A 231,538-nucleotide genomic window follows, 5' to 3' on the forward strand; every position below is an offset into this window, starting at 1 on the left:
CTGCCTCCCAGAAGCATCTTTCAGCGTTCTCCGTCTGCCCTCGCCCCATGTCCTATCCTGAATTCCTCTTCTGGAGTCTTGGGCTATGGGACCTGGGTGGAAGAGGGCTCCATGGTGTTCTCCTCCAACTGGGTGTGGGTGTGGGTGCCCTGTGCTCCCTAGACCTGAGCGCTAGCTGGGAGAGCGGCCACAGATTGGGGAGATGCAGCAGGACAGAGATAGGTAGATTGATTCATTCGTTCATTTATTCATTCATTAACTTCTTTGAGCAGGGAGGGGCCGTGGGAGAGAGAGAATCTTAAGCAGGTTCTGGCCAGTCGCGAGTCCTATACTGGGCTCGATCTCACCACCCTGAGATCATGACCCGAGTGAAATCAACAGTTGAGCACTGGACTGACTGAGCCACCCAGGCGTCACAAGACAGAGCTTTAGAGGCTAGAGGCAGACAGGGACACCTGGGAGAGGGTATGGGAACCAGAGGGCCCAGGAGGGGGACTAGGGCACTGACTCACAGGGATGGAAAATGCCAGACACAAAGTGCCTGAGAGGAGGAAAGGCAGAGCCACAGTGGCTACAAGGTAGCACCCAGCCCGCAGCTTTGGGCAAAGGACCTCCCCTCCCTGAGCCTCAGTGTCCTTGGTGGCAGAATGGGGGTGACCATCGCCCCCAGAGGCTGGACTCGAGCTGGGAGCCCAAACAGGTCCTCTGTCTGCGCAGGTGTGCCCAGAAGCCTCCAAAATGGCACAGGGCCTTTTTCATTCCTTCTCTCCCCTGCATTCGCAGAGCCCTTCCTGTGTGCCAGGCACCGCTCTAGGCCCCAGGGTCGTGGCGCCTCAGAGCCCCTCTCCCAGGGCTGTGGCTGAGGCCAGGGTCAGGGGCCCAAATGGGCATGTCCCTGTCAGGGCCGCAGCCTCAGCCCTGGGTGGCAGGTCCCAGCCAGGGAGGAGGGCCCGGAAACCCAGCCCCCCGGCGGGGCCTCTCGGGGCCAAGTCTCCCAAGATAAAATGGGCAAAACCCTCTTTTCTTGCTGCCAAGCAGCAGGAAGACAGGAATGGATGGGTGGTGGCTCACCCAGTCCCCTCTGTTCCCTGTATTTCCTTAGGAGGTGTCTTCATCATTATTAGCTGAAAGGAGAGGGAGCAGCGCACCTGGGAACCCTCGGGAATGGAGGGAAGGCAGGAGCTCCAGAAAGAAGGTTCTGAGCCAGGTGGCCCCAGGGCTAGGGTCTGTGCCAGGTGTGGGTGGTGGGTGTGGAAAAGGGGGGGGTGAGTCAGCTTGGTCTGCCACGCCCCACTTTTATTTAAGGACCCAGCAGCCATCCCCACCAGCGCCATTGTCTGCCCCACTGTCCCAGCCATGGCAGGGAGTTCTGTGAGTGCCTCGGGGCCCTGGGGCTGGGGGTCTTGGACTCAAGGCTGTTCGGGAATAGGGGAGGGTCTGGGCCCACCTGAGGTCTCGTGTTTGAAAGGAGAAAGGGGGTGTTGTGGTGTGCCAGGAGGTGTCTGGGCTGTGGCTCTCGGGTTGACCCAACCCAACACTTCCATCCACTCTTGGATTCTTCTGTTTGTTCTGCGGATTCTGTTTCTGTCCCTAGCTCTGTCTGGCTCTGGTTCTCTCTCTCCTTTCTCTCTGTTGCCTTTTTTCTCAGTGATTCTGCTGGTGTGGGTCCTGACCATTTTTTCCCTGGGGCTGACCCATCTATCTCTGTCATGTGTGTCCCTGATTCCTTTGGTCCCCGCCGCTGGTCCTGCAGAACGTGCCCCACAAGACCTCGCTGCCCGAGGGCATCCGAGTGGGAACTGTGATGAGGATCCGTGGTGCCATCCCAGAAAAGGCTGGCAGGTGAGACCCCAGGCCCACGTGGTAAGGGTGGGACAAGCTAACCTCTTTCCAGTCCAGACTCAAGGGAGCCAGAGCCACCTCTGTCCACCAGGGTCTTGGAATCCCCAGGGCATCACTGACTTTCCGGAATCTCATGTCTTCACTGATTTGTCCATGGCTGTGTACAAGCTGGGGTGCCTATGTATCCTGGGAATCTGGGGGATCCAGGGCAGTCTTAGGATTCCTACCTGCAGTTCTGTGACTCCAGTCTGAATCCCCAGGAAATTTGGAAACATGTCCAGTGATCTGGAGGTGCCCCGAGCATCTGGGAAACCCAAGCGATCAGTCCTCAGACGTCCTGGTTTGGGAACTGTGGGATTTCTGGGAATCTGTGGTGCCGGGAATAAGGGGATCTGTGGTATTGTTCCTAGACCTCTAGGAATGGGGAGCACCCTGGCCATTGGCACCATGATTCATGGCAACTCTTAGAAGCTTTGGAAATGAGGGGGACCCAAGCAATAGTATAGTGACCCTCCTGTAGGTGGTTGTGTCCAGGGTCCCTATAAGGTTTTGGATGCCCTGTAATCCTGATCCTGGCCACCAGTGCACAGCCCTCCTTCTGTGACATGTGACATTCCAGGTCTTTTAAATTTGTATGTGCTCTTGCAACGGTGAGTCAGGCCCCTTTTCCCCTCATCTACCAGGTTCTATGTGAACCTGCTGTGCAGCGAGGCCCCTGGGAGTGAGGCCGCCCTGCACTTCAATCCGCGCCTTGATGAGTCTGCTGTGGTCTTCAACACCCTGGAGCAGGGCACTTGGGGCCGAGAGGAGCGCGGCTCAGGCATTCCCTTCCAGCACGGGCAACCTTTCGATGTGCTTCTCATTGCCACGGAAGAAGGCTTCAAGGTGGGTCCCCGCTACCTACAGGCGTGGAAGCCAGGGAGGCTGCTGGTGGAGGGGGCAGAAGCCTGGCCATGCTGGGGGGCGGGGGTGGTTTCCGCGTCCCTCTTCTTCCCCTGGTGCATCCCCACTAGTGTCAGCAGTCCGGGGTGCGGCAGCGACAAGGACCAGCGCGCAAGAGCCAAGTGCTCAGAGGGTGGGTGTCCCCTAGCCGGGCAGCGCGGCCCCGGTTTTCTCCCCGACAGTGCGAGACCGAGGCTCTGGGGCAGGGGCAAGGCTGAGTCGGGAGACAGGCCGAGAAACACGCGCCCGCGGGCCGGTCCCCGCTGCCAGTGGGCGCGGCAGGCACACGGCGCGGGTCGGAGTCGGGAGGGACCCCCGCCCCCGCAGTAGGCCTCGGGCACTCAGCGCGCACCCCGCGTCCCCGCAGGCGGTGGTCGGCGACTCGGAGTATCACCACTTCCGCTACCGGATCCCGCCGGCGCGCGTGCGCCTCTTGGAGGTGGGCGGGGACCTGCAGCTGGATTCCGTGAAGATCTTCTGAGACCGCCTCCCCAGGGGCTGGAGGCGCTGGGGTCCGGGAATGGCAAATAAAGTTTCGGCCCACGTCGGTGCGCCTGCTCCGTGTCTGTGTCTCCTGCGTCCAGACGCGGAAAGCAGGTTCAGAGAGGGGAAGACTCTAAGGGTTCCACAGCGATTCCGCGGCCGAGTCGGGGTGCGGGACCCTCTGTGGGGGGCCGGTGTGGGGCTGGGCGGGCTCTGGAGGGTCGCGATTGGGTGGGGGCTGTGTCTGGGATCGTCTTCCAACCGCGCTGGGCAGAGCAGCCCAGGGCAGTGCGGGTGGGGGGACCTGATGGGTTTTGGAGCCCGCGCAAGCTCCGCCTGGCGCCGGGTCTGCGGAGCAACGGAGCTCGGTGTGCGTGCATCTGCACACAGGGGTTGCGAGTCCCCGCACGCCTGGTCCCTTGGAGAGCCCGAGATGGCGGCGACGCGGCCTGGGACCGGTGTGGGTGCGGGGAGCCGGCTGGCGGGGGGTGGGGCCGGACAGCGCACGGGGCGTCGCCGGCTTCCCAGCTGTCCCAGAGTCGGGACTGGCCCCCGCCCGTGCGCCCCGGGGCAGACGCGCACTGGAGCGGCATCTACCTGCGGAGCGGACGGGGGTCAGGACGATCTGGCCTCTGGGTCCCCGCTGCGGGCACGCGCCCCATTCCCACACTTCTTCACCTGGGCTCCTGCCCGAGTAGCAACTGGGTGGGGTAGGGGTAGTTTGCGTCCTCACACAGTCGCCCAGTTGCCCCCGCCGCTAGGTGGTGGTTTTCTAGTCGTTGGGCTGTCTGGGTCTCCACTCTGCTGCGGCTTGTCCCTCAACCGCGCGATGGAGCTCCGGTCCGGCATACTGCGTTCCAGCGCGTGGTGTTGTGCTAGGGTTCTGAGCTCGGGACAGTCCGGAGCCATGCCCCAGACAGATGTACCTCACCCGGAGCCCGCGCCAAGGGTGACAGGCCTCCCACTTCCTGGCCTGCTCGGGCCGTGCTGTCTTCACAAGTGCTGTCTTCACAAGCATATGCGCAGTTATGTTCAGACTGCTCCCGACCTCACATGAAGCAGAGGGTAGGGTAGGAGCCTTTTAAGGACCCATTTTCTGCCCCTCAAGATCCTTTAGGGGAAATCACCCCACTATGGAGCCCTTGAGACCTTATCTCTGGGTGGGCTGTGTAAGGAAGGGTCCCCTCTCGCAGTTGCAGAGCGACGAAGTCTGAATTCCCTAGTTCCCTGGGGCTCATTGTTGAATGACTTAGTATTTATTTTTATTGACGTGTCAAGTACTTGTAATTAACAAAAATTTGTGACTCTTCTGGGAAGGCCCACTTAGGTATGTGAATAAAAATCGGTTTCAAAAAAAAAAAAAACCTGCAAAAAAATCTGTGTAGAGATAACAAATACGTGTGGGACCAATTTCAAACGTGTACAGTGGAAAGAGAGAGCAGTCATTGGCACTTTAAAGGTGGTGGGGGTCCTTGGATTAGATGGTGTGATCCATTCCTCTTCAGTTTCAAAAAATTTTTATTTTATGAAACTTCAACAGATTTTTTTTTTTTTTTTTTAAAGTAGGCTCCACTCCTGTCAAGGAGCCCGATGCTGGTTTGGACTCAGAGCCCTGAGATCAAGACCCGAGCTCAAATCAAAAGTCAGATGCTTAACCCACTGAGCCACCCAGGCACCCTACCGCTGGTTTCTTTTTTGACACATGGACCATCTAGAAGGCTATTGTTTAATTTCCACATATTTGTAAATTTCCTAATTTTTTTTTAATGGTTGGTTTCCAACTCAATTCCATTAAGGTTGGAGAATATACTTGGTTTGATTTCAATTTGTGTAAATTTATTATGACTTATTTTATGGCCTTATTTTATGATCTGGTATGGAGAATTTTCCAAGTGTACTTGACAATAGTGTGTGTTCTCTTTTGTTAGGTGGAAAGTTACCTGGTAGTTCAGATTGGTTGATCACGTCTATGTCTTTTCCGTCTTTTCCGGATGTCTTTTCCGTCCTTACTAATTTCTTTCTGGTTGTTCTATCAATTAGAGAGAGGGGGTGTTGCAACTTGTAATTGTTCAGTGGTCCATCTGTCCTGTATTTTGGGGTCTGTCATTAGTATACATTTTTATTTGATACATATATTTGCTATATATGTATGTGTGTATATATTTGATGTGTTGTCCCTTTTATCGCTATGAAATGTCCTCTTTGTCTCTAGTACAACTTCTTCAAGCAGGCTCGGTGCCCTTGGGGCTTGAACTTATGACCCTGAGATCAAGAGTTACATGCGTTACTCACTGAGCCAGCCAGGCACTCCTGTAGCGCAATTTATTATTTTTATTTTTAAAATAATATTTATTTATTTATTTGATAGAGAGAGTGCCAGTCCATATGCGAGCTAGAGGAGAGGCAGTGGGGGAGGGAGAGGGAGAGAGCATCTGAAGCCAAGTCCAAGCTGAGGACCAGTTGGACTCTGGCTGGAACCCTCCACTGTGACATCATAACCTAAGCTGAAACCAAGAGTTAGAAGCTCTATTATCATTTCTTTTACCATCTATTGTGTCTGATAGTAATTCTGTCCTTCTTACTCTTTTACAGTTATTGTTGATAGAGTGTATCTTTTTTTTTAAGATTTTTATTTATTTATTTGACAGAGAGTGAGATCACAAGTAGGCAGAGAGAGGGGGGAAACAGGTTCCCTGCCAAGCAGAGAGCCCCATGTGAGACTCTATCCCAGGACCCTGAGATCACGACCTGAGCCAAAGGCAGAGGCTTAACCCACTGAGCCACCCAGGCGCCCCGATATGGTATATCTTTTAAAAGTTTATTTATTTAAGTAATGTCTACACCTGACGTGGGGCTCGAACTCATGACCCTGAGATGAAGGGTCACACGCTCCTCAGACGGGTCCAGCCAGGTGCCCCCATGGTATATCTTTTCTCATTCTTTACTTTCAACTTATTGGTGTCAAAGATCTAAAGTGTGTCTTTTGGAGCACCTGGGTGGCTCAATCATTAAGCATCTGCCTTCAGTTCAGGTCATGATCCCAGGGTCCTGGGATCGAGCCTTGCATCGGGCTCCCTGCTTGCTGGGAAGTGTGCTTCTTCCTTTCCTACTCCTCCTGCTGTGTTCCCTCTCTCACTGTGCCTTTCTCTGTCAAATAAATAAATAAAATCTTTTTTAAAAATTTAAAAAAATAAAGTGTGTCTTTTATAGACAGCATTTACTGGATCTTGCTCTCTAATTCAGTCTGACAGTATGTTACTAATGGATTGCTTCATAATCAATTACCCCATAACTTAGCACTGTAACATTTTAATGATCTTACACAGTTTCTGAAGTTAGGATCCAGGAGTGGCTTACACAGGTGGTTGTGGCTCTGATTTTCCAGAGTTATGTTCAAACTGTCTGTGGAGTTACAGTCATTAGAAGGAAGCTTTTGAGGATGCCTGGGTGGCTCAGCTGCTTAAGCATTTGCCTTTGGCTTAGGTCACAATCCTAGGGTCCTGGGGTTGAGTCCTGTGTCGGGCTCTCTCCTTAGTGAGGAGTCTGCTTCCCCTTCTGCCTGTCACTCCCCCTCTCTTTCTCTGTCAAATAAATAAATAAATAAATAAATAAATAAATAAAATCTGAAAGAAGGAAAGAAAGAAAGAAAGAAAGAAAGAAAGAAAGAAAGAAAGAAGGAAAGAAAATTTCATAAACTCTGGCTGTGGCCAAACCCATTGCCCGGTTGAGTAGGGCTCCCAGGCTAAGAATAGGTTGTCCATTTTTAAATAGCTGAAAACAATAAAAAGGAGAATATTTCCTCACACTAAAAATTATATGGAATTCAAATTTCAACATCCATAACTCAGGTTTTTTTGTGTTTTTTTTTTAAAGATTTTATTTATTTATTTGACAGAGATCACAAGTAGGCAGAGAGGCAGGCAGAGAAAGGAGGAAGCAGGCTCCCCGCGTGCAGGGCTTGATCCCAGGACCCTGGGATCATGACCTGAGCCGAAGGCAGAGGCTTTAACCCACTGAGCCACCCAGGCGCCCACGAATGTTCATTTTTTAACAATTTTTTTATATTGTAGATTAAAAAAATATAAAGTAATCTCTACACCCAACGTGGGGCTCAAATTCACAACCATGAGATCAAGGGTTGCATGCTCCACCAACCAAGCGGGCCAGGTGCCCCTGGTTGGATGTTTAGATGGATGGATGTTTGGAAAGACTGATGGATGTTGAGATGGATGAACGGACGGTGTATGATTGGATCAAGGAAGCAAGGAACAGTGAGGGAGGTGAATGGAGTCATGGACACTCATGAGACACCCACAGGCATTTTATTAGGGGCTTAGAAGGGAGTCCTGTGGGATCTTTTCCTCTGTGTTCCCAAGGGTTATGGCCCCGGAGAATAGATCAGACTTGGACATAGGACAAGGTGATGTCACCCTTGATCTCCAGCACGTCCACATTCTGGAAGGCCGAAAGGCGATGGGAAAAGTCAAAGAGGTGCTGGCCATTGGCATAAACCTTGAAACGATCCAGGCCACAGCGGATGGACAGCTGCAGGGAGAAGGTAGGCTTGAGGCTGGGACCAGGGCAGAAGCTTTGGAGGGAAGGGGGGTGGTATGAAGGGGACCCCAGACTCACATCAAAGAATTGCCCAGGACCAAAGGGGTTGTAGGAGATCTTCTTGTCCTCGGATCCCCAGGAACCGTTCAGACAGCTGTTCCGAACCACGAGACCCTCAGTCAGGCGAGGGTTAATGTGCAGAGCCAGGTCCCCTGAGGATCCCACCATGAAGTTGATGACAAAGCTGAAGGCAGAGAGGGAAGGAGGCAGGAGTCAGATGGGGGCCAGTGCCTGGTTCTCCAAGGGAGAAGGGGACCGCAGTCCCAACTCCTGGGTCTGAGGGAGGAAGGGGACTGAGGATTCCCACCGCAGTCTAGTTGTATACCTCTTGCCCATGGGGGGTATGGAACCCTTGATTATGATGGTTCTTCGGGCTGTAAGCCCTCCTTGCAAGTTCTTCCTAAATGGCACAGGCTGTGGGAGGAGACCATGAGGTCCTATCATCTCTCAGGTAACCAGAAGCCAGGCAGGGACAGCTTTACAGAGAGGGGTGCCCACTCCCAGGAAGTGTCCCCAGCCCCCAGCCCCTCCCCACTCTGGCCACCAACTCCACCCTCTCCCTACCTCCCAACCCAACACCCTCTGCCCACTCGATTTCCCACGCTCTCAGGTGCACCAGGGGTCAGGGCCCCCTACCCACCACCTGCTTCCCCACAAACTGCCCACCACAGAGGCCGAAACTCCTACAGGACACTTTACCGGGTTGAAGATTGGCGGTCCTTCCATGGTCTGTGAAGTGAGGAAGGGGAGAGATTATTCTATGACGTTCCACAAATATTTACGGCACACTGACTACATGCAGGCATGTCTCTGGGTATGAATGACACCCCTCTACTTCTCTCCACCCACCCCGCCGCAAATGGCCCCACAACCTTCCCACTTACAGGCAACTGACTTGACTGTTGGTGCATATATCCAGGACCCTACACAGACAGATGGAAGGCAAGGATGAAGGGGACTGGGGGTCCTTCAGCTGCCCCAAGACCTCCTCACATCACCAAACCCCACCAAGAGGAGAAACCCACTGCCCATCAGCAGGCACTTACTGGGTATGCTGGAGTTCCCATGGGTATCTGTGGACACAGAGGCAATGTGTGAAGGGAGGCTGGCTATGAGGGAGACCCCTGACTGGGGCCAGGAGGGTGTCAAGGATGTCTGCCCAGGGCAGCCCCACCACCCCCGTCCGAGGGAACTCTGGGGTCAAAGAGGAGCACCAGGTGGCTTATGAATGGAGAGGAACCTGCTGTGCTTAGGGGACTCCAGTGAGCAGGGACAGTCACTTTGGCCCTTTAGGGCAAGCCTGGTAAATTCTATTTGCCTCCCTTATCCCGCTTCGTCCTGCCCAGGAGCCCTCATCCACCCCAGCCTGGAAGCTTCCACAAAGCGTAGGCTCCTCAGAACATCTTCCCAGCCCATACCACTGATACCCCCCCCTCACCTCACCCCTGGTCAGGATTTGCCCTTTACTCTCGGTGCCCAGCGCTGGGGCGGTGAGGAATCCTGCCTCTCTCCCAGGTCGGCCTCAGGCTCTCTCAGTCTGCGTGTGTCTGTTTTTGTTTCTCTGCCTCTCCCTGTCTCTGTCTCTGTCTCTCTCTTGGTCTCACGATGGTAAGACCATCGTGACAGGTGTGGGCCAGAAACACCCCCCCCCCCATAACTTATATTCACTTGTTCTCTCTGTTCCCTCCTCAATGAACTCCTTTCTGCCTTGGCTTCCATTTTAAGTCAGCGATTCCAAAGGGACTTCCCAAATAGCCTTATTGTCGTTTTTCTTGTTCAAATGTGTGGATGAGGGATGACAGTAAAATGAACACCCACAGGCCCATGGCCACCTCACGGGTGAAGACATTTTCATCGTTCCCTCATCCGGGGGCAGAAGGACCCCCCCACACACACCGCATAGAACCTCCCCTTCCTCCCCTGCCTGCATTTAATCCGTGGCTCTGTCACTTCCCAGCTCCGTGACTGTGGCCAGTTATTGAAGCTATCTGTGCTTCAGTTCCCACATCTGTCCAGTGGGCCTGAGGATCATCGGAGCGTGGAGGTTGGGGGGCCTTACAGGTCAGGGAGTGCAGCGCCCCCAGCAGAAGGCCATGGTGGGAGTCTGGAGTTTGGGCTTCTCTGAGGGCTCTGTGGCTGTTTTGGTGGCCTTTTGTTCACCGTGGCCCTGGGAGTGGGGTTTCTAGGTGGCCGGATGTGTTTCCACTCTCGGTCATTTCCAGGGGAGTGTGGGCTGGTCCCCAGCAGTTGCTGTTGTGTGCCTTTCTCTGGAAGGCTCTTCCTGCGGGTGTGGACCAGCAGCTCATTGCAACCGGAAGTGAGATTCTCTGTGACTAGCCAAGTTAGGCGGCTGCTCAGGAACTTGCTGGCAGGCAGTTCCTGTGGCTTTTGTCCCTTCTTATCTTCACTTTCTGACTCAGCTTCCATGCTTCCTCCTCCTCCAGGAAACCCTTCCCTTGCACTCTTTCAAACCTCCAGTCTGTCCCCAGACCAATCCCCCTCTCCATCTGCCCACCGCCCCAGCCCTAACCACATGCAGCCAACGCCATCTGGTGAATATAGTCTGTCTTTCCAGGGGACAGAGTAGGGCGCCTGGGCGGTCTGTAACCCAGCCAGCAAAGGGGCCAGCACAGAGCAGGAGTTCTGGACACAGAGGAACGTGGGACTGGATTAAGGAAGGAAGCGTGTGCGTAAGAGAGGGAGCCATCACGCACCTGGCCTGGAGGCGGGTTGCCGCCAATGAAGTTGATGGATTGAAGCTCCAGGTCCCCGTCCACTTGGAGGTGTGTGACCATCTGTAGAGGGAGCCGGTGCCCAAACTGGTAGAAGGGATTTCCATTTACCACCACCTTGATGCAGGGGTAAGGTCAGAGTCAGCAGCCATGACTTTGGCAGGGCAGACACAGGAGGTAGGGAACAGCGATCATTTTCACTTGCACTTTGGTCTTGGAGGGGACCTAGGGAGCCACAGAGTCAGGAATACTGGAGTCCACAGGTGAGAGGCCAAGCCAGGGTCAAAAGTCAGCTCACAGATGGGCAGGCAGACAGAAGAGAACAGAGAATTTAGTCAGGGTAGCGGTTGGGAGAGGATCAAGTCGGAGTCCTAGTTTTGGCACCAAATGAGTTTGAGCTGAGTCTAGCTCTGACATGTGGGTTGTCTGACCTCAGGGAAGTCACTTCACCTCCCTGGGCCTCTGTTTCCCCACCTGTAACATGGAGGCCGGCTCCGGGATTGTTGGGAACATTAAAACCCAGCCCGGCATGTCAAAGGTGTTCTGGAATTCCTCTTTATTTTGTTTTATTTTTTTTAAAGATTTATTTATTTATTTGACAGAGAGAGATCTCAAGTAGGCAGAGAGGCAGCCGGGGGCGGGGGGGGGGGGGAGCAGGCTCCCCGCTGAGCAGAGAGCCCTACGCAGGGCTCGATCCCAGGACCCTGAGACCATGACCTGAGCCAAAGGCAGAGACTCAACCCACTGAGCCACCCAGGCGCCCCTGGAAATCCTCTTTAGAGCCTTGCCTAATCATATCTTTTTTTTTTTTTTTAAGATTTTATTTATTTATGTGCGCAAAAGAGAGAGAGAGGGAGTGAGAGAAAGCATGGGCAGGGGCAGAGGAGAGGGAGAAGCAGACTCCCCGCTGAGCAGGGAGCACCCTGTGGGGCTTGGTCCCAAGACGCTGGGATTACAATCTGAGCTAAAGGCGGACGCTTAACCAACTGAGCCACCCAGACACATCTCAGCTCACGTCTCAATCCCAGAGTTGTTCAAGCCCTATCTGGACTCCACACTGGGTGTGGCGCCTACTTAAGAAAGTAAAATAAAATTAATAATAATAATAATAATAATAAAATAAAGACACAGAAACAGATTCAAGCAGGGAGAAGTCAGGATAAAGGCCAACCCTGGGGACAAGGGGACAGGAAGGGACAGGAAAGGGCTTCTGGGGCTGGAAGGCTCTTGTTTCTAGACTTAGATGCTGGTTCCAGGGGTGTGTTCTCTGTGCAAAGAACCAGCGAAGTACACATGGCCCACGCTCTTCTGTACTCTGGTCACACTTCAATCACACATTAAAAATATGCTTGCAGGGGCGCCTGGGTGGCTCAGTGGTTTAAGCCTCTGGCTTCGGCTCAGGTCGTGGTCTCAGGGTCCTGGGATCGAGCTCAGCGGGAAGCCTGCTTCCTCCTCTCTCTCTCTCTGTCTCCCTCTCTGCCCACTTGTGATCTCTCTGTCAAATAAATTAAATCTTTTTAAAAAAAAGTGCTTGCAGAACAGTAATTGATCACAACGTTGGGCCTTATCTGCAGCCGGATTCCCAGTGTAGAAAGCAACAAATATTAAAGTATTTATGAGATGACCGGACTGCTGACTGGATATGGGGATGCTGAGGAAGAAGGCTCAGTGTTTTAAAGATTTTTATTTATTTACTTATTTGACAGAGAGAGAGAGAGAGAGATCACAAGTAGGCAGAGAGGCAGAGGGGGAAACAGGCTCCCCGCTGAGCAGAGAGCCCAATGCTGGGCTTGTTCCCAGGACCCTGAGATCATGACCTGAGCCAAAGGCAGAGACGTAACCCACTGAGCCACCCAGGCGCCCCAAGAGTGCTCAGTGTTTTCTGTGTGCTAATGGCATCACGACAGTGCTCCTGAAAAGCGAGAGATTTATCAATAACCTGATATGATATCTGGGATTTGCTCTTAAATCCTCTGAGAGGGGAAATGTGAGGCAGGATAACGGCAGAGGGACAGGGAGCTCATGACCACCGGAGCTGGCCAAGGAGATCAGGGGGTGACTGTCCCCTCGCTTCCTTCTGTTTGTGTTCAGAGTTCGCCAGAAGAAATAGCAAAAATGGGGACGCCTGGGTGGCTCAGTCCATTAAGCATCAGCCTTGGGCTCAGATCATGAACCCCGGGGGGGGGGGGGGGTGTAGGATGGAGTCCCGCATGGGGCTCCTTGCTCAGCAGGGAGTCTGTTTCTCCCTCTGTTCCTCCTCCCATTCTCTCTCTCTCTGTCAAATAAATAAATAAAATTAAAAGAAAAGAAAAGAAAAAAATAGCAAAAACAGGGGTGCCTGGGTGACTGACTAAGGTCAGGATCCCAGGGTCATGGGTTTCAGTCCCCCATCTGGCTCCTTGCTCAGCGGGGATCCTGCTTCTCCCTCTGCCCCTCCCTGCAGCGCATGCGCACTCTCTCTCTCAAATAAACTCTTTTTAAAAAATAGCAAAAATACGCATTTTGCAAAAACACGGAGGAACAAGGTGAGACACATGAAACGTTAGAAGGCTGTCTGCCGTCGACGAAGAAGAATGAGAAACAAGAGGAAAAATAATTTTTTTAAGGAGAAAAATGTTTTAATAGGCAGGAAAGAAGAAAAAGAAAAAAGTGAGTTAGGAAAGGTGGTGAGGAAAGGGAAGAAGGGAGGGGAGAGGGGCAGGGAAGAAGGGAACCTGAGAGAGGCCGGGAGGGGCGGCAGGAGGAGGAGGAGGGACAGATGGAAGAAAAGGAGGAAGGAGGGAGGAGGGAAGACCCTGACCCCGAGTTCGGACCTTGTAGTGCTCCGCCAGGACCATGAACACCAGCTCGAAGGCCGCGCCCTTGCGGAAGGGCATGCTCCTTTTCTTCTCCTCGCTGCCCCACTTGCCGCCCTGCTGCGAGTTGAAGACCACCTTGTCCCAGCCATCAAAGCGGGGATTGAAGTGCAAGGCAATGTCCGCTCCCGCGTATGGCCCTGCCACGAAGTTCACGTAGAACCTGGCGGGACAGGAAGGGCTATGCCCCTGGCCCCATCTGCCTGCGCATGGGGCCCTCCTCCGGAAGCCCTCTCTGATCTATGGTGTTCCAAGGTCCCTGAACAGGTCTCTGAACTGGGTGGGAGCGGGGGGTGGGAGGACCAGGAAAATAGGGGCAACACACTTAGGCCTTGTTGATGCAAGAGAGGAGGGGGTGGGCCGTGCTCCTGAAGTCCGGGAGGCATATTTCTTCTGCAACACTTTCCCTTTCTCCCTTTCCTTATCAGGCCACTGCACCCCAGCCTCTCCCAACTTGGCAACTGGGACTCCTGCATTTCCCTATTCACCATGGGCCAGACACCGTCCTAGGAACCCTACAGGTATCTGGTCAGGTCACTCTGCTGCCACCCTGCCCCGCAGGCCACTCCCCACTTGTAGCCAGAGGGACCTAAGGAACAGCCAAATCTGAGCACCACCCATGCCTCCCCTCAAGCCAGCAACCCTGAAGTTATTCTAACTGGGTAAATACACACCTGCCTCAGGACCTTTGCACTGGCTGTTCTTGCTACCAGCCTCTACTCCCAGACTCCTTCCCCTCCCCTCCCCTGGGTCTTTGCTGAAGTGTTTGCTTCCCAGAGAGGCCTTCCCAGTCTACCTTATTTATTTATTTATTTTAAAAAGATTTTATTTATTATTCATTTGACAGAGATCACGAGTAGGCAGAGAGGCAGACAGAGAGAGGAGGAAGCAGGCTCCCCACTGAGCAGAGAGCTGGATGCGGGGCTCCATCCCAGGACCCCGAGATCACGATCAGAGCCAAAGGCAGAGGCTCAACCCACTGAGCCACCCAGGTACCCCCGGTCTACCCTATTTAAAGGGACAGTGCTACACCCCTACCTCGCCTGCATCCATTCCCCATCTCCTTGCCCTATTTATTTGTCTCCATAGCACTTAGCACCACTGGACCCTGTCTATTTGATTTTTATCTTTCATCTCTCCTCTCTACTAAGTTGTCAACTCCATGTGGGCAGAGAGCTTTGCCCTGGTGACTGCTCTGTCCCCAGGGGCTGGGCACATAGTGGGCCTAAGTAAGCAAAAAAAAAAAACAATGAATAAAGAAATGGCAGTGCCAGAGGAAGCCTGGGTGGCTCAGTCCGTTAAGTGTACGCCTGTGGCTCAGATCGTGATCCTGGGGTTCTGGGATTGAGCCCTGAATCAGGCTCCCTATTCCACAGGGAGTCTGCTTCTCCCTCTCCCACTGCCCCTTCCTGCTGCTTGTGCTCTCTCTCACTATCTTTCTCTCTCAAATAAATAAATAAAATCTTAAAAAAAAAAAAAAGCAAGAACAAAGAAAACAAAACAAAAACCTCAACAGTGCCTTGAGGTCAGTTCAATTGTCATCACCACCTTAAGGCCATAAAAAAATGCTAAGACTTAATTTTAATGCTTACTTTCCAGTTCTACATGTTTTACACATTGAATCCCTGAAACAGTGCCATCTTACATATGGGAAAAGAAAGCACAGAGAGGTTTTCCCACTCACGCAATTGCACAGTCAAACAACTGGCCGGCTCTGAGCTCTGATCTGAATTTGTGCTATCACACCCATCATTTCCAATCTGACATCCCAACTCTTGGGCTGCTTCTGGTGGTGATCTCCCTGACTGCCCTTCCCCCCACACCCCCAGCCCCCAGGCTCCCCTGCTCCTGGTCACCAAGCCCTGGATGTCCCAGGCTCAGGCTGGTCTTTGGCCACTAGGTACAGTGGCCCAGAGCTGCCATCCCCAGTAGAGTGGAGGAAGGGAAGAAGGCCTCCTGCATTAGGGATGGGAGCCCCTCTTTGTGGCCCCTGCCCCTGCCTTCTCTGGAGTGGGGGGAGCGCCTTACCTCTTCATGTGCTCAGCGGCCACTCCTTGGATGTACACAGACATTCCCACACTGAGACCACCCGGGATGGGCTTGTTGTAGGGCAGAGTCTGTGAAAAGGGACTGGTGAGCCTTTCCCCCTCATTAAGGAGCCCCCAACTCTTATTATCGAGGGAGAAGACACCAGGGGTGAAGGGTCAGCGTGAAGATGAAGATGGCCAAGAGTCAGGGATGCACATAAATAGCGCAAGGGTCAGGATGGGAGCAAGTCAGGCTTTGGGGTGAGTATTGGCTAAGTGAGACCCCAGGGTGGGGGTGGGACTTCTCAGGATCAGGGTGAGAGTAAATTGGTGTGTGAGGTTCAGGGTGGAGCTAAGCTGGGATCCATGGTTGGGTCCTGGGTCACCATCTTACCGGATTGTAAGTGGGCTGGTAGCCAGGTGCAGGGACATAGGCCATCTTGAGAGGCTGGGCTGGCGGCTCGTCCCGGAAGAGATGCGGCGGCGGGCAATGTCAGCAGATGGGAGGCGGTGGCGGCTCTTATACCTGAGGGACAGGGAGTGGCTGGCAGGGAAGCGTCCATGGGTTCCTCTTCTGGGCATCCGAGGCTCACATCTTTTTCTAGGGCAGCCGCTTGTGTCCCTTCTGTTGCTAGCCTCCCTGGCCACCAGCTAGAACCCAGATCCTCTCGGCTAGGCTGGGAGGTGAGGGCGGCTGGGGGGAGGGGGCTACACTTTAGGTCCTTCTGCAAAGAGGAAGTGCTAGTGAACTTTGGCCCTGCCAGGGCCTTATCAGAGCCCATAAAATCCTGCCCAGGCCTTTGTTAACAGAGGGAGGGTACGACCAGGAGGGCTGGGCAGGGCAAGGCTGCAGGAGTGGCCCACGAAAGATGGGCAAAGGAAGGAAGTGAAAGCAGGGAGGGACAGGTGCTCTGGACAGCCCTAGGAACTGGGAAAGGGCTTACCTTATTGCATGCCCACTACATGCCCAATCCATGTACATTAGATTGTAGGTATAGTGGTTTAGGTCATCATTTCTGGAGCCAGAGGTTCTGGGTTCAAATATTGCCTCGACCACTTCCTGGCTGTTTCGTCTTAGCTCAGTACCTTAGCCTCAATTTCCCCATTTGCCCTTCTGAAAAATGGGGATTCTAGTAGTATCAACCTCATAGAGGCCTGGAAAGGAACCACTAAGATAATAAATGCTCAGAACAGGACTTGGCGTACAGAAGGCACTAAATTAATCCTTGGCCTCTTGCACTCATTCCAAACATAAGCCCAGGAGGTTCGGATTATATATGGACATGAAAACCTAAAGTTTAAAGACATGAGGCAGGGGTGCCTGGCTGGCTCAGCTGGTAGAGCACGTGACCCCTTAATCTCAGGATGGTGAGTTCAAGCCCCACCTTGAGCCTGGAGCCTATTTAAAAAAGAAAAGAAAAAGAAATGAGGCAGTTGGCCCAAGACTGGGTAGCAGCGGAACTCTAGCCAGACTCGGGCGTCAGCTCCCACCAGGCTGTGCAGTGAGTGGGTGCCAGGCAGGGTGAACACCGCCCTTACGCCTGGGGAAGGCAGGGAGACCATCTGGAGCCTTCCGGCCTGGAGGCAGCTGCCAGACTTTTTATGGGCGTCGCCTGCACGGCTCCCGTGCTCATTGGTCAAATCTCCATCCCCAACCTTCTGTGCAGCTGCAGTCCTGGGACCTCCCCCCCCCTCCCGGCCCCCGCCCCAAGGACGTCGCAGCTCTTTTCTGCCTCTGCTCTTTTCAATGAAGACACCGGGTTCATTAAGTTGCTTTATTGTTCGGGTGAAGATAAGGCCCTGGGCATGAGGAAATCAGAGTTAGGTTAGAAACTGGGAGATCAAGGGAGAAGGCACCAGGCGACCATCTTTACTAACTCTCCTTCTCTAGGGATGAGGAAATGGGCGTGAGGTGGGAGGCAGCCAGACCCTGGGCCTCGGTGGCTCTCAGAGCTTGGAGAAGGTGACGTTCTTCAGTTCCTGCTTCTCCACTGCAGCCTGGACAGACTTAACGATGTCCTGGGTTTGCAGCATGCTCATATTCCAGGTGGCCTGGATGAAGAGAATGGAGAGCAATGGCAGGGGCGGGGAAAGGTTGGCACTGGGCCAATGAAAAACAGGGAAGAGAAAGCAGCGCACCAATCAGAGGACAAGGCTTGCAGAGGGTTTCTGGGCCCTGATTGGCCACTCTGGCACCAGAGAAGGGCTGTGATTGGCTGGGCGCAAAGCCTTACCGCGTAATTGAGGCCCTCGGCCACCGAATGGTTGCGGGAGTAGACCAGGTTGATCTTGGTGCTCTGTACCGCCACGGGGCTCTTGGTGGAAATTTCGGCCGCCAAGGCGAAGGCCGCATCAAGCATCCGCACCTCGTCTGGGAACACCCGGCTGCGGATGAAGGGAATCCGTCGTGGGGGAGAGCGGGGAGGTGGCCGTCTGCCAAGGAGTCTCACCACCCGCCATGAGTAAGTGGCCAATCACAGCAGAAAACAGTGATTTCGCCCAGTGAAATGAGCCAATCAGAGCAGGGCACTGGACTGCAGCTTGAAGAGTTGACCACCCAGATAAAGTCACCCCCCATGTAATCCCGTGAGGGTACACCCGGACCCAAAAAGCCCAGCCCAGGTTACCCCTGAACTCTGAACAGCACAGGCCGCGTCTCCTACCTGACCAGCCCACTGCCCAGGGCCTCATCAGCCATCATCTTGCGGCAAGTGAAGGCCAGCTCGTTGACCAGGCTGCAAGAGGGAAGGGCGGGTCAGGGGACCGCAGTCATCCTGGATCCAGGAGATGCGCTGCAGTCCCCTCCGTGGCTCCTCCACCCACCTCTGGTTTCCGATGACTTTGGGCAGTCTCTGCAGCGTTCCTAAGTCAGCCGCCAAACCTATGTCCACCTCCTGGGAGGAGCCATGATGTCAGGATTCAGTTTGTGCCTAATACTGCCTCCCACCATGCAACCTCAGTGCCAATGAAATCTAGCATCTCCTGCGGCGACCCCACTGCCACCTCAGAGACTGCCCCCCAAACACCCCATTTCGTTGTCATCCTTCAGCCCAGAACACAGCCCACCTCCCAATTCCTCTGCCTTCCCAACTCCTTGAGGTCAGTCACATCTCCTGAGGGAAGGCCTCCAGCCCTCCCTGTCTGACCCCCACTGCCTCTACAGGCTCCATCCTGCCTTGGGTCCTCCCCATCACTGATCCCAGCAGCAACCCCAACTTCCTCTTCACCCCCATACCTTTACTCACTCCAAACCCACGTGGACTGCACGGCCTCCCCTTCCCTTCCTTCATGGCCAAAGTGCCTTTTTTTTTTTTTTTTTAAGATGTATTTATTTATTTGAGAGAGAGAGAGAGCAGGGGGAATGGCACGGGGAGAGGGAGAATCCCAAGCAGACTCCCCCCACTGAATGTGGAGCCCGATGCATGGAGCTCGATCTCATGACCCTGAGCCAAAATCAAGTTGGATGCTTAACCAACTGAGCCCCCCACAGGCACCCCCAAAGTGTCACTTTTTAAGGCTCAATTCTGACTAACTCTTCCATGAGGCCCTTGCTTCTCACATTCACTCTCACCCCCACCCCCTTAACCTGTTCTTTTGCAGCTCTACTCCCCCCCCACCTGCCACGCATTGCCCACCTCTAAGCAGGATCTGAGGAAGGAGCGCAGGAGGAGGGCTCACCTTCACCTGGAAGAAAGCATTCTGGGCACAGTACCGGATGTCACAAGCAGTGATGAGGTCCACGCCTGCAAGGGGGAGGTCAGGGGCATTGACCAACCACAAGGACCAGCTCCTCCTCCCAGAAGATGGGGTTGTGCCTCTGGGCAGGGTTTAACTAGCAGCTGATCTGAGGCTGGAGGTCCCTGGCTGAGGCGGACAGGCAGCAGCCAGCCAACAGGCGCCCAGCTACACCAGTGCCTGGATGGGTGGTGGGTTGCTCAGACTCACCTGCACCAATGCAGGCCCCATGGATGGCGGCGATCACGGGCTTTGGACACTGCAAGAGGGGGCAGGAAGGGTGGGGTCAGAGCTGGTCCAGGAAGGATGGACAGGGTTCGGGGGGGTGTGTGCCCCAATAGTCCCCCAGAGAACCTTCTCGATGACACTGAAGGTCTCTTGGTATTTGCTGATGAGGCTACGGAGGAACCAGCTGGTGCGGGCTACGTCATCTCCTTGGGGCTGTAGGATTTCCGAAGCCAGGTCCATAAGGTCGATACCTGGTGGGAAGGCATGAGGAGGTTCACATAGCCTCCCAGGCACCCCCTTCCCCTGCCGCCCTCATTGCCCCAACTAGAGGTCAGAACTCAGACTTAGCAGATTTGAGCCCCCAAACCACCACAGTGGAGAAAGGTGCTCACGCAGGATCTAGCAAAGGATAGCATATGGGGTGTGAAATAAACAAAAGCTAACATTTACAGGGTCATTACTCACTTTATCCTCCCAACAGGCCTATGAGGTGGGTCCTATTACTATCTCCATTTTACTGGGGGTAAACTGAGGCATGTGACACTTAAGTTACTTGCTCAACAAGGTCACACTGGCTTGGGAGCACTGGCACTGGGACTTTAAGCCCAGAACCATGCACTGGCTCCAGAGGTCATGCTTTTCACCATCACACCAGGCGGCAGAGGAGACAAGTGTCTGGGCATGAGTCCATGGTGGTAACATTCCGTCAGGAAGACTGGAGATGGAGCAATTTCTGTGGGCTCCAACTGCAAGACGATCTCAAATCTAAACTTTCCTCCACGAATCATTCTCCAGGAATCTGTACTCTGGCTGAAATAGTTTCCTGTGGTCTCCCTGCTCCCAGCCCTGCCCTGACTGGTCCCCATACACAGCCAAACAAACTGGTGAGCACATCAGGGCCTCCTTCTCTTTCCTCCCATCTCACTCACTTGGAAGAAGATACAAGATGTGTGCCAAAACCTTACCAGCCCTCATGAACACCATTCCCAGCCTATTGCTTTGGGCACACAGGCTTCCAACCGCTGTGCCAACATGATCACACAGTCCCTTCCCAGGGCTTTGTTTTTCTACCTACAGCTCTCTGCCTAGAACAGTCCCTCCCCCAGTAGTGGTCAGAAGACTGACTCCAGGGGCACCTGGGGGGCTGCCTTCAGCTTAAGCGTCTGCCTTCAGCTCAGGTCATGATCTCAGGGTCCTGGGTTCAAGCCCCGCATCAGGCTCCCTGCTCAGTGGGGAGTCTGCTTTTCCCTCTCCCCCCACCCCTCCCCATCTGCTTGTGCTCTCTCTCTCTCTGTCAAATAAATAAATAAATAAAATCTTAAAAAAAAAAAAAAAAGAAGACTGATCCATCAGGCCACAGCTCAAAGGTCACCTCCTTGGGGAGGCCCACTCAGGCTACCACGGCTGAGGAGCAGCCCCATCACCCTCTACCTCCCTCTGTGTCTTATCTTGGTCACTGCCCTCTCCTTATCATATAATGTGCTTAACTCATTTAGTGCCTGTCTCCCCCTCTAGAATGTGAGCTCTCTCTAAAAATACCTCTATGTGCTCTAAATATCTCTAAACATGTGCTCTCTCTCCATACCTCTAAATGCTCCAGGTCTCATTCCTAATCATCAGAGTGGAGTTCTGGCTCTCTGTCCACTACTACATCCCCAGTGCCTAAACAGAGCCTAGTGTTTGTCTGGTGGTGACAAGTGCTGGAAGAAAATTACAGCAGGGAGTGGAGTGTGTTGGGGTGTGTAGGTGTAGCGATGGCTGTTGTGGTATTAAATGGGGTGGTCAGGAGGGCATTTGGGGGGCTCAGGCAGTTGAGGGACTGACTCATGGTTTCCGCTCAGGTCAAGATCTAAGGGTCTCTTATGATTCCACCCTGGGCTGGGCTGGGCGCTGAGCAAGGAATCTGCTTGGGACTGTCTCTCCCTCTGCCCCTCCTTCTTGCGCTCTCTCTAAAATAAATAAATCAATCTTAAAAAGAAATAAATAAATGGGGTGGTCAGGGGCCATCTCCCTGAAAAAGTGACTTTTTTTAAAGAGAGAGTGTGTGCATGAGCAGGGGTGGGTGGGATGGGAGAGGTGGAGGGGCAGAGGGAGAGAATCTTAAGCAGGCTCCATACTTAGCATGGTGCCTGATGAGGGGGCCCCCATCTCACAACCCTGAGATCATGACCTGAGCCAAATCTGAGAGTTGGATGCTTAACTGACTGAGCCACTCAGGCACACCTGAAAAAGTGAGTTTTGAGTAAAGATCTGAAGAAGGAGAGGGAGGGAACTATAGGGATATCTGGGATCAGAGAGTTCCAAATGTCAGGAAGAGCCAGTGCAAAGGCCCTGTGGTAGGAATGCCCCTGGTCCGTGTGAGGAACATGGAGGAGGCGGGGACCTAGATGACCAGGCAGACCGTGTGGGGCCTCATGTTCCAGGGGGTGGACTTTGGCTTTTACTCTGAGGGAGATCTTGCTATGAGAGGGTTCTGAGTAGAATCATCCATCATCTTCTTCCTCCTGGGGTTAATCATTGTTATCCTTTTGCCTCTGAACAATGCTATCTGGCAAACCTGAAAAACCATTCCCACATGTGGCCACACCCCAGTCCTCTGGGGCTCCCTGGCCTCCACAGCTTGTTTAAGTAAGAGAGACCTGAGGAATTCTGACTCAGGGTAGAGCTGAATTTCCATGAAGTAAATATCGGTAAGACAGAACTCCTCTGTGTGACCTTGGCCAGACCACTTCATCCTCTGGGCCTTGAGTTTCTTCTCCAGAAAATGAGGGCAAAACCATCCTGAGAGCCGATGGAGATGCAAGGACTGGAGGAGACAGAGCCCCAGAGGCCCTTCTCTCCGTGCCTGTCATATCCTGGCGTCACAGTTACTGTTGCTATGCGCCCCATTTCAACGGAGGCCAGAACCACCCGGATCTGCCCACCAGCATCTGCCAGCTTCCACAGCATGTTTGTGAAGCCTGTGTGACTCAGTGGAACCCATGGTGGTGGTGGGCTCCCAGAACCCAGCGAGGCACCTTGCGACACCTCCTTCACTGGCTTTTCCGGTTTACCCACCCTACCCATCCCTGCACACACCCAGCTTTTGCAACCCCTTGAGATAAGGGACCAGACTGTGGTCCTAGGTGTCCTCTCTCCCAGGGAAGAACTGCTCACTTCAGGTGGCTTCATCACTTAAGCATCTCTCTGCTTTCGTCCGGCTCAGGTCATGATCTCAGGGTCCTGGGATCGAGCCCCACATCAGGCTCCTTGCTCAGCAGGGAGTCTGCTTCGCCCTCTGCCTGCTGCTCCCCATGCTTATGCACTTTTTCTCCATCTCTCTCAAATAAATAAAGAAAAAAAAAGTCCCCCATCTGGCTCCCCTGGGAACCTCTAAATGCTCCAGATCTCTTTCATAATCCTAGTCCCGTTAGTCACTATTCTAAATAGTAACAGCTACGTCAACAAAAGCCCTACACGTTTCAGGGGCACTTGGGGGGCTCAGTAAGTTAAGCATCTGACTCTTGATTTCAGCTCAGGTCATGATCTCAGGGTAGTGAGATCGAGCCCCACACTGGGCTCTGTGATTGAGATTCTCTCTGCTTGAGATTCTCTCTCACTCCCTCTGTTCTGCTTCTGTTCTCACAAGCATTCTCTCTCTCTCACCAAAAAAAAAAAAAAAAAAAAAAAAAAAGCTCTGCCATTTCCCATCTGTGAGAACCGGGCAAGTTTCTTCACACATAAAATAGGGGATGATAATTGCACTTGTCTGGAAGGGATCCGGGGAGAATTAATTAATATGTGAACCATGTCCAGACACTCTGCAGATATTAAATAACTGTGGGCTACTTCCCTCTTTTTTTTTTTCCTTAATTAATGGCTCCGTTCTATCGTTGGAACTACTAATTACATTGAGTTTCTTCTTTCTGGCCTTGAGAGCCTTGCTGCTGGAAATGGAACCAGACAGCTATGGTCAGCTGGGAGCTAGAAAGGTGAGGGCCCCAGGTCTGGCACTGCCACCATGTAGCCCCATCTTTCGCTTCTCAGGCACAAGTGCCATGAGGATGAGGGCCGAGAACCAGGGCCCACTTGCCTGTTTTCTAGGTCACTGGAGCTCAGAAAGGGGCTAGCACTGGAGTGTTTCTGGCCCAAAGGAACAAAATCAACAAAAGGAGAATGGAGAGGGGGTAGAAAGTAAACATGGGGGGCTCAGTGGGTTAAAGCCTCTGCCTTCAGCTCAGGTTATGATCCCAGGGTCGTGGGATCGAGCCCCACATCGGGCTCTTTGCTCAGCGGGGAGCCTGCTTCCCCCCTCTCTCTGCCTGCCTCTCTGTTACTTGTGATCTCTGTGAAATAAATAAATAAAATCTTTAAAAAAAGAAAGTAAACGCGGGACACGTAAAGAAGTTAACAGGGGAAACAACCAGAAACAGATTGTTTACTGTGTGTCTTCCCCGCTGGGCTGACAACCTCCATGACGCCAGGGCCTGGGGCTGCCTCAGTCACCACTGAGTCCTCTCCCTCTGGCTCTCCCCCAGCTGGTGCTCTCTCTTGCTCACTCTCTCTTGCAAATAAATGAAGAAAATCTTAAGAAAAAAAGATTCATTTATTTATCTTGGGTGGGGGTGGAAAAAGGGCATGAGCTCAAGGGCAAAGAGAGAGGCAGAAAGAAATCTCAAGCAGACTCTGTATTGAGCTTGGAGCCCCAACATGGGACTCAATCTTATGACCCTGAGATCACTACCAGAGCTGAAACCGAGAGTCAGACCCTTAATGGACAGTGCCACCCAAGCGCCCTGTTAAGTTGGCTGTTTTTAAAATTTCTAGATTGAGAGGAGGCTGGAAGTTGTGTTTGAAGATCTCTCTCTCTGTCAAATAAGTAAATAAAATCTTAAAAAAAAAAAAACACAAAAAACTGACTCAAGTGGCGTATGGGTGGCTCAGTGGGTTGAGCCTCTGCCTTCGGGTCGGGTCATGATCCCAGGGTCCTGGGATCAAGCCCCACGTTGGGCTCTCTGCTCAGCAAGGAGCCTGCTTCCCTCCCCACTCCCCTCTGCCTGCCTCTCTGCCTGCTTGTGATCTCTGTCCAATAAATAAATAAAATCTTAAAAAAACAAAAACAACTGATTCCAACTAAGCTGCTAAAACAGGAAACTCAACATTCTTTAGAGGTACAGCATAGGACCCAGAGTTTCCACAGCATTTTTCCATATCCTAATAACCGGGATACAGTCCAAATTTATTCCAAATGCAAACAAACAGAAGAATGAGGCTCAGTCTTTCAAGAGAAAAGATAATGCACCGAGACTGACCCCACGGTGACCCAGATGTTGGAATGAGGAGGCAAAAGTTTTAAAGCAGTGGTTAGAACAAAGATGCAAAGAGAAATATGCTCGTGATACATAACAAGCCATGGAACTTCAGGAGAGAAATGGCAAATACAAAAAAAGAACCAAGTGGAAATTTGAGAAACAAAAGCTACAGTATCTGAAATTTTAAAAATCGCTAGATGGGCTTCCAAGCAGCATAGAGATGACAAAGGATTCAGTGAACGTGGTCAAGGGAAATGATCCAGTCTGAAGAACAGATCTGTGGGGCAATTAAAAGTTCAAACAGTCATGTAACTGGAAATCAGTTTGTGCGTGTTGAGTAATTATATGAAAGCACGTTATTTTAGTACTCTTTAGTGACATTTATTTTATTTATTTACTTTTTAAAATTTTATTTATTTGACAGATCACAAGTAGGCAGAGAGGCAGGTAGAGAGAAAGGGGAAAGCAGGCTCCCCGCTGAACGGAGAGCCCGATGTGGGGCTCCATCTCAGGACCCTCAGATCACGACCTAAGCCGAAGGTAGAGGCTTTAACCCACTGAGCCACCCAGGCGCCCCACTTTAGTGACATTTAAAAACAAAACAAAACAGGGGCGCCTGGGTGGCTCAGCCAGTTAAGCGTCTGTCTTTGGCTCGGGTCATGATCGAGCCCCACTTCAGGCTCTCTGCTCACCAGAGAGGCTGTTTCTCCCTCTTCCTCTGTGCCTTCTCTATCTCAAACAAATAAATAAAATCTTTTAAAAAAAACACCAAAAAAACCCCAAAAAAACAGACCGAGAGGTTAAGGGCCTTGGTCAAGGCCATGGACCAGACTTTAAAGTCCATCATCCTGTAATGTTCTGTTGGACGCACTTTGGTATTTGAATGTTTTAAATTGAAAAAAAAAAAAAAAAAAAAAAAAGATAAAAGTGGAAGTTAGAAGCTGGTTGAAACCCTAGTTAAGAAGCATTGCTCTATTTCCAGGAAATAGGGGAGACTAGTAGAGGCGGGGGTGGAAGAGTACCCAGTACCTGCAGTGAACAATTTTCCTGCACCAGAGATCACCACAGCCCGACAGTCGGGGTCTTGTGCTATCTTGTTGAAGCACTCCATCATCTCTCTGGGAGGGGCAAGAAGAGAAAGGCTGTGTCTTGGAAGGGTATCCCCTGCCCTCGTGTCACCTACCCCCCACACTCCACCCCTACCCATTCTCTCAGCCCCTGCCTCCTCCTGCAGGCAGGCCCTACCTCCAGAAGGCTTTGTTCATGGCATTCCTCTTCTCAGGCCGGTTTAGCTGCACATGCAGGATGTGTTTCTGAGCCTCTGTCACCCGAAGGGACTCATAGTTGTGGTCTGGCGCATCTCTGGGGGCTGCTGTGGAGGCCGCATCTTGAGCAATGGAGTTCATGGGGCGAAGGCTAAGGCTGAGACCTGGGGGGGTGGGAGCCATCACTCCTGGGGAGACAGAGGAAAGAAGAGCCTTTGATGACCCCAGGTAGGGGACACAGTGCTTTCAAGAGCTGAAGGCACACACATTTCCCCTCACTGATGTTAGACTGGGGAATGCAGGTCCCTAGGAAATCTCAGGTTAGGGGGGATATAAGCTTTCAGATTAGGAGTGCACTTATCAGTGGCCTCAGTGTGAAGACACCTTCAGACCCTTGATCATGGGGCTGACCCCACACTGGGAACACTGAGCTGTCAGCAACCCAACTGTAAGACACAGGCTTACAGAATTAGGGAGTTCTTTGGTTGGAAGCATATGCACCCTAGTGTTAAGGTGGTCAGACCGGGTCCTGGGACAGGCCTCCCCATCCTCAGGTGGCTATGACAGCACTACAGAGCAATGGACTTCCAGAGGTCGAGGTGACTCACGTCGTATCAGCAGGCTCCGCAGACTACGAGACACCGCCACGGCTGCCGCCATCGCAAACTAGTAGCTAAGGGGACTAACCCAAGAGACAGGAAGAAGCCAAGGGGGCGGGCACGACGCCACCATGTTTGGCGAGGGCACGGACGCCGCAGCTTGATAGCGGTGACGCCCGTCTTTCCGCCATCTTTACTAAGGGTAACCGGAAATGCCCTTCCTGGTCCGCAGACCGCGGCTTAGCATTGTGCCTTTTGCCCCAGTAGGAACATGGCCCATTATTGCTGCGGGACATTTCGTCACAGCGCTGTTTTATAATGGTGGAAAAATTGGAGACAGCTGAAATGCTCAAAGATATAATGGCAGAATTACTGCAACCTTGCAATTTTGTCACATGCACTTATACCTTGTTAACGGAAAAGAAAATAATTCTTCGGTACTGAGTTTACCCCTGTAAAGCAATGAAAATGTAGAGGAACCAACACTGAGCGCTCTCTGTGTAATCTGTTTGAATTCTCACACCACCAAGAGGTCGTACTATATTTTGCCCAGAGGAAACTGGAGCTTGGGGGAGGGAGTCATTAGCTCAAGGTTATCTGGGCTTCAGGAGCGCTGAAGAAGGGATTTCCGTGGCTCTGAAGTTTACGTTCTTAAAATAATTTCTTTAAAAAATAAAACTATGTTGGAGAAAGCCAGTTAACCCAAGAGCATTGAAAGTGCCATAAAATTGCTTAAGTGTGCTCTTCAGGGAGAAGTGCACCAAGGTGAACAGAGGCCTCCAGGTGAATGGGATTCTAAGAAATACCTTGCCTTCTTGTGTCATCGACGGTAAGCTCTTTTGGAAAAGACCCAGTGACTTACATCGACAGAGAGCTGTTTTTAGTTATCCATACAATGGGAAGCTCTGAAGCCACTGTGCAGACACCAACACACAAGAGGGAACAATTTTAAATTTCTCAAACTCACAACCCCAAGATCCAAAGTCACACTCTCTACCAGTTAAGACAGCCAGGTGCCCAAAGAGAAGTGAAGGATGCACATTTAGCATGATCTGTTGGTGTAAAAAAGATGGTTACATATGGCTGTGTGTGCATAGAATATAGTACATACATAGAGGATATCTGGAAGGAGATTCAAAACTGCTGACAAGGGATGAAGACTGGGTGCTGGGAGGCAAAAATTGGAATATTTTCTTACGCCCATGACTGGCCTGAAAACAAATCCTAGAGGATTTAGAGGTTTACGGCAACTCTTGTTTCTCCTTTCCAGAGGTTGTTTGAAACTTACCCAGGCGAAGCAGTTTCTTCATTCCATACATGCCATGTGACTTCAGATGTGAATAATCCGAGTTCAAAAACTTCACAATAAATTCAAGTGGGTTTTTCTAAGATTTTTTTTTTTAAGATTTTATTTGACAGAAATCATAAGTAGGCAGAGAGACAGGCAGGGTCGGGGAGCGGGGGAGCAGTCTCCCCACTGAGCAGAGCCCAATGCAGGGCTCAATCCCAGGAACCTGAGATCATGATCTGAGCTGAAGGCAGAGGCTTAACCCACTGAGCCACCCAGGTGCCCCCTTTTCTAAGATTTTTAAAAATTTATTTATTTGAGAGAAAGAGAGAGAGCACAAGAGCAGGGTGAGGGGCAGAGGGAGAAGCAGACTCCCCACTGAGCAGAGAGCCTGATGAGGAGCTTGATCCTGGCTGCGATCATTACCCAAGCAGAAGACAGACCCCAAGCAGAAGACAGACGCTTAACAAACTGAGCTTAAGAAATCTCTATGCCCGGGCCGCTTGGGTGGCTGAGTCGTTGAGTGTCTGCCTTTGGCTCAGGTCATGATCCCAGCCACCTGGGATGGAGCCCCACATCGGGCTCCCTGCTTGGTGGGAAGCCTGCTTCTCCCTCTCCCACTCCCCCTGCTTCTGTTCCCTCAATAAATAAAATCTTAAAAAAAAAAAAGATCTCTCTACACCCAATGTGGACATCAAACTCACGACCCAGAGCTCAAATCACCCGCTCCACGGACTGAGCCAGCCATGTGTCCCAGTGAGTTTTCAGGTGCACATGCATGAACAAGGCACAGTCAACGGTCCTCACTTGTTCTCTTGCAGCAGACTTTTTTCCAGCTTGAGTCAAGGTTAAAGCAGGCTCCTTCCACCTACAGGTCCCCATGCCCCACCGCATATACACAAGTTTCCATCTACCACAATTACAGAGTATTACATTGTAATACTTTTTTTTAATTTTTAATTTTTAATTTGACAGACACTGGGAGAAAGGAACACAAGGTGGGGGGCGTGTGAGAGGGAGAAGCAGGCTGGAGAGGGAACACAAGCAGGGGCAATGGGAAGGAGAAGTCGGCTTCCTGCCAAGCAGGGAGCCTGATACAGAGGGCTGATCCTAAGACCGTGAGATCATGACCAGAGCTGAAGGGAGACTGAGCCACCAGGGACCCCCCGGCATGGAACCCAACGCTGGGCTTTAACTCACAACCCTGAGACCAAGACTTGAGATCAAGGCTTCTTGGTGTCTTAACCAGATGCCCCAAATTATCAGACACCCTGAATTATTTTTTAAAGATTTTATTTGACAGGCAGAGATCACAAGCAGGCAGAGAGGAAGGCAGACAGAGAGGGAAACAGGCTCCCCGCTGAGCAGAGAACCCTATGCAGGACTCGATCCCAGGACCCCGAGATCATGACCTGAGCTGAAGGCAGCGGCTTAACCCACTGAGCCACCCAGGCGCCCGACCCTGAATTATCTTTTAACTCAGCAATTCCACTACTAGGAATTTACCTCCAGATCAGTTATCAGGGAAGTTGGCTTGAGGCATTTGCATGCATAGCAGTACTGTTTACAGTAGCCAAGAAACTAGATTTTACTTTTAAGACCGGGAAAAGGGAAATGACATTCCCCATGAGCTACTGCAGAAGGAAGCTATGTATGTGGTATGATACAGAACAGTGCACAGCATAAAGCATTTTGTTAAAAGAAAAAAATTTACATGGGTGGGGAAAGACGTCAAAAACTGTTAAAGGGACTGGGGAGCAGACCTTCACTTTTACCTGAGATTTTATTTTCCTTATTTTCCAATCTCATAAAAACCAAGTACTTACTTGGCAGGATGAAAGCGCTTTTTTTTTTTTTTTTAAGATTTATTTATTTGACAGAGAGAGATCACAAGTAGATGGAGAGGCAGGCAGAGAGAGAGAGAGAGAGGGAAGCAGGCTCCCTGCCTCGATCCCAGGACCCTGAGATCATGACCTGAGCCGAAGGCAGCGGCTTAACCCACTGAGCCACCCAGGCGCCCGCTCTTTTTTTTTTTTAACTCTTGAAATTTGTAGCACCATTTACTTCTTAAAAGATGACTCTCCAACTAGATTCAGCTTCCTTGGGCAGGGCCCATGAAGAATGCCACCAGCCCTCCCAGATTTTCCTCACCAGATTGCTTTTAATTCCTTGCAGCATTCCTGGGCTGGGCCGGCAGCTCCCAGCGGCCCATAGTTGTGTCCCAGCCTGCTGGCTCTTAGGCAGGAGACCAGGTGGGAGGGAAACAGACACACCCTGGAATCCTAGTAAGCGCAATGTTTATTTTCCAAACAATTTTATTGAAATGTGCCAAGAGTACACGGGCAGCACAAATGTATGAACAGGAAAAAAAAAAAAAAAAAAAATCACACGTACAATAATTTTTTTTAAAAAGTGAACGTTAATCTTGGGAGATATCAGGTCCCCTTCCCCTCCCCCTCCAGACTGCCAGCATTTCCGTTATGGTTAAGCCCACTAACCTAGCATTTAAAAAAAGGAATACAAGAACTTTTGGAAAAAAAAAGGAAAAAAAAAAACAAACCCAGAAACAAAACAAAACAAACAGCATAAAGGAAAGAGAAACGTTTTCCTGCTCAGATGGGACTCTTCTGGATCACCTATTAGGAGGCGTGCTGAGCGGTGGAGAAACACAACTTCAGAGTGTAAGGATATGGACCATCTGCAAAGGAGAAGACAGGTTTGGCTGCACCCCTCCTCCTCTGCAGGTGCCGACCACCCGGCCCCTCCTCCATTTCTGCTGTTCGGCTGCAGGGATCTAACTAGTCACTGCCCAACGTGAGACTTACAATCAAGCCCAATACTGAAGGCACTTCCCCGCCCCCGCCTTCGATTCCACGGGGAATCCCATTCCCAGCTCCCCAGCTGGCCCAGGTTGCAAGTGGGCAGATGTTCCCCGATGGCCAGATCAGCCCTTTTCCTGGGTACCCTCTGAGCCAGTCTGTGCGACAGACAGTGCTCAGTGTTTACTGGCAGCTTCTGACGCACGGAAAACCAGTCCCTGGAGGACGAGTCTTAGGAACCCCGAGGCTGGCAGAGCAGGTGGCGGCAAGCAGCCAGGCTGGATCTCCCTCCCACAGGGACCATCAGGCTAATCTCCTGGCGACCAGGTCCCGCCTGCCCATGTCGGCACCAGTGAAGCGATCTCTGGGGCCCTATGTTGATGGCAGGGAGGACGGCTCTGGCCTGAAGCCAGCCCAGCATCAGGCCACAAGGGTGAGGACTACAGGACACACAGATACTCACTTGGGTTTTTCATCTGGTAATGATTCAGGAAGCCCAAAGTCTCCAGGGCATCACTCTTGGATTCCCACTCCAGCAGCCCAGAGGAGCTGCGTTCACCTGATCAGAACACAAAGTTTGTTTCAGGCGGACCTGAGCAGGAATCGGGTCCACCCGCCTAAAGCCAAGGAACGGGGAAAGAAGGCGGTAGCAGTTCACTCACTTTTGCCTGAGAATACTTTCACCGAAGATGGCCGTTTCACTCCTAGCTCGTCACAGATCTGCAGGACACAGAAAGGATTCAGAAACAGCAGTACCACGTGGCAGGATTCAAGCAGCTCGTGACAGAGTACTGACATTTTTCTGGGATTTCTGATCTTTGATCACACAACATACTCTAAGGCACCCCCCCCATGACCCAACAAAGGCTTAGAAACACTGTTCTTACTGTTTCCACTACCTTTAACTATCATCATTACAGCAAAAACTGTTTGTTTTTTCTTAAAATTCCCACCTGGGTGTACTGGCACTAAGCAAATGTTTGCCAAAGTGACAAGCAACACCTCAGGCCCAAGCAAGGGCTGAAGTCCAACCCTGCCAGTCAGCCCTCCTCCCACTCAATGCCCCAGTCTCCTCTGACCAGACCTGAACAGGAGCCTCCCTTCTGTTATTATCGAGGGACGGAAGGTCCCGACTACGTGGATGCTTTGACACTGGACTCTAATAATCGCCACTCTCTCACCCAGACTAGGAGAAACCTTTTTTGGCAAACAGCAGCCACCCCAGTCTGTCAACAACGCAAGCAAACAGGACAGCCGACCTCCACCGCGGCTAGGCCTTTGGTGCTGTTCTCAGCCTGTCCGTTCTGGTTCCAGCTGCATCCCCGGACCCAGCCCAGGGCGTGGCGGAGCTGTGGCTCAACAAGTACTAGAAAAGCCTACAACACATGGCTCATTCAGATGGCGCGGTGAGGGGCCAGTTCCACAGCACCCACCTCGAAGAAGTTCTCCTCAGTCACCTCCAGAGGGGCGTTGAAGAAGTGCAGCACGTTGCTCGGGTGCTGGATGCGGTTCTTGGCTGCCTGCTCTGGGGTAGAGAACCGATTGTTCCTGGATTCGCTGAAGTCTTTGTAACTGCACGACCCGTCTTCTAGCCCGTAGGACTGCCCGGGCATGATGGCTGGTTGCTTGGAGACACTGTACCAGAGAAGGGGAGCTCTGTGTCAGACCCCAAGCCCTCCACGGCGGCCTAGCTCCTGTCTGAAGATGCTGTGTGCCTCAGGGGTCTCTGCCCCACAGCTCAGGCGAGACCGACAGTTTCCCCACCGTTTCAGCTGTGCGCAGATGCACGACCCACCACCCCCTACTCCTGCCCGAGTAAGAACCCAGTCTCGCCTGTGCTCCTCTGCTGGGTGCTTTCCAGAGCGGCCCCATTCTACTTCCCTTCTTCCCTCAGCTCCTCTCCAACACTCCCAAGCCTGAGGAGACTAAGGACCTACCAGACATTCAGCTTCTGCCCGAACATGAAGTTGTTGTTGAGGTGAGTAATGGCCCGGTCCACAGCATAGCCATCAGCCATCTCCACCATGGCGGCCCCCGGCTTGCTTTTCATGAATTTCACCTTCAGGAGAGGGACTGTGATCAGTGCCACGGCCCAGCTGCCAGGGACCCTTCCTCCACCCCTTCTGAGCTAGTGAAAAGCAAGGAACTCCTGGCTCTAGAGCAAGGCTTCCGTCCGCCCCCCGGGGAACAAGACATCAGGAGCAGAGCAGTGTGTGCGGCCCCCAGGCAGGGCTCTGCGCAAGGGCCAGTCTTTCTCACCTCAGGGCACGAGCCCTGAGTGCATCACTTAATGAAGCGCAACAAAAAGCGGGCAGCGGCACAGTAAGGAAAGAAAGCAGATACTGCCACTAACGTCTGTCAGTGAGCACACAGACGCACATGGTCCAGAGTGGGTCACGATGGGAAACACCGCTGTGGGCAATAGGACCGAAGGCAGCGAACGCCCGTGACAAAGGCGCCAAAGCCAATCTCTCTAGCATGAGGTCCTGCTTCCACATAAAGGTCTGGGAACCTGGGCAAGTAATTTACCCTCCGTGCCTTCACTGCCCCGACTGGTCTCATCAAGGACTCTAGTAACAAGCAAGTTGCCACACGTCCAGTCCTATCCACAGCGCCCGAGGTGCAGAAGGCAGGCTTAACCCACGCTATGGCTGCCGTTGCTAGGACTCCCCGGCTAAGCCAGGGGCTGCGAGCACAGAGGCTCCCAGGACTCAGCTGGGTTCCAGAGAAACAAGCCACCTGGTCAGGGGCGAACAGCCACCTGTCCCATAGGCAAGGCAGGAAGGCCCAAGGGTTGCCAGATCATCTTTCAGTTTTCTGAAAAAATCCTCACATGATGATCTTCGGCCACAAAAACTGAGTCTTATAAATCACAAATGTAAGTATGACGTTAAGCATTCATACTTTCATGAAGTCCTGGTTAACGCACCCGATTAAGAGACGACAAAACAGCCATGGTGAGGACCAAACATAATGTCCGCAGCTGGCTGCCTGCTTCAGTGAGTCACCCTCTTGGAACCAGCCTGCTGTCAGCCAGGCTCCTTCCCCCACTGTTGACGCATGAGGCTCGGCCCACTCGGGCTGCAAGGGTAGCAACGGACCTGAGAGAGACTCACCTTCTCCACATTGCCATACAAGCAGAAGACATTGAAGACCCGATCACAGTTCATCTTAGATTGATCCAAGCCATAGACCATGAGCACAGGGCTGTCGGCGTGGGGGCCATACTCGGGTGGTGGGGGAGGGGGTGGGGGGTGCCCATACTGGGGGCCGTAGCGACTTGGGCCCCGACGGTGACCCCCCACTGGTGGGCCCATCCTTCTCCCTTCGTAGTGAGGTGGGGGGGGCCCGTAGCCCTCATCATGGTAATGGCTGTGGTACCCACCGTGGGGCCCTCCTGGGGGGTGGGAAGGAAAGAGAGGGAGGACGGGTGAGAATTTGCGCGGCGGGCGGCGGGCAGGGGCACATGAGCCACGGGAGTCCACGGAGGGGAACCCCCTGCCCTCACCATATTCTGCGGGATGATCTCCCAGGAGAGGGGGCTGTCTCTGGCGTTTATTAGGGTTGCTGCCAGGATCACCTGAGGACAGAAAAGACAGTCAGAGGCCACCCAGGAACAAAGGGGCATCACCCTCCTGACTAGAAGCTAATCTCGAAGACCTTCGGTTCCTGCGTGCCTAGGCAAATCCCCCTTCCTCACCAGAGCTGCTAGGGCCTCCTTCCTATGGCCTGACCCGTGGTGGGCATGAAGCCCAAGCCTCAGGACTGGAGCCCACTCCCCTTCCCCTGCCGGTGCGAAGCAGCTGGTCTCCTTTCTCTGGGAAGGATGAGGCCAGCTTCTGGGCTCTCTCTCCCCCTTCTGCCCTGGGCGCAAATGGGAAGTCCAACTCTCAGGCCCTCTGGGGAACCTGCAGATGCTACAGATGTTATGTTACAGAGGCCAAGAACAGATTCCTCAAACTCCTACCGATAATGGGAGAGGAGTTAAGAGCAGGAAAACCACCAAGGAAAGGCAGGGCAGAAAGATGATAAAATCTGGTCCCCATACTTCCAAAGTTCTAGGAGCTCTAGGCCCTACTCTCTAGGTCCCTTCCTTCTCAACCCTGATCCTCCCTGCCACCCCCCATCGTCACACCCAACCAGAGGAGAGGGACTGTGGGAAAGGACAAGCAGGGCAACATCAGAACCAATTCAATTGAACAGTCATATACAAGGCATCGACATTCTCAGACCCCGACAATGGCGCAGATCCACCCAAGACCCCAACTATAATTCATAGTCGCTACATGAATTTAGCGCTTGAGTGGCAGACACTGTGCAAAGCGCTTTACAGACATCACCGCTTCGGAAATTCCTCACAACAACCCTATGAGGTAGGTACTATTTTTGCCCCGTTTTACAGATAAGGAACCTGAGCACTCAACTTTTAACTGACCAGTTAAAAGACACTTTGGCCCAAGGTCACAAAGCAAAAGTTAGCGGCCGAGCCAGGATCTGAACCCAGGTCTGGCTGACTCCAAAACCCAGGGTTCGAGACCACTGCCCTTTCCTGCCACCCGGCCTGGGTTTTGTTTCCAACAATCAGTCATTACAAAGATGGAAAAGGGCTACTTACAGCAGAAGTACAGAGTACAATGTCCATTTGTCACAAAAAACAAATCTGTATTTTCTCTTACCATTGGACGCTTCAACAGTGAGTTAGCACAGTTCTGAAAGATGGCGTCCCATCAAACATACACTGCGGCCCTGCATCACATGGTTTTACAGTCATAAATACAAGTCACGGTACACACCCGATACAATTTTTTTTTTTAAAAAGAATTGTCTTAAAAGTCAATGTTTTTGATTAAATCAAAAATGGCTCACAGATGTTCTGTCCTCAGAAGATACCAGAAAAGTGGCAAATAAAGGTGTATGAGGTGGGTAGTGTCCCTCCGTGTTGTCAGCTCCTCACACTGTGTGCTGCAGTGCGGTGCTTCTGGCTGTGTAGCGCTCCGTGTGCGTGTCTCCTGGGTATGAGGTGTGCCAGTGGCCCCACTATGCCCGCGCTTTTGGCCTTGGGAGCGCGCCTGGTTACCCGCCAGCAGGTAACTGTGTACCTCTGAGCTGTTTGGCTGTCTGGTTTTAGGTCTGTTTTGTTTTTTTTTTTTTTTTTTTTTTTTGATTTTTTTTTTTTGGTTGTTGTGGTTTAAGTTTTTTTTTTTTGGTTTCTGAGCTCCAGTTGGTGCAGATTATGTTGGCAGCCGATGACTGCGGAAAAAATAAAAATATCAAAACAGAAAAGAACAAAAAAAAGGCCCTCCCCAAACCAAAGGACTTAAAAGCAAAAAACAAAAAAAACAACCCATATGGCGAGGAATGGAGAGAGGATCCTATTGTCTTGGAGGCCCATGGAATCTACTTCGGTCTATGAAACATTCTCCGAAAAGAGCGCCGCTGGCTGGCTGGGAGAGCTCTGTTCTCTGTGTTTCCTACTTCTGTGTACATTTTCGGGTTCGAGTTTGCTTGGATTTTGACTTTTTTTTAATGTTTAATAAAAAAGCAGTGTCTGCTGCCATGTTGCGTCTCTTTCTCTCTTTGTCTCTGTCTGCCTCTGTCTCTGTGCTTGTAGCTGTTCCTTGGAGCGCGGTGTGGTGTTCTTGATGTAGTGAGCTCAAGTCTGCAGCTGTTTCTGGGGACGTGGTGCAGGCTGCGTGTTCTGTTCTCTCCAGGAAGAGCTAGTGGTTTCTACCCTGTGTGTTGGTGAGCAATGTGCAGAGGCAGAGCCGCTGAAGTATGGTTCCCGAGGGGTGGCGAAGCACCGCCCTCACTCCAGGCCACCTCCTCAGCTCTCGTTTTTGCCCCCCAGTCTTGGGGCGGCCAGAGCTGAGAGGCATCAAAACCAATGCACAGCCAGCCCCTGCCACTAGCCCCTGCCGGTCTGCACATCTTCTATTTATGTTCCTTGGAGAAGAAATGGTTGGTTGCCATGTTTCTGTTAGCGGTCATGTAATGCCATTGCCCGCTCTGGTACATTCACTCGGTCACCAATTTGCCTCTGACCTCTGGAGGGGCGGCCAGGCCCACAGCGCCCACCGTGAGGGTCCTGGGGAGAGTCTAGCCCACCCTGCCCACTGCTTCCCAGCTGCGAGGGCGAGCAAGACAGGCCCGCCTAGGAATGGGGGCCTTTGGCCTCCCAGGGCCCGTGAGGTCAGCAACCGGCCTCCTCCCTCAGCCCGTGGCCTAGTCCGACGTATCAGACCAAGACAGACAGAGATGGACGGTCTTGCTGAGGGGGTGCCGCTGCTTTTCCAAAGGCAATCCTCCACCTCTCCCTCCTATCCAAGGCAAACCATTCTTGACAGAGTCTAGGAAGGGGGTTGTCCGTTTGGGCCCCCTGCAGAGATGTTGAGTCCCCGCTACAAGGGAGGTGAGGCGTGTCCGCCCTGCTCCAATCCAGGGTGTCACCTCCACAAGGTCAACTTGCTCAAAGGCTCTGCTCCAAGGGTCTAGGCGCCCTCATCACCTTCCCAGTCTGCCCCGCCCCTCCCCCAGCAGACCCTCTTGATAGTGGCGAGCAAGAGAACCATTCCGGGCCCAGTTGAGAATGGAGAGTCAGTGACCCTAGGCAGGCTCCTAGAAGGGCAACAGCAGAATCCATCTGGGAGCTGCTACTGGTTTATAAGCCATTGCCATGTCCTGTGCTCAACAAGGCCCTCCCTGCTCCCCAACCCCGTCCAAGCCTCTGCCCTGGCTTTACACCCTTAGCCACGTTAAAGGGCCCCCAGCAGCAGCTACAACCTAGAGGCCCCCTCATTCACCCTCTCCCACTGGAGCATCTTTTCCAAGAGCTAACCGCGCAACACCCCCCAGACCCTCCCATGTCCACAGGGAGCCCAATGGCATTACATAACCCTGAGCCCGGGTCTATGAAGTGCACTAGTCGAGTGAAGGCAAGGCGGGTGTGTTTAGAACAAAGTTGCCATCAGGATTACCTTGTCCACTGAGATTGGGGTTTGTGTAGTCCCAAGTATCCTGATCATTCTTGAACACATTCAAGCGTGTGGGCTGCAGGGACAAGACAAAGCTTGAAATTAGCCAGGCCCCCCAGCTCACCTGGAAGCTGACAAGGGGCAGTCATTTCCTAGACCCACCTTCGCGTATTCAATCTTCAGAGTGCAACAGCCCGAGTATATGTCAGCCCCATTGAGCGAGGCTTTGGCCCGCTGGGCACTCTGCACAGAATCAAATGTGGTTAAAGTTAAGGAAAGCCCCGAGACAGGCGCTCTTTGGAAAGGGCTTTAAGTGGTCCCAGAAAGGGATGAGGATGAGGGAGCACCCCAAAGACCACACTGCATGTCAGTTCTGGGGTGAGCTCCTCACCCAGAGTCACTAGCTGCTTACACGGAAAGGGCTAGAGTGTGGCTCTGGGCGGGCAGTCACTGTCCAGAGTTCCTCTCTCACCTGCACTCCCAATCCCACCAGCCCAGAGGTGACAGCAACTCCCTCTGCTACCACCCCAGGCCAAGTCACTTTCCCTCTGCCCATTCCTCTCCCTCTCGTGCTGTGTGCTTTAACGTAGCCCGGACAATCTCTGAAACATCAACCAGGTGAGGTTCCTGTGGAGCCCTGTCAGTGGCTCCCCAATGCACCCTGACCCATGTTTCACAGCACTGCCTCGGATGCCCTGCTCACTGCTTCCAAAGCCTGCAGTGAACCCTCTCCCCCTCGTAAGTGGTCAAGCCATTTGCTTTCTCTAACACTCAGCTGCTGCCCACCTGAGAACCTTTACAGAGACCAGTTCTTCTGCCCGGATACGAGCTCCTACATCATGGCAACAGAGAACCACCCCGCCAGATGTGCTGGGCGCGCCTCCCCTTCGCAGCAATTTAGACTCTGAGCTTTCACACTACACGCCAGTGTGTTCATTAATGACCCCTCCCATCAGACTGGGGGCTCTAGAAAAGGATCTGGTACCTGGCAGCCATCAGGAGCCTGTGCTGGTTGAAAGGACAGACTCCTGCTGAGCCTTCTGAGAGCCCCCACCTCAAAGAATTCCCCTTTCCCAGCAAAGGATATTCCACCATGGCCTGGACTCCATTCTTCCGGAAAATAACAATTCTCTGGACAGGACCACAAGGGTTGCAGATAGTGTAAAGAACATCCTGTAAAAAGCACACAGGCAAGATGAAAGGGCACTGGTAGGTCAATCTGGCTCAGGGGAGAGGACAGGAGGAAGAGAGAGCTCACAAAAGCATCTAAAAGAAAGCCTGTTGGGCACGCACCGTGGTAATGGAATAGATCGGGTTCAGGATGGTAAAGAGAAGCACACTGTTGACGCTCCGGGAGTCATCCGAGTCCCCAGGGCGGGAGATCTTCTGGCTGGTAGAGTAATTGACAAAAGCTGGGTGGCCAGCAATGTAGATCTGGTTGTCGGCCGCGTAGTTCACAGCGTTGCAAGCCCCCAACACGTCTTCAAACTCCACCAACGCTTGTCTCTTTTTAGGCATTACTACCACATAGCTAGCAGAAAAAACACATGTTTCGGTCCTCTCAAGGGAACATAGACAAAAGGATGACATTCAACTTTCCCTGAATGGACTGAGCTCTCTGGACTCCTCTGTACCTCCACCCTGGTTTCCTGACTTGAACACCCTGTACCCTAAGTGGCACAATAGGCAAAAGAGATATAGCTATGGCATCACCTCCACTGGGAAGTCTTCCTTCCTGAATCCTCTTCCCCTGAGCCAGATGCCTCCTGAAGGCTCCTAGGCTTTCCTATCACAGTGCTGATTGCTCTGGATGGGCAACTGTTGGAGGAGCCCCAAAGCTTCATTTTTATTGTGTTTCTACTCTAGTCCCAGTACCTAACATGTGACAAAAATACTCACTAAACAAGAGAATCCAGATTAAAAGCTAGAAAAAGAAAAAAAACTGAAGGGGGGGGGGGAAGAGAGAGAGAGAAAAAGAGACAGGTAACTTGCTATAACCTGCCCCAAAGTATGAGGGCTAAACCCAAGAGTGGCGGAGTCCCAGGACCTAACCAAAGAACCCTGGGCCAAACTGGCTATGTCACTTCCCACCAGAAACTAAGGACACACAGGACACCAAGAAGCAGACTTCTACGTCCAACCCAAAGCCTCTGAGGAGTACCTGATGGGTCCAAATTCCTGCAAGGCCTCCACAAGGTCAGCTTCCACCACGCCGTCAATCAGGCCCCTGATGTGGACAACTGGGGAGGCAGGGGTTTTGTGTGGGTCATCGTAGTTCTCCTGAAAAAGGAAGAAAGAATGTAACTTCATTTCCTGCTGTACAAGATGGTGGCCCACTGCCCTCTGTGCTGTTGGGAGACCCAATCAGATAAGACACTTAGGCATCACACAGGGCAGACAACAAGGGATGGCCAACACAAAGCAATCACCCTCAAAGATTTTTGGGCCAGCAGAGCTCAGGCCCCAAGTGGAGGGCCACTTGCCTATACCTCTTGCTGTAGCTTCTGAGGAAGGCAGAATGGAAGACAAGGCATGCCCCACACCTTACATTCCTGCTAGAATTTTTCTCTTCCCACTGGTCAAGAAAACGGGGGAAAAGACTGGGATGGAAACAGGACAGCACTGGCAGGAAGGGCTCAAACAGTTTTCTGTTGCAGCCTGAATCACAACGTTCTCTTGGCATGTTTCTTTCCCCTTTCCCCTGTGCAACAAACCCAGCCAAGCATTACTGTCCCCACTACCCAACCCCCAGGATCAGTCACATTAAAACATCCCTGCCCCCAAAGCTGTGAAAGCCACTTCTAGTCTTTAACCACCCACCAAAATCAGTGGTAAAAAATACTGCCTAGGCTAGATTACGGAAAATAAGATGAGAAAGGTCCTTAAAAAAAAAGAGAGAGAGAGAGAAAGAAAGAAAGAAAGAAACTCACTCCAACCCACATCACTAAAAACCAACACGATTCCCTCACAAGAAGTATCTATCCACCCACACAGAAGCCTCTGGGAATCAGTAGGAAAGTAACTTTCTCCATGTTTCCTGGGCTCTGGGCCCAATCTCCTGTTTGAGAGCCACCAAGCAGAAGCCCATGCAACAGGGGCAGAATTGGATTCTATTTCAGGAATGAACCACACAAACCACAGGAGGCACACCCGCCTGATGGGTTACCAGCTCAGCGGTTTGGAGTTCCACAGCCCATAAATTCTAATCCCAGCCCCTCCCCCATCACTAGCTATGTGATCTACACAAATTTACCTCAGCTCTACATGTCCCCACTTGTAATACCATCCTGTATCTCATACAAACTGTTGGAAGATTTAGTTCAAGTAGTTTTAAAATGAGTCTAACAAGGCCTGCCGCAAGTTAAAACACTAGAAATCACTGCTACAGGTCACCACCAAACCCTGGAAAAATCCTACAAATGGCTGAAGGGGAGAGGACTTCACGAACTTGGGAGGGAGGAAGGAATCAGCTCCAAGTCAGGAAGGACAAACGGTGGTCCTTTCCGACTAGGAGACCAACGAACGACGGCGAATGCCTTCGAAAATGCCCACCCTCAGAGAACATTTTGGTTTACCAAACCAACTCCATCCAGTTAACCCCACGAAACGGAAGCAAACTTGTGATGGTTCCACAGCTTAGTTCAATTCCCAAATGGCAAAAAGGACCTTTCACAAGCCCCTTTCTTCCCGTTTTCAAAGCCCACAAAAAATGGGGACATATTCTGTTGCGGGGGAATATCCTCAAAGCAAATCAACTACTGTATCAACACAAACCATGAGGTTAGAGATTAAACAGCGATCAGCCAGAATTCCCTACTCAGGAGCGGAAAAGGCCACCGCCCACCGTTCCCGCTCACGCGGTGCTACCCACCCCCCACCCCCGCCCACGAGGCCCAAGAAGAAGTGCGCTTGCGCGAGGGCAGTGACTTAAACGATAAAGGGAGAAAAAAAAAAAAAACGGCCCGGCCGCGTGCCCGACCCCCCACACTCCAGCCCGCGGCGCCTGCGCACTGCGCCACCCGCAACGCAACCTCCTTCCTCCGCCTCCCACACCATCCCCCCCAACCCCGTTCTGAATATCGCGCACGCGCAAGCTGCTGTCCTCGCGCAAACCCCGCCGTTTGCCCAACGCCTGCCCCTCCCCCACCCCGTCACGGCGTGAGGGCCCGGGCGCGTGCGCAAAGGAGCCCCCCCAAATGAATACCCTCAAGGTGGAAATTTTTCCGTCCCTTCCCGGCCCCTAAGGCCCTGGCCTCACCCCGCCGCCGCCGCCCGCCGCCCCGGCTCCTCCACCGCCGCCGCCACCGCCTCCGTGCTGGTCGCCAGCGTTGTCCGTCTTGAGCCGCTTAGGGGCTCGGCCGCCCTCACTGCCGCCGCCGTAGTAGCGGCCACCGCCGCCTCCGCCGCCCGCCGCCGCCATCTTCACCATCGCTCCCGACCGCCTCCGCTGCTCGTCCGGCTGCTGCCTCTGCTCCAGCCGCCGACGCCGCTTCTCCGCCCGGGGCAGCAGCCTCCGCGACATGGCGGCACAGAACCCGCCTCCCCCCGCCTCTCATTGGGGGAGGGACACGCCCGTCACCCGCCGCCCCCACCCGATAGGGGGAGCCACTGGTCCCGCCAAGGGGGGAGGGGAAGCCTCCGCACGCCTTGCGTGCCTATTGGGTACAGCGCACGCCGTTCTTCAGATGGGCTCGCCCTCGTTTGTCTGAGACACTCCTTATAGGCGAGTGCTTTCTGCCAGTCATCTGGCTGACCCCGCCGCCTTAAAATAAACTCCAATTTGATAGGTCGGCTTTCTGGCACAGCCTAGCCTCCCTTGGAGCACCTGATAGGAACGACGCTCCCCCTCGCCGGAGAAGGCCCGCCTTCTTCCCACTTTTATTGGCTCCCTCACTAATCCATCAAACCGAAAATTGTTAGCGTTCCAGTCAAAACGACTCCCTTCCCGCGCCACACCGCAAGGAGAAAAGGAAACCTCCTCCCTTTTGCCTCTCTCCAGTGGTTGCTGCAGATGCCCATCTTCTTCGTCTCTACCCGATTAGTCAATGAAGAGTGGAAAGGGTCGTAGGACCACTGGTGGTCTCTGATTGGGTGAAAAAGGAAAGCCCTCCCCATGCCGGCAGGCGCTCTCTGGCTCAGTCTAGGAAGGGATCGGAGGCGAGAGCGCAAGCGCGCACAGGCTTTCAGGCGTCCCAGGAGGCGGGGCGACCCTCTAAACCAGCGAAGGCCTGGCGTACCTCAAGTAGTTATTGACATTCTGTGTGTGGTGCCTGAAGGTAGACCGAGACAGAGGGGTAGCTGCCAGTGGCTCTGTCCCCGCCGCTATCCCTTATTCCTCTCCACCTCGAGTCCCCACAACGCCGGGGGAATTTTAATAACCCAAACTTAACCCTTTACGTAGAAAACCATTTCGCCCTGCCCACGGTCTTCGGACCCAGTCAAGTTAGCCGGCGTCCTTTCCCCGCTCCGCTCCACCTCTAAATTCAGCCAAAAGAGCACTTTTCAGTTTGCACAAAGGGAAGGTACACGCATTTTTCGACCTTTGCCCGTGCAGGCCCTCCCATCTAGAACCTTTTGTCTACCGCCTCTCCTGCCGGAGGAATCACTCCTCTTGTCCGTGCAGCGTCTCCACTCAGAAAAGCGCGTCCCTTGTCCCAACCAGTCCCGACCCGAGCCTGCCTACTCAGGCCACTCAGGCCAGTGGTTTTCAGGCGATAGCCCTGACCTCCGTGGCTTGTCACAGTCTGGTGACTGTCCCTTTTCCAGTGGGGGAGTCCTGTGCGGGTAAGGGAGCGGTGGTCCCTGCCTAAGTCTTAGAGAGGCTGGTCCCTTACCAAGCACCAGGTACAGCACCCGGCACAGCGTTCGGGCTCTGCAAAGGGGAGTCCTGGTGTTCTAAGTGTCCAGCGGGGGTGCTTGGGTGGTTCAGTTGGTTAAGTGACTGCCTTCAGCTCAGGTCATGATCCTGGAATCCCAGGATCGAGTCCGCCATCCGGCTCTCTGCTCAGCAGGGAGTCTACTTCTCCCTCTGACCCTCCCCCACAATGCTCACTCGCTCTCGCTCTTTCGTATTCTCTCAAATCTTTAAAAAAAAAAAAAAAGGTCTAAGTGTCGGGGGCCCTGACTTCCTTGGGGTAGGGCGACCCTGAAGATAACGCCCTCCCTCAGTCTCTAAAGTCCAAGGAAGCCCAATAGCTGGAACCTAGGGGCGGGGCCGGGCCGAGGCAGGACCCCGCATTATGGGGCTGCCTCTTGGGGGTGAGAGGTAAGACACTGCGCTTAGAGAGGCCAGAGTCGTGGGAAACAGGGTCGACTCCCCCAAACATGCTTCGGAATCTTCCCACTGGTGACGGGGCGTTCCCGAAATAGGAGCCCTCGTGGAAACTAAGTTTGAAATGGGGTCAGTGGCGTTAAGACAGTAGGACAGGACTGCTGGGTTCGCAGATTTAGGGAGAAAAGAAAGTTGGGAACGGGCCGACGGGGATCTAAATCAGTTCCTGATCACACAGGGAAGACCCGAAAAAGAAGGTGGTACACAGATGGGAAGCGGCGCAGCGCCTTCAAAACGTGATCGGTGCGACGGAGAGAGGCGGGGCGCGTCCCATAGAAGGGCGGGGTCGCAAGGTCCCGACGTCAGAGGAATGCGGTGGGGGGAGGGGGGAGAGGGGCCCCTCCCCTCCCCGCCCCCGCGCCCGGCCCGTACGCCCCTCGCGCCGACGCGCGCTGCGGGGACGCGGCGGAACCGTTCTCTGCGCGGCGCGTTCTGGCTCGCTCGCCACCCGGCTCGTAGCCCCAGCAGGCGGCCGGGCCGTCGCGTAATCTGCACCACCGCGCTCCCGGCCTCCGCCCCTCCCCCACCCCGGCGCTCGGGCGGCTGGCGGCGCCTCCCACCCACCCCCCGCACCCCTCCCCGACCCCTCGCCCCCAGCCCCTACCAGCTCGGCGGCGAGCCTGGCCGGCTGTCCGGGATCGAAAAGAGAGCAGACACTGGGAAGTTTTGGGGGAGGGAGGGGCGGGCCTTAAAGGGACCACGACCTCTTTTCAGGCTGGAAAAAAAAAATAGGGGGTGGGGTGGGGGGAGAGATTGAAAGTTGCTCCGCGGTTGAATGGAGGAAACAATGCCAGAAAGGCAGGGAAAGACTGATGCACCGTTGCGTTAGGGCTCCGCGTCCCTTTTCCTCAAACACCCCAATCCCTCATTCCACCCACCACCCCCCTTCCATCTCAGAAAGTCACGCAGTTGTTTGGCAGTCACGCCTCATTCCTCCTGGTCAGCCAAGTGTTGTGTTAGTTGAGGTTAATGTTGGGGCGCACATTGTACGGAAGCGGAAATGGGCTCAGGGGCAAGCGGCTAATGCTGGATCCCCCAGCTTGTAAGTGGCCCGAGAGAGGGATTTGTCCGCAGCTGAAGACGTATAGGCACCGCACTGCAGTACTTGTGGTTGTGGGGTCTGCAGTGTGCGGTGTGGGTTCCAAGTGCACAGGCTCTGGGGCCAGACCACCGAGTTCAAGTAGGGAACTTGCACGCACTAGCTCTGTGGCTTTGGAAGGTGAGTTAGTCTTTTTGGGCCTCTTTTTCCCTCCTCCAATAGGAGAATGGTAATAGCACCTGCCTTCTAGGGTGGTCTTGAGAGATGCTAAGACTGGAAGCAGAGGGGACCTTAGGCCTACCCCCATTTCGCAGATGAGGTAAAGTTGAGGCCCAGAGAAGGGAAAACCCAGTTGAAATACACCACAAGAAGACTTAGTCGCTCCCCTCCCAATACATACTCTGACCCTTGTAGGCCCATCCATGCCTGCCCCTCTTCCACCTGTTTGTGACATGCATGGCACAATGACTTTCCTCCTTGCATCAAAAGTCCAGAGTCCAGGGACGCCTGGGTGGCTCAGTTGGTTGGGCAGCTGCCTTCGGCTCAGGTCACGATCCCCGCGTCCTGGGATGGAGTCCCACATTGGGCTCCTTGCTCATCAGGGAGCCTGCTTCTCCCTCTGCCTCTGCCTGCCATTCTGTCTGCCTGTGCTTGCTCTCTCTCCCTCTCTCTCTCTGACAAATAAATAAATAAAATCTTAAAAAAAAAAAAAAAAGTCCAGAGTCCATTCCTGACTTTGCACTGGCTCCTCCCTCTGCCTAGAATTTTCTCCCAGATCTTTGCTCCTCCTCAGATAGGCCATGACTCAAATGTCACTTCCTGACAATCCCAGCCTAGTTACCCCCATACAGTTATATAATCATGGCTCCCCATTTGTCTTCCTCTTTCCTCTTCCTGCCAGGTGAAAACATCTAGTTATTTACTTATTTATTTTTTTAAAGATTTTATTTACTTGACAGAGATTACAAGTAGGCAGAGTAGCAGGCAGAGAGAGAGGGGGAAGCTTGGGGCTCGATCCCAGGACCCTGGGATCATGACCTGAGCTGAAGGCAGAGGCTTTAACCCACTGAGCCATCCAGGCGCCCCAAAACATCTAGTTATTTATTTAATTTCTGCCTCTTCGCTAGAATCTGGGTTCTTTTGGGATTGGAAGTAGGTATGTTTTAATGACTTTAAGGATCTACCCTAGGGTCATTTATTCATTCCAACAGATGTTTATTGAGCCAACACTAGTGGGGGCACCTGGGACAAAATGGTGAACAAGATATGGAAAATTTCTAGCAAAATACTTATATTCTAGTGAAACACTTAAGTAAAACATATTGTATCAAATGGTGAAAGCTGCTATTTAGAAATTCAAACAGGGCACCTGGGTGGCTCGGTTAGTTAAGTGTCTGCCTTCCACTCAGGTCATGATCCTAGGGTCCTGGGATGGAGCCCTGAGCCCCAAGTCTGGCTCCCTGCTCAGCAGGGAGTCTGCTTCTTCTCTCCCGCCCCACCCCCCTGCTGTGCTCTCTCTCTCTCTCTCTCTCAAATAAAGAAAATCTTTAAAAAAAAATTAAAAACAAACAAAAAAACGCCCACCCAAACAGATGAGGGATGTATGAGGGCAGTTTGCTGGAAAAGATACTCAGAGGAAGCCTCACTGAGAAGGTAACCTTCTCACAAAGACCTGAAGGAGGGGAGAGAGGAAGTCAGATGGCTACCGGAGGACAACCATTCCAAGCAGAGGGAACAGCCAATGCAAAGGCCCTGAGGTGAAAATGAGCTTGGTGTGTTCCAGGAACTGGGTGGGTGGAGTTGAACAAGGGGGCTGGTAAACTGTAAGCAACGCTGCTGGAGATGGGAAAAGGGTCAGTCCAGTCCTAGTGGAAGCTGGGGGAGGAGTTTGACTTCTCCATCTGAGGTGGAGCCCTTGAAGGCTGGGGGGGGGGGGGGGGGCGGACCCTGATCTGGCTCAGGTATTCACAGCCCGGTGTGGGTGTGAGAAACAGGCTGTAGGAGGTTTGGCGGGAGCCAGGAGAGCAGTTTGGAGGCTGATTCAGGGGAACAGTCTGGAGAAAGAGTGGGGGCCATGGAGGGGTTGAAGTGGGCGAGTTGTGGATGTTTTGGAAGTAGAGCCCATAGGACAGGCTGAGGGGTGAAAGCTCCCCATGATTCAAAATCCCAGCTGCAGGGCCCATAGTGGTGGCTAAGGTCCCCAGCTCCTTTTGGTGCTCTATCCACTATGAGAGGCTGCTTTTAAAAAAAAAAAAAGATTTTATTTATTTATTTGAGAAAGAGAGAGCATACGAGGGGGGAGGGTCAGAGGGAGAAGCTAACTCCCCGCTGAGCAGGGAGCCCAAGTGGGACTCAATCCCAGGACCCTGGGATCATGACCTGAGCTGAAGGCAGACATTTAACTGGCTGAACCACCCAGGTGCTGATAATTTTTATTTTTTAAAAAGATTTTACTTATTTGAGATAGAGCGTGTATGCGAAAGAGAGCGAGAGCGAGTGCATATGAGGGGCAGAGGGAGAGGGAGAAACTGACTCCCTGCTAAGCAGGGAGCCTGATGTGGGGCTCGATCTTGGAACCCCGGGATCATGACCGGAGCCAAAGGTCAATGCTTAACCAACTGAACCACCTGGACGTCCCAGATTTTTTTTTTAAAGATTTTATTTATTTATTTATTTAACAGAGAGAGAGAGAGAGAGAGAGAGAGATCACAAGTAGGCAGAGAGGCAGGCAGAGAGAGAGGAGGAAGCAGGCTCCCCGCTGAGCAGAGAGCCTGATGCGGGGCTCGATCCCAGGACTCCGGGATCATGACCTGAGCCGAAGGCAGGGGCTCTAACCCACTGAGCCACCCAGGTGCCCCCCAGATTTTTTTTTAAGTAACATCTTTATTGAGATATATTCATCCTTTTAGAGTATACAACTTAGTGGGTTTTATTCACAAGGTTGTGGGACAGTTACCACTGTCTAATTCCAGAACTTTCTTACCACCCCTAAAAGAAACTCCATCTCCTTCAACCCCCAGCAACCCTTAAGCTACTTTCAGTCTCTATGGATTTTCCCCTTCTGGGCATTTCCTATCAATGGGATCCTAAACACGTGACCAGCAGCGTTCAGGGGTCATCCAAGGTATGGGATGTCCTTCACTCATTTTTGTTGTCAAATAATATTCCCTCTGCATGGACATAGCGCATTTGTCTTCATGGGTTGACGATCGCTACTGCTCACTCCAGGACTCTTAGCTCCTGGCTCACTGTCTCTCGTTGTGCCTCTCTCACCATCCTCAGCGACTTCCATACCCAGGTAGACGACCCTCGGGCCATCCTCTGGGCTCCTAGACCTCCTCTTCTCCGGCGAACTTGTCTTCCTCTCAGTCCCTCCTTCCAGTGGGTACACCTCCACCTCCATGGCCTCTTAGAACCTCAGTTTCAAGCATCTCACTCTCCATGCCTTGTATCCTGCCTTTCTAGTTCATTCCCTTGAAAACCTCAACTCCCAACAATTTCCTCCAATACCATTCCTCTACCCCTCAGCCCCCTCGTGTCTTCACACAGATCAAATTCCTCCACCAATCATTAGGATCGCCCGCTTACACACGTTCACTGCACACCTCCCCATCTCACCGTACTCATCTGGCAATAACACAGTCCTTATAAAATCCAAGCTTCCCCTACTATCACATGCCTGTACCTGTGCAGCCGAATGTGGGTGGAGAAAAATACACACCCAGGCCCCGCCTTAACTTCACGCCCACCGACTGGGCATGGACCACAGCACTGCTCAGCAACTTTGCTGGTGTCCCTGGTCCCTTGATCCTCCCAGATGACATATCAGACCTTCTCTTCAAACCTCCAAGAGCTCCTTCCTCCTCTTCACTCCCAGCAGTGACCTCCTTCTTGCTTCCTGAGAGAATCACAGTCACCTTCTCACCACATCCACCCCCCTCCTGCATCGTCACCTCCCCCCCAACCTTCTCCCTTGTGCCTGGGGTTGGGGTGGGGGGAGGTGAGTAGCCAGCCCTGTTCCCATCTGCTGCGCTTCCTTTATTTCCCCATGCATATTCTCATTTTTCTCTTCCCCCATTGAAGAAAGGGATCCCCTGTGGGCTCAGGGTCTCAGGAGAGAAAAGTGAAAGTTCTGAGCGCAGAAATAGGTCAGCTTTCTTTTCTTTTCAAAGCCTCTTTAGGACTCTAAGCGGAAATAGCTTCACCGTCTATTGAGTGTCAGAATGAAAGTTCAGATGCCTTCAGGGGCCCATGTGTTAAGCCAGTCCTGGAGGAGGAAAAGTCTCCATTGCATTCTATAGCTGGGACGCCCCCTCCCCCCAAGTCTATTGAGGTACAAATGACATAATAAAAGTATACAAGTTGAGGAGTTTTGGCTTCTGTAAACCTGGGAAGCCACCACTGCAACCAAGATCATGGCGGTGAGAATGAACGTAGGCATCATTCCTGAATTTCTTCATCAAACCCACCGTCCCTCGCCCCTCCATCCCTCATCCCCTCCGCACAGACACTGATCTGTGACACTGAAAGAATTGGTTTCTTTCACTATTTGTTAGTTGGCATCTTCCAGAATGAAATGATACAGTGTGGATTTTCGTGTCTGGCTTTTTTCACTCGACATCACCGTTTTGTGCTTCATGCGTGTCGAGCTAGGCCATTGCAGGGGACAGTTTATCAAGTCACCACGATTGGTTTATCAAGTCACCTCTTGGTGGACCTTTGCCTTCTTTCTAGTTTTTGGCAATTACAGATAGAAGTGCTGTGAACGCTAGTGTACAAGTCTTCGTGTGAACATACGCTTTCATTTCTCTAGGGTACACACCTAGGAGTGGAATTCCTGAATCATACTTGGTAGGTATATATTTAACTTTAAAAAAAAAAAAGATTTATTTGAGAGAGAGAGTGTGGGGAGGGGCAGAGGGTCAGGGAGACAAGCAGACTCCCCACTGAGTAGGGAACCTGACACTGGGCTTGATCCCAGGACCCTGATATCATGACCCAAGCTGAAATCAAGAGTCAGATGACTTTTTTTTAATTTTTAAAGATTTTATTTATTTATCTGACAGAGAGATTATAAGTAGGCAGAGAGGCAGGCAGAGAGAGAGGGGGAAGCAGGCTCCCCGCTGAGCAGAGAGCCCGATGTGGGGCTCGATCCCAGGACCCTGAGATCATGACCTGAGCCGAAAGCAGAGGCCTAACCCACTGAGCCACCCAGGTGCCCCAAGAGTCAGATGACTCTTGATCAACTGAGCCACCCAAAGCCCCCTTGTATTTGAATTTTTAAGAGGCTGCCAAGCTCGGGGCACCTGGTTGGCTCAGTTGGTAGAGCATGTGACTCTTGATCTAAGGGTCGTGAGTTCGAGCCCCATGTTAGGTGTAGAGATCATTTAAATTAAAAAAAAAAAATTAAAGGGGCACCTGGGTGGCCCAGTTGGTTGGCTGCCTGAATCTTGTTTTCAGCTTGGGCTGTGGTCTCATGGGTCATGAGATCAAACCCCACATAGAGCTCTGTGCTCAGTGCTCAGGGTGGGGTCTGCTTGGGTTCCCCCCCACCGCTTCTCCTCCACCCCCGCACTCACTCTCCCTGAAATAAATAAATCTTTAAAAAAATTTTAAAAAACTGCCAAGCTATTTTCCAAAAATAGTTGTACCATATGTCACTTATTTCATAATAATAATAATTATTATTATTTTTAAAAACTGGTTGAAAATTGAGTCTCTAATTTGTTCACTCTTTCATTTAACGAGTATTTATTGGGCACTAATCTGTGCCAGGCCCCGTTCTAGGCACTGGGAATTCAGCCGTGACCAAGGGTCGCAAAAATCCCATCAATGGGAGGCTGACTTTTTTTTTTTTTTAAGATTATTTATTTATTTATTTGTCAGAGAGAGAGAGGAGGCTGACTTTTGACTTCGATCCTCTCCCAGCATGGGTGATACGGTTCAGAGGCTGGGAGCATACAGGTGCTCAGGAGACGGATGGCCTGGGTCCAAATCCTGACTCCTCCCTTTCCGAGCTATGTGGCCTTGGGCAAGGTCTCTTCGGTCTGAGACTGGCCCTGTGGATCATGCAATCTTGACTGTGTAAGGCTGTGTCATGTTGGTTTGCAAACTGGCCTCCCTGTACACAGAGAACAAGGAGAGACCAAAAAAAGAGGCAGACCGCTGGTTTACTAAGCAAGGAATGAGCTCACAAGGCTTGTCTTGGGCACTGCAAGATGAGGTAGGTCTCCCCACCCACCCACCAGCATCTTAAAGATTATATAGAGCCAGATCGTCTCAACAACACCTTACTCGGGCAAGGCTCTGTCCTTGGGACAGCTCCCACTGTGGGCATGGTGGGCAGAAGGACATTCCACAGACAGGGGAGGGAGGGAGGCCTCTGATTGCCTGAGTCCAGCTCGTGGGTCAGCCAGCGGTCATGTCTTCTGGATGACCTCCCCCAGTACTCCACCCCTCATGGCCAGCTCTTACGATTGAACACACCCCACCCCCCCGCACAATGCGCCCTAAGTGGCCAGCACGGAGTTCCACTAGCACGGAGGTGGCTCGTTGGGAGGCTTTTTGGAGGAAGGTGGATATGGGCATGTGGAAGAGAAAACCCGGATGAAGACGATGATTCCTAAAATAACTAACAGTTTTTCCATCAAGAGTTCCATGATTCTAACCACTGGTTTGTTAAGTCCCCTAGGCTGGGGGGGAGGGGCGCATTGCTGAAAGTGTTCACTTGTGTCCCCATATGATTTAATAGAGACAATGCCTTAGCTGCCTCATCAGGCAGGAGCACACAACCTTGTGTTTGGATAGACACATGTGTCTCCTTCCAAAGTAGTGATAATATCCAAAGCCATTCTATTTGGGGGGACCGCTCTCCTCGTCTATTTTGTGGTGTAAAGACAGGCTTTGTTGCCTATCATTTAAGGCTTGCTGGGTGACCTGAGTAAGGGTTTTGGTATAGACCCTAATATCCCCCCAGGCCAACAGGGGAACAAAGCTATAGCCAAACGATGGGGCCCATGGCAAGACTGTGTCCACTTGGCCTTGAGGAGAGGGAGGCTGGCAGTTTCAGGAACTTGACCTGGCTGAATGGAGGTGGCACTGTCAGGTGGGAGGAGATGGACTGGGGGCTGGGGGCTGGACATGCCAGACCAGGACTCCCGCTTTCTCCCCTCTCTCAGTGAATGTTGTGTGTTCCATTCCAGGTTATGATGGATTTCGACAAGTCCAGCTTGCAGCAGGACAGCGCGACCCAGTGGAGATGGAGTAGTTGCCCCTTGTTCAGGGGTGCAAAGTAACGCCCCCCATCCCGGTGGGATGAGTCACCGCAGATGCCAATAGATAATGCCTGTCTCAGGTGCGTTGGGGCTTAGGGTTCTCAGTAGCAAAGCACGTTGATCTGCAGTGAGAGTTGGTACATGACTTCCATGCCCTTCTGGTGTTGGGCGTCTCCGAGGGGGTGTTCAGACTGGCATATGGCACAACAATTCCTCCCAGGGGATCATTCACATGTAGGGGCTGCCTGGGTGGCTCAGTTGGTTACACATCCAACTCTTGATTCCACGTTCTTAGGGTCCTGGGATCAAGCCCTCCATCGGGCTCCGTGCTGGGCATGGAGCCTGCTTGAGATTCTCTCTCTCCCTCTTCCTCTGCCCTTCCCCCCAGCTCATGCTCTCTCTCTCTCTCTCTCTTTCAAATAAAAATAAATAAATCTTTTTAAAAAAGGCAAATGTATTAAAGCCTGGGAGAGTATTTTAGTCCACCCAGCCAGGGTGGTTTTATCTGTTAGTAACCTAATAGGCTGTTGGACTGCCCCATATTGAATTTTCTATGGGTTCCTCTCCCTTGCAGATATTCTAGCAAACGCTATACACAGAGTCCTGCTGCAGAGACGAGACTTCCTGTGCTACCATTCTGTTATCACAGGCCTATTTTCCTGATGTGGGGGAGGATGGGGACAGATCTCTGGCTATCATCCCATGACATATTTTGGGGCTATGCAGGGAGCTTTGGGGAGGCGCTGGAAAGGTTCAGTGTTGCCCCTCCCATTATGAAGACAAACTGAGCATAGTTACCAGAAACCTGCACTGGCTGGGACGCCTGGGTGGCTCTGGCAGACAAACATCTCAGCTCAAGTCTTGATCTCAGGGTTGTGAGTTCATGTTCTGTGTTCTGTGTGGAACCTACCTAATAAAACAAACAACAACAACAAAATACCCTGTGCTTGGGCACCTGGGTGGCTCAGTCAGTTAAGTGTCTGCCTTCGGCTTGGGTCATGATCCCAGGGTCCTGGAAGGGGCCCCCGCATTGGGCTCCCTGCTCAGCAGGAAGCCTGTTTCTCCCTCTCCTACTCCCCCTACTTGTGTACCCACTCTAGCTGTCTCTCTGTCAAATAAATAAATAAAATCTTTAAAAAAAAAAACAACCAAACTGTACTTGGCAGAGTCTTTCCAAAGAATGTCCTCGAAAACAAGTGTTTTTGCATGAACACTTCTGCAAAAGCATCAGAGCAGAACAGAAACTGTAAATGAGAAAAGACTTTAAACTAGCCATTGTTAAAGATCTGATCACAGTTATAATGCAATTGACAAGGAAATTTGGTTATTTCTATGACATATACATTTTATTTTATTATTTTTTTAAAGATTTTATTTATTTGACAGATCACAAGTAGGCAGAGAGGCAGGCAGAGAGAGAGGGGGAAGCAGGCTCCCTGCCGAGCAGAGAGCCCAATGTGGGGTTCAATCCCAGGACCCTGAGATCATGACCCGCGCTGAAGGCAGAGGCTTAACCCACTGAGCCACCCAGGCACCCCTATACATTTTATTTTATTTTTTAAAAGATTTTATTTATTTGAGAGAGAGAGAGCGCATAAGCAGAGGGGAGAGAGAAAGAATTAGACTCCCCGTTGAGCAGGGAGCCCAATGTGGGCTCTATCCCAGGACCCTGAGATCATGACCTGAGTTGAAGGCAGATGCATAACCGACCAAGCCACCGAGGCGCCCCTGTGACATACATTTTAAAATCGACTGACAACACTATACCAGGACATACCAGATTTTTAGAAATTCCATACAAATATAAAGAAAGTTTAACATCACTTCCTATCTGCACTGTTTCCCATGTAATTTATTTTTATTTTTTAAAAGATTTAAAAAATCTTTTGAGAGAGAAAGCATGCCAGAGAGGGGAGGAAGGGGTCCCTGCTGAGCACGGAGCCTGATGCAGGGCTCGATCCCAGGACCGAGATCATGACCTGAGCCAAAATCAAGAGTCAGACACTTAACTGACCGTACCACCCAGGTGCCCCTAAAGATTTTATTTTTAAGTGACCTCTACACCAAGTTCACCCCCAAGATCAAGAGTCACATGCTCGATGGACAGAGCCAGCCAGGTCCCTCTCCCATGTAATTTAGAACATAAAATAAACTCAATTAGTTTAATATCTTTCTTCTATAAGGACAGAGAACACATCTTTCGATATTTTCTCTGGAAAGTCCCATAGTTTGAGGTCAACAAGCCTTGATTTAGATATGACTTGGGGGAAGTTTGTCAAAAATAACAAACTTGATTAACTAGGATCATAGGTCACTGTGAAAGAATCCTTAATCATTTAACCGAAAGGACAATGAAAGACTTCACAGGCAAAACAGTTGCAGAGTTGTCAAAATACTTAGCTCACTTAATAGAGAAGAATCAGTTTTCTTTTTTTTTTTAAGGTTTTATTTATTTATTTGACAGAGAAAGAGATCATAAGTAGGCAGAGAGGCAGGCCAAGAGAGGGGGGAAGCAGGCTCCTCGCTGAGCAGAGAGCCTGATGCCTCCAAGATCATGACCTGAGCCGGAAGCAGAGGCTTAACCCACTGAGCCACCCAGGTGCCCCAGTTTGATTACTTTCTTAAGTAATTAAGAAAGTGATTACTTTCTTAAGTAATCAAATACCTGATAAAGACAACAGGGAGCACAGGAGTTTATTTTGATAAAACAGAATCTATTTTCTAGGCAGATTACCTACATCAAGAAGAGCCTTTCATAATCTCATCAAGAGCAGACCAACAGTCCAGGAAAACTGTCCTTTTAGCAGATGAAAGAAAATGACACTTTACTTTTCAGTAAGTACAGTATTGATCCTAAAGCTTATTTTTCTTTAAGCCAATTAAATAGAACCCTTTTACAAATTAATTTTGGCAATACCCCCCGGAGGTGGGAAAATATCACATGTACATAACATCCATCTGCAGATGTGCATAAACATACAGACAGACACAGAAACCCCAAAGCTTTTATTCCAAAGCTTTAGCCCTTGACGAGTCATCTTCTGGAGGCTGTGGACTAGATTTTTGGCCAGGGAGCTTCTATAGCAGTCTCTGTTTTATTTTATTTTATTTTTTAAGATTTTTTTTAAAATTTTTAAGGCTTTATTTATTTATTTGAGAGAGAGAGCACAAGCAGGGGTAGCGGCAGAGGGAGAGGGAGGAGGAGGCTGCCACTGAGCAAGGAGCCCGATGCAGGGCTGATCCCAGGACACTGGGATCCTGACCTGAGCTAAAGGCAGATGCTTAACTGGCCGAGCCACCTAGGCGCCCCTAAGATTTTATTTTTGAGTAATCTCTATACCCAAGATGGGGCCTGAACCTATAACCACAAGATCAAGAGTCCCATGCCCTACTGGGCAAACCAGCCAGGTGCCCCAGCAGTCTGTATTTTGAAAAGCCTCCTCCCGCCTCCTTTTGGCCCTCAGTCTCTGGGCAGTGTTCATATTTCAAAGGCATGTTCAGATTTACATCTTCAAGGGACAGAGAGATGCGAGTTTTCCCCTCAGAGTTTTGGGACATATTTCTCCATTATCAGCAGTCCAGAATGATCTCTATATAAATTTTTCCTTTGCAGTAAGGCTCTGATAGCATGGGGCATGTGGTCCATCTCATTGTCAGGCACCAGGAGATCCTTGTCACTTTCCCAAGGACCGTACCTCTTAGTGTCCTAATCAGGCTTTGTACATGTGCTCAGCTCTTCATCTGGGACACTTTGCACCCTCCTAGCTTTGCAAAACGGCCTGCTAAGGTCTGCAACTTATTATTTTGCTCTCCCACAGTGCTGTGAGTCCTGAAGCTAGCAGAGTATGGAGAGCCACATGTCCTTTTCCTGAATTCAGCTCTTCTTCCCAGTCTCTAGCGCAAGCTTCAGGCTCTGGGGGCCAAACTGCGGGCAGTAGAGGCCAGCCCCCCTCGGTAGGCTCGCGCTTCCCTGCCTACCACAGTGTGCAATGGCCAGCATTTTGGGGGGTGTCCCCCGTTCTTGTGCAGTGGTCCACAAGCATCTAACACATGGGGCCACTCCTCCCCGCACAGACATCAATGGCCAACCGGAGAGTTTCCCTGCAGACATCCCTTTCCCAGGGCCCATTTCTTCAGGCTCCTGGCTTGATTTGGTAATTGTTGGTTTGCAAACTGGCCCCATAACAGAGGACAAGGAAAGACCAAAGAAAGAGGCAGATCGCTCCAGATGGGTGGGTGGTTGGTTTAACAAGCAAGGGAAGGTACTTCCGAGGGTTGTCTTAGGCGCTGCAAGATGAGTAGGTCTCCCATCCACCTACCAGAATCTTAAAGTTTATGTAAAGGCCAGATGGTCTCAACGACACCTTGCTCGGGCAAGACTATGTGCCTGGGATAGCTCCCACTGTGGGGGCGGTGGGCAGAAGGATATTCCATGGTCAGGGGAAGGAGTGAGGCGCCTCTGATTGCCTGAGTCCCGCTCCTGGGTCAGCTGGTGGTCACATCCTTTTGATGACCTCCTAAAAACAGGCTAGGAAGCCACGAAGCATTAGCTATTAGGATGTTGGGGCAGCTGGATAATATGTAGGCAAAACATACAGTGTTCCTCAATGGGTGTGATGTGGTGGCTCATTATTGATGTGGGAAACAAGGCAAAAGAAAAAAAAATTAAATTTCCGTACTACACACAGACCACTGAAAAGTCCTTGAAACAGGCAGAGTGACCTTCCTCTAGGATCCCAGCTGCCTTGATGCTAATACTTAGTTAAGGGCAAAAGGCAATCTTGGTTTAACGTTATCCCAACCCCCCAGGATGCTATAAGTCTCCACCCCCCCCCCCCCCCACCAATCCCGGTCTCTTTTAGTCTCCTTTAACATATACAAATTCCTTTGGAAACTTCCTTTATCTCTACCTCTCAAGATACATGTTCACAATCACACAATCATCCTCCAAGCCTCTGACCCATTGATATACATCTGAAGAGTCTCATGACTGAGTTTTTTTTTTTAAGATTTTATTTATTTGACAGAGAGAGAGAGAGTTCACAAGTAGGCAGAGAGGCAGGCAGAGAGAGAAAGGGGAGGAAGCAGGCTCCCTGCGGAGCAGAGAGTCCGATGCGGGGATTGATCCCAGGACCCTGAGATCATGACCTGAGCCAAAGGCAGAGGCTTTAACCCACTGAGCCACCCAGGCGCCCCCTCATGACTGAGTTTTTATTAAACAGTAATAAAGAATCTTTTCCTAGCAATAGCCTGCCCCCTCAGGGTCCTGGAAACCTTGTTTCCAAACTATCTTGGAGGTTTGTGCTAACCCCAACCCCCTCCCAACTTGAAAATATATAGCGGGCCACTCCTCAGGACCCCAAGTGCAGCTCTTTCTGCCCACACGTCCTGTCCCCTTGCTTTTATAAAACCATCTTTTTGTACCAAAGACTTCTCAAGAATTCTTGCCTCCTCAATGTTCCTGGTACCTGCAGGGCACATGCCCACTGCAGGGCCTTTGCATGGCTTTTCTCTGCCTGGAACATCCTCCCCAGATGCGTGCCTCTGACTCTCATGCCTGTGACTGTTGCTTCTGACAAGGTTTTGCTCAGGTGTCACCCTCACTGCGACTTCTCCAAAAGTATAACCTCTCTTCCTGTTTTATTTTTAATCTGATACTATATATATATACATATATATATATATATGTATATATATATATATCAGTAATTTTTAGCAGCAACTTGTTAAAAACACAAATTCTAAAAATAAACCCTTGCATATGAGGTCAAATGTTTTTTTTTAAGTTTATTTATTTATTTGAGATAGAGAGAGGGAGGGAGCATGAGCGGGGGGCAGAGGGAGAGGGAGAATGAATCCCAAGCAGACTCCACACTGAGTGGGGAGCTCCAAGTGGGGCTTGATCTCAAGACCCTGAGATCATGACCCAGGCCGACAACCAAGAGTTGGTCCCTTCATGGATGGCGCCACCCAGGTCAAATTTTTGACAAGGGTGCCCAACTCATTCAATGGGAAAAGACAGTCTTTTAAGCTGATGGTGCTGGGAAAACTGGGATGGATATCTGCATGCAAAAGAGTCAAGTAGGACCGTTACACAATACCATATACAGAAATGAACCTAAAATGAATCAAAGACCTAACTGTAAGAAGTCAAACTCTAAGACCCTTAGAAGAAAACAGAGGGGAGAAGCTGCATGACACAGGATTTGGCAGTGATTTCTTGGATATGATACCAAAAGGACAGGCAACAAAAGAAAAACTAAATTAGACTACATCAAAATGAAAAATGTGGGATGCCTGGCTGACTCAGTCAGAAGAGCGGGCGACTCTTGATCTCAGGGTTGTGAGTTCGAGCCCCATGTTGGCTGTAGAGATTACTTAAAATCTTAAAGATAACATAACACTGGGACACCTGGGTGGCTCAGCTGGTGACGTGGCCGCCTTCTGCTCAGGTCACGATCCCAGGGTCCTGGAATTGAGTCCCACATTGGGCTCTCTGCTCAGCGGGGAGCCTGCTTTTCCTTCTGCCTGCCACTCCCCCTGCTTGTGCTCCTTCTCTCTCTGATTTAAAAATAAATAAATAACATATTTTTAAAATAACATAACACGGGGCGCCTGGGTGGCTCTTTGGGTTAAGCCGCTGCCTTCGGCTCAGGTCATGATCTCAGGGTCCTGGGATCGAGCCCCGCATCGGGCTCTCTGCTCAGCGGGGAGCCTGCTTCCTCCTCTCTCTCTGCCTGCCTCTCTGCCTGCTTGTGATCTCTCTCTGTCAAATAAATAAATAAAATCTTTAAAAATAAAATAAAATAACATAACATAAATAAATCAAATCAAATTAAGTTAAATTTCCTTCTGGCCACCGTGTGGGCATGGACTGGAGGGCATCCCCTGGACTGGAAGCTGGGAGGCAGTGGAGGCCAGGCTGGACCAGGATAGGGCCATGGAATGGGAGGATGGTGGAGGGGCATGGGAGGGGCAAGGGAGGTGACCAGGATGGGACTCAGGGCTCTAGCCTAGGGACTGGGGAGGACCAAGATGGCCCCCTGTAATGGGTACTAGGAGGAGGAGCAGGTGTGGGGGAGATGCTGTGGCCAGTTTGGGACACCATGAGAGTGGGACCACAAGAGGAGGCATCCAGCACAAAGCTCCGAGCTCCCCCGAGCTCCAGAGGGAACAAAATACTGGGTGTGACCCCATAGTCCTCAACCAGCGATAGCCCAAATGCCCATCTTTGGCATTTCACTTTCCTATACCTTGCCATGTATCCATGCATCACCCATGTACTTAGCTACTGGATAGTTTTCTTGAAATCACCTCAGATTTTTTTTTTTTTAATTCAACACCTCTATTTAGACAGGAAATGTCAGGGGTGCCTGGGTGGCTCAGTAAGTGTCTGCCTTCGGCTCAGGTCATGGTCCCAGGGTCCTGGGATCAAGCCCCACATTGGGCTCCTTGCTCAATGGGGAGGCTGCTTCTCCCTCTGTCTTCTCTGCCCCCCTGCCACCCAGTTCATGTGCCTGCATGCTTGCTCTCTCTCTCTCTCTCTCAAATAAAAAAAAAAAATGAAAAAAAAAACAGGAAATGTCATTCCACTCTAGGAGGTGGAAAAGCAGTATCACCAGCTATAAATAGAATATAGCAGTAGGAATAAATCCAATGACTCAGCAAGAACCAAGGAGAGGTGCTACAAGCATTGCGTGAAAGGCTATTGGGGACAGGTCCTTCGCAGGGCCCCAGGGTCCCACCCACAGATGACATCATAACTCAGAGGGGCAGAGATCTGGCAGTCACTTCCCACCACCTGCAGAATTGTGACCCTCCCCTCCAAATTCATATGTTGAAGTCCTAACCCAAAGTTCCCCAGAATGCAACTGTGTTTGGAGCAAGAGCCTTTAAAGAGGTGATTAATTTAGAGGTGCCTGGGGGGCTCAGTCAGTTAAGTGTCTGTCTTTGGGTTCAGGTCATGATCCCAGGGTCTTGGGATCGAGCCTAGAGTCTGGCTCCCTGCTTGATGGGGGGGTCTGCTTCTCTCCCCCCAACCCCCGCCACTCCTCTATGTGGCTCTCTCTCATTCACATAAATAAATAAAATCTTTTTTTAAAAGGTGATTAAGTTATTAAGTTAAAATGAAGTCGTATGGGTAGCCCAGGGCGATATGAATGGTGTCCTTATAGGAAGAGATTGGGAACTAATGTAACCGGGCCAAAGGGAAGGCCAGGTGAAGACAAAAAGAGAAAATGGCCATCATCAAGCCAAGGAGAGAAGCATCAGAGGAGACCAAACCTGCCAAGGCCTTGATCTTGGACTTCCAGCCTCCAGCACTGTGAGAAACCGCATTTCTGTGCTTTAACCGCCCCATCTGTGCTTTTTTATTACGGCGGGCGCGTTGATCCGACCAATACAGTTCTTCACTCCACCAGTAGTTAGCCCTGCCCATCAGGGGGCCCCCTAGGGGATGTCCTGAGAAGGACGCAGCCTACTTCCAGGGTGTACTTCCTGAAACTGCAGGGCTGGAATCTAATAATGAGGAAATCCAGAAACTGGGACTGCCGGCAAGACCTACCCATGAAGAGAACAAAGCATGGTGAAGCTGCTTAACCGACTGAGCCACCCAGGCGCCCCGAGGACATACTGCTTTAGTGAAATAAGCCAGTTAACGGAGAGACTGTATGATTCCACTTAAATGAGACATCTAAGAATCATGAAAGCCATGCAAACAGAAGGGAGAATGGTGGTTGCCAGGGGCGGGGGAGGGGGAAATGGGAGTTGTGATTGATGGGCATAGTTTCAGATTTACAAGACGAAGACTTTCAGAAATCTGTTACACAACCATGTGTATATATTAACACTATCATAGCAGTGTGAATACAGTTAACACTAATATAACACTAACACCAAAAAATAGTGAATATGGTTAACACTATTATAACTCTAACACCTAAAAATAGTTAAGAGGGTAAATTTGGTATTATATGATTTTTATTACAATTATAAAAAATACATATCTACATAAATGCATAATAAATCGGGGCACCTGGGTGGCTCGGTCAGTTAAGCATCCACGTTTGGCTCAGGTCACAGTCCTGGCATTCTGGGATCAAACCCCTCATCCGGCTCCTTGATCAGTGGGGAGTCTGCTTCTCCCTCTGACTGCTTGGGCTCTCTCTGTCTAATAAGTAAATAAAATCTTTTTAAAAATGCATAATAAGTAAACACAATGAAATTCTTGGTGCCCTGCTTGCTCTGAAGGTTCTTGAAAAAGGAGATGATGGTCCCCTCTGTCTCCCGGGATCCAGCTCCCTCACTCAGTTCTGTATGAACCTAAGACCAGAGGCCACATCCTGTCGTTCCCCCATCCCTGCTTGCTGACTCACTGCCCGCTGCAGCCATTTTGAGCTTTTTGGTTTTTAAAAACAATCGCCAAAAAACCCTTTCCTGGCACATTTTTTGGATGATGTCTAAAATTACAGAATTTTGGTCGTTATGAAATGCAAAATGTCAATTGTAATGGCAATCTGTTTCTCTCTCTGTGGAGTGAGGGGATTTTTCTACTTTTCTAGTTAATTCCTGCATCAGTAGATGCATATCCCTTGTTGCGGGAGTGAGACTGGGCTGGGTATTAATTCTACTCCATTTTTCTCTTTTTCATATTAAGTGCTGAATAACTGTTGAATTTCCTGTGGTTGCTGTGACAAATGACTACGGAGTCAGTGGCTTAAGATGACAGAAATGTCTTCTACTGTTCTGGAGGCTAGAAGTCTGAAATCAGTATCACTGGGGTGAAATCAAGGTGTGGATGCCCCCCACCCCTGCCTTCTGGAGGTGCTAGGAGAGCATCCTGTCTGGGCTTCTCCCAGCATCTGGTAGCTGACCACTCTCTCTCTCTCTCTTTCTTTCTTTCTTTCTTTCAAGATTTATTTACTTTTCCTTGAGTGAGAGAGAGTGAGAGCGTGAGGACATGAGTGGGAGGGGCAGAGGGAAAGAGAGCTAGAATCTTAAGCAGGCTCCCCACTGACCTCAGAGCCTGATGCAGGTCTCGATCTCACGTCCCTGAGATCACGACCTGAGCCAAAACCTAAACCCTGATGCTTAACTGACCTCTGCCCAGGTGCCACCCTGATGGCTTTCCTTGCCTTGTGATCACCAACTCTCCAACCTTCCAGGCCGGCATCTTCAAATCTTTATCTGCTTGTCTTTCCATCACCTTCTCCTGTTAGTGTCAAATCTCCCTCTGCTTTCCTTCTCTAGGGACATGTGTATTGCATTTAGAGCCCTCCCCCAGATCATCCAGAACAGTCTCCCCATTTTAAGATCCTTCATTTAAAAACCGGGCCAAAGACCCTTTTCCAAATAAGGTAATGTTCATGGATTCCAGAGATTAGGACAGGAATAGCGTTTGGGCAGCTATCTTCAGCCTTCCACAGAAACTCTGTCACTGAATCATTCAGCCAGTATTTACTGAACACCTGCTGGGTGCCAGGGATTTGTCTAGGCACTGAAAATAGAGCTGTGCCCAAGACAGAAACCACTAGCCTCCTGGAGCTGACATTCCAAGGCCACCCTCCAAAATGGTAGCTCCAAGCCCTGTGTGGTGGCTACTGAGAACTTGCAATGGGACTGGTCCCAACTGAGATGTGCTGTAATATAAAACACACACTGGATTTTGAATATTGTGCACATACGCAAAAAAACATTGCACAGCACAATAATTTTTGGATTTTTTAAAGGATTTCTTCTTAATTTTTCCGTAATCTCTACACCCAATGTGGGGCTCAATTCACAACCCTGAGATTAAGAGTCACATGCTCCACCGACTGAGCCGGCCAGGTGCTCCTAATTTTCAGATGTTGATTACAGGTTGAAGTGATAACCTTTGGGACATATTGGGTTCAATCAGGTAGGCTGTTAAAATTAATTTCACTTGCTTCTTTTTAGTTTCTTGTAATGGAGTTATCGGAATACTTATAATTATGTATATAGCTTGCATTGTATTTCCTTTTTTTTTTTTTAAAGATTTTATTTATTTATTTGACAGACAGAGATCACAAGCAGGCAGGGGGTGGGAGGGGAAAGGAGGCTCCCTGCTGAGCAGAGAGCCAGATTCAGGGCTTGATCCTAGGACCCTGGGATCATGACCTGAGCCGAAGGCAGAGGCTTTAACCCACTGAGCCACACAGGCACCCCTTGCATTGTATTTCTGTTGGGCGACCTAAGAGGAGGGAGCCTATGGACAGTTGCCACAATAAATAAGTACATAGTATGGTATGTTAGGAAGTGATAATTTATTTTATTTTATTTTTAGAAAAAATTTTTAGATGTTTTTGTTTATTTATTAGACAGAGATCACAAGTAGGCAGAGAGAGAGAGGAAGCAGGCTCCCCGCTGAGCAGAGAGCCCGATGTGGCGCTCGATCCCAGGACCCTGAGATCACCACCTCAGCGGAAAGCAGAGGCTTAACCCACTGAGTCACCCAGGTGCCCTGGAAGTGATAATTTCTATGGAAAATAAAGTTCAGGGTAAGCGAGTGTATTTGCTTCCTGTTGCTTCTGTTAACAAATTACCACAAGCTTACGAGGTCAAAAAACCCACAAATTTATTATTTTGCAGTTCTAAAGGTCAGGAGTTCAAAATAGCTCTTCCCGCCTAAAATCAAAGGCTGAGTCTTCGGTAGGTTCCAGGGGAAAATCCACTTGTCTGTTTCAGCTTCTAGAGGGTGCCCGCTTTGGTTTCCAGCCATATCACTCCACCCTCTGCTTACAAAATCCCGTCTCTTTCTCCGACTCTGCCCCTCCAGCCTCCCTCTTGCAAGGACTCAGAGAGATTATACTGGGGCCCCAGAATGATCCAGAATAATCTCCCCATGTCAAGATCCTTGATTTAGTCACATGGGTAAAGTCGCTTTGACCATGTTTACAGATTCTGGGGATTAGGAAGGAGCCATCCTGGGCAGGGGGAAGGGGCAAACCAGAGGGGGTTCTGTTCCTGGGAACCCTTCCTCCTCCCTGCACCTAAGCCAACAGGGGTTAGAAGTTGGTGCCATCCTGGGGCCCCTGGAATCTTGCCTGAGGAGCAGGAGGGTCTGAGACCCCTCGTCATCATTGGTCTCTGGGCACAGGGTCTCTTGCCCAGGGTTCCTCAAAGGGCAGGCTGACCTGTGGGGAGGGGCAGGAGGCTGGGTGAGAAAGGCAATGGGTACAGCGCTCCTCTTCATCCCGCAGTCGGGAGGGACGATCACCTGGGCTCCGGCGTGGTCTTGCCTGTCCTGTCTGTGCAGTGTCCGCCGGCTGTGCCACTGGCGCAGGGAGGCACGAGCCTCAGAGCTGAGCCCCTGGGGTGCACGGCCCGCATCCGGCTGGTAGTGAGCGATGTGGTATAGCGCCCCAAACCACGTGGTCAGGTAGTACCCGGCTAGGGACAGGACGGGGCGGTCAGTGCAGCTCTCTGGCAACCCTGGTCCCCCCAGGTCTCCCTGCGGCTTGTCCGCCTTGTCCGACGCCGCAGGACGAGGCTGTTGGGCCCCTAGGGCGCCCCCTTTTAGTTCCCGGCGTTTTTGGGGTGGGGACTCACCTTCTCCCCGTAGCTCGTCCGGATCCAGCAGCTCCATTAGAAACTCCACGTCCAGCTGCGTCTCCCCAATGTGCGGACTCCAGATCAGTTCTTCCGTCAGTGCGGGCAGGAAGGCGTCGGCCCCCAGGGGCTCTGGCGGAGCGGGAGGACAGGCTTTGAAGCGGATCCCTGGGACATGGGCGCTGGCTACCCTTCCACCTTGTTGGGCATGCAAACGCCTCCTACCCGATCACCAGGCCTCTAACCAGATCACCAGACGTCTCCCGCTAGAGCGTGCCACCCTCTCCCCTCCACGTGCACACAGGCACCTCCCACCCGGCAAGCTACCGCACATCCAGGTGAACGCAGGTGAACCTCCTTTACCTTGGTTCTCGCCCTGAGCCAGGCCTGCGTAAACGTCAGTGCACACCGCCAGCAGCAGCGCCACCTTGCGGCGTGGAGCGCAGGCGGCGTGGAGGTGCTCCAGGCGCGCGTGGATGCGGCTGCGCAGGGCGGGGGCCGGGCCCTGCCCCTCAAGCCCCGCCACTTGGCATCCCGGAGGCCCCGCCCCCACCCGCAGGGCTATTTGTCGCTGCCTCAGTCGCCGCAGTTCCTGGGCTCGGAGTTTGCGGAGTCGCGCCCACAGGGCAGGCTTCAACGGCGCCAGCACCGCCCGGCACAAGGCCGCCTCCACCGCAGCGCCTGCGAGGGGTTGGGGTGGGTGAGCGAAGGGCTGAAGGGCTGACCCCCGCCCCAAGGCCTGAGTACCACCCCGCTCTGGCCTCTGACCCCCCACAAGTGTAGACACGGGTGAGAGAACACATGTGGAAGAGGGAGCCTGGGTGTGAACACGCTCATGGAAGAGGGAGTGCGGGTGTCACACATGCGAGAGACGGAGCAGTGGTAAATGGAACAGGAGTTACTCTATGTAGGAAAAGGCATGTGAGTGGCTAGGTAAACAGGTGCCCGGAGATGGAGAGAAAGAAGTTGGGTGTGGACACACAGGTAGCGCCAAGGGATGGCACACGAGAACCCGAGTGGGGTCAGGGAATGGCCATAAATTCCCTTCCAGCTCTCCTTATTACCAAGATCATCGTCCTTCTGGGGGACCCCAGGCCCCCTGCTCCCAAAAACAGCCCTGACATCGGGGTCCTTTGATAAGTGGTCCTGGAGGTCAGTAAGGAGGTGGCGCACATCCTGAAGCAGCTCTGTGGCAGGGTCCCCAGGCCTGTGGGGGCCCCTGGCATTTGAGGTGAGGCGTGCCCGAAGGCTCTGGAACTGCCTGCCCACGTAGTTGCCCCGGGCCCTGGCCAGAGCTTGAATGTGATGGGTGAGCACATCCTCGGGGCCATTCTCTTCATCTTTGTAGTCATCCGCATTTTCATCCTCGTCCTCGTCCTCCTTCTCTTTCTCCTCCACCAGGCTGGCCAGGGCTGGCCCAGGATGGTGTACTTCCGGGCTGAGTGGGCCTTCCACCCAGGAGACCCGGTGAGGAGCAGGGTTCCTGGGGGCTGGATGTGAGGAGAGAGTTGGGCCCCACAGAACAGTGGCAGCAGCTCCCTTGTCCCTCGGGGGCCCAGGGCCCTGTCCAGCCCAGCTCACCGGAACTGTGTCTTTCTGCAGTTTCTGGAGGTGTCTCTGGGGGGATCTGCTCCTTCCCCCACCCTCCGTGAGTCTCCAGGTAGAGCTTGTTCACCATGGAGAGCACCCTTTCCGGGACATTGAGGTGGACACTGCCAGTCTGTGGGGGACCTGGGGACCAGCATAATCGAGGTGTCCCAGATGTCCAAGAGCCCAGCCCTGCTTCCTTCAGGGCACTGGGAGACTTAATTTCCAGCCTCATTACTGGCTTGGTCCCTGGCCCCTTGTCAGTAAGGCCCAGGAGTCAAATCTCCCATAGCTCCCTCGCCTCCATTTTATTCTCCCACAAACCCAGTAGTCTGGTCCCGGAAGGGCCATCCTGCTGGACCAAGGAGCCTGGAAAGTGGCTTCCCCGTCCCTTAGGGAGCCATCCCTCACCTGTGTGTTGGTCTCCAGGCCTTAGAGTGGGAGGGGGCAAGAGCAGTGTTCTGGGCAAAACATCCCTGAGAAAAGGTAAGAGGGAGCTGCAATGTGGATGGGATGTCTTAGGGATGGAACCCCCTTAGCCCTTTTTATGGGGAACCTGTACCTGCTGGCTGATAGGAAGGCCAGGAGATGGGGCAGGTCTGGCATGCAGAGGTTAGAATATTCCAGAGACACACCTGGGGGGAGGGGGCAACAAGGGGCAAGGAAGAAAAAAGTTAAGGGTGGCAGCCTCATTTTCCCTGGGACTCTCTCTTCCTCAGTCCTGTAATCTCCCCCAAAATCTTCAAAACAGGGAAATTTCTACCCTTTGGAGTTTCCATCTTTTCCTGTGACTTTATGTTTGCATCCCACTTATGGCACCAGATAGCATTTGGGAGATATTTTGGAAGCAAAGCTGATTAAATTTACTGTGGGCTAGAATCTAGGGGTAGGCTCCTCACCGCCAGGAAGCTTCTGGATCTGGTAGGTGTGGATTTCTCCTGGTGAAGCTCCTGTCCTCAACACCAGGACCTGACTGGGGTCATGTCCTGTGACCAGGAAGCTCTGGGGTGGGGTGGGGGGAATGGAGGCAAAGGTCATCTTTTTGGTTTTTTTTTTTTTAAGTTTTATTTAAATAATCTCTACTCCCAGTGTGGGACTCGAACTCACAATCCTGAGATCAAGAGTTGCCCGTTCTTCCCACTTGAGCCAACCAGGCCCCCCCGAGGCAAAGGTCATCTTGAAAGGGATTTGTGCAAATATCTGTTACTTTTGCCTACCCAGTGTCCATTTCCCTTATTTTAGATTCCATACCCCAAATTTCTTTCAAAGAAACCCTCTCCCTCCCTTCGTCCCTGTGGGTTGGACTAACTCCCTCCAAGCCCTAGGGATGGTCCTGTGACCTGACCTAGCCAATAGGATGACAGTACTTTCTCATCACTGTGATTGCTTCAGAGATGGGAATGTGAATCAAGGCCAGTCAAGGGAAATCTTCCACAAGATTTTTGCTGAGCTCTGTGGAAGGAAACCTCTTTTTACACTGGGATGGCTAAACCTGTGGGATGTGGCCACGAGCTGGGGACAGTCATCTCTGGCACCACAAGGACAGAGCCCCGCTGTGAAGGAAGCTGTGTAGACCAGCTAGTTGCCTTATCCAAGTCCATCCCTATCCCTTGTAGAATTGTAGCCTTGTTCTGGCATAATCTGCCCAGCCGGAGAAGATGGATGATGATGTAGGCAGTGTTTCTCACTTCTGGGTTTATAACTCCCATGTGAGTTTAAAAAAAATATTTCCACATGGGCCCCATCCATGTATTTTGAATCTATTGTAAAGACTTTTGGTTTTCCTGGTGCAATTGGTATTTCCTTTGTTTTCTTCCTCCTGCCTGGAGCGCATACATGTATTTGGACCTGGGGCGGGTGGCCACCTGGCAACAGTGAGGAGCATCCAAGAGAATGGCAGAGAAGCTGGCCTTGATGTTTCTAGGGCTGCTGGACAGAGCCTGTGGCCGCCTTTCTGGATATGTCAGAAAGATAAAAGCCTATTTGCCTAAGCTACTGTAGAATAAGTGTTTGTTCTTTGGGCTTTCCCCACAGTTGAAGCAAAGCCCAGAAATGGGATGGGGAGAGATTTATAAGTTGTCTAATGCTCAGGTCCAGACATTCCTGAAATTCCCTTCACTTCTGGGTTTTTTGGTCCCTGGAATCAGTAAGTAGTCTTTTCAGTTTTTCTGGTTTGTGGTGTTTGTTGCTAGGAATCAGCAGAGTCCTGACTGGTTTGTGGTGACCCGGGGAGGGTCAGAGAAGGTCCCTGACTGTGAGTACTCACCCCCGGAGGCCACAGCTCAAGAAGGGCTTCTGCATCCTGGATATCCAGCTCTGGGATCTGCCACACCCCCCATGTCCTCCAGAGGCGAAGGAGTGGCTCTGGGGTCCCAGGGACCCCTATGGGGGTCTCACCTGCTCCATTCACCTGTGATGGAACCCATCTGGGACATGCAGAGTCCAGGAGACAAGGGATTAGAGGTGGGCAGTGGGATACTGAGGTGGGGGTCAAAGGTGCAGGAAGGGGCAGCCAAGGGATGAGATGGCATTCAGGGTCTTCTGGGGGGTGGTGGGCATTGGATGGAAGGGGTTTCTGAAGCTAGGGCAGGAGTTGGAGACCCCATCCCCAGCAGCCCTCACCTCTCCCCATTGATGGGGACTGCAGAGGCCTCGTCTTCCAGCTGGGCCATCCTCAGAACGCAGGAGGCCAGCAAGCCATGGCCTGGCCTCTGGCAGGGAGGAAGATAAGGCTCAAGGTGGCTCCAATCCAGGGGTAATCGTCAACAGATTTACAACCAATATGGCAGAAACCCTGACCAATCAGAATGGACCCAAGGCCCCTTGCTATGGAGGGTGTTAATTCTTTAGTCTCAGGAGGGTGGGGGAGATCTGGGGATCCCAGGAGGGAAGCCAGTGGGTCTTGGCAGGGAGGGGGGAAAGAAAAGGACCCAGATGGACAGCTATTTACCGAGAGATGCAGAAATATTTCAGCTTTTGACAACCAGTGCTGCCATAATACAGACGGGGACCAGTTGGATACCAGCCCTTGCCAGAACCCAGCGCCGGGACGGATGCTCAGCCCACAGAAGGAGCTGTCAATGTGACCTATCTTATGCAACATCCTCTCTTCCTCCCTTCCCAGACCACAGGGGGGGGACCTCAAATATTCCCTCCTCAACATTTCACACGGGACATTTTCAAACATCCAGAAAACCAGAATTTGACGGGTAACATTGTATATCCGCTACCAAGATGTTACTGCTAGCATTTTCTTTTTTGCTTTATAATGCATCTGTCCCTCTGTCCGTTGGACCTCAACTCTTCAACAAGTACACAGTCCTAGCTAGCATGAGTTCTCTCTCAAGGTGGGCCTTTTTGAAATTTTCCCTGCCAGCAATGCCAGGAGTAGGACCCCTGGGTCCATTCATCTGTGCACCAAATGACAGATTCTTAATAAGGAGAGGCCCTGACTGGGTGTCCTGTGGAAAGAACGGGCACCTGCCTTCGAGGGGTGATATAGGAGATGGGTAACCAACAGCTGAATAGATCAATCAGCCCGCTGCCTAGAAACCCAGGGTTTTAGGAAGGGTGGGGACGGTGAGCAGGTGCCCTGCCCAGAGCATGCAGGGGGGGTGGGGGCAGGGGGGTGGATGCTTGCCTGGGCGCCCAGTGGATGCTGGGTAGGGTGGGAGGGGGGCAGCAGCCTGGTACCAAAGGGAGGCAGTGGGGGTGACGATACCAGCCGCTAGGTCCCTGGGGACCCCTACCTGTTCTCTGAAGGGAGGCCGGGAGGAGCAGGAAGTGAAAGTGTTCCTCATAGAGAGAGGAAGCTGGGCGGGCGGGGGGAAGAGGCGGGGCTGGGGGGGTATCTGAAATCGACCTTCCTCTCTTTCGGGGGGCTCAGGATTTAGGTGACTGGGCTTTGGAGGAAGGAACTCTGGCAGTCTGGGAGTCTGGGGGTAAGAGCTGTGGAGCTCTCTTGCAGCCCCCAGAGTCCTCTGTCAACACCCTTGGCTTTCTCTCCTAAGAGCCTGGTGTTCTGGTTCCCTGGACCCCCTCCCTCCAGCTGCTTCCCTGTGTGCCCACAGAAAGGAACAGGGAGGCTGGATAGTTGATTGTTAGTTGTTTTTGTTTTTAATTTGTCTCCAATGAGCAACATTGTCAGCCCCTCCCGGCAGGGGAAGAGGGTCCCAGAGGGAACGGGTCCAGCACCCACTTTGGGAGTGGAAGGCCCAGACTTGGGAGGCCTTCAGGCTCAGCTCCCCACAGAGGGTGTTAGGTTTGGAGGGTCCACACTCCACCAGGGTACGTTAGACTTGGCCAACCTGGGCACAGGCCCCTAGGAGCGGCAGAGGACATGGAGAGCCCTGGGGAGGCCTGGGGCCCCTGTCAGGAACAGTTAGAAGTTTAGAGGCAGTCCTGGCCCTGGGAGCAGTTAGAGATTAGCGGAGGTTGATCCCCGTCCCCGCGGGTGGTTAGAGACTACGGGCTGTTACAGCCGGGCTGCCCAGGCCTCAGCTCCTGGGTGCTGTTAGAGGTTTGCCAAGGTCAGGGGGCGGGACCTCAGTTTTGAGAGGGGGTGGTTAAGAGACTGGGGCAATGTTCTGAGCTCCCCAGACAAGAGCTGCAAGTTAGAGGGGGCCAGGGCTGGCGGGGCTCTGCGAGAGTTCTGCCCAGGAGTTCTGCCCAGGAACCACAGCTGTCACTGGGGCCGCTCTCCCTCTGCGGTCCTGGCCTCCTCCTTGGCAGGAGGTGGAGACTTCCTGGGGGAAGCTGAAGTGTTGGGGTTGGGGCTGGGGCTTCCCGATCCTGCCTGGGCGTCAATGCTGGCATGCTCCTTCCGGACGAGGTCCTCCAGCTCCTTCTGCAGGGGGCAAAGTTCACAGAGGTCAGAGGTCACCATGCATCACGGAGTCAGAGGATCTGAGGGTCAGGGGTCTAGGGGCGGGGCTCCAGGTGGGATGGGGTGGCCCAGACTCCTTACCTTCCATCCGAGGAGGTCGGCAAGAGCCAGGCAGCCCTGGTCACAGTCACCCAGCCAGGCTACGTCTCTGTGGGTGGGAGAGTCAGAGCTTCTGGGCTTGTCCCTGGCCCCTGCCTGCCCTTCCCAGTCAGTGTGCCTTCCCGCCTTCCCTCCCACCTCGGCTGAGACCCTCGCAGGCCCAGGACTCACCTGTAGGCCTTCTTGGAGTCGAAGTCCATGCCTCCTCCGAGGCCCATCATCATCCCCAGGAAAGGGTCAGTCTGTGGCGGGGGTGGGGGGGGCGGGGACAGCTCAGAACACAGACCCTGGACCAGGTGGCCTGGCTCTGTTCCCTGCTCTGTGACTTTACTCAAGTGACCTGGCCTCCCTGAACCTCAGTTTCCTTATCTGTAGAGTGGAGGGCCATCACCAAACTGTTCCTAGCAGGGTACTATCAGTGGGTGAATACTTAGAAAGTGCTTTGGGGCGCCTGCCGTCTCAGTCAGTAGAGCACGTGACTCTTTAATCTCAGGGTTGCGAGTTCAAGCCCCATGCTGGGCGTGAAGCCTACTTAAAATAATAAAATAAATAAATAAAACAAAGTGCTTGGAATAGTGCCTGGCCCATGGCATGTTTGGCCTGTTCGAGGAACCATCCCTCCCCAGGGATGAGGGAGTGAGGCCACCTCAGGAAAAGAGCCGAAAGCAGGAGTGGGCGCCTCCCGATGCTGGACTGCGGGACCTGGGTCCAGCTTGCCCCGACTCTTCCCTTGCACGAGGCACAGCATTCCGATCCTGGCTTAAGTCGCTTCGAGTTGGGGTTCTGTCCCTTGCTCAGAAGGGTCCCAAGTGACCCAGATGCCTGTAGAACCAGAGTCCAGGTGACCTGGAATCTGGATTCTAGAACTCCTCGTTCTGAGCTGGGGGTCCCAGTGAAAGGGAATGTGGGACCCCTGTGAGGAGGAGGAGGAGGGAAAATCAGAGGGGGGCTCAAATAAAAGCCAACTCACCTGCCCAGTCTTCTCCTTGTTGATGAGCAGGCGTGGGGTGGAGAGGGGTGCCCTGAGGGATGGCGAGCTCCACGGTGAGGACCTGTGCTGGCTCTCCCGGTCCCCATCCCCCGCCCCCGCCCCGTCCCAACCTACTTGCTGATGAGGGACGCGAAGGGCTGCACTTGTAGGGACGTGCCCATGATGAGGAGGAGATCCACCTTCAGGAAGTCCTGTGAGGGGGGCGTGGCCAGTGAGGGCTCCAGGGGCTCGGTGGGGGCTGGGCTGCTTCCCCCCAACACCTCATCTGCAGCTAATTGGGGAGGCCATCTGCCCCCACGTGGGGGAGCCCGGGGCCACTTACTGACTGCATGCAGGAGAAGAACCTCGCTGGGAGGTTCTCGCCGAAGAACACGATGTCTGAGGCAGGGGGACAGACAGACACAGAGACAGAAAGAGAAGGTGAAATGGAGGTGGTAGAGGCAAGGTCAGAGAGAGAGACAGGGCAGGAGCAGAGGCAGGCCTGAGGGCTGGGAGCAGTGGAGCAGTGGGGACAGATTTGGGGCACTGGTCAGGGAGGGAGGGTAGCCTTCTTGGGAAGGGGCTCATGGAGGGGTGGGGGTCCCAGCCCAAATCTCTCTGGGTTGGGCCCCTGGCCCCGAGGCTCACCAGGCTTCACCACGTTGTGACATTTCTCACACTTGGGAGTCACCTCGGAAAAGATCTTCTCTGGGCATGGGGAAGGGGAAGGGAGAGAAGAAGATAAGTGACTCTGGGCTGGGGCCTGGGGCTGCAGCCAGCCTTCGTTGTCCACAAACACGCCTCAGTCACCGGGGAGCCTCCCGGGGTATTTGCCCTGCTTGTCCTTCTTGGAAAGCTGTCCTCCCTCTCCCCCCGACCTCCCCAGGATTCCAAGGGTGGCTTCGAGCACAAGGCTATGGCTATTGACTTAAAGAATAAACAAAAGAACAGGTGAATGAGTAAGCGTTTGCCCTTTGCAGGGGTAACTGGATCTCGGCAACCCCCGACCTGGGCAGGAAAGTTCTCCCAGTGGGTCTTGCGGGATGACTCTATTTTATTGTGGGGGAGAGGCCTGGTGAGTCCCAGGCCAGGTGTTAGAGAAAGGGAAGACTAGGCAGATGATCCTGGGATACATTCGCAGGTCTAGCTGCTTCCCATTCTTGGGTTCTGGGACAGACACCTACACACACACACACACACACACACACACACACACACACGCCCCTGGCCTTATGACAATCACACTCCTTATTGCTTATTGATTAAGGAATCTTGAAAAGCATTCTGTCTCTTGCAACCAACCCACAGAATATGAGCTCATTTGTTCAACTCTTCATTCATTCCTTCAGCAGACACGTACAGAGCCCCGTTGTGCCGTCTGTAATGTCCTTAAAAACCTGACGGCATTGACAGTGGTGGAGAGTGTGTGGTGGCTGCACGCGCCGTCACTGGGAGGGGCACACAATGGGGTGGTGTTCGTGGTCCATTCCCCCCAGCTGTGCGCCCTTGAGCTATTCTGGAAGCCTCTCCCAGCCGTGGTCGGCTGGCATCTGAGCAGAAAGGCCACCCCCCACCCCCGGGGGCCCCACCGCAAACGCCGCAGCTGTCCCTGTCTCACACGGACACCGGACACCGGACACCGGAGGCTTTGTGAGATCGGCACAAAGAATGTCAGGAATGGCCTGCCGGGGTGAAACACGGGGCTTCCGAGCAGCACAGTGGATGTCAGACAAGCCTCTCATTGGCCTCTGAGAAAAAACTGGCTGACTTTTCTTTTCCCCCCTTTTCTGGACTCTCTGCCCTTCCGTGAACCGGGACACTGACTCTAACAAGCCCTGTTGTCTGCACCCCTAGGGACGGCCCCCAGCCTTCGTCCCCGAACCAGGCCCGTGTCCAGTTTCACATTCCATGGACTCTGATTCATGGGCCTTTGGACCCCGTGGCTGTCACGCAGTCCCTGTCCAATCTGGTGGTCCCAGCCGTGTGTGGCTTTTAACATTGAAATTACTAAAAATGGTGTAAAATTACAAATTTGGGTCCTTGGTACTGTTGGGCACATCTGTCAGTGCCCGAGAGCCATACGCGGTCGTGGCTGCCATACTGGACAGCACACATCTGGATTCGAAGGTCGTTGGGTTTGCCCTTGCGGGCCCCCTTGTGTAAGATAAGGTCAGAGCCCCTCACAGGATTAAGAGCTGGGGCCTTATGACCTCACAGAACAGACTGTGGGATGCTCTGGTGGCCTCTATGCTAACACACGTCTCTGTGTGTGGCTGGACGGGGTGTGGGACCTCGTTCCATTATACCCTGGCTGGGAGGTGGTGTCAGAGCAGTGAAACCTGCCCGCTGCCTCAGGTCTCCAGGGGGCTGCCGTCAGCAGCTAAAAAGACCCGAAGAGTGGGACGGAACGGGTGCCCACCACCTGGAGGCCCCAGAGAGCAGACACGGGGCACCCGCAAGGCCTGCCCTCGTGGATGACCATGGATGACCTCGGGCGCCTCACCCTTCATCCAGCTGAGCGAATACTCCCGCCGGCAGAGGGGGCTGATGCAGTGCGAGGTGTAGAAGGTGCCGTGGGCCTCCACCAGGTCCTCGGGCTCCAGCCCCGCCACTCGCTCCAGGGTGTCTATGTTCTGGGGGGAAGACACAGAGGGAAAAGGCTCAGGAGTGAGGCAACCTCCCTCCCCCAGGACAGAAGGCAGAGCAGGGCCCTGCGAAGAGAAGTAAAGGGGAGAGAGGGAGAAGGGAGGGAGGGAGAAGCAAGGGGGCCGGGTGTGCCTATAAACCCCTCTGCTCACTCTCAGGGGGGCCGACGAAGTGGAAAAGTCACAGATGGTTAAAGGTGGGGCCCAAAGTCATACGTCTGTGAGCCCAGGCCCACTGCCACTGTCAGCCCAGATGGAGTGTTTCTGCATAGTTGGGCCACTTTGTTTCCATTTCTCAGAAAATTTGTTTTTGTTAGGACCACATGACGTTAGAGCCACCTGCCAGAAATTTTGTTGGCACTGACGGGGAAGCCTATAATGTCTCTGTTGGAAATAAGGGTACCCTCAGATGTGGCATCCTTGTGCAGTAACCAACCTGCACAGCTGTCTGTGGCACCCCTGGCTGAGCTGTAACAGAAATAAGTGAATCGGGAGGGTTTATTTGGTTTCAATCACTGTTTTCGTAATCAGCAGTTGGGTGTCTTACTGTGGTCTGTTTTCACAGACGGCACATTCACTGGCATTCTTTTAAGACACGGATAGATTCCTCATTAAACCAGCAGGACTATTCTTCCCTTCCACATTGACATATGTGCTCTCTCATTTTTCTTAAAGCACGCAGCCCCCTGGGAGCAGCTTTTGTTTGCCCGTGAGGAATGCTGCAGAGACAGGTGCTGATGGAGCTGACGGAGCCCGCAGCACACGGCCAGACGCCACCCCGAGATGGCGGGTCATGTGCAGCCCACAGCTGACCTGGCACAGCCTCCTGAGACTCCATGCACAACCAAAAGGGTTCTCTTTCAGGGGCAGACGCCCCAAGCACTTGTCTCCGCTCCCTGCCAGCAATCAGCTTGTTCCCCAAACATACAGACAAGAGCCACTGTTCCCAGACTCTCTCTGGAGCTCTTCCTCTCCCCCCAACCCCGCATTAGTTTTGCCTTTGTTACTTGACTCAGTCTACGGCCCCGCTCACATGTGAGGAAGCAGTGTGCATGCAAATAATTAAATAGTGTGTAAAAAAAAAAAAAAAACCTACTGAGCCGCCTCTGTTGTTCTGAGGCCACTTCTGATTTTAAAAACCTCGAATGGGAAAAGAATGAGGCTGTCCTGCATGTCCCGATATGGAAATGATCCCTTCAAGAGATTAAAAGGCACAGGAGAACAGAGGTGGTGGGAAAGCTATATATGAAGGTGTGTATTTGTTTGCCGGTGTATACACTATTTTGAAAGGCGATACATGGGATGCCTGAGTGGCTCATCGGTTAAGCGTCTGCCTTCGGCTCAGGTCATGATCCTGGGGTCCTGGGATCAAGCCCCACATCTGGATCCCTGCTTAGTGGGTCTGCTTGTCACTCTCCCTCTGCCCCTCCTCCCTGCTTGTGCTCTCTGTCTGTCAAAAAAAGAAATAAAATTTTTAAAACAAAAATAAAGGTGATAGGAGAAGCCAGCAATAGCATGGGCTTCTAGGGAGGGAAGCTGGGGGCTGGGGAGTATGGCCCCAGGATGCTCTCTCCTAGAGGACAGGCCGTGATGAATGCAGGGTGGTACAGGCTGAGTGACATGTTGCCTGGGTGTGTGGCAGCAAGCGGGGCAAGGTGAGGGTGGGCACTGACCAGCTCTGGCCCAGTGCTCACTGCCCTCCTACCCCCGACCGGGGTGGGGGTGGGAGGGCAGGCAGTTCTTCTCAATCTGCAGGAGGAGCCTGAAGTCCGATTGTAAACGGAAATCTCTTGCTTTTTAAACCTTGGCTCCCTTTTTGTTTCAAAACACAGTGTCCCCCTGATGGACACAAAGGCAACAGCAGCTTTGAAAAAGTATGAAGTTGGGGGTGCCTGGCTGGCTCACTCCCTAGAGCGTGCGATTCTTGATCTCGAGGTTGGGAGTTCGAGTCCCACTTTGGGTGGAGAGGTTACTTAAAATCAAGAAAAGAAAAGGGAAAAAAAGAAGAAAGAGAGGAAGGCAGGCAGGCAGGCAGGAAGGGAAGGAGGGAGGGCAGGAAGCTGCTATGTGGGTGTGGGTATGGAAGGGTCTTCCACACAGGGAGTTAAGTGGAAGAAAGTCAAGTACAAGCCCCACGTGTAGGCTAAATGCCATGAATATATTTAGAAGCCGCTTTGCTGTGGAGATCGCAGGGGCTTGAGCGAACAGGGCAACTATTCGCGTGTTTGGACAGAGACTTGCATCTGGGGATAAAAACAGCTCTTGTACACGGCCCCAGAAGTGCAACACCATCACAATCCGGAAAGAGGTGAAGACAGGGTGTTCCAGAAAACTGGGTCAGTGACTCAAAAAGTGACTGAGGTTGACAGAGAAGGTGACAAGTTTGGAGAAAACAAAACAAAATGGGCTCTTGAAACATGAGAGGGGAATGCTTCCCCCACCCCCGCCCCACGGTTGTCTGTTTTCTGTAATCAGCCATTTTGCTGATGCGTGTGCAGTTAAAGCTGCACAGTCACTGTTGCCAGGAGGGGACACTCGCTTCCCAGAAGAGTGACCCGTCTGCTTCCACCGTCAGGGCAGTCTCCTCCTTGGTCTCTGTGCCCCCCTCCTCACCACTCCCAGTAGGTCCCTGACATGCAGCCAGGGGGACCCCTGGGTCAGGTCATGTTCCACCCCGCTCAGAGCCCTCCTGTGGCTCCCTCTCACTCAGCCCTTCCTGCGGCCCCAAGATCCCACATGGTGAGTCCCTGTTCCTGTGTCCCCCTATTCTCTCCTGCTGTCCTCTCTGTTCACTCGAGCCAAATACAGTCTCACCTCAGGACCTCTGCCCTGGCTGTTCCTTTTGCCTGGAACACACTCTCCCCGTAGATGATACCGTGGCTCCCTCTGTCCCCTCTTGGAGGTTTTTGTCTAAACTCACACCTCTCAGCAAGACCTTCCCTGATACCTGTTGACAACAGCACTCCCCCACATCACTTCTAATTCCCTCTCCTGCTTAATCATGACCCCCTAGCTCTGCTTCCTACCCATCATGTCCACTGTCTCTCTCTCCCCACAGCAGACTGTCAGCTCTAGGAGGGCAGGGATGTCGCCACCAGCAGGGCCCAGCACGGGGTCTACACTGGGTAAACACTTGTGACAGAAGATGACGGTAGCAGGGCTACGGCGTGGATTTCATGAAATCAAGCAAGGGGAGCCCTTGGCTTGGAGAAAGCTGTGTTTATCATGTCTGAGCCACGTCCTGTGGATAAAATGGCCTCTGGGAAGAAAGGTCAGGTTTATCCTCAGCAGGAGCTCCTCCTGGAAAGAAGAGGCTGTCCTTTCGCAGGCCACCACCGCCAGTCCTAGGCAGTGGACTCCTGCCCCCATTTGAGAAATCAGGACTTAGAAAGAAATTCATCCTCCCCCTGGTGGCGGCTTCCCAGGCTGGCAGGCTCCAAATTGCCAGGCACAGGAAGAAAATGTTAGAACGCCCAGTTACAGTCAAGTATTCTCTCTTTTAATTTTGGGTTCTAAGGTATCATTTAAAAAACATTTATTTCTTTTAGAGAGAGAGAGAGAGCGAGTGCAAGCACACAGGGAGGAGAAGGGCGGAGGCAGAGGGAGAGAAAGAATTTCAAGCAGACTTCCCTCTGAGCATGGAGCCTGATGTGGGGCTCGATCTCACCACCCTAAGACCATGACCTGAGTAGAAATCAAGAGTCGGGCACTCTACTGACTGGGCCCCCCCAGGCGCGCCCTGAGGGATCATTAACAGCATGATGTTGCTGTTACTGACGCCTTGTAATTTCAATTTCATGTATTCACCCGCATTCATAAAAAACACATTGCTAAAACAAAGGTAGGGGCACCGATTGCTTTTACAGCGAGGGGTATGAGATGCTGAAAACGTCTTGCCGACTAGTCCAGAAACCCATGATGTGAGCCGTCCTTGCCAGAGAGCCCCAGGGCAAGGCCCTCGGCTCAGCTCCTGACATGTATGAGCCATGGCCCGTGGCACACGCAAGCCCTTTGCACAATATCAAAAAGATGCCCCTTCCTTGAGACTCTCCGTCTGCCTGCTGGGAAACGGGCGTGGTGTACTGATTTTGCCAGAGCCAGTTACCCCATGGCCATCTGCTAAAAGCCCTGACCAACCCGGAAATCTGCTGTGCGAGTGTAGCCCCTCAGACGTGCGGCCCTAAAGGGCCAAACTGTTCTGGCCACTGCTTTACAGAAGGGGAAACTGAGGCTGAGGGGAGGTGCAGGGGGCTCCCTGCAGGTCACGCAGCAAGAACACAGCAGCCCGGGCTCTCGGCCCGAGGTGCCAGGATGCACACAGCCCCTCCCCCGACCCCCGGGGATCCGCGGCTGCCTACCTGAGTGTAGCAGCGCAGCAGCAGCCCCTTCTCCTTCAGCAGGCGGATGAAGTAGTGGCAGACGGTCGGCTGGAGGGGGGGCAGGCGGAACAGCGCCCATCGTGACAGAGCCCATTTGCTGCACGTTGCCTCATGCCAGGAACTGTTCCAGACACTCTGGCTTTTTTACCTCAGGGACTCATCACACTGGCCTCGGGAGCATCACTGGCCCCATTTCACAGATGGGAAAACTGAGGCTCAAGGTCACAAGAGCAGGAAATGAGCGACCAGGACATGGACCCACATGGCCCGGAGCCCATGTCCTTTATGATCATGGGACATTTGTCTGAAGGGCCCCAGAAGAAGCCTTTCCCATGCCTGCTGCCCCCCAAGCTTTCCTGAGTGCCCGGCAAGAAAGAGCTCACCTTGAACTGCCCAGGATAGAGTTCCTTGGCAAGAGCAAAGAAGGGCTCTGGGTGTTTCTGTGGGAGAGAGAACCAGAGGGCAGGTGGGCACCCAGATGCCCCTGGTGAGTTGAGAGCTGGAGTCAGGCGATCCCATCCCCTCCCCATTACAGACCTTCCTGCCTGGGGAGCACATACCTTAAAGTAGCCAATCTCAAAGATGGCCTCCGGGTAAGGAAGATGGTACTTCTCCAGGTTGGCATAGAGGCCGGTGGATGGGGAGCGGAAGTCAGGGATGCCGGCGGCTGTGGGCCGGGGGGGGTGGGGTGTAGAGCAATGGGTCAGGGACCTCCATCTATACCCCATCAATCCCTCCCCATCAAAGGCCCAGACACGGCTCCCTCCAGTCCCTGGAACGGGGTCCCCCAACGTGGGAGTGGCTATGAGCGGGGAGGGGAGGCACTTACACGTGGAGATCCCAGCTCCTACCAAACAGATGACCCTGCGACCTGGAGGAGAGGAGTTTCTGCATCACGTGACAGTATGCTCGGCCCCAAAATAACAGCACCCATCACAGCCCCCGATGTTGTTTCCTCAGTGCCAGCATTTCAGATGCATGAATGGTCTTCCCAATCATCTCAGGGGGAAGGGGAGGTCAACACCCCCACTTTACAGATGAGAAAACCAAGGCTCAGACAGGGGAAGGATCATGCAGTCAACTGGTGGCAGAGCCAGCATGGGGACGAGGAATCGACGGTTTCAAATTATACCAACTTGGACAGATTTGAGAAAAGGCCACTTGGAGAGAAGTTTCCCCTCCTAGACCTATACAAAAACACATGAGCTCTTAGTGAGAAGGCTGGGCAGTGGTGGTGGGGGTCCCCCCCGGAAGAGCTACAGGTCACTGGGAAAAATCTCTGGCCTCGCCTCACCTTTTGGACACAATCTTGAATGACCATCTATTTCTAGCATGTTCCTTCAGCATATTCCTTTCCTCTATAATCAAACACACACAAGCCACTGGAAGTCTGATCATTTTCTGGTGAAGACCAAAGATTTGCCCCTCTTGGCTCTCACCCAGTGAAAGCCGGTAGATAAGAGGGCTTCAGATCCTAGCTCTCCTGCTCACCAGCTGGGGCTGGCGGATGGGGGCGTGGGGGGGGGGGTCTTAGTTCAGCTCTCCCCTCTGGGTTCCAGCTTCCTGCTCTGTTGAAGGGCATAATTACAGTACTGGCTTCATGGGGCTGTCGAGAGAATGAATTCATTCGTGTAAAGCTTAGATCAGCGCCCGGCACAGAACAAACACTACGTATGTGTCTGCTATTATTCTCTGAGGCAATTGTACCTCTTGAGACCCAGGGTTTGTACGCGTATAAGCACTTTGTTCCTCTGCTTTTCTCCTGGCTTTCAGAAAAAAGGATGGGAAGGTGTGGTAGGAGTCGAATCACTTTGCAAACATTCGGGGCTGCGCGGAAATAGCTCTGTTGTCTTATTAGTGCCTGCTGGGCAGCTTGGCCACGCGGGACCCAGGCATCTGCCCATCAGCTGATGGCCAGCCACAAGTGTGAAGCCCCTGAAGGGACCTCTGGGGCATCCCGTGCAAAGGAGGATAGCAAGGGGGATGAAGCCCTCGGCTTTGTCTCAGGGTTGCCATTGGGCTAGGCCCAGCTGGGGCTAGCTGGGGCCACACAGGAGGCAGCATGTGCTCTGGATTCGGGGGAGCCTGGGGTGGAGTTCTGACTGCCTCCTGCCAGCTGTGTGACCCTGCATGGAGTCCCAACCTCTCTGTGCCTCCGCTTCCTCCTCTGTCCACATCACTCCTGTGACAACCTCATAGGTACAGTGTGAAGGTTGAAGGAGAGGACATCTAGCCTAGCCCAGCACCTGGCAAATGGTGAGGGCTCGTTCTTCGCGGTGCCCCTCACAGGCAGCCTCGTGAGCCAACTGTCCTAAAACCCAAGCGTGGGAGGACGGAAAGAACCAGAGCTTTGCGGCCATTGCCTGTGCTCTCTTTGGGGAGATGTCTGCAGACAGCTGCCCGGCCTGGCCTGGGTGAGGGGGAGGCTCAGGGCAGCAAGCCTGTACGCCTGAGCAGGGAGCCGGCAGCAGCTGGAGGACAGGGAAATGGGAGAAGACGTCCTCAACAAAAGGCTGTTCAGGACCCTCAAAGGGTCGATTGTTCTACTTGAGGACTGCCGAGGGCCCGGTTTCTCAGACTCTGGTGACCTCAACTTTCAGCAAGAAATAGAAATAACATGGTGACCTAGTAGAGAGGCACCTACACAGCACCCCGAAACACACTTCCGGTAATAGTCGTCCCAGGGCACGTGGCTCTTGCTCTCCTCCCGGACCTCTCCCAGCATTTCCCTCTCTGTTCCTGGGTTGCACCCCCTAGGCACGTTCTGGGGTAATTATTATTGGTAGCGTCTTTAGTCTGTCAAACAGGCCTGGCCAATCAGCAATGGAGGTGTGACCTACGTCTGGCCAATCAGGGACAGATAAGGTGATTGGTTTGCGATAGTGTGTGACCCAATCTGGCCCAATTGGGGCGCGCGCGATCTCTGCCCCTTCGCTTGAACCCCTGGAAGGAGATACTAGGCTGGTGGAACTGACATGCGGTACGGCCAGGAACCTCCTCCACCTCCACGCAGAAAACCGGCGCCAGAGGGGGTTAAGATCTTTGACAACACGGAAGCTTCTGAATCCAGCCATGCTTAATGCTGGATTTTAGTTACAGGGTCAATGCTCTCTTTTTGGCCTAAGCCAGTGGGAGTTGGGTTTCTTGTTACTTGGAAGCAAAAGGTGTGACGGTTCAAGTGGTGGCAGCTGAGAAGTCACGTGGGGCCAGGAGCAGGGCAGGTGGCGAAAGGCAGGGCGGGGACTTACAGCGCTCGCTCTGCATGTAGCGCGTCACCCCTTCCAGGGTCAGGTCGTCCAGCAAACGCTCCTTCTGGGTGCCCAGGCCCAGTGTCTGGGAGAAGAAGTTCCGCAGGAAGTCCACTGGCCAAAAAGCAAAGAGAGAACAGCAGAGTGGGTGTTCAGCCCGGGAGCCTTGGGGCCCTCAGTGCCCCCGTCCGCCCTGGGATTCCCCCACCCTCCCACAGCCAGGGTCCTCTAGGTGCTGGCATTGCACCCAACAGACATACTTAGAAAGTCACCCTCAGTGGAGGTGAGGGGTAGCAAATACATCCCTGCCCTAAATTGCTCCCCCAGAACCCCACTCCCAGGGAAGATACTCACTCTCTGCTTCGCCGCCAGCAGCTCCTTCCTCAGAATCTGAATCTGAGTCCTGGAAGGGGTTGGGGTGGGGTGGCCAGAAGTGGGGTTAGCGAGGGAAGAGAGGGGAGGATGGCACCTGGGTTTGGGGGGAAAGGCTCTGGCTGGAAGTGGGCCCAAGGAAGAGACGGGTGGTCGGGGGACAGTGTGCAGGCTCTGGGATGGGCTGCATGGGTTGGACACCTGGTCCCACTGCTCCTGAGAAGCTCATGTTCTTTGGTGTTTTGAGTCTGATGGCCCTCATCTTGGAAATGGAGCTCAGAGGACATGGCACTGCCTCAGAGGGCTCTCTGACATGAAGCATTAACCTATGGGAGGTGCTCCGAGGAGCATCCAGTGGGATAAGTGTCAGAAGTGCCTGGTGTCCCATGTCCTTGCCTTGCATCCCCACCTGTCCCCTGTAGTATGGGCCTGCCGCCCTCCTCATCAAAGTCACTTCTGTGAATAACGCCAGTGGAAATGCCTCAGTCCTCACCCTGGGGCCTTCAGCCCTCCTTCCTGAAGCCCCGGGCTCCACCTTTCCAACCCCTCTGTGTCATTATCTACTCTTCCCCTCGGCCAGGCTCCCAGATTGCAGATCTGAGACTCTGTGCTGCGCTCCCCCTCCCACTTCCTCTGTCCACTTTTCCTAGGCTAGCTGCCTCATCTGTGCCAATGGTCTTGGGCTAGGCATTGATAATGCCACCTCCTAGCCCCAGATCTGGGGTTCCTGCAGCCTCCTGGATACCTCCGCTGAAGTGACCCCTGGCCTCCCTCTCCCACTACATCTCAATCTTGGTCCTAGCATCTCTCCTAAACCTGTCCTTCCTCGTAGGTCTTATCTCAGTGTGGCTTCTGTCCCCCAGTCTTTGTCTCCCTCACCTGCCCTCCTGCCCTAATGTGTCTCCTCCCCAGAGCTCTACCTGGTCCAGCCAGTCCTCCCTCTGGGGGCCCTGTCCTGGCCTCCTCCCTAAGCTCCCAGCCTCAGCCTCCACCCCAATGGATGTTACCACCCTCCGGGTGACTGCCTGGCTTTGTCAGCCCACCCTGCCCTCTGCTCCAAGCACCCTTCTCACTGGCTTCTCCAGTCTATAACCGTCGGATCACCACCGGGTATGGAGTCCGCCATGATGTCAGCTCCAAGATGGCGGGGAGTTTTCGTGTTTACCAGTGGACGCCCCATGCCGGAAACAGGGCCTGGCCCCGGCAGGAGCTCCAGAACCATCCACCACTGAATGAATGGATACTCGCTGTGCACTACACCAGGGCTGGGCCCTGCAGTGGACCTCACAAAAACACAATTCTGACCAATGCAGTCTACTGCTTAAGACTCCTCCCCCAAATTATTCTCTGCTCTGGTTTCAAGCCTTTTGGAATAGGAACCACCCTTCCAATCATATTTAAAATTTTTTAATTGCTCTTCCATAGGCTTTGTAAAAACTTCGACCATAAGACCATGTGTGACTTGAGGCACTTGCCTCTAGTTCCCTCACCCACCCCAGTCACGATAACCACCATTCACAGTACAGTGGTAAGGACTCTAGAATTTTTCTCTGCATATAAAACTCATTCATTTTCCAGAAATGGGTCCGTGCCACAGTACAACGCTGCACCTTGCCTCTTCTGCAGAACAATATACTATAGATCTACCTCCTCCTTTAAAAAAGCTACATAGTGTTATATTGTAAGGCTGTAGTGTTACATTGTAAAGATGAGCCATAGTTCATTTAACAGGCCTACTGACAGCCACTTGGGCTGTTTCCAGTGTTGCCCTATCACAGACAATGCTGCAATTTACACCCTCAAATCTCTCTTTCTGGGACTGAGGATCCCTTTTAAACATTAAACCTTTCTCTGTGACAGTGGCTGACCTTCGGAGCCAGGCAAGGGAGAAACCCCAGCCCGAAAGGGAGCTTTCAGACCCTCAGGGTGGCCCTGCTGTGCACCTGTCAGGGGCCTTCCTCTCAGCTTCCACGCTGCCCTACATCTGAATGGCGATCTCGCGTCTCAGGGGGGTTGGCATCCTTTCAGATTGCAGACAGTGAGGCTCTGTGGAAGGACCTGAGGCCCCTGCCCAGCATGTGGGAGCAACTTGGCTGTAGCGGGATCTGGTGGGGCCTTCAGGTCTCTGTGAGGCGGCCTGGCTACCTCTTCCTGAAGTTTCTGGAAGGCAACCTGCAGAGTGCCCTGGGTTGCAAAGCAGTCCCTGCTCTTCTAGCAGGGGCACGGGAGGTGAGGAAGATAGAGGACAAGTTACCTAAAAGCTCTGCCTCAGATTCCTCATCTGTAAAATGGCCCCAGTAGACCTTGCCCCCTGCAAGGGATTCTGGGAAGATGAAAGAAATGTACACAGAGACCCGAGCAGAGGAGCTGGCTGGAATAAGTACTCAATAAATGCTAACCTCAGCTACAATTAGCTAACCACCCCCAGCCACCCAGCTACTGACCACACCATACCCTTCGTGCCCTCCAGTCTTCACACAACCTGTACACTCTGCGTGGAACGCCATTTGTCACATTGCGTAAGACAATTCTAAGTCATTCTTCACTTACTGTGAGTTGTCTGCACCACAGTCTGACTCCTAGGCCAGCCTGTGGATTGGCTCAGGGAACAGATTGACGGGAGCCTCTGTGACCCCACAGAGTTTACTCTGCCTTGAGCTACTTTCGTAATCACCCTGGAGGGTCATTTCTAGTCACTTGTCCGTGAGATCTACGCATTCAGGGACCAAATCGGATGCCCCTCTCTTCCATGCCCAGCATCAATGAGGTTCAGAAAGGATACGGGGAGGGAGCAAGGAAAGAGATGAGTTTGGGAGGGCAGGCCTGAAGTTGAGGCTGCACACCCTTCCCCGACAGTCCCCAGAATCCACCATTCCCCAGGAGACTGAACCAGGAGTTGGGGCAAGGGACTGGGGCAGTGAGCTTAGGGCCCTGGGGTGACTGTCTCCCCTCTGCCACCCCCCCCCCCACCATGTGAGGTGTGGGAACAAGTCCATCTCTCTCCTTCCCTCCACCCTTCCCCAAATCTCACCTGAGCCTCCTGCACCTTCCCTGCCTGGGTCTCCAGAGGGTCAGAGGCTGGGGGAGGAGGGGGAGCAGATGTGGTTACAGTGGGGGGCATGGTTAAGTGGGAATGAAGGTCTTCAAAGCAGAGGGGCAGGGAGCAAGAAGGCCCATCAAGCTAATTACACTGGGTTGGGAGGGAGGGAAGGCATGGGGGAAAGCAGACCGCGTTAGAGTAAACAGTGCTGTCAGAAGTGGTCAGTGAGGGACAAGGAGGCTGGGACTGGAAGGTTTAAGAGAGGAAGGAGAAAGCAAAGCATACGGGACATGGAGAAAGACTTAGAAGTGAGGAAGGAAATAGTGTTTGTGTGTATGTGTGCAGGGAGGGTTAGGTTTACTAACAGAGGGAAAGTTTAAAAAGGAATAGAGGAGATAAGAAAATACTCTGAGTAGAGACAAGTTTGGGAGAGGAGGCACAGTGGGGATGGCATGTTCAGGAGGGGCACAGGAACTAGAGAGAAGAGATAGGAGGGGGGCACCAGGGGTTCCCTAGCATCATACAGTTCCCCCTAACAACCAGGTACCCTTAGCAACCGGGTCCGAGGCAACCTAAGTCCTTAGCAACGAGGGTCCTCAGCAACCAAGGTGCGAGAAACACGCGATCATTAGGAACTTGGGGGACGTGGCAAACGGACACTTAAAAGCTCGCGACCCAGAAACCCACCAACCAAGCAAGATGGATCACTTAGCAACGACACCCCCGCCCCCAACCTTGCTCCGAATCCCACTCCCCTCCATGCGGCCCCAGTCTTCAGCCCCACCATGCCCGTCCTCGGGCCCCGGGGCCTGCAGCCCTCAGCCAGGCCCCGGCGCGGCCCGGCCCTACCCTCCCACCGGGGCCCCCGACTCACGATCCGGCTCGGCCATGGGCGCGGGGCGGGGGCCCTCGGGGCTGTCACCGACTGCTCTGTCCCGTGACGGCACCGGAAACAGGAGGGGCAGAGACAGGGCAAAGAACTACAACTCCCAGAAATCATCGAGGAGGCGTACAGGCTTTCGAAGCGACTGGCGCAGGCCGCTCTTAGGTTATGAAGACAAGCGAGGGCCGGACTACGAGTCCCAGAGTGCTCCGCGCAGGCAGCCATGTTGGTAAAGGGCGGCCGGAAAATGCGTGAATGGGTAGAGAGCTGCAGTCCATCTGAATACTCTGATTTGTCACAGTGTGGTAAGCGGGCGGGGCATGTACTCTTTGGCTCACTTTGATTGGGTGAGTCAAGGGGGAGTGTTGGGGAATTCCCCGTAGGGCGGAAGCGCCGGGGCTCCAGGCAGAGCCTAGCTACAAGCCGGCGGCCGCTGGGGCCCCTGAGGCTTGGGGGGCCATGGCCGGGGTCGCGTGCTTGGGGAAAGCTCCGGAGGCCGACGAATGGTGCGACAGCGGCCTGGGCTCTCTGGGCCCGGACGCATCAGCACCCGGAGGTCCGGGGTTGGGCGCCGAGCTGGGCCCGGGTCTGTCGTGGGCGCCCCTCGTCTTCGGCTACGTCACTGAGGATGGGGACACGTGAGTGAAACTTGGGCTGCCAAACCGGGCTCTAGGATCCGACGTCTGATTCCCTATTAGTCTCTGATCCCAGCTTCCTAACCTTTCACTTCTAAATCTAACTTCTTATGCTCGGCTTTCTGATCTCTAACCCCCAATCCTAACCTTTAGTAAAACCAATTTCCTATCCAACTTTGCCCCTAAACCTTTAATTTCTCTGACCTTCCTTTCTTGAACTGTTTCGGAGAGCTCCCTATCCGTTGATCCCAAAACTCGATTTGATCTCCTTGGCCCTAGTCCTGAGACTTTTGTTAGAGCTGTGGTTCAGACAGGCCCCTCCTGACCTCCTACCTCCCAACAGGATCTTTGATTCTTAGCTCCTGGTTTATGCACCTTGAACTTAGATTTCCAAAATTAATACTTGGCCTTGACTCTAAGATTCTACCCTCTGAGCACTGATCGTCAGATCTTACATTCAAAGAGAAAATGTAAGCTCCAGGATAGCAGGGACTAATAGCTGTTTGATACTTATTGAACACTACCACCTGTTTTAGGTGCTGTGATAAAGCAGTGAAGAAAACAGACAAAAACTTACACCCTTGTAGAGTTTACATTCTAGAGTGGGTATAAAGACAGAAGGACAGACAGACTGCCAGACGGGAAGGAATGGAGGGTAGGAAAAAAAGAAGAGACAAGGAATGTGAGAAAGGGGCAGAGAAGGAAAGAAAGAAGACACAGACACAAAGTGAGAAGGTAGATAAAGGAAAAGAAGAAACAAAGAAAAATGAAAAACATCATATAAGAAAGGCAGAAAAATGGTGTGTCTGAAGGTAGTAAGTTCTTTGGGGGAAGGAATAAAGCACCAAAACGGGACCCGTAGATTAGCTGGGGGAGTGGATTAGCTCTCTGGGTAGAAGGAACAAGACATGTAAAGGCCCATGAGGGATTGCACTGGGGTTTTTTGTGTATTACGTTTACTGTTCTATCCACAGTGACTAAACAGTGTTTGACCTATAAGATGCACTCAGGAAATATTGATCTTTTCAAAGACCCCATTTAGGTTTCATTAATTTTCTTTAATGTTTTTTTTTGCTTTCTATTTCATTGATCTCTGTTCGGATTTTCATTATTGCCCTCGTCTGCTTACTTTGGGTTTAATTTATTCTTTTTTTTTTAGTTTCCTAAGGTGGCAGCTGAGATCATTTTGAGACTTTCTTTTCTAATATAGATGTTTCATGCTATAAATTTCTCATAGTAGTGCTTTAGCCAGTCTCTCACAAATTCTGATGTGCTGTGTTTTCATGTTCATTTAATTCAAGATACTTTGTAATTTCTCTTTTGATTTCTTCTTTGGCCAGTGGATTATTTAGAAATATGTTATTTAGGGGCACCTGGGTGGCGCAGTTGATTGAGTGTCAGACTCTTAGTTTTGGCTCAGGTTGTGATCTCGGGGTCCTGGGATGAGCGCCCCCGCCCCCCGCCACTGGGCTCTGTGCTCAGTGTGGAGTCTGCCTGGGATTCTCTCTCCCTCTGCTTTTACCCCTCCTGTTTGTGCTCTCTTTCTCTACAAAATAAATAATCTTTTTTTAAAAGATTTATTTATTTATTTGGAGGGCTATAAGGGCAGAGAAGAGGGAGAGAGAAGCACCCAAGCAGGCTCTGCATGGAGCATGACATGGGACTCGATCCCATGACCCAAGCTGAAACCAAGAGTTGGTTGCCTGACCAGCTGTGCCACCCAGATGCCCCTAAATCAATCTTAAAACAAAACAAGACAAAAAAAAAAAAAAAAAAAAAGAGGGGCACCTGGGTGGCTCAGTGGGTTAAGTCTCTGCCTTCAGCTCAGGTCATGATCTCAGGGTCCTGGAATCGAGCCCCACATCGGGCTCTGCTCAGCGGGGAGCCTGCTTCCCCCTCTCTCTGCCTGCCTCTCTGCCTACTTGTGATCTCTGTCTGTCAAATACATAAATAAAATCTTTAAAAAAAAGAGAGAGAGAGAGAGAGAAATATGTTATTTAGCTTCCAGATACTTAGAAACTCCTCCAAATGTCTTTCTTTTATTGATTTTTAATTTAATTCCATTGTAGACCGAGAACATACTTGGTATGACTTGAATCCTCTTAAATTTATTGTGAATTGTTCTACAGTGCGAACATTATGTGTGCACTTGAAAAGAATGGATATTCCGCTGTTGTGGGCTGTAGTGTTCTCTAAATGTCCATTAGAGGTCCTATTGGTGTATAGCTTTGCTGTGGTTTTATATATCCTTGCCGATGATTTCTGTCTTCTTGTTCTATTAGTTATTGAAGGGGGGCATTGAAATCTCCAGCAGTCATTGTGGATTTGTCTGTTTCGCTGTTGTTCCATCAGGTTTTGCTTTGTGTAATTTGATGCTCTGTTATTAGGGCATATGTGTTCTCTTGCTTAATTGACCTTTCTATCATTATGATAGAGATACCAGGCATCTCTATACCTGGTAATATTCCTTGCTTTAAAATCTAGTCTGATATTAAAATACTCCTGCTTTCTTTTGACTGACTGGTATTAGCATGGTATATCTTTTCCCGCCCTTTAATTTATTTGTTTATTTTAGTTTTTTAAAAAGATTTTATTTGTTTATTTGACAGAGAGAGATCACAAGTAGACAGAGAGGCAGGTGGGGGGCGGGTGGGAAGCAGGCTCCCCACCTAGCAGAGAGCCCGATGCGGGGCTCGATCCCAGGACCCGAGATCATGACCTGAGCTGAAGGCAGAGGCCCAACCCACTGAGCCACCCAGGAGCCCCCCCCCTTTTATTTTTAACCCGTCTGTTAATACTTATATTTAAAGGGTGTTACTTGTAGGGAGCATATATAGTTGGGTTTTGCTTTTTTATTCAGTCTAACAATTTCTGCCTTTTTTTAAAAAAAGATTTTATTTATTTATTTGACACAGATCACAAGTAGGCAGAGGCAGGCAGAGAGAGAGGGGAAGGGAAGCAGGCTCCCTGCTGAGCAGAGAGTCTGATGTGGGGCTCAATCCCAGTACCCTGGTATCATGACCTGAGCCGAAGGCAGAGGCTTTAATCCACAAAACCACGCAGGCGCCCCCAATTTCTGCCTTTTAATTGGAATGTTTAGACCACTTACATTTAATTTAATTATTGATACAGTTATGCCTAAGTTTATCATCTTACTGCTAATTTTCTACTTAATACCTCTTCTTTGTTTACCTTTTCTTCTTTTTCTGCCTTCTTTTGGAACCTGTAAGTTTTGTCACGTTGTATTCTTTCATTAGCTCATTTTCGCTTTATTTATTTAAAGATTTTGTTTATTTTTATTTTATTTATTTTAGCGGGGTAGGGAAGGGAGGGAGAGAATCTCAAGCAGACTCCCCACTGAGGGTAGGGTCCCATGCAGGGTGTGATCTTACAACCCTGAGATGATGACTTGAGCCAGAATCAAGAGTCTGACACTTAACTGACTGAGCCACCCAGGCGCCCCTTACAATACTGTTTTTACATAATCTCTGCACCCATCATGGGGCTCTAACTCACAACCCCGAGCTCAAGAGTCACACGACAGAGCCAGCCAGGAGTCCCTGGCTTTATTAGCTTTAACTCTTTGTTCTGTTGTTTAAATGGTTGGCAAACTGGCTTCCAGGCAAAAATCTAGCCAGCCATCTGCTTTTATATGGCTGTAAGCTATGGACGGTTTTTACATTTTTAAATGGCTGGGAATAAAGCAAAGAATATTTGCAGCAGCTGAAAGTGACATGAAATTCACCTTTCAGATTCCACAAATGCAGTTTTGCATACAGCCCTGCTCATTCATGTACACACTGCCAGTGGCTGCTTTTGCATCACAGTGGCAGAGCTGAGTAGGTAAAAGAGACTGTAGGATCCACAAGCCTAACATCTTTATCTGGTGCTTTACAGAAAAAGTTTGCTGACCTCTGCTTTGTGGCATATACTGTACGGCTTCAACTTATTATGTTCTGCCTAGAAGTGACACTGTGTCACCTTGCATAGGGTAAAAGCTAAAAGAAACTTAGAAGAGTGTATTTCCATTTGTCCTGTCCTGGCCTTTATGTTATTGTCCTACATTTTACTTACGTGTGTGTGATAAACTCCACTGTACATTGTTAGTAGTTTTGTTTAAACACTCAAGTATTTTTTTCAAATTACCTTCTAAAGTCACTTACATAAAAAAAAAAGAGAGACTTACGTAATGAGGAAAAAATCTTCCATATTTACCCAAAAAGTTACTATTTTCATGTTCATTTTTCTTTTGTGTAGGCCCTTATTGCTGTGTCATGTCATTTTCCTTTTGCTCGCAGATTTCCTTTGACCTTTCTTTGGTGATGTGGGTCTGCTGGCAGTAAGTTCCTTCGGCTTTTGTATACCTGAAAACACCATTATTTATCTTTTTAAAAGATATTTTTGGGGGCGCCTGGGTGGCTCAGTGGATTAAGCCGCTGCCTTCGGCTCGGGTCATGATCTCAGGGTCCTGGGATCGAGCCCCGCGTCGGGCTCTCTGCTCAGCAGGGAGCCTGCTTCCTCCTCTCTCTCTGCCTGCCTCTCTGCCTGCTTGTGATCTCTCTCTGTCAAATAAATAAATAAAATCTTTAAAAAAATAAAAAATAAAAAAAAAATAAAAGATATTTTTGCTGGGTTAAAGAATTCTAGGTCGGGGGCGCCTGGGTGGCTCAGTCAGGTAAGCGTCTGCCTTTGGCTCAGGTCACGATCCCCAGGGTCCTGGGATCAAGCCCCGTGTTAGGCTCCCTGCTCAGCAAGGAGTCTGCTTCTCCCTCTCCTTCTATCCCTACCCCTACTCCTGTTCTCTCTCTCACTCAACTCTCTTTCTCTCAAGTAAATAAAATCTTAAAAAAAAAAAAAAAAATTCTAGGTTGAGGAGCGCCTGCATGGCTTAGTCAGTGAAACACCCAACTGTGGATCTCAGCTCAGGTCCTGATCTCAGGGTCATGAGTTCAAGCCCCAAGTTGGGCTCCACACGGGGTATGGAGTCTACTTAAAAAAAATCAGAATCCGGGGCGCCTGGATGGCTCAGTGGGTTAAAGCCTCTGCCTTCGGCTCGGGTCATGATCTCAGGGTCCTGGGATCGAGCCCCGCACGGGGATCTCTGCTCAGCAGGGACCCTGCTTTCCTTCCTCTCTCTCTGCCTGCCTCTCTGCCTACTTGTGACCTCTGTCAAATAAATAAATAAAATCTTAAAAAAAAAAATCAGAATCCTAGGTTGACTGCGTTTGAATACTTGAAAGAGGTTGCTCCAGTGTGTTGCCTCATTTCTTATAGGACATCTGCTATCATCCTTATTTTTATTTTTCTGATTTGAAGTATCTCTTTCTCTGGCTGCTTTTGAGATTTTTGTCTTTTTTTTTTTTAGATTTTATTTTAGAGAGAGAATGAACAAGCAAGTGCTGGATGGGGAGGGGTGCAGAGGGAGAGGGAGAGACAGGGAATCTCAAGCAGACTCCATGCTGAGTGAGGAGCCTGATGAGGGACTCAATTTCACGATCCTGAGATTGTGACCTGAGCTGAAACCAAGAGTTGGGCGCTTAACCGATGGAGCCGCCCAGGTGCCCCTGAGATTTTTATCTTCATCATTGGTTTTGAACAGGATTTTTATGTTGGGCCTTGGCATAGTTTTTTTTTTTTTAAGATTTTATTTTTTTATTTATTTGTCAGAGAGGAAGAGAACAAGCAGGCAGAGCTGCAGACAGAGGTAGAGGGAGAAGCAGGTTCCCTGCTGAACAAGGAGCCCGATGTGGGACTCGATCCCAGTACCCTGGGGTCATGACCTGAGCTGAAGGCAGACGCTTAACAGACTGAGCCACTCAGGTGTCCCATTGGCGTAGTTTTTTAAAAATATTTCTCATTCTTGGATATATGAGTTTATAGTTTTCATCAAATTTGGAAAATTTCCCAGATGTTATTTCTTCAAATGTTTTTTTCTATCCCCCATCTCCATTTAAGGACTTAAGTTTCAAATATTATCAGGCTGCTTGAAGTTGTTCCATAGTTCACTGATGTTCTTTTCATTTTAAAATTGTCCTTTCGGGGGCGCCTGGCTGGCTTAGCCAGTGGAGCAAAGGAGCACGAGTAGGGGGGCAGAAGGAGAGGCAGAGAGGATCTCAAGCAGACGCTGCGCTGAGCGTGGAGCCCGACGTGGGTTTTGATCTCAACGACCCCTGAGATCATGACCTGAGCCGAAACCAATCAAGCCGAAACCATGATGCTTGACCAACTGTGCCATCCAGGTACCCCAGGGTACTTCACCTCTGTCCTCTGCTCCCCGTCTTTGTCTTCAGGGCACTGCACTTGGCAGTGATTCATCAGCATGAGCCCTTCCTGGATTTCCTCCTAGGCTTCGCAGCTGGCACCGAGTACCTAGACCTGCAGAATGACCTGGGCCAGGTGAGCCACCCAGGACCAGTACAGGGCTTGGGGCTGGGCTCTCAGTGCAACCCCTAACCCCTGCCCTCTGCCCCTGCAGACAGCCCTTCACCTGGCAGCCATCCTGGGGGAGGCGTCCACAGTGGAGAAGTTGTACGCGGCGGGTGCCGGGTTGCACATGGCGGAGCGTGGGGGACACACAGCACTGCACCTGGCCTGCCGCATGAGGGCACATGCCTGTGCTCGCGTGCTTCTCCAGCCCCGTCCCCGGTGCGCCAGGGGAGCCCCCAACACCTACCTCGCTCAGGGCCCTGACCGCACCTCTGATGCCGACCGCCCACCTGTCACCTTGTACCCCGAACCCGACTCGGAGAAGGAAGATGAAGAGAGTGAGGAGGATTGGAAGCTGCAGTTGGAGGCTGAGAACTACGAGGGTGAGGGTTCCCAGTCACTGGGCAGGGCCTGGGCTCCTGAGCAGAGTGAGAGTGCTGGGCACTGGGCTTGGTTCTCCTGACTCAAGACCCAGCCCCTTGGGAAATAATACTGAGGCTTCAGGGACCCAGGCAGGGGGAAAGGCTCCCCCTGAGGCTCCAGATTACTGACAGTCGGTCTTATGGGATTCAGGATCTGGACCACGTGGAGGCCCAAGACCACTTAGGATTCAGACCCATCACCCATAGGCCTAGAACTACTAAGATCCTATTGTTGGGCCCAGGTTCCCCAGCTGGAAGGCACAGCTCACTCCAGACCTCGCCCCCTGCCCCCGAAACCATAGGTCCTAGTCTATGCAGGATGAGGGAACTCAAGGCCCAGGTTCCCAGAGATTTATACTGGGTTCCGGGACAGCCCTCAGCCAGGCCTCCTGGGAAAAAAGAGCCCATCTTCCTGGGGTCCAGGTCCTTTGTAAAATAAAGACCAGAGACTCAGTGTCCCAGTCCCAAGATCCAGGCTAACTGTCCAAAGCCCCCAGGCTCTTCACCTGTAAGTCCCAGACATTCCAGAGCCAGGCACTGGCGTCGCCAGCAAGTTCTAGACCACCAAGACTTAGGCAGTGGGGGGTGCCCTTGCCTCTTTGACTTACCCAGGAATTCAGGAGCTGGACCCCAAACTCAGGCCAAGAAGCCCTCCCCTAGGACCTTGGCATTTGGGGCCCGGGCCCACCCCCATTGTCTGACACCTGTCACTCTGTCCCCAGGCCATACCCCGCTTCACATGGCTGTCATCCACAAAGATGCCGAGATGGTTCAGCTGCTCTGGGAGGCTGGAGCAGACCTCAACAAACCGGTGAGCTGCCCTAGGGAGAAGGAGTGGCAGGGCAGATTGTCCCCCAAAGCAGGCCAGGGCCTCTCTGACCTCTCTGCTGCTCCTCACAGGAGCCCACTTGTGGCCGGAGCCCCCTACACTTGGCAGTGGAGGCCCAAGCCGCTGATGTGCTGGAGCTCCTCCTGAGGGCAGGTGCCGACCCCGCTACCCGCATGTACGGTGGCCGTACCCCACTGGGCAGCGCCATGCTCCGGCCCAACCCCATCCTCGCCCGCCTTCTCCGTGCACATGGAGCCCCTGAGCCCGAGGATGAGGACGACAGGCCTGGCCCCTGCAGCAGCAGTAGCGACAGTGACAGCGGGGATGAGGGCGTGAGTCAGGAGGAAAGACTGGGTGGCCCAGCTGGGAGGTCAGGGTAAACGGGCAGGTGGGAAGCAGGGAGAAGGCAGCATAGTGAGACTGACCTCAGGCCTCTGTGGTCAGAGAACTCAGGCAGCGGTACCAGGGCTGTCAGCAGTCTGGGGAGCCCTGGACAGGGCTGGCGGGGAGCAGGTGGGGAGTGGTGCTTGAGAAACCTAAGGCAAAGCCAGAATGAGAACTCAGGCAGAGTTAGAGAAAAGACGTCGGTCGGAGTGACCCGTAATGGCAGTGGTTGGCAGCAATGGCTGACAGCGTAGGGAGTGACTGTGCGGAGGAAGAGTTGGAGAACTCAGGCGGCGGGAACCTGACCTCAGGCAGCAGTGATCCCAACACTGGTGACAGAGGGGAAAGACCTGAGCCAGCAGTGAGGAGGTTGTTTTGGGGAATCCAGGCAGCAGAGACACTACCCCGGTGGGGGGAGGGAAGGGCGGGGGACAAGCCTGGGGGTCGGGGGTGAGGAGTCTGGGTAGAGGCAGAGGGAGGGGCCCAAGGAGGGGCAGCCCCAGGGGCTGCGGCTGCCGAAGGTCCAGCAAAGCAGCAGAGCTGGAGCCTGAGCAGCGGGCAGGCTGTGGGAGAACATGGGTGACCTTGAACGTGGTGGGTGGCAAACCAGGAGCAGGGGATTTGAATGGGGGGAACTTGGGCTTTTCCAGGCAAGACCCAGTTGCCACGGTGGGTGGGAGAAACGGACAGTTGGCAGGGTGACAGCCGCCTGAGCCAGTGCCTGCCCCCCTCTGCCCCCAGGATGAATACGACGACATCGTGGTCCACAGTGGCCAGAGCCCAAACCGGCTACCTCCCACCCCAGCCTCAAAACCTCTCCCTGATGACCCTGTCTGACCTCATTGTTTATAGAGTTTCCAGTTTAATAAACTTCTCCCTGATGACCCCATCTGACCTCATTGTTAATAGAGTTTCCAGTTTAATAAAATCCCGCTTCTGATAACTAGAGACTAGACTGACGGTCGCCTTCCCAGTCTTTCAGTTTATTCCTGGGTCCCTGTCTGTCCAAAATCAAGCACCACACAAACCTCAGTGGTTTTCTTTGTGCTTTATTCACACGGAGGGGTCGGAGGGGGTGACACGGGGGGCTGGGTGTGTCCTGAGTCAATGAGCCCAGCTCCTCTGCCCAGCTCAGGTTCAGGCCCTGGGCCCAGTCGCACAGCCCACCCTTCCTCCATGCCTGCAGGCCAGGGGACAGAGTGGGCTGTGAGGTGAGCTTTGGGGGTCCATGGTCCTAGGCCATAGGGGGTGTCAGGAGTCATCCCTCCCTCCTGATCTCCTCCCCCAGAATCTCAGTTGCCTTCTTCAGCTCCTTTCTCACGTGCTCCAGCCGCTCCATGTCATGCTCCTGGGGGGGGGGGGGTCAGAAAGGGGGTGATCAGCAGCCACCTTCGAGGGCGGGCCACCCCAAGAGTCACCGGTGAATGTGGCCTGTGCCAGTTTGCACAACAGCAGCCAGCAGGGGTCACCCTAGTCCCCATGGACCTCGATGGGGGCCAGAGGGGGATGGCTGACGTGACCGGCTGCACGGTCCATGTTGACTGCCTCGCCCACGGTAGCAGAGAGGACCAGTAAAGGTGCCAGGCTTGGAGGCCAGGACCCCTTTTTGAGGTGCTGGCCGTTGTGGCTACTGCCACCAGTTGTGGGGACAGCCTACTTTCCGTGACTCAGCAGTGGCATCCATTCCCAGTCCACTGGACCAAGCATGACAGCCTCTTTCCACGCGGCCACACTGCTTGCCACAGACCACAGTGCTGACCGACTCAGTTCGCCGTTCATGGCCATCTCAGTCACTGTCATCTCAGCCCTCTTGACCACCTTGGTCCGACCTTGATCTTGCCTGGCTGTTGCTGCCTTTCCTGCTCTCAGTTCCCATCACTAGGCTCCATTTGTGGTGGATATTGGCTATTTATGGCTCAATGCTGGTACATGTTTGGTCGGAATCCCCTGACCGTCCGGTCCACCCCACTGGCCCATCGCCTTCTCCACTCACCTCCCTCTCCGAAGCCTCTTCCTTCTCCTCCTGCTTGGGCTCAGCTTCTGGCTGGTGGGGGTGGTGGCGGTGCGGCGAGTCCTTGTGTCCCTCTCCTCCGCCCCCCTTGGCTCCCCGCCACAGGCCGCCACCCTCGCCTAGCATCTGCAGGCCCTTCTCCTCCGCCTCGAACTGTGCTGTCTCCTCGTCACTGGCCTGCTCTGCCACTCGCTTCTGGGGGCCCCCTCTGCCCTCTAGGCGATGCCTCCACAGGCCTTCACCTTCGAAGGATTCCACGGGCCCCCTCTTCTTCCTTTTCTCCTCCTCCTCTGCCTCCTCCTCCTCCTCCTCGTTCTCCTCGTCCTGGCGGAGCCAGCTGTGGAGCTGCTCGTGGATGGTCTGTTCCCGCACCTCAGACTTGTGGTCCCTCTCTGCCTCCTCTTCCTCTTCCCTCACTTCCTGGCTGGATCTCGTCTTCCCAGCCTCTTGCTTCTTGAAATCCCCAAGCAGTAGGTCTTTCTCTTTGGCGGACACACAGCCATAAGGCTCTGTCTGACACATTTCTGGCAGAAAGAGAGAGGACGCTCTCTGTGCTGCAAATCAGGAAACTGAGACCTGGAGTTCTGGGGTGAACCCAAGGTCCCACAGGGGGGCTGCCCAAAACTGGGAGAGGAGGGTCAGGTCCGGGGTACATTCTGTGCCGCCATCCCACACCTCTGCAGGGAACCCCATGGGTGGAGCCGGAGGCCAGGTGGACATTGCGCAGTGGTATGCCAACCCAGGCAAGGGGACCTGGAGGAGACACCCCGTCCTCCAGGAAGCCCTGACCAAAACCTAGGGTGGGGTGGGGGCTCCCAGGAGGAACTGGGGCCTGCTTACCTTTGTGGAGGAGAGCTGTGCAGGGGCTTCTCTGGGCCTGGCCCAGCGCCAGCACTTCCGTGACCACCTCGGCCAGACAGCGAGTCAGCTGGTGAAGGGACAGAGGGGAGATTGAGGGCAGGGCGGATGGGGGAATGAGAACAGTTGGGGGTGTGGAGAGGAGATGATCATGCAGGCTGGTCAGAGGGCCAGGGTGTGGGGAAGATGAGGCAGGGCAAGGGGTCCGCACTCCTCACCTCTTCCTTGGAGGATCTTGGCGCCAAGGGAGCAGCGGTGGCTGTGGAGGAAGGAGATGGGTACTGGGCTCGGACAGCCCCCACCCCATGCTGTCCTTGGTGCTGATTCCAGGTTCAAGTGCATCCTGTTACTCACTCGTCCCCTCCCCCAGCCTACCTACCCGGTGCACCATTCCCACCTGGACATCAGCCAGCAAAGTCTCTAGTCCGACCCCATTGGGTGCACCATTCCGGCCCCTGGTCCCTCAAGTCCCTGGTCCCTGAGCTGGCCGAGAAAGTCCCCTGTCTAGTTTCTGGCACTCACCTGCCCCCAGCAGCAGCGCCAACAGCAGGGGCAACAGCAGCAACAGCAGCACAGAGGCGGGCCTGCGGTGCTGCATGGTGGGGCGTCCTGACCAGAGTGCTCAGCGGCTGCACTGGACGGTGCGGCAGCTGCTTATAACCCGTGTCCCTGGCCCCGCAGGGGAGGAAGTGACATCACCACTGCCCCTTCCCTGCCTGTGGCCAGGTGACAGCTGGGGGGCGGCCACCTGCCCGAGATCCTCAATTATTCATGGAGACCCACGTCCTGCACCTGGTCCCCTCCAGCTAATGGCCCCTGAGCACCTGCACGGAGGGAGGGTGCATCCCCCAGACAAACAGTCTGTTGAGCTTAACGCTGTGCTGGGAAGCCGATCAGGGTTCGAATCCAGTGGCAGCCACTTGCAGATAGACCTCAGGCAACAACTTTTCCTTGGGCATTTCCTGCATCTCGAAATTTGGGTCTCCTAAACCTATTTCCCCAAAGATTGTGGCTGGGCTCTGCCTGAATCCCAGCTCCACCACTACCGGCTGTGCAGACCCAGGGAAAACTGCTGAGGGTTTTGCCGACTCTAGCGTTGGTTCCATCCTTTGTGAAATGGGGCCAGTGACTCCACAGGGAAGGCATGGCGGTAGGTGAGGAGTGCACATGGTCATTTAGACAGTGCCAGGCACTGGGAGCTACACAGGTCCCAGCCCCTTCCATCCGGGAATTTTTACTGAGCACCTACTCTATGCCCAGCCATCTTATAGAGCCTGGGGCTCCAGTAGGGGACACGCTGGCAAACTTCCCTGTGCTCTTGGCGCAGAGCTTTGAGAAGGGACACACGCAACACTCACATAGGCATCAGGAAGGAGGAAGTGACCGCAGACTCCCGCATCACAAGAGTGCTAGGGGCTTTTACTCTGGCTGGTCAGAGAGGTCCTCTTGGAAAAGGATTATTTGGGTGAAGGCCAGAGTGATAAAATGGAGGCAGCCATGCCAGCTGGAGGGAAAGGGTAGCCAGGGAAGGGACCGGCGAGGGCAAAGGTCTGAGTCAAGACTGAGTCTGCAGAGTTCGAACAGCCAGACCTAGAGCATGACAAGAGGTCGGTTGAGGAGGAAGGCAGAGGGCAGATAATCACTTTGTGGATCCTGGGGACCGCTCTGTCCTTTCCCTAAGTGAGAGGGAGCGACAGGAGGGCTCCAAGCAAGGGAGGGACGTGACCGGATAAGGGGGTCCACAGCGTAACTCTGGCTTCGTGTGGGGCCCAGGCAGCAGCAGGCAGTGAAGAGGCTGGTCAGTCACGGTGGACAGGACAGGGACGGAGCAGGAAGGAGAAAGTAAGGGCCTCTGGAGGCTTCTGGAGATATTCTGAAGGAGTGGCTGGGGTCTGCTGAAGGAAGGACTGACGGCGTGAGAGTTGAGGGTCACTGGACGGGCTGTGGCTAGAGGAGCTGGGAAGATGGTACCGTGTACTGCAAAGGGCAGAGTGAGTTCTGCCTTCGCTGAGGCTGTGCCGTCTCCTGGACCCCTCCCTGCTGCGAGAGGTGGAGGTGAGGGCAAGGTGTCCCTTGTCCTAGAGCAAGGGGAGAGGACTCAGCATCCTCTTGGTTCCGGCAGTGGCCGCAGGTTGCCCTCCATGTGCTCGGGAGGTTGCTGGCCATTCCCGGCCATGGTCCCTCCAGACACAACCCTGTGAAGGGTTCGCACCTCTGCCCAGCTGCCCGGCACCCCCGGTAAGGCGACCAGGGTCTAAACCCTTGCTCACAGATCCACAAAGGCCTTGGTTCTGACCATTTATTGGGGACTTCTGCTAAGTACTGACGGAGGGAAGGAAAAAAGGTTGGAGGCTTCTTCTCCTCCCCCCCATCCCTACAACCTTCAAGTCCCCAGATGCCCTGCTTTCTGGTGCAGATTGGGACCATCAGTGGCGACGGGGTCACTGGCTGATTCTGGGGAAGTAGGGGAGTAAGGAAGGGGCCCAGGCACAGAGCTGACACAGAGAATGCAGATGTCAGGATGTGCTCAGGAAAATAGGTCCCAGGCTTTCAGAGTCCCCTGAGCTCCAGGAAGCAGCCACAGCCCTGCGGACGGATGAGGGTGACTCCTCAGCTCGAAACAGGCCGGCTCGGGCGCCTGGGCTTCTGGGGCTGGTTGGGGCCGATGTACTGGAGAGGCACATGGGTGGGGGCCGTGATCCGCTCGGTGCCAAGGTAGGGCTGGAGGGCAGGGGGCACGAGGACCGAGCCATCCTGGGGACAGAGCGGGCCACAGGTTGCTGCCATGGCCCCAGGCCTCCACCCTCTGCCTCCCCCAGCTCGATCCTTCCAGCCCTCACCTCCTGCTGATTGCTCTCCAGGAGGGCGATGAGGAGGCGGGGGACGGCGCAGGCCGTGGCGTTCACCTGGGAGAGAGGCATGCCCGCGTCCACCTGACAGCCTCTGCTGGCCCGGGAGAGGCTGAGGTGGCACGTCCCTAGGAGGGCGGAGGCTCTGGGGAGAGTGGGAGGGGGTGCGGGTGCTTACCGTGTGGGCGAACTGCAGCTCCCCGGCCTCCTCCTGGAACATGATGTGAAGCCGGCGGCTCTGGAAGTCTGTGCAGTTGGACGCACTGGAGACCTGGGCGAGGGCACAGGGTGGGCTGAGGGGACCAGCTGGAAGTGGAGGGGTCCTATCCCCCCAGTCCCCACTGCACTGGAGGCTTACCTCACCAAAGCGGCCGCGGCCTGGCATCCAGGCCTCGATATCGAACTTGCGGTAGGCGGGAAGGCCCAATTCCTGGGTGGGCATGTCCAGGACGCTGCAGTAGAAGAGAAAGAAGGTCATGGTGAAGGTCAGCAGGTGAGAGGTAGAGGCACAAGGAGGTGGCAGCAGCTGTGGCAGTGGGCGTGGCGGAAGAGAAGTGGATGGAGAGGAGGGCGGGGAGGAGAGAGCAAGGGCTACTGGGATTGTAGTGGGTCCCCAGGCCAAAAGGTCACATCCCCGGGCCTCTCTGGAAGCCTGTGATGGCCAGGGTGGGGGTGGTGTGGGGCTGCCTGTAGGTCCTGCCTGAAAGGGAAGGGCTGTGCCCCCATCTCCACTCTGCCTGGGGTGCTGAGAAGCCGCATGGAGGGGCTGCAGGTGAGGCAGCACCCAGGATGGGAGCCACAAGAGAGAAGGGGTCTGGGCCCCCACACTGGGGTGCCCCATGCTGCTCAGGCCGCTGGCCCTGTCCTGTGGTCCTACACAGGATTTTACAGATAGACAGACCCTGTACATATTCCAGACATGGGGAAAAGGGGCAAGGGGAGGGGTGAGGTGAGGCTGTTCATGATTAGGGAGCACCTAGCCAGCCCGTCCCTCCTCCCATGCCCCCACCCCACCCCGCACCGGAAGTGCAGGCCCAGCTCCGTCAGGATCTCCATCTGCAGGGACAGGAACTCCTCCAGCAGCCGCGAGCTCTGCTCCAGCCCAGGGCCTGTCACCCCAAACATCTCCACCTGGGGCAGTGCAGCGGGCACAGGAGTCAGGAGGCCCAGGGTCCCTGGAGTGGCCCTCCTCCCGGTCCTGGCCACACTGACCTTGGTGAAGTGGTGTACTCGATACAGTCCCCGTGGCTCCTTCCCTGTGTCTGTCTCGGCCCGGTAGCAGGTACTAGAACAAACCATCCTGGGGGGGAGCAGGGGAGGTGGAGTCAGGGAGGGGAGAGGGAATGTCACAGGTGGGGACAAGATCTAAAGGAACTGAGTATCACCTGATGGGCAGGTCCCTGAAGGCCACGGAGTGGTCCATGAAGTAGCCTGGGAGGAAAGGGGAACATGATGGGTCAGCCAGGGGCAACTGCTCATCCACAGGAAACCTCTGTGAGACTGAGAAAAGGGGTCCCCTCTGGTGGACACAACCTCATGGCGGGGCACATGGCTGGATCCTCACTGCACTGTTGTACAGTCAACAACCTACACAACTGTACATGTTGAGCCTGGGGTCACTGAGACATCCTCAGCAGAGAGCCATCACCCCTAGGGTGCTCCTTGGTGTCTCCCTACAATCCCTGTTGCTCTGAGGATGCTGCATGTAACCTCACCCCTGTTGTTGCCTCCCAGCAGGTGCTTACCAGCCAGTCCCACCTCTGCTGTCCCAGCCAGGTTGAGGTCTTCAAAGCGGGAGGGGTCAATGTTGTAAATCTGGGATGGGTTGGCATTTGGTGTCATCCCACAGCCTTCCTGGGGAAGAGGCCAAGCCACAGAGGTCAGAGGACCTCCAGCTCCATTTTGTAGTCACAACCGCTGCTCCTCCCCAGGAAGCTTCTAGAATTGCTCTGGCCTCCCTGTTCTGGCCTGACATCCTCAACCCAGTCCCAGGGCGGCCTCTGTGGGGGAGATGGGCCCAGAACAGGGCACACAGCTGAGCATGGGGAGCACTCACAAACACAGCTCCTCGGAGAAGGTCTGGCACCGTCATGGGAGTGAAGCCCTGTGAAGAGGAAGGGGGTGGGGTGAGGGGCACAGCCAGGACCCCCACCCGGGCCCAAGCTCAGACTGGAAGAAGTGGCACTGCAGAGTGGGCCAATGGCTCCCGCCTGTCCTTCCAAAGCCCAGCCCACCTCCAAGGAAACTGAGGAAGGCCTGAGCGGTGGGCTTGGCGCTGGTGTCCCTGTCACTGGGCCCTCTCTGCTGGGGCTTCACAGTTTCCTTGCTCAGTTCAGCCCACACAGGGTAGCGGGAGGTGTAGTGACAGCTTTCTGTGGCTCTCCAGTGCCCCTGGGAAATGTCCAAGTCCCTCACTGCCGCCCACACCCCATGCCTCCAGCCCCTGCCAACCCCTCCCAGTTCAGCAACACCACATTTCCCCGACACTCCCTTTATGCTACAGGCAGGCGGTGAGGTGGTGAACACAGGCTCTAGGGCCAGCCCCAGGCAGCAGCCCTGAGATCCTGGGCTAGTTACGCCCTCTCCAAGCCTTAATTTCTCCATCTCTGAAGTGGGGATAACAATGGCATCTACCTCCTACCCCTGCTCTAAGAACTAAATGTGTTAATTATATGTAAAGCTCTGTAAACAGCAGCTAGAGCAAAGGTGACCCCCCTGACCCACCTCCCCGCCTTGAGCCTCTCCGTCAGCGTCCACATCACCCCCTCCAGGCAACCCTCCCATTCCAGCCCATACCCGCTGGATGAGCTTGTTGAGTGTGAAGTTGACTAGGCTGTGCTGCAGGAGGGCTCCAGCCCCTCGGAGGTAGTAGGAGCGGTGGCCGGATACATGGGACAGGCGCCTGAGACAGATGGGCAGACAGGCGGGTGCATGTGGGCTGGGGCTGGTGGGAGACGAGGGCAGTTCTTCTGCACCCCCAGGGCAGAGGCCAGCTGCCAGGCGGGGGAATGGGCATCAAACATTCATGCCAAGTGAGGCCCTGGACACAGTGTTAAGCAGCTGCTGGGGCGTGGAGGGCTGGCTGGAGGGGCCGGTGGGCGGGACTCACTTCTGACGGATGATGTCGAGTTTTTCCGCGATTTCCAGGTGGCCCCGGGGTTGGAAGGAGAAAGCTGGATCAGGATGAAAAGCAGGGGGGTAAGGGTTGTGGGGAGAGACATGGAACAGGGACAGAGAGAGGATTAGAGAGACGCAGGAATGAGCAGCAGAAAGACAGATAGGCAGGGAGAGAAAGGGAACCGTGTGGCGGCAGAGACGGGACTAGCAAAGGGCGAGAGAGATGGAGAAACACAGGAAGCAGAGGTGGAAAAGGAGAGAGAGGGCAAAGGGAAGAAAACATTAGGAAGAAGCAAGGAAGAGGGAGGGGGGCAGAGAGCCAGAGCCAGACAGGAGTTGGGGAGGAAAACCAAGGGAATCAGGGGCCAATGCAGGGCAGGGACAGACTGCCATGGACACAGACAGGATGGGAGGCCGGAGGAGGGGCACACAGGTCCTCTAGGCCCCAGCTGCATCCCAGACCCTGCGGGTCCCACCCTAGACTGGGGTCCCCGGAGCCGGTGGGGTGCCCCACCTGGCTTGTCTCCGACCACGTGGAGCACTCGGGCCTGGCTCTCGTCCCCGATGGGCTGCAGAGACACAGCAGGAGTCACAGGGGAGGTGGTCTCAAGGGCCCCCGGGCCCCCTGAGCACCCAGCACAGTGCTCACCACGTCCGGGTGGGTCCGGTTGGGCAGCCTCAGTGCCCGCAGGAAGAAATCCTCCTCAAGCTGGGTCTCCTTGGGGTACAGGACCATGAGCAGCTTGCGGATCTCCCGGCCACGTGCCCGCAGGCTCTGATACTGGGGGTCCTGGGGACAGGGGCAGGTGGGGTTGGCCCAGAAAAGGGCAGGGGTCGCTCGAACCAGTCTGACCTTGAGCCTTGCTGGCAGAACCTCTGTGGAGGACACTCACTGTCCCTTTGGCCCCACATCCTGAATTTCCTTTTGGGAAATTCCCTCCCTTCACCTCACCACCATGTGGCCTGTCCAGAGGGTCATGACTCAGGCCTGGCCTTCCAGAACATTCCACGGCCTTGGCCACAGTGACTGGCTCAAAGACAGGCACATGACCCAAACCCCAGGACTATGGGTGTAACTCTCAGGGAAGTGGTCCTCTTTGTGCCCCACCCTGGCTCCCCTTTCTCTAAGGGGAAAAGGTTGGTCTGGGAATGAGAGGGAAGCAGAGCCAAATATGGAGCCAGGACCCGGAGCCAGTCTTTCGTCTTGTGAATCAGCACATTCACTTGGATCAATAGTCCTGTGTGTTGTCTCCGGTCACATGGCAGTAATCAGGACTCACGTGGCCCCTGCCCACTCCCACCAGGGACGGACATCACTCCCGTGTACTACCTGCTGCACTTGACCATTGTCCTGGTTTACCTGGTAGAAGAGAGATGGAGAGGGTGATTAGGTTCCTTAAGTTGGGGCTGGGAAAGGGAAAAATGGAGGGGCGAAAGGTCAAACAGGGCTGGGGGTGTGGGGTGGGGGTGGGGAAGGGGTTCTGAATTCCTTGCTTTGCGGGTGCCTGGCCGGACAGACCTTCCTCCACTCTGTGCCTCAATTTCTCTCTCAGTAAAGCCAGGAGGAAGCAAGATAACGGACAGTAATCACACCTGCACCTTCCACTGAGAGCTACCTCAGGCCTGTCTCCGCAGAGGGCTCTCACACCATCCTGTTTCTCCATAACCTACTCCGTGAAGTGGGCCTCACTGTGCTCCCCATTTCGTAAATGACAAAACTGTGACTTGGACAGGTAAAGTCTGTGGACTTGTGACCTTCTATGATCCGGAGCAGCGGAGGGGAAGCAGGCAGACCCGGGTCTGAACGTGGGGTGCCTCCCAGCTGCAGCTGCGTGTCCTTGGGAATATCCCGTCCCTTCTCCAAGCCTCGGTATTCCCATCTGGGAAATGGGCTCACAGGAGCTCCCCAGCAGGGCTGGCGCATGGCTTCCCTGAAAAGATGGGTTAGCACTCGCTGAATATTAACTGTGATCACTTTTGTCATCTGCACTGGCTGCCCACCTGGGACACATATAGCCTGGGGCCTAGCACTTCCGTACTGGGGTCATGGAGAGATGGAGCTAGTCTTGTGACTGGCCTTCGACTGGAGGGGTGGAAAGCAGCCTGCGGGCCTGGGTGCGAATCCTGCCTCCCCCACTTTCTGGCTATGACGCTGAGGCACATTTTTAACCTCCTGGGGCCCCGGTAAGTTGGGTTTGGACTGTTCCCGTCTCATGTGTTGTGAGGGCTGCACCCAGAAGGGTGTCTGGCCCACACTGACAGCTACGTAAATGTCTGCTGTTGACTTCGTGGTCACCTTCCCGCCCCCTGCGGCAGGTGCTATCAGCTGTCTAATCCACGACTGTTTGCTCTCCCTCCTCCCTTCCCGCAGACACCTGACTCAGTTCCCCCCCCCGCCGGCGGCCTGTGGTTGCGGGAATGCAGGCTGAGCCTGGGGGCTCCTTTTCCAGGAGTATTCCACTGCAGTAATTCCGTCCCTCCTGCTGATGACAGGGGTGGGTGTGGGGGTGTCTGGGCTCAGAAGGCATGAGGGGACTCTGCTGGGGGCTTCAGGAAAGGTCTCTCTGCTCTGGAGAAAGGGCAGGCGAGCCCCAGAAGTCCTGTTTTCTGCCTCGGACAGAGTCATGCAAAGAGATGTGGGTGGTACACCAGCCGCTGTGGACTGTGAGAGTGCGAACAGGTCGGATCAAGACAGTGAAGCTCCACCCACACAGGACCCGATACTCACCAGAAGGGCCCGGACTGCCTCAGCCACAGCCCCCTTCTCCTCCTCCAGACTCCGGATCTGCTCGCGAAGCTGCCTCAGCTCCTGCCAGGTGGCGATCTGGGGGTGGACACAGGAGGGGACGGCATGAAGTAGCCACCGTCTCCTGCCCCTTCTTGCTGGAGCCTCGGCCTCTGGCCACCTGGACCCCAGCAGCCAGTGCCCCCTCTATCCCTCCCGCACTAGACCTCACTGACGTGAAGCCCATGGCTGCCCAGAAAGAAGAGGCATCTCCCAGCCTCCCTCACAGCTGCGTGTGCTCCTGTGTCCCAGTTCAACCAGTGGACAGGAGGAGAAGTGGCAGTGGGACTCTGGGTCGTCTCCTTAGAGATAAGCCCCCATGTCGGACTTTCTGTCTCTCACTCCCCTTGGCCTGAATGACGGACTCTGAGGAGAGTCAAACTGGACAACATCCTCAGGGATGCGGAGCGAGAAGGTGAGGGCACCCAGGTGCCAAGGGGCAGGGACCCTGCCAGTGCTCACCTTGGAGTCTTGCAGAAGAGAGAGACAGCCACTGTCCTATGGGGCTGCTGCGCCAAGCCTGTCCCCCAAAACGGCAGGCTCAGCTCTCCTTCATGGGGACCCCTACTGCTGTACGGTCCCTCTGTGAGCCCACATTCCTAGGCAAACCCTCTCACCTCCCGGGCTGCAGTTCTCCCTTTGACTAAATGGCACAAACGAAGCCATCCTCCCTCTCGGGGGCTGAAAGCAGGAAGCGGAGGGCAAGCCACAAGGTGGCTCCCCCTGGATGTCTCCTGGACACTTCATGCTCACTCTGTGCAAGAGTGACTCGAGGACAAGCATCTCTCCCCCCAGATCTGCTCTTCCTCCTCAGGCACAGCCCCACAAACCCCCATCCCGCAACCCAGAGCCCTGAGCCCCCTACTGGATGCTACCAGGACCCTTCTGCCCCAGGAACATCCGTCAGGTCTGTCCTCCTCCCATCCCCCAACTCCTGCCCCCATCCAGAGCCTGTCCTCTCCTGCAAGGACCCCTGTGCCAGCCTCCCAGCCTGCAGGCTCTCCTCCTCCAGCCAGAGTTCTGACACAAACCCTCTCCCACCTGAGAGCACCCACAGCTCCCCAGGGCTCCTAGGAACAATTCACATGCCTTGTTACTGCCCAGAAAGCCATATGCCATATTCCTCTTCACACTTCATGCCCTAAAGACGTGTTTTTCAAGCTTTGGGATGTGATCCATTAGCAGCTTATAAATAATTTAGGATCTTTAAACCAGCTCTTTAAAAGATAGGGATGGGGACACCTGGGTGGCTCAGTCCATTAAACGTCTGACTTTGGCTCAGGTCATGTTCTCAGGGTCCTGGGATCCAGCCCTGTTCAGGCTCTGTGCTCACTGAGGAGTCTGCTTCTCTCTCCCCCTCTGCCCCTCCCGCAGTTTGTGCTCTCTCTCTCTCTCTAATGAAGAAATAAAATATTTACATAAAAGGCTATGGTAAACTATGCATAAAATTTGCCATTTTAACTATTTTAAAGTGTACAGTTCAGTGGCATTAAGTACCTTCACATGGTCGTGCAGCCTTCCCCACCATCCATCGCCAGAATTTTATCTTTCCAAATGGAAACTGTACACCCATTAAATAGTCTCTTCCCATTCCCAGCTCCTGGCAACCACCCTTCTATTTTCTGTCTTTATGAATCTAACTACTCTAGGCACCTTGTATGAATGGAATCATACAGTTCTGTCTTTTTTTTTTTTTAAGATTTTATTTATTTATTTGACAGAGAGAGATCACAAGTAGGCAGAGAGACAGGCAGAGAGAGAGAGGGGGAAGCAGGCTCCCTGCTGAGCAGAGAGCCCGACACGGGACTTGATCCCAGGACCCTAAGACCATGACCTGAGCCAAAGGCAAAGGCTTAACCCACTGAGCCAGGTGCCCCCAGTTCTGTCTTTTTGTGATAGCCTCATGTCACTTGGCATAAGGTCCTCAAGGTTCATTCATGTTGTAGGCTGCATCACAATTTCCTTCCCTTTTCAAGGCTGAATTGTATCCCACCGTCCATATATACCACATTTTATCTATTCACCCATCCACGGGCACTCAGGTTCCTTCCATCTTTTGGCTACTGTAAGTAATGCTGCTATGAAAATGGGTATTCAAATATCTGTTCAAGTCCCTGCTTTCGATTCTTTGAGGTACATACCCAGAAGCGGGATGGCTCGATCATATGGTAATTCCATGTTTGATTTTTTTGAGGAACCACCACCCTTCTTTTTTTTTCCTTTTAAAGATTTTATTTATTTATTTATTTGACAGAGAGAGAGAGAGAGAGAGAGACAGCGAGAGAGGGAACAGAAGCAGGGGAAGTTGGAGAGGGAGAAACAGGCCTCCCACTGAGCAAGGAGCCTGATGTGGGGCTCAATCCCACAACGCTGGGATCACGAACTGAACCAAAGGCAAAGGCTTAAGGCCTGAGCCACCCAGGTGCCCCACAGCAAGAGAGGGAACAGAAGCAGGGGGAGAGGGAGAGGAAGAAGCAGACTTCCCAGCCAGCAGGGAGCCTGATGCAGGGCTCGATCCCAGGACCCTGAGATCATGACCTGAGCCGAAGGCAGATGCTTAAGGACTGAGCCACCCAGGCACCCAACCACCACCCTTCTTAATTTTTCTGAGCCTTAGTTTTTCCTCTGATGAAATGGGGGCACCCACCTCACACCGTGGTTGTGAAACTGAAACGAGGCATGTATGCACACAGCACTTAGAACAGACCATCCTCAGCATCCAACAAGGTCTAGCAATATGGTGACTCTGGTTCTCGGTCCCTAGCATGTAGTATTATATTATTTACCAACTTATTCTCAACACCTGCGACATAGTAGATGCTCCTTAAATAACAGTTCAATAGAACCATTCATTCATTCGAGAACCCTATTTAACTGCCTGCTACTTGTCGGGCAGCGGCAGGATTCGATCTCTTACTCTCCAAAGCCAAACCCCTCCACCCTCGTCTGACTCACCTCCCTGTCCCCTAGTTTCTTCCCCCTCCCCCCATTTTCTTTTGTCATCTTAAGCCTGGCATGAGGTTGGAGTAAGTTCCTAAGCGCAGAGCAGGTACTCAGCACGCTTTATGGAACACATAATGGGTGTGTAGATAGTAGGGCCCTAGCACTCCGTGGATAACTGGCACACGTATGCCTGCCAAGCACATGTCGGCTAATAACTGGGGAAGGAACTAAAATTCCCGTAATAGGTCGCCCCCTGCTGGAGGTATCTTGCAAGCCCAGTTGGGTTCCGCAGCCAATGGCCCACGCAAGCGCACTCACGATCGCAGGCAGGTCTTCTGGCCGTAGCTCCCCCTTGCGGAGCTGCAGGGCGCGCGCAGCCTCTTCCGGGCATGCGCACATCGACTCCATGTCCAGCTGAGGGAGTGCACTGTAACCCTCGCGCGCGTGCTCGTACAGAAGATTCCGGTCTCGTCTCTCCGTGGCAAAAGTTCTCCTAGGGTTATGGCTGCAGACGCAACCTCTCCGGGGCCGAAGACCCCAACCAGCCACCAAAGACCCCAAACGCCGCGCCATGGACGCAGCCATCTTGGACGGGGGACAAGGAGTACGCACCCTTCGTCCCGCCCACTCCGCGTTTAGACCAATTGCAAAGCAGCCGCGCCTCTCGTGCCTCAAACACAGTCCGACTAGAAAAATTGACCGAGATTGACTGTGTCTTTGACCAATCGTTGTTTGTGTCCCGCCCCTCCAGTGCACGAGAGGCAGATCCAGCCAATCCCTGCCGGGATGACCTCCGGAAGTGGCTTGAAGAGGGTTCAGCGTGTCTGCGGACCCTGCTAGGGTCGGTGAAGTTGATATGAAATCCTCGGGTTCCCCAAATCTCCCTGGCCCTGTCCTCAGTTTCTTTTCTCCTCCTGTATGTCGGGGGTGGGGGAGGGAGGTTGCTAGGTGCCCGAGAGCCTACTCAGAGCGAAACTAAATTTACGGGGAGAATTTCTGTCCGCAGCGGGGATTGTAGTCAGACTATCAGAGGAAATTCCCTGGATTTAATCCGCAGGCTCTGAGGACGGGATGGGGAGAATTGGGGCCCTTCCCCGACTCCGGCCATTTTCCCCTTTTCCTTCCTGATTTTCTCATCCCCTAACACAGGGACCCTTCAGGCGGCGGGATGTTCTGGTCCGGCCTTCTCCGTGGCCTCAGCACGTCCCTAAATTATGGTAAGTTGGGGACTTGAGCTGCAGAGACGCCGCTGTACGAGGGTTATCCCCTCTGGGACTTGTGTGCCTCTGCCGCAGCCCTGGGGGGAATCGGGGTTTTAAGTTTGGGAGGCACGGATGCACGGTGGGTTTTAGCGGAGCTCGGGCTGCAAGGGCAAGAGGTGGGAAGTCGTTGCCTTGGGGGCGACTATGCATCGTCAGGTGGGTACCGGGAGTTTGGTTCAGTTTCTGATTTCTTCAGCAAATACTTAATAATCTTCCGTGGGTGAGACCTCCAGGCAAAGGGTTGATCTTAGTGTGCGCCAGACAAGGAGAGGGATGCTTTATTTGTTCTTATGGGCTCTGCAAACATAGGCTTCTCATGGCCAGACCCTTTGCGAAGTATCTCAGTCACTCACTCTGCAGATTTTATTAAGCATTTTCTGGTTGCCACTCACTAAGGATCCCGTGACAGGCTTGCGCTCTGCCAGGGAATTCTGGGCTAGCTTGACACGCATCTCTCACTGTAATCTCTTGTACACCATATCAAGGGGGAGGTGTGACTCTGGTGCCTGTGATGTGGTGAGGACCCTGAGGTACTGAGGCAGAGTCTTGCTCAAGGGCATACCAGTAGGAAGAGGCTTCTAGCAACGTCTCACCCCTTTGAGGATTCTGTGTAACTTGACATGTAAGGTAACATGGAAATGGATAGTAGAGCCAGGACCCACCCTGGATAGGGAGGGAGTGTAAAGTTTGGGTGTAAAAGGGCATCTGTGCTAGTGACAGGAAAGGGATGAACCTAGAGTCTTGAATTGGAAGCTCCAAGAGGGTATGTCCAGGGCCATCTCTGTCACCGTCGTGCCTCCATTATTGGGGCCAAGAGGTAGGTACTCGGTAAATGTTTGCTCAAGAGAAACTGGTTATGGTGGCATCTTCTTAACATCCTATCCGTGAGCAAATCTGTCAGTCTGCCTTGGAAATATATTCCCTCCCTGAACTGTCCTTCTTACTCCACTGCAGCCACACTGGTCCCCTTTCTATTGGGTGTGTCTGGGGACACCAGCTGGAGCATGATGAGCAAGGGGGCAAGTAGGGAGAGGAGGTCAGGGAAGTGATGGGGCAGAGCACCTGGGGCCTCATGGGCCACGGAAAAGACTTTGGCTTTTCCCTGAGTCAGATGGCACCGTAGGAGAGAGGGCTCTGAGCAAGAGGACTCTGAGCAGGGGAGGGGGGTACTGATCTGACCCCCGTGTCCACAGGGTCCTTCTGGCTGGATGTGGAGACCAGACTATAGGAGGGAGAAGGAGGGCTCAGTAGACGAGGCTGGACAGGACCAAAGGGATGCAGTGGAGCAGGGAGGAGAGGGTCTGTAACAGTTTGGGGGACGTCATCTGCTCATGGGGGTTAGAGGAGGGACACCTCCCCCGAACACCCCATTGGGTTGCTGTAGGGATGATGCGAGTTCACATAGGTACAGGGCATAGACCAGTCCATGACGTGGTGTGAATCTGTTCGCTTTTATTGTTTGCAAACAGCACTAAAGTCAGTGCCTTCCTTGCAGAATAAAAGGAGCTAATTCACATTAAATGTTTAAAACAGAACCTGACACGTAGGTGTTATTACTCTTATTTGTGACTACCCCCAGACGGAAACAAGTACATCCTGGGAAAGTGCTTGGAACTGTGCCTAGAACTCTTACCCATTTGCTGGGGTAACAGCCTCCCCTCCTGGTTGTGTGTCTCCAGGCCTAGCCCTGGCCACCCGGCCCATGGCCACCCTGAACCAGATGCACCGCCGAGGGCTTCCCAAGAGGCCGCCTCCACCTCTAGGCCCCACGGCTGGCCGGCCGCAGCTGAAGGGAGTGGTGTTGCGCACGTTCATCCGAAAGCCCAAGAAACCCAACTCAGCCAACCGCAAGTGCTGCCGCGTGCGGCTCAGCAGCGGCCGAGAGGCCGTGTGCTTCATCCCCGGGGAGGGCCACAGCTTGCAGGAGCACCATGTCGTGCTGGTACAGGGCGGCCGCACCCAGGACCTGCCCGGCGTGAAGCTGACTGTTGTGCGTGGCAAGTACGACTGTGGCCACGTGCAGAAGAAGAAGTGACTGGCGGGGCCGCAGCGGGCTGGGGTTCCCCCGGAACCAGAACCTTCCTCTCTGGGTGCCTGCGGTATCCTTGGGAAGCCCTTCCAGCTCTGGAAGTACCTGGTCCTGGGTGCAGATCCTGCCTTTGCCTCTTCCACCGGGAACACCGCTTGCCCACAGGGCTTCTGGATGGAGTTAGTAAACCCCCCCCCCCCCCGTCCACACACCCCCGTCAACACCCTTGCCTTCTGTTTGTAGAGCGTGGGCTCGGAGGACCTCTTCTGCTGGGACAGGGCCCTGTATTGCCATCTGCTGGGAAGGGGTGGCAATAAACACACAGACCGCCTCCCACTCCCCTGGTTGTGGTGTGCCCCTTCCTGTATTTGTCCTCTGCGTGGTATTAGCCACGAACATCCCCGATGGGCCTGTTTGCTCCAGAAAATAGCCCTCCTCACAATATCCCCCTTGTTGGGTTTGGTGAAGATGAAATCCGAGGCCCTAAGTGCAGAACACCTGCCAATGGCTACTCTGTGGGGGAGCTCTGGAGTCTGCTAGGCGGCTCTGAGGCCCTTTTCCCTTTCCCACAGGCCCAGGATCTGGGCAAGGACAGCCCGGCTGTCCGGCTTCCTCATCTGTGCTGGGGGGTGTTGGGAGGCTCAGAGGGGGTGTGCTGCTGGCCGCCTGGGAGCTGCTCCTCTCAGTTATTTTCAGACCCACACACACCTGGGTCTGAATCCCGACCCTCCCTCTTTGTTCTGCGACTTTGGATATATTTATTGAGCTAGTTGGTTGGCCGTGCCCAGCCAGGGAGAGAGCAGGAGACACTAGGGAGGCAGGCCCGAGTGCTTTCCCCTGTGGCACGCCTTGCTCTTGGAGCCTGAATGCAAGGGCGTGGAGAAAAGGAATCTGTTGGCCAGCAGGAGAGGAGCTTCCCATGAGGTAGGGACAGGAGGTGGGATAGGGGATGTGGTTTGCGGATCAGCAGGGACTTGGGAATTCTGATAGAAACGGCATCAGCCAGGCCCAAAAAGCAGGCCTGATGGGTGGTGCTGGAGCAGGTCACACAGGCCCCACAGCTGAGTCCCAGAGACTCTGAAGACTAAGGAAACGGTTCCCCTTTTGCCCCTGTTGGTGACCTCAGGGAGCAGACCTTAGGCGGGACAATCTGTCCTCAAGGACAGCTCTGCTCCCTGCCAGCTTACCCCACAAACATGTGGTCAAGAGTCACCATCCTGGGTGGTCAGTGACTTTCCCCCACGGTTACAAATCCTGGTTTGGCCTTTGTCTTGTGACTCAGTCTGCCAATTGACATCCACACGTGTAAGAAAACAATTTGCAAGCAAAGTAAACATCTCTGAGTTACTCTGGGGGTAACTTCTCCCACCCTGGGAAGCTGGGGAAGTGGTGAGCAGCCTGGTTGGATCCATGGTTTCTTGCACAGCACATGGGCACCATGCCGAAAGAGCAGTGAGAGCGGTTCCCTGGAGGGCTGCCGGGAAGGGGCCACATGGGACCCCCACTTGTCCATGGGCACCTGGCTCCCGGCCGGGCTCCCAAATCTCAAAACTGCCCTTGACTGATGATGCCCAGCAGACGGCAGTACTTTCTGGAAGGCTGGATCAGTTGGCTAGGACAGGCGGATCCTGACCCTGACACTGGAGTGGGTCACCAGGGCACCATAGTGCCCTACCCAGGAACGTGTGTCCCTCCCGTACTGCTCAAAAGACACGTAGCGGATGCCCTTGCCAAAGTTGGTGAAGACATGCGACACCTGCATGGGAAAAGAGAGTGGGAGGGTGAGGGCCTGTGGGCCCTTCCCTTCCTCCACCCCCTCAACAGGCACTCCCCAAGGACCAGTGAGGTACCAGGCCCTGCTCTAGGCACTGGGAATACAGCAGTGAGAAAAGCAGAAAGGCCCTGGCCAGGGGAAGCTGCTGCTCTAGCAGGGGATTCAGACACTGAAGACAGTTTGTGGGGGGTAAGGGGTAAGGGGGTGGGGTTGTACAGTAAGTGAACAAGGGCACCACTGAGGCAACATTTGAGCACAGACCTGAGTGCGGGGAGGAAGCCATGTGGGGATTGGGATGAAGAATGTTCCAAACAGAGGAAGTCTTAGGACCTCTGGGGGGCTCAGCTGGTAAAGCATCTGCCTTCAGCTTAGGTCATGATCCTGGGGTCCTGGGATGGAGCCCCATGTCAGGCTCTCTGCTTGGTAGGGAGCCTCCTTCCCCCTCAACCCCTCCCCCTGCTTGTGCTTGCTCTCTCTCTCTGACAAATAAATAAAATCTTTAAAAAACAAACAAAAACTTTCTCTCTTAAAAAAAAAAAAAAACAGAACAGAGAAGCGGGCCAGTGCAAAGGCCCTGAGGCAGAAGTGTGCCTGGAGCAGAGATGAGAACAGAAGGCAGTGTCTGGGAGGTAAAGGGCAGATGATGTGGGGCCTTGTGGGCCATGGAAGGACTTTGGCTTCTGGCTTTTCTTATCCTTTGCAACATTTTTTTTTTTAATTGAGATAATATTCACCTAAAAAATGCACCATTTAAAACTGTACAACTTCATGGTTTTTAGTATTTTCACAATGTCATGCAACTATGACCGACTCTCTAATTCTGGAACATTTCCATCACCCCAGAAAAAAGCCTCCATATCCATTAGCTGTCACTTCCAATTCTTCCCTCCCACTAGCCTTAACAACCACCCCTCTATCTGCTTTTTCTGTCTTTGCTGCTTCTGGACATTTCCCATAAATGCAGTCCTACAGTGTGTAGCCTTTTGTGCCTAGCCTCTTTTCACTTAGAATCCCATTGTCAGCGTTCATCCATGTTGGAACATGGATTCGCACTTCATCCCTTTTTATAGCTGCCTGATAAAACTTTGGCTTTTCCTCTGAGATGTAGCCCTAGGAGGGTTCCAAGCAAGGGAGACTTGTGATCTGACTCACTTTTCAATGGGATCTTTCTGGATGTGTGTTGGGTGGGGAGGGAGGGATAGAGAGAAGGAGATCAGGAGAAGAAACAAGAAAGCCACCTCAAAGGTTTGATTTTTTTTTTTTTTTTTTTTTTTTAAGAGATCACTCCCAAGCGGGAGGCAGGGAGGGCAGAGAGAGAGAGAGAATCATAAGCAGGCTCCAACAGCAGACTCCATCAGGAGCCTGACATCATGACCCAAGCTCAAATCGAGTCAGACACTTAACTGACGGAGCCCCACAAGTGCCCCACAAAGGTGACTTTGATAACAGGGGTGATGACTCACAGCACAGGCCCCCGTGTGCTTTAGTGGGACTTGAGGCCAGCACCTAAGTTTGTATGCCTCAGTTTCCTCGACTCTAGAATGGGGACAGAGGCAAGGACTTTGACTTACCACTGCATCCTAAGCCCTTAGGGCAGTGCCCAGCACACAGTGGGTGCTCCGCTAATGAAATGAATTAGCTGGTGAAATCTCTCGGAAGAGCACCCTGAGTGAAGTAAGGGCTCCGTGATTGTTAGTGGTTATTGTTAGAGACCTCCAGCCGTGAGGAGGGCTGAGAAGGGAATCCGAGCAGGTGGAAGGTGGGGTGTGTCTTTGCGCGGGTTGGGGCTGGTCTGGAAGACAGACTGGATGGACCCACCTGTCGGCAGCCTCTCTCCGTCCACTGAAGAACCGGGTTGGGTGAGGCCGAGAACTTGACCACTTCGTTTTCATACACATCCAGGAGGCGGACCCGGAGACGGTAGATGCAGCCACAGTTTTCTCGGGCACCCCACCTGCCAGGTAGTGGTGAGCCCTGATGCCCTCGCCACCCACCCGGTCATGGGGGTGGGAGGAGGAAGGCTGAGGGCCAAGCCTCCCTTACTTTGATGCGGGTCACACACCCCACACTGTGTATGGAGAAGTCAGGGCCTGGGAATTTGTGGGGAGGAGACTGGGTGCTCCTGGGGTGGCTTCTAGGGGCTTGGGCTTGGATGTGTGTGTATGGAGCGGGAGGAGTATGGTGTCTGGGGAGGAACCACAAACTGGAAGAGGAGGAGGCTGGGTATCTTGGTGGAGGAGCCAGAGCCCCCAGGAAGAAACTGGACTTTGTGTGGAGCAGTAAGAGCTTGAAGGAGGAGGCTGAGTGCTTTGTGAAGGAACCAGGTGCTCTGGAACCAGTGCCTGGTGCCAACTCTGCCCCTCTGAGTCCCAGTTCTCAGGGCACAGTGCTCCAGCCCTTCCTGAGGACTTGGGTGTCCACAGGCCCTTAGGCTCCATGCTGAGTGTGGGTGATGAGGGTGGTGTGGGTGAGATGGGGTGCCTTGTTTCAGACCAAGCCAGTCAGTGGCCTCCATGTCAGCAGCCCTGGGGTCTGCTAAAGGGGGAGAGGGAAGAGTGCAGAGCGGGGGCCTCTGGGTTCATCAAGGCTCTGCCCTCCCAGCTTCTACAACTGAGAGCATCCCCTCCCCCGTCAGCCTCACCACACAGTAGCTGTGGCCAGGCCAGGGGGTTGATGAGGGCAGTGCTGGGGGCAGGCTGCCATTATTGACTCACCAGTCGGCCACACAGATCTCGATCTGGGCGCTGTCCAGCAGCTCCTGCCACACCCCCTCCATCACCAAGTCTACAAGCTGCCTCTTGAAGCACCATCTGGGAAGGGGAAGATGGTATAGGGATAAGGCAGAAAGCCACAGCCCAGAAATCACGTCCTCCAAGAAGCCCCCCTCCCTCCACAACCCTGTCTGAAGCAGCAGCCCCTCAGGGTTTGCTCTACTGGACAAGATGTAGGATGGGCCGGGCATGCCCACTGGCCTCTCCCATCCCTCCCCCATTCTCCACCAGGCTCTGGGCTCCAGGAGGCTGACCTGTATGTCTCTAGTATTTGTGGGGACTGGAACATGAGTACAAATGGAGGCCCACACTGAGCAGGGAGTTCTGGAGCCTCCTAATAAAGTGCAGAGGCCCAAAGGCTACGGTTGAACTGCCTGTAGTTTCCCCTACCCTCCCCTTCCTGCTGGGTCAGCCAATGGGAGTGCTAACAGGAGAGCGAAGGGCGAGAGGAGAGTAAAATCGGGTTATTTAGCCTCCCAGCTCCCTCCAAGGGATCAGTGTAGGACTGCTGTGTCTCCCCACGAAAGGGCACAGCTCCGTGTGCCCCTCTCCTCACAGCCTTCCCTGTCTATGGTTCAGGAACTGCTTCCTCCCCTTATCCTTGTCAGGTCTCCAGCCAGTAATGACCCTTTCCCTCTCCGTTGCTAGCCTGGGGTTCATGGAGTATCCCTTATGGTCTGCCCTCACTTTTGTAAACAGTGCTTCTCCCCTGATTTGAATATGCCATCTAAAGATCTAAATGTGAAGGATAAAACTGTGAAGTTACTGGAAGAGATTATGAGAGAATACAGTTAGGATCTAAGGGTAGGGAAGGATTTTTTCACGCAGAATTTCAAAAACAGTCTCTAAAGCAAAGAAGAATTTGATCATAGGAAAATGACGAAGAACACCATGGACACAGTTAATACAGATGGTAGAGGCGGAGATGCCAGGATGGACAAGGGGCTAACATCTAAGATACACAAGGGGTTCTTGTATATCAGCAAGAATGAGACATCAACCCTAATTTGAAAATATGAGTGGGCGATTTCCAAAAGATGGAATGCAAAAAGCTAACAAGCACACGAAGAGCTGCTTTATTAGTAGTAAATCGAAACATGCAAGTTAAAACATCAGTGAGACATCACTTCCACTCCTAATATACTGCAACTACTAGAAAGTTGGATAATGCCACAGGGGAATGGTTGAACACGGGGGGAGGGAGCGAGGACAATGGGTATAGGTTGAACATGGAGGGAGGGAGGACGATGGGTATGGAGTGTGAGAAGAAAGAGAATCAATCCGTCAGCTGTTCTGATGTCTTCGTGGAATTTGTCACAGTCAGTAGCTCTGGAGCCAGATTACCTGGGTTCAAATCCCAGCGCCACCATTTATTGGTGTTGGCTACCCTTTGTGCCTGTTTCCTATTAACAGATGGAGATAAGGCTATCCATGTCACAGGGCTGTTGCCAGGATTCAAAGAGTTATACGTAAAGCAGTTATATGTAAGTCCTCTAAAGGTTTGTTGTTTTGTTGTCATCATTATTTTACTGTTTATGTGTTTAATGTCTCACCCCGCCCCTTTCGGAATTCCCCATTTCTGAATTTTCCCTGTATCTCTGGCATATAAAACAGTGCCTGCTAGCTGGCAGGCCCTCAACAGATATTTGACAACTATCTGACTCACTGAATAAATGAATGAGGGAAGGAGAGGGTGAAAGTGAGTGAGGGTGAGGATGAGGATGAGGACGGAGGGTAGGGTCCCTCTCCCTCCTCCCAGCCCTTGCCCCAGGGCTCAAGGGCAACTCACTGGAAAGAAGTCACGAAGCAGGTCTGGGAAGGAGCCCCCGGCACCAGCGTTAGGTTCTTCTCCACGGCCCAGCCGTTCCCGCCGTGCTCCACCTCCCAGCCTCTGAAACCCTCTGGGATACAACACGTCGGAAAACGAGGCATTCACCTGCAGCTCGTCCAGCCGACAGCCCGCCACCATCCAGCTTGCCCCGCCCACAAACTCCTCCCTCTCGCGCTCCACCCCCGGTTTCTCCACCCCCCCAGGCCCCGCCTCCCGGCCGCCGGCACTCCTCGTCCCACCCCACACCCACGTCACTCAGCCCTGCTCATCCACTCAGCTTCTCCTCAGCTCCACTCGACCCCGCCCCCAGCTCTCTCTTCAGCTCCCTCCATCTGCTCGGCTTCTCCTTGGCTCCGCCCCGGGCTTGTGACATCATGGCCCCACCCCCTCCTACCAAAGCCCTCTGTCTCCCGCCCTGGGCCCGCTCAATCGCTCGGTTTCTCTCTTCTCACCGGCCCTCAGGGCAACTTTATAGTTCTATGCAAGCTCCGCCCCCGCCAGCGCCTGCTCAGCTTTTCCTCAACCTTTCCTGACTCCTCCCTCCTGAGCCCGGCTCACTGAGTCTACAGTCCCAGTCTGAGTCATTCCTGCCAGGGCCCTTGGCTCGTCCAGCTCTGGGTCGCCCATCAACGTCGTCGTCCTCCACAGCCCACAGCACCTGGCCCCGCCCACCCACTCCATCTCTTTCCCAGACCCGCGGGCAAGTTTCACAGGAGCCTCTTCCCTCGGCCACGCCCCCTCGGTTCCTGCCCTGGCCCGCCCCGTCTCGTGCATCCAGACCACGCCCACTCTGCCTGGCCCGACGCCCCATCCCACACAACACTTCGGTCTACCCGGCCCCGCCCCCGTACGCACGCTCTCCGCAGGAGTTGAAGATGAGGTTGCGGCCGAGGGGCGAGCGCAGGCAGTAGCGTGCCAGGGCGCAGAGCGGGAACTCCTCGTCCTCGCCGTTGGGCGGGCAGCGCTGGGCCACCGCGTAGAGTGCGCGGCCCTCGGCGCTGCGGTCGCGGGCCAGCTGCAGCAGCCACACGGTGGGCCCGTCCACCACGTCACGCCAGGCGCGGCACACTGCGCGGCAGCGCGTCACCAGGGCGCGCGGCGGCACGTGGCTCAGCACCTGCACCAGCAGCTCCGGGGGCAGCGCGTCCAGGGCTAGGGGCGGGTCCGCGGGCAGCCGCCGCCGCGAGGGCCGGGCGCCCATCTCGGGCCGCCAGAGACCTGCGGGTTGAGAGGGGTCACCAGATCAGGGCAGTTAGGCCTCCCTCACCTCTCCCAGGACACAAGGTCCCTGGGACTTGACCATGGCCCCACCAGCTCCAGTGGGGGACCGCGGGACTACCACGGCCCGTATAAACTGGGCACCTAGTTACTGCCAGTTGGCTCTGAAGGCGACTGGCTTCTCACCTTACCCCCTCGAGCAGAGGGGCCCTGGTCCAACCACGACTCCCTGGGGACTGCTAACCCCCGGCTTCCATATCAGGCCGGTACACTTGTGTCAGGCTAAGCACTCTACACATATGACCGTGAGCACAGAAAAAAACCGCTCCATACCCCAGCCTGTCCCAACCTCTCAGGCCTTGGAACTCATGAACTGTCTTCAGTTCATGAAATCTCTTCACTGAACATTCTTGTCACTTTAACCAAAACCCAGTCCTGTTCCCCGCCCTCCCCCCCCCCCCCGCCCTTCCAAGTGGTTAAATCTTGGCTCCTTGGTACTGCCTCCAGACCATTCTTCCCTCCTCCCCCAAACTCCCCCAGCTATGATCGCTGTGTCCTCAGAGTAGATGGGTCACTGCCCTGCCTTGTGCATCACGGGCTGATTCAGCTCACTACTCACTTCATGATTTTAGTTCTAGGCCTCCAGCCACTCAGGCTGCTCTTCTCAACATTCCACATCCAGACAGATGATCCTTCCTTCTGCCACCTGCTTCTCTGCTCCCTGACCTGCTCTCAGCCTTTCCCTTCCATGGTCACACCTAGACTTTTTCTTGGTGACCACAGACTCTTCGAGAAACTCAGTCTCAGGCAACTAGCTCACTCTCCACTCCTCACCCCTTTTCTCTCCAGCTCCTTTCTTCTAGTGCCCCAGACTGGCTTTCTCCCACACGTGACCCTGGTTCAATCCAGCCCAGTACCCAGTTTGAGGTGACTGAAGAACACACAATTCCATTGGCTGGTCTCCCTATCAGATTGTGAACTTGACCCTCAAGCTGGGAATGCTCTGTGGCAATCAGGTAACATGTGTTATCCACAGGCTCCTCCTCTCTCTAGATAACTCCTTCACACCTTCTCCCCCAACCCCTAGCTCATCACACCTCCTTCCACCTCTTCATTCTCCTTTTGCTTCTTATTTTGCAGAAAAAAAAAATTAGAAGCGATGAGAAGTGACCTTTCACAGGTGCCCACTCTGTCTACCACCCACCTGCCTTGGGGCCTCTGTGCTTTCCCACGATGACTGCTCGCACCCCTTCCGCCCACTCCAGGTCACAGTCTCACGGTTCTCGCTGTCTCCTGCGCCTTGGATTCCACCTCCGAACTCGATCATTCTCAGCTGCCCACACAGTATCATCCCCCTCCTGTGAAAACAAACTCTCTCTTGACTTCACCTCCCCTTCCGGCTATGGCCCCATTTCTTTGCTCCTCTTTACGGTAAAACTTCTCAAAAAAGTTGTCACCAGTCTCTGCCTCCAAATTTTCTCCTGCTGTTCTCTCTTCAACCTTCTCTAATCAGGCTCTGCCCCCTGCCCTGAAATGTCAAGGTCACCAATGACCCCTTAGGTGCTAAGTCAAAGTCAGGGTTCAGTCCTCACTTTGACACTGACACACTGAGTTTACTCCCACTTCACTTAGCTCCAAGCCACGATACGCTCTGGACCCCTTCCATTCGCCTGGTGGCTCCTAGTGAGTTTCTGGCTGTTCACCCTCCGTCTGATCTGGCAATGTGAGAGACTGGTGTTTAAACCTCCTGTATTCTCCACCACTACTCACTCCCTTGGGGATCTCACCCATTCATACACCTCCCTCCTGGCCCATCACTGTCTTTCTGCTGCTTTCCCCAGTCGTCTGTAACTCACTAGTAGCCACTAGTAACTCACTAGTAACTTACTAGTATGAGCACCTGAGTCAGGTCTTGTCCCTGTGTTGCTCGGAAACCCCCCACCCCGGGGGGGCTGCCATCCCACTCTGGATAAAGGCAGAGTCCTCACTGTGGCCCACTAGGCCCCACACAGTCTGTCCCCATCACCTGCTTGCCCTAATCTCCCCATCACCCGCTCTGTCCAGCCATACGAGCCTGCACACCTCAGGCCCTTTGTACAGGCTCTTCCCTCCACTTGGATTCAGAGGATTTCTATGCTCGCCTCCACACTTCAAGTCTTTGTTCAGATGTCAGCTTCTCCATGAGCCCATCTTTAGCCACCCTATTTCAGGGCCTCATGACCACCCCCTACTCCCCCTTCCCTTTTCCTTATTGTGTATTTCCCTAAAGCTCTCATCACCTCTTAATACATCACACACATAAGTATATGTAATTTACTTAATACCTTTTTAAAAAATATATTTTATTAAAGATTTTATTTATTTATTGGACAGAGAGAGAGATCAAAAGTAGGCAGAGGCAGGCAGAGAGAGGGGGGAGGCAGGCTCCCCGCTGAGCAGAGATCCTGATGTGGGGCTCGATCCCAGGACCCTGAGATCATGACCTGAGCCGAAGGCAGAGGCTTAACCCACTGAGCCACCCAGGTGCCCCTAAAAAATATTTTATTTTAAAGTAATCTCTACACCCAACATGGGGTTCAAACTCACAACCCCAAGATCAAGAGTCAAACGCTCTACTGAGCCAGCGGGGTGCCTACTTTATACCTTCCTCACCATGAGGGCATGTCTGTTGCTTGCTTTGCATACTGGGTAACAGTGTCCACACCAGTGTCCGACACATAATAAGTGTGCAATGAAGAGATGTTAAGTGAACGAACCAACAAATCATCACTTCAGAAACCCACTCCACAGATGAGGAAACTGGGGCACAGGAAGGTGAAACATCTTTAAGGAGAACTCAGTGACTAGGCTCAGACCTAGTGAGAAACTCATTTCATCTTCCCCACTGGGGTGGAACAGCCTGGCAATGAATGCCTCCTGGCTGGATGCTGCCGGCTTGGGTTCAAGTTCCCGCCCTGCCTCTAGCTAGTTCTTTGACCAAGGGCGTGTCCCTTAATCTCTCTGTGTTCTGAGAACGAGGATATTAACAGTACCTACTGCACGGGGTTGTTTTAAGGACAAAACGGGTTAATATTTGTAAAGCACTTAAGAAAAATCGCTGGTGCCTCAGAAATAAGAGGGATATTCAATTAATATTGAACACTAAATTATGTTAGTTGCTATTATTATTACACATCATAAAAGAATGATGAACAGCATTTAGCTACAGTGTTTTCATCTGGTGACATTTATTGGGCCTTTATGAAGCCACTGGGCTAACCATTAGAGCTGGGGCATCTCGTGGAATCCCATCATCTTGTTTAATGGGCAAAACCATCACAGGAGGCTGCCCTGGGTTAAGAGACTTCAATGATCTAATGCTTGTTATGCTGTCTAATGTCTGTAAGTGCTCAACTCATGACAGTTGTTATTATTTTTAAATAAGCTGAATAAGGTTTTGTTAAGGGGCGCCTGGGTGGTGCAGTCAGTTAAGCAACTGTCCCTTGGTTTTGGCTCAGGTCATGATCTTGGGGTCGTGAGATTGAGCCCTGTGTCGGGGATCCGCTCTCAGAATGGAGTCTACTTGAGATTCTTTCTCCCTCCGCCCCTCCTGCTTTTGCTCTTTCTCTCTCAAATAAATAAATAAATCTAAGAAAGGAAGGAAGGAAGGAAGGAAGGAAGAAAGAAAGAAGGAAGGAAGGAAGGAAGGAAGGAAGGAAGGAAAGAAAGAAAAGGAAAGAAAGAAAGAAAGAAAGAAACTTGTATCTGGCTAGTGATCCACAGACATGGCAAAATGTCAGAACACCCCCTTTACCCTGGTGCAGAGTGACTGGTTATAAGACAGGCTTTAAGAAACAGGGTGTAATCCCCCCCCCCGCAAGTGGTTCTTAATTGCCTTAGGAATTAGCTGCCATTTAATAGTAAGTCCACCAGTTTGCCTGTCATGGACATGAAACTCACCAGAGTGTGGTTCCCTTGCTTGGCTTGCCTTAAGACTGTGCTGGTTTCTGGCAAACAAGGGATCTCTGGAGCTGGGGTGGCCCCCTTACAAAATGAGAGCAGACAGGCTTCGCCAAGGAACAAGGACCTTATGAGCCGTGAATATACAAAATCCTTGTTTGAAATGCTCCGCTGAGGGCCATAAGAAGCCTCATGGCCACCACGTCCACATGGCTTAATGCCGACCGCTGGCTGGGTCAGTATGGGACAGGTAAGGCATGACATGCCCTGCTGTCCGAGTGTCTGGGACTGTGTGTGTTTGGGGGGCAGCTATGTTGGTGGCTGGCACAGTGACTGGGGGTGCTAATAATATACAGTTTCTAGGACCCACAATGCTATGCCGACCAAAGCAGCCATAATAAGATAGCTTATCTGACATGGTCTGCTAGGACTTGACCACTCTCCATTGCCCACACCCTTCTCCTTGACGCCGGTAGACCTCTGTGACCGCTTCAACTTTCAGAGCGCCATAGATGTGACATGGCTAAGGGATTTCCAAGGCTGGGTCATAGAAGAAGATACAGCCAACAGCCACCACCTGACTCTCTCGGGACGTGTGCCATGGGAGCCCTGAGTCCAGTGGAGTGCTGCTCAACATTTAACAGCTCGCTCTCCAGGAGAAAAAAAGAATCTGGGTTCGTAGCGTTGGCTGACATCTAGGTAAATACACTTACCGTGACTGATCACAAGCTACCAACGTCAAGTCCCTGAACCGAGGAGCTGGAGAGCTGCCCACAGTCTGCTCTCAGAAGCCCAAGCAAACCGCACACCACATACACCCCAGCCCCAGTCACCGCTGAAGTCTGGCTGAGTCTGAAGTCTGAAGAGACCCAGGGAAGGCAGAGAAGTGCCTGGGGAGCCCCAGCTGTTCAAGTCCCATTCTAGGGGCTAGACACAGTGGGGGATAAGCCTTCCGATGACCCAGCCCCAGCCACAGTCAGACGGCGCTGCACACAAGCCCCTAAGAACTGCAAAGCTGAGCCCAGCCATTCCCCAGAGGCATGAAATAATAAAATAAAGGTTATAGTTTTAAGTTGCTGTGTTTTGAGTAGTCTGTGAGGCAGCACTAGCTAAAAGGGACAGGCTCTGCGACCTGCATGTCGTGGGATGGGTACCTTCCACAGGGCACGATCCTGCCCCAAATCCCAAAAGAGCCCCTGAGGAGAAACAGTGGGTGTCCTGACTGCAGGTGCAGACCAATCTGGGTTCAAATCCTGATTATCCACGTCCTGCCTAGGAAATGTATTTTTCTCCTTTGAACGTAGGAAATGTAATTCAGGAATAGCGTTTCTTTGGTTTCTTTGATTGTTTGTTTTAAAATCATGCCGCTTTTAAGTACTGACCACTGGTTTATTATTACTTTTAAATTCCAAAATCGACTTTATTTTTATTTGTTGCCTGTTCCATAAGGCTAATTCTTTATCTCCATTTTTTTTTTTTTTTTTTGGTGGTAAAATTCACATAACATAAGATTTTTACTATCCTAAGGGGCTCCTGGGTGGCTCAGTTGGTTAAGCATCTGCCTTCGGCTCAGGCTCCTGGGATGAAGCCCTGGGGTGGGCTCCCCGCTCCCTACCCCTCCCCCTGCTTGTGTGTGCTCTCTCTCTCTCTCAAGTAAATAAATAAAATCTTTTTTAAAAATTTACCATCGTAAGCATTCTAAGTGTACAGTTCAGTGGTTTTAAATATATTCATCTGCGGGGCACCTGGGTGGCTCCGTGGGTTAAGCCTCTGCCTTCGGCTCAGGTCATGATCTCGGGATCCTGGGATCAAGCCCTGCATTGGGCTCTCTGCTCAGCAGGGAGCCTACTCCCGCCCCCCCCCCACCGCCTACTTGTGATCTCTGTCAAATAAATAAAATCTTTAAATATAGGGGTGCCTGGGTGGCTCAGTGGGTCAAGCCGCTGCCTTCGGCTCAGGTCATGATCTCAGGGTCCTGGGATCGAGCCCCGCATCGGGCTCTCTGCTCAGCGGGGAGCCTGCTTTCCTCTCTCTCTCTCTCTCTGCCTGCCTCTCTACCTACTTGTGATCTTTGTCTGTCAAATAAATAAAATATTTAAAAAAAAATATATATATATATATATATTCATCTGCACCATCAGCACCATCCATCCCCAAAACTCTTTTCGACCTAGTAAATCAGTCATTCCCCACGCCCCTCCCCACCTGCCCCCAATAACCACGCTTCTCCTTTCTGTCTGTAGGAGTTGGGCTACTCTAAGTAACTCACAGAATAGGAATAATCATACGGCATTTGTCTTTTTTTGATTGGCCTATTCGTTAGCATAATGTCCTCAAGGTTCATCCCTGCTGTAGCCCATGTCGGAATTCCCTTCCTTTTTGAGGCTGAATAATATTCCATTTTGCTTATTCATTTATCTGCTGATGGACATGGATGTCTTCCATGTTACAGATATTCCGACTATAGGTATTTTTGTTGGTGTAATACATTTCTTTGGTATTATTTAATCTCTGGTATCTTTTGCATCTTGAGATTGTGATCGATGACTTGATGACTTATTTCATGGTGACCACGTGGCTCAGTTGGAGCGTGTGACTTTTGATCTCAGGGTTGTGAGCTCAAGCCTCACATTGGGTGTAGAGATAACTTAAAAATAAAATCTTAAAAAAAATTCTCTGCCAAGAGAATTTCAGGCAGCATTAAAAATTCTAACCAAGCACAGGGTGCCTGCGTGGCTCAGTCGGTTAAGCATTTGCCTTTGGTTCAGGTCATGATCCCGGGGTCCTGGGATAAGCCCCGAGTTGGGGCTCAGTGGGGAGTTTTCTTCTCCCTCTCCCTCTGCCCCTTCCCTCTCCCATGCTCGCTCTCAAATAAATAAATGAAATCTTAAGGGAAAAAAATCTATTAAAAAATTCTAGGGATGCTCAGTCTATTTATCTATTATTTATTAAAAAAATCCCTGGGTGGCTCAGTCGGTTAAGCATCTGCCTTCTGCTCAGGTCATGACCACAGGGTCATGGGATTGAGTCCCATCGGGCTCTTTGCTCCACAGGGAGCCTGCTTCTCCCTCTCCCTGCCTCTCCCCCTGCTTGTGCTCTCTCTCTCTGTCAAATAAATAATAAATAAAATCTTTAAAAAAATCTAACCAGGCAGAGGTATACTCATGTAGAAAGCACTTTTGTTTCTGTTTCCTGACCTGAGGGCTGACTATATGTGTGTATTTACTTGTAAATATTCATCAGGCTGTACAGCTTAGGTACTCTCTGTAAAAGGTTTAGTCAAAAACAGTAACAATAAAAAGAGATGGGAGTCCATGGAAAGGAACAAAAAGATGTCCAGAAAGCCCTCCCCAGAGTTCTCAAACAAAATATGGCTCTATTCAAAATAAAGGCACCCCTGGAAACGAGTAAGCTAGCTTATCTCTCTCTCCAGCAGTTCCTCAAATTGTGTAGGACCAGAGACCTTTCCATAGTGACTGGAAAACTTTGCCCCAAAATATCTCCATGACTCAGTGATGATACCATTGACACGGTGTTTTGCTGGAGTACACTCACAATAACCATTATTTTATGATTTTTTTTTCTTCTGGCTCTGGGAATTGCCGGGGCACACGGGTCAGCATTCTCTGGGGCTTGCGTGCACTTGGCCTCAAGCAGTGGTGGGGTGGGGTCGGCCCCCAGCTCTTGGATCCGGAAGACTCAGCCGGGGGCCTGCACAGCTGGGGCTCGGTCCGCAGGCTCTTCTCTCTATCCAAACGGTCTCTCCAGCTACAGCACACTTCTGACACAGACGAAATAGTAGAATGTCATCTTCAAGGTTCCTGATTCATTACATGGTCTTCATTGTATACGGTGTTTGGGCTTCATTGATTTTATGACTTAATTTGTATGGGTTTTCATCTTTATTAATTTTAGCAGTTTTTAGTTGATGGGAAAAAAACAATTTTGTTGATTTTATCAGCTCATAGTCTACTAGACTAACTTACGGGTAACCCGTATATATTTATCAACGTATGTTTCCACTTGCTGTGATACGGATACATTTTTGTACTTGACTTGTCATTTCACTAACTTCTTTTATGAAAATGGAAGACCGAACACGGAAGACTTACTATGAGGATTGATACTTCAGAATCAGGCAAGCAATATACCCAGGAAGGGGCAGAATCAGCATTTGAACCCAGATCGTCTGCCTTTAGTGGGAGCGCCTGATCACCACCTGTCCTGCTGGGGGCAGCAGACCCACGTCCTGAAAACCCTCAGAGGTTCCTTGCCCTCCACAAATGGGTTCTGATAGGCTTTACAGACACGGAATCTTCCACAGGTGGGTCTTTTATCTCCCCGGGACTGTATAATGAAAATTTTCAAAGTTGAAATAATTACACAGGGACCCTAACTCCTAAGAGGGGCAGTGACAATACCCACACATATTTTTTTAGCCTGATACACCTTCCCTGTCCCTCCTACCCACCGATTTCCACCCCAGGGCCACCGCTAATCTGCTGTCACTGTAATCATTCTTTTCTGGGATAGATGGAATATGGAATAAGTGGAATCCTATAATGTGCCAATCGTCAATAGCCTGCCTGACAGCTCCAAGTTGCCAAACTGCGGAGTTTGGCCTTTTAAATCTTTTTCCTGTGCCGGCTGACATGTTGAGTTTTTCCAGTAGAGGGAGCCAGAGGAACATTACATGAAGTTTTTTTTGTAGTTGTTTTTTGTTTTTGTTTCAGCTTCCAAATTTGGTTCCTTGGTTCCCCCAGGGCAGAAAGCTTCTCAGGCCCCCCTCCTGCAGTGTGCAGGCCTCTCCAGTGCCCCGCAGTCAGAGGCACCCCGCAGCCAGCCCCTTGCCGCATCCAGCTCAGGCGATTTCCTAGAGCCTGGAGTGAGACCCTTCCTTGTGTACTAGCTTCCCCAGCATCCCAGAGGATGGACTTCTGGCAAGTTCCAGCGGGTGCATTTCCATCAAGTTCAAGGTGCAGCACCAGAGGGCCTCCTTTGCCCTTTGTGAGGCTCCTCCAAGAGTGCTCAAACAAGGTCAGGGTCTGGGACTGTCATCTTCCTCAAGCTCTGTTGCTCCTTATGTTTCCTATTTCCATATTCTTTAGCATTCTCTATTTCTTAGTGGCTGTTTCCCTGCTATAATTAACAATTCTGTATATTTGGAGCACCTTGGTGGCTCAGTGGGTTAAAGCCCCTGCCTTTGGCTCAGGTCCTGATCTTAGGGTCCTGGGATAAAGCCCCACATCAGCTGTCTGCTCAGTGGGGAGCCTGCTTCCCCCTCTCTGCCTGCCTCTCTGCCTCCTTGTGATCTTTGTCTGTCAAATAAATAAATAAAATCTTTAAGAAAAATAATTCTGTATATTAAATATTCTCCCTCCAAATTACTCCGTGGTTCTGGTCTCCTGATTGGATTCTGATACATATAGTCGAGGCTCCTATGTCTTCTCTCCTTCTGGGTAACGTCTGTGTGATCCCCCGCACTGTTGCACTTATCAATCAGGAGTTTGATCCTTTTTAAAATTTTTATTATTATTTTTTTAAATATTTTTATTTATTTGACAGAGAGAGAGAGATCACAAGTACGAAGAGAGAGAAGGGAAGCAGACTCCCTGCTGAGCAGAGAGCCCGAAGTGGGACTCGATCCCAGGACCCTGAGATCATGACCCAAGCCAAAGGCAGAGGCTTAACCCACTGAGCCACCCAGGTGCCCAGAAGTTTGATCCTTTTTATTGCTGAGTACTATTCCATTGAACAGGTAAACCACAAGCTGTTTATCCATTCACCACTATGGACACTGGGTTGTTTCCCGCTTGGGGCTACTATGAATAAAGCTGTTGGGACGCCTGGGTGGCTCAGTCAGTTAAATGTCTGCCTTCAGCTCAGGTCATGATCTCAGGGTCCTGGGATCAGGGCTCCGTGCCGGGGTTGGGGGGGAGCCTGCTTCTCCCTCTCCCTCTGCTTATATTCTCGTTGTGTCAAATAAATAAACAAAATCTAAAAATATATATATAAAACTGCAATGAACATTCATGTACAAGCTTTTGTGTGGACATATGTTTTCATTTTTCGTGAGTAACTACCTAGGATTGAAATTGTTGGACCATAGAGTAAGTGTATATTTCACTTTACAAGAAAACACGCAGTAGTTTTTTTCAGCACAGTTGTGCCATTTGCCTTCCCATCAACAATGGAGGAGACAGGCCGTTGCCAGCACCTGCTATTGTCAACTGTCTTTTTAATTTTTGACAAAATGGCTTGTTTATAATGCCTTTGGGAGAGTTTCCTCTACCTGACATTTTCCCTTATTAATTTTAAGCCTCTGCTCTTGAATTGTGCTGCTGCTGTGGTTTCTAACCTGCAACATATGGGTTACATAAGAATCAGCAGTCAGACAAGATCAAAATTCTTTGCTCTTTAGAATTATTTGCATGTTCAAAGATTGAGTGTGGCTTCCCCTTCAAGCAGGCAGACCGAGCTATTGATAACCAGGGCCTGTATTAGCTTTTATTAGTCTCTGTAGAATTTTTTTTCTTTTTTAAAGATTTTATTTATTTGACAGACAGAGATCACAAGTAGGCAGAGAGGCAGGCCGGCGTGTGGGGGGCGGGGTGCAAGAGGGGGGAAGCAGACTCTCTGCTGAGTAGAGAGCCAGATGTGGGCTCAATCCCAACACCCTGGGATCATGACCTGAGCTGAACGAAGGCAGAAGCTTAACCCACTGAGCCACCCAGGCACCCCTTAGGTAGATTTTTTAAAATTTTTTATTTCAGAGAGAGAACTCAGGCAGGCAAGCATGAGCAGGGGGAGGGGCACTGGGAGAGGAAGAAGCAGACTCCCTGCTGGGCTGAACTGGGGCTCTATCTCACAACCCCTGAGCTGAGACCAAGAGTCTGGCACTCAATGGACTGAGCCACCCAGGTGACCCAGTTTTGGGTAGAATTTTTTTTTTTTTTTTTTTTTTTTAAACCATCCCTGCTGGGTGAATGTGGCTCTGGGGTAGCTTAGCCTGGCAATCAGAACAAGGGCTGGGTTTGAGCCCCCGCTCACACCACTAGCCCTGGCTGGCCTCATAATAACAGTCATATTGTGCCTGGTCCTGTGCTAGAGGCTCTGTCAATAGCATCCCAGGAATACCAAGTTCAAATGCTACGACAATCCTAAATGAGGCCACTGGGTGGAAGAAAACAGGGAGTGGTGGAAGCCGGCGAATCAGAGGGTGCAGCGAGCCTGAAGGCTGTGCTCTGGCGAATTTACCACCAAGTAGGAAGATGGGCCCACTTTGGCCACATCTTGCAGTTTTTCAATAGAAACTGGAAATCCCGGTTTTTATGTGATTCACCCAGTTTTTCAATGTTAGCAATGCATAAAAGAAGAAAAATGAAAGCACAGTATGGCCCAGAGAAGACCGATCTGCATACTCAGGAACTGAATGAGTGTGGCCATTTTGTGACTTCTGTCTTATCCCAGCTGATCTTCATACCATGAGGAAACTGAGGCCCAGGGAGGCAAAATGACTCACATAAGGCCACATAGAAGTCAGAAGTGGAGTGGGGATTGGAATCTGGGCAGTCTGATCTCCCTCTCAAAGGGTATCCTCTCTAGGGACAGCAAAGGCATGAAAAAATAAAGTGAACGGAAGGGAGCCCATCAACCAGAAAGAAATGTCACTAGATTTCAGAAAGACAGAAAGCAGACAGAAGTGTCAGGGCTAGGACTGAACTCAAAGTGGGGAAAAGGAAGCCTCAAGGACCTCCAGAGGCTTTGGACCCACAGTCAGGGGTCCCAAGGCAGGGGGTGGGCAGGCTAGGGTAGGCATTCAGGTCAGGAGTGAGAGGGCAGAGTGAGGACAGAGGTTAGTCCATCTTTGAAAAAAACTGTGCCTTGGGGCTCCCTGCTCCCTCTCCTCCCACCTTCATGTTTTGCCACACAGATCTCAGGCTGCCCAACATTCACACCCAAGAAAAACAAAACCATACGGGATGACAGTTCTCTAAAGGAACTGGATGAAGCCTCTGAGATGTGCCCAGGCTGCTGGTGTCCCTGAGTGTAGCCCTTCCCATCCTGGCACCTGGGACTGAGCTCCCAGCAGAGACTGGCTTCCTCCATGCTATCACTAATAAGAGCTGTCTCAAAACATAGAGTTCTTGGTCATCTGTTCGACTGGACAAAGAGGCCAGTGGGAAATCAGGACTATATTTATAACAGCCCCAAATTTCATACCAGTTACTTAAAAAATTTTTTGTTTTGTTTTGTTAAGTAATCTCTACATCCAATGCGGAGCTTGAACTCACAACCCCAAGATCAAGAGTCACATGCTTTACCACCTGAACCAGCCGGGTGCCCCATCATACCAGTGACTTTGAAAAAGCCCCTTGCTTGTCTGAAAATGTGATTGGACAAGCAAGGATCACCAGATGCTTGAAGAAAACTAGCAGCCTGAGAGAGAAGTATTACGGTAAACAGGCAGAACTATAGTGAACCCCAGAGGAAAGACAGCAGTTCAGAGGGCCAAAGGAAGACATAAGGAAATTAGTACACAAGGCTGGCTTTAGGCTTCACAGGGATGTGACCTACACAGTCAACCATGGCCTTGCACTGCAGGGGTTCCATGCTTGCTGTAATGCTCTGCTGTTGTCAATGAGATATTTTCAATTGTTTTTAAACAAGGGTCCCACATATGCACTTTGCACTGGGCCCTGCAAATTATGTAGCTGGCCCTGAATACACTTAGATTAGAGAAGATATTCAAAACACAGTAAGAACAGGATATTATAAAAGGAAGAATGTCTTCTAGAAGAAAAAAATTTCCCAAAAATAGATTGGATAAGTTAGAAACAGGAAAATACTTCTCTCTCTCTCTCTCTCTTTTTTTTTTTTTTGAAAATACTTTTCTCAAAAGGGAAAAACTAAAGGGTTGCCTGGCTGGTTCAGTGAGTAGAGCATGAGACTCTCAATCTTAGGTGGTGAGTTTGAGCACCACATTTGGTATAGAGATTACTTAAAAAAAAAATCTTAAAAAAAAAAAAGAAAAAGTTAAAGCTATGACAAACTTCAGGAAAAACAAAAAACTGCTTAAGGAAGTCATGGTTTGGGGCACCTGGGTGGCTCAGTGGGTTAAAGCCTCTGCCTTTGGCTCAGGTCATGATCTCAGGGTCCTGGGATTGAGCCCCGCGTCGGGCTCTCTGCTCAGCGGGGAGCCTGCTTCCTCCTCTCTCTGCCTACTTGTGATCTCTGTCTCTCAAATAAATAAAATCTTAAAAAAAAAAAAAAAAGAAAGTCATGGTCCAAATATGCTATACACTAATTGTATCCATGTTATGTTCGTTTGATAAAGGGCAAGAAACAAAGAATCTATTTGACCTGGAGGCTACGGGTGTTCACCTTAGATAGAACTGTTTATTGGTTTTTCAGGAGAAAAAGATTGTATCTATGTATATAAATACACCAGACATATAGCATTGCGTAAATTTAAGGTGTATGTGTTGATTTGATACATTTATATACTGCAGTGTGATTACCACTTCAGCAGTAGCTAACACCTCTAATCATGTCACTTAATTATCATTTCTTTTTTGTGGTAAGAACATTTAAGATCCGGTCTCTTAGCATAAAGATTGTCTTCTCAACATTGGTGATAGGAAATCTGCATGGAAAAAGATGAGCTTAGGCCTCTACCTCATACCATATACAAATAACTCAAAATAAGCCACACACCTGAATGTAAGAGTTAAAACCGTAACATTTTTAGAAGAAAATAAGAGAAAAATCTCATGATCTTGGGTTAAGCAAAGACTTCTTAGCTATGAGCCCAAAAGTGTGATCCATGTAAGGAAAAAACTGATTAATAAAACATCTCCAAAATTGAAAACTTACACTTCAAAAGGCACCATTGAGAAAATGGAAAGAGAAGCTATAGATTGGCAGACTATGCCTTCAAGTCATATACCTGAATAAGGACTCGTATCCACAATATATAAAGAACACTTAAAATTCAACAGTAAGACAAACAAACCAATTTAAAAATAGACAAAAAATCCGAAGAGACATTTTGCCAAAGATAAACGTATGACTAACAAGCACATGAAAAGATGCTCAACGTCATTAGTCATCAAGGAAATGCAAATTAAAATCACAATGAGACACCATCTCATGCCCACCAGAATGGCTATTGTTCAAAAGATTGGCAAGTACCTGGAGAAACCGGAACCGCCACATGTTGTTGGTTGGAATGTAAAATGGTACAACCACTTTGGAAAACAGTGGGGGCAGATTCTTTAAAACGTGAACATTAAAAAAAAAAAAAAAAGGTTAAACATAAGCTTCCCATGAAACCCAGCAATTCTGCCATTATACTGTCATATACATATACATGTCATAAAGAATATGCTTTAAAAAAAAAAAACAACCAGGGGAAGCAAAAACACACGTCCACGCAAAGACTTGTGCATACGTTCATAGCAGCATTATCTACTGGAAACGATCCAAAGGTCCATCAACTGATGAATGGATAAACAAAATGTCGTCCATCCATACAATGGAACACTGGTCAGCAAGAAGAATGGAGTTCTGGTACACGCGACAATATGAATGAACCCCCAGACAGCATGCTAAGTGAAAAAAGCCCGACCCAAAAAGCCAATACATACTGTATGATGTATTTATATGAACTGCCCAAAAATGACATATCTAAAGTTACAGAAAGATTAGTAGTCGCCTGGGGCTGGGCTTGGAACAGGGAAATGACCACAAATAGACACAGGGGATATTTTGGAGGTGACAGAAACGCTTTAAAACTGGTGATGGCTGCACAGCCCTGTAAATTCACTAAAAATCACCGAATTGTACACTTTAAAGGGCTGACTTTCATGGTATGTAAATTACATCTCACTAAAGCTGTCACAAAAACCCTGGAAACTCCACAGTGAAAGCCTCTAAGACTTAAATATGGTAACAGAACAGACTGTAGACGTTATCAACCTTGACACTGTGAAAATAAATGTACAAGTAACAAAAGATGGGAAACGAAGGTGGGGGGCGGGGGAGACCGAGAGGCTTGGCTCACCTCCTGCCCATCCTGGGAATCAAAAGTTGCCAGAATAAAAAAGTTAGAAGTGAAGCATAAAATTTGAAGTTACAAAGGTCAATCTCAAATAATCTTTAAAATATAGAATTGTTAAAAATTGGTGGAGGGGTGAAGGCTAGGTACAGTCTCTCATGGCTCACGCTAACAGCTGATTCTGGATTCTTCTCTCTACTTCTCTGCCCCCATTTCCTTCTTTCTTTCTTTTTTTTTTTTTTTTTTAAAGATCTTATTTATTTACTTGACAGAGATCACAAGTAGGCAGAGAGGCAGGCAGAGAGAGAGAGAGGAGGAAGCAGGCTCTCTACGGAACAGAAAGCCTGATGTGGGGCTTGATCCCAGAACCCTGGGATCATGACCTGAGCTGAAGGCAGAGGCTTAACCCACTGAGCCACCCAGGTGCCCTCTGCCCCCATTTCATTATTACCCCTTCCGTGACCCAAGTGCCGTCTGGGTCAAGGCCATGCATAAAGTGGGAGGTAAATTTCCTTTGGCTTTTTGGTATATTTTAACTTAAATGCAATGAACATCACATGTCATAAAGCATATGCTTTTTTTAAAGAAAAAAAACAACCGACCGCCTAGTGCAGACTGTCACCATAGTTTACTTAAAATGTGATCAGTGAGAACTCGCCTGTGGTCCTGATGGGAGGATACACTGGTCTAGTCACGGTGGAAACTAGATGGGCATTTTTTTTTTACTGAAGTTGAAAATGCGCCTGTCCCATGACCCAGCAATTTGACCCCAGAGGCAGCAAACACACACTAGAATATTCATGACACGACTGTTTCTAATACCTCCAGTCTGGAAAGGATGGAGAGGTAAATTAAGGGAGTCACAGAACGGTACGTGACGTATCAATAAACAGGAGTTAACGACAAACACTCACAACGATATGGATGAGCTTCCAAAGATTCATTTGGGGTGAGAGACACCAGACGCGACCAGGCACCTAAGGTGTGAGTTCTAGCACAACCAGACAGCCTGAGTTGCCTGGGGCAGTCCCCATCTACCACAAATATTGTCCCAGGGTCATTAGGGTAATTAATGACCCCTATTGCTTCCAAAATTTCCTGGCTTCAATGGTAAATTGCTCAACACTAATGGCACTACCTTTAGAAAGTTCACAAACAGGCTAATCGAATCAAATATTGTTTATAGACGTACACACAAGTGCTAAAACCATAGAAAGAAGAGCAAAATAGCAAAATGAGTATTATAGAAGTCAGTGTAGTGGTCCCCTCCCATGGAAGGGAGAAGGCTATTAACCAGAGGCACCCGGGGAAGCTTCTGGGGGCTAACAATGTCCTTGCGGTTGACCTGGGCCCCGGTTACATATTTCACAATGTGCAGATGTACACAGATGTATGCCTCTGTTTTATATACTTTCCTGTTCGGATGGATGTTCTATTTCATAATTTAAAAAATATTAATGCTGTCGATAAACACCACCGATGTTACTGAACCCAAGAAGGAAATGGTCTCATCACATCTCAGCACAAATTACAATTCACGTTTGCCAAGGGCTTTCTTTGTGCAAGGCACTCTGGAAAATTCTTTCTGTGCATCATCTCATTCATTCCCAGGAGGCAGCAGTGATATTTCTGGGAGAGAAGGCATCACAAGGCGAGCAAGGGACATTGCTTCTGGGAATTGCTGGTGACAGGCCATGAAGGGGGGTGGAGGACTGGGGAGAGGTGAACGTTGCAGCTTCTCTATGGTCAGTCAGCCCTGGCTCAGCCCCACCGTAAACTTCTGTTCATGACCTTGGGGAAATGGCCTTCCCTCTCTGAGTGGAATTTCCTCTCCATAAAATGAGAAATGGGCAGGTACCCATCCCCTCTCTCCAGGGCCAAAAAGTCTGAAAACCAGAAGTCGTTCCCAGACCCATTCGGTGGCAGAAAGGAGTCAAACTGATGTGAGATTTGATTATCTCACTAAGTGTGAACATGCATTTCACTGAAGAAAATACCAGTGTGTTTGATTACGGCGCTCCCCAGTCCCACCACGGGTCTTCTGTAACATTCAGAATGGGTTCCCCAGGGCTTGCCTCCCATTCAGAAAGTCTAACATCCAGGCCCCAAAGTTTTAGGTCAGATACTGTGGACTTCCAATAATTCCCACCTCTTTGTGGTTATGGGTAAATTAAGCACAATCAAGGCCTGGCCCCAGACATCATTACTATGTTTGTAGATCATGCCCAGCTGTGGGACTGGAGCGTGCACCTCACCTCCTTATCAGAATCATGACGTCACCGAAACCCAGCTATAGGAATGGGGGCTCAGGGGACCCGTGCCTAGGAAGTCAGGACCAAACACAGCAGGGCAAAAAATGACCAATGTAGAGATCAGAGCCATTGGGTGAATTTTAAAAAGGAAAAAGAAATGCCAAGTTCAAAATCTATCTCAGGGCACCTGGCTGGTTTGGTCAGCAGAGTGCTGACTTTTGATCTCAGGTCTTGATCCCAGGGTTCTGAGTTCAAGTCCTGCGTTAGGCACGGAGACTACTTAAAAAAAAAAATCTATCTCTAGATTAAAAGAATAGAAGGAAGGGCCCAGCTGTAGTTATGATGTTAGCATAGCACACTATGATAGTTGAGAAAAATCCTTCACTAATAGATGTGGTTAACTGCCCACGACTGCTCTACACACAAGCGAGGGCTTTACAAAATCTCACAGAAATATCATGAACAGGGGCGCCTGGGTGGCTCAGTGGGTTAAAACCTCTGCCTTCGGCTCAGGTCATGATCCCAGGGTCCTGGGATGGAGCCCCACATCGGGCTCTCTGCTCAGCAGGGAGCCTGCTTCCTCCTCTCTCTCTGCCTGCCTCTCTGCCTACTTGTGATCTCTCTCTGTCAAATAAATAAATAAAATCTTAAAAAAAAAAAAAAGAAATATCACGAACAGCTCCAAGAGGGAGCTGCCATTTTTCAGCTGGGGAAACTGAGGCTTGGGGAGGCAGAGCCACGGACCCAAGGTCATGTGATACGCGAGCAGCACAGCTGGGATGTGAACCTGGGTGTGCAGGACTCCAGAGTTCCTGCTGTATGTATGTCTTGATCCCCTTCTTAGTTTTTTTTTTTTTTTTTTAAGATTTTATTCACTTATTTTACAGAGTTTACAAGCAAGCAGAGAGGCAGGCAGAGAGAGAGGGGGGAAGCAGGCTCCCTGCTGAGCAGAGATGATGCGGGGGGGGGGGGGGGGCTCCATCCCAGGACCCTGGGATCATGACTGAGCTGAGGACAGAGGCTCTAACCCACTGAGCCACCCAGGCGCCCCCCTCTCCCTCTGTCTGCTTGTGTTCTCTCTCTCTGTCAAATACATAAATAAAAAATCTTAAAAAAAAAAAAAAGGAGTAATGAGCACTGGGTGTTATAAGCAAATGACAAATCACTAAATTCTAGCCCTGAAACTAATAATACACTATATGTTAACTAAATTGAATTTAAATAAAAAAATTATAAAAAAAGAAAGAATAGGGGGCACTACAGGTCTACATTACCACTTAACACCATTTCCTTTCCTTCTTTTTTTAAAAAAGATTTTATTTATTTATTTGGCAGAGATTACAAGTAGGCAGAGAGGCAGGCTTCCCGCCAAGCAGAGAGCCTGATGTGGGGCTCCTGGGGCTAGATCCCAGGACCCTGGGATTATGGCCTGAGCTGAAGGCAGAGGCTTTAACCCACTGAGCCACCGAGGCACCCCAGTACAAAGAATCCATTCTGCTATCTAATATTCAGTCCATGAACAACTTCCCCCATTGTCTCAAAAAGGTCTTTTGTAGCTTTTTCTGACAAAATTGGGGACTCACACACTGCAGAGGGTAGTCATGTCTCCCTAACCCTTCTATGTCTAAAACACTGACCTTTCCATTTTCTTAAAGAGACAGTACTTCTATAATAGAAAAAAAAAAAAGGTAGACTCATTTCTATTTGTGAACCACATATATGACTTCATTGGGTGAAAAAATTAGTATTTAAATAAATATAAAAACTTTATTTAAAAAAACATTATTAAAGCGGATTCCTCAGCTAGGCCTCACAAAATGGGGAGTCAAAAGATCCTATAAATATTTAATGCAACAACAACAAAAATTTAATGGAATAAGGAACATGTTTTAAAAGGTGGGTTTTGTTTGTTTGTTTGTTTGTTTGATGTTACAAAAGCAGCCAACAGAGAAACAACAAGGAATGTGTGATTATCCAGGAAGGAGGGAAACTTGGGCACTAGGAAAGCTGTCTCCATCTATTTTTAGTAAGGGATTACTGGACATTGTCTAAAAGTTGACAAAGTAAGAAAATAGCCCAGAATTTGCTTTAAAGATGTAAGGAACTACCAGAGGAATAACAAGGAGCAAAGGTTTAAAAAAACGCACCACAGATCACAATTACTTTGACCATTTCTGAAAAGTCATTTAATCCCATAAAATTTTAACTGACTGTGGGTCGCGGGGGTGGGGTGCTGTTTTCAGGGCTTTGCTTGATGTGAAGCTTTGTCTGCCTTATTCGTCTTTTGTTCTTATGTCATACCGGGGCACTTAAAAAAATTATTTATTTTAAAAGTAGGTTTCTAATACCGCTGTCTTTCCAGATTGTTAGTTACTAGACGCTAAGCTGAGGGATCCAGACATAAAGAACAGGACACAGAGCGTCCACAAGATACTGCTCAACACTTGGAAAAGTTAACTTAGTAGAACAAAACTTAAATTGGGAAGAGCGGCCGCAGCTAAAAACAAACTTGCTAAATCAAGACACGGTGTTCGGAGACTTCTGATTCACGGATTCTGCGAAGGGGCCGCCAGCCAGAAGAGACAGAAACCAGAACTGGTAAAAAGTGGTCTGGCCTTTTCACTGGCTGCTGTGTACACGTGTTGATCGGGGAGGGTTTTTTTTTTTTGGGGGGGGGGGAGGTTATCCCAGGGTGGCCTCTGCCGAGGAGCAACGGGGTGCAAGGCGTGGGCGTCAGAGGTCCCGTTCTAAAAGCAAAGCCCTTTCCCTACCACCTGGGGCTTTTCAAACGTGTGCGTGACTCTGGGCTTAAAGGGGCGCAGCTGGCTGGCGGAGCCCGGGACCCGGGGAGGGCCCGGGGAGGGGGTCTGGGGCACGGGACTCCCGGCGACCCGCCCCTCCCGGCAGAGTCTGGGGCGGAAGTGAGTGGGGACCGGACACGGGTCCCGACCTGCGTCCCTACCTGTCCCGGCGCTCACCTGGCGGCCAGCTCGGAGGCGGCGGCGGGCTAAGCTCCCTTTCCCCACCCAGCTCTGGGAGGCAGTCAGGGGGCTCCCTGGGATCGGCCCGCCCAGGGAGCCCCGGGACACGCGGTCTGGGCAGTCGGTCCTCTGCGGGGGCGGGGGGGTTGACGACCGGAGGCGGACGCGGGGGCCGGCTGCTGGGAGATCGGCCGGCAGGCGGCTGCGGCGGGCGGGAGGTAGGCAGGGGCGGGATCCGCGAGGCTGCCGGCGCCGGGGGAGGGCCCAGCTGCCGCGAGGCCAGCGGGGAGGAGACGCAGCCCCCGCGCTCTGCTCCCCGCCCCTGGGAGAGCCTACACTTGGCCCACGTGGGCACCTGCTGCCGGGCGCCCTGTGATCTGGCACCCCATCCTCGTGCCCACCCCAGCCACCTCCGCGGGGTGAGGTCCACCTCCCCGAGAGCGTCCGCCGTGGGCCTCGTCCCAGCCGCCTCCTCCCCGCAAATCTTGTTTCCTTCTCGTGCCGGCCTCCTGCCTGCAGCCGCCTCCGCCATTGGAAACGTCTCTCCCACCATCTGGCCAGTGCTGTAAATGGCATAGCTGTGACTCCGACCTTGGGCCCGGTTTGCAACTCTGGATCAAGTGCCTATCCACAGAGATGCTCTCGCATTGCGCTGTGTCCCCAGCAGAGAGAGTCTCAGAAGCCCAGGTCTGCTCTTAAGGGGACCCTCTCTCCCACACAGACTTGTCTGAGGCAGCGGCAGCGACAACCCGTGTGTCCCTACTTTGGAAACCCGCCCGCTCCCTTAAACAGTAGACAAACCAATTAATCCTAAGTTTAGCATCAGTAAGAATGGGCCCTCCCCCCCACCCATTTCTCTCACGACCTCTTGGGCCGCCCCAGTTCCTTCCGATTGACCTAGATCGCCCAAGGGACCTCAATCAAGAGATTGACCTGGGTGGTCCCAGAGCGAGACTTCTGAACACCAGGCCTTGTTGCCTGGCCCAGTTACTCCAGGCGCTCGCTTCTAGCAGGCGCTGTGCTAAATGCTTTCTGTGCGCGACCCCAAGGACGCCTCTCACGAGAAACTGAGGCCCAGAGTTACGTGGTCTTTGCACGGGTTGCAAGTCTCGTGTTTGGGGGGTCACACAACTGGCAAGGCTTGGAGCATGGGTTCGCCAGGTGTCCTCTGCTAGGAGCCTCAGCGAGGCACCACAGCGCCATCGTGAGGAGGGTGCGAGGTCCTGCGCTTACGGCCCCGAAGAAAGGTGACATCTCACTTGTACCAACTCCTTAGGAAGCATTTTCTACTGTGGGTTGTAAAATTATTTTATTATTGCTGGTATTTTTAATACAGAGCCACATACAGTCCCTTACTTGAAAGGCTTAGGGCTATATGGTTTGGGGTCCGGATTTTTTTTTTTTTTTTTAAATTCTAGAAGGCTATAGAATGATTATAACCTATCCAGGGTACTGCGAGAGTCCCAGCAAGGTCAGGATGGTACAACACGATCACGTGATATTTCTGCTTCGCAGCGTCTACGGAGAGGAATATACACTTAGTGGAACAGAAGTTATAAATGACCTGATGTCAGTTTAGTCAGGCCTGATTGCTTGAAGAGTTTGGGGGCCTGATTCATGAAGCAGGTTTGTTTGTGCATAACAAATTGTAGCGATGATTTTTTAAATCGATAGCAGTATTAAACACCTTCTGTGGGCCAGGTGCAGCCTGTATAGTTTATGCAAGTTTAGAAGCACTAAACAGTTTATGTCAACAAATAATACAGCTTATTGTAGATAAATCAGAAAAACAAAACAAAACAAAACCATCGAGGGTCCCCAGTAAAATAATTGGATCATCAAAGGATGCTAAAACCATTGGTAAAATGCTGGAGAACAGTCCAGAATTATTACCCAACAGATGATTTATTCATTACAAATGGGAAAAATGTACCTACCTAGTGGGGGGCAGTTTCTGGCTGACACCCTCTTAACCAAAGGATCAAACGGTATCCCCAAGAGTGGGACACTAGGACATCAAGTGTCTCTTGATGTGACACTCTAGAAAATACACAAAATTACCCATGCAGAATTCTTATGGGGGGGAGAAGTTACCCCTACATTTAATAACCAGCAAAAATTCAGACATTGAAAATGGGGGATCTATACCAGGGAACTGGTCAGTACTTTTCAAAAAAGTCCACATGATTACGGTGTGCACACCTCGACTGGGTCCTGTCTGGTGATCCTTGCTTGTTCCTTGCCAATCTCAGATGAGGGACTGTGTCTGTAGGCGATGGGGCTGTGCTTCCTGCTATAAATGCTGGACTGTTTGCCTCCAGGGCTCTGCCCTGAGCTGGGGCATGAATGGCAGCTTTGTGTCTGGGTGTGGGGCTTGCCTTCAGTCTGGCCTCACATGTGGTTGGGGGGGGGGGGGCGATGAGAGGCCAGGAGCACCGCTGTGGGCTGCCCCTTCCGTCCTCCGCAAGCACCGGAGTAGGACTGGCTCTTTCTGGAAGCCAGCATGCCTCCTAGTTAGCATCTCAGACTCTCAGAGAGCTGGATCTCTTTAGGGAACTGGTTCTTATTTTCCTGCACATGAATGTTGGATGGCCTGGGCCCTGGGGAAGGAAGGGAGGCCAGGGTCCAGAGGGCATAGACAGATTATCATCTGAGCTCACCTTGGCTGTCTTTTCTCACTCTTGTCTACCCTAGAACCCTGGTCGCGCTGGCTGCCTCTTCCCTGCAGGTCTTTCCTGAATGCAATGAGTGACCTCACTCTGGTTCATGTCCACAAGCCTCCACCTGATCTGTCGACCAGAAATGCGTTAAACTGTCTGGTGTGAGGGTCCCGGCACTGGCTGGGTAATGACCCCCTGAAGACATATCCATGCCCTCACCCTTGAGTGGCAAAAGGGATTGCGAAGATGTGATCGAGTTGAGGACCTTGAGCTGGGGAGATTATCCTGGATTGTCTGGCTGGGAATAAAGCCCAGGAGGAAAGGTGGGCACTAGAAGCTCAGAAAAGCCATGAAGGCTATGAATTTGTTGCAGCAGCAACGGGAAGTGAACACAGCTTCCTTCCTGAGCCCTTGGCCATGGTTGGTTGATTTCCTGTTTTTAGTCACTTACTTTATACAAACAAGGGTACAGAAGTATCTCCCGGTGCCACCACTGATTCCTGAGGGACCCAAGGAAGTCCCTTAGTTGTCTCACTGTGCTGTCAGTTCCCTTAGGGAAGAGGGTTGAAATGGACAAGGCAGACTGCCTCCCAGTTACATCAGGCCTACACGGAGGTTCTGTTTAGCTTCCAGTGTTTTGTTTTTTAAAGATTTTATTTATTTGAGAGAGAGAGAGAAAGAACAGGAGCCGGGGTGGGGGAAGGGCAGGAAGCCCGATGTGGGGCTCGAACCCAGGACCCCGACATCATGACCTGAGGTGAAGGGAGATGCTTAACCGACTGAGCCACCCGGATACCCCTAGTTTCCAGTGTTTTAAAGCTTTCATTTTAACCAGGGTCATATATTTGCGTTGTATACAATTTGGAAGGTATGAAAGAGGTTTCCCAATGCTCATCTCTCTTCTACCAGTGCCCTCAGCTTCCCTCAGTTTTCCCTGGATTCTGATCTGTTCTTGCAGAGCTTTTCTGTACGTATATGAGATTGTTCACATACCCACACTCTCAACAAACAATCACATTCTCCCTGCTCGGCACTCTTCGTTTATCAATTAGTATAGTTTCATGCTCTTTCCGTATCGTTACATAGATTTGTTTGTTTGTTTAACAGCCATATAGATCTCCATTGTATGGATGTACCCAATATTTTTCTCTTGTCCCTTATTGACAGAAATATAGGATATTTCCAGAATTTTCTATTACAGACATTGCTGCCAAATACGATGTGTGTCATCTAGTGTATTTACCATTAAAAAATTTTTTTTTTAGGAGTGCCTGGGTGGCTCTGTCATTAAGCATCTGCCTTTGGTTCAGGTCATGATCTCAGGGTTCTGGGATTCAATCCTGCATCGGGCTCTCTGCTTGGCAGGGAGCCTGCTTTCTCCTCTCTCTCTGCCTGCCTCTCTGCCTACTTGTGATCTCTCTCTGTTAAATAAATTTAAAAAAAAATTATTGTTTAAAAAAAATTTTTTTTAGGGGCGCCTGGGTGGCTTAGTTGTTAAGCATCTGCCTTCGGCTCAGGTCATGGTCCCAGGGTCTTGGGATTGAGCCTCGTGTTGGGCTCCCTGCTCTGCGGGGAGTCTGCTTCTCCCTCTCCCACTCTCCTTGCTTGTGTTCCCTTTCTTGCTGTATCTCTCTCTGTCAAATAAATAAATGAAATCTTTACCTAAAATAAAATAAAATAAAATAAAATTTTAAAGGAAGGAGGCCCTTTTTTAAAAACTAATTTATTTTAGAGAGAGAGAGAGAGCAAGAGCGAGGAGGGGAAGGGGCCGAGAGAGACAATATCCAAGCAGACGCCCCCTGAGCGGGGAGCCAGACACAGGGCCCCACCTCACAACTTAGGAGATGAAACCGAGAGTCTGACGCTTAACCGTTTGAGCCACCCAGCTACCCCTAGTGTATTTATTACCGACATGTACTACATCACATAGTATGTATTTCTAGAAATGGAACCACCAGGTCAAGAGGTATGTGCAGGGCTATAATTTTTAAAGGCACAATAACAGCGTTGCTGAGGTCGTGGAAAAAAACGAGAGCCTCCTACACTAATGCTGGAGGGAACATAAAATGGGGCAGCTGCTTTGGAAAACAGTCTGCTAGTTCCTCAAAAAGTTGAGCATTAGAATTACCATGTGACCCGAAATTCCACTCCGAGGTATACACTGAAGAGAAACGCAGACATAAGTCTACACAAAAACACGCACATAAATGTTCATAACGAGATCATCCCTAATAGCCCAAGGATGGAAACGAAATGTCCATAAACTAATGAATAATAATAATATGAATAATACAGTGGAATTATCGGAATGGCTTATTTGGCCATAAAAAGGAGGCAGTAGTGATCCATACTACAACACAGATGAAAGTTTGTTGTTGTTTTTTTAAAGATTTTATTTATTTACTTGACAGACAGAGAGGTCACAAGTAGGCAGAGAGGCAGGCAGAGACAGAGAGGGAAAGCAGGCTCCCTGCTGAGCAGAGAGCCCGATGCGGACCTCAATCCCAGGACCCTGAGATCATGACCTGAGCCAAAGGCAGAGGCTTAACCCACTGAGCCACCCAGGTGCCCGAAAGTTTTTTTTTCTCTTAAGATTTAATGTATTTATTTGAGAGAAAGAGAGAAAAAAACACAAGCAGGGGGAGGGACAGGCAGAGGGAAAAGCTAGGTTCCCTGCTGAGCAGGGAGCCTAATGTGGGACTCAATCCCAGGAACCCTGGGATCATGACCCAAGCTGGAGGCAGATGCTCAACGGAGTGAGCCATCCAGGTGTCCCCAACATGAATGAACCTTGAAAGCATATGACAAACTAAAGAGCCAGACACAAAGACCCTATGTAGTACTGATTCTTTTTATATGGAATGACCAGAATAGGCAAATTCATAGAAACAGAAAGTAGCTTAATGATTGCCAGGGGCTGCCGGGATCGCCGGGAATGAGGTGATAGAATGTTCTGGAATTAGTGATGGTAACTAACTACACAGCATTGTCAGTAGGCTAGAAACCACGAGTCATACACTTTTAAATGATGATTTTTTTTTTTGTTGTATGAATTCTAGCTCATTAAAAAAAGTGATACTTAAAATAAGGTATGTGCATAAAATTGTGTTAGCTACTGCAAAATTACCCCATAACTCACCAGTAAGGCATGAGAGCAGCCATCTTGCCATGCTTCTTTCTGGATTCCCTACCATCCATGGGGCGTGTGTACAGATGGGAATACTAACTAATCTTTGTTCTTTTTTTCTTTTTCTTTTTTTTAAGATTTTATTTATTTATTTGGCAGAGAGAGAGAGAGAGAGAGGCACAAACAGGGGGAGCCACAGAGGGAGAGGGAGAAGCAGGCTCCCCACTGAGCAAGGAACCTGATGCAGGACCTGATCCCAGAACCCTGGGATCATGACCTAAGCCAAAGGCAGACACTTAGCCGACTGAGCCACCCGGGTGCCCCAATCTTTCTTTCTTCTTTGACCAAAAAAAAAAAAAAAAAAAAAAAAATAGTTCAACAGTTCTTCCTCTCAGCTAGATTTCCATAACTGCTTAAACACTCCTGCCAAATTCAATCACCCTGGACTCTTCACTATTCTAACATCAGTGTCTGCAAATGATGTTGTAAAGAACCCAACAAGCAGACAAAAAGCCATCGTGTGACCTTATAATGATGATCAAACTAATTACTTGCACTGACACGTGTCACAACTGTGCTGACACCATGGGTTGAAATTTGTTTCTTTATTATGGCGAGTCCAATTTGCATTCTTGTTTCCTGTGGGAGTTGGAGCATACTCAGCCACCCCGAAGAGTCAGGGTGAGTAGCGCTGCTGAGGTCTGGGGTATAGGTGGAACAGGTCTCAGGATGGCCAATGATTCAAGATCAGTGATGAGACCGGGGAGCGCCCGCCCCAGCAGCCCTCCTCTGACGCGCTCATTGCTCAGGGTCAGGCCACGGGTTCAGCTCTGAACAAACACATGGGTTTGAGTCGGGGCCCGGGTCAGGCTTTCCCCTCAGAGTCTCCTGTATCCTGAGCACCTTTCTCCCCGTAGCGCAAGCTGGCAGGTGGTCTTGGGAGCTCGTGGTTCTGAGCACCACCTATTTCTTTTTTTTTTTTTTAAAGATTTTATTTATTTATTTGACAGAGAGAGATCACAAGTAGACAGAGAGGCAGGCAGAGAGAGAGAGAGAGGAGGAAGCAGGCTCTCTGCCAAGCAGAGAGCCCAATGCGGGACTCGATCCCAGAATCCTGAGACCATGACCTGAGCCGAAGGCAGAGACCCAAACCACTGAGCCACCCAGGCGCCCGCACCACCTATTTCTATCCAGTTACACCCAAAGCCTCTCATTGTTGCAGCTTAAGAAAACCCCAATGGTTTTATTGTGGTAAAAATATATGTATATATAGCACAATATTTGCCAATTTAGCCCTTTGCATTAGCTGAGTGTATGATGCTTGGCAACCATCACTATTCGCTCTTTCCCCAATTTGCCATCACTTCAAACCATAACTCTGCACCCATCAAGCAATAATTCCCCACTCCCTCCTCCCCACAGCCCCTGGCAACCTCGAAGCTACTTCTTTATCTCTGTGAATTTTTCTCTTCTAGATATTTCGTGGAAGTGGAGTCCTGTGATAGTTGGTCTCTTGTGTCTGGCTTCTTGCACTTAGCGTAACGTTTTCCAGGTTCATCCATGCGGCAGCGTCCTTTGTTGGTCCTTTGTTGCTTCCTATGGATGGTCATATTCCATTGTATTTTGTTAACCCATTCATCCGTTGATAGGTGTCTGATTTCTGTCCACCTTTTGGCTACTAGGCATAAAGCTGTTACAGACATTGACTTGCAAGTCCCTGCTTCAGCCCTGTTTTCAGTTCTTCGGGGGTAGATTCCCAGAAGCAGATGGCTGGGTCATATGGTAACTCTGTGTTTAACTTCTTGGGGACCAAAGTGTTTTCCACAGCGGCTGCACTATTTTACGTCTTCACCAGCAACGTATGAGGGCTCTGATTTCTCCACATCCACGCCAACACTAGTTTCCTCTTTTTATTCTCATTATTATTTCTTTTTAAAGATTTTATTTATTTATTTGAGAGAGAGAGAGAGAACCCACAAGCGGGGGATGGGGAGGGGCAGACAGAGAAGGAGAGGCAGACTTCCTGCTGAGCAGAGAGCCCTATGGGGGCTCCATCCTGCCACCCCGAGATCATGACCTGAGTCAAAGGCAGATGCTTAACCCCCAGAGCCACCCAGACATCCCGGCTCCGAAATCTTAAATGCCAGGTGCTGGGCTAGGAGCCCTAGGTATGTTGTCCCATGTAAGGCTCCCAGCAACCCTCTGAGGTTTTGGAAGGTTCCACCGTTATCCCGAATGTACAGGCCAAGACTGTACAACTGCAGAAGGGGAGCAGCCGGGAGCTGACGTGGGAGCCTGCGGCCGCTATCCCAGGCTGACCTGTCTACAAGCATAAAAACCACGATTACCCTCAGCGGCCCCCCCTTCCCAGGGCAGAAGTTTTCCCCAGGCTTTGCGTGCACTGAATCTTGTAAATGGATTCGTTGCAGTGTTGGCCCTCCGCTTGCTCCTCCTGCCCTCACTTTGTGAAGTTGGCCACCCCAGCAGGAGCGGTCCCGCTGCATCAGGGAGCTGAGCCCTCGGGGTTACCGCTTGGGGCCCCGCACGCGGCGGGGTCTCTCTGAACATCGTGGGTTCACGTCCCGCTGACGCAAAGCACACTTCCGGGGGCAACACTGCGCAGAGCTTTCTCCAAAGCACTGTTTGCCAGATATCAAGGGTCTGAAACCTGGATCTCCTTTGAAGAGTCAGGCTTAGAAAGAAACGCAGCCAGGAGCTTTTATCAGGCTGGCTAGCGGAGGCACGGAGAACCGTGGGTTGCTAGAGGTTCTGCCGGCCTGTGAGAAGAGAACTTGGAAAGAAATGTATGACTCTTCAAATTCTCTTGCCTTGGGATCAGGTCATGATCCTGGGGTCCTGGGATCGAGCCCTGCGTGGGGCTCCCTGCTCGGAAGGAAGCCTGCTTCTCCCTCTCCCTCTGCCTGCTGCTCCCGGTGCTTGTGCGCTCTCTCTCTCTCTGCCAATCAATCAATCAATCAAATCTTTTTAAAAATTTAAAAAAGAAATGTATGGATCCAGCCTGCAGAAACAATACTTCCCCCGAGGCAAAGAAAGAAGAGCGGCATGAATGCTTGACTGATGGCACGTGTGCTAAGCAGTGGGGTGTCCCATCATATATATGAGCAAATATCTATTTATGAACAATTATAATATGTCGGGGAGCAGAACCAAGAGCACGTGCTAAGTACACCAAACTATAAGATCTGGGTTATCATTTTATGGATCAGAATGAGGCCAATTTTCTTAAAAATGGGGTATCAATGAAAAGATTATACATAATCTTTTCGGGTTTGGGTTTGGGAAAAGCTGAGATTTAGGGTGTTTTTTTTTTTAAGATTTTATTTATTTCACAGAGAGAGAGCAGAGTGGGGCAGGGAAAAAGCAGAGGGAGAGGGAGAAGCAGGCTTTCCACTGAACAGGGAGCCCCATGCAGGACTCGATCTCAGGACCCCAGGATCATGACCTGAGCCAAAAGCAGATGCTTAACCAACTGAGCCACCCAGGCTCCCCTAGATTCAGCTGTTCTAACAGAGATCCAAGTCAGAAGTTTATTTTGCTCTCCCTATTTCTTTCCAGGCTGATAAAATAGCTCTGCTCCATGAAATCAGTCAGGGATCTTGGTTCCTTCAGGGTGTTGGTCTTGTCTAGGTTGTTGGACCAGCTTGTCACCACTACCACACTCCACATGACCAGGCCTGGCTGCAAGGGAGTGTGGGAAATGTAGGTTTTCTTTCTGGGGGTGTCTTACATCTACTAAGAGTCTATCACTATTGTGTTCATCAGCTACTTCCGTGTAACAAACAACACCCACCCACCCTGGCTGGCTCAGTTGGTAGAACATGCGACCAATCTCAGGGTCGTGAGTTCAAGCCCCATGTTGGGCATGGAGCCTACTTAAAAAACGAAACCAAACCAAAAGAACTACCAATAAAAAACATTGTCTTCCTTAAGTTTCAAAGTTCTATTTCTAAATATTATTCTATTTATAAATCTGGTCAATTTTACCACTTTTGGGGGGAGGTCTTTGATGAATGGTCAACCCATCCCAGTTTCAACAGCTTCATATCCCATTTAGAATCTTTATTAATTAATTTCCCTTTAATGTTTTGCTTTCACATTTTAAACTGTTCGATTTTCTTTGGAAGCTCAACAGAAGTGCCTAAGAAGTGAAACCTTCCCAGGTACTTCACTCTCATAATACATTATAAGAGTATCAAGATCTTTTAAACATCCCAGGACTCACCTAGAAAAATTCTCTTGCACGTTCCAGTGAAAAATTACAAGTCTAAAATAATGGATTACTCAATTATGCACTTTACGTTGGAAGACTTACATCTACAGGATAAATCTGTCATATTTTTGCTGATGCCAAATTCTCTTAAGCAATTACAAATACTTTAAATACCAAATACCCCAGATGATTCTCCCCCACCCTGCCAAATATCCCAGATGACTCTTAAACATAACACAGGAGGGCTCAGTTGGTTAAGCGTCTGCCTTTGGCTCAGATCCTAATCCCAGGGTCCCAAGCCCCGTATTGGGCTCCCTGCTCATCGGGAAACCTGCTTCTCACTCTTCCTCTCTCTCTCTCTGTCTCAAATAAACAAAATAAAAAAATTTTTTTTTAAGATTTTATCTATTTATTTGACAGACAGAGACCACAAGTAGACAGAGAAGCAGGCAGAGAGGGGGAAGCAGGCTCCCTGCTGAGCAGACAGCCTGATGCGATGTTCGATCCCAGAACCCTAGGATCATGACCCAAGCCGAAGGCAGTGGCTTAACCCACTAAGCCACCCAGGCGCCCCCAAAATAAAATCTTTAAAAAAATATAACACAGGAGTACTAATTCTGTCGGTTCAATTGACTTTCTTCTTTTATATATTTTTTTAACTGGCCTCCATACCCAGCTAGGGCTTGAACTCACAACCTTTGAGGTCAAGAGTCATTCACTCTACTGAGCCAGTGAGGTGTCTTTCTTTTTTTTTATTATAAGCCTTGCTTACAGCTGGGCATTAAAACACAATTGTAAGTAAGGAAAATTTTACTGGCAAGGTGAGGTTAATTCTTGGCCAGAGGTTTGGAACTGGAACAGAGCTCTCTAACTTTCTAGTTAAGGGGGGGAAAAAAAGAAAAAATTAACAAAAATTCCCCAGAAGAACACTCCAGAATGCTGGACCCTTTTTAAATAGTTACAATAACAAAGGGGCTCATGGGCCGTGAAGATTTGGTCCTTGGGCCCCCATCCCAGGTCAGGCTGTACCATGACCTCATATGTGTGCAATTTCACACTCGGTGAAATCAGAGGAAATCTGCGCCCGCTACCGGCTTGCTCACAGCTGGATTGGCGTCAGCTGGTCTGTCTACTGCCCAACTCCGGGTGGCATTCTTTCCCCCTCCACAAGCCTTGAGTCCTGCTGTCTGGCCCGGCCGCAACCCCTGGAGGCTAGTTCAGTGACAGCCAGTGTGTTGAAGGCATCACTCATCAGCCCTTTGCCTGGCTCTGCCCCGGCCAGGGAGCAGAAGGCTAAAGAGAGGGTCGTGACCCCAGAAACGAACAGGGAGGTCCCGGAGGGTCCCCTGGGGACTGGAGATCAGGGATCTGGAGATTGGGATGAATCAGCTCTCACAACGGAGTCCATGGAATGTAGGGAGGGTGCAACCAGCCTCCGTGTGTGTGTGTGTGTGTGTGTGTGTGTGTGTGTGTGTGTGTGTTTGTGTGTGTATTGAGTGGGGGTTGGGGAGCTGGGAGGGTGTGGAGCTGCTGGGTTCAACTTCTCAAAAACTCCAGAGGCCCTGTCTCCAGGAGGAGGGGAAGCAAGGGGCCCAGATGGCGGGAGATCAGATAACAGGCTGGGGGGGGGGTGCTGGAGGAGGACAGTGGAAGGAGGCTGGCCATGTGACTTCAGAGCCCAGCCCTGCCCCTTCCACCCTCACCGAGAGGGGACTGAGGAGGAAGTGAATAGCGCAGAGATGAGCACCTGCTGTATGCAGCCCCTACTAGGGGCGGGGGTGCTTTGCCTGGGTCCTGCGGGGAGGAGCTGGCTGGATGAGTCCTAATCAAGGCGAGAGGTGATCCTGCCTGACCCCGAGCCCAGTGGCCCCAGAGGTAAGGCAGATTCTGTGTATGTCTTGAGGGGAAGAAGCAGGATTTGCTGTTGGGTTGGTGTGGATGTGGTGTGGGAGAAGGGGAGAGAGAGAGAGAGAAATCCAGGACCAGGCAAAGGGCTTGGAACAGAGCAGCTGGTTGAACAAGGGGCCTCTTCCTGAAGGTGGCCTGAGGCGCAGGTGGGGAGGTGGGGGAGAGTGAGGGCCCAGCAGCAGTTTGTTCCGGGCACTTGCTAGGAACTTGAGGGCGCAATGTCTTCCTAAATGTGGTAGCCGTAATCTCAGAAAGAAATACCTTCTCCAGGGGCTCCCGGGGGGCTCAGTCAGTTAAGCGTCTGCCTTCGGCTCAGGTCATAATCCCAGATCCCTCGGATGGAGTGCCACAATGTGCTGGCTTCTCCCTCTGCCTCAGCTTGTTCTCTCTCAAAAATAAATAAATAAAATCTTAAAAAGAACACATTTTCCATAACAATCAGTATACATATAAGTAAATTTCTTGCAGCAATGTTTACCCTTCCTATATGTGATGTACTCTGACAAATCAATTTTTTATTGTATTTCATTTTTTAATTTATTTGACAGACAGAGATCACAGGTGGGCAGAGAGGCAGGCAGAGAGAGAGGAAGGGAAGCAGGCTCCCTGCTGAGCAGAGAGCCTGACTTGGGGCTCAATCCCAGGACCCTGAGATCATGACCTAAGCTGAAGGCAGAGGCTTAACCCACTGAGCCACCCAGGCGCCCCTATTTTATTTCATTTTTAAAAAAGATTTTATTTATTTGAGAGAGAGAGAATGAGAGAGACAGAGAGAGAGAGAGAAAGCACAGGGCGGGCAGGGAGGGGCAGGCGGAGGGAGAAGCAGACTCTTTGCTGATCAGGGAGCCGATGGGGGGACTTGATCGGGACTCCAGGATCATGACCTGAGCTGAGGGCAGTCACTTAACCAACTGAGCCACCCAGCCGCTGGAAATACATAAAAAATGTATTTCCATTTTTTAAAAATCCTGAGGACCCCTGCAGGCATGATGATGTCCTCAGAGAAGATGTCAAGGGCAGGGCTGCTGAGCCAGTGGCGGGAAAGTGGCAGGGACAGGCCCTGCTGGGCAGCAACGCTGTGCAAGCGTAGGGCAGGAGTGAGTAGGCTGCGGGGTTGCAGGGGGTAGGCCCCTCTTACCCATCCCCCTGCAGAAGTGGGCCTGGATCTGCGGCAGGGTGGAAATGACATGTGGGTCCTGCGGCCTCCCATCCGGGATCTGCACTGGGACTGCCTGTGAGTGAGTGCCCACCTCCCCACCCCATCCCCGCCATCCAGCTCCAGGGTGGGGGTCTGTGGCTGCTGCGGTTGATAGTGGAGGAGCCTGGCTCTTTCTCTTTCCCCTCCATCATCTTCAGCATTTGGCTTTTATCCTCCAGGATGACAGCCTCCGCTGCATGTACTGTAACCTCACAGAGGCAGGAAGAAGTGAGGAGGGCAAGGCCACCCGGCAGAGCTCCCTTGCCCAGACCTGACCACATGGCCACTTTTCCTGCGCAGGAGTATGTGAGCCCAAGCATCCAGCAAAGGAGAACAGGTAAGCCGTGGCTGGCGGTCTCTACTTCACCTCCTATGGCTGGCTCCTTGCTGCCCCGACCAGAAAGATAGGGGTTCCGTTAGCCAGGAAGGGGGAATGGCCGGCAAGTAACAGATCTGCTGTGTTAGGACCCGGGCGACAGCAGCATTCTTTACTAATGCCACAGTCTGGCATCACTCTGTCATTACTGACTTTGGCTGGCCACTGGAGGGGGCTTCAGGAGCACCCCGTGAGCCCGTTGGATGGATGATGGGGAGACAAGGCAGACCTGAGGAAGAGTAGGAAGGGATCGGAGGATGCTTGGCAGTGGGAGAGGGAGAGCGAGAGGGAGACGCCCCACTAAGAAGGGAGCCCCACTCGGACTTGAACCCAGGACCCTGGGATCATGACCTGAGCCCAAGGCAGACGCTTAATGGACTCAGCCACCCAGATGCCCCTTATGTTTGTTTAGAAGTAAACACACATACATACATGCAGTCATTGACTGGTAGGGTTTCCCGGGAGACAGACTCCGAGCTGGGATCTGCAGCCAGAGAGGATGGTTAGCGGGGAGTGCTCTGGGACACGTGTGTGAGGAAGAGAGGGGGCAGGGTGGGTGCTGGGAAAAGCTAATATGGTTGCAACAAGGGTCTCAGTCCATCTGATGGGGAACCTGGAACTGGAATGGCCCTTCTGGGTTGTTCCTTGCTGAGGCATGGAGCCAGGCTTTTGTCCCTCTTACTGCCCAGACGCAGAACGTGGGCTGCCCCTCGGAAAGAAGCATGAGCTTGAGCAAGATGGTTCTTTACCGCTGATGGTCTTGCCCAGACAGAGACTCAGCTGGAAGCCATGTGCCATGAGCCACTAGCAGCCGTGGAAAGAATGCCTCCACCCTGAAGAGGAGATCTGAGCTGTATATTAGAGGGTCCGCTCCACTTTTCTACCTAATATCAACAGGTGCGGGCAATTCCACAATAAACTTTTTTTAAAAAAAGATTTTATTTATTTATTTGTCAGAGAGAGAGAGCACAAGCAGGGGTAACAGCAGGCAGAGGGAGAGGCAGACTCCCTGCCGAGCAAGGAGTCCGATGTGGGACTCGATCCCAGGACCCTGGAATCACGACCTGAGCTGAAGGCAGACACTTAACTGACTGAGCCACCCAGGCTCCCCTCCACGATAAAAAATTTTAAAGGGCTTCTTTTTTTTTAAATGTAATCTCTACACCCAGCATGGGGCTTGAACTTAAAACCCCAAGATCAAGAATCACATGCTCTACTGACTGAGCCAGACAGGCTCTGCTCCACAATAAAAAAAAAAAATTTTTTTTTAAAGAATAAGCTTTTTAAAATTTTTTTATTTTTATTTATTTATTTGACAGAGAGAGATCACAAGTAGGAAGAGAGGCAGGCAGAGAGAGAGACGGGGGAGGAAGCAGGCTACCCACTGAGCAGAGAGCCCGATGCGGGGCTCGATTCCAGGACCCTGGGATTGTAACCTGAGTCAAAGGCAGATGCTTAACCCACTGAGCCACCCAGGTGCCCCTCCACAATAAAAATTTAAAAGAAAATCTATTAATGTAGTCATAACTAAATAAAAATCTTTTAAAAAAGAAAATCTATTAATGTAATACACCATATTAACAAATTACAGGAGGAGAAACATTGGATAAAATTCAACTCTCATTTAAAATAAAACTTTTGTGACCCAACTAGAGAGAAAGGAGAATCATCAACCTGATATAAGGACACTGCCTGTAATAAATACCAAAGTTAATTAGAAAAATTCCCTGCAAAGATCCAAGAGGAAATTTTAGCAAGTCAGCTAGATGTAAGACCAACCTGCAAAAAAAAAAAAAAAAGCACTCTGATAATAAAGGCAACGACCAATTAGAAAGTATAATTCATAAGTAAAGATTCCATTCTCTTATACACAAAAAAGTAAGATGCATCAAATGCCAGGAAAATATGTCTGAGCTCATTTTGGAATAAATGATGAGACCTAATTAAAGGATGACGAGGTGACCTAAACAAGGAGACAGATACTAAGTCATACAGTAGTTAAGGTGAATGATTTAGACCAGACACAAAAAGATAGCTATTGCCAGATTCTACTTATATGAGGAGCCCAGAATAGGCAAATTTATAGAGAGAGAAGGTAGAGAGGCTGTTGGGGAGGAGGTAGGGGAAGCTATTGTTTAATGGGTACATTAAATTAATTAATTACTTACTTAAATGTAAATGTTTGGGATGATGAAAAAGTGCTGGAAAGGATAGCGGTACTTCTCCAACATTGTGAATGTACTTAACGCCACCGAAGTGTACACTCAAAAATGGTTAAAGGGCTACTCATTCGTAGAGCGTGCGACTCTTGATCTCAGGGTTGTTAAGTTTGAGCCCATGTTGGGTGTACAGATTACTAAGAAAAAAAAAAAAAGAGTTAAAATGGAAATTTTATGTTGTTTATTTTGCCACAATAAAATAAAAAGTTTCAGGGGAATGACTTCTGAAGGAACTGTGCAAAAAGAAAAAAAAATCAAATATACTTAAACCAATAGGGATATGTGTACAAAATGTAATGCTGAGTGAAAAAAAAAAACGTAAGTTGCAAAAGGTCCAGGAATTATGGCACTCTATGAAAATTAGGCTGTGAAGATTTGTGAAATTTTGGCTGGCTGTTATAGATACTCAAACTCATGGTAATTTAAATGAGATACAAGTTTATTTCTCTCTTGGGTAAAATTCTGTTGTGGGCTGTTCAGTTGGGCATAGTGGCTCCACCATTATCTAAGGTCTAGGCTGCTCCTGGCTTCTCATTCTACCAACCTTAGGATGTGGCTCTCGTCCTCATGGCCCCCTGTAGCTCCAGCTGTCACATCTACCTTCCCAGAAGCAGGAATGTTGAAGAGGAGATGGAAAGGGCATGCTTCCCCTACCTTAAAGTCACATGTCAGAAGTTGCACACATCACTTTCCCTTACATTGCATTAGCTGGAACTTTGTCACACGGCCACACTTGGCTACAAGGGAAGTTGGGAAATGTGGTTTTTATACCAGGAAAACTTGTAACCAGAGAAATGGAGGGAAGGGACACTGGAGGACATCGAGTAGTTAATCCCACACTGTCCATGAGAGAGACTGCTAAATTCATCATGTCTCTCAAAATCCATTTTCCCTTTTAGAAATAAAAACCCTCGAGTCTGAGTTGGCCACTCAGCCACAGACTACATTTTCCAGCCTCCTCTGCATCTAGATGTGACCACGTGATTAAGTTCAGGCCAATGGGATGTAAAGAGACATACCATGTGCAATTTCTAATTCACCTCCTTAAAAGCAAAGCCAATCTCCTATACTTCCCCTCTTCTACCTCCCCAATGGATGGAAAGTAGCAGTTCCAAGATTTATTTATTTATCTTTTTTTAGAGAGAGAGAGGGAGGGGTTGGGGAGGGCAAAAGGAGAGGAAGAGAGAGACTCTTGGGTAGACGCCCCGTTGAGTGTGAAGCCCCATGCAGGGCTTGATCTCACCACCCTGAGATTATGACCTGAGTCGAAAACAAGAATCCTCTGCTTAACTGACTGAGCCACCCAGGTGCCCCTAGGAAATAGGGCATATGCTCAAGGTGGTAGAATGGACAGATCAAGGATCAGAGCCATCTCCTTTTCCTGGACTGCCCACCAGCCTATAAAATATTAGATGGGGGATGAGCTTCCATTCACTCGGGGTGCTGTGTTTTAGAGGCTGTTACAGCAGGCTGGTCTGCATCTGACTTAATCTAGAAATTGATACCAGAAGTGGGGTGCTGTTGTGAAAAATAAAAGTCTAAGAGGTGCTGCCAGTGGCAGAGACCAGCTACAGCGGAATGAGAAGCCGGTGACTTTTATTATATCAGGAGGAAAAAAAAATTGTAGAGTTCTCTTGTTTGATAATGAGGTTAGCAGGTGACTGTTCACCTGAGCCTATAGCTCAGCGTTAGTGTGAAGTCTGCCCCTTTCTGCTTTTTTGCAGAACACCCTGTACTCCTGCCATTCAGATCTGTTCTCTTAAGCTTTGGTACAATGTCTCCAGGAGACAGCGGAAGGCTATCCTGCTGCAAACTTCATATGGAAGATGCTGGCCTCACACCCAGATTACTGATACCGATGGCTTTGAGGTTGCAGCCTTTCAGTGGGGGAGAGAGGGTTGGACTGTGGAGTCAGAGAGATAAAAAAGGAGGTCCCGTGTATTTTAGAAGGGTAACTCAAAGAGGTTCGGGGGCTTGGCTACAAAGAACTGAATGGGGAACTCTGAAGAAAAGACCATAGCAGGTCAGGGGCTTCAGTCTTTATTTTATTTATTTGTTTAATTTTAAAGATTTAATAAATATTTTTTATTTCTTTGAGAGAGCGACTGAGAGAGCAAGGGAGTGCAAGCATAAGCAGGGGGAGGGGCAGAGGCGGAGGGAGAGGGAGGGGAAAGGATCTCAAGCAGACTCCGTGCTGAGGGTGGAGTCTGATGTGGAGCTCGATCTCAGAGATCGGGACCCTGAGATCATGATGCAAGCTGAAACCAAGAGTCAAACGCCTAACCCACTGAGCCACCCAGGCACCCCAAGGCTTCTGTCTTTAGAAGGGTCTCTTGCAAGGTTGACCCTTGACTGGCATCTAGGAATTTGGCATCTGAAGGTGTCCCCAATGTTCCCTAACAATGTGTCTTGTGCTGAATGTAGCATGTACCTAATTCCTAGCATGAAACAAAATTCCAGAAGGAAAGGAACATAAACCAGTGGGCATCCCTCTGGTGTTTTCAGCTGGGGAGGCCAGCAACGCTTCCGATTCTGGGAGCAGTTCTGAAAAATGCAGACCACCTATGTCTCTCCACCAACTCTGGTACCTCCTCAGGGGCCAAGCTTGTGTTTTTCCTTTTTTGTTACAACATCAGTGTGGCTCATTCGGTTATCATCACTTTACATTTTTTCCCCCAAACTTTTTTTTTAATGGAGGTAAAATTCATGTAATACTTTGTACTCTATGTTAGCCATTTAAAAATGTTCAATTCTAGGGCGCCTGGGTGGCTCAGTGGGTTAAAGCCTCTGCCTTACGCTCAGGTCATGATCTCAGGGTCCTGGGATTGAGCCCCACATCGGGCTCTCTGCTTGGCGGGGAGCCTGCTTTCCCCTCTCTCTCTGCCTGCCTTTCTGCCTACTTGTGATCTCTGTCTGTCAAATAAATAAAATAAAAAATCTTTAAAAATGTTCAATTCAGTGGCGCCTGGGTGGCTCAGTGGGTTATGTGACTGCCTTTGGCTCAGGTGGTGATACTGGGGTCCTGGGATGGAGTCCTGTACCAGGCTCCCTGCTTAGCCAGGAGTCTGCTTGTCCCTCTCCCTCTGCCCTGCTCCTGCTCTCTCCCTCTCTCTCTCAGCCTCTCTCTCTTTCAAATAGATAAAATCTTTAAAAATGTACAGTTCAGTGGTTTTGGGTACACTCACAGCATTGTATAAGCAGCTTCACCATATTGTTCCAGAACATTTCATCCCTCCATAAAGAAACTACCAATAAGCACTCTCTCTGCCACCGCCCCCCCATCCCCTGGCAACCACTAGTCTATTTTCTCTCCCTATGGATTTTACTATTCTGGGCATTTTATGGAAATGGAATCATATCATTTGTTGCTTTCTTTCATTGAGCATAAGGTTTTCAAGGTGGGTTCATGTTATAGAGTGGCTCTGTATCTCATTCCTCCCCACCTCCAATCCTTTTTCTGGCTGAATTATATTCCATTTTATGGATCTATTTCATTTGGTTTATCTGTTCATCATTTGATACACATTTGGGTTGCTTCCACTTCTTAGCTATTATAAATAAGGCTGCTCTGAACATTCACGTGCAAGTTTTTGGGTAAACACATTTTCAAGGCTCCTAGGTATACGTGTAAGAATGAAATCGCCAGGTCATACGGTAATTCTATGTTTAACTTTTGGAAGAACTCTTTCCAAAGCAGTTGCACCATTTCACATGCCCACAGACCCACAGTGCCTGAAGTTCCAATTTTTCACATCACCACCAACATTTGTTATTTTCCATGCTTTTGCTCATAGTCATCTTAGTGGGTGTAAATTGGTGTCTCATTGTGGTTTTGATTTGCATTTCCCTAATGACTAATGATGTTGAACATATTTCTGTATATTTATCAACCACTTGTATATCTTCTTTGCAGAAAGGAGTATCTATTCGTATCCTTTGCCCATTTAAAAACTGGGCTATTTTTTCCTGGTTGAGTGTGAGAGTTCTTTCTATATTCTAGATACTAGGCTTTTATCAGATAATGATTTGCAAATATTCTTTTCCATTCTGTAGGTTGTCTTTTCATGTTCTTGATGGTGTCTTTTTTTTTTAAAAGATTTTATTTATTTATTTATTTATTTATTTATTTTTTAAAAAGATTTTATTTATTTATTTGTCAGAAAGAGAGAGAGAGAAAGCACACAAGCAGGCAGAGAGGCAGGCAGAGGCGGAGAGAGAGGCAGGCTCCCCGCCGAGCAAGGAGCCCGACGTGGGACTCGATCCCAGGACTCTGGGATCATGACCTGAGCCGAAGGCAGCGGCTTAACCCACTGAGCCACCCAGGCATCCCAAGATTTTATTTATTTATTTGACAGATAGAGATCACAAGTAGGCAGAGAGGCAGGCAGAGAGAGACAGAGAGGCAGGCAGAGAGAGACGGAGAAGCAGGCTCCCTGCTGAGCAGAGGGCCCGATTCGGGACTTGATCCCAGGACCCTGGGATCATGACCTTAGCCGAAGGCAGCGGCTTTAACCCACTGAGCCACCCAGGCACCCTTGATGGTGTCCTTGGATGCACATCAGTTTTTAACTTGGAGGAAGTCCAATTTATCTAGCTTTTCCCTTCTGTGGCTTGTGTTTTTGGTGCCATATCTAAGAATCAATCGCCAAATCCAAGGTGAAAAAGATTCTCTCCTATATTTTCTTCTAAGAACTTTATAGTTTTGGCTCTTAGATTTAAGTCCTTGATCCACTGCGAGTTGATTTTTGTATATGGTATGAGGTAAGGATTTGATTTCATTCTTTTACACAGTCATCCAGTTGTCCCACACCATTTGCTGAAAAAGCAATTCTCTTCCCATTGGATGGTACTGATACCCTTGTAGGAAATCAACTGACTGAAGATGAGGTTTTTTTGGACTCTCAATTTTATTCCATTGATCTATATGTCTATCCTTATGCCAGTATCACCCTGTTTTGATTACTGTAGCTTTGTACTAAGTCTTGAAACTTGAAAGTGTGAATCCATAATTTTATTCTTTTTAAAGATTACTTTTGCAATTGGGGCCCCTTGCAATTCCATATGAATTCTAGGATAACCTTGTCCATTTCTGCAAAAAAGGCTGGAATTTTGATAGGGATTATATTGAATCTGTAGATCAATTTGGAGAGTATTGTAATCTTGACAATATTGTCTTCCAATCAGTGAACCTGGGGTATCTTTCCATTTATTTATGTCTTCTTTAATTTCTGTCTGGAATGTTTGGTAGTTTTCAGTGTACAAGTCTTTCATTTCCTTGGTTAAATTTATTCCTATGTATTTTATTCATTTTGATGCTATGGTAAATAGAATTATTTTCTTAATTTCATTTTCAGATGATCATTGGTAACGTATAAAAATTCAAGTGAGGGGACGCCTGGGTGACTCAGTCAGTTAAGCTGCTGCCTTCAGCTCAGGTCATGATCCCAGGGTCCTGGGACCGAGTCCCGCATCGGGCTCCTTGCTCAGTGGGGAGCCTGCTTCTCTCTCTGCCTCTGCCTGCCACTCTGCCTGCTTGTGCACTTGCTCACTCTCTCTCTTTCTGACAAATAATAACATCTTTTAAAAAAAGAATAAAAGCCATCTGTGGCAAAAAAAAAAAAATTTCAAGTGGAATTTCTATATTGATCTTGTACCCTGTAACTTTCCTGAATTCAGTTATTAAGTCATTAGGTCTATAGTTTGTGTGTATAAGCGTGTGTGTGTGTGTGCTTTCAAATTCCGAATTATTTTAAAATTCTCCACACTTGATCTTAGCCAAAAAGCCAAAAAGTGACTATTTTTAAATTCTCATTCAAACTTTTCATCCAGAAGGGTTAGATGCAATAAGGGACAAAAGCATTTTCACAGAAAAAGGTTTTTATGGCATCTGTCTGGGTTTGCATCTCGGTTGTAGCATTTTTAATTTGGACCTGACAAGATTTTAGTTCTTTTATCACTGCAGTAAGGGATTCTCTAGTGTTTCCTATGCTTTTTTTCAAGAGAAAAATATTTTTATAGAAGTTAATGAGAAAGACACACCATGGGGCGCTCAGCTGGTTAAGCGTCTGCCTTCGGCTCAGGTCATGATCTCAGGGTCCTGGGATCGAGCCCCGCATCAGGCTCCCTGCTCAGCAAGGGGTCTGCTTTTCTCTCTCCCTCTGCCTCCTTCTTCCTGCAGCTCTCTTTGCTTGCACTCTGTCAAATTAATAAATAAAATCTTAAAAAAGAGAGTGACAGAGAGAAAGACACACCATATCCAGGAATTGGTCAGGATGAAAACCTGAATATTCAACAATTTTCAGAATCATTTAATATAACCCCTACCCCTTTTGTCCTGATCATTTATCCAGTAAGCAGCCTGGAGTAGATCACCCCTGTTCTAAGAACCGGTGGCATTTAGTCATCAAGCAGCCTTCCCGAGGTGCAGGTATCAGGGGAAAGACCACAGAAGTAGAGTCAGACTATGAGTCCTTGTTGCAGACTGCCACTAATTGGGAAAACAGAATACAATGCAACAGCTGTGCGACATCCCCCCAGAGTGATCCAGAGTCCAACGTGTTAGGAGAGCCCAAAGGGGGTCACAGTCCCTGTGATGAGCCCTCCCCCAGCTTGCAGCGCTCAGCAGCAGTCACAAGATAGAACTGCATTAGATGTTAGGATCTACATCAGAAATAGAGACCTGAGCAGTAGCTTGATGCAGTTTAGGGTCCCACAGAGGGCTGTTTTACACCTGCCAATGTCCCAGAGTGAAGCTTTGTTCACTAAGCACAGTTCGTGCTGAGAACGAAACATTCCTCCATGGACCATATCAGGTTTTGGCTTAGAGTCAGGTCTGGGCAATTCGGAGCTGCAAATGCCCCAAATCCAGAAAAGCCAGAGGCTTCTCTTCGGCAGCAGCAAAGCTCTGTGGGAGAACCGGAAGATCTGGTTCCAAGTCCAGAGGATGAGAAATGCTTTCCTAAGTCCTTTTTTCCTTATCAGTCTTAGAGCTTAGATGGCCCTGCTCGAAGGGAAGGTACATACTCCTTCAGGAGAGTGAGAAGCCAAGCCATGGACTGGGAAAAAAATATTTGTGAAAGACGTTTCTGATCAACAACTGCCATCCAAAATATATACAGAATTCTTCAGTCTCCATGAGAAAATGAACAATCTGATTCGAAAATGAACAAGAGAAGATAGACAAATGGCAGATAAGTATCTAAGATGCTTGACTTCGTATGTCATTGGGGAAATGCAAACTCAAGCAACAATGAGGTACTAATTCACACCTACTATTATTATTGGTGCAGAAAAGGTAGTTTGATTAAAGCATGGGGACAGGACCCATGAGCAAAAAGGGCTTCCAACTACACACCTATTAGAACAGCCCAAATCCAGGGGCACCTGGGTGGCTCAGTAGGTTGAGGCCTCTGCCTTTGGCTCAGGTCATGATCTCAGGGTCCTGGGATCGAGCCCCGCATCGGGCTCTCTGCTCAGTGGGGAGCCTGCTTCATCTTCTCTCTCTCTCTCTGCCTGCCTCTCTGCCTACTTGTGATCTCTGTCAAATAAATGAATAAAATCTTAAAAAAAAAAAAAAAAAAAGAACAGCCCAAATCCAGAACACTGACAACACCACATGCTGACAAGGGTGTGGAGGAACAGGAACTCCCATTCGTTGCTGGTGGGAATGCACATCGGGGTCCAGCCACGTTGGAAGGTAGTCTCTGACAAAATTAAACATGCTCTTACCCTATGATCCTGTCATCAAGCCTCTTGGCATTTACCCCAAAGAGTTGAAAACTTCTGTCCACACACAAAAACTTGCACACGGATGTTTATAGTAGCCTTACTCATAACTCCTTAAACTTGGAAGCAATCAAGGGGTCCTTCAGGAGGTGAATGGTTAAGTAAACTGTGGTCCATCCAGACAATGAAATATTATGGAGGGCTAAAAAGAAATGAGCTATCAGGCCAAGAAAAGACATGGGTGAACCAAAAGCACATTTTTTTTTAAAGATTTTACTTATTTGTTTGACAGAGTGAGAGATCACAAGTAGGCAGAGAGGCAGGCAGAGAGGGAAAGGGGGAAGCAGACTCCCTGCTGAGCAGAGAATCCGATGCAGGGCTCTATCCCAGGACCTGGAGATCATGACCTGAGCTGAAGGCAGAGGCCCAACCCACTGAGCCACCCAGGTACCCTCCAAAACTGCGTATTACTAAGTGAAAGAAAACAACCTAAAAAAGGCACAGTGCCTCTCTGGCCAAAAGGTTTTTGTTTTTGTTTTAAAGATTTTTTAAAAGATTTTTAAAAGATTTTTATTTATTTCTTTGAGAGAGAAAGAGAGTTATCACGAGTGGGGGGTAAGGGTAGAGGGAAAAGCAGACTCCCCAATGCACAGGACTCCATGGTAAGTCCCTGGTATCATGACCTAAGCCTAAGCCAGATGCTTAACTGATTGAGCCACCCAGGTGCCCCAAAAAGGTCTTTTAAGCTCTCAACATGTGGTAATATACAGAAAACAAACAAACACACACACACACACACACACATATACGTGTGTGTGTGTGTGTGTGTGTGTGTATTACATGTATACATATACATTGATCACTGGTTTTTTTAATCCTACTTCTTGATGAAATGGCCATCAAATACAAAGCCATTTTTCAAACTTCCCTTTTCTTTGAGATTTAATTGCTGGATAATGTTGTATTATGAATTTCTCCCTTTTTTTCCCCCCTGCCCCTTTCATTACAAGTTTACTCAGATCCCTAGAAGTAAATTCAGCACAGGGGCACCGGGCTGGCTCAGTCGGTATAGCACATGACTCTCGATCTCGGGGTGGTGAGTTCAAGTCCCATGTTGGATAGCCTACTTAAAAGGAAAAAAAAAAAGGTAAATTCGGCATCTACAGGGTTAACATGCTGGCTGCTCAGAGATCCCAGCTAGACTAGGTGGGGGTTCTGTGGCCTCCTTGCTGAAGAGATGTTTCCCCCCACTCCCATCTTTTGCACTCAGGTTTATCTAAAGCTTTGATCCCCTCCGGAAATGGATTTAACCAGCTGTCTTCTCCCTTGGAGGGGAGAGCAAGGCAAACCTTTAAACTTTTCAGTTTAACTAAAGCCCATCTTTGGGGGATGCGGCCCCTTTCTGGAGTAAGGTGGGAGGAGAAACTCCACTACAAACTCAGGTTTATTGTCTTTGACCCCTAACTTTTGAGGGAATGTTTGCGCCTTTCCCTCTCCTGCCTGGAGGAAAGTGGAAAACACCAAAGGCATCACCAGGCTTAAGGGTTTTCCTCACTATAGCCGGCACCTGCCCAAGTCAGCCAGGTCCCCAAGGGTTGGACCTATTGTTTTAATTCCCTAGCTAACTTTTCCCTCTTGCAAAAGACAGCACCTGGGCTGTTTCAGACCATGGGTAACGGAACTCCGTGGCCACCAGGCACCAGGGTCTCGTCATCCCTCACCGTTCTCCCTTTACCCTAAATCATGTTGTGGCCATATTTAAGTCAGGATCCTTCTAGAAGTCCCACCACTGCCACCTCTGTGTGGGTTTGTGTGTGTATAATCCTAGGAGTACCTCATGCTCAGATATTTGCTGGAAGGACTCATGAAACTCAGTACGTAGTTCTACTCGCCCCTGAGATTTTCTACAGGGGTGCGGTTGTACGCACAACTGGGTCATAAGGGACAAAGATACAGACACTGGAGGGTTCTGTGCAGGTTCCTTGGTTCCTCCCCCGCCCTCGGAGGGGTCCTGCCAAGTGCACTCTTGACCCAGCAACAAAAGTGGAGCCACAGGTGTGTGATGCCCAGGGAAGCTCATCAGAGACTCAGGCAGTTAGTCCTAGAGACACCTTCTTTCTGCCTGGCTAGTACCCAAACTCCAGACCCCCAGAAGACAGCAAGTGTTCAGCACAAACCATACTGTTCACACAAATAGTCTAAGAGCCACATATCAGTTAGGAAATGGTGGGAACACTTCCAAAATTCGAGTTCCCAGATGCCATCTAAGGGCCAACCTTGCAAATAGGCTTTTTTTTTTTTTTTTTAAAGATTTTATTTATTTATTTGACAGACAGAGAAAGACAGTGAGAGAGGGAACACAAGGCAGGGGAGTAGGAGAGGGAGAAGCAGACTTCCCACTGAGCAGGGAGCCCGACATGGGGCTCGATCCCAGGACCCTGGGATCATGACCCAAGGTAAAGGCAGACACTTAATGACTGAGCCACCCCTAAACAGGCCTTTTTTGTAGATTTTTAAAATTTACTTGTTAGAGGGAAAGAGAGAGCACAGGCAGGGGGAGTGGCAGGCAGAGGGAGAGGGAGAAGCAGATTCCATGCTGAACAGGGAGCATGACACGGGGCTCAATCCCAGACCCTGGGATCATGACCTAAGCCGATGGCAGACGCTTAACCAGCTGAACCACTCAGGTGCCCCAACAAACAGGCCTTTCTTTCTCTCTCTCCTTCTTCCCTCCCTCCTTCCCTTCCTTGTTTCCTCCCTCCCTCATTCCCTTCCCTTTCCTTTCTCCCTTCCTTCCTTCCTCCCTTCCTTTTTTCTTTTCCTTTCTTTCTGAGAGAGAGGTGGGAAGGGGTGGGGGGAGAGAGAGACTCTTCAGCAGGCTCCACACATAGCGTGGTGCTCAATCTCATGACCCTGAGGTCATGACCTGAGCCGAAATCAAGAGTCAGATGCTTAGTCGACTGAGCCAACCCAGGGCCTTTTCAAGAGGCCTTTGTAAGCAGGGCCACCTAGCTTAGCCCTTTGGGGGCAGTTACTGAATTGACGTGACCATCGTGATTTGGATGGTTATATTGTAGTTATGCAGGAAAATGTCCTCAGATGTAGAAAATACCCATGAAAGAATTTTGCAGTGATGCTGGAAACGTACTACATGTTTCAGGGGGGGAAGAGCTTTGTGCCATACCCACACAGTCTCTGCTACGTTTGAGACTGTTTCAAAAGAAAAACATATTAAAAAAAACAGTATGGGAGAGGGGAGAATCAATGGGGATATGGGCTTAGGATGGGCCATAAGTTGATAAGACTGGTGCTGGAGAATAGAAACATGGTTAGAACACTCGTCTCTCTGCTTCTCTATGTATTTCGAATTCTCCATAACCAAATAAAACAAGCGAAAACCTGTCACCAAAGATGCCTTTGAAATGTGGTTCTTTCTGGAAGAGGAGGGAAATTGCATTGGAGGATACTATGTATTTGTCTTCTATCTCTTCTATACACCAATACACAGCAGAAAATGAGATAAGCAAAATAAATACAAAATCACCACAACCAGAGATCATTGCACTAACCCTGTAACACTGTAGCTAATATTCTTTTTTTTTTTTTTTAATTATTTTACGTAAGCTCCACGCCCAACCTGGGGCTTGAACTCATGACCCATCAAGAGTCACATGCTCTATGGACTGAGCCAGCCAGGTGCCCCTACAGGTAATATTCTTTTTCTTCTGAATATAAATACATACATATCTATATACACACGCATATCCAGAAGGTCACCCAGGATATAAGTAATCGTATATACACATTTGTGTATAAAGTGGTATCATTAACTTTGGCGTGCGTGCGCGCGCGCGCGCGCACACACACACACACACACACACACACTATAACATATGCCAAAATTGAGGGGTGCCTGGGTGGCTCAGTGGGTTGAAGCCTCTGCCTTCAGCTCAGGTCGATCCCGGGGTCCTGGGATCGAGCCCTGCATCGGGCTCTCTGCTCTGTGGGGAGTCTGCTTCCTCTTCTCTCTCTGCCTGCCTCTCTGTCTACTTGTGATCTCTGTCTAATAAATTAATTTAAAAAACCTTTAAAAACTATGCCAGAATTTAATTACATGGCTGCATTTTTTTTAAAGGCAGTGGTCTGCACCTTTCCCTTCCTAGATGTTTCTCATATTCCTCATATCCAAATTCCCCCAGTTGACCCAAAAATGCCATCTAGAGCTGAACTGTCCAAACCAGTACCCACGAGAGCCCCGCATACTCCATCTGGTCATGACTCTTCTGTTTCAACCTGTCACAACTCCTTTTTTAAGAACCTGGGCAAAACATGCCACCTCTGGGTGTGTCTGGCTGCTTTACTGCCTGTGTTTCCCTTCTACTGCAAGAAAGAGGCCAAAGGCCTGACCCCTCCAATGAGCAGTTCATCCTGGAATACAGCAAAGGCAATGGTACATTTCAGGGGCATTCGGCTGGTTCCATCGGTAGAGCGTGCGACTCTTGGTCTCAGGGTTGTGAGTTCAAGCCCCACACAGGGAGTAAAGATTACTTTAAAAATCTTTAAAAAAAGAAAAGAAAAGATGACCTAGAACATCTCACTGACCCACCAGCTGTGAGTTAGCCATGACCCTGGACTGGCGTGAGGACAGCCTGATCCTGGCTCCCACCTAGAAAGCCACAAATGATGGGGCACCTGGGTGGCTCACTCAGTTAAGCACCTGCCTTCAGCTCAGGTCATGATCCCAGGGTCCTGGGATCGAGCCCCATGTCAGGCTTCCTGCTAGGTAAGGAGCCTGTTTCTCTCTCTGCCGTTCATGCTGTGTCTCTTATTTCTCTAATAAACAATAAAATCTTAAAAAAAAAAAAAAGTCACTAATGTGGTGTACACACACCCACTGTCTGATAATCTTTGTCTGAACCGATGGTTTCCTTAGGGCTTGGGAAAAGATACTGTTCGCACTCTTCATTCTTTCTACTAAAACCCCTTCTATTGGGAGTTTCTTCTGTAGTTTCCCCTCCTCCACTGGGACAATTTGTTGCTTTCAAACCAAGTAGTAAACAAGACAATAAGGTTATATTTCCTATTTCAAAGATCTGAGGCACTTTTGGCAAAATAATAAATTTATTACATATGATCGGCAGATAGTTGTTGTGGCTATATTATTCTCTTGATGTTTGTGGAAAATTTCAAAATAAAATATAATATTATACAACATACAATCACAGGGGTCCTTGAGGATCTCCACACATTTTTTAAGCTGGCTGACTTTCAGTTGCGAGACCTGGTCCCAGCCTTGAAGCTGAGGGAGGTTAAGTTTGCCACCCAAGGTGGCTGGAATTTTCCCAGCCATAAGGAGGAGAGTCTACTTGAGCTCAGTGGCCTTCTCTAAAGGGTCAGATAAAGCCCCCTGACAGCAGAAAGGGGACGAGACAGGGCAGAGGGGACTGGGGCTGAATCAGAGCGCCTCCGGGGAGAGGACTGCCCTATAACAGCAGCAGGAAGCTCTGAAGAAAGAACTTCCTTCTAGTAGTTTCTAGAACCTCAAGAGGGGTCCTGGCAGAACCCTCCGGGAGTACCCAAGATGCCAGGGAGGTACACGTCCTTGGTTAACGAGAAGTCCTGGCCAATGGTCCCCAGTTCTGGAAGGCACCACTCAGGTTGTTGTGCAAGGACTGCCCTCCACTAACACAGCTGGGCTCGGACGACCACACTGGAGTTGGTCACACGGGCTCCATAGTGACCAGCCCAGAACTGTGTGTCCTGGCCCCAGTGTTCGAAAGACACAAAGCGGACACCCATCTTGATGTTGGAGAACACGTGGGTGACCTGTAGGTAGAAAAGAGATCAGGCGTGTTGTGCCACAGCCGCCTTCTTGAAATCTGAGCCTGGGGCCTTTTGGCTCAGTGGAATCGCATGGTTCCTCATCCTAATACCCGGTCCCCTGGAGTCTGGGTGGGCCGGTTTTGTTCGTAACTGCCAAGTGACTTGAAAACTAAGTCAGAAAAGGCAATGCAGCTTCTGTTGGTTTCTCTGGAACCTTCCTGGCGGAATCCTGAGCCATTAGTAAGTGGAGTCTGGCTGCCCTGAGGTGGCCATGCCGTGAGGAAATCCAGGCCAGCCCTCACAGAGAGACCCCACATGGAAGCTCTGGGACTAAATGAAGCCACCAGCTGCTGGATGTACACGTACACACACACACACATACACACCCCACCAGGCCTTCGGCTCCAGCCATTGTCCAGAAGCAACTACCCGAGAGCCGGGAACCAGAAGCATCCCCAGCGGCGTCCTCCTTACAGAAACCCCAAGAAGTAACAGATAACCTCCCTAGGCCGATCACTTCCCCTCCTGGTCCCTGCCAGAGACTCACCTGAAGTTGGAGACTCACCTGAAAGCAGACATTGTTGTTCCACTGTTGGATGGGAACGGGCATAGCGGAGAATTTATCCAGCACAGTCTGGTTGGCATCTAGAAGTTGGACAAGGAGTCGGTACATACAGCCACTGTCGTGTCGGGCTCCCCACCTGTGGAGGAGGGAGGCCTTGAAGGCTGGATGTGCCCACCTCATCTCTTTGGGTGTCTGCCTACCTCTCCCCCAGAATGGCCTCCCCATGTATGCAATTCCAAAACGAAGTCCTCCGCTTAGCACGACTCGTGTCACCTGGGAGCTCGGCCCCACTGTGGACCCAGTGACTCAAAATCTGCATTAAACGAGGTCCCCAGCTGGTCCACAAGCACACGCGTTCTCGAAGCAGTGACCCAGAGCAGCGCCCTTCAAGGCACCTCCTTCTGTTACCATTAAGGTGACAATGGAAATTGCTCATTGTTCAAACAGTGGCAAAGATGTGATTTCCAGTGGGTACGCTGACATTTTAAAATACAACTTTCGGGGCGCCTGGGTGGGTCAGTGGGTTGGGCTGCTGCCTTCGGCTCAGGTCATGATCTCAGAGTCCTGGGATCGAGCCCCATGTCGGGCTCTCTGCTCAGCGGGGAGCCTGCTTCCTCCTCTCTCTCTGCCTGCCTCTCTGCCTGCTTGTGATCTCTCTGTCAAATAAATAAATAAAATCTTTAAAAAATAAATAAATAAAATAAAATACAACTTTCAGGGGTGCCTGGGTGACTCAGTGGGTTAAGCCTCTGCCTTTGGCTCAGGTCATGAACCCAGGGTCCTGGGATCAAGTCCTGCATCAGGCTCTCTGCTTAGAAGGGAGCCTGCTTTCCCCTCTCTCTCTGCCTGCCTCTCTACCTACTTGTGATATCTCTCTGTGTGTGTCAAATAAATAAAATCTTAAAAAAAATAAAATAGGGCGCCTGGGTGGCTCAGTGGGTTAAGCCGCTGCCTTCGGCTCAGGTCATGATCTCAGGGTCCTCGGATCGAGTCCCATATCGGGCTCTCTGCTCAGCAGGGAGCCTGCTTCCCTCTCTCTCTCTCTCTGCCTGCCTCTCTGTCTACTTGTGATCTCTCTCTCTGTCAAATAAATAAATAAAATCTTAAAATAAAATAAAATAAAATAAAATAAAACTTTCATAGCAGTCATTGAAAAGGACCACGGGAGGGGCACCTGGCCAGCTTAGTTTGTGGAACAGGTGACTCAATCTCAGGATTGTGAGTTTGAGCCCCGTGTGGGGTGGAGAGATTATTTAAAAATAAAATCTCTAAAAAATTAAAAAAAAAAAAAAAGGATCATTGGACTCTAAATATATTTAGTCATGATGGGATACTCAGCAACATAAAAACAATAGCAACATAACAACTTCCAATGTCCATAGATGGTAAATGGATAAATTACAGTAGATTCACGTAATAGAATAGTGTACAGCAAAGAAAGCAAACTTATTGTAGTTATGCACAATTAGGAATCAGTTTACAAACATGCAGTTGAAAGAAGCCAGAAACAAACAAACATATACTGTGGGACCCTCTCTCTCAAGTACAAAAACGGATGGAACTTATCTATGGTAACAGAATTCAGGACAGTGGACCCCTGGGTGGGTAGTGATGGGAAAGCAGCTGGTAACACGATGCGCTCACTCTGCAATAATTCAGAGCTGCGTACCTAAAATACGTACACTTTAAATAAATAATTAAATATGTAAACTTAAAAAATGTGTAATTCTGATGTATAAAACTTTAACTTTTAAACTTTTAAGGAGTTAAAAGTTTAACTCAAGGATAATGTATTATAAAAATACACAAATTCAGGGGCACCTGGGTGGCTCAGTGGGTTAAAGCCTCTACCTTCGGCTCAGGTCATGATCCCAGGGTTCTGGGATTGAGCCCTGCATTGGGCTCTCTGCTCAGCAGGGAGCCTGCTTCCTCCTCTCGCCTGCCTCTCTACTTGTGATCTCTGTCTGTCAAATAAATAAATAAAATCTTTAAAAAAAAACGAAAAACAAAAAAAATACACAAATTCAGTTTCTTCCTTCAGAGACGTCACATCATTCTACTTCTTAGAATTAGATGCCTGCTCTACCTCTCCCACACAATTCTGTCCTCATGGAATAGCAACACTTTCTTAATTTCTTCTGACTACTCAAGACTGCCCCTCCATACTGCGCTCTGCCAACCACATACCAAAATATTCCTATATGAATAGAAATTAAATTTTTTTCCTGTGATCATAAAGATCTAAGTGTTAACATTTTCTCATTGGGATTGAGTTATTACTCAGTAATGGCTCCCAGACTTGGCTGCAGGTTAGAATCATCTGGAATGTTGAAAAGATATTGTATAGCAAAGAATTTATGGTGCCTGGGTGGCTCAGTTGGTTAAGCGACTGCCTTCGGCTCAGGTCATGTTCCTGGAGTCCCAGGATCGAGTCCCACATCAGGCTCCCTGCTAGGCAGGGAGTCTGCTTCTCCCACTGACCTCTCTCCTCATGCTCTCTCTCTCTCTCTCTCTCTCACTCACTCTCTCAAATGAATAAATAAAAACTTTAAAAAAAAAAAAGATTGAGATATTCTCTATCTTAAAAAAAAAAAAAAGAATTTAGCCTTGTCCAGAGGTTATGGAAGGTTCTCTTTGGACCCTGGGAATGTTATGGCTGCTGAAGTTTCTCTGTTCTCCTGAGGAGCTTGCATCATGCTGGATAGCCTACCAACGGGATTCCAGTGGGGGCTGGTCATATCCACCCAGATAGTCTCACCATGGGGGCTGGCCACTCCAGAAAGCCCCACAATGTGGCTTAGGCTATGTCAGGTGGTATCAACTGACCAGGAGTCTGAGATTAATCAGGTGATGAAGCCCCAGCAGAAATTCTGGGCAATGAAGCTCAGGTGCACTTCCCAGGTCAGCGATATTCCGTGTATATTGTCAGACGGTTGCTGGGGCAGGATTGCACCTTGACCCCAAGGCAAGTGAACCACAGAAGTTCTGTGCTTCCATGCTGCCCTAGCTCTTCTTCCCTGGGCTCATTTTTGATCTGTTACGTTTTCCTTGTAATAAACCGTATTCATGGGGCACCTGGGTGGCTCAGTGGATTGAAGCCTCTGCCTTTAACTTAGGTCATGATCTCAGGGTCCTGGGATCGAGCCCCACATTGGGCTCTCTGCTCGGTGGGGAGCCTGCTTCCCTTCCTCTCTCTCTGCCTGCCCCTCTGCCTACTTGTGATCTCTGTCAAATAAGTAAATAAAATCTTTTTAAAAATCCCATATTATAAAACAAAACAAAACAAAACCGTATTCATGTGACAGTCCAGTAAGTTCTAGGAGTCTTTCCAGTGAATTACAGAACGTGAGGGTGGTTTTTCTGAATTCCCCAAACTTGCAGCTGGTGTCAAAGGGAGGATGGTCTTGGGGACTGTGCCTTCTCACTTTGCAGTCAGCTCTAAACTTCTCAGATACTGAGACCCGGCTCTCTCCCGCAGGTGCTCTGATTTAACTGGGATGGGGCGTGACCTGGGCATTGGGAGTTTTATTTAATTTTTTTTTTAAGATTTTTTATTTATTTGACAGAGAGAGAGAGATCACAAGGAGGCAGAGAGGCAGGCAGAGAGAGAGGAGGAAGCAGGCTCCCCGCTGAGCAGAGAGCCCGACATGGGGCTCGATCCCAGGACCCTGGGATCATGACCTGAGCCGAAGGCAGAGGCTTTAACCCACTGAGCCACCCAGGTGCCCCGCATTGGGAGTTTTAAATGATCCTGTATAAAGTGCAGCCACATCTGGGAACCACTGATTGTTACGATCAAAGGGCACACCGCTGGCCAAAACAGCACAAATATGTTACAGTAGTTTGATAACTGACGATTAAATTAAAAACAATTTTATTATAAAACACATGGTCTAATGAGACGGATTTGCAGAGGGTGGGTAAGTTAGGGTGTCTTTAGTTAAAAGTGAATCTGGGGACACCTGGGTGGTTCAGTTGGGTAAGCATCCAACTCCTGATTTCGGCCAGGACATGATCCCAGGGTTGTGGGATTAAGTCCTACATCCCGCTCTGTGCTCAGCTGGGAGTCTCCTTGGGATTCTCTCTCCCCGCCTATCTGTCTCTCCTCCCTGCCCCCAGCCTCTCTCGAAGAAATAAATAAATCTTTTTTTTTTTTAAGATTTTATTTTTTTTTTAACTTATTTTTTTTAATTTGACAGAGAGATCACAAGCAGGCAGAGAGGCAGGCAGAGAGAGAGGGAAGCAGGCTCTCCGCCGAGCAGAGAGCCCGATGCGGGACTCGATCCCAGGACCCTGAGATCATGACCTGAGCCGAAGGCAGCGGCTTAACCCACTGAGCCACCCAGGCGCCCCAAGAAATAAATAAATCTTAAAAAAAAAAAAAAAAAAAAAAAGCGAACTTGGGGGCATCTGCCTGGCTCAGTCAGTAGAACATGCGACTCTTAATCTCAGGGTCATGAGTTCAGGCCCCACGTCGGGCACGGACCCTACTAAAAAACAAAACAAAAGGGCGCCTGGGTGGCTCAGAGGGTTAAAGCCTCTGCCTTTGGCTCAGGTCATGATCCCAGGGTCCTGGGATGGAGTCCCGCATCGGGATCTCTGCTCAGCAGGGAGCCTGCTTCCTCCTCTCTCTGCCTGCCTCTCTGCCTACTTGTGATCTCAATCTGTCAAATAAATAAATAAAATCTTTAAAAAAACCAAAAAACAAAAAACGAAAGTGTAAGTGAATTTGGTAAGGCTGCAATTTCAAGCAGTTAACTTTACCTAACTCTCCAGTAGTCTTTACGTTGGGGGGGTGGGGGACACACACCATAGTGAGGGGCTTGTCTTTTCTCTAAGACTGGGGACTCTGAGACAGGGACTGGACAAGGACAAATCATATACATCTCACCAGAGATGTGATGTGTAGCTGGTGATTTTAGAACCAGGGAACACAGCTGCAGAAGATATGACATTGCCTCCCTTGAAATGATCTGGGTCGTGTATCCCATGGAAAGTCTTCACGTACATATAACCCTCGTTTCAAGACCATCACTACAGAGGATATGCTCCGCAGAGGAGTCTGAGCCTAATTTCAGGTCTCACCAATTCCTTGCTGTGCCATCAGAGCTAATCTCCTCCCCTTTCTGAACCTCTCCACTGCTGGAAATCTGACACCTTGAAATATACATTCTCAGAGGACTGAGGCTCAAAAAACAAGACAAAAAAACCAAAAACCTGGGGCGCCTGGGTGGCTCAGTGGGTTAAGCCGCTGCCTTCGGCTCAGGTCATGATCCCAGGTCCTGGGTTCGAGCCCCGCATCGGGCTTTCTGCTCAGCGGGGAGCCTGCTTCCTCCTCTCTCTCTGCCTGCCTCTCTGCTTACTTGTGATTTCTCTCTGTCAAATAAATAAATAAAATCTTTAAAAAAAAAAAAAAACCAAAAACCTGAAAAAACCCAACTAAAAGAGTTCTCCCTTATGAAGCGCTGGCTATGTGCTTGACATGTAAACCTATCTTATAAAGATAGGGAAACTGAGGCACACTGAGACTTGCCCAAAGCCACAAAGCTGTAGAGCCAGGGACTTGGCAAGTCTGGCTCCAGAATGTCAATTTAGCTAACGACCCTACTCTGCGTCCTCCTAAAGCAAGGAGCATGTCATTGGCGGACAAGACTGAGCTGGGCCGAGTCCTCTGTAACGGGATCCAATCGGGCATCTTGCAATCCAGCTCCATTTAGGGGTGAAAAGAGGGGTGCAGTGGCTAAGTCATTCACATCCCTGAGCTTCCTCTCTGTATCTGTAAGGGGTTGTTAGTGGCGGTCCCGGTGAAGTCACCCATGCAACGGTCACAGCGCCTGTGGTCAGTGCTGAGCAAAGGGCTGTTTCTGTCACCATACTCACCAATCAGAGACACAAATCTCAATCTTGCCACTATCCAGCAGCTCTGGCCACAGACCCTCCTCCTCCAGGTCCAACACCTGCTTTTTGCGACACCAGCTAGGAAAGAGGGAGTCGGGTCAGTGAGAGCAGGCAGGTCCTCCTCACAACGGGCCTGGCCCTTGCGGGGAAGGGGCATTCACCTGAAGGAAGACACGAAGCAGGTCTGCGAGGGGGCCCCGGGCACCGTAGACCTGTTGACCTCCACCACCCAGCCGTCCCCACCGTGCTGCACCATCCATTTCCGGAGGCCTTCTGTTAAATACAAGAGGCTTGCGCCCGAGTTCCTCGCCCGCCCACCCGCCGGCGGCCGCCTCCCACCTACCCCGACGAAGCCCCGCCCCCCGGCCCCGCCCCTCCCTGGCCGGCCAGACCTCCAGACCCCCAGCCCGGCGCTTCCCCACCCTGGCCGCAGGGGTTGCGGATGAGGTTGCGTCCGATCGGGCGGCGCTCGCAGAAGCGGCCCAGGAGGCAGGGCCTGCCGTCGCGGGCAGGGGGCAGGCAGCTGCGGGCGAGCGGCAGCAGGGCGCCGTGGTCCCGGGCCAGGATGAGCAGCCACAGGGCCTGGCCGTCCACCAGGGCGCGCCAGCCCCGGCACACTCGGCGGCAGCACCCCAGCAGCGTGCGCGGAGGCACGTGGCTCAGCACCACCAGGAGCAGCTCCGGTGGCAGTTGGCTCAGGTCCAGCGCCTCCTCGGGTTCGGGCTCCGGCGCGGGAACCCGGGCGGGCCGGCCCCGGGAGGCCGAGACGCCCATGGTCCCCCGCCCAGCCCGCGCTAGGCCGGGCGGTGACTGCGGGAGAGTAAGGTCAAGGAGGCAAGGGCCCGCAGCCTCCGCGGCGCGCGCGCAGCTGCCGCCGGCCCCGCCCCGGCCCCGCCCCGGCTCTGGCCCCCGGGCTCAAATCCCCAGCCTCCCAACCGGTCCTTCCCAGCAGCGGATCCAGCCAGCTGGGTGCACCCGGTGCTGCGCGCTCCCGCCGGAGCGGCCCAGCCCCGCAGTCCTACCTTGGATCAGAGCCAGGGCTCCTCGCCCGCATACCCTCTCCTGTCCCCCGGCGTCCCCCTCCCCTCCTCCATCCTTTTACTCGCCAGCCCCTCCCTTTTTAACAGCCCGCATTCCCACCCCCCCACCCCATCTTCTGGTCCGCGGGTGTCCGCGCTCTCATCACTCTGGTCGCCCAGCGGCCCCCCCCCCCGCCCCCGCCCCCACCCAGCCGTCCTGCGCATCCTTGTACTCGCCAGACCCCTTCCTTCCCCGGTAGTCCCGGGGGAGGGGGGAGGACTATCAAACCAGGCCTGACTGCGCAGACCCGGGAGGGGCGGGGCCGCCGGGATCCAGGGTCGGTCTACACCCGCCCGCGAGCCCGGCGAGGAGCGACTGCCGTTATTTTGGTCAGGCATCCGGGCGGGAGGCTTCAGACCCGTCCAGTCCTTCAAAAAATCCCCATCACCTTTATGATGGGGCAACATTAACCCCATTTCACAGGAGAAAACAGTTGGGGTAGGCGCCAAATGCGTATCTATTTGACTCCAAAAACAAGTGCTCTAACCAGAAATAACACTGATCTCCGTTTACAGAGCTTCTTCCTACCGGTCAGGACGGCAAACCCATTGAGGCGGGTACCGCTATGTGCCCCCTTCACAGATGAGAAAACTGAGGCCGGCAGAGGCCAAGTGACTGCCCAGGATCACACAGCTAGTAGATGACAGAGCTGGGATTTGAACCCAGCTTGGCTGCCTCTATACTAACTGTATCCAGTGAAAACAAAATGTAAGCCACACATGTAATTATAAATATCAGCAAATAAAACCAGACGTGGATCCTTGTCCGTGCGGAACTTAGATGATGAACAGAAGACATAATAAGCAAATTACAGCGTGTTGGGGAAATAATTAAAAATAAAAATCTCCTGCCAGCCCCAGGAAGACCTCTCCATAAACAGGAAAGAAGGGAACAGTTTTATTATTAAAGCGTTAAACCGGAGGACAATGGGTATGGGCCTGATGAACACGAGACATGACATGTAAATTACATAGTGTTAGAATGTAATTAAGCTGTGGAGGAAGAGACTAAGAAGGGGAATAGGGCACAAGCAGTCTGGGTGGGAGACCTTAATTCTGAAAGAGTGACTATTACAGTGGCCTATTTCTTTTCAACACTTAGGTTTTCAATATACTCTGGACGTTTTCAAGCCTGTCCAAAAGTGGAACGGTGTAAGGAGTACCCAACTCCGCGATTACCTCCTGGCCAGTCGGTTTTCATCCCCGCTCCTACCCACTTGATCCCCGCGGAAAACTGGAAGCAGATCTTAGACATTACACCCTTCCCTCTATAATGAAAATTACTTTTTCACATAATAGGTCAGCTGTAGAAATCTTTTGATAATGAGGTTATGAAAGTTGGTTATGACCCGAGTATATGAGTTTAAAAAAGTTTTTTAAACCTATTTTTTAATTAATTAATTAACTTGATGGAGATCACAAGGAGGCAGAGAGGCAGGCAGAGAGGGGGAAGCAGGCTCCCCACCAAGCAGAGAGCCCAATGCAGGGCTTGATCCCAGGACCCTGAGATCATGACCTGAGCCAAAGGCAGAGGCTTAACCCACTGAGCCACACAGGTGCCCCCAAAAAGTTTTTTTTTTAAAGGTTAAAAAAATAGCTTAAGAACTATAAGAGAAGAAGGCAACACTGACAAGTCAGATTGCTTCCCATTTCTCAATTCTTCTCAGAGGCGATCTCTGTGAACTCTTGGAATGAGGGCCCAAGCTGCACCTGAGAAAAAGAAAAACAGACGGGGTGCCTGGCTGGCTGGGTTGGTGAAGCACAAGACTCTTGACCTTGGGTTTGTGAGTTTGAGTCCCACCCTGCGTGTAGAGATTACTTAAAAATAAAATCTTAAAAAAACAAACAAGGGGGGGGCGCGGCTGGGTGGCTCAGTTGATTAAGCATCTATTTGCCTTAGGCTTGGGTCGTGATCAAAGGGTCCTGTGATCTTGATCATGATTGTGACCGAGCCCCTGAGGGGAGTCTGCCTCTCTCTCTCTGCCCCTCCCTCCTTCTCTGCTCTCTCTGGCTATCTCTCTCTCTCTCTCAAATAAATAAATAAAATCGTTAAAACAAACAAACAAATATAAGCGGGTTCAAGAAGTGCCCGTTCACTGATGAACAGAATAATGGCTCCAAGGAGTGGGGTGGTGAACCCAGCCCCCCAGGGTCCCTTTGGGAAAGTTATGGGGGCATTTTGCTGCCACGGGAATGGGGGGAGCCAGCACAAGACAATGCTACTCAGCAGAGAACTGTCCTGGATTCCTTCCTTCTCATAATTGGTGTCCCGTGAATTCTGATGTAGGAGGAGAAAAGCCTGTTGATCTGAGCCTGGAACACAATTCCATTCTGCATATCAATGTAAAGTGGGTTAACACGGAATTGTCCAGGGAATGCCGATACTGGGTCAATCAGAAGACTGTGCTTGGCTTGGTGGGAACTTGAATGGTTATTCTCCAATTCACAAAACCAGAAAATCTCTTCATCTAGGCAGGGCCAGCTGTGGGTTTGATGGGGCGCTCCAGGGACCCCACAGGGAGAGAGGAATATCCTGGGGCTACATCAAACTCCCCAGGGAGATTTTTTAAAAATGCAGATACTGAATCATCAGGTCTGTCGGTATAACAAGTTATCAGGGGATTTTGAAAATTAAGTCTCTCCTTTTATCTCACCTTTATGTGATAGTTATTTTATGAACATTTTAAGAATTATCTGTGGAAGTAGGTTTCATTAGCTAAGTATTTCATTTCAAAAACATAAAGGTGGCTTGAGAAATTATTTGCCATAAATCAGGGAGTTGGCAGGGCGCCTGGATGGCACAGTGTAAGGTTAAGCCTCTGCCTTAGGCTCTGGTCATGATCTCAGGATCCTGGGCTCACTGCTCAGTGGGGAGCCTGCTTCCCCCTCTCTCCCTCCCTGCTGCTCTGCCTACTTGTGATCTCTCTCTGTCAAATAAATAAATAAAATCTTTAGAAAAAAGAAAAGCAACTCGCTTTAAAAAAAAATCAGTGAGTTGGCTCTGATGGAGATAGGGTGGGAAGGGCTCCCCTGTGTGTGTGGCGGGGGGGGGGGGGGGGGGGGGGGGGGGGAGGGATACTGGTGCTTCTCTCCACTGGAGGTGTGTTTGGGAGGCTGGGGGGACAACTGCCCAGCCAGTTTACAGAGGTAGAAACTCTGGAACATTGAGGTCTTGGGAGGTAGGCTGTGCGATTAATTCCAAGGGCATCTAAAGGTCACCAGTTTGGTTTCCATGCCCCCGCCTCTCCTGTCCAGAGGCTACTGGGTGTATTTTGATCCCAGGAAAAGAAACTTGACAGCAAATAGGCCCTTTGTATGGAGGGAAGGTCGGAGGGAGCAGGTAACTAGTAAACCTTGCTCTCAGATGGTTGGGGAGGTATCTAGACAGAGGCCAACTCCCAGAGGCGGTTGGGAATAAAATCCAGTCCTTTCTTGAAGTATGATTCAGCCCTCCCTGGAATGTCTATTTTCCCTAGGACAGGGGAGAAGCCGGGGTGTCAGTGTAAAACCCTCCAGGCTCTCCCCACAACCCAGCATTCTTGGGGGTCAACCGCTCATCCACTAATGAACAAAACAGCCACACAACCCACAAACCTTCTCTGCCCACAAGAAGTAATTTCCCCAACTGAAGCCACACTTGGATATAATCAAGACCTTAAGAAAAGTTGGACCAGGGCTAGTTTTTAAGGTTAAACACACCAACAAAATAAGAGGCTTTAAAGAATCAAAAGACACACCTAGCAGCCTTTGACAAAAATAGGGTCAGGCAAGCCAGGGGTGCGGGTGTGTGTGTGTGTGTGTGTGGTCTGAAGGGGGTGGGAGGGTGAGGAATCCACCCCTTTCCCTGTTTGCAGCCCAGGGTATTGTGGTTTTGCTAAAAAGGGGAGAGAGGGGAAGAGAACCTTATCTTTTAGAGATACACCCTGCAAGTATTTTTGGAAGTAATGCTAGGATGTCCCAAGTGCTTTAAATAATCCAGTGGGGTCGCCTGGCTGACTCAGTCCGTAGTGTTTGTGACCCTTGGTCTCGGAGTTGTGAATTTGAGCCCCACGTTGGGTGTAGAGATTACTGGAAAAAAAAAATCTCAAAAAAAAGAAATAAGATAATTCAGTTGGAAGGGGGGCTGGGTGGAAGTATAGATTTAAAAAAAGATGGACCACAAATTGCACTAACCTCAATCATCAGGGAAAAACAAGTTAAAACAAGTAACACCCACTAGAATGATGAAAACACAAAAAACTCAAGATGGAAAACCAGTGTGGGAATGTGGAGCGATGGACTAGAACCCTGTCCACGGCCTATGGAGACAGGGGGCTACCATGTCGGAAAATTGTTTGATAGTACCTACTAGAACAGAATGTGTACCAGTCACAGAAAGACAAAAACTGTAGGGTTCTGCTCTTATGAGGTACCTAGTACCTAGTAGAATGGTGAGCGCTGGGGGTCAGGAGCTGGGGGGAATGGGGAGTTATTAATGGGTACAGAGGTTTTTTTTTTTTAAGATTTTATTTATTTATTTGACAGAGATTAGAAGTAGGCAGAGAGGCAGGCAGAGAGAGAGGAGGAATCAGGTTCCCCGCTGAGCAGAGAGCCTGATGTGGGGCTTGATCTCAGGACCCTGGGATCATGACCTGAGCTGAAGACAGAGGCTTTAACCCACTGAGCCACCCAGGCACCCTTAATGGGTACAGAGTTTCAGCCTTACAAGAGGGAAAGAGTTCTGGAGGTTAGTTGCACAACAATGTAAATGCACTTGACATCATGGAACTGTATACCGGAAACGGGATAGATGGTAAATTTCACGGGCACCCGGGTGGCTCAGTCCGTTAAGCACCTGACTTCAGCTTAGGTCATGATCTTGGGGTCCTGGGATCAAGCCCCGCATCGGGCTCCCTGTTCAGTGGGGAGCCTGCTTCTCCCTCTGTCCCCTGCTCCTGCTCTCTCTCTCGCTTTTTAAGTTCTCTTTCTCAAATAAAATAAAATTTTTAAAAAGATGGCAAATTTGACATTTTACAGAGTTTTTAGAGTTTTAGAGTTTTTTACATTTAAAAATATTTTTTAGGGGCGCCTGGGTTAAAGCCTCTGCCTTCAGCTCGGGTCATGATCTCAGGGTCCTGGGATGGAGCCCCGCATGGGGTTCTCTGCTCAGTGGGGAGCCTGCTTCTCCTCTCTCTCTCTCTCTCTGCCTACTTGTGATCTCTGTCTGTCAAATAAATAAATAATTTTTAAAAATCTTTAAAAAAATAAAAATATTTTTTACATTTAAAAATATTAAGATTCAAAAAAAAATATTAAGATTCCATTTACAAAAGCAATGAAAACCTTGAGGTGGCTCCAAATGAATCCAACAAAAGAAACACAATGCTTTGTGCAGACGTATATAAAACTTTATTAAAGGGCGTTAAGTACAAGTTACCTAACGACACACAAAAGAACAAAGATTCTACACATTGCCTCATGGACAAATCCAAAAGCATGTCCTCGGGGTACACATGACCTTGGAGGCTGGTGAGCACAATCTACCATACACAGAACTTAAAATTACATAAAACGATGCTATATGTATAATCCTTGTGACAGACATGTAGAAGGAGATGTGATCGGGAGAGGCGGGTTGGGATTGGAGAAGGGGGAAGGCACATAGAGAAATATTTAGGCTGTCAAAGCTAGCACTTGAAACCCACCAGTCTTGGCTTCAGAATCCCTCTAGTCTCTATGCCAAGTTCACGGATTCATGGCACCTGCCTCCACCTGAGCCCGGAGCACCAGTCCCTTGCTGAGCCTGACTCCTTCATCCAGTACCTGCCCTGACCAGATTCCCCCCGCACAGCAGGTAGGATGTTGGCTCAGGCAAGTTCAAACGTCATCCCAGGGTAATCCTGGCAGCCCCTAACCTCCCCATTCATACACCAGAGTTAGAATCCCCACAAGAAAACCACCTCTCCAGACCCATGGCGTCCACACTAACACCAATTCCCTCCACCAGATCTGGAAGCAGACAGACCCAGCACTGCTTCTCCTGAGCTAGGCAAGTCATCTGTCTTCTGTCAGAAGTAAAAGCAATAGCCCACATTTAATTCAGGAAGAGACCAAGCTTCCATCTCTGACATATACTCCTCTGTCCCATGCATAACTAGTTAAAATGAACTGTGAACTGGTGAGGAAATGCCACAGTTAATTCACAAATTCTACAAGCATTTATTGAGCACTGACTGTTTTCCTGGCTAGGTGCTGGGGAACACAGGAGCAAATGCAACAGGCAGAGCATTTACCCTCTTGGAGCTGAAAGCAAATAAGTAAAGATGAAAATAAATGAAGTATATAGGAGGTGGTAAGTACTATGGGAAAAGAAAAAAAAAAAGAGGAGGGGTATAGAAAGGACAGGGAATGAGGTTGAAGTTTCAGGCAGGGCTCTCACAGAGAAGTTGACCCTTGAACTGAGATGTGAAGGGGATAAGGGATTAGATCATATCCATATCTGGGGGAAGGAGTACTCCTGGAAGGGAGAACAGCAAGTGCAAAGGCCCTGTGGCAAGACCAAGGTAAGGCCTATGTGGCTGGAGTCCAGGCAGGAAAGGGGAGAGTGGTTGAAAAACGCCCCCAGAGAGGTGATGGGGCAGGCTTTGGGCGTTTTGTCTTTTCCCCTGGTAAGATGGAGACACAGAGAGCTCTGAGCAGGGGAGATGTGACCTGACTTAGGTGTTCACAGGTGCCCTCTGATGCTTGTGGGAACAAGAGGCTATAGGTGGCATGGGAGGCAGGATGGTGCCATGATAAAAGTGTCAGGAGAGGCAATTAGACTGGACTGGGGCCAAGGCATGGGAGCAGGGAGAAGTGGATGCTTCTGGATAGCTCTGGAAATGGAACGGACAAGATTTGCCTGAGAATGGGTGTGGGGCACGAGGGCCACACAGAGGATGCATTGGTTCCCCAGGCAAGCATGTGTTTGTGGAGTCCTTGTCTATAGAAATGATCAGAAATGTGGTCACCAAATTCACGGCCCCAGGTGAGGTGTGGCGAGGTACCACCCAAGACTTAGAATAATGGGGGCACCAGGTTGGCTCAGTGGGTTGAAGCCTCTGCCTTTGGCTCAGGTTGTGATCACAGGGTCCTGGGATTGAGCTCCGCATCGGGCTTTCTGCTCAGCAGGGAGCCTGCTTTCGCCTCTCTCTCTGCCTGCTTCTCTGCCTACTTGTGATCTCTGTCAAATAAATAAATAAAATCTTAAAAAAAAAAAAAAGACTTAGAATAATGGGCACAGAAGTACTTGTGCATCTTTTTACTGCTCAGCCCGTGCCCGTGAGGGTCCAAGTTCTGTCCCTTGATGCTCTTCAAGGCCAGGTGTGTCATTGCTGGCTAATCTAATAGCCTTCATCACGCAAGAGAGGGAGCAATCTTCTATTACTCACTCTTCTTGTCTCTGCTCATCTCTAATGCCATTTGCTTAACTCCAGTGACACTCTGGCTCATGACATTGCTTCATCCTTTGTGCTGCCGTGAACACCTGCTTCTGGTCCCTCCCGCAAAGGTTTTACTGGTTGATGCAGACCCCAAAGGCAATACCTACCCGGCCAATGCAGGGAAATGTGAGTGAGAATTTTTCTGGCCCTATTGAACGATCCTGTTTGGAATTTCATAGCAGGAATGTAGAACACACCTTCGCACCTGGTCTTCCTTAGGCCTTTTAGGCTATAATGCCTGTTAACCTTGACCATGCCTTCCGCATACCACGACCAGTGAGGATAAGCAAAACACAAAGGGGGAACTCAGGTCCTCGGCACACCGCTGAACACGGTGGGGGAGCATCTCGTTGCCCATCGCCTGGAAGGGCCCAGACTGTGGCGGGCTTGGGATCTGGATAGCCCTGCCAATTATGGAGCAGACCGTGGCCTTTGAAAGCCTCATGTCTTTTTGGGGGGCAAGCAGGAGGTACAGGCCATGAAAAACAGTTTCTGTGGTAGAGTAAAAAGATCTTCATAGATAACAGAGAAAGGAGAGAAGTCCTCTCTGAAGGGACAGAGCCTTATTGTAAAACCAAATTTACTAAATAAATCCTTCCACAAAATACAATTTACTCAATATTTACTAAACATAATTCCCAGACAATAGCCTGCTGTCCAGGAGCAAGAATTCCTGGTCCCTTAAAGGTCATTTTCTGGCTGGACTAAGAAGCAAACTGACATGAGAGAGCCTTGCAGGACAAAATCAAATTTAATAGGCGCACAAACGGGGAATCCACATAGACGTGGAAATTCCAAAGACACTCGGGCAAAATGAGGTCCCTGTGTCCTTCTGAAGTAAGGAGCAGAGGGTAGGGTCTGCGCTTCAGAGGAAAACAATGTACTACATGGGTTTGATAATTAGAAGTTTGCCTGACCCTACAGATGGGTCCCTCAGATGAAATTTATCTCTGTTAATAACCATTATTCTGGGAAAGGCCCCTGATTGGGATTCTTCTGTGTGGTTAAAGCAGGGACCAAAGTTTCTCTTGAGCTCACAGGGTCGCAAGTGCCTTCAACTCAAAATAATCCACAGGTCAAAAGGGGACCACATTCTGGGGGACCTGTCCTGAACCCCTTCACCGTTTAGACCAGAATACAACCCGAGTATTAAATAATCTGTATCATCTGTTAATATGCTAGAGCAGCATCTAGAACTCAGCGAAACACTTAGACCTCCTGGTTACTTAAAGGAGACGATAAAGGATATGGATGAAGAACCAGATGGGGGAGTGGGTGTTTCAGAGGTTCCCGAGCACAAACACTTCTATCCCCGTGGAACTGGGTTGCACTCCGTAGCACTTTCCCCCAAATCCTCTAAGCTAGGACAGCAGTGCTGTCTGAGTGGGTACCCTGATTTCAGGCTGGGACCCACTGAAGGCCCATGGGGACAATCCAGGACAACCTCCCCATCTCAAGACCCATCACATCTGCAGAAGACACCCTTTCCACATGTAGGGGAGGAAAGATTTTCCCTTTATCCTCCTGATTCCTTGGCTTAGACTATGTAATAAAAGACAGATTAATAAGAGGAAAACAAGTTTACTTGAGATAGGGAAACTGAAGGGATTCCATGAAAATTTGCTATTTGCCCCTTTTCCTGGTTCTGTTCTTTCTGACCTGCGCAACCCCCCCCCCATGCCTTTTAAAGAGTTTTTGTTGTTGTTGTTGTTGTTGTTTTTAATTTATTTGACAGAGATCACAAGTAGGCAGAGAGGCAGGCAGAGAGAGAGGAGGAATCAGGTTCCCTGATGAGCAGAAAGCCCGATGCGGGGCTTGATCCCAGGACCCTGGGACCATGACCTGAGCCGAAGGCAGAGGCTTTAACCCACTGAGCCACCCAGGCGCCCCACCCCCATGCCTTTTAGTACAAATAATGTATGTCCCCCTTGCAAGCATCAAGGAGTTAATGGTATCTTTGGAGGTTTCTGGCACAATAGATAATATCTAAGGAATGACCTGGTGACAATGACCAGGGGAGGCCATCATGCGCACATTCCAGACAACTGGCACTAGACATGTCAATGCCAGAGTGACTTGCAGAGGACCCCTGGACCCTTGTCATGTTCGAACTTCTGGCTGATTCCTAGATGCCCGAGAGGCCATCTGGTCTCCTCTTCCTTCCTGAGCATCTGAGATGCCCCATCTGTATCTGCTCTCTCTCTAGATCTTCAGTAAACTCTGCCCTCATGTCCTCTGGGCTCGCGTTTGATTTCTATCCTGTGCAAAGTCAAGGACCTTCTTGGCTGGTCCTGCGAGAAACCCCCCAACCCGGGTCCTCAGACCTGGCCTGCCTGCGTCATATTCACATGCGTACCGCAGACTTACATGGGAAATACCCAGGGAAACCGAGTAACTCCTTCAGATGGCCCAAGCCACCACCTTAAATACAAAAAAGACAAAAGGACCTTGTGGGTGTGTGTGGGGGGAGGCCAGTTATGGGAGGTTACCAGACAAAGTGGGCTAAACAAAGGTAAGGTTGTGTGTAAACTTCAGTGGGTGCTTTCTCCAGTGATAAGATATTCTTATGACCCACAGTTGTCTTTCCCTTCCTGGGACAGGGAGACACTCTTACTCATAGAGATTTCCTTTATTTATTTATTTTTTTAGATTTATTTATTCATTTTTGAGAGAGCAAGGGAGCGAGTAGAGGAGGGGCAGAGGGAGAGGGAGAGAGAGAAGCTCAAGCAAACTCCCCACTAAGCCCAGAGCCTGACTCGGAGCTCGATCTTATAAGACCCTGAGATCATGACCTGAGCCGAAAGCTAGAGTCTGTTGCTTAACCACCTGAGCCACCCAGGCACCCCTAGAGACACCCTTTATAAATGTAAATTCCCCTGACGAAAGGGTCACTTCAACTCTGTCTTCAGAGCTTTTGCTGTGTCTGCGGTCTCTCTCAAAATCATCAGCTCAAAATAATCCTTATGCCAGGGCACCTGGGTGGCTCAGTGGGTTAAGCCGCTGCCTTCGGCTCGGGTCATGATCTCAGGGTCCTGGGATCGAGTCCCGTGTCGGGCTCTCTGCTCAGTGGGGAGCCTGCTTCCCTCTCTCTCTCTCTGCCTGCCTCTCCGTCTACTTGTGATCTCTCTCTGTCAAATAAATAAATAAAATCTTTAAAAATAATAATAATTAAAAAAAAATAATCCTTATGCCAAAGACTTGTAATTTGGGATGGCATATTCTGCTGCCCTTCACATGTATGGTAACATTCATAGTTTCCAGAGACTGGGACCTGGATATATTTGGACCCTGACTGATAGTTGTTGGTATTGAAAGTGGTACCAGGAGAATAGACCCTTAGGGATCTGAAATTGATCTGAAATGGATTATTTTATCAGTTACTTAAATGGTCACCTGTGGTCACCTGTCATTTATAGGCTCCGCTCCATTCCACACCGGACCTCCCATTGACCAAGGATGAGGATCCATCAGTGCTGTCTGCTTGCTTGTTCTTATTCCTATTGTCTCTCTGAAACTCTCTTTAAGTGCAATGGTCCTCGTAAGTACATAACTAATGTTCTTGGTCTCCTGTAGGCTAGATGGTGTAAGCCCACCCCACGTCCACCTCAGCTGGGATCCAATGCAACAGACTGGCACATGGGAAAGGTTGTCATGGACATCAGATGTTATCAACTGGGTCTACCTGTGGTGGGCACTGTGGAGGCCGCCCCACTCCCTTTCAGTCCCTTGTCCACTGAAGAGACCACACAGTGGTGGGAGCCTGATTCCGTCTGAGGGGCTGGTCCTGATGAGTCGAACCAGTGAAACCCATCACCTTTGGGAATAATTGGTTCAGGAACAGGCACTTGACCCAGTGCCCTTGGGATGCCAAGGGATGTTTCCTGGGCGGTTTCCAGGAAAATGTTAAAAAAAAAAAAAAAAAGGATCACAAATCTAAGAAGAATTTGTGGTTTGCTAGAATGATCTGGAAGAAGGAATGAGGGAAAACGCCTACAAGCTGGATGACTACCTCATTCCCCTTCCTTGAGAGGTGTGGATTGGCAGCTACAAAAGGAGGAAGTAAAAGATAAAGGATTTCCTTTAGGACCATAAGTTATGGGGCAAGCTGCTTGTGGTGAAATCTTACAACATTGGGAAATAGTGTGGGCTACTGACTTGGCAATCAAGCCGTAGATAAGACACAACTTTGCAAAACCATCAACAAAGATACTCACGACACCTGAGTGGACCACAGTATTGGTCCAGGATGAAAACAAAACACAACAAAACACAGAAATCTGCTCCTGTGGATTGAGATTGTAACTTTTCCTCTAAATGTCAGTTTATGTGACACACAGATCTGTCTATGAAGGCAGCTGATCTCTTCTTTGACCTGTCTTTTGAGGGCCACCCGAATATGCCTCTTTGGCATATAGTTTCTTTTGAGCTAAAGGCCATCAAGAAGCAGCAGGTGTAGGGAAAGCTCTAAAATTAGGGCACAAGAGTTCCTTTTACAAAGGAAATGTATATTTATAAAGGAAATTTCCATCTGTAGAGAGGTCTCCCCCACTCCTTACCAGGAGTGGGAGGAATCTTGACAAGTGTCATCAATGAAGAAGGCAGGATTCAATCTGCATAGCAAACCTTACTAAAAAAAAACCCAGTTTATGATGATTTCCCTGGTCACCTTCCCTTAACTTGTCTCTCCCTCCCAAAAGCCTCAAACCCCTTTTCCTTTGTTTTAGCCTCCAATGATATATAAACCCAAGGTCTACTAACTACTCCCTTGGCTTACGCATCGCTGGGTGCTCCGATGTACAGTGTGCTTTGCACATGTTGGTAAACTTCTGTTCGTCTCTTGTTAATCTGTCTTTGGCCAAATTAATTTGTAGGACCCAGCTGGATAACCTAAGAGGGTGTTAAAAAGGAACACAGGCTCCAAATGGAGTCACTTGTGCTAAGCCCACATCACCTAACCTAACTGCAGTTTCAAACTTGGCAGGAATGTAATCTTTAACCAGTCAGGCTGGAATTTCCTGGTTGGCCCTAGGGACATAATCCACCTGATAGCCTCTTTCATCCCCCAAAGGAAGGTGACTTGCTCAGAACAAACCTGTTTTTAAAGATTATGCCTTCTTTGTCCCATTCCCTATCTGTGTTTAAAAACCGTCCCTTTTCTGCAACCCTTTGGAGCGCCTTTCTCCATGCTAGCAGGGGGGTGTTGCCTGATTTAAGAACCATTGAATAAAGCCAATTAGATATTTGAATTGACTCAGCTGAATTTTGTCTTTTTAACATATCTGGTGGCAGCGGTGGGATCTGAAGGGCACTTCCGATGGCATTTGGGGTCAAGAAACACAGGCATGGGACCCTGTGAACACTTTGAGTTCTTCTGAATCATTGTTCTGCGGGTAAATTCCTCCTAATTCTGAGTGAAATGTAACCCACAGAGTTAATGAGGTTGAAGCTAGCAGAAACTTTAAAACTTGTTTTTTTTTTTTTAATTTTAATTTTTCTTCAAAGATTTTATTTATTTGACAGAGATCACAAGTAGGCAGAGAGGCAGGCAGAGAGAGAGGAAAGGAAGCAGGCTCCCTGCTGAGTAGAGCACCCAAAGTGGGGCTCAATGTGGGGCTGGATCCCAGGACCCTGGGATCATGACCTGAGCCGAAGGTAGAGGCTTTAACCCACTGAGCCACCCAGGCACCCTAAAACTTGTTTTTTGGAGAACTATTTCCCACTGATCAGCTAAGGTGTCTTTTCAGACCCCAGTAACAAATCCACTAGCTGTCTCTGCAGAAACTGGGACTCAAGGTCGACTAATATGAGTGCAACCTAGGAATAAGCAAGGCCCTACATTCCTTTCCCCAGATAACAAGATAAAGAGCCCAAGATCCCACCCAGTTTACACCAGCTCTCCAAGCATGCCTGTAGGCTCTTCTCCTGGTGCTAACTAAGATAACTTCTTGGTGTCAGGGGCTGAATTTTGCATGGTTGGGATATTAAGTCACCACCCCAAAGTGAACATGGGATGTATGTTACATATCTGTTTGCTCCATCTTTTCTCATTAGTCATAATTTCACCAGCCCTTCTCATCAATATGTTTGTCATCTCCCCCTATGATTCTAAAAAACTTGTTCTCTCCCCTTTCGGGAAAGCAGATTTGAGACTTGCCCTCCCATCTCCTCATCATCCTAGTTTGGCTGGGTCTCCAATAAACCGTTTCCTTGTCACATACCTGGTGTCTCAGTGACTGGTTCTGCTTTGCTTGGGCAGACAGACTTGGGTCTGGCCATATGAGCTCCACTCTCTTTGTCCACATACAACTCCCAATCTAGTTGGCTTTGTAATACAACGCTGGTCAGCCTAAAGCTGGTGGACAGCTCTGGCAGAGCCCAAACGCCTTGCCTTGATTCCAGACCACAATTCTCAACTGATTGGTGATTCTGAGATCCATGTGGGAACTGTTGGTGGTAGTTCTCCATTCTCCATTCCTTGGAGTTTTCACTAGTTCAAGGTTGCACTGGAACCTTGGAAACAATTCCAAGGTGGGAATTGTTTGGTGATGCACGTAGGACCTTTGTTTGCCAGGATGTAGTGGTATCTCTTGGTTATTTCTGATATATTAAGGTGCATGTGTTTGACTTCCCTTGTGTAAATAAAGGCTAATTGTTAATAGGAACCCCAGAAGTCAAAAAGGCACAAGAACTGGGCAGGGGTCAAGCATTTAAGAGCTGTTAGAGCACTATCCACCTTAAGAAGACTCTTGTGCTAGGATAAGTGGTCATGGAAGAGTTAAGATCAACATTAAGTCACCTGCTGGCCTTAAGAAACTTCTGGGGGCTCCTGGGTGGCTCAGTAGGGTAAGCATCTGCCTTCAGCTAAGGTCATGATCCCCTGTCCTGGGATCAAGCCCCACATTGGCTCCCTGCCCAGCGGTGAGCCTCCTTCTCCCTCTCCCTCTGCTGCTCCCCCTGCTTGTGCTCTCTCTCTTCTCTCTCTTGTTCTCAAATACATAAATTAAAAAAACCACAAAAACCGAAAACTTCCGTGCTACAAATTACACTATAAGACATCCTCCCCTCCCCATCTGGTAGCACGTTCCTTTTAGATATTAGGATGGCTCTGAAAAACCCAAAGGTTTAGCTGGAAAAAAAAAAAATGGGACCCTTAAATCCTAAAGAGTTAGCCACACCAAATTCCAGCACACCTCCTTATTTTACGTCTAACAACTGTGGTCCCGAAGCTATACATATCTACAAAAAGTGGCACAATCTTACTAAGCTTGTTTTGTGCCCTGAGAACTTGGCTTGGGAACAGTCAGGTCAGGGACCCAGAAATGAGATCCGGCAGAAATGTGGGGTACACCCCATTTGTGGCTGGGGTCCTATCAAACCGCTGCTGGCCCCTCAGAGGGATTACAGCCTAGGAGGACAGCAGCGGTGAGGAGGAGCATTGCAATTAGGGAAGACCATTTCAGAAGCGCGAGTAAAAGCAAGGCTTCCATGCCAAACAGAACGGGATACCTATTTTAGATGGTGTGCTAGGGCTTCCAAGAGCCTGCAAAATTCCTCATCAAAAGATCCACTAATGGGGCGCCTGGGTGGCTCAGTGGGTTAAAGCCTCTGCCTTCAGCTCAGGTCATGATCCCAGGATCCTGGGATCGAGCCCCACATCAGGTTCTCTGCTCAGCGGGGAGCCTGCTTCCTCCTCTCTCTCTCTGCCTGCCTCCCTGCCTAATGTGGTCTCTGTCTGTCAAATAAATAAATAAAAAATCTTTAAAAAAAAAAAAAGATCCACTAATGAAAACCTGAAGATGGGACAGGTACCTAAAAACAAAAAACAAGGGCTCCTGAGTGGCACAGTTGGTTAAGGGACTGAGTCTTGATATCAGCTCGGGTTGTGATCTCAGGGTTGCGGGATCGAGCTTCACGTCGGGTTCCAAGCTCAGCATGGAGTCAGCTTGAGATTCTCTCTCGCCCTCCGCCCCTCCCGCTCATGCTCTCTCTCTTTAATAAATAAATCTAAAACAAAACAAAACAAACAAAAACCACAACACAAAAAAACAGTAAGACCAACATAACTCTTATTGTTTCCCTCTCTCCTCCTTTATCTGAGCACTCATTCTAGTAAATCTCCTGGGTAAATTGCATTTACTCGATTGTAAACAAAAATTGGCCAACTTGATACAGATCCTGCCCTGTCGACCCTCAGAGACAGGGAAATTGAAGGCACCCCATGAAAAAAAGCCATTTTTTTCCTTTGCTTCTTTTCTTGCTTCTGTTCTTTTGAGGACCTGCCCCTCCACTTTACACACGCCTTAATGTATGTCCTCCTTGTAAAGGTCAAGGTGTTCATGATTTCTTTGCGTCTTCTAGCACCATAGCTAACATCTAAGGGGTAACCAGGCCAGGTCGTGATGAATATTCTCCAGGACCATTGACTGCAAGCACCCTGATGCCAAGACCCCTGCCTCCAGGGCAAACGTGACTTATGGAAGACGCCCGAGCACTCCTAGTTCCATCAGTTACTGGATGCCTGGGAGGACACACCAGACCATCGCCCTCAATAAAAAACCCAAACCCCCAAGAAAAGTCGAGATTCATTCTCCTTTTCCTTTTTGAGTCTTGCAGACAGACGTTGTCTGTTTATCTGCTCTCTCTATATCTTCAGTAAACTCTGCTCTCACTTCCTGCAAGCTCACGTTCAAGTTCCAACCTGCGAGAGGCCAAGGGACCCTCTTGGCTGGTCCTGTGGGACCCTCCCCCACGCTGGGGTCCTCGGATTTGGCCTGCCTGCATCAAAAGGAGGGCCCCAAAGATGACCAGGGCTCCGAGGAATTTTCTGATACACTGCTATGTTATTCTCTTATTAAACAGCCAAGGGAAAACTGAAATTAACAATGAACAACCTTGCCAAATTCTGCGAACTATCGGAACTACAGATGGGATTCGGAAAGACTGGCAGAAGCCAGCTAAGGGTGAGAATTGGCGCCTGAGTCCGTTTCTCCCAGATCTCCCTCTGTAGTACGCAGAACAAAGAGGAAAATGAAATCTCCCGGTACCCTCTTCCGGAACGCCTCCAGAGCCCGAGGCATTGTTATATACTGCCGGAAATGTTTACTGCTGGACCTGGCTAAAAAACGATAAAGGAGCTCTGTGGTCAGAAATCAGCCAAATTGTGGAGCTTGGTAGAAACATTTTTTTAAGGCCTTCTCCCCTAAGCTAAAATAAAACTCTGTACCCAGAAGGAAAGGAAAACCTTCTAAAGCCCTTGGAGGAGGATAACCTACAAGGTCATTTTAAGTTGCAAACCTGATTCTTTGAGGAACTGAGAGCAACTGTCCTTATCTCACAAACCTGTAAAACCAGAAATTCAGCTCTAGAGGAAGTTGGAAGTTCATTTATCCCCTCCCCCAATTCCAAAACCTCCACTATTAACCTTAAAAGGCTTATAACTTGCATTCTTCCCTTTCCCTTTGAGATATAAATGTTGAAACTGAACTTCAGGGAAGTGATTCTGATCAGAAGGAAAATAAAAGGGGGAAGCTCATTTGGAACCTTAGCTAATGGGAAATCGTAAGAGTGTGGAAGCCATAAGGTCTTCGATTGTGTTTGTATGTTTGTGTCTCTTTGTATTTTTGTGTGTGTGTGATTTTCTACCTCCCGGTGGTATTGTCAAAATTAATTTGTAAAAGACCCCTGTTTAGGGGCGCCTGGGTGGCTCAGTGGGTTAAGCATCTGCCTTTGGCTCAGGTCATGATCCCAGGGTTCTGGGATCGAGCCCCACATCGGGCTCTCTGCTCAGCAGGGAGCCTGCTTCCTCCTCTCTGCCTGCCTCTCTGCCTACTTGTGATCTCTGTCTGTCAAATAAATAAAATCTTTATTTAGAAAAAATACCCCTATTTAATTGGCTGGAAGACAAATCAAACACTTACATGACTTCAGTATTCATAAAAAATTCTCAAAAATGTGATAGAAACTTAAGCCAACTAGTCTTCGGTCCCATGTGATCTCGGCTCATCTTTGTCAAAGAAAATCTAGTTCAAGTTTGGCTTCCTTAAAAATAGATATTTTAATCATCTTCGGAGTTACCAGCATTTGATATGACATCTGAATCTCCTAAAGCTTTTGTTTTTACGTTTTAAGTAATCTCTACACCCCACGTGGGGCTTGAACTCAGGACCCCGAGATCAAGAGTTGCACGCTCCTCCGACTGAGCCGGCCAGGCGCCCCTCTCATAAGTCTTTGTGGGTGGTCTACACATAGCCTCCAATCAGGTCTCTCCTGATCGGATGAAGTTGCCCCAAATGTGGCTTGACCCAATCAGGTTGGGATGGGGGGCCAGCAGTGGTGCAGGGGGCAGAACAAAGAGGGGGAAGCAGGCTCCCCGCTGAGCGGGGATTGTCATATGGAGGTGGATCCAGTGACCCTGAGATCATGACCTGAGCCGAAGGCAGAGGCTTAACCCACTGAGCCACCCCAGTGCCCCTAGAAGTTTATTGAATAACCGGCAAGGGAAAGGCCATCTGGACAGTAGAGGAGAGGCTGTCTGCCAGGAGGTAGTGGGTCAGGGCCGTATTTTATTTTATTTTTTTACATTTTATTTTATTTGAGAGAGAGAGCACAAGGTGGGTGCAGAGAAAGAGGGAGAAACAGACTCCCCAGTGAGCAAGGGGTGGGAGCCATATTTAAAGCAGCTTCCTAGACGTCTGGGGATGCCTGGAATTCTCCCTTCTTTGATAACTGGGCCTGGTTATATGTAAGTAGCCTGTCAGTGAGTTAGGGCCTATGGATATTTTGAGGTGGGTGGCCTGTTGGGGCTGTCTGGATTCAGTCAGGGGGTCGCTGTGGGCCCTTGTGCCTGGGTCAAGTTTCCATTGCTCACGCCTGCTGTCTCAAGGTGACCTCTACAATAATTGTTAAGAACAAGTAAATTAAATAGATGTAAATAGAGTAAAAAGGTTTTAGGTGAACTTTTTTATTTTTTTAAAGATTTTATTTATTTATTTGACAGAGATCACAAGTAGGCAGAGAGGCGGGCAGAGAGAAAGGGGGAAATGCAGGCTCCCCGCCGAGCAGAGAGCCCGATGCAGGGCTTGATCCCAGGACTCTGGGATCATGACCTGAGCTGAAGGCAGAGGCTTTCACCCACTGAGCCACCCAGGTGCCCCTGAACTTTTTTCTTTAATGTTTTATTTATTTATTTGACAAAGAGAGCAGGAGAACACAAGCAGGGGGAGCAGTACAGGGAAAGGGAGAAGCAGGGTCTCCGTTGAGGGGGGAGCCTGAGGTGGGATTCGATCCTGGGACTCCAGGATCATGACCTGAGCTGAAGGCAGACACTTAACTGACTGAGCCACCCAGGTGCCCCGGAACTGTGGTACTTTTCTTTTCTTCTTCTTTTTTAAAAATTAACACATAATGAATTATTTGTTTCAGGGGCACAGGTCTGTGATTCATCAGTCTTACACAATTCACAGTGCTCACTATAGCACATACCCTCCTCAATGTCCATCACCCGGCCACCCTATCCCTCCCCCCCACCAGCAACCCTCAGTTTGTTTCCTGAGTTTAAGAGTCTCTTATGGCTTGTCTGCCTCTCTGGTTTCATCTTGTTTCATTATCCCTCCCTTCCCCTATGATCCTCTGCCTTGTTTCTCAAATTCCTCATATCAGTGAGGTCATATGATAATTGTCTTTCTCTGATTGACTTATTTCGCTTAGCATAATACCTTCCCTCCCATCCATGTGATTGCAAATGGCAAGATATTGGGGTTTTGATGGCTGCATAGTATTCCATTGTATATATGGGCCACATGTTCTTTATCCATTCATCTGTTGTTGAACATCTGGGTTCTTTCCATAGATTGGCTATCATGGACATTGCTGCTATAAACATCGGGGTATACATGTCCCTTCAGATCACTACATTTGTATCTTTGGGGTAAATACCAAGTAGTGAGATTGCTGGGTTGTAGGGTAGCTCTATTTTCAAATTTTTTGAGGAACCTCCATACTGTTCTCCAGAGTGGCTGCACCATCTTGCACTCCCACCAACAATGTAGGAGGGGTCCCCTTTCTCCTCATCCTTGCCAACACCTGTCCTTTCCTGACTTGTTAGCCATTCTAACTGGTGTGAGGTGGTGGTTTTTATTTTATTTTATTTTATTTTATTTTATTTTATTTTATTTTATTTTTTAAGAGTCTCATGCTCTACTGACTGAGCCAGCCAAGCACCCTGGGAATTGTGGTTGAGAATCATTTCTGGAGTGGCTACCTCTCCCCAGGGGGTGTTTGGGAGACTGGAGGAAGGTTCTTTTATAAGGATTAGGGGAGCCACCAGCAATTCCTTTCCCAGACAGGGGACCAGGGCACCCGGGCATCAGGATGCCCTTCTCACAGTGCCCCAGACAGTCCAAAACTACATCCCATGAGACGTTGGTGGAGGTAAAGAACCTGTTTATAATTACCCAAGTCCCGCACTGAGCTCCATTGACTCATAAACAGAGTTATACATTTTCCAGGAATGCAAATACTGGTGAACAACAAGGGAAGTTTGTTCATTGTTCCCCACTGGGTTCTTTGTATTGCGAATATAGTGTACTGTGTCTGTCTTGTTTGTGGCATTCCAGGGAACATTCAGGAAGATTTTGCTCCTAGCACACACCCCCAACCCCATTGTTATGTCTTGCAGCTCAATCAGGCCTGAGTCTTTCATTATTGTATTACAAATTACTTTCCTCTTATTCTTTCTTTATGTTACAATAAGGGCATTATCTTGATTTGAAAAAAATGCGTTTGTATGTGGGTAGGTTATATTACCCATACATTTTATTTCAGGGTAGTAAAAGGAGCATTTAAAAATATTTATTGTAACATTAGTCTATGGTGATACAAATAAGAATAATACTTACCCCCAGGTCGTGGGTGGTGGGTGGTGAGAGGTTTGACTGCAAAGGGGCACAAAGGAACTTTCTGGAGCGATGGGAATGTTCTTTACCTTGATTGGGGTGGTATACAATTGCCAAAAACCATCAAACTGCACACTTAAAGTAGCTTGTTGCCTTGTAATTGTAATGTAAATTATGTCTCACTCAAGTTGAATAAAACACAAATTTAAAATATTTCTGTGCAGAAAAATTTGAAAATATCCATTTGTTACAGCAAAGGAGGCACTGGATTTGCTAAGACCTTGAAGTTGATTAAGTGGATTTGACAGGAATCCAAAAACAAAAACAAAACAATAGCAAAGAGACCATTTCAGCTAGTGCTGTTTTGTGAATCTCACACAAGTTATGCAAAACTTTCAACTAAATAATAAATATGCAGATGTGTGGACAGGCTGGGTTGTGATGTGGGTACACTTCTGATTCCGAACTGTAGTCAGAAAACTTCCAAAACCACACTCTGGGGATACCTGGACAGCTCGGTGAAAAGCAGAATGATTCTAAGTGTATAGGTTGTTTACCCTCATGATCACAGGGCTGACTGGAAGCTGCTGTTTGCTGCCACTTTCCAACCTCCCGAGAAGGTCACATACTGCATAAAACTAGCCCAGGAAAAGATCAAAGTTCAAAACTTGAAATATAGTTTTCTACTGAATGTGCATTGTTTTTGCACTTTTGTAAAGTCAAAAAATCTTAAGTTAAACCATTGTTAAATTGGGACTGCTCTGCCAACAGGAAGACAGGGGAGAGGTGCCTTCAGAATTCTGAAGGAAACCACCCTCTATAACCAGCTAAACTATCAATTCAGCCAGAGGGGAAGTTGAAGACATTTTCTGAAAATGTCTTCATTTTCTTAAAAATTCACTCCCTGAGAAAACTTCCTCAAGAAGTTAGAGGAGGTGCTCCACCAAAATGAAAACATCACTAAGGAAGAGGATGAATTGGGATCCAAGTATCAAGGTTAGAGGTCGACCAGTCCACGTAGGACCATGTGATTCAAGGGACGCTCATGTTGAGGGCTGTCATCCCCGGCATGCCAATTGCCACTGCACTGTTTTGTTTCATTTTTTGATTTTTAACCTGAGGCGAGAACAGCTGGGTAGACATGAACCACATTCTTGTCTGTATTTGACTTGTCTTGGCCCAGACCAGGACACAACTCTCCCTCCACCACTGGCTGCCGGATCCACTGAGGAGACTCATTTCTCTCCCAGTAAATGGGCTGCTTGGTTCCCACTCACGAGAGCTGTGGAAGGCTTGGGGGTTATCTCAAAAGTGGAAAACCCAGGGCTGACCACATTCCTCCTGGCTCGGGCATGCGGGATGCAGCCCACATTCTGGCCCTGCCAGTTAAAACTCATTTATGGTTAGCCATGTGCTTTCTAGCATTCGCTTCAGGCCCTCCTCCACTGAATTCTCAAGACGGGGTTTGTGTAGAATCTCAAGGAAGCTGCCACCAGATTGTGACCTGGATATGGCCCAGCTCATCCTCTTCCAAGAACCTCCACTTACGAGGGGCTGGTCTACTCTTCGTTTCCATAGATAAAGGGCTCTTTCTCTTTACCCTTTTTTTCTCTTACAAAACATGTTCTTGCTTCCATTTGGCCCATGGCTTGGGAGAGAGCTCCACGGTGGTTACAGAGCTGCCCAGTGGCTGCAGGGATAGGCTCAGGCACAAGCACCAGCACCAGCACCAGGGGATGCCAGGCATGTCCCGCAGAGGCCACTGGGCTCCCGAGTTTCCTAGTCATGTTTCCGTTCTCTTATGATTTTTAAAAGACTCAACCATAATAGTGGATAAATAGAAATTATTATATACTAGGAACACAGTTACCATGAGAAAGGTGTTTGTGCTGTGAAGAGGAAAGTCCAGGGCATTTGATGGCTCAGTCTGTTAAGCCTCTGCCTTCAGCTCAGGTGATGATTCCAGGGTCCTGGGATCGAGCCCTGCATCTGGCTCCCTGCTCAATGGGGGCCTGCTTCTCCCTCTCACTTACTTGTGCTCTTGTTCTCTCTCTCTTTCTGTCAAGTAAATAAATGAATGAATGAGAAAAGTGAACACAGAGGCCATGGTAATGTTTACAGGCGACTTGGAGGCTAAGGCACTGATAATGATCTGGTTCCTTACCAGGTGATGAGTTTGCAGGCTTCTAAACTATTATTCTTTAAGCTGTACATAAGGGTTTTATTTTGTTATTATTATTTTTTAAAAGGTCTATTGAGATTCATTTCTTTAAAGTTTTTTTTATTTGTTCATTTCAGAGAGAGAGACAGAGAGAGGCAGAGGGAGAGGGAGAAGCAGTCTCCCCACTGAGCCAGCCAGGAGCCCGACACAGGGCTCGATGTGGGGCTGGATCCCAGGACCTGGAGATCATGACCTGAGCCGAAGACAGATGCCCAACCAACTGAGCGACCCAGACGCCCCCATAAGGGTTTTATACGCCATGCTATGTTGTCTGAAATGTAATACAATATTTGAGTAGCATCTTACACAATGCTGGGTAGGAATCTACTACCACTAATGACATTCCCAGCTGGAGTGAACACACACGTCATAGGCATTCAGTTCTGTGGTCTCAGGGAAAATCTTCCCTTCCAAAACAAAACCAAATCCTTAAAGGCTATTCTTCTCAATAAGCATGTGTTTCAATGTTCTGTTAGGTCCTTCTCATAGCCCAAACACCTTTCTCATGGTAACTGTGCTCCAGTATATAATAATACCTATTTTTTAAAAGATTTTATTTATTTATTTATTTGTCAGAGAGAGAGAGAGAGAGAGAGAGAGCACAGGCAGGCCGAGTGGCAGGCTGAGGCAGAGGGAGAAGCAGACTCCCTGCAGAGCAAGGAGCCCGATGGGACTCGATCCCAGGACACTGGGACCATGACCGGAGCTGAAGGCAGCCGCTCACCTGATTGAGCCACCCAGGCATCCCAATAATAACAATTTTTAAGATATCATGGATCCCAAATGCAAGTTAACCATGTTCAGCGGTATTCTCAGATTTCAACCTCTACTCAAGCTTTTTCTAAATTGCTCTTCAGGGGCACCTGGGTGGCTCAGTCATTAAGCGTCTGCCTTTGGCTCAGGTCATGATCCTGGGATCCTAGGATCGAGCCCCGCCTATGTGGTGGCTTACCCAGAGGCAGGAACTTTATGCTTGGCTTTCCTCATCTGTGAAATGGGTATAATAAAATCCCTACCTCACAGCTTTCTTAGGTGATATAAAGCATGTAGAATGACACCCTAGCACCCACTGAGTACTCTGGAAATGTTCTTTTTTTTTTTTAAAGGACATGTAAAGAGTTTTTAAAAGGTAATTTTCAATAACATCTGTTTTTAACTCTTATGTGTTGACTTTAAAGTCAATCCCCTGCCACCCCTCCAACATGACTCCGATGGAAAATGTAGCCAAACAATAGTACAGTAAATAGTTGGGCGGAGATGGATGAGAGCTCACATTTGCTGAGGGTTTACTCTGTTCCAGACCTCAGTTCTGGATCTTATGGAATTCCCATCACTCCTACCCCGTGACTGGACAGTGTTGGGAGATGCCACTGGATTTGAGGCCTGAAATCCAGTGTGGGATGGCTGATGTCTCTGGGCAGAGGGATGAATGGAGATGGGGGAGCCCGGTGGTGAAGGCCCCAGAGGCAGGGGGCCCTGGAAATTAATCTCAGCTCTTCTTCTTACTAGTGGGGTGATCTCAGGGAAGGGAGTTCACTTCTCTGAGCCTCAGTTTCCCGTTCTGGAGCAGGAGGCTCTGAGGAGGGGCATGGAATCTACACAGTGACACTCATGGTGGCTGACACACAGTGAGCACCCAGCTGGCTCAGGCCATGATTAGAAGGATGAAGCCTCAGGTGGGCGGGAGACTGCGTGTTCAGGGGGGCTGCCCTGGGCCCATCACAGGAAGCTTCCATATCCAAGAGGATGAGTCACACTTCCTTCCTAGCATAATTTTAGGCAGAGTGGCATCTCCCGGGAGGTGAGCTGTGCCCTGGTCACACCCCTCACCTCCGGTGGCTCACAGGTCCCCTGACACATGACCTCATAGGCAGAATGAAGGAATGAGCGCGAAGGTTGGGATGAAAGGAAATTGTCTCTGTTTGTCTCTTCCTCCCAATCTCAAAGTCTTGGATCTAGCACTTTTGGGTCTCTTGAAGAGGCGGGGCCTTACGGGATGGGCAACGGCCATGGTTACCCCTGGCGAGGAAGGTGGTATGGATGTAAAGAGTGAGCCCATGCTCCCAATTGTGAAGATTCATTCATGTGTGCAATCATTTAACATGTCTTTATTGGGGCGCCTGGGTGGCTCAGTGGGTTAAGCCTCTGCCTTCGGCTCAGGTCATGATCTCAGGGTCCTGGGATCGAGCCCCGCATTGGGCTCTCTGCTCAGCAGGGAGCCTGCTTCCCTTCCTCTCTCTCTGCCTGCCTCTCTGCCTACTTGTGATCTCTGTCTGTCAAATAAATAAATAAAATCTTTAACACGTCTTTATTGTACACCTACCATGTGCCAGACAGACCAAAAATCCTGGCCTTCTTGAGCCTGACGGTCTAGTGGGAAAGTTAAACAATAGAGACAACACAAGTATTCTAGTCTGTTGGAGGGTGGTGAGTGCCATGTGAAAATATTGGGCAGGGTGAACTCAGGGCAGGGTTGGCAACCCACTGCCTTCCGATCATATCTGGCCTGTCATTTTGTTTTATTTTGTTTTGTTTTTGTACAGTTCCCAAGCTAGGAGCGCTTTTTATTTCTTTTAATGGTTGGGAAAAGGAAATCAACAGAAGATTTTGTGGCTCATAAAATTTGCATGAAATTCACATGTCATTGTCCATAAATAAAGTTTTACTGGAACACGGCCACGCTCGTTGGGTTACATATTGTCTATAGCTGTGTTTGTGTTATAACCACAGAGCTGAGTAACTCTGCCAGAGACCATATGGTCGGCAATGCCTAAACTATTTAACATCTTGCTCTTTGCAGAAAAAGTTCCCTGGCTTAGGAGATTGGGAATGGTATGTGAAGGTGGGTTGCGATTTCATATTAGAAAGTCAAGGAGAGCCTCACTGCAAAGTAACATTTGGGTAAAGCCTGAAAGAAAGAAGGAGGGAGCTATGCCAGTGGCGGAGAAGAATACTCTCATTTAGATAGCTGCCTAAGAAACACACCCGTTTCCACCACCTGGATTCTACCATTAACCTCTTACTCTTCTTGCTTTCATCACTGTCTATGGATTCCTCTGTCCAGCCATTAATCCATCTTATTTTCTTACGGTGAATTTCAAAATCCTGAAATATTTCTAACAAGGTCTTTGAGGACTCAGTGGGCACCAAACACCGTTTTTATCACTGTTCTTAGTTCATTACTTCCACTCACTCACTTGGTTCTCACATCAACCCTCTAAAACATGTCAGATATGCAGTAGAGTATGTTATCTCCATTTCACAGATGAGGAATTTGAGATACAGAGAGGCAAAAGACTTATCGCTACTAAAAGCTTGCGTGGGGTTTGAACGCAGACCATCTGGTTTCAAAGCCCTGGCTTTTACTCCTTGATGCTATCTTGCTTCTCCTTAGTCTGGGTGAAATACGTTATCCATTGGAATATCATGCAGCCAGTATAAAAGAATGTTTAGAAGAGTTCCATAAAAATAATACAGGACTATGGTATGATCATGATTCAACCCAGATCCAATCTCTAAGAAAAAAATGCTCCAAGGAGGGGCACCCACTGTCACCAGTGGTAGCTTAGGGGTAAATGGACACTAAATGATTAAATAAAATCGTTTGTTACTCAGTGCAGCTACTATGAATTGAGCTCTTTCTTTGTGCCCCACCCGGTATTACAGGCTTTACGGCTGTATCTTTGCAATCACTTGCGAGGTAGGCACGGCTATGCCAGTGGTAGACATTAGGGATTGAGACTCTGAAGGTCAAGACTTCAGGATTCAAATCCAGGTTTGTCAGTTCTCTGAGCTGGTAAACCTTTCTGGGTCTCTGATTTCTTACTTTTCAGTGATAAGATGATTTACTTCCATAATGGAAAATCACTCTTCTAAAAAGGAGTCTCCTTAAGAGAGTGGACTGATTTGGGGCACCTGGGTGGCTCAGTGGGTAAAGCCTCTGCCTTCAGCTCAGGTCATGATCTCAGGGTCCTGGGATCCAGCCCCAAGTCCGGCTCTCTGCTCAGCAGGGAACCTGCTTCCCTTCCTCTCTCTCTGCCTGCCTCTCTGCCTGCCTGTGATCTCTGTCTGTCAAATAAATAAATAAAATCTTTAAAAAAAAAAAGGGGGGGGGCGCCTGGGTGGCTCAGTGGGTTAAGCCGCTGCCTTCAGCTCAGGTCATGATCTCAGAGTCCTGGGATCGAGCCCCGCGTCGGGCTCTCTGCTCATCAGGGAGCCTGCTTCCTCCTCTCTCTCTGCCTGCCTCTCTGCCTGCTTGTGATCTCTCTGTCAAATAAATAAAATCTTAAAAAAAAAAAAAAGGAAAGTAGACTGATTTGAGTTTTATCAGCCATGTGTATTATTTTTTTTTTTAAGATTTTTTTTTTTTTTACGATTTTATTTATTTATTTGACAGAGAGAAATCACAAGTAGGCAGAGAGGCAGGCAGAGAGAGAGGAGGAAGCAGGCTCCCTGCTGAGCAGAAAGCCCAAATGCGGGGCTTGAACCCAGGACCTGGGATCATGACCTGAGCCGAAGGCAGCGGCCTAACCCACTGAGCCACCCAGGCGCCCCTGTATTATTTTTTTTTAAAGATTTTATTTATTTATTTGACAGAGAGAAATCACAAGTAGGCAGAGAGGCAGGCAGAGAGAGAGGAGGAAGCAGGCTCCCTGCTGAGCAGAAAGCCCGATGTGGGGCTTGAACCCAGGACCTGGGATCATGACCTGGGCTGAAGGCAGCGGCTTAACCCACTGAGCCACCCAGGCGCCCCCATGTGTATTATTTTAACTAAAGTAAAAACCCTACCTTACACCACACACTGGAAAGTCAGTTCTAGAGAGACCATCAACCTGAATGTAATGCAAAATGATAACGTTTTTGTAAAACAACATAAGAGAAGAGCAGCATGTTTTGAAGCTATGGAAATGTTTCTTAAATAAGACATAAAAATAACTATTCATAAGGAAAAGATCAAGGAATTGGACTGCACTAAAGTTAAGACCTTCTGTTTATTTAAAAAATGCCATTAAGAGAATGAAAAGGCAAGCTATACAGTAGGAGACGTTCATAGTACAAACAACTGAAAAATGGCTTGTGTCCAGCACATATAAAGAACAAATCCATTTTAAAAATGGACAGCCAGGTACCAGGGTGGTTTAGGCGATTAACTGACCAGCTCTTGATTTCGGCTCAGGTCATGATCTCAGAGTTGTGAGAGCCAGCCTGTGTTGGGCTCCACACTCAGGAGGGAGTCTGCTTGCAATTCTCTCTCTCCCTCTCCCTCTGCTTCTCGCCCTGCTCATGAGCACATGAGCACTCTCTCTCCCTCCAAAAGAAAAAAAAAAAAGACCATTTTTTTTTAAATGGAGGGGTGCTTGGGTGGCTCAGTTGGCTAAGCATCTGCTTACAGTTTAGGTCATGATCCCAGAGTCCCGGGATCGAGTTCCACATCGGGCTCCTTGCTCAGCGGGGAGTCTACTTCTCCTTCTCCCCCTGCATGTACTCTCCCTCTCTCTGTCAAATAAATGAATAAATAAATTTTTTAAAAATTAAAATTACAATTAAAAAATGGACAACCCAGGAGAAAGTTGGGCAAGATGGGGTGCCTAGGTGGCTCAGTCAACTGAGCGTCGGACTCTCAATCTTGGCTCAGGTCATGATCTCAGGGTTGTGAAATCCAGCTCTGCACTCAGCAGGGCGTCTGCTTGAGATTCTCTCTCTCCCTCTCCCTCTGCTTCCCCCTGCCGCCACTGGTGCATATGTGGGCATATTCACACTCTCTCAAGAAAGAAAAAAAGAAAGGTCACTTAAAACAAATGTATAACCCAATAGAAAATTGGGCAAGATGGGGGGTGCCTGGCTGCTTCAGTAGGTTGAGCTCTGGACTCTCGATTTCAGCTCAGGTCATGATCTCAGAGTCATGAGATCGAGCCCATATAGGGCTCTGAGCTCAGTGAGGAGTCTGCTTGAGATCCTCTCTCTCCCTCTGCCCCTCTTCCTGTTCATACACACGCATCTCCATGCTCTCTCTCTCTCTAAAATAAATCTTAAAAAAAAAAAAAAAAAAGAAAATTGGGCAAGACACTTGAACAAGCACATCACAAAAAAGGACAGTCAAAAGGCCAATATGCAATTGAGAAGATGTTCAATGGAAATGCAAATTAAAATGCGAGTTAGAACTACAATGAACTACCATTATACATCCACCAGAATGGCTCAAAACAAAATGCCTGACAATGCCAAGTGTTGATTAGGATGGGAGCAATGGGAACGCTCCAACATGGGTGGAGGGAGAGGAAGATATTACAACCACTTTGGAAAACTCTTTGGTCATATGTACTGAAGGTAAACATATATGCCTTAGGATCCAGCCATTCTACTCCTGGGTTCTCACCCAATAGAAATGTGTAGTAAGTCCACCCTTGAACCACTCAGGGGTTAAGGGCACTGAGCCCTACCCCCATGCAGTCGAAAATCTGAGTATAACTTTTGACTCTCCCAGAAGGTAACTATGAATAGCGTACCCTTGACTGAAAGCCCTACCAATAGCATAGAGCCGACTCACACATATTTTGTAGGTAATATACACTATATTCTATATATTCTATATTCTTACCAAGTAAGTGAGAGAAAAGAAGATGTTATTAAGAAAATCATAAGGAAGAGAAAACAAGGTTACCATACAGAAAAAGTCTATGTGTAAGTGGACCAGTGTAGTTCAAAGCCATGTTGCTCAAGGGTCAACTGTATAGGTCCACTCTATGTTGTAAACATACTAGAGCAAAATATACACATATATACACATATATAGCAATTTGCTATTTGCAAGAGTAAAACATGGAAACAACTTCATTTCCATCCATTGGAATATGGATGGAATATGATTGGTATATAATCATATATATGTATTGTGGTGTCTTCACACCACGGACGACGACTCCGCAATGAGAAGGTGTGGACGGCACTCACCCACCCAGCCCGGACGAATTTCACAAACAACCCAAGAGGTCATATGGCATCATATTCTTCACATCCTGTGGAAAAGGAGCACAACGAAACAGTCTACAAGAAGGCATCCTTAGGCAGCAAAACCTAAGTCCAGTAAAACCTAAATCAGGTGGGTACCTCCTCGGGGAGGGAGAAGGTAGAATCTGGGCAGAGGTAGGAAGAAGCTTATGGAAAGCTGGTGGGATTTGTTTCCTCGCCTGGATGGCGGTTACCCATGTTTTGTTTCCTTTGTCATAATTTGTTAAGTAGACTATTTACATTTCAGGGACTTTCTGTAAGTATGTTCTATTTCACAATAAAGAAGGTTCAAATAATTTTTAAGTGATTTGGAAAAGCGAGTTCGTCACAGCCTTATCTTACACTGAGCAGCCCAGGTGTAATAATAATTGGAAAGCGTGTGGGCGACACTTGCTTTGTGCGAGGCACTGTTCCCAGCTGTTGATATCTGTCACCTTGTTTAATCTTCACAGCAACACTAGAAGCCTGTTACTATGATTATTGGCATGCAACAAAAGGGGAAACTGAGGTATGGCAACCTGCCAAAGTTAGTTAATGCTCAAGCTAGAGGTAATCTCAGGCCATCTGGCCCCAGATTAGATGTTCTGTTCTCCAGCACTAGAAGCAGAAGAAATAAGAGAACTGGAAGTATATTTCCTAAAACACAGAGCTGTCTGAAAAGAGGAATAGGAAATGGTTCTAAGTTTGTCCTGAGAGTAGGGGAGGGCTGAGATTTGAGCGGGAGGGGGCGGGAGGGGCCACAAGGGAGCTGGGAGCCTTCATCCCCTGCATCACAGACCAACAGGCATAATTGTAGTGGGGCTTTTAATCCGAGCTGGTAGATGGAATTCAGGGGCTACATGAACTTGGTTGGGAAAACCAATGACCTCTTTGCTTTTACTGCCCTATAACTCAGTAGTCCTCAAAATGTGGTCTGAGAATCCTTAAGACCTTTTCCAGGGACTTGATGAGGTCAAAACTCTTTCCACAATAATGCTAAAATGTGTTTGTCCTTTTCACTCTCCGAGGCTGCCTGACGGGTCATGACATCATTGATATGATAGCTAATAGAATGTATGTATGCGTATTCTTGTGTTTTATAAAACTTCTCATTTTAATTTTCTTACATGACAAATATCAGTAGATATACCCATATATACAAAACCTCTTTGGAGTCCTTCATAATTTTCAAGAGGGTATAATTTAAGAACAACTGCTACGATTGAAATTTACCGTGTCCTTCTGTCCTATTTGTAGACTTCCAGCTCTGCCACGAGAAGGAATCAGGGGTTCCTGGGGGCTCCATCGGTTAAGTGTCCGACTATTAATTTCAGCTCAGGTCGTGATCTCGGGGTCATGAGAGGGAGCTCTGTGCTGGGCATGGAGCCTGCTTAAGATTCTCTTTCCTTCTCCCTCTGCCCCTCCCCCCACACTCCCTTTCTCTCTGAAATGAAAGCAAGCAAGCAAGCAAGCGGTCAAAGATGCTTTCACATCCCACTGCAGTCATTTAGGTCTCTCACACATCTGTGCACTCACTGAAACTTCCGAGTTATGATGATTTTTGGAGCCTGCGTAGATCTCGAAGCTTAATGCATTAAGAAAGAAGCACGTGGGGCGCCTTGGTGGCTCAGTGGGTTAAGCCTCTGCCTTCAGCTCAGCTCATGATCTCAGGGTCCTGGGATGGAACCCCACATCGGGCTCTCTGCTCAGCAGAGAGCTTCCCCTCGTCTCTCTCTGCCTGCCTCTCTGCCTACTTGGGATCTCTGTCTGTCAAATAAATAAATAAAATCTTTAAAAAAAAGAAGAAGAAGCACATATCTTACTTTAACACACATTTGTTTAAAAAATATTTTTAGGGGCACCTGGCTGGCTCAGTCAGAAAAGGATGTGACCCTTGATCTCAGGGTTATGAATTTGAGCCCCCACCTGGGGCATAAAGAGTACTTAAATAAATACTTAAAAAAAGATTTCCATAAAAAATATTTCTATAATTCAGTAGCATTGGATTCCGAGTCAGTGTCCAAAATCTGTGTACCCAACAGGCGGAACTGCTATACTTTGTGGGTTCTGTTTGTTTGTTTGAGAGACAGTGACAGAGAGAGAGAGAGAGAAGAAAACAAGCAGGGGGAGCAGCAGAGGGAGTGGGAGAAGCAGACTCCTGCCAGGGAGCCCGATGATACCCATGTGCTGGACTTGTCCCAGGACCCAGAGATCCTGACCTGAGCGGAAGGCAGACCTGTAACAGACTGGGCCACCCAGGTGCCCCAAACTGCTATACTTTGAATTTAAAAAGCCAAGTGGTTGGGTCATTTTATCTACTGATAGGAAGGGAGAACAATGAAAAAACCTGGACCCTCCAGCCTTTTCCTGCTGCTGGGGGAACCTCCAAACATATTTTGTGGGAAGCCACTCTCAACCTTCAAAAAGCCCATGAAGGTTTACAGGAAAATTCTCACTGGCTCCCACCTAGACCCCAGGGCAATTTCTGGAGTTCATGCATTCATCATAATAAAAAAGCTGATTCTTATCCAGCCCTTACTCTGGGCCAGGTGGCAGTGTTCTCAGCATGAAATTTCATGCCTCATCTGGTTTAATCCTCTCAACAGCCCTTAGGGTATGTACTATTATTCCCTTCGTTTTACAGGTGAAGTAGCCAAGAGGCTCCGCGAGGTTAAGTAACCTGCCTAGGGCGCCCAGCTCAGAAGCAGCACTGCCTTTCCCGGATTTTGATTTTGTGTTTTCAGTATGCCTCTGGGTGGAGTGGGGGTTCTTGGCGGTGTGCGTGTGGTGGGGGTGGAATCCGTGGACTAAGCTTGGAGAAGGAGGAAGGAGGAAGGAATGGCGAGGAAGAGGAGCCGGGAAGGGATAGGGGAATCCCCTGGGTCGCAGGCCCCGGCTGCCGGCACAGCTGCCTACCGGGGGACCTGCCAGGGCCGGGGGTGGGAGCCAGTGTCCGTGCCCTGGGGACTCCGCAGTCGCGGGGTGGGGTGGCTGGGGGACGAGCTCAGCCTTACCTGTCAGGGCGCTCACTTGGTGGTCAGCCTGGAGGTGTCGGCTGCGGCGTACCAAACCTTTCCGGATCCCCCTTCCCACGCCCCGCCTTGTGGGGCGGGCGGTGGGGGGCTGGTGGGCGTGAGGCGCTCAGGACCGGCCGGACCTGTGAGACCCGGGGCCCCGGTTGCCTGGGGAGCCTGTCACTTCGAGAAGGCAGGCTCTTCCGGGGCTGGGACAGCTGTGGGCGGCAGGATGCCATGGTACCAGCAAACTCATAAATACCGCCTCCTCACTGGTGGCCGGAGACGTGCGCGCGCGTGCGGGCAGCTGGCGCCCGAGGGTGAGCCGGGGACCGGGAGGGAGTCCCCTGCCCCTTCTCCCAGCCTCCGGGCTGACGGTCCTGGGCTGGCTGGGCACCTCCCCCGCAGGTCCTCTGGGAGCTGGAGAGCAAACTGGAGCCGGGGAAAAGGGCTGGGGAGAAGGGGAGTGGGTGTGCAGGGGCAGGGCTGGGGGGATGGGGGTCACCAAGGCAGGATGGGATGCCGATGGGGGGGATAGAGGGGAAGGGGCTGCTCCAGGTAGGATGGAAATTCTGGGGGGACCTGGGGATGGAGTGGGGGATTGGGTCACTCAGACCCAAATGGAATTCTGGATGCTGAAATAGAGAGTGATGAGCTCTGAGAGCAGGGAGCAATGCTAGGGGAGGAGGCCATAGGTCCAAGAAGCTGGGTTGCTAAGAGCAGGATGGAATGAATGCTGGCGATGGAGTTGCCAAGGACAACTCTCTACATGGAGTCGCCACCCCACTCCCAAACCTCTCGCTGAGAGTGAGATGTGGGTAAGAGCCAGGGCTCTGGAACCAGGACCCCAGGGCTCCAGCCCCATCAGTCCTAGCTGTGCAGGGAATCACTGTGGCTCATTGTCCTCATCTGTGATACGGAGGTCATGGTCATAGCACCACCACACATAGGAATGTTGTGAGGCTCCCATGAGTTAATCTATGCAAAGTGCTTAGCAACACAGCGAGTCTCAGGACATTTGGTTCTGGGTAGTGATCAGTATTTTTGTTTTCTCTCTAGCATCTGAATAACCATCCCCTTGAAGACCTCCCCCCGATTCTGCCTCCTGCCCCTGACATTGCCCAATCTCCCTCCACTCTCCATCTTCCCAGCCCCTTTGTGCTATTCTGGTCCGCATCTGATCTACTGTGGACCCCTCCCCTTCCCCATCTGCTCACCCCCCCCCAACACTGTCCCCTTACCATGCGCCCCCTTTGTCCCTGCTGGTCCTGCTGCTGTCTGCTCCTGGTTTTCTCCTTGGGAGTCCTGGGGACCCCAGTGGCTCCCAAGGCTGCCCCTGAGCAAGTCCACCTGTCCTACCCAGGTAAGTTTCTGGGACCACTTTCTGGGCATCTCCCAGGGAGGCCCAGTGGGTTGGGGGCTCAGTATCCCACGCAGATTGCTGTGGAGCCCTGGGGGGTGGCTTGCTCTTCCTGAACCTCAGTTATCTGGCTCTGTTAAATGGGGGTTCCAAGCAGTGGTACACCTGGCTATGTGGGAAATGATTATGGTGTCCAGGCTGTAATAAGTGTTCTCCAAAGGGGACCACTGTTGTCCTTGCTCATTGTGTCCCCACAAAGCTGCTTCCTGATCCTTGATCCAAGGGTGGTCATAGGCCTTGAACTCTGGACGCTTTGGACCCAAACTTCTTGGGTTTTAATCCCTGCTTTGCTACTTACTTGCTGTGTGACTGTGGGCAAGTGACTTAACCTCTCTGGTCTCAGCTTCCTCATCTGGACAATGGGAAAGTACTAGTGGGACCTCATAAAGGAGAGCTCTTACCTGTGAAGTGGCAAAATGGAGTATAGCCATGGTTTTTTTTGTCTCGGGTCCCTTTTTGGTCTCGGTCCCTTTGCACAGCTAAAGATGATTGAGAACCTCAAAGAGCTTTAGTTTATGTGAGTTATATCCATAATATTTGCCATATTAGAGACTAAAATGGAGGCATTTAAACATGTTTAAGTCATTGAAAATGAGCAGTAACACATCCATTCTGTGTTAAGGTAAATGGCATTTTGCATGAAAAATAACTGTACTATACAAAAGAAAAGAAACCTGATGAGAAGAGTGGCATTGGTTTACATCTTTTTAAGTCTCTTTAATGTCTGGCTTAATAGGAGGCAGCCAGATTCTCCCCACATCTGCTTCTGCTGCTTTCTGTTTCGATGTGCTGCTTTGGATGATATATACGAAGAAAATTTGGTCTCATGCATACTCCAGGTTGAAACAGGGAGGAGGATTTTAAAGGGAGTTTCAAATAATTGTGCCCTATTCCTTTTTTTTTTTTTAATGACTGTGGCTTTCTTTCTTTCTTTCTTTTATTTTATTTATTTGACAGAGAGAGAGATCACAAGTAGGCAGAGAGGCAGGCAGAGAGAGAAGAGGAAGCTGGTTCCCTGCTGAGCAGAAAGCCTGATGTGGGGCTCGATCCCAGGACCCTGAGATCATGACCTGAGCTGAAGGCAGAGGTTTTAGCCCACTGAACCACCCAGGTGCCCCCTATTCCTTTTTTATACCAGACTGAATCTCAAAACACAGCCCTTTCTGTCTTTCAAATACTTTTAGCTTTTTATTTTTTTTTAAGATTTTATTTATTTATTTGAGAGAGAGAATGAGAGAGAGAAAGAGCATGAGAAGTGGGAGGGTCAGAGGGAGAAGCAGACTCTCTGTGGAGCAGGGAGCCTGATTCGGGACTCGATCCTAGGACTCCAGGATCATGACCCGAGCCGAAGGCAGTCGCTTAACCAACTGAGCCACCCAGGCATCCCTAGCTTTTTATTTTGAATTAACTTTTGACTTATGGAAAAGTTGCAAAGATAATGCAGAATTCCTGTATCCCCGTCACCCAGCTTCCCCTAATGCCAGTGTCTTATGCACCTGTTATCAAAGCTAAGAAATTAACATTGGCATCATATCTCTAACTGGACCAAGGACCTTGTTTGGGTTTCACCGATTTTTCCACTAATCTGATCCACAATCCCACATGGCATCCCGCTGCCGCCTCTAGTCTCCTAGCTGGAACAGTTCTTCAGGCTTCCCTTGTTTTTTGATGTCCTTAACACTTGGAAGGAAGATCGTTTCTTACAGGTTAGTTGCAGTGCAGAATCTGAAACCAGGTGAATAAACTGGCTTTGGCGTCCGTTGGCCAACTGACCTTGGACAAGGCACTTTGCCTGGAGACTTCTATAAAATGGAACGGCAGTGAAACCCATCTTGTGGGCGCTGCTGTGAAAATCCAGTGGGATGACAGGGATTTCTTGTTAGGTCTGCACAGCAACAATAGCAGATCTGGTCTAAGTGTGTCAGAGGGATAACTCACTTAGCCTCAGATTGGATATTAAGCTGTTGGTTCTACTGTTACTCCCATGTTACAGAAGAGTAAACTGAGGCTCATAGAGAAGGTCTGACCTCGGGTCACAGAATCAGGAATTTGAAGCCCGGCAGACTGGCTCAAAGAGCCCATGATACTTACTTTAAAACTTGAACTTAGTACTAATTTTAGATTTAACAGAAAATTTACAAAAATATTACAGAGTTCCCACATTCCACTCACTCGGTTTCTCCTGCTGTTATGTTAGCATCTTATATAATTACAGTATGTTTATTATTTAAAAAAATTTTTAAATTTTATTTATTTATTTGACAGAGATCACAAGTAGGCAGAGAGGCAGGCAGAGAGAGAGGAGGAAGCAGACTCCCCGCTGAGCAGAGAGCCCGATGAGGGGCTCGATCCCAGGACCCCGAGATCATGAGCTGAGCCGAAGGCAGAGGCTTTAACCCACTGAGTCACCCAGGCACCCCCCCCCAATTTTTTTTTTTAAGAGAGAGTGAGCACATGCATGCAGGGGGAGGGGAGGGGCAGAGAGTGGGGGAGGGAGAGAATCTTAAGCAGACTCCATGCCCAGCTTGGAGCTGACTTGCGGCTCCATCTCACAACCCTGAGATCATGACCTGAGCTGAAATCAAGAGTTGGACACTTACCTGACTGAGCCACCCAGGTGCCCTAATATGTTTATTAAAACCAGGAAGTCGGGCACCTGGGTGGTTCAGTCAGTTAAGCGTCTGCTTTCAGCTCAGGTCTCGATCTCAGGGTCTTGGAATGGGGAGCTCCGTGTTGGGATCCCTGCTCAGCGGGGAGCCTGCTTCTCCCTGTTGCTCCCCCCAACTCGTGTTCTCTTGCACACCTGCTCTCTCTCTCTCTCAAATAAATAAATAAATAAATAAAATCTTAAGGAAAAAAAACCACAGGAAGTTAACATTGGTACAATAGTCTATTAACTAAACTACAGACCCTGTTGGAATGTCAGCAGTTTTCCCACTTGGTGCTGACATAGCTCATTGCTGTTACTGGTGACGTTGACTTTTGTTGTGTGGTTACAGTGGTGCCTGCTGGGTTTCTCCACCATAGGATTTTTCTTCTTCCCTTTGCGGCTAATAAATATTTTGGGGGAGATTCCTTGAGACCGTGCAAATTATGTTTCTCTTGAGACTTCTGCCCCCTGATTTTAGCGTCTGTCGGTCGATCTTGCCTGTGACAATTATTAGCATGGTGTTTGCCTAATTGTGACATTGTGGCTTTCTAATTCTTTCTCTCTGTCTAATGGAAATTTTACTATAAGGAAATCTGTCCCTTCCCTCCTCCATCCATCCATTCACTTATTAATTTCTATATTTCAGTATTGACTTACAGATATTTATTTTGATTCCTTGGATTAAATATCCAATATCATCATTATTTATCTTGTGACTCGAACTGTCCCGGGTTTGGTCTTTGGAATTCTTTTGGATGGACTTCTGTGTTCTTTTGACAAGCCCCCGTCATTTCTTGAGCACTCCCCCACTTTCTGGCACCACGTGTTATTCTGGGCTGATCTTGTCTATTTCCTGCCCGGTGTTTGGAATCAACCGCTTCTGCAAGGAGCCCTGGTTTCTTTTGCTGGAGAGTGGGTATTTAGAAACTAAGATCTGAGCGCTGGGTGTGTTCGTGGCTACCGGGGTATCATGGTTTCCAGGCCCTTACACAAATGTGTGTGTGTGTCACATACACCCGCACAGATCTTGAGTTCCCTCTCTGCATGTATATAGCTCTTACCATGAGATCATACTGATACCTCTGATTCTAGTCCAACATCACGGGCTTATTTTAGCCGCCTTCTTTCCTTATTTGTAACTTCTTTCTCCAACATTGCAAAACCTACCTCCCACTTCTACAGTATACTTAGGTATTTGTTTGATGCAAGTATAGGCATAAAGCAGTTTCACTCTCCATCTTCCCAGCCCCTTTGTGCTGTTCTGGACCACATCTGATCTACTGTGGACCGCTCCCCTTTCCCATCTGCACCCCCCACACACTGTCCCCTTACCATGCTCCCCCTTTGCCTGTTTCCCTGTAAGAACATTTACGAGGTGACAACATGTATGTGCAGTCCTTTTTCTCTGTAGTCTTTTTTTTTTTAAGATTTTATTTACTTATCTGAGAGAGAGAGACAGAGATAGCGACAGAGATCATGAGTGGGAAGGAGAGGGAGAAGCAGGCTCCCCGTGAAGCAGGGAGCCCAACATGGGGCTTGATCCCAGGACCCCAAGATCATGACCCAAGCTGAAAGCAGGTGCTTAACCAACTGAGCCACCCAGTTGCCTCCTCTGTAGTCTTTTTAAGAGCATTTTTTAATTACTGAAGTATAAGTTGACATCCAATGTTATGTTAGTTTTATAGCGATAGTGAGGGTAGTCACCTTCTATCACCATGCCACGTTAGTACAATATACTTGACTATATTCCCTGTGCTTTTTTCATCTCAGTGGCTTATTTATATTTTATGACTGGAAGTTTGTAACTTTTTGCTATAGTCTTACAGCGTCCAGTCAAGACCTACCCCATGGTGACCCACCCCTCTGCAGGAGTGCTTTATTTACTTTGTAAATATAGTTATATCCATTGGTCAGTGTTTATACTCCATGCTAGCTTCTTCCCGCATTGTTATTGTAATTGTTAGTTTATTTGGGGTGTGTGTGAAGAAAATATGGAACATGACTATAATTCTAAGAGTCAGAATTACACTAAAAAGGTAGTAGTTTTCCGTCCTGGTCTTTCCTGCTCTGTACCTGTCTCTCCTTTTCTACCCCATTCCCATCAACCCCAGGTAAGTAACCCATGTCTTTCCTTTCTGCTGGATCCTTCCTGTATTTCTTCCATACAGATGAGTACGTACCTGCGTCTATCCTCTTACATAAAGAGTAGGCGACTCTCTTGTGTACCTTGCTTTGTTAATTTCACTGGCTCTCCTGGATGTCATTCCTAGAACTTGTCCTCCTTCTGTGGATAGCTCACTTGTGCTCCACTGTCTGGCGGTTACATAGTCACTTCAGCCCCTCTCTTATGGGTGGGCGTTTTGGTCATTTCCAATATGTTGTGATTACAAACAGGGCTGCAATGAAGAATCTGGAGCACATGCATTCTCCTGTTCCTGGGACAGGAGCACATGCTCTTAACATCAGCCTATAGACCATGTGGTGTGTTGAAAACCTTGATTTGGTGGCTGGCATTTAAGAATTTTGAGTTAATCACTTCAAAATTTGGATTTATTGGGGCCCCTGGGGGGCTCAGTCCATTAAGCATCTGGCTTCAGCTCAGGTCATGATCTCAGGGTCCTGGGATCAAGCCCCACATTGTCTGCCTCTACTCAGTGGGGAATCTGCTTGTCCCTCTCCCTTTGCCTGCCCCCCCATGCAAAGAAATACACAAAAAATCTTTTGTATTTTTTGTTTGGATTTCTCTATCTATGTTCCTGACATATAAAAATCACTGTATAGAGACTTACTCTACAAGTCTCTAAGACAGATTTAGGGATACTGGGCCGGCTTCTGACATGGAGACCAAGCTATGGCTGCCCCTTTAAAACAGGGCAGATCTACAGTTCGCCTCACACTCCATCACTCTCATTGGCCTGACTCCTTCCAGCTGGACTTTGTCCCTGTTTATATGACCTAGCAGGCTTCTAGACATCCAAGTTTATAACCCCTCAATGATGTCATGTATGCAAAACGTTTGGCACGAGGGCTGCATGCAGTAAATAATGATATTAAGACTAATGTCCATTCACTCATGGAATCCTAACAGCACTGTCCCAAGTGCTTTGCTTGTGTTTAAGCCTCACAGAAACACTTAGAGTAGAAACCATTATTATTCTACTTTACAGATAAGGAAACCGAGGTGCAGAGAGGTGAAGGGAGGTGCCCAGGGAAGCACAGCTGGAGAATGGCAAGGCTGGGCTTTCACCTGGGAAGCTCCGGCACCCGTGTCCCTAACTACTAGTGTTCCCCGCTGTTGGCTCTCACCCCTTGCTCTGTCCGCCCCTCCTCCTCTGCTACAGCTCAGGCCTCACTGCCCGCCTGCTCTGCCCTTCCTCCCCAGGTGAGCCGGGCTCCATGACGGTCACCTGGACCACGTGGGTCCCCACCCCTTCCGAAGTGCAGTTCGGGCTGCAGCTTTCGGGCCCCCTGCCCCTCCGGGCCCAGGGCACCTTCAGCCCCTTTGTGGATGGGGGCGCTCTCCGGCGGAAACTCTACATACACCGGGTCACACTGCGGGGGCTGCTGCCGGGGGTCCAGTATGGTGAGAGGGGCCCCACGCCCCAGTGCTGAGGGGGGAACAAGAAGAGGAGTGGGGTGTGGACTAGAAGCTGCCACTGGCAGGGGGCTCAGGCAGGGCTGGTAACGCCTCTCTTATGAGACTCTGGCATGAGAATGGGAGGTGCTGGGGTCTGGGGCGGGGTGGACCAAAGGGCATGGGTCAGAACCCCACAATCCCCACTTCCTTCCCCCACCCACTGAAGATGGGTTGGGGGAGCAGGGTGGAGGCAGCCGGGGGTGCTCCTAGCTGACTGTGACCTTCCCCTCTCCCTCAGTTTACCGCTGTGGCAGTTCCCAGGGCTGGAGCCGTCGGTTCCGCTTCCGGGCCCTGAAGAATGGTCCCCACTGGAGCCCCCGTCTGGCTGTGTTTGGGGACCTGGGAGCTGACAACCCGAAGGCCTTCCCGCGGCTGCGCAGGGACACCCAGAAGGGCATGTACGATGCTGTTCTGCATGTGGGTGAGGCATTGGCAAGGGCACGCCTGGAGGTGTGGGGTGGGGCTTGGGAGGGAGGCGATCCAGCGGGTATCGAGGGCACTGGGCTGTGGTTAGTGTGGTTCTCAAGGGACAGGCGATGAGACACTGGCCCCGGAGAGGGTGTCTGTGTTAACCAGTCTGCCCAGGTTCAAATCGCAGCTCCAACAGAGAGCCGCATGCCTTGTTGGTTTTGTCCTCTGCGTTACTACAGTGAGGGCTAAGGCTGGTCCCGAATTCATGGGACTGTCGTGATGACTACGTAAGTGACCTTGCTTGGCATGCTGTAAGTGCCATGTGTTCCCTGTCATTATCATTGCTGCTGTGGCTTCAGGGGACAGGGACATGGATGGGAGACAGAGATTGGGGCTGATACGGTTCACGACTGCACACTCTGGAACCAGACTCCCAGGGCCTGATTCCTGGATCTTTACTAACTAGCCCCATGACCTTGCATGAGCACGTAACCCCTCTGGGCCTTAGTTTCCCCATCTGAAGTGGGGTAATAACGACGTCCACCTCAGAGGGTATTTGGAAAATTCAGGTGATCAAGTATGTAAAGCATTTGGAACCGTGCCTGATACAAAACCAGTACCAGATCGTGTCAGTGTTAAGGCTTTTGTCCTGGGACAAAAGCCTCTGACAAGAAGGTGGGCAGAGATGGTGGCCTGTGTGATCAGAGCATGGGAGACCAGTGTGGTCTCCACGGGCAGGGCAGGTGGGGGGTGACACTCAGGAGCTATTCAGGAAATAGCTCCAAGTGCACAGGCGGGTGGTGTGAGGTAGGGATCAGAGAACCGGGATGGCTCGGGGTCAGGGGCTGCAGCCGTCAGGTCTCTCGGTTCTGGCAAGAGGAGAGCAGGGTCTGGGTCCTTACTCTCCCCTCCCCCCAACCCCCGGCTCCCCAGGAGACTTCGCCTACAACATGGATCAGGACAATGCTCGTGTCGGGGACAAGTTCATGCGTCTCATCGAGCCTGTGGCTGCCAGACTGCCCTACATGACGTGCCCTGGGAATCACGAGGAACGCTAGTGAGGGCCCGGGGCTTCAGGGCGGGTGTGGGCCTGACCGTGCAAAGAGACATGTCCTTCTGAGTGTCTCACCTTAGTCCCTCAACCTCCAGCAGTGCACGAGCAGTAGTGAGAGGAGAGGAGACAGAGGCTGGACTGGGAGCCACACCTGGCCTGGCAGTGGGGTGGTGGGGGCAGCGGGCTGAGGAACCCAGACCCTCTCCTCACCCTTTCACTTCCTTTTATCCAGCAACTTCTCTAACTACAAGGCCCGCTTCAGCATGCCAGGGGACAATGAAGGCCTGTGGTACAGGTAATTTGGGGGATCCTGGGGACTGGAGGATGGATGGAAGATGCCAGGGAGACTCCCACCTCTGACCCATGCCCTTTGACCTCTCCAGCTGGGACCTGGGCCCTGCACATATCATCTCCTTCTCCACCGAGGTATACTTCTTCCTCAATTATGGCCGCCACCTGGTAGAGAGACAGTTCCACTGGCTGGAGAGCGACCTCCAGGTAACACGGGTGGTTACCCCTGCCCGGCCTCCCCTCCCCCTCCCCTACCCCGCCCCTCACCCTCATCTCACCCCTCACCCTCTCTCTAGAAAGCCAATAAGAACCGGGCAGCCCGGCCGTGGATCATTACCATGGGCCACCGGCCCATGTACTGTTCCAATGCCGATTTGGATGACTGTACGTGGCATGAAAGCAAGGTGAGGACCCCTCCCTGGGGTGGGGTGCCAAGAGCCAGGAGGGGGGGTGCCCAGCCTGAGTCCCCCATTCCCCTCCTTGTGCACCCTGCCCAGGTTCGCAAAGGCCTCCATGGCAAGTTCTATGGGTTGGAGGATCTTTTCTACAAATACGGTGAGTGACCTGGGGACCCCCGCCCCACTTCCCCAATCTCTCTAGGATCAGGCAGCTTGACCCCAACTTGTTCTGTGTCAGGGGTTGACCTGCAGCTGTGGGCTCACGAACACTCCTACGAACGCCTGTGGCCCATTTACAACTACCAGGTAAGGCTCAGGGAGGGCCGGTGTCAGTGTTGGTGGACCCCAGGACACCCAGGGCTTGGCCTGGTGTGACACGCCCCTCTCCCTTGTTCCCATTTCCAGGTATTTAATGGCAGCCAAGAGATGCCTTACACCAACCCTCGAGGCCCGGTCCACATCATCACGGGATCTGCTGTGAGCATCACAGGGGGAGGGTGGCTTGGTTTCTTGCCTCTTGATTTTAACTGCCTCTTGTACTGGCCAGGTGTTTATACAGCTGCTGTCCCCACCTCTCCCCCACTCCCTGAGAGCTTAGGTAGCCCTCGCCACAGGTCCATTGTACGGATGTGGAAACAGAGGCTTGGGCAGTCAAATCTCATTCAGTCCCTAGCTCAACAAGTGGTAGGGGTTGGGGGCAGGGCTTGCCCAGGTTTACCGGATGGATCCAGAGACAGAGGGCTTCTTATTATCTTCACTGCCACTGAACTCCAGACTCCGTTCACTTTCCACCAAATTTCTCCCTGATGTCCGCTTTCTGTTCCAAGTTTCCACATTCGAGTTAGTTACTGTGTCTCTTGAGTCTTTGCTTGTCTTTCATCCTGCACATTTTGCAAAACTCCTGGCCAGCAATTTTGCAGCAGGCCCCCTGGTCTGGGTTTATGTGTCATATGGCTGAGATTCAGGTTACGCATTTTGGGCAAGGTGATCGTAGGAGTGATGTTGTGTTCTCCTCGGTGCATGGGACCCGGGGCTCCTGCCGTCTGTGTGTCTCTGAATCACCTGGTTAAGGAGGTTCCTCCACTGTAAAGTTATTATATCTCCCTTTCTAATTAATAAGTATCTTCAGGGAGATACTTTCCGGCCATTTGCAAATCTCCTGTCTCTCCTCCAACTTTCACCCACTGATTTTCAAATCCCCTGTGGGTCCTGCTGGCAACAGTTATTACTGTGATGTTCTAGTGGGAAGTTTCTGTTTCCCTCATTCCTCCAGGATTGATTAATTAGAGTCCTCTCGTGAGGAAGAGTCGTCCCTTCCATCCCATCTATGTAGTTCGTTACTGATTTATACTGGTGTGAACTCACGGGTAATTATTGTATCCTGTGGGCGATAATCCAATATGATTGTGATTTACGCTACTGATCACTTTGCTCCGGGCTGGGCCACTGGGAACTCTTCAGGTCTGAATGCCCCTGTCATTTTGTGAGCTCTTTCTTATTTTTTGGCCCTATTTTTTTTTTCAAAGATTTTATTTATTTATTTGACAGAGAGAAATCACAAGTAGGCAGAGAGGCAGGCAGAGAGAGAGAGGAGGAAGCAGGCTTCCCGCTGAGCAGAGAGCCCGATGTGGGGCTCGAACCCAGGACCTGGGATCATGACCTGAGCCGAAGGCAGCGGCTTAACCCACTGAGCCACCCAGGCGCCCCTTTTTTGGCCCTATTGGGTGCTGCAGAGATTCTTGCGTTTTCCTACCCCTCCCCTCTCTGCCTTGGAATCACTTACTTCTGCAAGGAGAGGGGGCTTATTTTTTAAGCTGGTTCTTAGGAATTAGTAAGATCGAAGTAAGAACCACTTGTGATAAAAATTCACACAGTGGGGCGCCTGGGTGGCTCAGAGGGTTAAAGCCTCTGCCTTTTGGCTCAGGTCATGATCTCAGGGTCCTGGGATCAATCCCGCATCGGGCTCTCTGCTCAGCAGGGAGCCTGCTTCCCCCTCTCTCTCTGCCTGCCTCTTTGTGTACTTGTGATCTCTCTCTCTCTCTCTGTGTCAAATAAATAAATAAAATCTTTAAAAAAATATATATATATTTTTTTAAATATTCAGACCGCTGGGGTGCCTGGGTGGCTCAGTGGGTTAAAGCCTCTGCCTTCGGCTCAGGTCATGATCCCAGGGTCCTGGGATTGAGCCCCACATCAGGCGCTCTGCTCAGCAGGGAGCCTGCTTCCATCTCTCTCTCTCTCTGCCTGTCTCTCTGCCTCCTTGTGATCTCCGCCTGTCAAATAAATAAATAAATAAATAAAATCTAAAAAAAAAAAAAAAATTCAGACCGTGCAGAGGGCAAGAGTTTACACCCCTTCTTCGTCCCTCTCTGGGGTTCTGTCTCTTGGACAGCATTTTCAAATGTTCTCTGCATGTGCAATGGAGTAATGGTCTTGCTAGAGACGTGTCACTGTACCTCCCCCTTGTAAAAAACAACCTGGATCGTGCTTCATCCCCTAGGAGGTTCTCAACCTTGGTGCACGTTACATGGGGAAGTCTTAAAACTCCAGCATCTGGACCCCATTCCAGAACAGACACCAGAATCTCTGAGAATGGGGCCCTGGCATTGGTCCAGTGCAGCCGCCACCTGGAGCAGGAAATACAATGTTATCAGCACCAGATGGCTCCTCAGACCCCTAGGTGATCGCTATTCTGAACTTGAACGAGCACAGATGAGTTTTCCCTTCAATTTCCAATTTTGAAATTATTTCAGACTTACAGACAAGTTGCAAAAATAAAAAGGAGTTTCCCTATCCCCAATGTTACCAATGTTTCCCAAACGTGAACATTTAACCGCATCTGTTTTTGATGTTTTGTTTGTTTGTTTGTTTGTTTTAAAGATTTTATTTATTTATTTGACAGACAGAGATCACAAGTAGGCAGAGAGGCAGGCAGAGAGAGAGGGGGAAGCAGGCTCCCTGCCAAGCAGAGAGCCCGATGCAGGACTCCATCCTAGGACCCTGGGAACATGACCTGAGCCGAAGGCAGAGACTTAACCCACTGAGCCACCCAGACGCCCCTATATTGTTTGTTTTGAGAGTGAGAGAGCACGCATGTGCAAGTAGGTGTGTGTGAGCAGGGAGGGGAGGGGGAGTGGAGAGAGAATCCCAAGCGGGCCCCATGCCCAGGGAGGAGCCCGACACAGGGCTCGATCCCACGACCCCGAGATCATGACCTGAGACGAAATCAGGAGTCAGACACTCAATCAATTGAGCCACCCAGGCACCCTAACCACATCTGTTTTAATCTCTATTTTATCTTTTTTTTTTAAAGATTTTATTTATTTATTTGACAGACAGAGATCACAAGCAGGCAGAGAGAGAGAGGGGGAAGCAGGCTCCCTGCCGAGCAGAGAGCCCGACGCGGGGCTCGATCCCAGGACCCTGAGACCATGACCCGAGCTGAAGGCAGAGGCTTCAACCCACTGAGCCACCCAGGCGCCCCTAATCTCTATTTTATCTTATTATTTTATTTGTCTGTGGCTATTATTATATTAATATTTTGTAATATTTTTGTATCATATATAATGAATGATGATGAATATAGTATTCCTCCTGGAGAGATCATGTGGGACTATGCCATAATCTGGTTAGTCCTCCGACTTGCACAGTGAGTTTGGCCATCTACTGATAAGCCTTGCTTCCATTCATGATTACAATGATGGCAGCAAAATGGTGATTTTTTTTAAAGGTCCCACATGCTCTCTGCTCATGCCAGCTGGCGTGGCTTCTGCAAGGCTGAGCACTTGCTCTCCCCCAGGGGCTGGTGACTTAAAAAGCCTTCTTGGAGGGTCTACCATGCCGACAGTGTCGAGACCCATGACTTCTATCTATTCTTCGAATTGCATTTTCCCTTTTACTGTACATCTCGGCCCCCTTTCTGTGACACCCTGCTTTGTGACAGTCATTCCATAATGTATTTAACTGACCCCCACGATGGGCCTTTGGGTGCCTTCCAGCCTAGGGCTCTTAGAGAAAATGCCGCACTGGGCAGTCTCTCACAGCCAAGCTCTTTTCTAGAAGTCTTAGTGAGGTCAAGGCTTAACAGACTTTGTCTTCCTCGGGGACATCGGGGTCCTGGCCTGGGAGTTGTTTCTGCTGCTCTCGGATTCTCCATCCACCCCAGCCCTGGGTCTAAAGGGTTTTGTCTGGCAGGGCTGTGAGGAGCGGCTGACCCCCTTCTCCCTCTTCCCTCGGCCCTGGAGCGCCGTGCGCGTGAAGGAATACGGGTACACGCGGCTACACATCCTCAACGGGACCCACCTCCACATCCAGCAGGTGTCGGACGACCAGGTCAGTGAGCAGTGTGCCTGATCGCCTGCCTGAGTAACGGGGCCCAGTGGGTTCTGGAGCCGATCCGTTAAAAGAATGGATTCCAGAGCTGGGAATCCTGGGTTCAAATCCTGCCTCAGCTACTTACAGGCTGGCTGACCTCCAGCAATTTATTTCACCTGTCCGAGCCACAGCTTTCCTGTCTGTTAAAGGGGATGATAATAGTTGATTGACCTGTTATACATAAAGTGCTGAGAACAGTTTCCAAAGCATGGTAAATTCCATAGGTACTTATCAACCTGAAGCAGGGGCTGAAGAAGGTGGGTGGTAGGAGCAGGTGGAGGGAAACCAGTATGATTTGTGGCCGGCAGAAGTGGCCCAAGGCTAGAAGGACCCAAATAATCACGGTTCAGCTTCATTTTTGCCATTGTAATTGTATTATATTTTTTAAAGACTTACTTATATATTTAAGAGGGGCAGGAGAAGGGCAGAGAGAGAGAGAGAGCCTCAAACAGGCTCTACACTGAGCACAGACCCTGACTCGGGGCTTGATCTCATGACCCTGAGGCTACCACCTGAGCTGAAATGAAGAATCGAACACTTAACCGAATGCACCACCTAGATGCCCCTGCCTTCGTCATTTTAAAAGAATAATAATTGTGATTTCTTGATCACCTGTTGTGTATCAGATGCTGGGCTAGCCTCTTTACATCTAGTAGCATTTTAATCACCAAAGCCATCCCATGGGATGGTTTTTCTTTCCATTGTACAGACGAGAGCACGAAGGCTCAGAGAGGGGAAGTAATTTTCCAAGGGTCACACAGCTGGAGGGTGGCAGAGCTGGGATCTGACTGCAAAGACCATGTTCTTTTTATTATAAATAACTATCCTTTACTGAGCTGGGAATCGCTTCTCGGCCTTTTGGCTAAGATCAAGTGTACTGAACGGGGCACGCACCAGAGGCAGGCTTTAAAGTTGTGTATTTATTGCATTCATTTCTCCCCTGTGTAGAGAATACGGAAGTGAGGCTCAGAGTTGGGAACACTCTTAAGGCCACGTAGAGAACTGCTGTACTGGGCTGTCAGTGATGTTTGTCTGACTCCAGGGTCTGTGCTCATAATAACAGCTTAAACCTTACACAGTCCTTGCCATGTCCTGGGATCCCTTTTTAAAAAGCCCTCTATAGGGGTGCCTGGGTGGCCCAGTGTGTTAAAGCCTCTGCCTTCAGCTCAGGTCATGATCCCAGGGTCCTGGGATCGAGCCCCGCATCGGGCTCTCTGCTCAGCAGGGAGCCTGCTTCCTCCTCTCTCTCTGCCTGCCTCTCTGCCTACTTGTGATCTCTGTCTGTCAAATAAATAAATAAAATCTTTAAAAAGTAATAAAAAAAAAAATAAAAAGCCCTCTACAGGGCACCTGGGTGGCTCAGTTGGTTAAGCGACTTCCTTCAGCTCAGGTCATGATCCTGAAGTCCCGGGATGGAGTCCCACATCGGGGTCCCTGCTTGGCAGGGAGTCTCCTTCTCTCTCTGACCCTCCCTCTTCTCATGCTCTCTCTCTCTCTCTTTCTCATTCTCTCTCTCAAATAAATAAATAAAATCTTTAAAAAAAAAAGTTAAAAAAAAAAGCCTTCTACAAATAATCTCATTGAATCCCCACAACCTCTATGGTGTAGGTAATATTCCCAGCATCCCCACTTTTCAGATGAGGAAAACTGAGGCTCAGAGAGGTCTAGCCTTTTGCCCCAGGTCACACAGCCCATTAAAAATTCAGGTCCGTAGCCCTGGAGTCAGGACTTGCAGCTCTTATTACCTCCTTTGTTTTTGTCCCTTGCAGGATGGGAAGATTGTGGATGACATCTGGGTGGTGAGACCACTGGTTGGCCGGATGATGTACCTCTAGGCACAGAGGCAGCTCTCATCAGGAACGCTGGGCCTTGCTGCCTTGGCTAGTGTGACCAGACACTGCCCAGGCCCAGCTGGAGAGTTGGGGCAGGCCTTGACTCCCAGCCGTTCTGAGGCCCCATGTGGGGTGCATGCAGCCCCGTGGCAGCTGGAGTAGCTCTCCCCTCCTGGAGAGGTGGGGGTACCACCGGCTGTGATGGGCAGGTCGGCGCCCAGGCACAGAGCAAAGCAGGGCAGGTGTGGGGCGGCTCAGCCCTGCTCCCCTGCATAGCACTGACAGGGCGGGGTGCCCACGGGGCCCCAGGAATAAAGAGACTTACAGCTGTGGCTCTGTGGACTCTGCACTTCTGCCGGGGATGCCCCCTGGGCCGTCTCCCCCCCTCCCAATGCCCGCAGGGGCGAGGGGCCATCAGCACCCCTAAGTCAACAGAGTGGGTACGGCTGTCATGACACCACTCTCCAGCAGGTGGTGTTGGTGACTTTCTCCTCCTAAGCTGACCCTCAAGGCTCCCACTGCCCAAGGCACCCTAAACCAGTGTCGCCTTGTGCCTCAGTTTCCCAGCACTGAGAAGTGTTAACACTCCTGCCTCCAAGCTGGGGATTCTGACAAGCCTAAGGATCTCACAGACCTGCTGTTCTCCTCCCCTTTCCCTTCCTTTTCTCCTCCCTGTCTCTATCCCCTTCCTTTTCGTGTATTCACCCATTATTTCTTGGGCATCTCCCATGTGCCAGGCCCTGGTCTCAGTCCTGGGAGACAGCTGTGAGCAAGCCAGAGATCTCTGCCTTCACAGAGCTGATAATCTAACCAGGGGGTCAGACAGCAAACACAATGAATGAGAGAAGTGTAAAGCAGGGTAAAAATTGGGAAGCACTCTGAAAAAGCCGGGAAGGGGCCCGAGGGGGGCGGACAGTGGCAGTTTTTACAGGGATAATCAGGGAGACCTCACCCAGAGGGTGAACATTTGATCTGAAGAAGTCTGAAGGAGAAGCCACAGGCAGAGTACTCCAGGCAGAGGAACAGCCGGTGCAAAGGCCCTGAGGCAGAAAGATGCTGGCCCTGCCAGGGTATCAGTGTGGCGGCCAGTGCAGCCTGGGCAGAATGAGTAGGGGAAGACAGAGACAGGGAGCTGATAGGGAAAGATCATGTGGGGCCTCATGGGGCCCAGGAGGACTTTGTCCTTTATTCACAGGAGGGCTCTGAGCTGGTGACAGACACATCTGACTGCAGGAGTCCTAGGCCAAGCTGGGCGCTGGCCCCAGGGCTGAGAGCTCCCCCAGGGCAGCCTGTGGGCTTCCAGCTTTGCAGGCCGACCTCACGTTATAGCTCCATGAGCTGTGAGCTGCGAGGGCTCAGCTTCCTCCTACTTACTCCCCTAGCCACCCCCACAGTGCCCAAGGCACACTGGCTTCAGTTTCTTGAATTATGCGAAGCTTTTTCTCACCCTTGGCAGGCCCTCTCCCCACTCTCCCGGGCTCATCCTGGGCTGGCACCTTCTCAGCCTGAGGTCTCAGCTTTTCCTGACAGCCCCAGCAAGGAGAGCTGCCCTCATTCTGTCCCGTCCCCGCTTTACGTCACTTTTAGTTCTTAGCTTCCTGGAATCCTCTTACTGATTTATGCTTGTCTGTGGTCAGCCTGCGCCCTGGAGCTAAGGGTCTGTGCAGGAGGAGACCAGGGCCAACTTGTCCATTTGTGGGTCTGTCCCCTCCACCAACCCCTCCTAGACCCCTTCTCAAGCTGGGTGGCTGGCCCGCGCCCACTCATCCCAGCCCTGCCCTGGGCCGGCACTGTCTGGGGTGGCTTTGTCTCCCCCACTGGACTGTCAGCCCCAGGAGGTGCGCAGTCCAGGGCTCACCCCAGCTCAGCCCAGCACAAGATAGTCACTTCATGAATACTTGTTGCCTTAATGAAGGCCACCACATGCCACGTGCTGGCTGGACAAGGCCAGGGACACGCCAGTGACAGCGATGAATCAGCCCTAGCCAGGCCCTGTAGGAGTTCATGGGCAAGCAGAGCCACGTGGTTACCCAACTCAGGTGACAGGCAATGAGGGCATGCCACCGAGGGAGGCACCCAGCCCATGAGGTCGCCAGCCGCGGAGTCATGCATCGCTCACTGCAGCCAAAGCCTGAGCTGGTCCCCACGTGCACCTGGTGCGTTCCCTCCCAGGCCAGGGGAGGCTGCGAACAAGCCTGGGCCAGGGGGAGGGGGTCCACAGAGAGCAAAGGCCTGGCACTGGGGCTGGACAGAAATGGGGTTTGAATCTCAGCTCTGCCACTTACTGTGGGATGTGGAGTTGGCGGCCTGCTCTGAATGTCAGTTTCATCATCTGTCACAAAAGAATGATCCTTTTGGATCATCCTTTATGGCATGGCCTTGGGATTAAATGAAGCTGAAAGCCTTGATGTTGTCCTTGACTCTTCTTTTGCTCACATCCTGCATTTAATCAGCTAGCAAATTCTGTTGACTTTGTAAAGTCTATCTAGAAGCTGTCCCCTTCTCCCATCTCCAAGGCCTCCTACCCTGGTCCTGTCCACCTGTCCCTGGCCTCCTACCTGGTGTCCCTTCTGTGCCCCTCTCCCCTCCCCCCCCCATCCCCAGTCTGCTCTCTACATGTAGCCCAAGGAACTGGTGGACACCTGTGTCAGATCGTGTCCCTCTTCTGCCTCAGCTTTCCTGGGGCTGCATCTCCCCTGGGGACACAGCCAGCATCTTCCCTGCAGCCCACCCCACAGGATCTGCCCCTGTCACCTCCCTGTCCTCATCTCCCACTACTTGTCTCTGCCCACTCTGCTCCAGCCACACTGGCCTCAATGGTATCAGACAACTGGCTGTTTCCTCTGCCTGGGACACTGCCTCTGGGTACAAGCACGGCTCTCTCCCTCCCCTCCTCCAAGCCTCCGCAGGGAGCCCTCCCCTGACCAACCCCCTGACCAACCCGTTTGAAATAGCACCCCACCCCCGACCTCCCATGGCCTTCCCCTGCTTTAGTTTCCTTCAGGTCACTTCCATGTTGTGGCCTGCTAAGAAAAGACATGTTTCATGATGTATTCTGTCTCTCCTCCATCAGAAAGTGAGCTCTGGGGGTGCAGGGGTTCCTGGGGGTTTTGCCTGTTCTGTTTAGCCCCTAGTTCCAGAACCCAGAACATAGTGGTTGCCCAATAAACACTGGTTGAATGGATGAGGGGAGGCGGGAGAAATTTTGACAAAATGCTTAAAACAGCACCAGCGTCAAAGGAGCAGGTCAGAAAAAGTAGGAATGACAGTAATTTGGGTGAATCAGATAAAGGCCCAGCCCTTGGGGCTCCCCCTGCTGAGCACGCAGGAGACAGACATGTCCAGCCGACTGCAACACCTATGATGCGTGACAGGCTCAGGAAGTGACAGGTTGCTGGACTGAAGACCCTACAGCTTCTGGGAGGCAGAGCCAAGCAAGGCTTTAGAAGGATATGCAGATGGCTAGTAGGCTGGTGTGACTGCTCCTGGGAGGGGCAGCAGGGTCCCTGGGATGGCCTGGGAGGCCGTTTGGGGTCTATGGAGAGACCAGAAGGGGGGAGCTGTGGGTCTCAGGATTCATTCATTAACAAATATTTTTTTACTGAAATCCTTCATTGCTCAGATCAGCCAGAAACGGGTTTTGCTGGCAGCGGGTAAGAACCAGGAAAGAACAAGGCATCCAACTGTGATCCAACTGTTGTAGGTACTGTGGTGGCCAAGATGACATTTTGGCCTTTGTGAGGCTGACATTCTACTGGGGGAGACAGAGAAGGAACGGTGAAAACAAAAATACTATCACCTGAGAATCCCAGGTGGTGATCAGAAGTGTGGAGAAAATGCAGAGGGAATTCAAGGTGGGAAGGCAAAGGGTGCTATCAGTATGGCACCAAGGAAGGGCCTCTCGGAGGAGGTAACATTTACGCCAAAGGGCAGGGAGCTGGTCAAAAAAAAGACCTCTAAGAGTGATCCAGGTAGGGAAACCAGCAGGTGCAAAGGCCCTGAGGCAGGACTGAGACTGCGTGTCTGAGAGACCGCCATGAGGCCAGAGTGACTGGTGTGGAGTGAGAAGGATTACCAGATAAAATACAATGCCCAATTACATTTGAATTTCAGATACAGTATATAAATGTTTAGTCTAAATATGTCCCAAATATTGTGTGGGGACATGCCTATACTAAAAAATGACTCGAGGTTTATCTGAAATTCAACACTAGCTGGGCATCCTGTATTTTCATTGCCTAAATTTTTGTTGTAACTGTAGGAATGAGCAAGACAGGATGTGGAGGAGATGAGGACACAGAAAGGACAAAAAGTTCCTTTCTGAGTCCTGCGCACATGCCTGAGGAAGACAGGACGTTCTTTGAGTTCTTCAGCAGACCTCTGTTACTTGGCATCCCTACTCCCTGGGCAGAGGTGCATCCTCTCAGTCCTCCTCCCCCATCCTCTCTCCAGATCTCTGCTGCTGCTTTTCAGCAAATTTTAAAAAAATAACAATATTGTCCTTTTACTTCAGGGGAGAAAGTAACACACTCATTGTTTAAAAAAAAAAAAAGATCAGGGGTGCCTGGCTGGCTTGGGCAGTGGAGTGTACAACTCTTGATCTTGGGGTTGTAGGTTCAAGCCCCACGTTGGGTGTAGAGATTACTTAAAAATAAATTATTTTTAAAAAAAGAAACTCAGGGACGCCTCAGTGGCTCAGCTG

At 50.5% G+C, this 231,538-nt stretch overlaps 13 protein-coding genes and 3 long non-coding RNA genes across 31 annotated transcripts; 6 read left to right on the forward strand and 10 right to left on the reverse strand.

The window, feature by feature from the left end:
* Positions 1–1,311: 1,311 nt before the first annotated feature.
* Positions 1,312–3,330, forward strand: LGALS7B (galectin 7B). The gene is made up of 4 exons (XM_047712242.1): positions 1,312–1,371; positions 1,754–1,842; positions 2,526–2,727; positions 3,152–3,330. Exons 1-4 carry the CDS (start codon positions 1,357–1,359, stop codon positions 3,263–3,265), a joined length of 420 nt encoding a protein of 139 aa, XP_047568198.1. The 5' UTR covers positions 1,312–1,356; the 3' UTR covers positions 3,266–3,330.
* Positions 3,331–7,570: 4,240 nt separating this feature from the next.
* On the reverse strand, positions 7,571–16,047 carry LGALS4 (galectin 4). The gene is made up of 10 exons (XM_047712241.1): positions 15,890–16,047; positions 15,497–15,585; positions 13,427–13,631; positions 10,596–10,730; positions 8,928–8,954; positions 8,766–8,804; positions 8,581–8,610; positions 8,207–8,295; positions 7,900–8,065; positions 7,571–7,812 (listed from the first exon to the last, which is right to left on the reverse strand). The coding sequence occupies exons 1-10, from the start codon at positions 15,932–15,934 to the stop codon at positions 7,666–7,668; spliced, it is 972 nt and encodes a 323-aa protein (XP_047568197.1). The 5' UTR covers positions 15,935–16,047; the 3' UTR covers positions 7,571–7,665.
* A 1,209-nt stretch (positions 16,048–17,256) lies between these two features.
* On the reverse strand, positions 17,257–26,777 carry ECH1 (enoyl-CoA hydratase 1). Its single transcript, XM_047709707.1, has 10 exons — positions 26,623–26,777; positions 25,995–26,202; positions 25,779–25,867; positions 19,585–19,709; positions 19,441–19,489; positions 19,174–19,238; positions 18,319–18,389; positions 18,159–18,230; positions 17,730–17,880; positions 17,257–17,547 (listed from the first exon to the last, which is right to left on the reverse strand). Exons 1-10 carry the CDS (start codon positions 26,672–26,674, stop codon positions 17,443–17,445), a joined length of 987 nt encoding a protein of 328 aa, XP_047565663.1. The 5' UTR covers positions 26,675–26,777; the 3' UTR covers positions 17,257–17,442.
* Positions 26,778–30,198: 3,421 nt separating this feature from the next.
* Positions 30,199–44,739, reverse strand: HNRNPL (heterogeneous nuclear ribonucleoprotein L). Of its 3 annotated transcripts, none has more exons than XM_047709692.1 (13): positions 44,627–44,739; positions 39,853–39,971; positions 38,985–39,222; positions 38,779–38,864; positions 37,854–37,950; positions 37,695–37,767; positions 34,229–34,300; positions 33,837–34,117; positions 32,658–32,779; positions 32,154–32,355; positions 31,383–31,440; positions 31,184–31,279; positions 30,199–30,599 (listed from the first exon to the last, which is right to left on the reverse strand). In XM_047709692.1, the coding sequence occupies exons 3-13, from the start codon at positions 39,207–39,209 to the stop codon at positions 30,541–30,543; spliced, it is 1,371 nt and encodes a 456-aa protein (XP_047565648.1). In that variant the 5' UTR covers positions 39,210–39,222; positions 39,853–39,971; positions 44,627–44,739; the 3' UTR covers positions 30,199–30,540. The 3 variants fall into 3 exon arrangements, with proteins under 3 accessions (XP_047565648.1, XP_047565647.1, XP_047565646.1); XM_047709691.1 differs by lacking the exon at positions 44,627–44,739 and adding an exon at positions 41,950–42,228; XM_047709690.1 differs by lacking the exon at positions 44,627–44,739 and adding an exon at positions 41,950–42,228 and having other exon boundaries at positions 33,837–34,300.
* A 6,332-nt stretch (positions 44,740–51,071) lies between these two features.
* LOC125088508 (uncharacterized) lies at positions 51,072–60,683 on the reverse strand. Its single transcript, XR_007123731.1, has 3 exons — positions 60,619–60,683; positions 53,134–53,241; positions 51,072–51,182 (listed from the first exon to the last, which is right to left on the reverse strand). It is a non-coding gene; the product is annotated as an uncharacterized LOC125088508 (long non-coding RNA).
* On the forward strand, positions 51,092–62,284 carry LOC125088507 (uncharacterized). The gene is made up of 4 exons (XR_007123730.1): positions 51,092–51,284; positions 52,264–52,415; positions 55,061–55,170; positions 61,991–62,284. It is a non-coding gene; the product is annotated as an uncharacterized LOC125088507 (long non-coding RNA).
* A 1,619-nt stretch (positions 62,285–63,903) lies between these two features.
* Positions 63,904–70,491, reverse strand: RINL (Ras and Rab interactor like). Its single transcript, XM_047709693.1, has 12 exons — positions 70,239–70,491; positions 69,112–69,200; positions 68,756–68,915; positions 67,389–67,491; positions 67,052–67,124; positions 66,901–66,965; positions 66,484–66,633; positions 65,967–66,392; positions 65,266–65,583; positions 64,903–65,034; positions 64,571–64,743; positions 63,904–64,487 (listed from the first exon to the last, which is right to left on the reverse strand). Exons 1-12 carry the CDS (start codon positions 70,287–70,289, stop codon positions 64,431–64,433), a joined length of 1,797 nt encoding a protein of 598 aa, XP_047565649.1. The 5' UTR covers positions 70,290–70,491; the 3' UTR covers positions 63,904–64,430.
* Positions 70,492–70,581: 90 nt separating this feature from the next.
* SIRT2 (sirtuin 2) lies at positions 70,582–87,250 on the reverse strand. Of its 2 annotated transcripts, XM_047709703.1 has the most exons (16): positions 87,002–87,118; positions 86,119–86,165; positions 83,070–83,118; positions 82,716–82,829; positions 80,297–80,338; positions 80,028–80,134; positions 79,851–79,907; positions 79,447–79,515; positions 74,947–75,076; positions 73,092–73,151; positions 72,787–72,842; positions 72,579–72,655; positions 72,444–72,495; positions 71,645–71,715; positions 71,456–71,522; positions 70,582–71,335 (listed from the first exon to the last, which is right to left on the reverse strand). In XM_047709703.1, exons 1-16 carry the CDS (start codon positions 87,015–87,017, stop codon positions 71,174–71,176), a joined length of 1,176 nt encoding a protein of 391 aa, XP_047565659.1. In that variant the 5' UTR covers positions 87,018–87,118; the 3' UTR covers positions 70,582–71,173. The 2 variants fall into 2 exon arrangements, with proteins under 2 accessions (XP_047565659.1, XP_047565658.1); XM_047709702.1 differs by lacking the exon at positions 86,119–86,165 and having other exon boundaries at positions 87,002–87,250.
* A 139-nt stretch (positions 87,251–87,389) lies between these two features.
* Positions 87,390–96,661, forward strand: NFKBIB (NFKB inhibitor beta). Of its 2 annotated transcripts, none has more exons than XM_047709706.1 (6): positions 87,390–87,648; positions 93,936–94,041; positions 94,328–94,454; positions 95,216–95,304; positions 95,394–95,654; positions 96,448–96,661. In XM_047709706.1, exons 1-6 carry the CDS (start codon positions 87,470–87,472, stop codon positions 96,541–96,543), a joined length of 858 nt encoding a protein of 285 aa, XP_047565662.1. In that variant the 5' UTR covers positions 87,390–87,469; the 3' UTR covers positions 96,544–96,661. The 2 variants fall into 2 exon arrangements, with proteins under 2 accessions (XP_047565662.1, XP_047565660.1); XM_047709704.1 differs by having other exon boundaries at positions 87,392–87,648; positions 94,121–94,454.
* A 78-nt stretch (positions 96,662–96,739) lies between these two features.
* On the reverse strand, positions 96,740–100,665 carry CCER2 (coiled-coil glutamate rich protein 2). Its single transcript, XM_047709712.1, has 5 exons — positions 99,098–100,665; positions 98,794–98,834; positions 98,558–98,645; positions 97,700–98,241; positions 96,740–97,054 (listed from the first exon to the last, which is right to left on the reverse strand). Exons 1-5 carry the CDS (start codon positions 99,171–99,173, stop codon positions 96,965–96,967), a joined length of 837 nt encoding a protein of 278 aa, XP_047565668.1. The 5' UTR covers positions 99,174–100,665; the 3' UTR covers positions 96,740–96,964.
* Positions 100,666–100,860: 195 nt separating this feature from the next.
* SARS2 (seryl-tRNA synthetase 2, mitochondrial) lies at positions 100,861–110,894 on the reverse strand. Of its 2 annotated transcripts, none has more exons than XM_047709694.1 (16): positions 110,588–110,894; positions 107,270–107,365; positions 105,872–105,901; positions 105,191–105,331; positions 105,056–105,110; positions 104,534–104,597; positions 104,221–104,326; positions 103,481–103,528; positions 103,170–103,278; positions 102,810–102,855; positions 102,637–102,724; positions 102,446–102,555; positions 101,783–101,876; positions 101,603–101,717; positions 101,416–101,481; positions 100,861–101,329 (listed from the first exon to the last, which is right to left on the reverse strand). In XM_047709694.1, exons 1-16 carry the CDS (start codon positions 110,852–110,854, stop codon positions 101,103–101,105), a joined length of 1,662 nt encoding a protein of 553 aa, XP_047565650.1. In that variant the 5' UTR covers positions 110,855–110,894; the 3' UTR covers positions 100,861–101,102. The 2 variants fall into 2 exon arrangements, with proteins under 2 accessions (XP_047565650.1, XP_047565652.1); XM_047709696.1 differs by having other exon boundaries at positions 101,603–101,695; positions 110,588–110,893.
* Positions 110,895–111,033: 139 nt separating this feature from the next.
* MRPS12 (mitochondrial ribosomal protein S12) lies at positions 111,034–113,896 on the forward strand. Of its 2 annotated transcripts, none has more exons than XM_047709713.1 (3): positions 111,034–111,110; positions 111,419–111,486; positions 113,211–113,896. In XM_047709713.1, the coding sequence occupies exons 2-3, from the start codon at positions 111,438–111,440 to the stop codon at positions 113,564–113,566; spliced, it is 405 nt and encodes a 134-aa protein (XP_047565669.1). In that variant the 5' UTR covers positions 111,034–111,110; positions 111,419–111,437; the 3' UTR covers positions 113,567–113,896. The 2 variants fall into 2 exon arrangements, with proteins under 2 accessions (XP_047565669.1, XP_047565670.1); XM_047709714.1 differs by having other exon boundaries at positions 111,107–111,185.
* On the reverse strand, positions 112,964–142,064 carry FBXO17 (F-box protein 17). 5 transcript variants are annotated; one of them, XM_047709697.1, is made up of 6 exons: positions 141,367–141,647; positions 120,792–121,154; positions 119,895–120,006; positions 118,049–118,144; positions 117,153–117,288; positions 112,964–115,316 (listed from the first exon to the last, which is right to left on the reverse strand). In XM_047709697.1, exons 2-6 carry the CDS (start codon positions 121,135–121,137, stop codon positions 115,173–115,175), a joined length of 834 nt encoding a protein of 277 aa, XP_047565653.1. In that variant the 5' UTR covers positions 121,138–121,154; positions 141,367–141,647; the 3' UTR covers positions 112,964–115,172. The 5 variants fall into 5 exon arrangements, with proteins under 5 accessions (XP_047565653.1, XP_047565655.1, XP_047565654.1 ...); XM_047709699.1 differs by having other exon boundaries at positions 141,383–141,646; XM_047709698.1 differs by lacking the exon at positions 141,367–141,647 and adding an exon at positions 122,359–122,491.
* A 631-nt stretch (positions 142,065–142,695) lies between these two features.
* FBXO27 (F-box protein 27) lies at positions 142,696–177,998 on the reverse strand. 4 transcript variants are annotated; one of them, XM_047709709.1, is made up of 5 exons: positions 177,538–177,998; positions 177,277–177,388; positions 177,098–177,193; positions 171,218–171,353; positions 142,696–142,903 (listed from the first exon to the last, which is right to left on the reverse strand). In XM_047709709.1, the coding sequence occupies exons 1-5, from the start codon at positions 177,887–177,889 to the stop codon at positions 142,877–142,879; spliced, it is 723 nt and encodes a 240-aa protein (XP_047565665.1). In that variant the 5' UTR covers positions 177,890–177,998; the 3' UTR covers positions 142,696–142,876. The 4 variants fall into 4 exon arrangements, with proteins under 4 accessions (XP_047565665.1, XP_047565666.1, XP_047565667.1 ...); XM_047709710.1 differs by lacking the exon at positions 142,696–142,903 and adding an exon at positions 165,382–165,952 and having other exon boundaries at positions 177,538–177,997; XM_047709711.1 differs by lacking the exon at positions 142,696–142,903 and adding an exon at positions 165,382–165,955 and having other exon boundaries at positions 177,538–177,993.
* Positions 153,103–155,819, forward strand: LOC125088506 (uncharacterized). Its single transcript, XR_007123729.1, has 3 exons — positions 153,103–153,278; positions 154,689–154,846; positions 155,575–155,819. It is a non-coding gene; the product is annotated as an uncharacterized LOC125088506 (long non-coding RNA).
* A 32,594-nt stretch (positions 177,999–210,592) lies between the features above and the next one.
* Positions 210,593–228,195, forward strand: ACP7 (acid phosphatase 7, tartrate resistant (putative)). 3 transcript variants are annotated; one of them, XM_047712503.1, is made up of 13 exons: positions 210,593–211,239; positions 211,829–212,132; positions 218,222–218,422; positions 218,715–218,897; positions 219,821–219,944; positions 220,174–220,236; positions 220,325–220,439; positions 220,529–220,636; positions 220,730–220,787; positions 220,869–220,936; positions 221,036–221,107; positions 224,825–224,962; positions 226,774–228,195. In XM_047712503.1, exons 2-13 carry the CDS (start codon positions 212,012–212,014, stop codon positions 226,837–226,839), a joined length of 1,317 nt encoding a protein of 438 aa, XP_047568459.1. In that variant the 5' UTR covers positions 210,593–211,239; positions 211,829–212,011; the 3' UTR covers positions 226,840–228,195. The 3 variants fall into 3 exon arrangements, with proteins under 3 accessions (XP_047568459.1, XP_047568458.1, XP_047568460.1); XM_047712502.1 differs by having other exon boundaries at positions 210,593–211,089; XM_047712504.1 differs by lacking the exon at positions 210,593–211,239 and having other exon boundaries at positions 211,564–212,132.
* Positions 228,196–231,538: the final 3,343 nt, after the last annotated feature.

The sequence above is a fragment of the Lutra lutra genome, chromosome 17 (assembly GCF_902655055.1).
Source record: "Lutra lutra chromosome 17, mLutLut1.2, whole genome shotgun sequence".
NCBI lineage: Eukaryota > Metazoa > Chordata > Mammalia > Carnivora > Mustelidae > Lutra > Lutra lutra.

Coding starts and splice junctions, on each gene's coding strand:
- ECH1 (XM_047709707.1), bottom strand. CDS start 26,674: ATGGCGGCAGCCGTGGCGGTGTCTCGTAGTCTGCGGAGCCTGCTGATA. Junction 25,868..25,994: donor ATGAACAAAGCCTTCTGGAG/GTAGGGCCTGCC, acceptor TGCCCCTCCCAG/AGAGATGATGGAGTGCTTCA. Junction 19,710..25,778: donor AGGAAAATTGTTCACTGCAG/GTACTGGGTACT, acceptor CCTTCCCACCAG/GTATCGACCTTATGGACCTG.
- MRPS12 (XM_047709713.1), top strand. CDS start 111,438: ATGTTCTGGTCCGGCCTTCTCCGTGGCCTCAGCACGTCCCTAAATTAT. Junction 111,487..113,210: donor CAGCACGTCCCTAAATTATG/GTAAGTTGGGGA, acceptor GTGTGTCTCCAG/GCCTAGCCCTGGCCACCCGG.
- HNRNPL (XM_047709690.1), bottom strand. CDS start 42,213: ATGTCGCGGAGGCTGCTGCCCCGGGCGGAGAAGCGGCGTCGGCGGCTG. Junction 39,223..39,852: donor CAGGAATTTGGACCCATCAG/GTACTCCTCAGA, acceptor TTTTTCTGCTAG/CTATGTGGTAGTAATGCCTA. Junction 31,441..32,153: donor CTGAGGAGAACTTCTTCGAG/GTGGGTGCTGTG, acceptor TGTGTCCTGCAG/ATCTGTGACGAGCTAGGAGT.
- FBXO17 (XM_047709697.1), bottom strand. CDS start 121,137: ATGGGCGCCCGGCCCTCGCGGCGGCGGCTGCCCGCGGACCCGCCCCTA. Junction 120,007..120,791: donor CTTCAACTCCTGCGGAGAGC/GTGCGTACGGGG, acceptor GTTGTATCCCAG/AGGGTTTCAGAGGCTGGGAG. Junction 117,289..118,048: donor GAGATCTGTGTGGCCGACTG/GTGAGTCAATAA, acceptor ACTACCTGGCAG/GTGGGGTGCCCGAGAAAACT.
- NFKBIB (XM_047709704.1), top strand. CDS start 87,470: ATGGCCGGGGTCGCGTGCTTGGGGAAAGCTCCGGAGGCCGACGAATGG. Junction 94,455..95,215: donor GGAGGCTGAGAACTACGAGG/GTGAGGGTTCCC, acceptor CTCTGTCCCCAG/GCCATACCCCGCTTCACATG. Junction 95,655..96,447: donor GTGACAGCGGGGATGAGGGC/GTGAGTCAGGAG, acceptor CTCTGCCCCCAG/GATGAATACGACGACATCGT.
- LGALS4 (XM_047712241.1), bottom strand. CDS start 15,934: ATGGCCTATGTCCCTGCACCTGGCTACCAGCCCACTTACAATCCG. Junction 13,632..15,496: donor GCCGCTGAGCACATGAAGAG/GTAAGGCGCTCC, acceptor CTGTCCCGCCAG/GTTCTACGTGAACTTCGTGG. Junction 8,955..10,595: donor GCAACCCGCCTCCAGGCCAG/GTGCGTGATGGC, acceptor CTGTGTCCACAG/ATACCCATGGGAACTCCAGC.
- LGALS7B (XM_047712242.1), top strand. Junction 1,843..2,525: donor ATCCCAGAAAAGGCTGGCAG/GTGAGACCCCAG, acceptor CTCATCTACCAG/GTTCTATGTGAACCTGCTGT. Junction 2,728..3,151: donor CCACGGAAGAAGGCTTCAAG/GTGGGTCCCCGC, acceptor GCGTCCCCGCAG/GCGGTGGTCGGCGACTCGGA.
- RINL (XM_047709693.1), bottom strand. CDS start 70,289: ATGAGGAACACTTTCACTTCCTGCTCCTCCCGGCCTCCCTTCAGAGAA. Junction 66,393..66,483: donor TGCAGAAAGACACAGTTCCG/GTGAGCTGGGCT, acceptor CCTCACATCCAG/CCCCCAGGAACCCTGCTCCT. Junction 64,744..64,902: donor GGACGAGCTACGGGGAGAAG/GTGAGTCCCCAC, acceptor TCCTGTCCCTAG/CCGGGTACTACCTGACCACG.
- CCER2 (XM_047709712.1), bottom strand. CDS start 99,173: ATGCAGCACCGCAGGCCCGCCTCTGTGCTGCTGTTGCTGCTGTTGCCC. Junction 98,835..99,097: donor GGCGCTGCTGCTGGGGGCAG/GTGAGTGCCAGA, acceptor CTTCCTCCACAG/CCACCGCTGCTCCCTTGGCG. Junction 98,646..98,793: donor CAAGATCCTCCAAGGAAGAG/GTGAGGAGTGCG, acceptor TCCCTTCACCAG/CTGACTCGCTGTCTGGCCGA.
- FBXO27 (XM_047709708.1), bottom strand. CDS start 177,889: ATGGGCGTCTCGGCCTCCCGGGGCCGGCCCGCCCGGGTTCCCGCGCCG. Junction 177,389..177,537: donor CCGCAACCCCTGCGGCCAGG/GTGGGGAAGCGC, acceptor TGTATTTAACAG/AAGGCCTCCGGAAATGGATG. Junction 170,656..171,217: donor ACAACAATGTCTGCTTTCAG/GTGAGTCTCCAA, acceptor TTCTACCTACAG/GTCACCCACGTGTTCTCCAA.
- SIRT2 (XM_047709702.1), bottom strand. CDS start 87,235: ATGGCTGCCTGCGCGGAGCACTCTGGGACTCGTAGTCCGGCCCTCGCT. Junction 79,516..79,850: donor TCTATCCTGGGCAGTTCAAG/GTGAGCTCTTTC, acceptor CCCCCCCTCCAG/CCGACCGTCTGCCACTACTT. Junction 72,496..72,578: donor TTCGCGTCCCTCATCAGCAA/GTAGGTTGGGAC, acceptor GCCATCCCTCAG/GGCACCCCTCTCCACCCCAC.
- ACP7 (XM_047712503.1), top strand. CDS start 212,012: ATGCGCCCCCTTTGTCCCTGCTGGTCCTGCTGCTGTCTGCTCCTGGTT. Junction 212,133..218,221: donor AGTCCACCTGTCCTACCCAG/GTAAGTTTCTGG, acceptor CTTCCTCCCCAG/GTGAGCCGGGCTCCATGACG. Junction 218,423..218,714: donor GCTGCCGGGGGTCCAGTATG/GTGAGAGGGGCC, acceptor CCTCTCCCTCAG/TTTACCGCTGTGGCAGTTCC.
- SARS2 (XM_047709694.1), bottom strand. CDS start 110,854: ATGGCTGCGTCCATGGCGCGGCGTTTGGGGTCTTTGGTGGCTGGTTGG. Junction 105,902..107,269: donor AGGCAGTCCGGGCCCTTCTG/GTGAGTATCGGG, acceptor CTCTTCTACCAG/GTAAACCAGGACAATGGTCA. Junction 102,856..103,169: donor AGCAGAGGTGGGACTGGCTG/GTAAGCACCTGC, acceptor CTTTCCTCCCAG/GCTACTTCATGGACCACTCC.